Source organism: Tachypleus tridentatus, chromosome 1 (assembly GCF_004210375.1).
Source record: "Tachypleus tridentatus isolate NWPU-2018 chromosome 1, ASM421037v1, whole genome shotgun sequence".
Classification (NCBI taxonomy): Eukaryota; Metazoa; Arthropoda; class Merostomata; order Xiphosura; family Limulidae; genus Tachypleus; species Tachypleus tridentatus.
In genome coordinates, this window is record NC_134825.1 from 50,543,042 (window position 1) to 50,831,399 (window position 288,358).

The 288,358-nt window shown below is 33.0% G+C and overlaps 5 protein-coding genes and 1 long non-coding RNA gene across 13 annotated transcripts in view; 2 read left to right on the forward strand and 4 right to left on the reverse strand.

Annotated features, from left to right (window-relative positions):
- Nucleotides 1–8,129: 8,129 nt before the first annotated feature.
- On the forward strand, nucleotides 8,130–11,530 carry LOC143248464 (uncharacterized). Its single transcript, XR_013026995.1, has 3 exons — nucleotides 8,130–8,189; nucleotides 10,194–10,367; nucleotides 11,298–11,530. It is a non-coding gene; the product is annotated as an uncharacterized LOC143248464 (long non-coding RNA).
- A 1,733-nt stretch (nucleotides 11,531–13,263) lies between these two features.
- Nucleotides 13,264–128,316, reverse strand: LOC143248447 (adenylate cyclase type 2-like). 5 transcript variants are annotated; one of them, XM_076496822.1, is made up of 25 exons: nucleotides 127,895–128,316; nucleotides 113,842–114,135; nucleotides 108,250–108,390; nucleotides 101,248–101,634; nucleotides 86,982–87,131; nucleotides 78,217–78,362; nucleotides 76,842–76,953; nucleotides 76,157–76,284; nucleotides 71,033–71,191; nucleotides 68,466–68,604; nucleotides 67,037–67,120; nucleotides 65,681–65,739; nucleotides 63,324–63,407; nucleotides 61,100–61,267; nucleotides 57,938–58,034; nucleotides 43,915–44,058; nucleotides 41,512–41,598; nucleotides 26,834–27,003; nucleotides 24,778–24,862; nucleotides 24,130–24,291; nucleotides 20,965–21,111; nucleotides 19,253–19,354; nucleotides 17,492–17,612; nucleotides 16,291–16,415; nucleotides 13,264–14,370 (listed from the first exon to the last, which is right to left on the reverse strand). In XM_076496822.1, the coding sequence occupies exons 2-25, from the start codon at nucleotides 113,971–113,973 to the stop codon at nucleotides 14,206–14,208; spliced, it is 3,294 nt and encodes a 1,097-aa protein (XP_076352937.1). In that variant the 5' UTR covers nucleotides 113,974–114,135; nucleotides 127,895–128,316; the 3' UTR covers nucleotides 13,264–14,205. The 5 variants fall into 5 exon arrangements, with proteins under 5 accessions (XP_076352937.1, XP_076352927.1, XP_076352945.1 ...); XM_076496812.1 differs by having other exon boundaries at nucleotides 67,037–67,150; nucleotides 127,895–128,310; XM_076496830.1 differs by lacking the exon at nucleotides 41,512–41,598 and having other exon boundaries at nucleotides 67,037–67,150; nucleotides 127,895–128,310.
- A 20,960-nt stretch (nucleotides 128,317–149,276) lies between these two features.
- On the reverse strand, nucleotides 149,277–169,206 carry LOC143248469 (AN1-type zinc finger protein 1-like). 3 transcript variants are annotated; one of them, XM_076496872.1, is made up of 7 exons: nucleotides 169,077–169,205; nucleotides 162,149–162,191; nucleotides 159,291–159,336; nucleotides 158,155–158,374; nucleotides 151,026–151,222; nucleotides 149,812–149,892; nucleotides 149,277–149,511 (listed from the first exon to the last, which is right to left on the reverse strand). In XM_076496872.1, exons 1-7 carry the CDS (start codon nucleotides 169,132–169,134, stop codon nucleotides 149,347–149,349), a joined length of 810 nt encoding a protein of 269 aa, XP_076352987.1. In that variant the 5' UTR covers nucleotides 169,135–169,205; the 3' UTR covers nucleotides 149,277–149,346. The 3 variants fall into 3 exon arrangements, with proteins under 3 accessions (XP_076352987.1, XP_076352994.1, XP_076352999.1); XM_076496879.1 differs by lacking the exon at nucleotides 169,077–169,205 and adding an exon at nucleotides 168,683–168,948; XM_076496884.1 differs by lacking the exon at nucleotides 149,812–149,892 and having other exon boundaries at nucleotides 169,077–169,206.
- Nucleotides 169,207–178,592: 9,386 nt separating this feature from the next.
- Nucleotides 178,593–187,691, forward strand: LOC143248486 (alpha-1,3-mannosyl-glycoprotein 4-beta-N-acetylglucosaminyltransferase C-like). 2 transcript variants are annotated; one of them, XM_076496896.1, is made up of 3 exons: nucleotides 178,593–179,109; nucleotides 184,191–184,282; nucleotides 184,869–187,691. In XM_076496896.1, exons 1-3 carry the CDS (start codon nucleotides 178,989–178,991, stop codon nucleotides 186,117–186,119), a joined length of 1,464 nt encoding a protein of 487 aa, XP_076353011.1. In that variant the 5' UTR covers nucleotides 178,593–178,988; the 3' UTR covers nucleotides 186,120–187,691. The 2 variants fall into 2 exon arrangements, with proteins under 2 accessions (XP_076353011.1, XP_076353021.1); XM_076496906.1 differs by having other exon boundaries at nucleotides 178,613–178,892.
- Nucleotides 187,692–198,532: 10,841 nt separating this feature from the next.
- mRpL38 (mitochondrial ribosomal protein L38) lies at nucleotides 198,533–225,869 on the reverse strand. Its single transcript, XM_076496915.1, has 8 exons — nucleotides 225,345–225,869; nucleotides 220,848–221,003; nucleotides 212,491–212,699; nucleotides 212,120–212,238; nucleotides 210,019–210,177; nucleotides 208,575–208,711; nucleotides 200,617–200,704; nucleotides 198,533–200,194 (listed from the first exon to the last, which is right to left on the reverse strand). Exons 1-8 carry the CDS (start codon nucleotides 225,475–225,477, stop codon nucleotides 199,915–199,917), a joined length of 1,281 nt encoding a protein of 426 aa, XP_076353030.1. The 5' UTR covers nucleotides 225,478–225,869; the 3' UTR covers nucleotides 198,533–199,914.
- A 13,040-nt stretch (nucleotides 225,870–238,909) lies between these two features.
- LOC143248505 (protein APCDD1-like) overlaps nucleotides 238,910–288,358 on the reverse strand; it is a 73,675-nt gene continuing 24,226 nt past the window's right edge. The window contains exons 3-4 of the mRNA XM_076496921.1: nucleotides 263,394–263,973; nucleotides 238,910–240,212 (exon numbers count right to left, since the gene is read on the reverse strand). Of these exons, the coding sequence (XP_076353036.1) occupies nucleotides 239,433–240,212; nucleotides 263,394–263,973 (1,360 nt within the window). The 3' untranslated portion in view covers nucleotides 238,910–239,432. The remainder of the gene's footprint in view (nucleotides 240,213–263,393; nucleotides 263,974–288,358) is intronic.

Genomic DNA, 288,358 nt, shown 5'->3' on the forward strand with positions numbered 1-288,358 from the left:
TTTAGGAACGTCATTTAATACAAAGAAGATGTTACATTAACATCTCAATTATGGAAAGCTGAAAATCATGTAAAAACCATAGTTATTAGAACTGCATATTGATATTGGTTGATGTTTCGTAGGTAAGTGATCGCTTTTAGGAAATATCCATACACTTAAAACATAAAGATGTGTTAAGATAGGGAATTTAGAATTTCCAAGAAAATGATATCCCTTGAATTTAATGTAATTAGTAAAAAAAAAAAAAACAACTGGGGTACCAGGACCATCCAGAAAAGGATGTGCAATAAGTCACACCCACGAAATGCCACGCCTTATAACAGATGAGAATCCATGAAGAAAAAGGTCAGTGGTAAGAGCCGTTAACATGGCGCAGGCAACTGTATGCACTATAACTAAATTTGAAGAAGAATTTTCATTTAGAAGAGCGTTTGTTTGTCTGTTTCTTGAATTTAGTGCAAAGCTGCACGAGGGCTATCTGTGCTAGCATCCCCAATTTATCAATGTAAGAATAGAGAGAAAGCAAACTATTCATTACTATTCACCATACCAACGAATAATGGGACTGACCAAACATTATAACGCTCTCACCGTTGAAAGAGCGAGCATGTTTGATGTGACGGGGATTTGAAACCACGACTATCAAATTACAAGTAGAGTGCCGTAACTATCAGGACGCTTGGAAAAGTGAGAGAATAGTGTATACATAACTATTCAACTATCGCATCTCCCAGGTAGTTGTAGAATGTAACAGGTATTCATACTATGTGAAGATATGCCTATGCATTTATATGCGGCTGGAGTACTGAAACAAGCCTAGGAAATCGTCGTTCTCATACACTAGGTAGCTAATGGATAGCCTCAGGGGGAGAAAAGGTGCTTTGAGCATGACAACCTAACCATGGAGTCTTTTGCAATGGGAATCCACCTGCAAGGATATTGTCAAAATAACAGTCATAAAATAGAGCATGACTGGAGGTGGTGTCATGGAATGTAACTGTGTGGTGAAGCTACTAAGTCATTTTAATATAACGTATTTGACCTCTATATTAAATGTTATAATTTAATATTAGAGACTTTCGTGCCTCAAACAATCGACATCCCATCAACATGTACTATAAGAGGCCAGTAAAGTGTTTTACACCATCAGTTCTTATCATCTAATGTATTCCAGTGTAGTTTTATTTTATGTGTGGATCCAGTCGACCTGAACAGGATTGTCAACACGTAATAAAATATAAAGGACACTTCTTTTAAGTAGTTTTTCTTATTAACTAGATTAAACAAATTAACGTCTAAATTTTAGGGGATAATTCGAACTTTAATTTTGTTTCACTGTTCATAACCATTAGTTAACATGGCAAATGTCTGAAGAAACTAAGTACAGCTTGAAGTATATTGTATACCGAAACGATACAATTGTTGTTGTCATTTTATATTCCCCAAAGAATCGGTCGAGTGTGTAACTATGCCCAACATGACTATGTGGTTAGAGCGATGGAATCGTACTCTGAAAGTTTGGGGTTCGAATCTCTGTCACATCAAACATGCTCGTTCTTTCAGCCGTGGGGTCGTTATTATGTGAAAATCAGTTCAACTATTCGTTGGTAAAAAGAGTAGCCCTAAGGTTGGCGGTGGATGTTGGTGATTAGTTTGCCTTCTCTCTAGTCTTATGCTTCTAAATTAGGGAAGTCTTGCGCAGATAGCCCTCGTGCTTTGAGCGAAATTCAAAACACGCACACGCACGTGTGTTTGTTTGTTTGTTTTGAAATTTCGCACAAAGCTACTCGAGGGCTATCTGTGCTAGCCGTCCCTAATTTAGCAGTGTAAGACTAGAGGGAAGGCAGCTAGTCATCACCACCCACCGCCAACTCTTGGGCTACTCTTTTAACAACGAATAGTGGGATTGACCGTCACATTATAACGCCCCCACGGCTGAAAGGGCGAGCATGTTTGGCGCGACAGGGATACGAACCCGCGACCCTCAGATTACGAGTCGTACACCTTAACCCGCTTGGCCATGCCGGGCCCTGCACGTGTGTAACTAATGGTTTGGCTGTTGGCTTGCACAACCAAACAGGTGGGTTCATAGTTCGCGTCTTGTTGCTTCAAAATTGTGTTTCACAGTTTGAAGATGAGTAACAGCCAAATTCAAATTTTTTCGATTACACAAACCCAATAATTTAAACACCCGTAGTGCTTAATTACAAATATAACTTATAAGCGGAGACGTAAGATACTTAAACTGATCAAAATCTTACACGGTTGTTATTAGAAACTGTAAATTAATTTTCATCTGGTTCTCATTTATCACATTTGAAAACATACGACAAGTTTTGAGTTCTACCACCTAAAATAGAATAAAATATTTATGTAGTAACCCAGTGACACACTTCCGTTTTGCATTAGAAATCACGTGACCTTTGTAACATACCCTATGCATTTTTGCCCGTCAGCTGCAAAAACGAAGTTCAGGTTGGAAACAAAAAATTCTAAGGGCAAAAGAAAAAAGAAGAAGACGAAGAGGTGATTGACCTTTGTACGGCCTGTGTTTGTTCACGAATGTTTAGCCGTAAAAAATTAAGTAAACAATATTACTTATTTATAGAAAAAAATACAATTTTATTATGTATATATATTAGGTACAAACTGGGCATTATAAGCATCCCTAGCGCATACCCATTAAAAAATAAAAGGGCAAATACTACCACTACCCCTTTATATTCCATAGCATCATAGTTCATAGCTAACATAAATAAATTTTGTGAAACGAAGCTTGACCAGCAAACAGTCAGAAAAGTGAAATCGAGATACTCCATAATAGTTAAAAGACCTCTATAATATCCCATAATAGTTTTGATTCTATGTGACGATATACAAAAAAAAAAAAAAAGAGGGTGCGTGAAAGCGTTCTCGACAAAGAGTGTGTGTGTCTGTTTTCTTATAGAAAAGCAAGATCGGGCTATCTGCCGAGCCCACCGAGGGAAATCGAGCCCCTGATTTTAGCGTTGTAAATCTGTAGACTTACCGCTGTAATAGGGGACTCGACAAAGTGAATAAGGCTTATTTATGGAAGAATTATTGATGAAAATCAGTTAGATTAACCACTTCTGTTATATAGAAAATAACTTAATTCAGAAACGATTTGAGTTACAATTGAATCGATATTTTCGCTTTAGTGATAACTTTTATACACTTTGCTTCAAGCTAGGTGATCGATCCCAAACTAGGTCTTTAAGCTTCTTACACCAACGCTCAATACACTTACAGAATTTCACAGCAGCCTTTTCCCATATGAATCCTTGCAATCCAGTCATTAAAATCATGATGGGTATACACTAAACGAACTGTTATATCTGGATAAATGCGTGTTTTTTGGCTTTTATGGTTCCTTCTATTTCGAGAAATCAAGCGTGACGTAACACACACACATACTAGCTTTTATATAGGTTAGATTTTCATTATCATAGCAGTAAATACGGTCTTTATAACTTCAAAATCAAAAAGAGAAACTATGAAATAAAGCATCACCAGCAAACGCGGGTGTTTTAATGTGTGTTTTTCTTATAGCAAAGCCACATTGGGCTACCTACTAAGCCAACCCACGGGAATCGAACCACTGATTTTAGCGTTGTAAATCCGTAGACTTACCGCTGTACTAGAGGAGGTCTCCAGAAAACGCAGAACAATATCAAAAAAGGTTTCTTGCTAAGGCGAAAATAATTAGGCCTATACGGTTTTATCTGTTATATTTTGCTATTAACAAAAGTTATTCATTGTGTGTTTCACTTACATTCTACTACTGATGTTTTTGAAATGTTTTTTCACATGTTCTGGTGAAAAGAACTGTTTTAATTTTATATGCTACTTCCAAGTTGAAATCATGGTTTCTTCTTCCGTTCATTTAAATGCTATTTTCTACTGAAAATGAACCTTTCATATTAATATACCCTTGTGATAGATATATTCCCGTCATTTACCGCCTATTAAACATTTCATCTTCATTATTTATAAATACTTTTAATGTCGAGTACTTTACTTTCCACCTTCCTCAGTTTTTATACCACAGTAACAATCGACTCGTAATATGAGGGTCGCAGTTCAAATCCCCGTCACACCAAACATGCTCGCCCTTTCAGCCGTGGGGGCGTTATATGTGACGGTCAATCCCACAATTCGTTGGTAAAAGAACAGTCCAAGAGTTGGCGGTGGGTGGTAATGACTAGCTGCCTTCCCTCTAGTCTTATACTGCTATAATAAGGACGGCTAGTGCAGATAGCCCTCGAGTGCTTTTGCGTAGAATTAAAAAAAACAAAAACAAGCAAACTTCTAAATAATAAAAAAAAAGCAGATATTTTTGGTGTGGCCGGGTCAGTGGAATGTTCGACTCGTAATCTGAGGTTCGCAGGTTCAAATCCTTGTTCTATCAAATATGTTCACCCTTTCAGCCGTGAGGGTGTTATGTTACGATCAATTTCACTATTAGTTGGTAAAAGAGTAGCCTAAAAGAATGGCAGTGGCTGGTAATGACTAGCGCAGATAACCCTCTTGTAGCTTTGCGTGAAATTAAAAAAGAACAAGAAACGAACAAGTCCTTGTCACCCACAATAATGGAAAAACGACAAAAGATTATATTACAGTATAATCAACACTAAGATTTGTAGGTTTTTACTGCACGTTTCTTTTGTTTTGCATTTTAAGTTTTAAATTAACTCAGTACCAACTGCTTCCATTATTTTAAAATTGGATATCATATATCGCTGTGATGGTGCTAAGAAATTAGTTGCAATAAAAAATAAGCTACAAAACATGAATTAGTGGGTTTCTTATTTTATGATAGATAAATATACGTAATCATTGTTTGTTTGTTCTTGAATTTCGCGAAAAGCTACATGAGAGCTGTCTGCGTTAACCGTTCCTAATTTAGTGGTATAAGACTACAAGGAAGACAGCTAGTCATTACTACCCACCGCCAACTCTTGGGCGACTCTTTTACCAACGAATAATGGGATTGACTGCCAAAGTAATGGATGCATTCCTTTACCTTATTGCAACAAACCTACCCTACTATGGCATAGTATACCAAACCGTGAACATGACGGTCCAGGGTTTGCCTCTCGACGTAAAATCATGTAACTTTGGAACGATGTACATTATAAGAGTGACGGTCAAATTCCACTGTTTGGTTAGTGTAGCTTAAGATTTAGTAACGAGTGCTGTCGACTAACTGCCTTTTCTATGAGTTAATGACCCTGTTAGTACAGCGGTATGTCCACGGATTTACAACGCTAAAATCAGGCGTTCGATTCCTCTCGGTGGACTCAGCAGATAGCCCGATGTGGCTTTGCTATAAGAAAAACACACAAATACATCTATAAGTTAAAAATTAGGGATAGCTAGCGGAGATAGTTCGTGGGTTGCTTTGTGCAAGTAACTGCAAAACAAGCAAGTAGCAAAGTTTCACTTTGAAATAATCTGTTGAAAACAAGAGCTATGCGTATATAAAAAGCACGAGATGGTGCTGTGTTAGAGTTCTAAATTTTTAGCTCGACGAACCATGTTCCAATTCATGCGATACCAAAACATTTTCCTGCACTTTTAGCTGTGGGTGCTTTTGTAAGTGATACTCAGTTCTTTAGCGTGGTTTGTGGATTATATGGTGCTATTGGCTGTCTATCTTCCCTTTGCTTGGTCAGTATTTCAAACTATGGACTACTGCCGATAGCACTAAAAGCTTTGCCATAAGTACAAATAGGTTAACATTTTTTTAATGTTTTTGGTAAAAAAAATTAAAGTAAAATGCAACAGGCCAATCAAAAATTTAACCTCAAAAAGTGAGTAGATTATTTTTAAATAAAATGTTATTTTCGTTACTGGCAGTTTGAAGAGCCGCGTTTTAGATAAAAATATGCCAGTTTACGCTGTTTGATTTTATGATACTCTTGCAAAATGAATCTTTAATTATTCACAAAAGGAAGTGACTAAAATATCTTTACATTGTGACCAATTACGATTTTCGGAATTACGTCGTCCCAGTTTTTTCATAATTAAATCATACTGTAGGTGTATTTTAACTTGATAATGGCCGTCAATGGTACAGTGTCGTAGTAAACTACAGACAGATCAGTTTGGCTTTAATTTCGCGCAAAGCTACACGAGAGCTATCTGCGCTAGCCGACCCTAATTTAGCAGTGTAAGACTAGAGGGAATGCAGTTAGTCATCACCACCCACCGCCAACTCTTGGGCTACTCTTTTACAAACGAATAGTGGGATTGGCCATCACATTATAACGCTCCCACGGCTGAAAAGGCGAACATGTTTGGGGGATTCGAACCCGCGACCCTCAAATTACGAGTCGAGTGCCTAAACCACCTGGCCATGCCAGGCCTACTACAGCCAGATAGTGAGTGAAGCTTCGTTTTCACTCTATAAATTATATAGAGTGAACAGTACAATTAAAATAATCTAAAACAAAATGATAGGTTTTGTGTATTCTTACATGCAGATGGTGAGTAAATTTATCTGGCGCGTTTTCGAAAAAAATAAAAGAAAAACGTACCAGAAATTTCCCTTTTTAGACCACATTATGATTCTTAACTTTCCATTAGAATTATTGAAGTGGTTTAGACTTATTTAAATAGTCCTTCTATTGCTTTGTGTGAATATCCAAAATGAACAAGCAACAAACTTCTATTTTGAAGTAACTTGTTGGAAGTAGGAGCTAAATACATATAAAAGAGACAAACGTAACATGTTTATCTCATCTTGTATATTGGTAAAACGATTAATTACGATTTTTCTAAATTTTATCACATTCTTAATTTTTAAAAAGAGTATCCTATGTAGCATTAAAAATAAAACTGACTTTCTACTAAGGTATTACTATAGTTTCTCCATTTTGTGTTACAGTCTTTGGTTACATATTTAAATAAATGGAGAAACAGAGTGAAAAGATTTTGTCACTGTAGTTGTCTCTCAAGATAAAATACCATTGAACTAAAATAAGTTCATTAATTTTCTTTTTATAAAACCGGCTTGACATGTTAATATGCTAGTTTCTCTGTTCAACGTCCCCCGATGGGACAGCAGTGGGTCTTCGAATTTACAATGCTAAAATCAGGGGTTCGATTCCCTCGGCGGACACAGCAGATAGCCCGATGTGAATCTACTATAAGAAGACACACACACATTATGTTCAACAATCACTCCAAAAAAAGCTGTAACGAAATTGTTATCAAAGTATGTCATATTATAAAAAGCAACAACAAAGAAAACCCCCATAAATAACAAGTTTTTAAACACACGAGCCCTATCAGTTTTAGACTGTCTTTCTCATTTCAGGTGGAACGTAGTAATGAATTACAAAAACAAAAATACGCGCTTAACGACCAGTGCATTGTAATCTAACTGGTTGAGACATGACACTGTTATCATCACTTCAAATTTTTTTCCCACTACTTATTATATTGTATATTTGTTAGTAATAAAAATCTTGTAACTTCTGAATACTATTTTTACGTTCCTTGCATTTATTTATATATTTTTCACACGTTACACATTATTGCTTCATTCTTATTTTTTGAATCGGTATTGATGTATTCTAGTTGAACGGATAATTAATAATCGGTTTATCGTTTACGTGTTAGATTTTAATTAGTTCAAATATTTATTAGTTTTACTACATGTCTAACGATTTAAATCCGAAGCATTGGAAAGAAGGGGACTTACTATGTTATTACGAAGTAGTTGATGTTGGCTTTCTAGTAAGAAATTCGCTACTTGACCCACATAAAGCTCGCGGACCGGAAACTTTCATTAGGTGTAATATGCACTATCAACTTAGGAAAGCTGTATTTTTAGGGGTGAAGGGTCACAAAACTAAAAATAGGAAGTATACTAATAGAGAAAAACAAACAACACAATAGTGGCTTGATGATTTTGAAGCGTGAAGAAATAAGTGAGGGGCTTTTTGACCTCGTGAATGAATATTAGGGTTTTGGGGGTGAACATGCTTCTTTTTGGGTTAATTTTTACAACGTGGTTCTCACAGTCACATTACTGTCTAGAAGGTATATAAAGGGCTTCAATTTTTAATTTATCAGTTTTTTGGTGTACCTGTTGCAGATAACACACAAGTTATTGAAGTTCATATTTGGGTTAAGTTTCGAAGACTGAGCAGAGATTTAAGGTGAGAATTATCATTAGTTTCGTTATTTGTCCTTTGATCACACTGTTTCATGATAGATCCAATCATTGCTCACATCTGCAGAGTTTTTTTTTGTTTGAGCGTAAAATTGCACAATGAACTAACTATGAATTATATTGTTACAAATAAGCCTTTCTATCTTTAATACTTTGTTTTGTTTTTGAATTTCGCGCAAAGCTACTCGAGGGCTATCTGCGTTAGTCGTCCCTAATTTAGCAGTCTAAGACTAGAGGGAAGGTAGCTAGACATCACCACACACCGCCAACGCTTGAGCTACTCTTTTACCAACGAATAGTGGGATTAACAGTCACATTATAACGCCCCCACGGCTGGGAAGGCGAGCATGTGTTGGTGCGAGCGGGATTCGACCCTCGAATTACGAGTCGAACGCCTTAACACGCGTGGCCATACCAGGCCACCTTTAATATAACTCAACTTGTTTGTAACATACTGTGTAGTATTTCATAAGCGTGTGAGGTTTCGATTATTTCAGTCACTGTATCATTTACCAAATAGCCAAGTTCCACAGTAAATTTACCAAGCGTTAAAAAAGGAACAAGAAAGATTTTTCTGGCGATATCATTTACTATTCGATTTACATTTCACTTCAATATCACTGGATAATTAAATCACTATTTTATAAAATTACAAATATTATTGGAGTCCATGATGGTAAAAATATAACTTCTTAAGGTTTGTATTTTGCTTTTATTTTCTAAATTAATTTTTTATATAAAGGTAATATCTATAAAACAAATGAGCAAAAACATCAATAAAAAGTTAATATATATATATACACATACACAACCTGAGTGAAGCTTAAACCACAGTAAATCCTGTATGAACAGGACGGTAAATATCTTTAACACAACACCAAACACAGAAAGTAAATGAACGTCGAATATTTCGCTTAAGACACTGGGATGTATTTACCTGGAATTGTACTGATAAAAATTAATAAAAAATAAGGATCACCAATGGCACAACTGTATGTCTTCGGACTTATAACGCTCCAAACCGTGTTTCGACAGCCTGGAGGGGAGAGCAAAGGTAGTTCATTGTGTAGCTTTATGCTTAATTGCAAGCAAATAGGCCGAGAATGGCACTCCATTCGTAATCTGAGGGTTGCGGGTTCGAATCCCCTTCACACCAGCCATGCCAGTATTTGTTGTAAAAGAGTAACCAAGAGTTGGCGGTGGGTGGTGATAACTAGCTGCCTTCTCTCTAGTTTTACACTGCTAAATTAGGGACGGCTAGCGCTGAGAGCCCTCGTGTAGCTTTGCACAAAATTCAAAACAAACAACGCATGAAAATGAACGATAAGTTAAACGTATGAACGAAAACTTTATTCTGTTTCATTTCACGCATCTTTTCGTGGATTGTTGATTTATACTGCATGACCCATGGCGTATGCTCGAAAGAGCGCACAAAACAGAATACCATTTCAGTTGAGAGCATGTGTTGATATACGATTTATTTCTTTTTATCTGAATTATTCTTGCTCATATGTCACTGTAACACAGTTATTATATAATATTTAATATTATTCTGCACAATAACATTAGCAGGTTAATTACTTGACGTTTCCTTACTGCACACTGTTATAAAGGAACATCAATTTGATATCCTATACGTTATTTTATAATATCCTCTTAGAATAATTTTTATTCGTTTCGATCACGACTCAGATAAGTGTATTTCAAAATCTTATATTACCTTCTATTGTATTACCTTCTCGTATCCGTAATTTTACCATATCATTGGTTATCTTATATATTACGAGTACCAAGAAGTAGATAACTTATTAAATATATTAGGAAGTAATTATTAAGTAACGTTCATTGCCAGCCCTGAAACATATTATAATATAAACCTATATCGTGTTTATCAGTTCATTGAACTGGCTTCCTTAATCTTATAAGTTATAACATTTAACTTGAGGTATCATACGAGTAATCATATTTGGATTTTATCTTCATCCTACAGAATGGGATCCAGGGTACTCTCAGTTTTGTTGATGACATGCCTTCTTCTTGGTGTTACGTTACACACGTCAGAAGCTCTATCAAAACTGAAGTTAAAGAAACTACTTAAGCTGGCTCTTCTGTTACCTAAACCACCTAAAGTGATCCCCATTCCAATCCCCATTGCAGTAAGCATGTAAGTATAGAATGACATTTTTATCTCAATTGTTTAATGGTGGAATGTTAAAGTATTTTCAGCCAAAAATGCGATACTTCGTGAAAACCGACTGAAATATATTTGTTGAGCCCAAAGTTATAACCAAATTCAGTACAGTTTCATTAAAAATTTGAATTAACTACACTCTCAAAACAAGTTATAACCTAACGTACCTGGAAAGTAAATTTTATTTTGCTTCCTTAAGCCTCATTCTGATATCCATTTACTTTAAAATATGTAATTTCACAACATTAAATTAGTTGGTACTGTAACTGTTTGTTTAAAAAAGTTGATGCTAGAAACAAATAATAAAACCGAAAAATGATATTTTCTTATTCTATCATCTAGTCCAATAAACTCTCTAAATTAGCATTACCTCATTTTTTTTAATTACAATTTTTCAGGTAACTGTACATTCACACACAATGTAGATGATATTAACTTTGTTAGAAATGTATTGAAAGAAAGAACAAACCTTTTGATTAAAGCTTGTTTACATAAACCACAATATACACGCTTGGCATTTAGAAATTTATTTTGCAACCTCTTGGGTAAAGTGAACAATTGCCAGGGGCCCCACACGTGGAAGGTCCCCCCAATGCTACTTTTGAGGATTTTTTTTTAAATCTTTATGGGCTCCATTTACTGACTTTTCCCCGGGGCTCCAGAATGACTGAGGCCGCCCCACGTATATCTTTGTTCTTACTGTACATAGTTTGGCCAAGAGTATCGACAAGTTTGTCTCAAAAAGACGTTATTTTACTAATACACACTAAGTTCCGTTGGTTATCTTGGCATTAGCTGTCTTTAGTCAAGTCTTAGAACGTTTACCATCAAAACTGCCGAAATCTTGCAAATGCAATTTATAAAACAGAAATAGTTTATCAGCCATGTATTTTATTTTTTCAGGGATTCTGGTTACGGCAGCATGCATATGATGGGTTACAACAGCATACCTATGATGGGATATGGTGGTGGAATGATGGTGGGTGGTTATGGAATGATAGGTGGATACTGAAGATCACAACTACGAACATGTTCTTTACGTGTACAAAACTACGTCAGACTCGTGTTACAAATTTACCAATTAAACTTATCGTTACTGTTTAATATTTACAAACATATAAAATAAACCTATGGTTGTTTCTTATACATATAAAGTTTAAATCGCTACTTCTGTCCTTGTCATGTTGTGAGGATGGAATAAGTACTATTCTTTAGCACTCTGTAACAAGTATACTATAACAGATTGATACGTTACTAGCATTGTACGTGTGTCTGTCGTACTCTTAAAATAAACTGTACATATATTATATATATATATATGCAATATTTTGACTACTTGTGTATAATTTATTTTTTAATGTTTTGTATTTGTAACGCTTAATAAATATGTATCTTCAAATTGATGAATGTGTGATTCTTTTTTTAATTTGTAGTTTTTGATCTAATTTTATAATGCATTTCAGTAAATTGTGTAAATGATTAGCTGGATTCAAACCTTTCCACTAGGTTAGAAATAATATAAACTTTTTTTTCTTGCTTGACGACTCTGTTAAAAAATTACAATAATATATAAATATCATGAAGAAATAGGCCTTGCATTAAATATTTATAAAACCACTTTTTCAATAAATTATAAAGAACGAATGAGAAAATACAATAGTCACGTTTTAAATGAAATTATTCTTTAAAAATATAAATTATTTAACCATTAAAAAAATCACGTATTGGCTGGATAAAAATAATAAAGAATCCCAATTTAAGAAATCTATGATTTATGTTTATTAAATTATGAACAGAATTATAATCAGTAATATTTCTAAGAGTTTTCATGCAAAAGTAATGTCGTCAGCAAAAAAATCCTGCTGAAATTATTCACAGTAAGAGATATTTTCGTCAGCATGGTACAAAGATATAAAAACTAATGTGACCATTTATATAAACACGTGAAAAAATCACGTCATGAATTATAATATCCATCTCAAGAATAGGCCTGGTATGGCTAGATAGTTTTGGCGCTCAACTCACAATCTGAGGATTACGAGTTCTAATCCCATCCCACCTTTCAGCTATGGGGATGTTATTATGTGATGGTCAGTCCCACTATTCGTTCGTAAAAGAGTAGCCCAAGAGTTGGTGGTGGGTAGTAATAACTAGCTGCCTTACCTCTAGTCTTTCACTGCTAAATTAGCAATGGTGGGACAACAGTAAATTTTTGGATTTACAACGCTGAAATCTGGGGTTCAATTCTGCTCAGTGAACACAGCAGATAGACTAATGTGGTTTTACTATAAAAAATACATGCTAACACAAATAGCCCTGTTGTAGCTTTGAGTGAAATTCTAAAACAAACAGATAAACGATGCACAACATGTACATGCAGAAAACTAGTTTTTCTCTAAGTTTAAAACTTGTTGATTTTGCTACACTTAATCAAATATTCTGTCACTTAATCACTAACATATTTGAAGTATTAATAATGGACTGCTTTACTTAACCATTATTACTATAACCTATAAGAAAAAAAATCACGTAAGGACAACTATTCCCCCTATAACTCACATAATATATTCAAACTTTAAACTAATTTAATTTATTTTTTTTATAAAAACAGAATACCACTTTGAAGATCTAATATACAGTAAATTACGTTTCTTAAAATGATTGTTGTTTTTTTTTTAACATAATAATGCTCCATGGCTGAAAGGGGGAACCTGTCTTTTGAGATGGGGATATGAACCCATGACCCCCAAATTGGTAGTCAAGCATCATAAACACCTGGACATGCAGAGCCATATTTATCTGTTAACAATTAATTAAGAACATACAAAATATATTAGAATTTCAATTGACTATTTCTTTGACCAACAAATTTCTTTTTTTAAAATGTGTCCAAATTTATTCGAAAAAAAAAAAAAAACAGACTCAGAAAAAGGTGAACAACCCCACTAAATAACATAAACAACAGTTGGTACATTACATTTGAACATTTCTTTAGAAGCTTTGGATGAATATTTTTAACAGGGTTTTTATAAAGTTTTTCTTATAATTTTTATTTTGATTTTATATTTTAAAAATCTTTCTTCTAGATCTAACTTAAAATTCTAACTAATAAAACAAACAGAACAGTTAAGAACCATTTGCCAAAAAATGTACAAGTTACTTCAAAAACACTTTAAAAAGTTATAATTCAATAAATAAAAAGTGATGGTTTATTGAAACAATTGTAAAGAAAAGATTCTAAGTAATGTAATGCTAACTAACCTTATTGAAAATATCAAGAAATAGACTTTCACAAACCAAACAAATAAAATCTTATGGAAGAGAACTTCAAATGAGTAATTAATTTATGATTATTGCTAGAAAGGTTTTAAAACTTTATACATGATACATGATTTAAATCAGTAGAATTAATCTTATGTTAATCTCAGGAAATTACACCTTAATTTCACAGCTTTTTTATTAAATGTTTCTAATCATGAGAATCTTTCATGGCAGCCAAGTCTGAAGAACATGTTAAAAATTAAATGAACTAAACTTTTTAACAGAAGCTCTGATGTTATGTAGTATACAGGTTCCAGTGTGTATTAACTAAATTTCTGATGATATTTTATGTAGCAATGTAGTGTCCAGAAAGTTTAAACTCATAATTTCTCATGATTTGTAGCATATGATGTCTGGTATGTAACAACACACAATGTGTTAGAGATGAATCAATATTAGTTAGTATTTCCTAGATAAAATAAACAATAATGACATTACATTTTCAAACTTAGTAGAATGGTTCTAAAAAACACACAGTAAAACAACAATGTCATAATCTAGTGACATCACTGTCCTCACTGACTGGATCATCATGTGCAGTTTTGAGCAGGTACGTGGTCAAGTAACCTTTCCCTTTGACGTACACACCCTCCCTCTTTTGCAAAATATATTCCTGATGTTGGTTCATTAATAACTCAGCCACCTCATTTGTAACCTAGAATAACAACCATGAATTGTTAGTCTACATATAACCAAACTGATAAACATACAGGTAACTTACACAAATATTGTGTAACTCAATCAAATATTCTGCAAGTCCAACATTTGAGACAATACAATTAAAATTTTTATATAAAATAATAACTCAAACAAGTTTTCATTTACAAATTTCAATTAACCAAACAATCTATTACATATAAAGCTCATTTAAACATTCTGTTATATAGTTATTTAAATAGACTTATTACCTATTACAATGACTCCACAAACTCATTCAACCATTTTACTGTTATAAATATAACAATGAACCAAACTTTGCGTTACATATACGAATGTAATATATTTTGTCATGCAAAAAGGTGATTCAAGCATCTTATTATATAAGAAAATGATTACCACAGAAAGTTCTCTGGTTGTAGGTCCATGTTTTTTTATTATTATTATTATTTCGTTGCAATGAGAGTTTTATAATAAGCAAAAACATAAAGTTACTCAATATGTGGACCTGGGCCAACCAGCAATGAACAACAAAAGTCAAGTTAACAGTTTGAGAGTTACTTCTTGGCTTAATATCTAAATTCGTTTTTTGTTAACAAAACACACAAAGTACTAAGTTGGCCTTAATCACATCTATATTTTTAACCATAAACTACCCAGGTTATAAGACACAAAGCTAATGTCTTTTCTTTTAGCTGCTGTACACAGTTCTGTACTGTATAACTTAATGATGATTAATGTAAAAATGAACAACGAAATAGCTTTTTGTAATGCTTCATAATATATCTTAAGAGCACACTATTATTTAATTTAAAATTATATATTCAAACATCTAATACCGCTCTCTACATTTCGACACACAGTTACACAACCCCTTTCAAACATGTGGTCAGCTTCCGGTCAGTTACCTCTTTCTTTGTGAACCTGACGATGACCGAAGAAGGTCGAAACGTTGTTCGCTCTTCTATGTAAAATATTTTCTCAACCCAAACGAGCCGTTTTTGCATATAAATTTCTCAACAAGTGGGTTTCTCGACATCACTGACAATAAGGAAACTACTCATTCCATATTTAAATTCAAGTTTTTCTTAAAACATTGTCTTTAAAAACATCTTATTGTAATAATAGAGAATAAACTTTTTATATATAAGCCCATTGGTGAAATTTATGATTTGTTTCAATAAAAACTGCAGAGTTCCAACTTAATTTAGATTAATTCTTTCTCGTTCTTTTTCAGGTGTTTCTTCTCAAGTGAATAAATTACCTGTGTAAAATACATTAAGAATTCAGCTAATCATACAGGGTTACATCTTGTACTCGAAGAGATTCCCTTATAATTACTAAACTGACACTTTATAATGAAATTGCAGATAAAATACGTTAAACATTCAAATGGTTGTTAAAAGCTCAGTCCACTCTATAATCGCCTAGGAATTTTAAGATGAAGTTATTTGATTTTTGCTTTATAGATAATTTAAGCATACTTCAAAGTTCTGAATACTATGCTATTCTCAAGAGCTACTCAAATTACTAAGCTCAACATTTTCCAAGTTTTTCACTAATTTTTTGAATGTTCTAAATTTCTATAAATAACTATAATGTGTTCTGGTCCATGTTCTTTATTTATATATTATTTCTAAAAACAGATTATAAAACATTTCTGAAAATTAATCTTTTTTGAACAATAATAAATTTTAGTATGTAGTATAGATTTATATCCATTCCAAAGTGTGAGAAGAACTACCTGATGATCTAACATATTTCAATACAATCACTTTAATATGTACTTTAATGCTACTATAAAAAATATTCAATGGAATGTAACTGCACTCAGAAGAATTACAAAACATTTGGTCTCCTCCCTAAAGCCTGAGCTATGGAGCATCCTATTATGTAAGGAATATGGTATTTTTGTAACCTGAATGTGGCCAGGAATGCCAGTTGACTCCATGCGACTGGCCATATTCACTGTGTCTCCCCAAATGTCATACTGAGGCTTCACTGGACCAACAACTCCTGCTATCAAAGGGCCTACAGCTATACCTAAAAACATGGAGTCCTTTCTTACATTTGTTCAACCAATACACACTGTTAATGTATTTCAAGGATTTAATTCTTACAATATGCACAGGACTAAGTCTAAAATAATGTTAAAATAATCTTAACATTCAAACCATATTATCTGAATACAAGTTACAAGAACAACAGAAAGAATTAAACACTGTAAGTCCATAAATAATTCAGTCACATTTAAGTATATTAGATCAGTAATTAATTAATTTTAATCACAGAGATTGGAATCATTAAATTCAAAATCAGTATCAAAGTATAGAATAATATCAAAATCAATCTTATCACATTAACAAATTTTAAAATCAGAACTAAGTGGTCAAATGACAAACAAAAAATACAATTTGTTTATAGGGACTAATTAGAATACTGACATACAATTTTTCATAATAGTATAAAAAGCAATATTTAATATATATTTACATCCTAGATTGATAAACTTGAAAGTATAGTATTGATACAATAAAAATCCTATGTATTTTTACTGGGCATTGATATTTTAAGAATACTTGAACATGGGCAATCTGCAAAGGGAAGCAACTGCCCACCTCGAAATTACGTGAATTTAAAGGATAACATGAAAGAAAAAAAATTGTGTCTCCATATGTCCTGATTATAGCTCTGATATCATTTTATCATTCTGCTCCCTCTGTAAATGTCCATGTAAACAAATAGCAAATTCGTAGTCCCTTTGTTGCTATCAGCATTAAAATAAACCTACTAATATTGGTTAAATACATTGTTACTTTTGGTTTTTAAATATTCATTGTAAACCACTGTCCTAAACATTCATAACTTTGAACTGATAGAACTGGCAAAAAGCAGGTAATCAACAGCACCCAGCACAAACTCCTGGCAACTCTTTTCTGATCAAATAGTTGGATCTGACCAGTTTGTTGAAATATTAACTACATCCTACATGTTGATATTATACAATCAGATAATGCATTACCCATCACCACTTCTCATTATAGCACAAATGTGAAACATCCTGAACATATGCAAGCTTAAAAAAAAACAACAAAAAACATTTTTTCTCCTTCACTTACCAACTCGAAGTTTAAGGTTTTGTAAATCTTCTTTATTAGTCAAGTCCAAGCTGTTCATCATCTTCATTGCAAATTGTACTAAAGTTTGAACATTTTCTTCTGAATGTTCCTCCTTTTGTACCTGTGTCAAATAGATAAAATTAATTACTGGTATGACTATTAATTGAGAGTGAGTGTCTGAAGGTTGGACATATTCAAAATATTCAAAACATTTCATAAATGATATAGAACTGAACATCCTTTGGTTACAAATTAGATTATTGATAATTTGTGTATATTATAGGAAAATTTAATATAACAGAAATATCTCAAAAACGTAAAAGCAATGAAGTTTTTATTTAAAGAGAACGAAACTTTAATTATTTGGCTAGAATCCACTCATACTTCTTATAATGTAGGCCCAATCCTATTTAAACAGTTTTGATTCATAAAAATTTAAAACCTTTTCAGCTCGAAGTAATTCACATAGAGATTAATTTTGCTTCTGCATTTGTTTTTTAATAAAAAAGACTGTCATACAAATTGTGCAATACTTAAAAAGAATCCAATACCCTTAGGAATTCTTACCTACTGGCCAAGAAAGCTGGACTTGCACTACCTACCAATTATGAAAGCCGAACTTGCACTATGCACTAATTAAGAAAACTGAACTTACATTACCTAGTTACACATTATAAAGGTTAGTGCTGCACTACTTATCTTCTGATCAAGAAAGCATGTTTTGCACTACCTAATAATTGGTTAAGAAAGTTGGACTTGCATCACTTATTTACTGTTTTTGTACCAATTAGTTAAGAAAACTGAACGTGCATTTCTTATGTACTGATTAAGAAAGCTAAAATTGCAGTAACTACATGCTGATTAAAAAAGCTGGACTAACTACCTACAGTTTGACTTATACTACCTACCTGTTGATTAAGAAAACTGGACTTGCACAACTTGTGTATTGATTAAGAGAGGTAGAATTGCACTACTTTGCTTATTGATTAAGAAATCTATACTTGCACTATATACCTATTAATTACAAAAGTTGGACTTGCACTACCTACCTAATGGTTAAAAAAGCTCAATTTTTACTACCTACATACTAATTAAAAAAGCTAGACTTAAGCTACCCACTCACTTATTAATAAAACTAGACTTGCATTATCTACCTATTCATTAAGAAAACTGGACTTTTACTACCTCACATGAATTTCCTCATTAAAACAGTTTTCTCTTATCTAACTTTTTACTGATTTTAGATATTTTGAGAATTACAGCAATCACTCAAATAAAAGATGTTTCATGGAGAAATTAACTAATCAAAAGTATGTCATTTATATTTTTTTTTGTCATTTTGTGTCTTGCTAAGATCATAAATACAGTACATTTTGTAAGTTGAAAAGTTACTCAGGTAGGGTCTAGACTGATTATAGTTTTGAGCCTTTTCAACATAGCTTGTAAAATAGATACTCACATTTGGTTGAAGAAAAAAAAAATAGTTTAAAGTCATGAGAGAACTGCATACAAACACTATTTGTTTAAGACCACATAATCCATTAGAATATATTATATATAAACTTCTAATCATTCAAATGTATTTTTATATAAAATACACAACATTTAGGCAATTAAATAAAACTGAATGGATTAATAGTAACAATGATTTAATTAAATCTATAAGTACCTTGTCTAATATTAAAATATTTATACGTTAACATGTTTAAGGATTTAAAAGTATAAAGAAAGATATTTCACTTATAAACTAATGTTTCTCACCTCTATAGATCCTTTGCCAGGTTGTAAACCTGCAGAAACCATGTATGTACTGCCAATGGTTTTAATTTTCTCAATTGTCAGAAACTGAGTTTCATAAAGCAACTAATGAAAAGAAAAAAATAATTACTGTGTTTTATATTTCTGCTATTATAAGCTACAGTTGCTGGTTGTTTTTTTTAACAAAGGAAATTGGTTTTTTTAACAATTGGGTTTTTATTTTTAGGACTTTGACCAAATAAACATTTTTACATCTCATACTTCTTGTTCTTTTAAGCTGTTTTATTACACACTTTAACATGGTTTAAGGCTAAAACACCTAATTATAAATAATTACATTTTTTATGTTACTGGGTTAATGTAGCAAAGAAATTTTATCTTAAAGAATCCTACAATCAGGTTCAAACTGATAACATGTTATGGTAGTTTTATAAATTCTTTTTTATGCTTATTACCTTGTGTTATTTGCATCTGATTTCCAAACAACTGGAGATTTGTCAAATACAGCTCTTACCAAATTCACATAAGTTACCACATTCAAAATACTTTTGTTCTTGTTGTAATACTATTTTCAAGCTAGGTATAAAATACTTATCAAAACATGTAGTGTGTTTTCAACAATAAATGTAACTGTGCTTGTAAATTGTTGTGAGTTAATTTAATTCTACTAGATACTTTGTGTTGATAAAATTCTAAAGCAGTAATAATAAGCTAATTATTACTGATTTAAATTACATGATGAATTACTTTTAGTCCCATTATATATTTATATTTACCTATGAATACTGACAATGTTGTAAAAGAACATCAACAGATTAATGCACAGAACAGAATAAAGTTTATTGGTCTAGTGGTTAGGTGTTTTATAATTGTTTAACTAAAAGTTACATTTATTGTAATAAAACAGTTCTAAAAGCACAAATAATATACTGTTATAAATTAAATATACATTTTAAAAATGTATACATATTAACTATATGAAATAATCAACTAGTTAGTTACACTTTATAATTTTGTCCAATAAAATATTTGTATCAAACAAGGTATTTTATCATACATTTTTTTTATTAACTTCAACCCAAAGTACTCTAGAAATTTAATTTATATTTACTCTGTAAGTTTAAATCTTTTCTCTTATTACTGTAGTAAGAGCAATTAAAATGTCAAATTTATGATGATGAGAAGCACATTTGAAGTAAAAATTTGTCAACCTGAAGATAACCTAAGAAGGTCGAAACATTGTTCTGTAGTTTATTTTAACTAAAGAGCTAATACCCATACTAGCAGTCTTAATAATACATTTATAATGTCAAATGTTTTTGACTCCTGAGTATACTATAGTAAGATTTTATATGCTCTGTCAGTAACTGTAAGTGTTTTAACAACTATAAAACAGTAGATATCATTATTGCTCAGTTTTATAAATCTATAAATTAACTGGAAAACTGTTAGGTATTGTTTCTATGATTATATTATAACCCTAATTTATTTTTTGTTCAGGTTCATTTTAATATATTTATTTTAATTACTACTTTGTGGTACTTATTTCAATCACTTACAATTGATGCTAAAACTTTCATAGTTTTGTATTATATACATATAATTAATTTTAATGAAATTCTACACAAAAAGAAAAATATAGCTCTTTTTTCCAAATCTAAGAGGTGCAAAAGGTTTTAATACCTAATAAAACAAAGTCAAAGATAATATCAAACCTTATCAAAGTTACAGATTATCTTGTTGAGCAACTGAAGACAATTTGGTCCTTCTTGAAACCCATAATTCCCTGTGTCAAAGATCATGTAATTTGGGATAGATGCAAACATTACACCTGCACATTGGTACTCCTCATGGTAAATATCCTAAAACAATCAATGAACTTCCAGTTTATTGGAATGTTGTCTATTAGATGAAAGGTGATTTGCCACTTATTAGTTTTTTTTTATTGTCTAAGCAATAATTTTTACCATAATGAAACATAATTTGAGAAAAAAATCTGTTTCTAAACTTAGATTATATAATATTTAAATTTTAACCCTACAGAACTGAGTAAAATTTTTTATCAAATAAAAATAATAACAAGGTCAGCCTGCATTGGCTAGCAGTTAAATATGGACCTCTACTATATACTGTGTCGCACCAACTCTTTCCACTACAAAAGTTAGAACTCAGCATGTCGTAGATCCAAAAGATATCTTTTTTTTTTTTATTGTTTACCATTAGTTGAGGTGTGGGAGTCTGCAGTTGGTTTACAGAAGGATTAGATTGTTCAGAAAAAGTGGCAGATTACACTTCAGTAAATTAACATGCACACTGTAACAAAGAGGGATTGCAATATGTCATGGCTTGCATATTACGGGAAACTTGAATGTGCCATCTATTCATCAGTTATTCATTTTTTTTTTACAGAGTTCATTATCAACATTCTAGAGCCCTTTTGTCAAGACGGGAAAAATGCATTTAAGAGTCATTTTTCTGTATGAATTCAAACTTGGTCATTGTGCTGCTCAGGCAATTTGTAATATAAAGAAAGCACTTGTGATGAAAAGTGGATGCCTTATGACAACAGAAAGCAATCTACACAATGGGTTGACTATGATGAACCCCCTAAACACCTCCTAAAGCAACAATTACATCAAAAGAAGATTATGATCACAGTGTGGTGGTTTGAAAGAGGCATCATCCAGTACAACTTTCTTGAACAGGGCAGGAGCATTACTACAGAAGTTTACTGTTAACAGTTGGAAAAAATGCATAGGAAGTTCTGTAAAAAAGTGCCAGGATTCCTCAACCTTAAGGGAACAATCATGCTTCATGACGATACTCAACCACATGTTGCACAAATGACCCACCAGAAGCTTAATGAATTGGATTATGAGGTATTGCCTTATCCACCCTACTCATTGGATCTTTCACCTACAGACTACAACTTTCTCAAACATTTAGACAAATTTTTGAAAGGAAAACACTTCCATAATCGAAAAGCAGCAGAGAATACCTTCAAGGAATTTTAAGTTCTAGAACTTTAGAATTCTATTGTGATGGAATACAAAGTCTTGTTACTATTTGACAGGAGTGTATAGATTCCTCAGGTGCATATTTTGACTAATAAATTTACTGTTACTTTTCTGTATTACTTCTTGAGATAAAGTCTAAAAATCTTCCATTATTTTCCAGACAACCTAATACCATGACAAATACAAACTTCAAGTTCAACAAAAGGTGCTCAAACCTTATAAGTTTGTTAATTAAGGAAAATAACTGAAGTCACTTTAATGCTCTTTGGACCAAAGTGAAATGCTGCATTATTATTTTGGAATACTCCTTGTCCACTAGAGTGAAAAGTTATGCCACTGATCAGTACTGACATTCAAATACACTCTAAATGTTATTTATCCTTCTAAAAATGCCAAAGGATATAACCCCTGCCAAAAGCATATTACTTATACTATTACACCATTTAATACAACTTATAACTTATATTTACATTTAAAAGAGAAACTATGAGTAGAAACATGAAAACCATATTTGGTAGAAAACTGAGACCAAAGGCTGGTGAAGTGAAACATGGGCACCCATGGGATAGTAACCAACAAGACGAGTGATGAACAAGTAAAGAAAGAAGAGGTAGACCTGAAAGCTGGAATGAGAAAAGTAGTTGTAGACTAATTCAGTCAAAGGTAGAAGTCAAAGGGGAGGTCAATAAAGACAAAAAACCAAAGAAAATATTGAAGACTAATACTGGGTTACATCAGATCAGTTCTCCAGGGAAACACAAACAACACTAAAGACTTCCAGGCAAAGAATGGGAACTGGACCAAGATCCTGGAGGTAGGCATACATTAGTGAGGAAAGCATCCAACCCAAGTCCTAACAGGAGAGAAATCATGTAAGGAGTTAGCAGCTACAGAGCAGAAGAAGTGGTACAGGATAAGGTGGTAAAAAGAAAGGCAATGAACTTCTCCAAACAAACCCTATGAAGCATGATGAAGTGCTTTCAAACCAAAGGTGGAAGGAGCAGAGTTGAAGTAAAAGGCAGTGAAGAAGGACAAAAGTGAAAAAACAGGGAACTGGAGAGTGAAAAAGAATCAGGAAAAAGAATTTCCAAAGACTGGAAATCTAGGAAAGGAAGGATAGCTGGAAGCCAAGAATGTGAGGGAGGTTGAAGGAATGTGGGTATGAGTATACAGTTGACTAAGAAAGAAAACATCACATAATTTAATATGAAGTAAAGGAGGAGGGACAAAATAGTACTGAGAACTGGTTTCATGGAGTAAAGAACAAAACACATTAAAGCATATATAAAGAAAAGACCAAACATGAGAAACCATATTCACACAGATTGGAAGGTTGAGGATTTTTTCCCAACTGAGAGGGCAAAACTTAAGGCATACTACTGGTTAAATTAATTAACAAACTTTGCATGCTTCTCTTTCCATTCATAAATTTCCTTAAAATAACACATTGTTTTCTTATCAATTTTTATATATTATGATTTTTCATGTTCTAACAAGTTGCCATTAGATGTAAATATATTTTGCAAAATTATAAGTAAATTATAAAGAATTTTTGTCACAAAAAATCTCAAGTAACAGCTTGTTGGTTTTAGTATTGGAATTCTAACTTCTACTTATTGAGAAAAAATTTAAATTCTCAAAACCTATTTCATTATTTCAGTAGGTAAATTCAACTGCCTATTAAAATCTATCAAAACTTTAAAATATCAATAAGGAAAAGCCTACTTTTAACGACTGAATCATTACCAAGACACATTTTATGGTGATCAAAATTTCTATAACCATAATCTTTTAGTAACTATTGGATGAAAAACAACAACATTGTTGTAAATAAAATACAGAAATCTGATGAAGGAAGCTCACCTCTGAATGCAAATTTTTGTGGCTCAAGTAAAAATCTGTTACATGAACAGGAAGAATATTCTGTAGTAGAAGTCTGTTCACAAGTCCCATTATTCTTGTTTCTTCTTTGCCTTCATTGAATTTGTTCTTCCATAGGTAATCAAGTCGACAAATATATTCAATCTGTTGGTGTAAAATATTATATAAAACTCTACGTCATTATGAAAAAATATGCAAATAGTAAAATTAAATATAATATTTGCTATGTCAGAGAGTTAGGCCTAATTAAAGATTTCACTGATACATCCACTAAGAGCCTTTAATTAAGGAGGATTCAACCAATTATAAGAGGTCTCACTGATGAAAACTAACAACCAAAGGGAAAAAAATTCCCTTAACATTGAAATGAAAATCAATTATATGATTTTAATAACATTTCATGGGAGAAAGCTCTTAGTATAAAAATAATACACTTATGGTCATAAATGTATAATAATCATATAAATTAGTATTTTCAAATATTCCTAGTCATAGATTTTACAAAAAAGATATTACAGTTTAAATTTTGATATGAAACAATTCTTATGAACCAAGCAATTATTAATATACTAAATAAAGGGGAGTTTTAGCAGTTAATATTTTATTTGGATTTAAAAAAAAAAAAACTACCTGTCGATCCATCACAAATAAAGTGACAAAGATTATTACTAGAAATATGCACTGATTTATTGTCACAGATGCATCCAACTTGTACCTGTAAAAAAAATGAAATAGATAATTTAGGACTGATATTAAACTACCTAAAAAAACCTAATGCTTGTAAAGACCTGATGAATGTTTTTCCCAAAATATATATTTTTATTTTGAATATTACTAAAATCCTACAACATCAATTCAAAACATTCCACTTTAATTTTGAAAAGGAACAGTATGTAAAATGATTGCTGTGTGTGTTCTTATATTTGAGCATCGTCATTATAATATTATTCATAGCATGCAGGTAAATCACAACAGATGTGAGAAGTGTATAAGAAAAACTAAATTGAAACCCCAGAATAATTCCATTTAAGCAGCATTTAAAGCACCTTCCATGATTTTACAAGCAATCTATAGATAATAAAATCAATTCTGCAATAATATTTTACACATACTGGGAAAACAAATGAGAAAAATGATCAAAAACTATAAAAATTCTGAAAACAATATAACTTCAAAAAAAAAGTAAGCCAAACTTCACATTTATTTAATGAAGATAGAGGGAAACTTTAATGACAGTTTTTAGATCACTGAAGTAATAACTCAAGTGTTAAAATCATCAGTAGCTTTAATTACTTAAAATAACAATGATGATGATGTCTGTTACAGAAACCAAAACGTTACTCTACATTGATTTATTACTTCTTGAAGAAGAAAACAGTAAGAACAATGAATTAGTAAAATTGAAGTTTTACAGTCCTTTATTTGAAAATGATGTTATTGTCTATTGTAAGAATTTGAAGTTTGAAATTTTTACATATCAACTATTTAATTAACCTAATAACTTCATAAATTTTCTAATTTATTTCACACAGTGGTTTGTACAAGTTTCTTTAAACTTAAATGTCTGAGATTCTATTGTTTTCTATAACTTGACAGCCAGTAAAATAGTGGGCATGTATGTTTACTTGTTTACTGAAAGAAATTTTAAAACAGACATTTTTAACATTTTTTATAATATTTTCTGCAATTGAAAAACATTAAGTATCAAAAATGAAAATGTGACAAACATTACTAAATTTATTCAGTTGTTAATTTAATCATTAGGCTTAGTAAAAGTCTGAAATAATTATTGAAGTTCTATTGTCTAGGCATAAAATACCAAAAAAGAGTAGCATTATTTTTCACACAAATAAACATTCTAGTGTTAAAAAAATCATTCATCTTGGATACCACCCCCAAGTTTAGCAATTTGCTTCTTTTACATTTTGACATGACTTCAACTTAAAATTCACAGTTTTAAAATAAAAATAGAATTTAAACAGCATTTACTTTCTGTGCATGATGAGATGAAGAATGTAAAAATTAAAATAACAGTGGAACACCCTGACTGGTGATTTCACATACTTAACAGAAAAATACCAATAGAGCAAGAAACAGTTACTTGTAATAAAGATGTTTAAAATTTAAAAAATATACAAAACAGGAAAGTAAAGATTTCAATTTAGCCAAATAAAGATTATTTAATTTATGGTAAAGTAAAAAGAATCTGAAACAGAAAAGTAATTTTAATGAAATAAAGCCAGAAGAAACCTATTTATTTGATAGTACTTCTTAATAATGAAATGTTGCATACATTTCTTGAAGCTTTTATTATTCAAGCATGTATTGCTTTTAAGTATTAGTTTTTAGTGTTTGATTTTGAAAATATACATAGAACAGCAAGGCACATTAAGGAATCATTGTTTAAGTGTCATATGTGAAGCTTCTTTAATGAAAAATTAGGCTGATATCTTTCTAATTGTGAGCAAGCAAGTTAAAATTTTATGTTTATGAAGAAAAAAACTTATAGATCTTATAAAAGTGCAAGGATGAGAGTTCATACAATATATTGTGAAATAAGGTTATAAAAGAGACAGGAAAACAACTCAGGATGACACAATGATACAATATTAGTTCATTGTCCACCTAAGTTTCAGTTACATATTTTTATCATTGTTATTTCAGATTAAAGATATAAAATTCTTACCAGTCTGAAAAATACACTTTCCTATCAGCTGTAATGCTTTCTTCTTCCCTGATGGTATAAACAATATAGACAGCCAAACTGACTGAATTAATTACAAATTTCAATGCATAATTGATCCGAAGAAAAACAGATGTTGCTGTCATGGCTAAAATTGCACTATAGCCATTGTACTATAAAGATAAAGAAAGAAAATATAAGAACTTCAAACTTGGAAATTAAACAGAAAACTCCATTAAATATTATCAGTTGAAATTAACAAAAAAAAACCAAACAATTGTTGCAGCAACATGAAAATATTATACACAAAAATAAATTAGTCACCCAAACCTGTTTGTAGTAGCAAATTATTACATAATATCACATTATGGCCAAGCTACTTGTATAAAAATTTAGAATACATTTACTGTATATTAAAATATTCAAGTTATTTTAGGCAATTCTGTTTGGAAAACTGGTCACACAGTAGAAAACAGACAAAATTCTTCAATGTCTTCAAACACTGCATTTAAACGTTTTTCAAGATTATATTTGTAATTTAACAAAATATATGAAATATTAATTTGCAAAATACAGTACTAATCCAAAAATGTTTAATTAATGATCACTGACATCCTATGGAAATACATTAATTCTTACTTAATTGTTTAAATATATATATATACTTTGCAACATATTATTTCCATACATTGAAAAAAACAACTGATCTACCATTATATTTGTTTAAGAAGATATTTAGATAGATGCTTACTCCTGCTGTATGTTAACTATTCTATTGTGCTTGTATTTTTCTAAAACATAACTTGTCCAGCAGTTTTCATTGATCACCTTACTTTCTGTCCATGTTTTGAGCCCACGTTTATATGATTTACAAATGAGACAAGCTAAGGTGATTATTCATATGATTACTATGTATAGGAATAATCCTAATCTAGTCAGCATTAGCAAAATCTTTTTCCTATGTTCATGTCTATGTTCCACCTCACAGTTCTTATCATCTTTAGTGCACCTTTTTACTAAAAACTTTTAGGTTTGGTAATGATTCACATTATAATCATTTATGGCTTTTGTCTTAAAACATAAAAAGTGAATTTTAAATATATGTTACTAGATCTATCACAACTATTTGCTGAAATTTTCATATACACATAGAGTTGGGACCAAAAACTGCACTAGTAAATTATGCCATCATCATTTGATGATAGCTCTCTGCTAATATGAGGGTGACACAACCTCCTTGCACAGTAGCTCCTCCAAAGTGCTTGAACTAAAATTAGCTTCATTATTATATGAGGTAGAAGAAACATGCACCAAAAGTAGGAAGGGCAGGTGGGAAGATGTGAAGAGGTTAAATATCTATAAGAAAAAACATTTACAGATAAGGCAAATGTTAACTTCTGAGACAAATAGTGCTTGAAGGAAGAGGCCATGAAGTGTGACACTTGATGGCAGAGGTCCATAGAGGCACACTTGTGGGGGACTGCATCTAATCTCAACAAGTGTATACTCTCTGCCTGGAAGGAAAGGCAGAAAGACATGAGTGTTACAGTGTTGAGCAGAATTTTAGTTTGACCTACTGAGCACTAGCACACAAACAGTCAGCCAGCCAAGAAATGTAGTATGGCTAAGGCACAATCAGACCATACAGTGGATGTTTGACCTCTACTTAGAAGACTTGGATGAGGTAAGGAACCCATCCTGCTTCAGGAGGAGGCCATACTAGCTGCTTGAGAGGTGATCCCCACTATACAGACTCACTGCCTTATTTCCCTTCATACTGGGCTGAAAGAAAAGTGCAGGAATCATTGGTGCTATATAAATCTGAACAACAATGATCACAAGTGAGAAGAGAAAGGAAATATATCTTTGGAGAAGGAAGGTATAAGGAACTTGAAGATAATGGCTTCAATGAAGCATATATAGGAGCAAGTAAAAACACATGAAGGTCTCAGTCAGACTTGGGAGTAGGACAACAGAAATGAAGAAGAAAAGAAGGGTCTGAATAAAGTGAAGAAGACTGAAGAAGAAGAACCTGGCAGAAATTAAAAAGGTGAATTGTAGTTGACATAGCAGTTTGATTATTAGTATTGATGAAAACCAACAATCACTGGTCAAAGACCCAAATAAAAAAAGGAGGCTGAAAGGTGGGCCACAAAAGAATGGATGGAGTAAGGGAGTAGCAGATTTAAATTGAAAAACCCATCACTTCCATTAATACCTAAGCAGAGTTGAAAGTCCCTAGCAATGGGAAAATAATGAAGACTATACAGTCCTAGAGGCCAGCTCTGCAGGCAATGAAGCAAACAAATTACATATGTGAACATGAATGAATAATGCTCCTGGGTAAAAGAGAGATGGGTGTGGTTGGAGAAACAGAAAATAAGAATGACATAGGGGAAGAGAGATGTGGATACAAACTGATGAACCAAAAAAAACCAAAGTCGCGTTGGCCAAAATAATTGTCACCAAGAACATTTGACAAGCAGTGTCATATATCAAAGCAAGGGCACAAAGGATTAGATTAATAGGAGGATAGGCATACAGAAAAAGGTGAGAGTAGTTATGGTTGGCAGCACTGACTGCCAAGACGAATGATGAGGTACTGGAAACCAGAAGAAATAAATGTGGTGTTGAGAGAAGTGATGAGGGCAATAATGCGAGGTATGTCCAACTGAGAGCAAACTTGACAAAAAAATTGAGGATGGAAAAACCTTTCTAAGGGTAAAATCCTGTCTGATTGAAGTAGATGATCTGCCACCAAGTTCAGAGCCCACAGCACCTAACACACCATCAGACAAATCTAATGGGAATGAGCCCAAAATAGGATATTTATTGTGCAAAAGGAAAAAGCCCTAGGATGTTTATTACCCTGACAGTTGAAATAAGAAGCAACTATGAAATTATTGAAGGAGTTCATGACCAACTGATTTACTAGAAGAGATGGAAATAGGAACATGTCTGATGAACAAAGAGAAGTTCAAGTACAGTGATGTGGACTGAATGCTATTTAATTTGGAGCCCACATGTCTGAAGTCATGTTGTCCAAAGACACACCTCAGCCTGACAAAGATGCATCTGTGAAGGGATAGAGATCTTGTTAAAATGGCAAGGGGGATGTTTACCATGGTACTGGTTTGATGAGATATGCTAAATATTGGAGAGGTGTGAGAAAAGCAAAAGATGGCTTGACAAGTCAGCAAAGCTGAGCCATTTCCTACAAAAGAAATGCAAGTGTAAGAGAAGGAATCTTCCTAAGAAAGAATGAGTGGAAGCCAATCATTCAAGCAATAATGAAACCTTAGCTTCAATCTATGAACATATTGGGAAATGTCCCTATAACTCGAGAGAATATATACATATAATGAGCAAAAACAATGTGAAATGAAAGAACATGGAACTAAAAAACTTGATCTAGATGGACAAAATGAAGAAAATATCAGGAGGATGGGACAACAATAACATGTTGAAAGGTGCTACCCACAGTCATAAAAAAACCAATAGAGAGAAAAGAAGCCATACATACAGAACTGCTGGAAGAAACAAAACCAAGCCAAAGTAAAAAAATGATTCCAGGTTACTTGAGAGTCAAAGAACAGAAATGAAGAATCACCATAAGTCAGAACAAAAGAGTCAAGTACACAAGGAGAACAAGGGATATTTGTATGGTTTTAAAATTGTTAAAGAAAGAGTCTGCAGGGACCCTTAATATCAAGTGAAGAAGGGAAACAAAGTAAACTTAAGTATGAATTTTGTATAGTAAAGCACAGAATAAATTGAAAGATCCAGAGGAAAGAAAGAGCACACCTACAAAATCATGTCAAGGAAGATATTATAAGGGTCAAGACTTTCCTTCACAGATAAATATGTGCCTAGACTAAAACCTAGTGGGAAAATTTGCCAATAAAAGCCTCATTTTGGTCATGCTTAAACAGGGGAAGAAGAACATTAGCCAAAGAGGTCAGAGAAGGAAAATCAGCATGCATGAAAGAGCATACAAAATAATTTACAATGTCTGTCATATCTCTCAGAAACAAAGAACTTAAGCAGTTAAGTTAGGTGCTAAGAACATCATCACTAATATGGAAGGAATTGGACATTACCATCACTTCAGAAGTCATAATAGAAAGTAATCACCAATTGTGCTTTCTTAAGCGAAATTAAAGAAACCATTTGGTTATATGAAACACAACCATTAAATAAGGTAAATCTGAACAAAACTTATCACAGTCATACACTATTGCAAACCTCAAGTAGTTGATTAACAGCTTTGGAACATCTCCATTCTAAAAGTTGCTGGGGAAAAGAATGAAGTTACTGCAAGTGCATGTGTTTAGAGAAAGCTACTGCACAAGGAGGTTGTGTCACCATAATATTGGTGGAGGACCATCATTACATGATGAGCATATCATGCACTAGTGCAGTTTATGTTAAAAATGTGTTTTTTAGGTGGGATGTAGCTCAAGATTAGTGGCATGCAAATCTCATAGACAAATGTGCCATAGAATCAATCTGTGTAAATAGGTATCAGGTATCATTTCAGAAAGAAAATTTTCCAGCATAGATGTAGCTAAGAATTACAATACAAGATCCTGAGGAAGCAAAAATATAGATAGACAGAATAAGAGACCATGTTGTGATAGAAAGAATACCTGCTATACCAACACCAAAAAGTAATGTTGGACAGGAATAAATTGTAGAGAGCTAGAAACGAAAATAAGGATAAAGATGCAAACAATACTAATGACACAAGCATTAAGAAAAAATAGAAAGAAGTTAGGTTTAACAGTGAAATAATAAGGAACACTAAAGAGTGAAGAAGGATGGAAAAATGACAAATAAAAGAAAGAAAAACATATCATTAGAGAAAATGTACTGCAACACCCTAAATCATCAACAAAAAAGGGTTTTGAACTGATACATGAAATCTTTAATACTGAGGAAAACCACGTGAAGTTATACTAAAGGATTCACACGTCTAACCCATCAAAACCACGTAGAAGACTCTAAAACGAGAAAAAAAGACAAAATTAAACATGAACTAATTACATAATGCAAATGTTGAAGGTAATCATAGTACCAGCAGAAAAAATATAAACCCATCAAAACACTACCTGTTAAAAATTGGAGAAAAGACAAATGTAATAAAAATTTGCTAATTTCTTCAGAACGAAAAACCCTAAAATGATATTTATCAAATATGGTTCATAAGTGCAAAACATGAAACAAATATATAAACTTCTTTCCATCTTAGCAATTGTAGCTAAAGGAGAATGTGGCAATATTATTATAAAATTTGGTAAACCAGTCACATTCATAGAACTGACATCTAAAAAAAACAAACTGATCCTGATTTGAAGAACAAAAATATTTAAAATGTCTCTTTATTACTAGAGAGTAAAATCAAGTTTATCATAATACAAAAGTCTAATCCTTGTAATAAAGTAGAATTAAAACAGCCCACCTGACTTAGTCATTAGAAAGTAATAAACTACTCATCTAGAATGAAGTAAAGGCCTTTACAAATATGAAAGAAAATGAAATAATGACAACAAAAAAACACAAAGATTTCAGTTGATATAAACTTAATAAAATTTTACAAACACATTGAAGGATAACAATCTTAGTAACTCACAAACAAAAGTTTGGATATTCATTGAATTAGTAAAACAGCATCAGTTTGATTAAGAAACAGTGTTTAGCATGAAAAAGAAAACTAGTATAAGATTTAACTTCCACAAGTAAAAAGTATTACAGCTTGACTACAAAAACACTAAAGATGAAACTAAACTTATGAAACAAGTGTTGATAAAAGTTTGATGAGGATACATATTAAGCAATAAAATGTTCTTTAAGACAGAAGGAATGGAGAAAAAATTGTCGCCATCACAGTCTGCAAAATTGGTAAGGTGACAACAACAACCCTCTTTTATAGAAGAAATTTTTATATGAAGCTTAATAAAATGTTTAGAAACTTTTATAGGATGATATGTAATTTTCAAGACATAAATATACATGTATAAAAACATCTAAAATAAACATGAAATAAATATTAAGAAGATATTACCAGTTTATAAAGTTACTAAGCTAATTAATGATGTGAAATAAACATTTTAATGAAAACAAGAGGGCCATATTGAAATAGCTTTAACAAATATTACTTTTACATAGAACTTGCTCACGATGTCAGACTGCACTGACAATAACAATTCTAAGAGAGAAGCAACAGAAAATGAAACTTTGAAATGCAAAGTACATAAAGCAGGCCAAAATGGTGAATAAACTTTTATATATTATTTATTTTCTGAATTTGTAAAATGGAATATTATAAGAACAGATTAGAAAAACTCTTAAAAGGCAGAGTTTTAGCTTAAAATAACAACAAAAGTTATAATTTTTCCTACATGAAAATATATTTCCAATAGGTACTTACCATTTCTCACATAAATAGCTATTCTTGTTCAGTACATTCTTCTACATACAAAATATTTTTATGTATGCCACAACCATTCTATCTCCCCTCCACTGGAATTGACTGATTCCAATGTGTCTCTCATACAAATCATTACGTCTCAACTCTCCATCAATAAGAGTAAAACATACTCCCATGATGCATGTGACCTTTTTTCACTTCTATCAGACAATCACTTTGAGTTTCCACTGAAGCACTGGTTTTCAGTGGGAAAAAAAAGTGGGAAGTTTGGAAGAAGGTAAGAACCTAATAGAAATACATATTTATTGTAGGAAAAATATAACTTCTGATATAGTACCTTACCTCTTCTCACATAAATAACTAGATCCTCACATTGAATAGGCAGAGGAGCTGGTGTGTGGGAAAGAAAGAAGCATTTTTCAAAAGTGTTTGACAGACATTCTCAAAAATAAGTAAAAACTAACCCAGTCAAAGTCTCACTAAATTCAGATATTCCAGAATGGTACAGGTAGAAGACAATAACCCAAAGAGGAAGTAAACCATAATCCAATGTGTACAGTGAGAGATAAACATATTATGGGTAGACCATATGCCTGATTGAAGAAGTACATGAACATACGTCGAAGATGAAACACAAATAAAAAGGTAAAGTGTCAAATTGGATGAAAACACACTTGGAACAAGGTATGAAATGAAGATGATAAAGGAGAAAAAGTCAAACGAATGAACAGCTAAACCCAACTAGTGAAGGAGGAAGGAGAAAGAACACAAACAAAGGATGGTTGCCAAGGAAGAAAGAAGTGGGAAGTGAACACCAAAGGAGGAAGCCATGCATGCAACATAGCAAAAAAAAGCATTTACATGATATAGAAATCTATCTGGATCAAAATGAGGATAAAGATGTGACACGGAAGAAAGGGAAAAGGGCTAAACAGATGAGTTATTTACATGAGTTGCCAAAGTGTTAAGAAGGAATAATGATCCAAAGAAAGAAGAAAATATGCAGAAGGATAAAGAGTGTGTGAAACATCAATGACAAATAAACAGACCACCAATGTCCATAGGCAAACAGGTAAAGAAAGGAAGGAATAAAGGAAGGTTAAACAAAAAGTACGTGGAAAGTTGTTCGAATGTAGAAAGTGAGACAGCACAGGACCACGCTAATACCTCCAACCAGAAGGTCAGCTTGCAACAGTGTTCAAAATCCAAAAGGAATATACCAAAAGGTAAAATGTAGGAGTGATAAATACTTGTGGGATCAACGAAAATTAAAGGTACAGAACAGGACAGCCTGAAAATCAAATACCAAGGAGAAAGTAGGTCCCCAATTCAAAAGACAAGAGAAGAAATCTGCATGATAAAGAACTGTGGGTTCATCAGGGGAAAACCATAGACCTAGAAACGAGTGAAGAGAAATTCCATTTGTGTTGAGAAACCTCTGTATATGATGGACTAATGAAACAACTCAGAAAAGAAGCTCACCATTGGGAAAATCCATATCACCTTGCCAGAAGAAAATCAGGCATGATAACAGAGCACAGAAAGGTCTGGATGAAATACAAGTAGCTGAGAGTGATGAATAATCTGGAGACAAAGGTAGAGGTAACAGAGGAGAAAGTTGGATACAAATATCAAGCATGTGAGCTCCAAAAGAAATTCCAACATATGAATACAGATGATGGAGAACAAGAGCCACCAGGGTGATTAATATAAGCAACCACTGAGGAAAAGTTGGAATGGATCATCACCAGATAATTTCTGGCTAGATGGGAAAATGAACAAAAACATGACCTACATCAACAAACTCTAGGATGTTGATAGGATAAGACCACTTGGTTGCAGATCAAAATTCCCAAACCTTCCAGTTCATCCACCCATATTCCCCATCCTCAAAGGGATGCATCCATGAAATATAAAAATCACATGATGATGAGGATAATAATATTTGAGAAAGGATCCTTACAAAATTCTACTGGTCAGAAAAAGCCCACAAAAGAACCTAACCTAATATGATAAAGGCTATCAAGGAAGGTCACATCCTTAAAACTGATAGAACTTTGTGAGGTGCAATCAAATTGAAAACCCACTGAATGAAGTCAAAGAAGAGAAGAGTGGGGCTAAATGATGTATGTGTGTAGAAAAATAAAAATATCAAAATGGATAATATATTGGACAGGTCACAGTAAGGACTTCTCCCACTTGATTAACACCTCATTAAAGTTGCCTCCAAGAACAGTTGATAAGGGTAAGAGGCAGACTCCTGTTAGGAACAAGCAAACAACAGCAAGTTGACCAAAGAGAGAAACAAACACAACCTACAAGCAAATAAGTGATGAACAAATGCATTGAACACTCAACAAAACATAGAGGGCCAAAACAAGTTTGAAGAGCACATCATGGAGAATAAACCAAAGAGAGCATCGCAAGTGATAAAATATAAGATGCAAATAGAAATTAGTGAGATTACTCTTTATTATTGATAAACGTGGAAAAAGCCAACATACAGGTAAGAAATAATCCCAAGGTAAAAATGAACAAGTCCGAAAATTTGAATGAGGCAGGACAAACCTAGTATAGGCCACCCAAATTCAGTTTAACACAAGGACAACAAATAGCCTGGAATAAGGTCTGGAGAAAGATGATGAAGAGGTGCAATGGCCTGTCAAGACAGAAAATGATGTATCACCTTAGACAGATGCAGACATAGCAGATCACAAGTCATGAGTAAGAAAAAGGGTACCAGGGACAAAAGAGGTGGGGAGAGAAATAGTAGAACAAGTTCCTTTGATAAAATTCATGGAACTGTAAAGAAGGATCACCATAGGGTAACAATATAATTCAGTGGCACCTCGATTCTTGAACTTAATTTCTTCCAGAAGGCTGTTTGAAAACTGAATGAATTTTTCCCATAAGAAATACTGTAAATTAAATTAATCTGTTACAGACCTCCAAAAATTACACATTATGAAGCATTTTAAGTAAAAATATTGCTTATTTATACCTGTATAATAATAATTATATGCATAAAGTCAACCACAAAAACTATAAACACAATAAAAAACAATAAATGAATATTTAACTGTACTTTACTTGTGCTGAAGAGAGCTGATGGCATAAGTGAAAGGTGGTGAGGAACGTGGAGAGTAGGAGTGTTATTATTGTTTGGAAGGGAGGTCACCTTCCATAAAAACGTCAGGTAACTATGGGATTCTTTCTTTTTTCTGTCTCTTTGCACTGCTACAGCCTGCTTAAGACTCATTGGACCTATTTCTGACTAAAAACTTGTCTAATGAGGTTTGTTTCTGCCTGCATTTTAAAATGTTTCTGAAGTAAGACATGGCATTGTCATTGAAAAGGTTCATGCTGCGGTTTGCTACAGCTTTGTCAGGGTGAAATTTTTCCACACAACTTTGTAACTCTCCCCATTTTCCACACATTTCCTTGATTAGTGAACTAGGAACATCCTCCCTTCCCTCCTCCTCATCTGAAGACGCTTCCTCAGTTGCCTTCTGTTGTTGCTCCTTCTGAAGGTCTTGGAGTTCTTCCGTGGTGAGCTCAGTGTTGTGGTCTTCCACCAACTCCTCCACATTAGCATCACTCACATTCAAGCCCATACACTTGCCTAGTGAGACAATATCCTCGACAACAGGCTCAGTCTCAAAGCCTTCAAAGTCTCTATCTGCTACTGAGTCTGGTCACAATTTCTTCCAGGCTGAGTTCATGGTCCTCAAAGACACTTCCCTCCAGGCTTTGTCTATGATTCTCAAGCAATGGAGGATATTAAAGTGTTTTTTCCAGAACTCTCTGAGGGTTAACTCTATGTCAAAGGTCACTTCAAAGCACCTTTGAAACAGTGCTTTGGTGTAGAGTTTCTTAAAGTTCGATATGACTTGCTGGTCCATGGGCTGAATGAGAGGAGTCGTATTAGGGGGCAAGAGCCTCACCGTAATGAAACTGTACTCCTCTACCAACCCGTCCTCCAAGCCTGGTGGGTCAGCAGGTGCATTGTCCATCACAAGAAGGGCCTTAAGTGGCAACTGTTTTTCCATGAGGAAATTCTTTACACTTGGGGCAAACACTTTATAGACCCACTCCATAAAAATTTGCCTGGTTACCCATGCTTTACTATTAGCCCTCCACATGACATTTAGTTTACTTTTCAGAACATTATTTTTCTTAAAAACCCTTGGGTTCTCAGAATGGCACACAAGCAAAGACTTAAGTTTTTAGGTCCCCACTTGCATTACTACATAACAATAGAGTTAGCTTGTCCTTCATTGGCTTGTGTCCTAGTGACTTCTCCTTCTTGGTGATGTAGGTACTCTTTGGCATTTTTTTCCAAAAGAGGCCTTTCTCATCACAGTTGAACACTTGCTGGGGAATAAAACCCTCAGCTTCTACATAGTCCTTAAATTCCCTAACAAATTTATCAGCAGCGTCTTTGTTAGAACTGGCACCCTCCACATGTCTCATGACACTATGTATGCCACTTCTCTTCCTAAATTTTTCAAACCACCCCTACTAGCCTTAAAGGTATCACTTGTATCAGAACTCGTTCCAGGGGTGTTTTTCAGGAGGTCAGCATACAACTGCTTTGCTTTCTCACAAATGACAGTCTCAGAAATGCTATCAACAGCTAACTGTTTTTCATTTACTCAAATCAACAACAGTTTTTCTACCTCTTCCATTGTTTGTGATCTTTGTTTTGTAAGCACTGTCACTCCTTTTAAAACATCAGCTCCTTTGATAACCTCTTTATTTTTCAGTATGGTACAAACTGTATACTTTGCCATACTAAACTGCGTAGCAAGGTAGATACCTGAACACCACTCTCATACTTCGCTATAAGATCTTTTTTCACCTCTATTGTGGCTTTAACAACTTTTCTTTTTGGTTTGCTGCTTTCATTATCCTTCTTCGACCCCATGGTGGCTTATTTAATCAGAATATTTAGAAAAACAACATAAAAAAAAAAAAAAACAAAACGAGAACGTTCACAACAGATTTTATCAGGGGCGTGGACTGAGCAACAGGAACCGAGTTTATGTTCGACAACCGAGACATTTTTTTCTCAAACAATATGTTTGAAAACCGAATTGTTCGAGAACCGAGGTATCACTGTATAGTTAAGTTCCCAAGAGACTGAAACCCTCTGGTTAGTTTTGTACTGAAGGCAGCATGACCAATAATTTTGGAGAGGGATGAGTGTATAACAGCCAAGATGGGAAAGGAATAGGGGCATGACATGGCTCCAACTGCAACACACAAGTTACCAAAGAGGAAAAGGTGAAATGTTAACACACGCATTACATACGAGATTCCAAAATTTCAGATACATAATCGAAAATTATCACCAAATAAATATACAAAAATACAAAAATTAAAAAGAAAGTAAATATATTCATAACAAGATCATATCACAATCCAGAAAATCACAACTGTATTGAAACCATGTGTGCAAAGTCAGAGTAAAAGACAAAAATGAGCCAACATGGAATTAATAAGGAATCACAGAAAAATGGGGAACTGGGTAAAGCATATCTGAGAAACCACAACAAAACTGATTCTGTAGGAGGGGTAGGGAAGATGGCAAAATCTGGTGATGCAAGATGGCTATCAAATCTTAATTGGACTTAACACCTTTGGCTTATTCAAGAGAATTAGTGGGGCAAGTTCAGGAAAAGAAGGTTTATCTATATAATGATCAATCTCGTGATGGATAATAGCAGACATATCCAATGATGGCTCTCCCCTACCTGTAGCCTGTGAAAACAGTGCTACAGGTACAACACCGTAAGTTGGAACATTAACCTCAGAATTCAATGTAGAAATATGTAAATCAGGCAAAAGTGATAGCTGTAAAATATGAGTGTGTGGGAAAAAAAACCTGGAAAATTAAGTTCAATGCAAAGATAAAAACTAATGTAGAAATCCCATTAGAGAAATCATACTTTTAAAATAGCAATTCACATGAAGAGAACTAAATGAAAAAAACATCTGAACATGAGTACTACCAAACAAGAAGTGACAGTTCAGTACATTTGAACAGAAGGAGTCATATGCATCATGAAAGTATGTTGCACACTTATTGATGGAGGGTTAATGCATGATGACTTGCATGAGAGACACACTGGCATCAGTTAATTCTAATGGAGGGCAGATAGAACGATTGTGGCATGTACAGGACAGCACTGTATGAGAATATCTATTTATGTGAGTAGAGGTAATGTACCATATTGGAAACTAACATATAAGATTATTGCATCAGTAAGTACAACATTAAAATGATAAATTGTGATGTTAATTTTACCATATGGGAGATAAAACGTTCAACATCTTTTGGTAATTATTGCATACAAACGTAATTGTCAGATTATATTTAATACATAAATTATGTGCCAATGATTTACCTACTTGTATATATCAACAGATCAATGTCACCACAAATAAGTTCATTAAGATCAAACATCTGCTAGTTTTAATCAATTTAAAAGCAGAAAAGTTGTTTCCACAACTTACAAACCAAACAGAAAAAAACTCACTGGAAATTTCATACAGCTAGAACTTACATTAACAAACTTAAAATGAAAAACGTATAAACAGAAACTGATAACCAATACATCTTACTACAGGTAGAGAGAAGGGACTTTAAGCCTTCAAGTCATAGAAATGAAAATAGTTTGTTTCCTTCAAAGTAAGTCATAGTCCACCTGGAGTTTCATTAAATGCTATATATATATAGAGAGAGACAGAAAGACAGAGAATATTAATACTGAAGAGTTAAGCAAAATGAAAAGGAAGGATTGCATTAAAAACAGCAAATCCAAACCTCCAACTAATATTAGTTACTAATAAACAAAAACAAGCAGAAGTAAAAATAAAAAAATACTGCCCCAATTGACAAGATCCCTAGGGTACAGGCTATAACTTAGGATGGAAAATGTACCCTATGTGACTGAAGAAGTGGGACCCACTTTGCAGAGGGGATGAACTGTCTATCAGTCTTAATCTCTATTCATCAGTCTCACGTAAAGAAATAAAAGAAAGGAACAGCAATAGAAATTAAAATAGTAGAAATTAAGAGAGTGAGATGTGAGTGCTCAAGCACACAACATCCCACATATATATCACTCTTCACTGTCTGCAGACAGACGTCATAAGGTGACTGCTCTCTAAAATAAAGTAGTAAAAGAAATAAAAACTGAATGAAAAAATACATAAAAAATAAAAATAAGGTACTTCTATTTGGGGGTAGTAAGTCAAATAAACTTATCTCCTGAAGTTAGCATTCTAGTCCCCATTATAGTGGTAAGACACTAATTAGTAGTCCAGTAGATGAATTATACTAGTATGAAGGGTCCCAACTAGTTATCCAAACTAACTACTATAACTATCAACCACCATATATATATACATATATATATATATATTTTATTTCTTTATGTGAGACTGGTGAATGAAGGTTAAGACTGATAGACAGTGTATCCCCACCACAATGTGGATCCTACTTCTTCAGTCACCTCCAAAACCTAGAGTACATTTTATATCCCACATTATAGCCTGAACCTTGGGGATCCTTTCAGTTGGTGCAGTGTTCTTTATCTTTGTTTCTGTTTGTTTTTGTTTATAACAAACTACATGTATTCCTCTTCATGGAGCAATAAGGTTTGGAATAACCTGTTACAAAAGGAAAATATAAATATTTTTACAACTGTGCATCTCACACTTCATCACTGCAGCTTCAGTCTTAATACTCAATCACAGCATCTACATAGATTTAGCTAAATGAGAAAAATAGAAAGCATTAATAACAGCTTGAAGGTCTTCATGGACATTATAATGCTCAGTTAAACAAAAACCACTTAGAAAGTGAAGAGAAAAGAACTAATTTAGGGCAAAGAAAAACTCTTCACAACACTAGAATAAAGCAAAAGACACATAAAAAATACAAAATGAAAAAACAACTGAAATTCTAAAGTATAGTGAGAAACTGTTGAGGAATATCAAGTTGATAATGATTTGGATCAGGAGAATATGTTTTGTTTATTGTGTTTGGACTGAAATTCTTCCTACAGGAAATGCACAACGATGAATAATCACATTTGCTCATCACATAAAAATCATGCAGACTTCTATCATAATAAAGAGGATGAGAAGAGAGATCAAAGAAAACTATCAAAAGGACAAATAGCCAATGGTTAAGACAGATAATCTGGATAAAAATATTTGATTTATTTTTACTTCTACCTACCCATCTATATTCACAAACTGTGGAATTGGTATAACTGAACATTGTATTGTTATTCAGCTGAACTTTAGTTGCAAAAACACAATCAGCCTAGAATTAAAATCAAAATATGGTGGTTAAAAACACATTAATTAAAATATTAACTATAAAGTTACAATATAAGGCCAAATTATACTGAAGTTACATTCATTACGATCATATTGACTAATGCTGCTGATTCAATGATACATGTACTTTTAATAAGATAAAAAGAAAAAGCAGAAAGAATGAAATTTGATTATAGCAATAAAGTTGAAAAACTTTTCCAAATAAAATTTATAAACATAAATCTGAAGTTCTTTTTCAAGAAAATGTTGGCAACTTTTCTGCTTTATTTTGTTTCATAATTGGTTTGTGAAAATATAACATATTGAATACAATTTCTAAATTTTGCTTCTTTTGTTTTGCTGACATTTGTATCAATTCTTCACCAGTGTCAACCATAGATGATCATGTTCTTCTATTCCTCTTTATCCCTGATGTTCTTCAAAAAATTGTGTTATTGTTCAAAATTTTTAACCATTTTGTGAATTCATCTAGCATTTTAATTCTTTGTTTCTATCACTTTTAATTTGTCAGTTGTTACTATGTGTTCCATCTTTTCTTTCTTCATCGTATGGTCTATGAAATCAACTCGTCTCTCTTACTTTCTTGACAATGTTACGTGTTGACTTTTACCAATACTTGTTTGCTTTTCTTCTTTGTCCATGATATTTGCAGAATTCTTCTTAAGAGTCATATTTTGGTTTATTCTAGTTCTATCTCGATTTCCTTTGCTATTTGTCTATGTTTTGCATCCATACATAAGTATGGACTCAATGCATATATCATTGCAAGACATTTCTTGTTGCTTTTATATCATTACTGCAGACTTTAAATAAATTCTAATTTGAAAGAAACTTGATCAAGTTAATTTATTACCTAAACAATTTATAACATTATCTGGAAAATAACTAATTACAATAAAAAATGAGATAGGTTATTTTTAATTAAAAAAATCTCAAGTTTCTGAGTCCTTATTCTATCAAATTGATATTTACTCTTCATAAAGATCACATTACTGAGAATTACTGTTTATATTTGGGCATTCTTTACAATGTATCAGGTTAAAATCAGTTGATGCAATCATTAAATGAGTATACAGTCGATAACAATAAACTACATTTCCAGTATCTAAAGAACAACTGCATACATTTTGAGAGTAAATTTTCTTTGCCTTGATGTATATCATGGATGACAACTGCCTAACAAAAGTTAAAGGCAGCTATCCAGTTAACAAGCACTTATCATGACTTGGTAAACAAAATTCTTGGTAATGTATCTTTACAGAACATTGTGGAAGGAAAAAAAAGGAAGAAAAAGAAGCACCTAGTCCTTCTGAGCACCATAAGAACTGTGCCAAATGATAAACTACATGTTACTGCAAACTTGTAGATTACTCCCAGTGATTCACTAGGACATAACTAAACCAAATTTAATAAGGCACCAAGATGATAAAAAAAGTATTAAAATTCTTCCATTAGAAGACAGCATGTGATTTACAACACTTGCTATCATATCATTTTATGCTACTGTTAATTTCTTAAGCATAATAAAGATATTATAAAATTGTAACTAATTCACCTAAACTATGATTAATCAATTGGAACACTATATGCTAATCCTACAAAACTGCAGTTAACTTTTAGTTAGTTAGCAAAGAGCATTCCATGCCACAAAAACTATTTTAATATTTATCAAATGTATTTTACAATCAATGTCATAATTCACGGAACTCAAACTGCAGAAATCTCCCACATTTTAAATGCATAAGTTCACAATTGTTTCAAAAAACAAAATTAAGTTTTAATATGAAACAAATCTGAAAGCATAATATTAATGAAGTAATTAACGACAATTCATTAAGCTACAAGTAATATTTACCAGCCACAAAACCTGATTTAAGGAACTTTTTCCCACAGTTAGTTTATGACAAAAAATAAAATTGTTGTAGGTTTTTATTAATGTTTTGAAATAAGTACTTATAAATGTATCATTAAATTAAAAACAACAAAAAGAAGGTCACCAATCAAGTTCAGAAATATATGTGAAGAATCAGCCATAGTACCATATCAAAGTCGTTTTGACAATATGAATTACAAATGGGGAAAAACATCATTGTGGCCATTTACGTATTAACCAGTATATTTTGTTATTTAAAAAAAAATTCAAAAGCATTGAAATATGATGCTGCAGATTTATAATATTAATCTTAAATTACTGTTTCATTTACAATAGGAAAAGAAAAAGAAGGTTTGAAACATGTTCCCTTTAAACACAAAGTATAATGTGTAAAGCATCAACTTTTAATTAATCAACATAACTCACCATTCCTATAAGAGCACACAGAAACATCAGCAATGATATCATAAACCACAGCAAAATTCGAATCATAAAGTGTTTGCTGATTTGGTTAGCCACACGTGACATCAAAGATGACATTGATGATGACAAGTGATCATCTACAGAATTCTATGATGACAGAGATTTCATAAAAATATGAGTCATATATATTTTCAACACACATTACTAGTATATTTAATCATACATCAAAATTTAGTTGTGAAACTTCATATATATACACGTGCTAAAAATAATTGCTACACCTTCTCTAACAGGATGTCTCATTCACTAAAAAAAATTAAAGCATTTTTTTAAACTCTATCAGCAGAAATAAACATAAATTTGTCTAAAACTTGTCTATGGCTACTTTATATTGAAAAATAGTTTCCTATAACACATTTTATTTAAAAACTTATGTATACTTAAGACTTTGAATTATTTTTATCTCACTAGCAAACTCAGGGCTGCTATTATTAAGAGTATAATTATTCTTTAAAATTAATTGTAACTGTATCATAAATAATTTTTTTTCATATATTAATTGTTAATAAATATGTATTTATCCTACTTATATTGGAAATATCTATTGTATCATGTTTTCTATTAGAATATTTTCAAATATCCAAACTCATTTTAATTACATCTAACAATTTTTATTTTGATTATTTCATAATAACTAACATATTTTGAGTAAAGCATTAAAATACATTATACCTAACACTTTTGTATATCATGGGCAAATTACAGTGAAAGTAGAAACAAAACCTGTATTTTACACAATTTCAATTTTATTATTTCTTCCAATAAGCAAACACTTAAACACAGTATTTATAATTACGCTGCCAGTAAAACAAACTGCACTGCCAAATGGCATGAATCTAGTTGGTTGGCTTACATGCTAATTGTCTCGGCAATTGCTTGCTTCAGTTACCCAGGTACAAAAATGTCTCTGATTTCAGACACATTTTCGATCTTACTTACACAGTCGTCCAGCAGGGGAAAGTTTGCGAAGTTATCATTCTCTGTTCGTCATTTCCATAATGGTAGCTTTTTCTGAAAAGCCTTCAGGTTTTCTTCTGCTTCGATGATATTGACACTACCACCCTGCATCTGTTGATTGAGAGCATTGAAGATATCGGCCATATACACCAAAATGAAAATGAACTCAGATTTTTTGAAGCAATCTACATGACAATGTTGGTGATCTTGCAAAAACAAGGCTAATTCTACATGCATGGGAAAAACACGATTCAGCACCTTTCCCCGGGATAACCACCAAACGTTAGAATGGTACAGAAGTAACTTGAATTCAGAGTCCATTTCATTACACAGCACTTTGAAGATGCGGTGCTTGAGGGCCCTATTTCGCACAAAGTTTACACATTCCACGACAGTTTTTAATACTTCTGCCAGTTTTAAAGGCAAGGTTTATGTTGCCAACACATGCCTGTGCAGAACACAGTGTGTTACAATGATGTGTGGTGCATTGACTTTCACCAGCGCACAAAAACCAGAGTTTCGTCCCAGCATGACTGGAGCTCTGTTCGAACAAATTGCAGAAACTATATCCCACGAAAGATTGTTGTCTCTGAAGAAGTCATCCACAAGTTTCTTCACGTTGGGTGCCTTAGTTGCTGTTGTAAGAGGCTTACAAAATAAAAAATCTTTTATTTCGTAGTTCTTCACATAGCACATGAATACAACAAGCTGACTTAAATTGGAAACATTGGTGGTCTCATTGAGTTGAAGGCTGAATTTTGCTGGGCTTAAAATCAGATCTGCAATTACTTGAGCCAAGATGTCATCGTTCATGTCATCTCTTCTGCTGCTGATGGTGTCATTTAAAAGAGGAATTTGAGATAACATATTTTCAGCAGCTTTTCTCAGCATGATATTTGCCATCTTCAACACAGCTGGTTTTACGAGTGTTTCACCAATGGTGTGTGGTTTACCCTACTTTACAATCAAGTACGCAACTTTGTATGATGTTGTGAGGATCGGTTTGTTGATGGGTACAAAGCAGAGAACAGGCAAAGTAGCCTTTTAATCGAACCTGGCTCTCTTTACCTTGAATTCACCAAGTGTTGTGTTCTTGTATTTCCTATCTCCATGCAGCTTTAGGGAGTATTCTCTTAGTTTTGCTGGTGCTAGACTATAATTGCTCAACTTGGAATTGCAAATCATGCACTGAGGATGCTGACTCCCATCATGTTTTGTTATACACATGAATCCATATTGTACAAATTCATCTGACCACTTTCTGTTTTAGCTGGACATAGTTAGTATGAAGGGATTGAAAGATTAGGAAAAAATCACAAATGATGCACGATTACTACAGTCATAATAAGCGCACGAAGTTTCCTGCAGCACAGATATTAAGGCCAAGTGATGTAACGTGATCAGCTGCAGCCAATGATGGCCAAGTGGAGCATGACGTCACAGATCATATGAGTGGGGTGAACGGAACAGACACACACACATTGTGTGTGTCTTGACCTCTGCCGAACCCCCGTGACTGACTCACTGAACCCCTTGGGTTCGATTGAACCCAGGATAAGAACCACTGCCTTAGAGACAGAAGAATGATGTTGATTAAGGAAACTTGGAAATCCTATGAATTAACGTTTATGATCTCTTGGTCACAAAATGTCATTAAAAGAATCTCTTGTGCTTTGTCCCAAATATAAGAGGGATGCCCACAGTTCCAGAAGAGAAAGAACCATTTGTGCAGTGGAAGAAAAAAAGGTGAACAACAATCAGGCAACCTATTCAATGCCATTGAGCTGGATGGGAATACAGCTGAACCAAACTGATAGATAGAATGAAAAAAAAATCAAGATTGATGGCATATGGAACTGGAGCAAGAATAGAAGACTCAGCCCTGAAAATGTAGCCTAGCTTGGTTATTTCTGAAAGTAGAATTAAGAATGTGATAGTCTAACAATTGACAAGATGGTGCTAGTAGAAACCAGTTGTCCTTGTAATGGTGTGTGCACAGTGCAGTTGAATGGAGGTAATGAGAAAAAACTTATCTGATACAGCAAAACCCTTGTGAAGATGATGAAAGTCCAAAGATAAAAACCTGGAGCTGCAGTATCTGACCCCTGAACACAACAAATACCAACAGTGGTAGGATTGCATCACTATGACAAAGTGCACATAGAAGCCAACTTCAACAAACTTAAGCATCTACAATTCTAGTAAAAAATCCAACAACAACTCAGATTGAGTAATAAGTAACATGTTAGCCTTGGAGAATCTAGACATTAATATGGACAAGAAAGATACACCAACCTCCTGTCGGCATAGATCCAATAACCAACAGGAATAAAACCTCTGAAGAACTAGCATGACTCAATCACTACCTCCAGACTAATCAAACTCTGATAGCCTTAGAACAAAGTTCCAAATTCCAATGATCTGCAGAAGACAAAAACCTTATTTGTTGGGTGAATAACAGTGCTAAAGATGTGAATTAACTGACTAATCCTCACTCAAAAACCTGCAGTGCTACTAGATCCATGATTAAAGCTACTGCATGTCCAGAAATTCTTGGAACCAAGTCTCAAAGACCCTGAAGCAGTGGTTTAGCGGTATTAGATTGCATGGGAGCACATGGGAACAGCATTACTTTACCATTTTCACTTTAGCTAGAGTGCCATTCCATTGCTATATCAAACTAATCTGTCCTTACTAAATTCTAGTTTGTTGAAGGTTTTTCCATCCCTAGAAGAAAGAATGATTAACCCTTTCATCCAGGTGGTAAGAAAGTTATTGAAGTATAACGAAAGAAAATACTGCACAATTAAAAATCAAATGTGTAGTTCTGTAGTACTGATCACAAAGTTCCACACAACTTAAGGTTGGAATTTATACTTTTCATCTTCTTTTCACAAATATTTTCTGTTATTATATTGTTAGCAACTGACTTACAAACTTGACAAAATAAAATAAATAGTACTATTGGGACTTTTCAGTAAAGACCATAAAATTCCAAAGTAAATCCATGAGAATTTGTACTTCAATCTTTTCACATCTACTTTCTATGTTTTACTGTTAGCAGCTGAAGTAGAAACCTTTCAAAAATGAAGTAACAAGTCGACATTTGGCATTAGACTTTTTCCCAGCTTCAAAATATAGTTGGGTATGGTTTATCAGTTTCTCTGTAGTACAGTAATTGCAAAAGAAGTATTGTCTAAAGTCTAAAGTGAGAACAAATATTTATGATATGGTGTATACAAAGTGTGATCCAAAACCAGTTAGGTATTTGAATTTTAGTTATTTCCCAGGATATAACATATAGACAAGTTAATTTGTCACGGCATATGGTTTTTAGAAGCAATGAAGGGACATAAGGGTAAAGAGGCATTGGAAGCAGAGAATGCCATCAATGAAATGAAGTTTCATTAATAACATTGACAGATAACAAGACTGTTTCAATTAATTATGGTCAATAATTAACCAGTATCATAAACAATATGGAATAACAGTTATTTACACTATCTTTATCTCATGAACCAAATGGGTCATAGCCAGGCACTTTTAATTCCATTCAAAACAATTTCTGAGGCCCATATCTTAGAAGTCAATGAGTGGCCAGCAGAAATAAATCAAACTTTGAAGAAAAGGAAATAGAGAACCTTGGTAAACATTTCACACTGCCATTTTTCAAAACAACCATAGCATACAGAGACTTTTTAGACAATTGTGGGCACCATACTTCATGAGATCTGAGTTATTTAATTGGATGTTCAAAATTAATCCCATGTAATTCTTCCAAATGCAAATGAGGCTTTAGCAGCATGAACTTTATCATTAGGAAATAAGGTCAAGGCTGTTAATCAATGATGTGACAAATCTCATGTTCACCAATCTTCATAGCTTTTCAATTCAAAATTGGAAGGGCCTAGTATGGCCAGATGGTTAGGGAGCTTGACTTGTAATCTGAAAGTTTTGGGTTCAAATCCCTGTCTCATCAAATATGCTTGCCCTTTCAACCACGGGGGCATTATAATGTGACACTCAATTCCACTATCTATTGGTAAAAAAAGTGGCCCAAAAGTTGGCAGTGGGTGGTGATGAGATTGAAAGTGGCTTTCTCTCAAGTCTTACACTGCTAACTTGGGGATGGCTAACACAAATAGCCCTCATTAGCTTTGTGCAAAATGCAAAACAAAGAAATAAAACAGAAATAAAACATTTATGTATACAAATGGCTTAAGTGCCATTGTTCAACAACTGAGAGAGAAAAACAAGTAGTGAAGTAACAAGGAACTCACTACAGAGCAAGCCTGGAAGTACTGTTAATAAGTTATCTAGGAATTCAGAAGTTCAAGATGAGATGAAATTAATTACATTTTACAGCTGCTATTTCTGAAATATGTGTTCTTACAGATAGGTGATACATTAAATACTAATCATAGTCACATTTTCAAAATGTGTTCCCTCACTTCTTTATTTAACACCACACTACCGTCTTGAAGGTATACAATAATAACTGATGCCACTAGAGATGATCCAGCTGAGCAGTGGAACCCTTGGATATAGAGAGAATCTATTTTGGGTACCAATGTACCAAGGAGGTTAATGTCTAGGCTCAAGAACCATGAATAGGGGTGGAACTATGACCTCCTATAGGAGCTGATGAAGTATGGGACTCCAACGACAATAGAGAACATAGAAGCCAAAAAATAAACTAACATACATGTTAACAATGGATACAGCTTGTCAACAACGAAGCTTGTTATTCTGAGACTTCCAACAAAGTGAAGCAAAAGGAAAACAAAATGTTGGATTTTAGAGTTGTAAGTCTCTGGACTAGTCCTGTTCCATCATCCAATTTGCCTTTGTGCCGAAAATAATAATCCTGGGATTCATAGCATAAATCAACTAGCAAATTGATATATATGACATTTTTATTTGTTTTTTATTCTTATCATGAAAATCAACTAGAAAATACAGATAACATTCAAAGTATCTGTGAATTATCATAATACTGGGATATCCATTAACAATGTTTTGTTGAGAAGAAGTCATAACATTATCTGAATGAGGTGCTTATATACAGCAGCAGGAAAGAGGGCACACTGACAAGTGTGGAGTGTCCCGAGATAAATATTGTCATGGGCAATTGAATGGGGTATAAAAAGACTAGAAAAAGCAAGAAAAATCAGACCAATGTATAGATGAGCAAAGGAAGAAACTTTGACAGTACAATAATAGCCATAAGTTGGAGTGGAGGTAAGCATGTTTTGTAACTTCTCCTGCAGGTAAGAAAGTTGTTCTGGAACAATAACGTTCATTTACAGAGGAGAAAGCTGCTCTAAATCTATAACTTTCAATTTGCAGATGATAAAGTTGTTCTATAACTATAACCTTCACTTTACAGATGAGGATGTTACTCTAAAACTATAACTTTCGTTTTGCATATGACTAAATTGCCAACCATTACCCCAAAGATGATGAATTTAATCTAGAGCTATACCCTTCACTTGCAGATGAGGAGGTTGGTCTAAATCAGTTTGGGGTGAAGTTTCAGAGCCTATTCCTGTTCTAAATACTGTGCTTTGCAAGTGTTTTCCATTTCATGGAAAACAATGAAACCTCCATTATTTGAAATTTGTATTCTTTAGTTTTAAATCATTTAGCATTCTTGTTTTATAAATATCCTTCCTCAGAATGGTCTGTAACATATTCCTCCAGTAAAAAAATTATCCATAAATGGATAAATTTGGAATGAACCTAATATTATGCAGGCATCAAATATGCCACAGACAGCACCAAAGATTGCATGTGTGGTAATATGCCACTACATTATCATATTCAAATTATTTTTATAAAGCATAGTTAATGATTTATTATTGTCCATTTGTGGCTGATGAGCAAAGTAATTTACAGTTCTATATTTCAAAAGTAGTTGGAATTAACTCAAATGTACTGACATTTTCAAAACAATTCAAATGCCACATAAAAGTGAAAATACAGTTTTTCCACTGAGGTATTAAACAACTGTATATGCAAGTTTGAAAGTTAATTAGGTAGAACTATTCTTTTGTTTCTCAAAAGACTCATTATAAAGCCTAAAAGTATGAATAAGCTAAAATTTAATGAAGAATTCTCCCTAAGCTAACTGTACAAATGATGAGTAAATATTTTGTGTGCCCCCTTTGGTTTAATAACTGCAGATAGTCTTTCACACATTGTTGCAACATATTTGATCAAAGTGTCTTTGGAATTCAAAATGTTTCTAATACACTTCCATAAATTTTCTGTGGAAGTGCCTTTTGATTTGTCAATTTTAAATCAAGTAAATTAAAAATTGGAATATTACTTTTAAAACATTCATATTGTACATTGTACTATTAGCTGGAGTACCTAAAACCTGGTCAGAAGTTATGTAAATTTATGAATAATGAAAGGTTTTCTTATGATATGAAAATTTGCTTCCTTATATATAATTCTAAAATTTGCATGTATCTCTACATAGATCCTACAAACCTTCATGCCAAATTTGGTGAAGATTCATATACAGGGGATAAGATAGTGGTAAGAAAAGCAAAAACACCCATAAAAACTATAAAACAGAAAATTTTTATGTTCTGTTTCATGGTTTTAATGAGCCTCCATACCAATTTTGGTGAAGATCCATCTACACCCTACAAAGTTATTTTCTGATACTAAAAATGTATTTCCAATAGGCACATTCCTCTGTTTTAAATATTAGTTTTCCCGTTTTTTGCTGACCTCTACAAGTGAATTTTTTAATATTTTATATATCAAGCCTTCTGCACCTCCATACTGAAATCAACATGTCTGTCATGCAAATCAATGAGTCATCTCTTCGACAACAAAAGAGCATCACATGATATATGTGACTCCCTTTATGCGCCACTACCAAATCTCATCACTTCAAAGTTTGACAGAAGACATAAGCATCAGCATCAGATAACTGTGTGTGTTTCAAGGGGGGGGATGATACATTTTATGTATAGAAAAATTATAACTTCCTTTACAGTGCTTCCCTCATCTCACAATAATATCTAGAATTTCACACTGAATATGTCTAAGGAGTGGTGTAAGGGTAGAACAGATGTACCCTTTGAAAGGATACCCCTTGAAGATAAGAGAAACAGATCAGATGATCTGAGAAGAGGCATTGCAATGCTTGTAAACCAGATACATCTTCACCATGAACAAAAGTAAATACACATGGTTAAAAAGATAGAGAGCACATCTGAGTTGGAGAAGATAAGTTGGGAAAGTGATCCCAATCAGATAAATAAATAACGAAATTCAACAGTAAGAAAGTGAATAAAGTGCATCCCATAATGTAGAATGGCTAGGGCATGGAGGACCATACTCAGGAAGTCAATTACATCAAAAACCTCTTTGCTGAGTACTGACATTCACATGAGGGTAGCATGAGGATTATGCTATCTCCACCTCAAGCCCTAAAATCGTGGATGTGAGGAAGTGACTGACTCCAGGACAAGGCATAGGAATGGCACTGAGCCAGGGATCGAGGAGTCTGTTAACCAGTATCTGAGGGAAGCCCATTGCATGCATTCAACCCCTGCAACCATGAGAATGGTTCAAAAAGTCCAAAGGTCAATAATATCATCATTGCAAAAGAAAACGAGGGAATTATCAGGACAGGGGCAGAAACAACTCACAATTACCCTTTGTGGCCCACGAAATAGAGGGAAAAAGTGAAAGAGAAAGATAGACAGCCACAAACCTGCATAAAATCTTATGTAGAATGGTTCACTCAATATCCAAAATCAACCTGCAGGGCACCAACATCCTTGCAAGGATAGGATGAGAGCACCCAATCGAAGGGGTGAACTGTATTGAAGTGTCTCACTCTGTTCTATGTGTCATTAAATTCAGAGGATGGTATGCCTTCTACACCAGAAGAACATGAATGCCCTACTATGAAGTGAATGGTTATAGCCATCTATGAAGAACCTATCCAGCAGAATGTTTCCATAGTAAACCACTCCTACAATTTGGAACTGGTAAATGGTAAGGTCTCTATACTCCACTGGAAGAAAAAAGAAAAAAAATAGTAGTGGAAAATCAGGAGGGCTAGCTACATCCAAAATATTTTGAAAAGTAAATCAAACAGATTTCTCAATCAAAGCATAGCTGGGATGGGCAGCTATCTCCTTCTGTTTTACCCATCCCTCCCTGGGTGAAATGGTCCAGAATAGGCCTGTTTATAAAGTAAATATCAGGAGGGTATTGACCTTCCAGTGATCTTGTAAGACACCCCATGTCAAAGATGAGTGTGAGGAGCCATGGGAAGAGTGCATGAATAAACATGGCATACAATGTGGATTTGTGTATAAGAAAGAATATCTGGTCAGGCACCACTCATCAAAGACTGGGATTCAAGAGACAAAAGTTAAAGCAAGGGCCACTGAAAGAAAAGAAGGCATAAATAAGACTTATCTAGTGTCATAACTGCACCAAAGTGTGAAGTATAGTCACAGTTGGTAGGAGATACCCCAAGGACTCATAAACCTTGACAGGAAGAAAAAATGGGAGAAGAACAGCTGAAAGATGATCCTAATGCTTAACTGTAAAATTTCCTTCAAATACTGACTGAGGGAAAAGTGAGGTATCGGATTTGATGGGATCTAATACAGAATAATGTACATTGATAAGAGGAGAAAAAGGATAAGCCAACGCAATTAAACGATGAATCTAATTAATAAGGGTAAAGGGGGAAAGATTCCTAGAGTTTCCAGGGAATAAATAGACAGAAAAAAGGAATCCCTGAAGGAAGCTGTGCCAACAAATAACAGTGAAAAGCACGAATGAGGTGCAGAAATATATCTGGATCAAGATGAAGGAAAGGATGAGAAACAGAAGGAAGGGAACTGGGCAAAAAGTGTTACCCTTATGAGCCACAGAGGTCTTGGGAACTAAGAAACATTCTGGATAAAGGAGGAGAAAAATGTTTGATGGTACAGTGTGTGAGTGATGTCAATAGGAAATATATCTGACTAACACCATCCACAAGCCAAGGGACGAAGAAAATATGCATTAAGGTATAGGTGAAATGAGCATGAGGAAATGGGCTCAAACAGATGTAAAGTGAGGTGAGTACAACATTAATGTCCCAATCTGAAAGTACCAGATGCATAGGTGGCCAATGTATATGGAAAGAATGGATCAAGAGGGTAAGGACAGGGGAAAGAAAGACCATGTGGTAATGAGAAAAACAAAAAGTATGGGATATGGCTGCCTAATAACTAGAAACCAAGGAGACAAAGACCTCTTTGAGAAAAAAAAAACATGAAAGATACTCAGATACACCAGTAACCACTGGACAAGAAATTGGAACCCCTTAAGTAAAGGCATAGGTGTAAATCACATTCTATATTTTCTGATACACAAACATGAATGAAGGAAGAATGGAATGAAAAACTGGATCTCCTCACCAGAAGCCAGGTAAAAGCCACACATGAAAACAGAGGACATGAAGTGAAGAATGCAAAACTGGCAAATAAGTGTGTGACAAAGTAGGTCAGAAGTAATAGGAGATGGTCAGGAAGAACAACTGTAACTAGAGTAAGCAAGAAAATCACAATTGAGTGGTCCAGTAAAGAGCAATCAGAAGTAATTTAACTGATGAAGTAATCAGATAGGATGATAAATATAAAGGAACTTGTTTGACCAATCCTGGTTGAGGTATCTATAGTCAAAGCTCAAGGATGGAGGAATAGAGGACCAAAACAAAGGTAAATAATGACTGAGGGAGGTAGCAAATGTATCAGTATGAAAGATACCCCACTGATCACAAAGACCCCAAAAAACAAGGGAATGAAGGAACCACTTTGTCTGGTAAATCTGGTCTGTTCAAAAACGATAATCCACTGCAAGAATGAGATGACTGTAGACCCAAAAGAAAATACCCATGGTGAGAAAAACACAAGGATCTTGACTTGGTGCCCTCTTGGTGGTTTATATGAGCTACTACTGTTGAATTATCAAAAGTGAATCATGACCAATCGATCCATGAAGAGAAGAAGAAACTGATCCAAAGCATGACAATCAGCAAGTAGTTCTAGGATGTTGATATTAAGAGAATGTTCATCCACAGAACAACAACACTCAGTAGCTGACCAACAAACCCCAGCCCTGATGAGATGCATCCATGAATAGATGTAAAATTGGCTATGGAGGAGGAAGCAGGATGTCCACCATAGTATGAGATTTGTCCAACCACCATCAGGAATCATTTATAACGTTGGAAGGAAGGGTAATGGAAGAATCCAAAGGATCTCGAACAAGGTTCCATTGGTTGTATTGGATCCACTGAAGGAACTGTGTACGAGTCTGATCAAGAGGTATGAGAGGAATTGTTGATGACCACATCCCCATTAGTGATAGAACCTCTAGAACAGAAAGTGAAGGAGCAGATGGGGCACTGTGAAAGGGTAGCTCAATAGAACAAAGCTGGAGAGGAGAAGATTGAGCCAAGCTAAGATGGATGTTGAAGAAAATACCCAAGTGAATGAAATACTGGATAGGATGAAGGAAGGACTTCTTCAATTTGATCATCCAGCTCACTCGAGCACCTTTTATTAGGAGCTGATGAATATGACTGATTACTGTTTGGAATGAGTGAGAAGAAGCCCGATGTCTATGTAGAAGTGAAAGAATAATTACAGGGCATGCAAGTTTGCACCATTCAACAAAAAACATACAGTACCAAAATCAGCTTGAGGGGTAGGTCACAAAACTGATACACTACATCATAATGGACAAACTAAGTATAAGGATAAGAATGCTCTGAGATGGGAATATGTGGATAAGCAATGGAAATGTCCATCATGGTAGGTAGACTCCATGGTGAATTGTGGGGCATGAACAAACTGTTTGAGACTCAGGAGGAAGAGGGATAAATGGAGGAGACAAAGATTGTCCCACATAACACTCAATCTTCCTGAGAATAAATGTCAATAAATTCTCCGATGGGTTGCCCGCACCTGTGACCTGAAATATCTCATCATGTGATTGAAATGGGCTCAAAGTGGTCAGATTAACTTTGAATTCACGTTAAAATAAAAAATAAACAAGCAAAAAATTTGGCAGCATAACACAGTTAAATGAATGCTTTCAAAATGAAAAGGAACATTTCTTGAAAATAAACAAAAGAAAGTGCAAGTTAAGCTAAGGTAAAGCACTCCAGGCAGAACTGGAACAAAGGAAAGACGTTCAAACTTGAGCACTGCCAAATGAGTAGTAATGGTTTGGCAGTGGTGCATATACAGAGTCACATGTGTCATGTGATGGTGGCATTCTCCTATTGGTGGAAAGATTATGCATGTTGATTTGTATGAGAAACATAATAGAATCTTTGAGGCATGTAATATAAAAACGTTCACATATATAGAGAGCAGCACAAAATGGAAAAAGCTAATCTTGTGAGATGAGAGAAGTACCATAGAAGAAGTAGTTGCATGAACATACAATAGACTACTGTTATATGTATATAGACATAGTAATGCACACAAAACAAAAATAAAAGAATGACTTTTCTAAACACAACCACACCAGTGAGATTAGGCTTGCACAGATAACAACAACCAAAAAAAGTTGTAAAGACAACCTGCAATCACATATATCAAAACAATGCCACATAAAACATAAAACAAAACGAAGAGAGAAGTGACATAACATTGCAATCTATTTAAACGATTATGAAACTGATCAAAATTAACACCATGTTGAGTAAATTTTATGCAGAGTAAGTAAAAAAAGGTTTGATGGTGCAATGAATAAGGGCATGCCAAGTTCACCATTAACATTATACTTGTGTTTCATATAAGCATGCATTTTATTATATCTAAACTCATTTCACTGCATAGTCAAGTGTATGCTTTTAATATTCTTGTGTCTACACAAAAAATATTTAATAGAATGCAATAATAAAATATTTGGTATATTTATATCCTTTATATTCCAGTATTTCTACTCAAACACTTTTCTTGAGTACTTTGAAAATCAGCATGGCATGGCTAGGTGGTTAAGGCACTCAACTCATAATCTGAGGGTCACAGGTTCAAATCCCTGTCACACCAAACATGCTCGCCCTTTCAGCAATGAGGACATTATAATGTAATGGTCAATCCCACTATTTGTTGGCAAAAGAACAGCCCAAGAGTTGACAGTGGGTGGTGATGACTAGCTGTCTTCCCTCTAGTCTTATACTGCTAAATTAGGGACGGCTAGTGCACGTAGCCCTCATGTAGTTTTGAGCAAAATTCAAAAACAAACAAACAAATTTGAAATATCAATTTTTGGAGACATTAAATTACACTTCTGAAGAACAAATGTAAAACTCAAGTAACCCACATTCAGTGAAAGATTTTTATGACTTTATAGTATCAGTGTGATGAGAAATACAGTGATAAAGTGTGGGTTTATGAGATCAAAGGTTAGAGGTTACACAATAGTTGAAAGACATACACAGAGAAAACTTACAAGCTAACCAGAAGGTAGAAGGTAGTTGAATCCAAGGCCAAGTTTTCCTGGTTAATTGCTTCTTAGTCTTTATAAAAAGCAACTGCCTTATGTTTTTCCAGTTCTTTCACAGTAAGAGAAAGGTGTTAAATACAGATTACAGTTAACTTTTACGATATTCAATCATAGTATTAAAATTTAGCTTATTAAAATTTTTTAATACTAAAATTTAATGATATAGAAATATTGTTTAATTTGTTTGGAAAGATAACACTTCAGTAAAGTGTAACAGCACTAAAGGTTGAAAGTAGGTTCATTTTAGTTTGTATATGCATATGGTTTGTTAAATGTGGAGGCTGTCTCATTCATTTTTCTTATCTTACCTACAGAGCACAATGGTCATGCATGGTAAAGCTATGATAACAAGGAGATACATTACATGATTATCACAAATTTCTTTAGTTGAATAATTACTGAGAACAATTTGAATATAGCTTATTTTTATTATATATTTTAATTAATAGATACTTACTTTACATTTGGCCTGGAGATAGCCTGTCCAAGTAGATAAACAGGAAATTCCAATTACAACAAAAGCCAAACTAAAACAACTCCATATATACAGGGACCTAGAACACATAACACATGGAAAACAAATTAAACATACTTTAAATTTTCTTTAACTTTGTTTATTTGGGAAAGTACTAAAAAATGTAGGCACAAATTAATAACATACAGAAATTCTTGGAAATAGCAAGGAATATTGATGAAACTTTGTTGAATGGATGGCAACTGCCAGTTGTGGAGATATAAGTGTAGAGGACAACGTTTTGAAAGTCTTCCGCCTCTCGTCTTCAGGTCAGTGTGCATGTAAGGTGTTGGCGGTCTTTTATAGTGTCCTGGTGAATTGTGGAGAGTGTGTTATGATTGGTTGGGTTATCACTGTTTCTGATTGGAGGAGAGAATCTTGTAGATTCAACAAATGATAGCCACAGGTTACTCACCTTTAATCTGGAATCTCTGTTTAGTGAAGGTTTAATAATATTAATATAAAATGATTCTTTCATTTTTCTTGTCTTCCAGACCTGAAGACAAAAAGGTGGAAGACTTTCAAAACATCGTCCTCTACACTTGTGTCTCCACAAGAGGCAATTGCCATCTATTCTACAAAGTTTCATCATGAATACTCTGCCTAAACAATCTATCAAAGCAAGAAATATTTTCTAAATTATAAAAACATTTTCTTCTTAAATTTCAAAAAGAAACATTAAAAATATAAATTGCAAATATTATTCTAGTTTCTAACTATAATAGACATTAAAATATACACAATAAGAATAATTCTTAATTATAAAAGACTTTAAAAATATATGCTGCAGGAACAGTTCTATTTGCTAATTAAAACAGACATTAAAACATATATATATATATATATATAAGAACAGTTATCGCTGCTAAATAAAACACACATTAAAATTATCTAAATGAGGTGCTTATGTCCAGTACCAGGATAAGGGTGCATTGATGCAAGTGGAGAGTATCATAAGACAATTATTTCCAAGGGCAATGGAGTGGGATATAAAAGACTGGAGCAAGCAAGAAGAAATCAGATCAATGTTTATATGGGTAAAGTTGAAATGTATAATATACATTAAATATGTACATTTTATGTATAATTTTAGTTCTTAACTATAACAGAAAATATTATCAAATTTTTCAAAAAACAGTTCTGTTAATTTTACTTTTTGAAATTGTGAAATTTAGTAATTGGGTAATAAAAAAGTTGTCTTAACCATTTGAATAATGAGAATGGGTTACTATGTTCACCAAATTTTTGCAAAGGTTACATGTTTGTCCAGCATTTTGTAATATTTACAAAAAATTAACCTTTCTCTCATTTCTTTTACACATCACAGGTAAATCATATTTTATGCCTGTTTTAAATCTAAGTAATAAAGTATTCATTACTTTGTGGTCTCAAAATTATGTTAATTCATAGGTATAAAATAAAACAGATGTATAACTGAAGCAGATGAATAAGGATCATATCTGAGTTCCCAACATTTATGTATTTGCAATTTTTTGAAATAACTGAATACAAGCAGTACAAAAGCAATTTTATTATGTTTCAGTAGTGATACAATGTACAAATACAGCTGCTCTTCGTCTGATAACTGACAAGTGTTTGCAGATAACTGTTTTCATCAGAGAAAACATTCAAAACTAAATCAATATATGAAAGCAGCTAGAGAACTAACTGGCAAATAAAGTTTGAACTTTATATGTAATGTATCAATAATTTCATATAAGTACTAACATTTAACTATTTTTAGTGTGGGGGTTAAGTAGTATCTTGATACATTTGACAATAATCAGTACAACCAAAAACAATTAAAACATTCATATAATTTATATTTTAATGACCAAACAATGCTAATATTTGTCCTTGTTCATTTTATTAAGTACATGTAAAAATACTTTCATATGTAAAATCCAAAAAGTTAATGATATTGTTGTTATTGCTTTTCTAGCCCAAAACTACACTATGAGCTTTTTGCTCTATATCCATCATAGGGAATTATAAACACTGGACCTTAGTACTGTAAGTCTGTAAGCTTACTCCTAACCCATTGAAGAACAAATTGAATGGCAATCAATAATAAACTAAAGAAATAACTCTTTTTGATTTCAGCACCAGAATCTTTTTCTACAACTGTAGAAATACAACGTTTTTGGTCAACTGCTAAACATTTTTCATTGTCTTTCAAAATTTGCACATCAAAGGGATTTACAAATTTTGATAAAAGTTAAGAAAAAAACGACCTTTAAACTTCAGGTAAATACAGAAAAATATATTTTTATTTAAACCAATATTTCATTTTTGCATACTCTTCAGGGTTAATATACATAACTGTATATATACATATAACATCGTTTTTTTCTTACCTTTTGTCAAAAAAGTGTAACAAGAACACCATTTACTTTTTCACTTGGGAGTTTTCACTAGTAAAAAAGGTAATAATTTATTTAATACATACTACCAATAGCGTAAGAACTTAACATTATTTTTGTAATTGGAGAGCAAGACAAAAACAATTACAAAGTTGGTTTGTTTGTTCGAAATTAAGCAAAAAGCTATACAATGGGGTATCAATACTTTATCCACCATGGGTATTGAAGACCAATTTCTAGCTGTGTGAGTCTGCAGACATACCGCTGTGTCACTGGGGGACTACAAAATTGGTCCATCTTTTAATAATAAAATATGAATGAAATATATGGTAAAAATGTATAACAGCAGAATCCACAAGACAGAGGTTAATATTAAAATACATAAGGTGATGCAGAATATGACAGCATTAAAATGCTAGCCAATGTACATTTAATTAACAAAAATGTCTATAAAATATCAACTAAATAAATTTCAAGGACATTGGTAATAAATTATCTTTGTTCTCAGTATTATGAATGGGAATTTAATTTGTAAACATAAATTAAAACCACTTTGATCAGCACTAGAGTAAGACACAAGCATACTCTTTCCATCTATCCACATATATTTTTTCCAATTTTTTTAAGGAAATATAAACTTAAAATTAAATTACAAAAGAACTTGTAGAAAATTTCATAAAATAAATACAGCTAATCTGCTGAAATATCTTTCTGAACTTTAATGAATCTCTCAGTTTCTAACCTGGTAACAGTCAGCATCTGAATGACTGCCATTCCAAGAAACAGAAGAAGAACACACAACAAGCAGTACTTGAAAAGTGGATCTACCTGCTTCAAGTATGGCTTCTCCAGGTTCTTGCCACGGAAGAAAAGCAGGAAAGGTTCAATTTCTTTTGAGTTACACCACTGACTATGAAATAATAAAAAAAAATGTTTAATTTTTTATGGTCATATAATTCACTTCATAGGTTACTGTAGCATCAGTAAAAATTGGTAAACTACATAAAATGGGTTTAAATCACCATGAAACTATTCTAATAGCAAACTTTCAACAATTTTCCATGAATGCACTTCTTAAGTTTGAAAACAGTTCTAATAATAGGTCTGAAAGATAAAATTAAAATGAATTTGAAGTACTGTAAATTAATATCTAATAATTAATAGAGTAGTTTATCACTCTACCTTCCCTCATTTAAATTAATACCTCAGTGATTGTACAAAAATGTTCAATCTCTAACATTCATATTCAATCATTAAACAGTTGATTCACTGTATAATAAATATTGAATAATAAATAGATAAGTGAATAACATTGTTCATATATCTAAGTTAATTTAAATCACCATATGTGAAGTAAAATGAATTTTAAAAAAGCTTATAGATATAAACACCCTCAATGATCTGCAAAAATTTTTCAAACTTGGGTAAACAGTAATGATAGAAAACAACAACAAAGTATTGTTAATGTTTGTGTGCTTGTTAAATTTAGCTCACACCTATTTGAGGATCAGCTGCACTAGCCAATCACAGACAAAAGAGAGGGATGGCAGCTAATCAACATCACCTACAACTAACTCTTGGACTACCCTAACTGAATAGTGGAATTTAAATATCACTTTGATAATGCATCCATAATCTCCAAGAACAGAGAAAGACTTATTTTGTTTCTTCTGGTGACAACAGGGCAAGAACTATGGAAGTTCAGATCTACAGTCTGATATACTAACCATGAAGCCAATGTTCATGGAGTTTATCATTAATAAGCAAAATATTTGCTTAATTGTCATGCCATTTAGTTAGGTTTGTTTCAGGTATTTCTGCAAAACTAGAGGTTTCTGTTCTAACTATTCCTACTTATCAACAGATATACAAAGAGAAAGATAGCTAATCAACAGCACTCCTCCACCAAAGTTTGGGCTATTCTAACCAAGTAGTGGGATTTCACTGACACTCCTATAACAGATGGCCCATAAATAAGGAACTCAATTTTTTAGCAATACGCATGTGAACCACAAACCCTTGAATACACACTCTAGCATTCTAGCCAGCCAAAGTCATGTCACGTAAGATATTTTTTTAAAAAGTAGCAAGTAACCATGAAACATTTCATTTTGAAAGAAACATTTCTCAAACATATTTGAAAAAAAATGTTTGCATTACAATTTCCATAAAAAATTATTCAATATTAACAAATACATGTGTAATATTTTCTATTTTAATGATATTCATAGTTTAACAATATCTGATTGGCAATATACTTCTCTAAAGGTAACCTGTACTGCATTTATATTTTAAAATATTATAAGCACATCTCTTACATATTGTTCTGTACTTCAAAAATTATAAGTTGTTTCATTCATGGCAAATAAATAAAAAATGTCTTCCACCATTTCTAATCTGTAACTGCCAACCAAAGGAAAAGAAACTAGCTAGCAGTATTCACTATAAAGTCTTGGAGTACTTTTTAACCAATGAATAAAGGGTGAGTATGTTCAGTGCTGGGTTTTAATCCCACAGCCCATGAAATGTAAGTTGAGTTCACTTACCACCAAACAAAATAAAAGAACTTAATAAAGTGTATAAATTCTAGTAAAAACTCAAAACATTTATTGTGTGATTCTCTTTATTTTGCTACTTACTTTTTAATTCCTATCCTTCACAAAAACAAACAATTATCTCCCTGTTATTGTCTCCAGTTTTTAAAGTACTATAACTCTAAGTTAGTTAATGGATGAAAATGTTATTAAAAGTGAGAGTACCAAATAATAAAACAATGCATTACAATCATTATAAGTAATATAAATAGAAATATTTAATTACATATGATCATCATTAGGTATATATATTTAGTTCTATGTATGTAGCTTACTGTAATTAGAAGTTAATATTAAATAAAAAAAAAAACGTTTTACAAACTAATAGCTACATCTAAAGATTTTAAAGTTGATAGGTCAGGTGGAACGTACTCTTTCTTACTTAACGCCATACTGTTGATGTTATTATCCATGTCCTTGTTAACACTTTCAACCATTTTCTGATAGTCACTAATGCTGTAAAAAAATAATGTGAAAAGTAACTAATATTACATAAAACTCTTGAAGCAGCATTAAGTTTTTTTTCACACATACCTAAATAAACTCTGGGTCATCCCAGAGGTGTTAACTGGTTATTTTTCTTCCAAAAACAATATATTTTGCTTGTTCATATAAAAGCAGAGATGAAGTCCAGAACAATGAAATCCAAAGGTTTTTATTAACTGTACACATATACTATCCATGTGACGATCAAATAATTTGAAAATTATATTTCAAAATGCACTGTTTCTTACCACCAAGAAACATCCCAATGGTATTATGTTTTCTGTAAAAGTGATCACAGAAATATTTAGTAACGTAAAAAAACAAACATATACTGTTCATATACTTTTCTGACAGATAAGGGAATAATACATTAATGTGGGTCTTGTGCACTTTATGATGGATTTGTGTATTTAGATAAACTGCATAAATAAGATCAAAGTTAAAAAATAACAAAAGTATTCATTTTAATTAAAGAAGTAACAAATAAACAAATATCAAATATTAAATAAATTAAAAATATCAAGCAAAAAGTCTAACAAACCAACGTAAAACAAAAACCAGTAGTTTTTTTTAAATCAAATATAGCAATATATATATATCATTATAATTTAAAAAGCATACAACACAAACATTATAAAACAAAAAATGCAATAATCTGAGTAATTAATTTCAGGAGGTAATCTTCTTTTCTTTAAGGATAAACAGGAAATGACAAAACATTAAAATACTGTGTGAAAGAAGACAATTTTCTAAGACTATAAAAACTAACATAATAGTTTAATCTCATTTTTTTAAAAACGTCCACAGGACTTCCTCTCATCCTCTCTCTCCATCATCATTATCAGAACTTAAAGCACATTTAAAAACATCTTCACTAAACTTTTTGTTACATCTTTTGTACATTTACATGCAAATGTGAGTGAAAGCTAAGAATGATATTTACCCTGTACCTCAATTTCCACTATCTTTTACACAAAAGAAACATAAAAAACTATTACAATAGTATGGAGAAGAAAAATGAAAGCTTATGCACATGATAGAAAAATTATGGTTTATGTTACTCTATTTATATAAAGCACCAATATATATATAATCATACCCAGCTTACTACAAAGAGAGAATCAGTTTATTTACCTATCAATAAGATCTTATACAGGACTGAGAAAATATAGTGTCTAAAAGAAAGTATGTGTGTACAAAGAGAGGATCATACAGATAAAAATACACACATTTCATCAAAAAATATCAAGGTAACCATGGTATTAACATAGATACAGGGTGGTAAAACAAATAACTTCATACTTTTGTTAACTATGCCATCATGGGTGATTAAGAAACATTTTTATCAATATACAACTGAACAAGATGTGAAAGATGTCACCTATTCTCATTTTATGATTTAGTTTACAAAAAAAGAATCAATACTGGATGTTCCAAAGAGTGTTAATACATAAACTGTGTAAATGGAAGAGTACAGAGAATAGCAAAGTTATCTGCCTAAAGTCCATTAACATCTCACAGACGTTTTGTCAAATGATGAGTTGGATATTGTACACCCATCTAGTGAGCACATCGCTCCTCAGTTTAACATTTGTAATTTTTATTTGTTAAGACTGGATTGATAAATTGAAAAAATTTGTCAGAGAAGAAAGAGCTATAGTTCATGTTGATCTTTGTTCATCATTCCATTCAACAACAACATAAAAAATTATAAAGAGGGATATTTTGAGCATTTCAAGTTCAGATGCATTATACTTACAAGTGTTTCTCCCCTTTTCTCTGTGTTGATACTTATACTACCAATCATTTCTGGTTGATGTTAATAACTATTTATGTTACCAGCCTATATTTGAAACTGTACACTGAATATCATTGAACATAAAGTTATTGTTTTACCACAATGTATAAAACATATATAAGCATTTCTCAATAAATGCATTCAATCTTTATGAACCAAAGAAAGAGATCAATAATATATATTATATATATATATATGTTACATAAAATGGTCTAAAATTTCATAATGCAGAAATATACACTCACATTAATATGTTTGATAGTATTATAAAAAATAGCACATAACTGCTTACTAATATGCCATTGTGGGAATGTAAGATAAACTGTTGTGTAAATTGACATTTGACACAAGGTATCCATACAGCATACCATTAACAACTTATGGTATAACTAGTATAATACATTTCTTGTGTAGATTCAGAAACCTTATATATAAAAAGAATTACCTGTAATCAAGAACTGTCCTTCTTCGTAAAGACAGAATATCACTTCCACTTGACATTTTCTTTTAAAATAAAAGTATTCACATGTAAGAAGCCATCCACAGAATATTTGAAAGTGACTTTGAACATAACTAGACTTTTATTAATGGCTCACACTCTGAATAAAATATGATTGTGAGGTAGAAGTTCAAAGAACACTGATAATAATAAGGCTAAAGATAAGTTTTGTAAAGAAAGACACATAGAATGTGCAATATCTACAGTTTTAAATATATGCTGTCTATTCACTTTATTAAGATTCCTACCTAATACTGGGTTGGATCACAACAACAGCTCAAACTTAACATGGCAAAGACCTTTTAAGATGCCAGGAGTAGCTTTTTGTATTGTAACACATTCATCAAGAAGTATAAGATAGTCAAAAAGACAAATGTGAAGGAACTGATCAAATGGAAACAGTTTGATGGTTACATCAATTTACATGTATGTCTTAATGTCTTCAGCTTCTGCCAATCATAAGCAGTAAAAAACTAAAGTTACCTTACTAAGAAAATGTAATTCCTTTCTTCTGATATTTTGGAAAAACCCTGATGCTAGATGAGTATCCACTGTAAAACTAAAATCATTGCTCGTATCTATGATCTTGTAGACTAATCATAATGTTAATACATTTGTACACTTAATGGATGAAAGCAATGACCTGATATATCATATCATATAATTAATGTAACTTGCACACATATGTACAAAGTGTGCATGAAAGACCTTAAAACATTGATCAGTCACAGCAACTTCTTAGCAAATTAGATATCCTTGTTGGAAAATATATATACAAGACTATTGATAATATATGTATTTCTAATGTTTTAAAAACAACAATACAGCTGTTAAAATTAGGAAGAGTTAATGTAATCAAACTGAATTTTCCTAATGTTTTTCAAACCAACAATAACAGTTCTGATTTCAATTTGAAAAATGTTACACCAGAAATGGTCAGGTGATGGTAGTAGGATTTACTAAGAATAATACTTTTAACAAAAATGTTCCATTATAAAAGTTAATTTTGAAACTTGAAATAAAAATATAACATATGCAACTTGAGGAAGAAAAGTAAAATTATCTAACATGAAATACTGATCAATTATCATTCTTTATGTACAAAATATAAAGCTTGAATAATCTGAGTGCTTTTGAAAAGTTGACCATTTTTCTTAAAGGATAAACTGAAGAAAAATGGTCCATCTTTTGAGAGCATTCAGGTCATAGGAATCTTATAATTTTATACTAGAACACCTTGTATCTATACGTTTTTAGTTCTGTACTCTATTTATAGTGATGGTTTATTAAGCACATACATACCCTACTACGCACTTGAGCACGAGCTACCACTGGAGCTGAAGCAAAAGATGATCGTCTGCCATTAAAGTGGCCATTCCCTGTCACCTGGAATATTGATTCTCTTCTGTTCATTGACTATGACAGTAAATTGTGTATTCTTAAAATACAGTACAAGCACATACAAAAAATCACAAATAAATATACTTAGAAAAATTTTACATTAAATAATAAAAAAATATATTCAAAATTATGCAATGATCTATAAAACCTGATTTGTCCTTGGTTTAAAATGGTTTTATCTTTTATTCTACTTCAACTCAGCTTCAAGATATTATCTATTAACTCCTGAAAAATCAAATGTATAACTTTAAAGAGTGCAAATTTTGCTCATATTTTGTTAAGTGTATATTATGCTCTCTTTCAATCTTTCTTACAATATTTTATTTCAATTTGGGGTGGCACATATAAGACTTTTTTAATTCCTATTCACAAGTTGCAAAAAAGTGTTTTCTCTCTTATTTTTACCCGTAGGCTTGATACCGATTTCAGTAAATTTAACTCCCCTCTTTCATATGATAAACTTTATTTATATTTTTTAGCTTTATCTACAATGCATGTTTCTTTTAATAGGCCTTTTAAAGTCACTTCATATTTTACACGACTTCAATCTTTTTTTCCAATTAATGTACCCACACCACGTAAAACAGTTACACTTCATCAATATCTTTATTTGGCACCTCGTATTCATAATTTTATTCCTTATAGTATAAGATCTTCTATTAATCGTGTTAATCAAAAGAAATACTTAAAACAATGGATCTTAAATACTGATGATAATATTCTGGGAATTTTATTTTGATTTTGTAAGTTTTGATTTTATTTTATTATGTGTTTAACCATCACAGGACGAGTTAACTCTTTGTTGATGGTTTTATATTGTTATTTGATTTTTTGTGTCTAATTTATTGCTTAATAAATTTATTATTATTATTATTATTATTAAGGAGTGCAAATTTTGCTAAAAATATTAATTTGGCTTATGCCTAGGTTTTTTTGAGTGAAACAGCAGAGATGTATTTTTAAGATGGTTTAGTCTTACCATCTGTTTGTGACTCTGCTAAAAATCTCAGCCAGTACAGAGTTTGTTACAATTTCTAAGTATAAAGTGTATGTATCTCTAACACTGTACCTCATTGCTATAGGTACAATCAGTTTTAATGATCAAAATGAATTATGTATTTTTAACTTATGTAGGATCTAAAATCCATTTAGTCCTGTCACTGACCATATTTGATTTTGATTAAAGTAGACCCATTCCTTCAACATCATTCTGCTGACACTGGTTATGACTAAAACAAATTCAGTCCCCTAACAACATGTTTGTAGCACTGATCATCCCTAATCCTGACCAAAAATAATTTTGAGAGCATTGGTCTTTCAATAACTTTACCTTTTTCTTATGTCCAACAATGAAAAATGTTTCAATTTTCATCTTCTTTAACAAAATGTCTCTTTGGCATCCATAGGCTGGTTCAACTACATAGTTATTATCCAGTTGTTCTAAAGTTGCTTCAGAAATGTGCACTCGACTAGTAAGAAACAATTACTAAACTTCAACACAATGCAGTTTCAGTCATCATAGTTTTATATCACTGTTTGTGATAAGTTCCTTACACATTTAACGGTTTATTAAACATTTATTCAAGAACTCAAATCATCATGAACATGACAAGATGAAGCTACTCTCTTTTACACATCCATGACTTATATAAAGCAAAAATTTGTACAGTCTAGTCCTATAACTATTTGTTATTTATGTGATAACAACAAGTTTTAAACAGGATGTGTTATTCCACACAAAAAAAAGTGATCAAAAGTAAAAATATGCCACTTTTCTGAAATTTATAATTATCAATACAAAACCTTGAGCTTTACCATTATTTTAAAAAATGATGTACAAAAGCATCGAAGAATTAAAACCAACAAAATTACTTACAAACTATGGGAGAGAATACCTGGGCATCATTTCTGGTAAAGATTTAGCCTAAACAGTTGCAATTTTAGTTTTTCAGCAAGATTTTGAATAATTTTTATATTTCAGAATATAACTGGTAATATCTAATTCAACTTTTCATGTGATAATAAAAACAATTCTTAGGCCTCACAGTAAAACTTTGGAAATGTATTATTATAAAACTCTAAATTTCTTATTTAATCAAACAGCCAATTTTCAAGTAAAATAACCAATAATTTGTAAAAGTAATGATGTGTTATTACTTTAAATCCAACTTTAGTAATAGAAACTTGTGAGTTAGAAAACTGATTATAATATTTTTAGAAATACCAATAAAAGAACAAGTTTTTCTTAATTATCTGTTTTAGTTGAAGAAGAAGAAATCTTGAGATATATTCTTTACACATTAAGATTTAAAAGTGGATAAAATATTTTAACTGTTGACTAATTTTTAGTTTTTTTCAGAAAAAAATATTCCTGGATGGTTATTTAAGGCCCCCCCAGTGGCACAGTGGTCTGTCTGCAGACTTACAACACTAGAATCTGAGTTTCAATAGCTGTGATGAGCAGAGCACAGATAGCCCATTGTGTAGCTTTGTGTTTAGTTATAATTATAATTATTTTAATCCATTCTATATTTTATATAGTTTTTTAAAGAACCCAAATTCATTTATACATGTACACTAGCTAACAAACTTTATAAAACACTCCTGCATTTGATAGTTTATTGTTCATTTGTTATGTAAACAACAGAGTGGCCAAGTGAACCAAATCAGCTTTCCATATGGGATTGAAGTTTTACTACATGTATTTTTAATTAAAGTACTCTACGATATCGTCCTTGAAACATGTTCATTTAAGATATCTGGATATCTATGGGCACATGGACATACAGATGCTCCATAGATAAGTTTCATGCATAATGGGCAGAATATGGCCTACCACTATACTTCAATCATGATTATCATGCAACTGAGTCACAATCCAGCATCTCAGTTTGGTTTTTCACTGCAAAACTGAGTGAAGTTGCTCTCCATAAAAATTATAATTATGTATCATGATTTTAATACTGATAAATATTACAATGAACTAGTGCCACACATTTGTGGAATAATTTATTATCCAGACCTCAAAGCCAATGATTTTTTTTCTCATGGTCACAATGGATACAACAATTTAATGCAGACTTGTTGTAAAGATGAATTTCAGCACTTTACCACATTATATCATTTCAGACAGTAACTTTCATAGTCATAACAAGTAAATCTATATCAATTCAGACAGCACACTTTCATTATCATAACAAGTGAACCGACATCAATTCAGATAATCACATAGCACTATCCGTAGTCTTAAAAAGTGAACCTATATCGTTTCAAACTGTACTTTTAAATAGTCCTAACAAGTAAACCTGTGTCAGTTCAAATAACAGATATCATGGTTCTAACCATAAGCCTTTGCCAATTCAAACAGTACTTTTGCCCAACTTGAATGATTTATACATGTTACAGTATATAGACTCCTGGTATTGTTGAATGAACTTATGAACAGTGACTGTGTGTGACCAATAATGCCCACTTCCAAAAGCTTAATTATTCCCTTTCATCCTTAAAGCTTTGTATGTCTGCAGACATATACTGATGAAAACCATGTTTCTATACCCATGGTGGGCAGAACACAGATAGCCCTTTATGTAGCTTTATGCTTAATAACAAACAACAACAACCATAAAGTTGTGAGTGACTTACACTTTGCCATTATCAATTTACTTATTTTAGTATTTAAACTCACTTACTTTCTTTGCAGTGCATGATAGGAGAGCCAGGTCGTATGTTTAAGGAATATTTAACATATGTTAGAGAGGAAGATATGTGTACATATGAAACATTATATAGAAAATATAAAACATTTACAGGTTTGTATATGTAAATAATTGAATCACCCTACATTTAGTAGTAATGTTAGTATCTTAAATAATGATGATAATTTAATAATGTACAAACCCAGCCTTTCCTGCCTGTTCCATATGACTAGCTATGGTGACATCTTGTGACCAGATATCAAAATGCCACTTTCTCAAACCAATCAAACCACTCAAGACATTCCCACTATGGACTCCTATTCTCATGTCAACATCAATTCTAAGTTCTTCTCTAACAGACCTGAAACAACAAATGTTGTTTAAAAAACATTTACTTCATTAACATCTTTTTCCATCAATTTTACTAATTTTTAAGTGCATGTAAATATGTGTGTGTGTCTGTGTGTGTTTAATTGTAGCAAAGCCACATCAGGCTATCTGCCAAGTCCATGTAAATATATAAGTTAGAAAACTTTATAAAAGGATTTATCAATAGATATTTATCGTGCATGAAATCTTATATCAACAAATATACAAAGACATTCCCACTATGGACTCCTATTCTCATGTCAACATCAATTTTAAGTTCTTCTCTAACAGACCTGAAACAACAAATGTTGTTTAAAAAACATTTACTTCATTAACATCTTTTTCCATCAATTTTACTAATTTTTAAGTGCATGTAAATATGTGTGTGTGTCTGTGTGTGTTTAATTGTAGCAAAGCCACATCAGGCTATCTGCCAAGTCCATGTAAATATATAAGTTAGAAAACTTTATAAAAGGATTTATCAATAGATATTTATCGTGCATGAAATCTTATATCAGCAAATATACAAAGCTAATCATGTCTTCATCTAATATTTGAATTAAAGTTAGAAACAATTTATTCTTTGACACCTTATGCTGCAATTATCAGAGTAAACCTTTAGTTGCATGGACTCACATTAAGCAAAACAACAGTATAAAAGCCTGAAATGTGAAAGAGTCAAAATATATAAAAGTTAAGGAGACTAAATTTAAATTTTTCTGTAAACAGTTTGGTACTCCTGATGTAAAAGTTATGCAATGCATTAAAACAGTATTGTATGGTTTAATATATTTGACAGATGTGTGGTATTTAAATCATACTTAAATAAAGCTAAATATTTTACTTTTCGAACTGAAATGGGAAAGTAACATTGTATGTTAAATACTACAATGTGCAAATTATGAGAAAGAAATTATATTACAGGTACAAAGAGGAAGTAAATTTTAATTAAAAAAATATAAAATAAATGTAACTTAGTGACTTTAAAAATGTAGTATTTTTTCAGGTTATGTCATACATTTGTATTGTAATGTTGTAGAGGAAACAGAAAAATGAATTAAATTAAATATAAACAACAAATCAATCAAATGATACATGAACTTATGATGAATATTTTCAGCAGGTCTTACACAACTAAAAGTATGATAGTTATCAATTTAACAGTTTTGAATTAAAAGAGAATAAGAGATATTTATCATTATCATATTAATTCCAACTGCAATTATCTTTGTTTATTCCAAAACTTACATAAGAAGTCAAACAGTTTTTAGTAAAACATTTATAAAATCTTGCTCCTATCTTTGCAAAACAATAAAAAAATACACATAAACTAGAAGAGAGTATCTAGAAAGTATTCACATTATAAAAAAAAGTTCTTAAAATTATTATTTTTCTATAATTAAAATATATTTGCAATCGGTCCTTTCCTCCTATTTCAGTACTGGTCCCTAAATGAAAAACTTTGTTGCCATACCACAAGCCTTAAATTCCCACATAGCCCACATTTAACATGGTTCAACTATGTCTTGCATGTAAATTATCATATGACAACCCTCCACCAACAGGAATACAACATACCCTCCTAATGCATGTGACTCCCTCTATTCAATTCTACCAAACTATCACTTTCAGATTAGGCAGAAAAGAAAGCACCAGTTTTTAGTGGTGAGAAAGGGAGAGGAGAAAAGTATATTTTCAGGATAGGAAAATAATAACTTCCAATACAGTATATTACCTCTCATATGTATAACTAGAATTCCACATTGAATAAGGGGAGGGACCTGTGCAAGAAACAGAAATAATTACATTTCAAAAGCATCCAAAGAATACACATGAATTGTGATCTCTGTTGGTAAAGAAACACACATGGAAGACTGTACCATTTCTGTACCAGGAATTCCCTATGTCAAGTGTGGAAATAAGTGTCACACACATGGATGGAAAGTGGAAGGATCATAACCTAAAACAGTGAAAAAATTGATTGGATTGGAATCCAAACCACAGTATATTGGAATTTTAATCCTATAAAAGAAAAACAGTCAAAAGACCATCTACAAACAGAAATATGAGAAAAGCTAAAATACATACACTCTAAGGTGTAGAGTAATTAGGATGCAATGAACTGTACAATGTTGATCAACTCCAGTTCAAAATTAAGTTGTATCTGGAATATAACCCTCAACCAGTCATAGAGGAAGGTTCATACTGTCTGCACTTAAAGTTAAGTAGAATTTAAGCATACACTGAGAAAATTAATCTACAAAACAAGCATATGTGCACAAATCCACAACCAACTACATATTCAGGAACCTGATATCTGAATGAGGGATGTGACAATGTGTAGGTCGCATCAAACTCAAATTCAATCACACTTGCACCCTACACTGCAACATCGGCCTCAGGCAGTGAAAATACCCTGAGGTGGAGTGTGTGTTGGAAAACTTGTTGCCTGATCATCATTATCCACACAAAAGCCTGAGCATAATGCCATGCTCTGGATCCCACCATGAAGAAGTTGGACACAATATCAACCACTGGGACTTGCTGCATGGAGGTGGAGATCCTGAGCAAACTGAGTGAGGAAAAGGAAGCACAACCAATACATGTGAGGATTTATACTGATTGGTCTAGATTTAAACCAATACCACTCACAAGGAGCACTGATATCCCAGTAATAGTAGGATGGGAGATCCCAAACGAAGGACAGAACTAAAAATGGTGGATCTACTCTAAAGCAACATCATTCTTAGGATAGGACTGCACATAGGCTAGAGCACAATAGTAACCTTTGGATATCATTGTAAGAAAGTGGACTGCATCTATAAAACATAAGTAACCTCATCTTATGGATAGAACCACACGGAAGATATATGCAAAATCAATCTCCAGGACCACTACAGAGAGATGAAGTATATTTATTTGTAGATATGTGCAACACCATCCAACAGAAAAGACTACACAGAAGTTGGAGCACAATTATATCCTACAGGTCCCAGAGCAGAGAAGTGGATAAATTTTGAAAATATAACCACATTCTCTGGATACAAATGCACATAAGTTGGGCACACCATCAACCTAGGACTCATTGCATGGATCTGGAGAGCATAACTGGAGAACTGCACACCATCTGTACTAGCAGAACACCACTGCCCTACTCTCTACTAACTTAAAGAATCTGCATTCAGGAGAATTCTTCCATGGTTCACCACCTCAATGGCTTGGAACTGGAATGTAGTGAAGACTCCCATACTCCACTAGAAAAATAAGGAGGATAAAACACAGTGGAGAGTCCAAAGGAATGTCAACACCTGAATTAGTGCAAGAGGTGACCATGAAAACACTATTTTGAAAAGTAGACCACCTCTTATTTATTTAATTAAAGGGACAGCAGGAATGAGCAGTTATCCCCTTCTGCTTTACCTGTGTAAATCCATAGGTTAGTATGATCCAACATGAGCATATTAATGTAACAACTATATCACCAAGAAAAATATACTAGTGATCTTGTGGAACACCCCATTTCAAAAGTTTGTGTTATTGGCCATGGCTATATATCTTGGCTGTACAGTGAGGACTTGATAAGAAACTTACTTGGACAGATAATTCTTGTCATTGAGTGGGATCAAATCTTAAATGAAAAGATAACTTAGCTAGCCATTGCCACACTGAAATTTGAAGGATAGCAACAGTCAGAATGCAGCACACCAATGAGGAAGAAATAGCTACCCAATGAAAACAGCAGAAGATGAATGTAGGAGGTGGAGATCATATGTCTGATTGAACAGTTTCCTCCAATGGAGTTGGAAGCGAGACTGTCAGGAGATGGAAGAAAAATAAGGGATTTTAATGATAGATGTCATTAAAAAAATAAAGGAAAAAATACCCTCCTCAGGAAAAAAGAAACATATCACATGAAAAAGGTGAAAATGAGAAAAATGAACACACCCGAGAAAGCATATCCAAAAAGGCAGGTTCAGAACTAGTAGATTTTGTAGGAGATGCATAAGAAGGCATTGCTTAGGTAGAAGTAGGACAAAAACTTCAAAATTCCCTCCATCATCATGAACAGATTCATACAATGCAGAGGAAACTAAACACTCTCATGAGAAAAAGGACATCTCATATAACTATCAAACTTTCCAATGAATGATGGCTGAAAAATCCTTAGTTAAAACCCATAAATGAACACATAAAAAGAGCACAAGTGTAAAATGTCTGCACTCAATCATTGTTTAATGAGAAGTGATAGTTTGATAAAATCAAATAGAGGGAGTCACATGCATCAGGAGGGCATGCTGAGTTCAATTGGTGGAGAGTTGTAATATGGTGATTTACATGAGAGATTCAGTTGAACCACATAAATCAGAGTGGGAGTACAGAGGACAGAACTGAACGAAAATAGCTATACATGTGAGATGAGGTAATGTACCATATCAGAATTTGTCTAGATTACCTATATATAAAAAATTAAACCATTAAAAATCCTTAAAATTTTAAACTAGAAATGTCCATTATAGCATAAAAATTTACCTTTGAACTTTTCAAGATTACCACAAAAACATCTACTAGAATAAATAAATTAAATATTAAACTTGCCATACTTGCTTATAAAAATAAATTATAAAAGTTTTTCAATGTAACAAAGTTGTTGTGAAATACTTTAAAGTTGTTTGATAAAGAGAGCAATAAATTACAAGCAAAACAATTAAAATAGAGCAAAGAATGTTGAAAAGCTTATAGATGGTTAAGATCTTTTAGAGCCATAAGAAATCCATAAGTATGTAACAATCAGTATAGCGAGAGTTGTTTTCCGTATTATTCATAAACAAAATCGGCTTTCACACTGACTTATCAGGTATGTATGATTCTACAATTTTTAAGTAAATTTAATAAAAGATTTTCATTATAAGTACAATTATGGTACTACTATACAACAAATAAAAAATCATAACTCTACCTGATGGTATCAATCATCTCCAGTCCCATCTGGACACAGTTCTTGGCATGATTGGGGTCCCACTGGGTGACTCCAGATACACAGTAATAACAATCACCCAGAAGTTTAATTCTCAAACAGTTATTTTTCTGAAATATTTGACAAAGACTTTTCAAAAAAATTATTTGTAATAAAACTGTCTCTCACTATTGAAAGTTTTGTTTATAAATTATATTAAATATGTTAATTAGCAAAAATGAGCTTTAAATTTAAAAATAAATAATTTAATCCAACAGGTTATAAAAAAAGTAAAATATTTTATTTTGCTTGCTAGATTTCACTTTATAATAAATTTAATTTTTGTTTGCAAATTGTGATAAATAAACGTCTTGTCTTATTCAGCTCTATGGAGGATAAAGTTAAGAAAACATCTTAACATAACATGAAATATAACAAACTTTTGTATTAAAAATCAGGCAAAATTTATCACACATCACAATTCTTATTTCAGCAAGAAAAATCAAACAGTGTATTTAATACGAAAAACAGTGAAAAGATGAATATAAAAACTGTTGTGAAATTAATACATTTATTTCCATACTCCTGTCCTTTTTGCTCACAACATATTGTACTTTAATTATAGTGATTATACTTCAGGAAAAGACAAGAAAGTATTCTACAGCCATTCTTGTGACTAAGTTTTTACCTCAGCTATCTCATCAAATCTTCCAAAGAGTAGATTCAGAGTCATAACCAGTTCGTCTGCCTTTAGCTTGTTTGTCAGTACCACAGAATTCACAATATCAGCATATAATATGCTGAAAATAATTTTATATAGTTAAATGAACACACTGCATCTTTACATGTTCAAAATGTTTCAGTAGTAGATATGTTATTATTAAGCAAAATGTGGGCACTGAAATAATAACAATAAGCACAAATATATTTTATCAAAGTAAGTTTACAATTGTTAAACAAGACAAATATAATTGAAATAGCACAAGCAATGAAAATATCAACATTAAATAATGGATTTAACAATCACCAAGTATTTTATATTTTTATTTAAAAAAAGATCAAATAAACAGTGAGAATAACAACCCCCCCATCATTCTCGAAAACTTTTAAAATTCTTGACTAGAGAACTATAGATCATGAGCTCTTTATTAAAGAAAGCTTCTCCATCTTAACAATCACCCAACACCTCTGTGTTGTCATTAATGTAATCAATTCTAGATTATCAGTTTTTATTTGATCTTTATTGTTATTTTAAAGACACAGTGTTTATACTTATATTTAACCCCTTCTCTATAATAGTTTCTCTTAAAAATATTATTTATGAGACATGTATGCTGCACATTTTATTGTACATTTCATTACATTGTTACCGTAAAATATATTTTTTCTTTCCTTTGAAATGAATTAATAAAACTCACTCAATTCTAACTTCTTTTTTGTAGCTTGTATTTTATTAATCTTATTTTTAGATATTAACGCTGATGATGTAATTTAAGAAAAATATGAAATGTCCACACGAAAGATGTCTTTTGGTATTACCGTGTTTTTAATATTTATTACAAAACTTCATTTTACCCTGATGAATCAATTAAATCAGATAATAATAATACTATTGCAATAAGTAAAATAGAAAAACATCTAATAATGAGCTAATACTAATGAAATGTGATTTATTTTAACTCATTCTTTGATATTCTTTTTTTAATTATTTCTGGAGTTTATTAATTTGTTAGTAATTAAGCTATGCCTACAAAAGGTATTGAAACCTGGTTTCTAGCAGACATACTGCTGTGCTACCTGGGGATCCTCATACATTATCAAATTTTATACAATACCTCTAGGTATTCAAATATCATTGCACTGCATCCTCATATTTATTTAAAAAATTTATTTTTATTCAATAACATTTTTTTCATATTATGTTAGCATCATTACCTCAAACCTATGGTCGGTATCTTACTTATTCCACACTGAAATAACATTTTCTTGCTCATAAAATAACATTAGCAGGTACAAGTTATTTAATAAAACTTGTATAATTGATTAAGGATTTTAGCACTTACCTAACATTATGATGTTGTTTCACATACAATTCATCAAATGGTCGGCTCAACATAGATTTGGGTTTCATTTGCAAAATAACCCCACGTATTGCATTTTTTACTTCATGTGCAATATATTTTGGAAGTATACTCTGCAGAAGAGTTTCCTGAAAATTAAAATATTAAAACTTTAAAGGCTTACAATTCTATATAAGAATATCAAATTTGAGAAGGTATAGCTTGAACACACATCTAAAAGATGGTACAATCTTTATGTCAGATATACAAAAATTACCCTATTCATAATTTGTTTTCTATAATCAATTACAAAATGCAGGTGGATTCCAAATATTGTTGTATAAATCACACAATAGTCAAAATAACAAAACAGAAAAAGAACATTAAAAACAGAAATACAAATAATACACATTATTTTGCTGGTGGTAATATTCCGAATTAATTGGGTTTATCTGTGTTTGGATTGCATATTCTTCATTTGCTTTTAATAATGAGCAACTACTGTCCTATAACTGGCTTCAGACAATGAATTTGTCATTTTGTTCAAGATATTATGGCTTCAAAAGCCTGTATTCATTCTCTAATAATTGTAAGCATGTTCATCTGTCATTGCACTCCAGATTACTACCTACATTAGTGTACAGTTGAATGTTATTTATTGCTAGTATGCAACTATATACTAGGTATAACTAAGTAGTAAACTTAACTTTCTTTCAGCATTTATCATCTTTATTACATTTTAATATACTTGCATTTCATTGTTTTGTAGTTGTTGACAATTTCCGTCTATTTGCACATCCTGTATTTATTATTACTGCTACATATACTACCCTGCCAAAACTAATACATCTATCTACATATATACAGCACAAAAAATTCTGCATTTCTCTCTGTTTACCTAGCTACTCCAAGTTGCTCAGTCAATCTCAACCAACTTGTGGAATGATACTTTGGAATAATAGGCATATAATGGGGGTTTACAACACCCTACATCCTCTATTATTGCAATTATTGTGCATTTATTATTTTTGACTTACATTAACATTAACTACATTTATAAATGACACCACATTCTTACACCAAACAAAACAAAAAACAAATATTCTATAACACTACATACACAGTGTAGGAGAAGCTAGAGCACACAAACATCTTATATATATCTCTGAGAGTGCTCTATGACTCTTTATAGAGGAAAATAATGGAAAAAAATGACTACTACTACTACTGCTATATATTACATAAGCTTGGATAAAATTTCTACTTCAACACCCACAATAAGGCTGATATGAAGAGCAATTCCTTGAATTATGTCCACTCCCCAGTTTGACCCCTGAACGTTCAACTTCAGCCTATAATACGCTTTCATAGCTAATGATTACCAGTCAGTTAATGATGTGAAACACTGTGAAAATACATTAAGATATGGGTGTTGAAAACAGGCAACAGAAAGCATTTCTACCATGACTAATTTTGTCACTACTTCTTTGTACAAAATTATCCTAATTATTGCACAGTGTATACCATGATTTAAATACATACAGAGTCAGTTCTTAAAGCTTATATAAATCATTTGGTGAAGTAATAATGAATACTGAAATAATATATTATGTTATAAATAAATTGTTTGAAAGTTAGGATTTTTGTGTTATTTATCATAGCATCCACCTCTACATATATTTAAGTTCATAACCCAGACAAAGCATGGGTATCTCAGCTTGTATGCAATAACAGTGTCTTAGTGGAGAGGAATGGCAGGAATGTATTAGAAGAGATAAGTATTGTTGGAAATACAGTTGCAATTTAGAAAAATATTAACTTTCAAATCATACTTATCTCCATTACCTCTTACAGTTAGAAGGTGGAAGGGCTTGTGAGGGCATTATCTATATAAAAAACGTCTGGAGGAAATTACTTGAGCACTCTGGAGGAAAAGCCTCTATCCATCACCCCAGTGGCTGGAAACTGGGTATGGTTTGTTTTGTTTTGAATTTCACGCAAAGCTACATAAGGGCTATCTGTGCTCGCCATCCCTAATTTAGCAGTGTAAGACTAGAGAGAAGGCAGCTAGTCATTATCACTCATCTGCCAACTCTTGGGCTATTCTTTTACCAATGAATAGTGAAATTGACCGTTACATTATTAAGCCCCTACGGCTTAAAGGGTGAGCATGTTTGGTGTGACAGGGATTCAAAGCTGCAACCCTTGGATTACGAGTCTAGTGCCTTAACCAATTGGCCATGCTGGGCTGGGTATGGTAAGAAATCCATAGCTTCAGTAGTAGAATCTGGGGGTAATGAGTGTAGGGAAATCCTGATTGAGAGTGGTCTGGAAACAGTGCAATAAGGTAAATCAAGTTCCTTAAATTCTTAAAAGAAAACCAACCTCAATTTATTCAATCTGATGATAGGTGGGATCCCCTTTAGCTCTACTTAAGATAGTTTATGAGTGGTATTCCAGCATAAAATGGTAATACCATCTGGTGAGCTCCAAGATAATCTTATGGAACACCTCATTTCTACATAGCCTGTTGCAACCAGTAGTAAGTAAAGTGCTCACCACAGAGTGGGATCCAGTGAAAAAAAGAAGTAGGGACCCTGGAAAGAAAAGATACAAAGAGAAAAAAAGTTACTCCCTCCTTATAATGTAGCAGATGTGGTCAGAATAGCCACAGGAAGTAGGCAAAATCCATTATAAAACAGACAGATTGTATAAATAATGTGAGAGAAAAGTTTTGGAAAAAGTCCACATACTAGCCCACATGATGCTCTCCACTGGACAATTCAATCAGATAGCTAAAGACATAGAAATGTGATGAATCCCATGAGAAAGTCCAGAATAAGTAATATGGATCAATTTGAAAAGTTATCTTGCCAAAGTGATTGCAGATAAATCTCTGGAAATTGAAGGATCTCAATAAATAAAGTCATTTTCTTGCACCTAAAAAGAACTTAAGAGTAAGCCAACAAGGGCTCTAACAGAAGATAAAAACAATCTAAGTTTGACTGGTCGAAAAGAGGAGAAATAACTAGCAAATGAATGAGTGAGATATTTTTATCTCCTTCCCTGCCTGCTAGAGACTTATGAAGAAAGGACCTATCAGGGTATAGTAAGGCATAAATGTAATGATAAAGAGTCCTGGGCACACACAGTGCAAACAACCCCAACTTACAACATGTGCATTAATATGCCAGCAGCAATAAAAAATACACTTTTGAAGAAAGGTAATACGTAGTATAGGTGGCTAAGGGCTCAAATGAATGTCAAGACAATGCATGTAATACCACCTTAATATCCCAGTTGGGTCGTGGAAAAGGCCACTTAGTATAAAGGATGCTAAATTACTTGAGAAAGCTGGATAGCTGTGAAGATTCAAATATTTTCTAATGTTCAGGTAAATAGTTAAGAAAGCTGTCTTACATAAAGTGAAAGTAGATAAAGCTTGACCTTTGTCTAAAAGCTAGGTCAGAACATCAGATATAGTGGGCACATTTAGGTGAAATGGGTTCAATTTCCTCATGAGACACTACTGGCAATATGTGTGTTATTTCAGTTGATGAATTGCCATTATGTGTATATGGTTAGATTGAGACAAATATAAAGAAACTTTAGAAAGAAAACTCCAATGCATTGAGAAGGGCATAACTTTCATACATGAAGGTCGAGCTTGGGAATATATGGGTGTAAAATGTCATAATGGGTATGCATCAACAGACATAACCAAAGAAGAAGTAATGGAAGTAGACACTCTTGAAGATACTGTAGAAAAGGAAATTATTGTTAAGCCAGACTATACGGAGCTACCAACAACACTAAATAGGTAGTGAACTGATTCATAGTCAGAACATTGGGTAACAAATGAATTGGAAGAAAGGCATAAAGATGCAATCCCGTCCAACCTTGACTGAGGACATCTACAACCAAAGACCAAGAATCAGATGACATGGATCAAAACATCTGCAGTTGAGAGTTCCAGTGAATGATAAATGCATCAATCATACCTGTCCTGAACTGAGAGCAATTCCACTGTAAAACCTCGTGATAAAGCATCCATTTAGTTAGGAGAACTCAGCTTGGCCAAGATAGGTGACCTGCTGTTAAATTCATTCCCACAGGATGAACATGGCAAGCTACACAGTTGATATGATGGGTGTGAACCAAGTAGAGAATATTAAAAGTTCAAACATAAAAGTCTCGAGAATGCATGCTCCTTGATGATAAATATAAGATACCACTGTAGAATTTTCAAAAAGAGTCATGACAATTTTCCTCTTCAAAAGATCAAGACCTTAGACCATTGCCCATTGGACAGTAAGAAGCTCTAAAATGCTGATGTGGAAGGTAGTTTCATCTTCCATCCATAAACCCTGTAATTCGTTATCACTGACATACACATCCCATCCCTGACGTAAGGTAACTGTGAATAGATGTACCTCATGATGAGAGGGTGGTATAGGAACACTGATGGTAGTGTTGGTCAAAAACTACCACCATTCAAGACCTAAATGTTGCTCTTGATTAAGGATACTGAATAATCTGGTGGATCGCAGTTCATGATAAATTAGTTATACAGCAAACACTTAAAGGACCTCATATGTGTTTGTCCCAAAGGAATCAGGGATTTGATTGAATGCCTATATCTCAAAAAAAGAGAAAACCATCTGTGCAGTAGAAATACACATGAGTAAGAGTCTGATTGCCCATTCCATAGTTTGGAGTCAGATGGGAGTCAGCTAAGCCTATCCTAAAAATGTGGTGAAAAAGATACCCAGATGGACAATATATAGATAAAAAAGGCAAACTTGGTGTCTTCTTAAAGGATAATGAGGATATGTTGTTCCACCGCCTGACGAAATTGTATCAGAAGTAACAAGTCATCCATATAATTGCATGTACGAAAGCCTAAAGCACAAAGGTGACAAGAAAAAGCTTATGCAACTTTGAAGAAGGAATATGGTGCAGATATTAAGCTGAAGGGCAAAGCTCTTCACTACAAAATCTGACCCTTTTGCACAAACTGTAGACAGTGGCAAGTTCATTTTGCTATGAGAATGTGAAGATATGTATCAGAAATGTCTTACTTGGTCATCCACAGATGTGGTGTAAAATGCCAGTGCAGGTTGAGAAAGGACTTCATTGTGAACCTGAGAGGATCTAAGAATTGGTTGAGACTAGAAAAGTTGATGATCAGCCACCAATCTTCCATTTTCTTGGGAACAACAAACAAATGGGAATAAAATCACAGAAAATTGGATCAACTCTCTCTACCACCTACTTCACCAATAACTCTCATAACCTTGGAACAAAGATCTATAACCTACGAATCTGTTGAGGATAAAAATACCACTGATTTGGAAGGCAATACAGGTAAAGAAGTGAAAGGAATAAAAAATCCCATCAAAGGAACCAGAAGTACCAATGGATTTGTGGTGAAGGAATTCCAGGTGTCCAGAAAATGTTGTAACCTCACTCCCACAGACTCCATCTGCACAGAGTAGTCAACAATGCCATTGTTAACAGCCTGCCTTAACATATGGAAGTAATATATTTTTAATACCAACAGATCATGGAGCAGAAACAAGAAATTGGAACAAGCAATGAGCAGTCATGCCATGACGTAATTTCAGAAATAAAAAAATATTTGGAGGCCAATGACGACAAGGAAAAATGTAAATATGCAACATTATGATTTCAACTCATCTTGGATGTCTGTGAAAAAGAAAAGGTGCCTCATGTAACTCACAGAGGACTATAACAGGTATATGAACTCCCTCCAACAAGGAATCTCTACCTAATAAATCTCAACAACATACAAGGGAGAAAACTAAAGGAAGAGCAGAAACTAATAATCCTATTCAAATAGAAGTCAGTAAAGGACCCAATAAGTCCACAAATTGATGCAAGGCTTCTTGATAGGCTTCTCACAAAATTTTGTGATAAATATCTCCAAACAGTAGTGAGGACTAAATAAATCCTAGAAAGATGTAATATATTCAAAGTGATCACAGGGTCCAGTCTAGATCCCCACATATCTAAAAGAGGATAAAGTCTTTGGGAATCTAAACATAGGTCTTTCTGGTCATGGTAAACCAAAGCATGCTGTTCAGGCAAATGTGAGAGAACAAGGCATAAGTATCCAAACACATAATTGAGTAGTAAGTCTCCCAGCATGAATAAGAAATATCTACTGAAGGAGGAAAACTAAATACTCACCCTCAGACCTTTTGCTATAAAATAGCTTAAAAATCAACTGTAGGAAGCCCCTAAACCTCACAAATCCAATTGATTAACTGAAAAAATGGTACAGGAAGTGACTGATCCAAATTGGCCTTGTAAGACACTGACATAGTAAATGAAGGTGCAGGAAAATGATAGTACAAATTCTCTACAGACTTTCCTGGATCATCAACAAAATGAAGTCTCAGAATCCTCTGAAGAGATGCCCCCAGATCGAATATAAGTCTCCAGATCATGGGCAGCCTCAATCAAGAGTAGCCCTCCCCAATGTTTGAGAGATGCTGGATAACAGAAATGAAATAGAGGAAAGCTCATTAACACCAGTACTGAAAAAATGGCATGTTAATTCTTGCCTGACAAAGGCATGTTGCAATTTTTAAAAACAATTATTAAATATAACCTATACAGATAGCCACTAGGAGAAGCATAAATTGCAACTAACAACATTAACTATTGTATCAATTCTCTAGAGAAACCCCTGCTCAAATGATTTGTCAAGAAAGAGTGATAAAATTATCTGAATAAGGTGCTTTATATACAATACCAAGATAGAGGGTGCATTAATGTAAGTGGAGAGTATTACAAAATAAATATTGCCAAGAACAACCAAGTAGGATATAACAGACTGGAGCAAGTGAAGAAAAATCATACCAATGCTTATATGGGCAAAATTGAAACACTAGTGGTCAAGTAATGGCTAGAGGTCGCAGAGAGAAGTAGATTTTGAATCAAGATGTTGATACTGTTAGTTTGGCATCCAGTCTGAATCATACAGGTATGTGTTTTGTGGCATAAAACATTTTCCTGCTGAAATAAACCATGGCACTACTACCCAAAACAATCTACACTGGTTCTTGAAATATGTTCATGCAAGATCTGCTGAAACCCCCAGGCAATTAGATATGCAAAATTGTTGTGGCCAATATTTGACCCTGGATTTTCTTGATAGAAAGTCTGACACATTATCTACTTGACTGGAAATACTGACCACTACCAATGCATACCAAAATAGCCATTTTCAAGAATTACCTGAATAAGTTAGTAAATTAGCAACCTAAACACATGATTAAAAAAAAAAAGAAATTAGAAGCTGGTATCTAGTTATTATAAAATTTGAAAAATAAAAAAATAAAAACTTTATATATATGAAAAAAATAAATGATTAATTCACAATAGGAAATCAGTGAGCATATACAGGCTACTTCAACACAACAATGATGCTGAAATTTCACACATGGGTCACAAGTCAAATACAACTCATATTATATATTCCTATCATGGTTATTCACAGTTGCCAAAACGTCAATATCTACCTATTTCTAATTTAATGCATTTTCGCATTTCCAAACTATCTACATTGTTGAAGAAACTTGTTACACAAACACTATAGATTACCTCTTTGAAATATTATTTCAGCCTATTTTTAAAGTCCTATAAAGTTGTTGTTTATTGTGATGACATCAGATTTTGCTAAATTGAAATTTTTTAACAATCACTGGTATAAAACAAAGTTTCAATGTCATGAAATTATATTATTTGCAGTCATCCAACCATATATTCTGAGTAGTCAGTGTGCTAATCTTCCACTTTTTCAAAAACTGTTAATCTCTCCTATTTTACTTAACATAACTCACAACATTTTGAAATATTTCAGACTCTTCTAATCTACTTATTTATGCATCCTGTGTATGTCACCATATTTACACTTTTTCCTGCAAAACTACAAGTTAAACACTTTTGTCTTTTGGGAAAACAAACAATGCTGTGATACTAAACATATTTAACGTTTCAGAAGAAAATAAAACACATTTTGTACAAAAGTACAGCAATCCTTATAAGAAACTGGATACAATATATATGCAAAAACGGCTCGTTTGGGTTGAGAAAATATTTTACATAGAAGAGCGAACAACGTTTCAACCTTCTTCAGTCATCGTCAGGTTCACAAAGAAAGAGGTAACTGACCGGAAGCTGACCACATGTTTGAAAGGAGTTGTGTAACTGAGTGTCGAAATGTAGAGGGCAGTATTAGATGTTTGAATATATAATTTTATTTATTTTATTAATATAGGTATAAAGGTGTTCCTTTATATTGGTTTATTTTGGGTTTAAGTTGTTGTATAATTAAGGCTTCTTTAATTTTGTGTTTGTTTATGTTTGTTTCTTTATTTAGTATTTGAGCGTTTTCTATGGTTACGTTGTGTTTATTTGAATTGCAGTGTTCGAAAACGTGTGAAGGTGAGTTTTTATGTTCTTTGAATCTGGTTTCCATTTTTTTACTTGTTTCTCCAATATAGAAGTCGTGGCAGTTATCACATTGTATTTTGTAAATAATGTTGGTGTGGTGTTTGTCAGTGTAGTTTTTACATAGTATAGACCTCAGTTTTGTGCCTGCTTTTTGAATAAATTTGGTATTAACTGGAATGTAATAACAGAAATTACATTATCACATTGATATGTGTATTTCAATAAAATCATTAATGATGAAATTAATACTTACTGTTGCCTAAGTAAGAAGAACAGATAGTTACCTCTCTCTCTTTCTCCTTTTTAAGTAAAAATATTGACTCTATACATTCTCTTCTGTCCATAAAGGCCCGGCGACACATTAATTCCAAAAGAAGCCTCACAGATATGCCAACAACACAAATTACCAAATAAAACACTATGTCTGGTGCAATCTGAAAAAGAAAAATAACAAAACCAAATACTAGTCATAAAATTATACTGAATAAAGAAATACTAGTCATAATACTTCAAGGTTAAAACACCATTCTATACAAATACATACACAAATGTAAACCTACTATGTGAATTTACATTTTTTTTAATGTTCCAAACTGTAAATGAATATCTTTACTAAATACAACAACTACTGTATAATACTTCACTTTACCAACATTTGTAGTCAGTGTAATTATTACTGTTTGGTATATCAGTTTATATTGTTTGGTTTGGTTTGTTTTAAATTCCGTGCAAAGCTACTCAAGGACTATCTGCACTAGCCATCCCTAATTTAGCAGTGTAAGACTAGAGGGAAGGCAGCTAGTCATCACCACCCACCATTAACTCTTGGGCTACTCTTTTACCAATGAATAGTGGGATTGTCCATTACATTATAAGCCCCCCCACAGCTGAGAGGACAAGCATGTTTGGTGTGATGGGGATTCAAAACCATGACCCTCAGATTATGAGTCAAGTGCCTTAACCACCAGACCATGCTGGGCCATATTGTTTGGTGGATTGTTTCTAGATTTTCATTTAAATAAAAAATGTAAAATGAAATTCATTATGCTTAATATTAACACAAGCATTTTATTCCTTTAACTACAAGTTTTATGCATGTGCTGTTTTATGAACTAATAAAAAACCTTTAATTTCAGAAATAATAAATGGTCACTTTCTTGCTAAGTTTCTTGTTTCTGCAGTGCTTCTCAAATATCTGTTTCTTCGTCTAAACACAACACAATATTCAAGAAACTGAAAAAAACAAACCGCCTGACTCGGTAACCAATCCATCACTATAAGAAAATTGCTTATCAATCAGTGATGCCTTCTTTCTCATTTTATTTGCATTTTATATTGTTTAAATTATTTCCTACACTTCTATGAAAGTTCTAATCATTAAATGATTCTTCATCACGTGGTGTTAAACATTTCTTCCAGACATAAACACTACAGACATCTAAATGAAGAAAAAACATAGCCTACAATATTATGTTCAACTACATTAATCCAATTTATACTGATAACAAGTCTTACTGTGTGATATTTTGTTCATAAGCCTGTATTTACTAATATAAATTATTACTGTCTGATTTTTTGTTTTCTAAATCCATTATTATTACCTTAAGTTTCACTTTATAGTTATGCCTACTGGAAATAATTATTCTAATATTTTATAAAACACTTGAAAGACCTGTACTTGATGAATGCACTTATTATTGTGTCATCTTCTGCTTTATAAACCTTTGTTTTGTGAATTTAAATTTTCTGTATGTTGTTACTAAATGGAGTTTCACTTTATGAAACTATATATATATATACGTATAAATATATCTCATATACACTGAGATTAAATTTCATAAGCTTGTATTACTAAAGGTGATTATTTCTTTCTTACAATTATTTTGAAAGTTGTTAATAGAATGTGATTATTCAGTCTGATAGTTTACTTTATAAGTAGTTAGTTATTTTACTTTATTATTACTGTGTGACATATAGCTTCATAATTATTTGTATGGTAAATGTAATTTCTGTGCTTGCTGACTAAAATTATTTGTGTGATGTTAAACTTCCAAAACCAATCTCTTATAAATGTCACTATTAGTATTACTGTCATTCATTACATTTCCCATGAGCATACTTCGTGTGTATTAATGAATACAACTCCCAGTGTCTGATGATTAATTAAAACATTTAACTAGTCTAATGAAGGTAAATACTACTATTTTATATTGTAATTTATATACCTGCATCAAATAAATACGGTGATTAATTCTAGGATAAAGCTAGAACACAGCATCTAGTATTAGCAATAACTAAATGTTTAAAAACCTAGACTGTTAAAGGACACTTGTAGTGTGAGCTGCAAGCAATAAATATGAAGTTAGATGGTTCTTAAAACATCTTCTTTATGGTAAAGGTCAGAAGAATGTTGTAATTTTTCTATACTGAGAATGTATTTCCAATGGATACTTCGTTCCACTCAAAATTAGCTATCCTTCTTCTTTGCTGCCCTCTATATGCAATTTTTTTATTGTGCATGACACAAGCCTTCCACACTCTCTATTGGAAGTCTATCTTATCTCATGCAATCAACTCTAGTGACCATAAAACAGCTGACCATAAAAGAGGGAGAGTGAAAGATAGAATGAGAACAATCCCACATGAGGGTAGAGTGAGGGATCCAATCAAAGGAATGAACTGTATTTTGACATTTCACTCTGTTGTTTAGTTAATTGCAAATCAGAGGATATTATGTCCTCTACAACAGCAGAACTGAATAGTTATAAGCATCTTATGTGGAATCCATCCAGCAGGTGTTCAACTGGCAAGTGGTAAGGACTTCCATACTTCATTAGAAGGAAAGGGGGACTGAAAATACTTTGGAGGTCCTGGAGATGAGAAATAGAGGGAAAGAAAATAGGCAACAAGGAGAAGTACTCTCATGAGTCACTAAGGTTTTGGGATGGAAGGAATGATTCAAAGAAAACAAGAAGAAAAGTATGGTGAGAAGGTATGCATATGACATTGATGGTGCACAAGTCAGATTGCCAATGTCCAAGGCCAAAATGAAATAAAAATATGCCTTAAGAGACAGGTGAGACAAAGAACACAATGAAATAGATTCAAAAGAAAGTAAAATAAAGGAACAGAGGAAAATACTAATATCCCAATCTGGAAGAGGAGTTTGACAAATCCATATAAAAGAATTATCATAGTATGGATGGATGAGAGAGAAACCCTGTGGTAAAAGAGCAGATGAAAGGTATGGAATAAAGCTGCCCAATAACCCAAAATCAAGATGACCAGAGAACCCTGGTTAAAACGTTATGTGAAAAATACGGAGACACCAGCAACTATAGGAAGAGCAGCAATAAAAACCCAAGACTAGACCTACGTGCAAAACCCCTTTCATCATCACTGATCCATTTCCATGGAGGAAGGATGGATGAATTTAACCAAATGAAAAGATATATAATGAGGGAAACCAGATCTCCTCACCAAGGACTAAACAAAATCTAGGCCTGAAGACAGAGAATGTCAAGTGCAGGATGCAGATCTGATGACTTGGGTTGAAGAAAGAGGTCAGATAATAAGGAAAATGGTACAGGAGAGAATAATTATAGTTTTAGTAAACAAGGAAACCATAATTCAGCCAGTCAACAGAGAGTGATCAGAAAAAACTATCCAACGAATCAATTGAATAGGAGGATAAACATATAGGAATTTGTGTGACCAATCCTGGTTGAAGATATTTATAGTCAAAACCTGAGGATGAGGTACCAAGTACCAAAAGAGGAATAACTCGAATAGGAGGATAAACATATAGGAATTTGTGTGACCAATCCTGGTTGAAGATATTTATAGTCAAAACCTGTAGATGAGGTACCAAGAACCAAAAGAGGGATAACTGTTGATTTAAGGTGGTGACAAATGCATCAATGTGAAGACAACCCCAGTGGAAAATGAGCAGAAAAAGGGACCACTCTGTCACAAGGTTAAAATCACCTGAGACATGAAATACGATTAAACAAATGTGTTGCACATGAGCTCAATATCCAGTGTATTAAAACAGAGGGATTTCAAGCAGGTGCCACGTTGTTGATTGATATGAGCCACCACAACAGAATTATCAGAATGATCATTACCAGACAATGTCTAACACTGAAAAGAAAGTGATTCAAAGCCTGATTAATAGCTAGGAGCTCTAAGACACTGATATGCAAAGACAATTCATCAACAGACCAACAACCTGATGTCTCCTGGTGATTCAACTATGCACCCCAGCCCTGAGGAGATGTGTCTGTAAACAGCTGTAAATCCAGACATGGAAAAGGAAACAAAATATCTGCTAATATGTAAGGCTTGTCCAACCAACAAATGAAATTGTCTACAAGGGAAAGAGGAAGTATTATGGTAACATCCAACAGATCCTAAGCAAGTTTCCACTAAGCATCCAGAGTCCAGTGAAAGAATTACATGTGTGCACAGCTAAGGCCGATTAGTGGTGTCACAGAAGACCACATCCCAAAAGTGACAGAACCTTGCATGGCAAACTGACAATTCCATATAATGAAGTCAGAGAGGAGAATGTTGGACCCAACTGAGATTAGTGTTGAAAATTGTCACCAAGTACACAAGGTACTTGGTAGGACTTCTCCAATTTGATCAACCAGCCTACCCAAGTAGCTTTGAGAAGGAGTTGATGAGTATGACTGTCTGACTCCTGTTTAGAATGTTCCAGAAGTAGCCAGTCATTCATGTAAAAATGGAAATCCAGCCCCAGAGCATGAACACAAAGGGCAAAATGAGCAGAAGCCAGCCTGAAAGTAGGGCACAAAATTTGTACACCACTTCTCAATGGATGAACTGAAGATAATGATGAGATCATTCCAGGATAGGAAAATGCATATAAGCTTTGGAGACATCCATCTTGATCATATACAGACCCTGACAAAATGCTCACTGAAGAATGTGGGAGGGCTCTATGGTGAAACGTGAGAACTGAATAAATTGATTGAGGTTAAAAAGATCACTGAAACGGCTCCAGTCCCTGGTATTTTTGAAAACAACAAACATATGGGAGTAAAACTCTGGCAAATAATATAGAACAGGCTTAATTGTATGGTGGGTGAGAAAGTCCTGTACTGCCTCTGACAAACACTGGTAAGCTAGGGAACCCAGAGGAGAAAGAAAGAAAACGTACCTGGGATAAGGGAGATAAGGGAAAAAAAAAGAAATATAAAGGCTCTCCAAAAAAATATGATGAATCCAAACATCAGTGATAAAAATATGATACTGATAAGTTAAGGCACAAGAAAAGAACTGTTATCAGTGTACTGTGCATTGCTTAGACAAACAAGCAGTGGCATCACGAAAAGGAGGGAGAGATAATGATTGGGACTGGGAAGGATGTAAAACTGAAATCAGTGCCACACTCAGCTTTGACTGAGATAAACAGGCTGCTAGATTATTAAGGGTAGATTGGTGCTAGACATATACCACTTAAGGGCTTCAAGGACTCTGGAACCACATTAAAGAAGTAACATCTTAAAAAAGGAACCACACACAAATCCTGTGGATAAAAATCAGATACACAGGTTCTACATAAATGTCAGGGGATGGGGAAAAACACCAAATAGGGTTGAGAAGTATATTCATGCAGTAATGAAAAATACAGGTCATAAGGTATGAAAGCATGGGATAAAACATCACTGACCTGATAAATAAAGTCTGAGAAAACTGTAGAAGAACAAACAGAATCCTTAGGAAAGATACGAGAAGGCATAGCAAATTCAGGAGGTGGAAACAAGCAATTAAAATCCTCATCAGTCTGGCCAGGTTCCATAGGTTCAGGAGAGGTAGGGAAATGTCTTGAGATAGGGGTTGACCTGTATAATGATCAATCTCCTCGTGGGTCACCAGCATCTGAAGCCCATGATGCAGTGTCTGTTGACTGTAAGACACCCAGAGTGGTGATGATAATTTCAGAATTCATATTGAATCAATTGACAAAAGTATTTAAAGTAAGAAATAAATGTGACTAAAATAAGGGTAACTGAACCTGAATGCTTTATAAATATTGAGTATGTTAAATTAACGTTCTTCAAAACAACTTCAATCTCAAACACTAATCAAGATGAGAAATAAAAGAAGTCCAAAGGCAAGTGTTGCCAAACAAGAAGTGATAGTTTGGCAGAGGAGCATAGAGGTAATCACATGTATTGCACGAGTGTACTGTGCTCCTTATGTTAGAAAACTGATGCATGATACTTTGCATAAAGACATGTTGGAATCATTTGATTCCAATAGGGGATGAAGAAGGTTTGTGTTATATGTAATAAAAACGTTTGCATATAGAGAACAGCAATGAATGAGAATAGCTAATCTTGTGAGAAGACAGAAGTATCTATTAGAAACACATTTGCAGCATAAGAAACATATAACATTTTTTTGCTTTTACCATAAAGAAGTCCTTTGTAGATTTATCTTCCTTCACATTTAGAGCTAGCAAATTATACTGCAGGTGTCCTTTAACAGTCTAGGTCCTCAAATGTCCAGTTACTGCTAATACAAGGTGCTGCATTCTAGCTTTATTCTAGAATTAATCACCACATTTATTTGATATATGTATATAAATCAAATTACAAGACAACAGTATTTTCCTTCATTAGACAAATTAAAATTTTGAACCTAACCTCAGACACTGGTAGTTACATTCATTCATTAGTTATAATATGAACTATGTTCATGAAAAATCATAAAACATTTTATTGTGAAGGGAAACTTAAAACAGTAATAGTTATATTTACAATACATAGTATAGTAATAATTTCAGTCAGCAAACACAGTAATTGCATTCACCATACAAAGAATTATGAAGCTGTACATCACACAGTAATAACAACCAAAAATCTTCCAAAGGAATGGAAGTACCATATCAGAAAATATAAATTGGCTGACTGTCTAGTTGTAAGATTACTGCATTGTGTTAAGCTTAAAGTATAATAAATACATAAAACAGTATTTAAAAGGTAAATAAAAAATTGATCAAAAGAAAATGGAAATAGTTAGCCTTTAGTGTAAAAATAAAAAACTGTTTGGTTAGGTAAATAATAAAATAACATACACAATCTGATTTAACTACGTATGCTAGTTTTCATTTGAGTTTGAAAATGCCCATTCTACATTTAGAATTTACCTGATATATTTAGTTAGTAAATGGGATTACAAGAGATGAGAATAACTCTATTCCATATGTTTGTTGTAGAGCAATTTCACTTATACAAGGTATATTAGAACATGGTACAAATATCTCATGAAACAGTAAACAATTAATACTGAATTTCACACATGACCTTATTCAAATTGAGTATGTTAAAACTTGGAACCTTAGAATAATTAAAATAGTTTATAAATGTGAGGGGGATTCGAACCTGCAACCCTCGGATAACGAGTCGAGTACCTTAACCACCTGGTCATGCTGGGCCTAAATGCCCTGATAGATCTCTTATGCAACATTCTTCTAGTCTTCTATTCCATACGTCCCTTTTCCCCTTTGTCTTATGCTCTACTTAATTTTCTCCCAAGCAGACTCCCAAAGATTTTGCAGTTAACACTCAGTCTTCTAGACTTCCTTTGGTTCTGTAGATCTTCATTTAGGATTTCACCCTTCAATGCTTGTTGCAGAGGCTTGATGTCTACAACACTAGCTTTTCTTTTCTTTGCCTCTAATGATGACTATAGATGCCTCAACAGTATTCTTTTTATGTATTTCCTTCAAACATTTACTGCCCAGTATACTACTTATCACCAAGTCATACACGAGTGCATTCATACACATGGCCTTTAAATCTTCCATGCAGTAGGAAATGTCTACCTTTATTCTTGCTGTGGGAAACATTCTCACTGTCACATCAATCAGCACACATAGATGTACCTTGCCTGTCACCTGGCCATCAGATACTAAAATGGTTCTCACTGTTGCACTCAATGTATTGTGGAACTTCCACTTCTTTTTGTTTCTAATATACCTTTCACCTACTAAGATGTTGTGGTTTGTTAGTACCTCTTGATGTTTGTAACATGCTCTGATCACCTCTGGAACTCTTGACCCATTTGCTAACTTCAGCTGGCCATTAATCATGCATTATTTAATCATAGTAATAGCAATTCCTTCTTGTGGTAAATCTGATGTGTTGTCTCAATTCTGTTTCTTCTGAAATAATTGTTCATTACCATCAACATTTTTCTAGGTAGCTCAAGCTGCTTTATGTTGAGATTTCTGCTGTTGCTTGTTGGTGAAAGACTTGTACTCATCTGCAATGTGCCCCTGTTTTATGATAAGTATAACATCTCTTCTCCCTTTTATCTATTCAGTTTTTAACACCTTTGGTGGTAATCTGCTTCTGGTCAGCTATCTCTGGTTTTCACTGATTATTTTTAAAATTTCAAGTTATACTTCCTCTATGGGCTTCCATATACTTTTCTGCCTGTTCTCTTATTAGTAGATCTGCTAGTCCTTTAACACTATCTACACACTTGGCTGTGTCAGTCCATCTTGTGAAGTATTACTGCAGGCATGCCATAAACTGAAATAAGTTTCTCCAGTGTCAGGTTTGACATATCTCCTGAAAAACTTTATTTGGTAAATATATATATATATATATAATGTCTCATCAAGTCCAATTTCAACTTTTCATAGTCCATGACACCTTCTAATGTCATGCCTGCATACATTTATAGGACTTTTCCTGTAAGAAGTAGACTGAGATGGACCATCCAATCACCTTTGTCCCAGTTCTGACTTTGAAAGAATATTTCATAGCTTTCCAGGAAAGCATCTATATTGTTTTTTTATTCATCAGTTTGGGAAGTTTAGGTAAGTTGGCTTTGACCCCATTGTCATTCTTGGGTTTTTCCTTTCTCTGTTGAGTGAGTGGAGCAATCTTAATTTGTGCTTTTATTCTCCCTACTTCCAGTCTCTCCTCTCCTTCTTTCAATTTTTCTTCTTCTTTTCTTTGCTTATACCTTTCTTGCTCTAGGTTTAGTTGTGATTTAACAAACTCTTGTAGATCTCCACTTTTAACCTCAAGTCACTTATATCTCTCTATATACTTATCAGAGTCAGTCAATATGGTTATACAATGTGATTGTGACTTGTACAATAGTTTTGCTACCATTACAGCTTTGTGTCTACTTACCAGTTGTTTACATCACTTCTACTGTCATTTATCTCTGTAGATCATAGCTGGCTCATCAATCTCAGATTTATATATAAATGGATGGTCAGGATTTCTACAGTTGATGTCTGTGACTTTTTGGTAACAAATTTTAACAATAAACAAACAGCACACAGTCCACCAGTTTTTACAGTTGACTTGTTTTAGTATATTGATTAAAATACCCAGAGCTTCAAGTAATCATTTGTTTTCATCAAAGTCCACACAGGCTGGTTCAGTTACTTTATAACACAACTAAAAAGACAATTCTTCTTCTTTATTCTGTTGTTACAATAAACCCTGCAGTTATTTCACTTCAAAAAATTGCCACCACTGTATGCTCTTCACAGCTAAATTACAAATACACAGTCTAGATCATAAAGGTAAAAATAATTATTTTTTTCTCTATGGTCTAGGTCTATTTGACTATATCTTGCACTAACTTTGTTTAATCTGAACTACATTTTGGATGCATATTTATAAATAACCCCATTGAGGTTTAAAACTTTCCACATATTACATTGTGATGTAATAATATTTGAGAAAAACTTATAATGTTCTAGTATCATGACGTAACAGTTTATCAAGTGCCAATTCACAACCGAACTACACAACATATGATTCATGAACAGTTACACAAACGAATCTACAATAAATTATTGTTTCTAAAAATAATTAAATTAACTATTGTGCTATACTAAGAATATCTAAATCATAATACTTGCAATAAACGTAAACAGTCACGTAAATCTAAAAGAAATCAACTGTATGACATGCCTTGTTTTCTACTTACTTAACCTTCCTAAAATTCTTATCTTGACATTGTGTTTATAACGGAGTTAATCAGTAAAACAACCTTTCTTTTCTTTCTTTTATATGATATGTCATTTTTTCTGTAATTCTACTCATTAATTGTGAAGTATCATTAAACAGTAAACACATGATCAGGAATTGTACAATTGCATTCAGTGAGCTTTTACTATTAGATTCTGCTATTCTATGAATCTAAAGTAAAAATTAGCTGCGCTATCACTAATCATCCAACTCTTTCCTCATGCTCAGATAGGTCTTTCTGATTAACCTTCTCAACTTTATGAGCAGTGAGAGATAGCTCTCAATCACAGAACATAATATTCTTACTACTCACTCAGTTGCCTTGGTTAAGGCTGCTGCTCTATGGTGTAACATGACTGTTTTTAGAGTCCTTATGAAACTGTGCTATACACTCCACTCAACACTTTTCAGCTGTGAACAATTTATACTTAGGTACTACATAGTACATACTTGGGTTTACAATTCAAGTGTTCTTTCTAATAAAGAAATGTATTAACACTGTATGCTCTACAGATTAGCCTATATAAATTCTAGCTACTTAGCAAAGTAAACATTTTTTTTAAATTAATGCTTTAACTCTGCTCAAATTGTTCTTCATTCTGAATGATGTTAAATTCATCACCTCAAAACATTTATTGTCTTCTAACTGTGTGAAGCATTCACTGACTTCAATACCTTATCTTATTGATCACCCCTTTAAATATTTTAAGATGCCTCCTCTGGTGAATCATTTTGAAATTAATGAAATGAGCCGATAATGTTTCTGGGTTTTCTGCTGTTTACCACTTAGTGTCATTGTAAATGATCATTTTAAGTGAGTAGAAAGAAGGATAAGCTAACTGTTCAGGATCCTCCACTTACTGTAAAAATGATCTCGAACAAAGCTTGACATGATTCCTTGAGTATTTTCCCATCACAGTTTGTAATTTTTCTAAATGGTGAATGGTATATCACTGTTCTTGTAAATTCTGTGGTCCCAATGAAAGTTGTAGTCTAGAAGATTCTGTTAAGCAAGACATTATAATAAATATTATGATGGATTTAATATTATATACTTATTTTAATATCTATGTTTCTTTCAGGTTAATATATATTTAGAAATGCATGTAACTTATATTGTTAAATGTGTACTGCAAGATTCCCACCTGTTCTCTAAATCTGTAGGAGATTCTCAAGTGTAAGAATTACAACATATGTTTTACATTGTTGCCAAATGAACTTTCAGAACCTTGCCTAAAGTTAATAAATTGATGTTCCAAGAGATAGTTTTCAGAACACTGTTGGTTTGCTAAAGTGAGTATACTATATACCTTGGAAGATGTAACTGTGAGAAAAGCTTATTAATTGGAAAACTACAAATATTTGACCAGAAATGTTAATAATTTTGAACATTAGAAAGTGTTCAACATTAAAGAATTAACTTCGGACTTCAGTATTTCTATGAAGACATTAGATATCATCCATGATGAAAAGTTAGCTTGTAAACAGAAGAAGGGCAGTCAAAAATAAAGTTAGTTAGCATTACTTCTAAGTTAAGTGTACCTGCATATCAAAATAGTATTAAGTCGTTCAACATAAACTGTCAATAAAATATTCAGTTACAGAGCAGATAGAAGACTCAGTACTGTTTGTAAAACTTTTGTATTTAAATGATTAAAAACTATTTGTAATAACTTTAATTATAAATTGTATTATTGTTTTTATATTAAAATATATTTATGCTAAGAAATAGAATTGTGTGTATCAATCTTTTCAGAAAGTATCATAAATTTGATACATATCAGCATTCAATTAACTTCTAAATTAAAATTAAATCATAATATGTAAGATAATAAATCAGAGACTCATTCAAGATAGATTATAGTATGTAGTCAGGATGTAATTCTTTAAAATTTCAGATATTAATTGAAAGAAACCTAATTGATGAAAGTTTGTATCTGTTCCCATATTTAAATCCTTTTCTCTGTTTCTCACTCTTTGCAGTCTTTAAATAGCTTTCACAGTAGCTAGTCTTTAAATCATTAATTGTTACTTTTTTAATGACTCCCTCATATAACCTTTTATTTTACACTTCTTGTGATGTGGTAGTCATAGTCCCTAAAATACTGTTACTTAAAAAAACTGATTGGCATCTATAACTAAAGCAGAAATACATAGCAGCAATATTCAGATATAAAAGTTATTTACTTTCAGTTGGTAAAAACATGACAGTTTCAAACATTACCAACATTTCACCACCTGAGTTGATAAAGGTTAATAATGTTTGAATCATATTATTATAGTTTAAGCTTAATTTCTGATTTAAAAAAATGTAACATTCAGGCTAAACGAAAAAGACTTCTTAATTGTAATACTTGGGGTTCCTGACTCTAAATCAAATAAACCAGATTATGCTGGAAAACTATTTTGGCATAAAACAGTTTTAGAGCAGCAATGACAAAGCATAACAATCAGGCTAAACGAAAAGACTTCTTACTTGTAATACTTGGGGTTCCTGACTCTAAATCAAATAAACCAGATTATGCTGGAAAACTATTTTGGCATAAAACAGTTTTAGAGCAGCAGTTTTGACATAATTGTTTTATCTAACTACAAACAATGTTATAAGAAACTAACATGCATGTGATAGTTTAAATAAATTACTGCAAAAAACAATCTTTTAAAATCTTTAATGATCAAAATACCTATTCACTTCCAGATGAATCAGAAATGTGCTAAATCAAATTGATAAATTTCATTATCAGTGCTATATTCTGGATGAAGCACTGAAAACAAAGCATTACTGACAGAAATAACTTAAAATTCAGCTCTGAAAACATAGAAATGAACTACAAAATAACGTCTCTTTGATTAACTATTGGCTTATGACCAATTTCTTTGAACCAAAAGAACTAATAAGATGTTAATTTGATTTCCTAGCTTTAGCTCTTTATGGTGGCACTTGACTGGATTACCATACATCATGTAACTTTACTGAGCTATGTTACTCATTTTTTTCAGTCAGCTATGGCAAAAGACTTTGGCTTTGAATTTAAGCTGTGATACTCCAACCCACTTAATATAAGCTCTACCAATGACACTATGGAAGATGCTATTGCACTTTGGTAGTTTTTTAGGAAATAGTAACATATGTACATAGTGTTATATAGGATATTGATTGTATTCGATAAATATTTCAGGTGGTTGATCCCACACACATCATTAACTGTGTTACCAAAAGTAGACATCTGAAACACCTAATAAAATGTTGATATTTCATTGTGCTTAAAAATGTTTTTATTTTTTACTCTTAATATACAACAGCACAATGTGCATGAAAAAAAGTTACAAACTTAATTATGTTGAGTTTCACAGAAGTTACTCATACCTCAGCAAAGTCAACAATAAGAGGTATACTGACAACTGCCATTTCACCTTAGTGATAGACATCAATCATGTATTTGTATAATACTGTATGTTTATAACACATGATACAATTCAACTGCAAATACTTATTATTACTGAGTTTTAGTGCAGTTATTCACGTCTTAGTATGATCATTTACATACTCACTACTACAGTACAGTCTTGGTGAAAACAGTGATAGCAATGCTAGGTAGAAGCAGGATAACCAATTGCTTGGAGCACCAATCATTTCAAGCAGTTACCGATTCCCAAGGATTATGTTTATCAATTTCATCATAACTTTGGTTTTAGCCTATTTTAGGATTGTACTAATATGAAAAAGATATTTTTCTAATGAAAGTAACTGAAAAACATGTCAATCAGTAATGGAGAGCCGTTTTAAAATTACAGCAATAAAGCATTTAATTCTCAGTCAGGAACATATGAGGATTGGTTACTAATTTAAGTTACACTACAATTAGAATGGTTTGAGAAAGTTACTGGTATAATGATATTAGCGTGGGAGTATAAGTGGCATTTAAAGAAGTGAATTAGTATGTGCTAGGTTGGTATATTTCTTGGATTCTGGGAATAAAGCAATTAGAATGTTTTGGGAGGGGGAGATATTCCTACTCAGGACCCCCAGTGGGCTACCACTGCCTCTGAGAAAATATTAATCATATTGCATGATAAAGTTTATGACAGCACAAAATATATTATACTTCTATGATTTAGAAGTACAACTTGTAAAAATACTTCTTTGTATTATAAAGATGGCTTTATAATATATTTTTACTTCAAGTGGGTTTCTCATCATCATGAAAGTTACTTCTTTGTCCAAATGAAAGAAATTTCCTTGAGATACTCCACAGGTGATTGAATTTCAGTATTAGTCATTATAACATTAATAGTTAACCCTATCAACTGTTTTTACTTACCACAATTACATAAGAATGTTTAATTTAATTTTCTTTACTTAATGTGATAAAACAAGTTTTACAGATTGTACATCTAATTTAAAATCTTTGAAAAACTTTATTTTATTAATTCCAGTTTTAATAATCTACAGATATATGAGCATATTAAGTATTATAAAGTATTATATAATGCATGTAAGTAAAGAAACACTTACCATGATGGCAAAAGACTTTGGCTTTGAGTTGAAGCTATGATACTCCAGCCCACTTAAAATAAGCTCTACCAATGACACTATACAAGATGCTATGGCACTTTGATAATTTTTAGGAAATGGTAACATTGCATATATACATAGTATTATATAGAATGTTGGTCGTATTTGATGGAATATTTTAGCTGGTTGATTCCACACGGTAACTAAGTCACTGACACTGCAACTATATTCACTACACATCATTATGAGCACAGTAAACCAAGGCACTATCAGTCTTACTCGACTGGTCTGAAACAATGATTCTTTATAAGCTAGAATGAAAATAATAAGATGGGTAACCAATCCAACAAGTCGAAGAGAAACTTCAAGAACGATAGCAGATGGTTCCTGTTAAAAAGTACAAACAATCAAAATTTTTCTTTTTTTTTCTAAATATATATGTATTTACACAACTACTGAATATTGGTGTTTCTTTAAAAAACATTATATGAAAAACACACAGGTGTAAAAATTTTAACTTCAGAAGGTGAAAGTCAAGTTATGATAAGAAGTCTTTGCACCAACATTCTTTTTCATATAAAATGAGTACAAGTTACATTACATTTTGTTCTTTATGACCTTTATTTCTAACTAACCAAAAGTAAATTCAAACTGACAATTACATTTTATATTTGTACACAATTACGGAGACTAACAGGTAATATAACAAACAAAACCTAACTTTTTTATTATATTACATGTACCAACCAGTGTGGAGAAACAAAATATTAATATAAGAGTAGTTAATTTTCTTTTGCAGTAACATCAAACAAACTGTTAAGACTTAAATTATGAATAAGACATGATGGCCATAGAGGACTTAGTAATTATCTTAATATTAAGTGGGATTACACATTTTTCTGAAAATTAACATCAGATAAAGTGAACCACTGGCTTTCTCTGTTCTGAATCTTATTCAGCCTCATACTTAAAATGTTTGAAAGGAGTGGTTGTAATTAGTAAGGTCAAATGCCAACACATATTGTACAAAACACAATCAGCATGTAAAAAAATGTTAATGCTACAGGTTTGGGGGCATGCACCTCCTCCAGAAATTTTGTAAAAAAATAAGTGTTATGAGATTAATAAGGAAGCAAGTTTACAAAAAAATATAGTTTAAACAATTGCACGGTAATGCACATAAAATCCACAAACATCCAATAAAAAGTCAACAAATCATTATACATATTATACTATGTATGTTTTGTTACAGTAAAGTACTGTATTATCTACATGCAGAACAGTTATTAACTGTTAAGTTATATTATTAATTTATACGATTTTGTACAATAATAGTATATTAGCTATTTCAATCATTGGCTATCATATATGTACATGTATGAACTGGTGAAATAACATGATAGCATTTTCCATTCCTCTGAAGTTATTTTCCATAAATAACCTACACACAGTTTCAACACTGATAGCAATGAAATAATGATTATTGTGACAGATTTACTATTATATATTTATTCTAATACTGATGAGTTTTTTTCAGTTAAATATCTATACCTAGGAATGTACATAACTTGTATTGTTAAATCTGCAGTGTGATATACTTGCCTATTCACTAGTGTTGTAGAAGATTCTCAAGTGTACAAATCAGCAATGTGTATGTAAATGTTAGAGTATCATCACTACTGTTGTGCAAGTTTAAATTTCTAGAAACTTGCCTCACACCTACAAAATTAACCAATGCAATGCATCAACAGACAGTATATGTTATTGATTCATTACAGTTGGTATAAACTATGGAAGCTATAATTGTTATTAATGTTTACTAATAAGAAATTTCATGTATTTGACCAGGAGTGTTGGTATATTAAAATATATATATATTAAAAAAACTGTTGGCAAATATCATAAACTGGGTATATATCAATATGTATTTAACTTTTAAATCTAAACTGCAATTTAACTTTGAAATTGTAAAAGGTAACATTGTGAACTAAAGTTAGAACACTCAATCTCTCTTCAGTATTGTGCACCTCAGATAATTATTCAACCTGCAGAGAGCAAATGCCAAGCATTCACATAAACAAGAACTGAGTGAAAAAAGGAGTTTCAGTAACATAAAGATAGTTGGTACACTGGAGCACATTTTTAAGCAGTCATCCAGTATCTGGAGAGGTATAGAGAGCCAACTTGTCTCTTTTCATCAGAAGAATGTAAACTTGGTAGAAAATGTTAAATACCATAAGCAACTTCTCTATAACTATAAAAGCATAATTGTTTGACATCGCAATAATAGGGAGTTTTGTCAAACTCCATCAAACCCACCTGCATAAGTGCATGCTATAGCTTTTATTACATTTAAAAAAAAACAACTCATGTTGGATAAAGTTCGTGTGTGATGTAGTATGGAGGGATATACATGTATCTATGTTTAAAAGACAGGTTTGTTGTGATAACAATTATTCATTATCCTCTCATCTGTATCTCATGACAGCTGGTGTGGGTATTAAAACTTTTATTAAAATAAAGTAGAGAACAACATTTCAACCTTCTTAGGTCATCTTCAGGTTAACAGTTGCACATTCTCTTGTCTTGTCACAAGACAACTGAAGAAGGTTGAAACATTGTTCTCTACTTTATTTTAACAAAAGTTTTAATACCCATACCTGCCTCTCGACCTTTTGAAATACATTTTTACTTCAAGTGGGTTTCTCTTCATATCCTCTCATCTGTTCATATTAAACTTTCTCTATGACAATCAGTCAAAACACAAAGACTGAAAAACAGCCTTTAGGCCTACTGATATCACCCTGTTACCAATGAAAACATCAAAAACAAATTAAATCATTTTATACTGAAATCTAGTTACCTATTCAACAGACCTATAATTCAAATGAAATGTTACAGGGAGACCACTGCACAACATTATAAGTTAAACAGTGAAATAACATAAGACAAACAAATCACATCAGGCAGATTACTAAAATCTTTCAATAATTTTAGAACTTGAATCTAGTCAGCTCTGGTTATTAAACAATCCAGCAAAGAAAAGTCTTAATCTTTGAGTCTTGTTTTGCCACTCATATTCTCTTATATTAGGTAAATGTTTACTAATATGTTGACAGAAACTCTTCTTATATGAGGTCGGTATCTTCTCAGAGTATTTTGAATGGAACCAACCAGTCATATATATAAGGTTACAAAAATGTATTTTTATACTTAATACAATATTTTCATAAACAAATCTTATAAATCTATTACCTCTTTTAATACAAGTTAAACTCATAGATTGAGGCTTTAAGTTTCTCTATACAACCATATACAAAACCCTCTCTTTTCAACAATATCAGTGTTATCCTTATGAAAGAAGAAGTAAGACTTCAACATTTCCATGCATGGAATACATCATTTTTAACTCAAACAATCCAACAACTTTTCTTACAGGTACATATTGTACCTGAGATAGTTAAACTACATTTCAAAAGGCTAATCTTCCTTATGGTACCCACTTACTAGAATCTTAGTACAACTCATAAATACTTCCAAGAAGCTATGAAAATCACAGGCATTGAATAAAAGCCAAGTTTTCAAATCTGGCATCATTCCCCACCCAAGTGACCTCACTGGTCACATTCTTCCAAAAAAAAAATGGTTGTATTGTATTTATTACCAACCACCAATTGCTTTCTGCTATTATATATAGGCCAAAATTTATTCTCTTTTAACCTTTCAACCTGTTCCATAAAAATCAGCTTCTATAACTAACTTCTTGTGTAGCACTTAACAACTTTTTGAAAGATGCTTAAAAAGAACTACTTATTTTCATACAAAAGAGAGAGAAAGAAGATATTATTTACAAGAAATCATACTTTCTAAAACCATACTGAGTATTGTTTATTTTTGTTTTTGAATTTCACACAAAGCTACTCGAGGGGTATCTGTGCTAGCCGTCCCTAATTTAACAGTGTAAGGCTAGAGGGAAGGCAGCTAGTCATCATCACCCACCGCCAACTCTCGGGCTACTCTTTTACCAACGAATAGTGGGAATAACCGTCACATTATAACGCCCCCACGGCTGAAAGGGCGAGCATGTTTGACGCGATGGGGATGCGAACCTGCAACCCTCAGATTACGAGTCGCACGCCTTAACACACTTGGCCATGCCGGACCAGTATTGTTTATAAAATGTCAATTAGGGTTATAAATGAGCTCTGAAAAATTATTCTGCGAATCTGTAAATAATAGGGTAAACTAACAGAACTTTAATTTGTTGGTCTTCTTTCAGCTTATCTCTTTAGGAATAAAACAAATGGATATATTGCTAATATTCAAAAATTTCTAATGTCTACACCATCTTTGAAACACAATGTTAGTCTCCAACATCTTCCTCAACCTTACGCAAAAACTCCAATGAAACTAATGTACTTCCACAAATTCCCCGTAAGTGTTCTGTTACAAGAGTAAATAACACCAAAATTAGGAGTAAAAAAATATTTTTATTTGCTGCTTTTGAAGTTCGTATGTTATGCTGTGTTGTAGCCTACACAGTGTATAATTCTTTTTTTTTTTTTTACATAGAAGAGCGAACAACGTTTCGACCTTCTTCGGTCATCGTCAGGTTCACAAAGAAAGAAAGAGGTTACACTCAGTACACTCAGTTACACAACCCCTTCCAAACATGTGGTCAGCTTCCGGTCATTAACCTCTTTCTTTCTTTGTGAACCTGACGATGACCGAAGAAGGTCGAAACGTTGTTCGCTCTTCTATGTAAAATATTTTCTTAACCCAAACGAGCCGTTTATGCATATATATTTCTCTACAAGTGGGTTTTCTCGACATCACTGAGTATATAATTCTGTTCGTGATTTAATCATGCGCACATTTTCCCTACGTCGTGACATGACAAACTGCAAGAACACCAACCAACCAGACAACACTAGGTCTTTAGCTATATAATCATACAAAAAACCGATTAAAACAGAAGAGCCTATTCAGACAGCATTCAACTTCCCTTTCGGAGAAATCATGTAATTAACATTTTTTTTTTCCCAGAAAAAGAAAAAAATACTGTTATCACCATTTCATTGTACTTTTTTTAACCAACTAGTTAAAGAAACCTGGGTAATCTTTAACCCGAGTTTTAGCCATTTCGACAGTAATACTCTAATCTTGTTCTTCGCATGATAAAGTAATATCCATTAAGATAATGGTGCCTTGTCTACAATAAGCCGCCATTTCTTTCATTACCTGTTTATTTTGTGAGATACAAAGTACGTCATAGAAAGTTGTATCAATCTCTGAAGATAACGGCGTAGTCATAAATCACTTCATCTTTTAGTAAGACTATACAAGCACTTTTCAGTAATATGATGAGCTATACTCTGAACACTATTGAACTACTATAAAAATACTGACTAAATTAAGATTACACAAGTTTAATATGATTATAATAAACAATTATTATCATTTTATTAGTAATAACTATGAATAAATAAGCTCTGTACTTTTGCACTTCGTAATAGTTGCACTATAAAATTAACAAGAGTAGCATCTATATGTTTGTTTGAAAAGATTGCTAATACTAAGCAAGATCTAATTTGAAATATAAACGTTGGGCTGGCTTACGAGAATTTAAGCCCCTGTGGCATAGCGGTATATTTGCAGACTCACATTGCTAAAAACCGGGATTTGATACCCGTAGTGGACATGGCCCATTGTGTAGCTTTGTGCTGAATTCCAAATAATCAATCAATATAGAAATTTAAAAAGTATGAACAAACATGTTTGCTTTCCAAATTTTGTGATCAGCAACTGTGCAGAATGTTCAGTGCGATTTGTTAGTAACTTCATCCTCGAATAACACATCAAAATATAGTTATAAAAACCTGAATATCTTTAGAGGACAGAGTAATTGTAGAATAATACGATAATTAAGCCACAGATTCTAGTATCACATGTATTAACAATAGTTAGCATCACTGTTACCTAAATAAGTGCATCATATATGATAATTGAAACGTTGAATACCACATATGAATATACGGCAGCCAGTTCTACTAACAACTTCCCGTGGATCGATTTCAACTACTAATGCTGATAAGCAACATAATGATATCACTTCATAATTGTACGTAGACTATACAATGAAATGTATATATACATATTCCGTAGTTCCTTTGATCAAATTCACAGGCTACGAAAGGAATATAGAGCAGGAAACTCCTGTTTCCTGCATGGATTGCTACCAGATAGTTTACTGACAAGACCATTCGGTATAGCCCATTCTTTCGCCGATTTCTCGGTATATTTTGCATAAAATTATGAAAACATGTTCATGTACTCAGTGTCGTATTTAAGTAGGGGCTAGAGGGGGCTCAGTGATAATTTCATTCCATGTACAATTATAAGGGATGCAAGGCCCACAAAAATTATGAGCTCCTGGGCCCACACAACCATAAACCCGCTACTGATATACTGCTTACTAGCATTGGTAGCATTTATTCACGGGTAACTGAAATTGACTCGCAAGTAGTTACGAGCACACAAAATAATTAAGGATGGTTATTAATATAACTTGCAGAGATAAACACATGAACAACCTAGGTTAGCATCTCTATCGTTTGCTATATATGTAACAAAATGTTTAGAAACTTTCGAAGTTTTCTTCTCAGTTTTTAAATAACTTACACACGGAATTTTTTTTTCATTAGATAAAATGGATCAAAATATAGTGAAAGCCAAGTTAGTTATGGCAATGATTTAAATGTTGATTGACTAGCAAAATCGGTACACTAAACAACATACAGGACATTTATCATGAGCAAGGTGCACCTGATACGATGCCACCTTTTAATTAGAATACAGCTTTAAAACATTTTCTAATTTATATTTAACATTATAACACATACAGTCAACTATCTGATCAGACAATTTTTCTCACAGTAAAGATTAAAAATGTAAAAGAAATGTGATAACTTCACTTGATTCACTGAAAAGTTAATGCTTCACCTGTGATAGAAGAAACAATAGTATCAAACAAGCAGCGTAGTACACCATGTTCAGCATCAGAAACCCAACATAAAGCGCGTGTTGAACACGTGCTTGATATCTGTAGAACAAACCTTCTGCTCCTTTCTGTTGAAACTGATCCTGAAAGTATTAATAGTTCAAGTTTAGGGACAGAAGATTTAAATGCACGACAGGAACTAGATATACAGTATGTGAGTATAACAGAAGTCTTTTGTTGTAATTTAACCTCTAGTTGTGCATTATTTTATACCGAAGTTTGTCCTTACAAATAGTAGTTTTTGCAAATAATGTAAGTGCTAAATTATCCAAGTGCAAAATGTCTCTCCAGATACATTTCATGGTTCTTTTCTTAATACAAAATATTCTTAAGCATTCATATAGAATAGATTTTAAATCGGCCAGGCACGGCCAGGTGGTTAAGGCACTCGACTCCTAATCTAACGGTCGTGGGTTCGATTCCCTGTTGCACCAAACATACTTGCTCTTTCACCCGTGAGGGCGTTATGTGACGGTCCCACTATTTGTTGGTAAGAGTAGCCGAAGAGATGGTGGTGGGTGGTGATGACTAACTGTCTTCCCTCTAGTCTTACACTGCTAAATTAGGGACGGCTAGCGCATTTAGCATAGTAGATTATAAGAAAACTGAGTAATACAGTTTTTATGGGGTGTAGCTTGATATTACAGAATGTTATTTAACTGTGCTTCTCAAAACATATCATTCCACTCATGAAAGTTTAAAATAAATGCTTTCTATCAGAGAATAAAATTGATAGAGTAAAAATACGTGAATGCTTCTTATGTATATTTTGTGTTCATTAGATTTCATAATTAAATATATGTTTACTTAAAACGACGTAATTATTGTTGCTGTTGTTTCAGTACAGAGCTACACTGGTTGTTTGCGCTCTGTCCAACATGGAGAATCGAACCCTGGATTTTTCATTGTAAGGTCTTAAATTTACATCTGACTCAGGGGAGGGACCTCCACAAAGGAACTTCGAAACACCTGAAATTAAGAGTAGTGCTGCCAAGGGTTACTTATTACTGCTATATATTGAAATAAAATATTTTTTTAAAACATCTTAGAAACTATATTTTAGTTGACATATTTTAGTGTGTGAATTAGTCCTTGTTAAGTACAGTAGTACTTAATAACGGGAATCGTGATGAAACAAAATGACTGCCATAAAAATCTCTCGTTTAAAAGTATCTTTAAAATGTCTAAATATTAACAATGCCATTTGACAGTATTGGCCGAGCAAAACTAAAGCTTATTGTGCTTATTAGTATCTTTATACTTAATTCGCGTTAAACGTGCTTATGGAGTGAATAAAAATTTCACTATTTCAATGAATTTTCACCTAAGTAGGTAAGTAAGCGACTTTTCCTGACAAGCGCACATAAAAATATGACGATCCTTACTGTCCTAATTCTTTCATAAAACTTTTCCGTCTGGGGTATCAATGATTCTTTTCTTGTACCGAAAAGGATAAAAGTATATATATATATATATATATATAAATGATGATGTGATATTTTGGACATATAATTATATATGAGTGGTAGTTATGAGAGATCCTGATGAGTAAGAAAATTGATTCGGATAAACACGCTTTGCTGGCTCATAAAAAAACAACATATATATACATAGATATATATATATAATCCAAGTGTCGATTGGTCACATTCGATTTCTCCGAATTTCGTTAATTACATAAATCTAATTCTACTTTTTTTTCCTACAACACTTAATTTTTTATTAGTTGAATTTTATCACTAACGTAGGTGCAAATATATCCTAAATTTCGGCAATTTTTCCACTATAGTAAAGTCTGTCAAGGAGAAAGTTTTCAGAACCAGATAAGGCATGGCTTTAGGTGTATGACATAACATCATCCACATCATTATAACGTCAAGTTGGGTAAGATGTGAATAGGAAAGCCGGGAAGACTTCTTTGAAAAATAAGTAAAAAATTAGCACAAATCTCTAATTTGGAACTATTAAGAAAAGGCCTTTGATAAAATAGATTAAATATAGCAGTTATCTGTAGGGAAGAAGACTTTTCCTCAGAAGAAGAACGGGTGTGCATGTATTCACATGGTCATCGTATGTTTTCATTTTTTTTTGCAAAGGTACCAATATGTAGTATGTTTCTGGAAGAAAAAAATCCTTGATGACGAGAAACCCATTTGATATAACAATGTATCTCACAACGGGCTGGTATGGGTATTAAAACTTTCACTAATAAAGCAGAGAACAACGTTTCGATCCTCCTAGGTCATCTTCACGAGGGCTATCTGCGCTAACCGTCCATAATTTAGCAGTGTAAGACTAGAGGGAAGGCAGCTAGTCATCACCACCCACCGCCAACTCTTGGACTACTCTTTTACCAACGAATAGTGAGATTGACTGTCACATTATAACGTCCCCACGGATGAAAGGACGAACATGTTTGGTGCAACGGGGATTCGAACCAGTGACCCTCAGATTACGAGTCGAACGCATTAACCCACCTGGCTATGCCTAGCCAAATTAATTAATTACAATGCTAATTTGAATTTCACATAGTCATTCCATATCTTATCCATATGTATTTTTCAATTTCGGTATCTGTTAGGTCAAGGCAAATCTAGGGTTTATTACGTTACAATTCGGGTTTCGATACCTGTGATGCCGATTGTGCAGCCATTCGCTTAACAACAGTCTCAGAGATTTACTTTTTCTGCCTTCTTGTGACAATTTGAAGAAATTAATACAGATGGTGAGTCATCCTAATTATACTTTTAAATAGCAATGTACATTTAATGAATTTTTAAGTTATTTTAGTTAATACTCTTAATAAAACATTTCTTTCAGTAATATTGTTTCACATTTATTAATGTGTCTATAGCACTGCTAAAATGAATTAATTATGTTAATGTTTTGTGATTTTATCTCTAATTTTCCATGCTCAATAAAAACTAGTTGAAATTAAGCACAACTCAACGGAATATTTGTGCTCTAACAACAACGGGTATCGAAAACCGCATTATAGCGTTGTAAATCTGCAGACATACCGCTATGCCACTAGGGGAAACCTCCATGAACAATCTCAAGGCAACTAGTTCCAGTGATAAACGGTATTCAAACTTCACAACAACTACGAAAATAATTCGATTATCATACATTGTTATCACCAATGTTTACTTATTAAAAACGTACTTAGTACCCAGCGTAGTTAGTACGATTATTTCGGTCCCAGAATCCTAAAACTAGTCAAAAACTATTTATATAAAAAACGTACAAACAGCGTTACACTGCGTTGTCGAGTTTTCAAAAAACAAAATATATTCTCTCTGTTACCTCCTTCCATATTTTGATACATAAAAATATTTTGTTAATTTATGAAAAAAACACACCTTAAGTTTGATATCTGAAAATAAACGATGCAACTGTTTTAAATCAGGACTACCTTAGAAACAATTATTTACTGGGAAGGATAAATAGGCGAATATTTAGATTATCACTTATAAGTACCCATTCTGCTGAAGAGGATAAGCCTAACCATATTTCCGCATCCCCCATCATCCCTCCTCAAATATTATGTTGAATTTGCTTAAATGTAAATTTAATATATTTCTATTAATGTAGATTGTATTCACATTATAACATTGATGTATGAAACACAGGGTTGTGCAAAAATGTTGGAACAAGATCAAAAATTACATTTCAGGACACTTTCAAAGAACAACGGAAGGTAAATCACAGGTGAAATATTAAAATTTTATTAATATTCATATTTAGTACAACAGAAACTCGGTGAAAATCCTTGAGTTCAGCAAAGAGATAATATTTTGTCTCCTACTTTGCTTTAATAATGCAAACAGTCTTTCAGACATATTTAATCAAATTGTCCTTTGGGATTTTACTTCAAATGTCTCTAATACACCCCCATGAAGTTTCTTTGACAGTGGTTCTTGATTTGTCAAGTTTTCGATCTATCAAATCTCAAATCTGCTCAACTGGGTTAAGATTAGGGCTCTGTGGGGGCTATTGCGTCATTTGAAAGATTCCAGTAACTTCTTTCTGAATTAAATAATTTCTACTTATGTTGGATGAGGATTTGGAGTCATTATTTTTTCATTTGTAAAATTCTTTATAGATAATACATAAACTGCTGAGTATACCATGGCTGATCAGTATCTGATGGTTCTTGCACTGGTCCATTATTCCATCTATTTTGCAAATGTCTCCTGTCGCCGAAGCAGAAAACCACTCCAAAAGCACTACACTCTCTCCCCCATGCTTCATGGCAAGTACTATGCATTGAAGTAAGTATTTTTCACCTTTATTCTGCCGGACGTACAACCTACACTTTGAAACAAATATTGCATACTTGGACTCATCCATCCATTGTACCTTTTCCAATCATCAACAGTCCAGTTTTTGTACTTGTTTAGTAAATTTCAGTCTCTCGACAATATCTGAAGATCCTAGTAAAGGTTTTTCAAACTGCTACACGATTAAATATTCTATTCTCATTGAGATTTCTTAATACCGTAGATCTGGATATTTTTTTGTCATTTGGTACATGGTCGTTTAACTCATGCTCGATATCAGTGGCAGTATCATTGAGTTTAGGTATTATGACTTTTCCTTTCCTATTTTCAAATATACCTGTCTAGGTCTCACGATTTATAATGTTCTTGACAGCATTTGGTGATCATCTCCAGTCTGTAGCAATTTGTCGGAGAATCAAAGCAATATCGCATACAGCTTTTGTGCGAATTCTCTGCTCTACTGATAATTCTCAATACTTTTTGAGCCATGACATGACAACAAAACGTAATATACGGTGTTAAATGTATTCGTGTAATGTATTGCTAATGATAAAATTACCAGTAACAGACAATAGATGCATATATCAACGAAAAATTGGCGTTTTGCGCACATTCACGGAAGGGAAGTGTAACATGCGCAGTGAACGCGTAAGATAAACACTATTTGTTTGTTTTTTAATTTCGCGCAAAGCCACTCGAGGGCTATTTGCGTTAGCCGTCCATAATTTAGCAGTATAAGACTAAAGGGAAGGCAGCTAGTCATCACCACCCACTGCCAATTCTTGGGCTACTCTTTTACTAACGAATAGTGGGATTGACCGTCACATAATAACGTCCCCACTGCTGAAAAGGCAAGCATGTTTGGTGCGACTGGGATGCAAACCCGTGACCCTCAGATTACGAGTCGCACGCCTTAACCCACCTGACTATTCCGGGCCGAGAATAAACAAGTAGAGAAAAAGATATTTTGAATTTTATATACAGATAAGTACATGTATGTAAATCAGTTTAAAAAAAACATTAACTGTTGTTATACTAATACAATTATTATTTACTGCTTTCTGAAAATGTTACTTCATAATGAGTAGGAATGATTGACCAGACATTAATGCCATTAATGAATAAGCAGCAAAGAGTAGCGCTAATTCGTCCTTTGCTTTTAACCGCAATGTTCTATGCTAAAACACTGTACTACTATTAAAAGCAGTTATAATTGAATGAAAGTTACTTAAACTTATTTTTTCAACTTACCTTTAAGTATTGCCACGACCAGTTACGGTCGTCGAGGTCTTTGAAAACCGAGTTTTCTATCAGCAGTCTGGCCTGGCTACTACTTCTCAAAGACGAAAGGCTGTTTCGAGTTACTATTTCAATCCCTGACATTATTTTATCTCCAGCGACGGCTTCATGCTCCTTTAGTCAAATTGGAGAAGTTTTAGTAGATATTTCCCTTTTTTCATGTCTTCTTGAACGATTCGATAAAATCACTACTGATTGTAAACGCGACTAGATCAACCACAAGCTAAGCGAGCCCCTCGGCAATAACTGAAAAAAAAGAAAATATGATTTTTAATAATTTTCTATGATCTGATCAACAAAAGCTTACATGAGTAATTAATGGACTTATTATTCCAAGTGGTACATGGTTAGGGGCAGACAAAAGTGTCATTCATGCAGATTTACCGTTTTCAGTAAAGTCCCTAATTTTACATCCACGCAAAGTTATTTGAATACAAGTACTGTAATATATGGCGTAAACGAATATTGGTACCAATTCCAACCCTTTACTTTTCTTAGAAATCGGTTTTAAGACCTGCCACTACACTGGATCTATTGATGCAGTCTGTTGATTTGGAAACTTGAAACCTTAATGCGTTTTACAGTGGTAGTAATGATGCAGATCTAATTCTTCTTGTAAAGGGTACATGTATGTTGTACGTAAGATCTCAGGCTGTATATGTTAAGAAACAAATTTACCGAGATAATTCTTTATTTTCTCAATAGCATTATGTCCTAAATAGGCCAGGCATGGCCAGGTGGTTAAGGGACTTGACTCGCGGTTAGCCTTCTTGTAGTACTCCAGATCATGTGCTGTAAGTTTACGGAGATACAATACTAAAATTAAGGATTTGATTCCTTGCGGTGGATAGAGCGAAACTAACCCGTTGTGTAGCATTGTACTAAAACAACAACAGTATCCAAACAACTGTCCACTCGAATAGCCCAACTCTTTATTTGGTTTGTTTTTTGAATTTCTACCCTTCTGTTACCAACGGATAGTGGGATTGACCTGAAAGGGTGAGCATGTTTGGTGTGACGGGGATTCGAACCCGCGACCCTCAGATTACGAGTCGCACGCTACTACTTTGTTAGTGAAGTGTTTACGGCATGACCAGTAGATGTGGACTGATGGAACGTATATGAACTCATTACATCAGCAAACCAGTGAAGTGTTTTATTTCAACATCCCCTTGATAAACCTTGTCTGCTTCAGTTGTGAGTAGATAAAGAGCTTTCCTACAGTAAACTTGATAGTTTCAGTTACTATACCACACTTGGAAGAACCTTATCTAATCTGAATCAGAATGATCGATTGAATCGTTCAAAATGTTCTTTCCTTTTTCGGACATGCCCACTTGTTGAAGTCATTGGGCTTGGTGTTCCCGAAACAGCAGCACCAACATTTGTGGTCACCAGAATTACAGATGTCTTTCGCGGTATTTTGCTGAAAAACAAGCCCGACTTTTCCACAGAACGTCTCTAGACGAATGGAATGTTTGAAAATTATGAAAATTAACTAAAACGAATAATGTAAAATGCAAAGGATATTAAAGAAAATCGACAATGTTATTTCAAAACTATATTGGAAGAGTTTAGAAGTACTAAACATACGTACCGGCCAACATAAAAAAGTATAGAAATTATACCACAACATTCTGAAATGCAAAATTTATCAAATATATATATAGATAGATCTTGATTTGAAGATTTGGTCTGATAAGTAATGCGTATCAAATATACGCGCCAGTAAAAATGCTAGAAATGGTTTAGATAGCACGTCGGTTTACAGTTAGGCGTCCGGTGTGGATTTGTTCCTTGGGATGTACAGCTTGGAGATAATGCCCTTTATGAATTTTCCCCACTTCCAAAACAGAGAATGAATGAGGTAAAGTTTCCGAGAATATGGATTATTGTGATAAATCGAGTTTTATTGATAATTTATCATGCATTTCTAGCACTGAATTATGAGTTTTATCATTCACAACGTTGCAGTGTTGGGTTTTAATTTTAGCGACCTTTTTTAACCCTAAAAGTGGGAAATATGGACCAAATAACAAAAAATTGAAAAACAATCACATATTGTTTATTAACTTAAACATTTCAATATACTGGTAGTGTCCTGTGCTGGGATGGTGGTAAGTCTTCGGATTTACACGACTAAAATCAGGGATTCGATTTTCCTCGGTGGACAGAGCAGATAGCTTGATATGGTATCTTGATATAACCCTATAAGATAGCCATTTCATCTTCGGAATAATTCGAGTAGTTCACTTCTGAATCGTTTCCAATAAATAAATATACTTTCTTAGATAAGGAGACCAAAACTAAACAAATTATTCCTAGTGACGCCTAAGTAGTAATTTAGGTATAGAAATAATTCTGCTTTTGTTTTATAATCAATATATAAATATACCACTGGGTGACTTTTTCACCACTATTTCAAAATACTTTTCTTCAGTCAAATCTGTAATTGAGTACGTTCCCATCTATATCGTAAATCAAGTTACGATTAATCAAATGTATACCTCCCACTGATTATAGTTAAAGTTAATGTCACCTTTAGGTTGGTATAATTTGATTATAGTTAAAGGTCATTTTCAAAATGTCAAACTTGTTAGCTGATCCAATGTACCACAAGGCCTAATTACAGCTAAATATAACATAGCATTTAATGCGATTAGTGGACTTCACTGATTTACCAATTCTGCTCTTATCAATATCTGGAATTTAAAGCTAAAATCTAGGGTTCGATTCCCCCGTGGTGGATACAGCAAATAGCCCGATATGGCTATGCTATGGTAAAACGCATACCTATCAACATCATTAATATAAATATGAAAAATCAAAGTGTAACATATAACCAACTGCAGAAATAATAATCAGCGATGTCGAGAAACCCACTTGTTGAGAAATATATATGCAAAAACGGCTCGTTTGGGTTGAGAAAATATTTTACATAGAAGAGCGAACAACGTTTCGACCTTCTTCAGTCATCGTCAGGTTCACAAAGAAAGAGGTAACTGACCGGAAGCTGACCACATGCTTGAAAGGGGTTGTGTAACTGAGTGTCGGAATGTAGAGGGGAGAATTAGATGTTTGAATATACAATTTTATTCTATTTTATTATATTAATATAGGTATAAAGGCGTTTCTTTATATTGGTTTATTTTGGGTTTAAGTTGTTGTATAAGTAAGGCTTCTTTAATTTTGCGTTTGTTTATGTTTGTTTCTTTATTTAGTATTTGAGTGTTTTCTATGGTTATGTTGTGTTTATTTGACTTGCAGTGTTCGAAAACGTGTGAAAGTGACTTTTTATGTTCTTTGAATCTGGTTTCCATTTTTTCTACTTGTTTCTCCAATATAGAAGTCGTGGCAGTAATCACATTGTATTTTGTAAATAATGTTGGTGTGGTGTTTGTCAGTGTAGTTTTTACATAGTATAGACCTCAGTGTTGTGCCTGGTTTTTGAATAAATTTGGTATTAACTGGAATGTCATATTTTGTTACTAGTTTTTGCCAAATGTTGGTTATTTGTTTGCTGATGTCAAGAATATATGGTATACAGCAGTATATGGTTTCGTGATTTTTTTATTCGTGAGATATATTTACTTTAGTTGGTTGATTTTGCTTTCTGTCTAGGTGTGTGCGTATAATGTTTTCTACGGTTTGTGGAGGAAACTTATTGATGTTGATGAAGTATTGTTTTATTTTGTCTAATTCATCGTTAATTTTATCTGGTGAGCATAGTTTTATGGCTGTGTTTATTTGGTTTCTTAGTATGTTGAGTTTTTGTTTTGTTTCATGTGCTGAGTCCCAAGGAATGTATAGTCCAGTATGGGTGATTTTTCGGTGGATTTCTGTTTTGAATTGTGTGTCAGTTCTAGTAATTTTGAGGTTAAGAAATGATATTTGATTGCTTTCTTCCTGTTCACATGTGAAGTTAATGTTGGGATGTATAGAGTTAATGTGATTGAAAAAATGAAGTATGTGTTCTGTAGATTTGAATCCCGCAACCGTGTCATCTACATATCTGTACCAGTATAGTGGTGGATGTAATGCTGTGTTAATTGCTTGTGTTTCAACTTGTGTTATAAAAATATTGGCTAGAACTGGTGATACTGGGTTGCCCATGCTAAGGCCATTTGTTTGTATATAGTTTTGGTTGTTGAACATGAAGTTTGTCTTTATCGTGGTGAATTCTATGAGGGTTGCTAACTGGTTACTGGGAATGTCTATAGTTGGGTTAGGGTCTCGGATATAAAGTTCTAAGGCTATCTTGCAGGCTTCAGTGGTTGGAACTTCTGTAAAGAGGGATGTAACATCGAAACTGGCCATTAAGGCTTTATGATTAAGTTGATTTAGATTAGACTTGAAATTAAAAGAGTCTTTGATGAATGAGCTGGCTGATGTTACATATTTGGAGAATGCCCATGCTATGTATTTACCAAGATTGTAATTAAACGATTCATATGTGGACATTATTGGTCGTAATGGACAATCTGGTTTATGAGGTTTGGGGATGCCGTATATTTGCGGTGTGCGTGACTCGGTTTTACGTAGGTAGGAATAAAGTGTTTATGAAATTGTGTTGGCTTTTTTCATTTGTAGTAGCAATTTGTTCAGTTGCGTCTCGTGTATCTTTGTTGGATTTGTGTGTATTGGTTTAAATTTGTTCGTGTCTGATAGGATGTTATTCATTTTTTGGATGTATTCATTCGTGTTCATTATGACTATAGCGTTACCTTTATCTGCTTTTAGAATTTATATGTTTTGTCTTGTTTTAGGTTTTAATGGAATTAATGTCTCTTTTGTAAGGTTGTTTTTTAGTTTTCTGTTTTGTGAAATTATGTTGATGGTTTTGTGAGAAAATTCTTTGAAAAAATCGTTTAAGATGTTGTTTTTAGGTGTTTCTGGAAAATATAAATTTGTAATTTTACCTGGGAAGTTTGGCTGTTGGATGTCACTAAAATTATCTAAGTTGTCGTCTTTCTGTTGGTTGTTTTTGGTTGTTTCCTTGTTTTTGTTCTCTGTAGAAAGTATCACAAGTCTCCTGGCTAGGTCTTCTAAACATGTTTTGATTTCTATGGTTGGAATGTACCTAGGTGCTATTGCGAAGTTGAGTCCTTTGTTAAGTAGATGTATCTCGTCTGTGTTTAATTGTCGGTCGGATCTGTTAATTATGAGGTTAGTCAACGGTTTGTCGTTTTGGTGTCTTTTCTGTTGTTTGCATCTTAGTTTTTCTAGTTTTTTGTTGTGGCAGATCTTTTTGTCTCTCTCGTTCTTAGTATTGATTCCTGACATCAGCAAACAAATAACCAACATTTGGCAAAAACTAGTAACAAAATATGACATTCCAGTTAATACCAAATTTATTCAAAAACCAGGCACAACACTGAGGTCTATACTATGTAAAAACTACACTGAAAACATCACACCAACATTATTTACAAAATACAATGTGATTACTGCCACGACTTCTATATTGGAGAAACAAGTAGAAAAATGGAAACCAGATTCAAAGAACATAAAAAGTCACCTTCACACGTTTTCGAACACTGCAAGTCAAATAAACACAACATAACCATAGAAAACACTCAAATACTAAATAAAGAAACAAACATAAACAAACGCAAAATTAAAGAAGCCTTACTTATACAACAACTTAAACCCAAAATAAACCAATATAAAGAAACGCCTTTATACCTATATTAATATAATAAAAAAGAGTAAAATTGTATATTCAAACATCTAATACTGCCCTCTACATTCCGACACTCAGTTACACAGCCCCTTTCAAACATGTGGTCAGCTTCCGGTCAGTTACCTCTTTCTTTGTGAACCTGACGATGACCGAAGAAGGTCGAAACGTTGTTCGCTCTTCTATGTAAAATATTTTCTCAACCCAAACGAGCCGTTTTTGCATATATACAACTACAGAAATGGCAACTATTTCAAATGGCTGAGCGTAATGATTGTAGACAGAGCCCTTTATCATTTGCGGCTACTAGGCCTGATCAATGTCTCTAAGCTGATTATTATTATATTATTATTATAACTATTATTATTTATTACTGCTATAGATTGCTCATTTATGACTGTGTTTTGTGTATTTAATAAATAAATTTTAAAAAAATCTTCTGAAATTCTTTTTCATATTCTGAATTCTTACTCATAAATGTCGTTATCTGCATCGTTTTTTTCTTCACCTCAGCCTTTTGTTGGTGAGATGCCAATTTTGAATGTCTGGTACAATCGTTTATTCCGCCATGCGCCACAGAAAAATCAATGTGACAAACTGTACAAAACGCATGACTGTCACTGACTTTTGATGCAATGATCGAATATTTTGCACTATACTCTTTTCTAAATTTTTGATACACAGTTTTAGTCCTTTTAGATTTTCCAGAAACAAGACAATCTGGTGAACAAGGTCTCTTTTTTCCATCTTGTGAACGATCGCATTGTTGTTTCTCTGCCGCTTAAAAAACGAGAAATACCCATCTACGCGAGCGCTGATTGGCTGACAAGCACTGATGACGTAGCTATGGATTCCCCCACGTACACAGTATGGAGAAGCACCGCACTCAAACTATTGGTAGACGTCGGAGATACAAATATTTTTTATTATTTCAAGCACAATCATGATTATTTCAATTAGCCATTTGGACTATGTCTTTTATTTATTATCAAAATTTATTTGTATCTCACTAGAAATTTTATTTTCGCCCCTTTCAAGCCCTGGGGGGAACAATTTATCACTTTATTGTATAGGCCTATATAATAATTTTGGAGTTGCAACAAGTCGTAATATTTGTCTGTATGAGCGTATAGTCGTAATGTATACACCAAAATCGTAATGATTACGCTCAAATTGTAATGGTTGGTATCTCTGCAACTAATCTCTCTTTCTTTCCTTTTTTTTTAACCTTTTCCGATGTGGAACTTTATGAAAATTTTTTTGAAAATCTAATTCCAGATAACAAGTAATGTGCTCGAAATAAGATAACAGATTAGTAACGTATGTTTTACATTTGATTAATCTATGTTGGCTTTCTTTTATGATATAATATTTATTGTGTGGTTGTTTCAAGCGCAAAGTTACACAATAAACTATTCGTGTATTGCCTACACGGGTATTGAACCACAGGTTTTAGCGTTATAAACCACTTGATTTGCCACTGTACCAATGGGGGTGATATATTGTTTTACTAAATATCTTTATAAAGCTTATTTTATCAGATTGTCTAGGCTTTTCCCACATACAGAAGTAGGAGTATTTGGCCTATACTTTTCTACGCAACTACTATCACTTCCCTACATCCTTGCCCCCTAGTGGCACATTAATATGTTTTCGGAATTACAACGGCATAATCCGGGTTTCGATACCCGTGGTGGGCGGAGCATAGGTAGCCTCTTGAGTAGTTTTGTATCTAACTACAAACAACAAAAACCTTAATCTTTGCCCGCTTATAAAAAAAAAGTAGTATTAGGAATTTTCCAAAAGTAAAAGAGAGAGGTTCGTAAAACCGATCTCTGGACTTCTTTTAACAAGTTCGGGAAAATTATCTAATCTATATTTATTAACGTGTTCTATTTCCGAAATTTCATATTTACTCTAGCCTGACCTACATGTTTTTAAAAAAATCAGTTAGATAACTCATAGGAATATATAACAAAATATACTTAAAGAAAAGATAGACAAAGAAAACTACAATTATTAAGAAATTCTCATATTTAGAATTACTATGTCTTTAATAACTACTTGTTGATATACAGTGTAAAAAATAGCCATACAAAGTCGTCACCCTAATCTCAGGGTCGAGGGTTCAAATCGCTTTCCCATCAAACATGCTCACCCTTTCAGCCGTAGGGGCGTTATAATGTGCCATATAATCGAATATGTATTTCACCCATTATTCGGTGGTGAAAGAGTATACCTAGAGTTGGCAGTGGATGATGATGACTAGCTGCTTTCTCTCTAGTCTTACACTGCTAAAGTAAAGATGGGTAGCGCAGATAGCCCTCGTGTAGTTTTGCGCGAAATTAAAAAAAAAAAACACAAAGTCGTCAGTATGTCCATCATTCACAATCAGCATATCAGATCTAAACGAAACTACTGAATTTACTAATTTTCCCAACCCTAAACAAAGCTATTACAATCATTATCTTTCCCATACAAGAATCACTGACCTTCATAGTATCCATGCTATTGAAACTACCGATCTCGTGTTGTTGAAATAAGATATTTAACAGCAGTGTCAATTTGTGAGAAAAGCGATACAATATAACATGGTTTTCAAATATCCTGTACCACGCTTAAACTTTGCTGAACAAAACTTATGGAGCTCATATGTGTCTTGCGTAAAATGTAGTTCCCTTTAATTCAAGTAATGTCTGATATATAACCATTCTAATAACTGGGTTTTCTTTTTTAATCACCCTTTACTAACTCTGCCACCAAAGGTAGACGAAGGTTATGTTTTAATACCTGTGTGTGTGTGTCATCAGGATTTCTCGAAAACCTTTAAATGGATTTAGATAAAAATTGGAATACACTTGTAGTATGGCCAAACTTAAGTGATTTGTTTTTGGATGGTGAAAAGGTCAACGCCACGAAAATAAAAGAAATCCCTATGTGTTAACATGGAAACCGATTTCTCACACTAGTTTTGTTCTGTAACTCAGTCATAAAAGATCGAATTTTAATTAAACTTGTAAAACTCGACAGAGAAATAAAAGACTGGACACAATTGCTTCACTTCAAAATAAGTACACTTCATTTAACATAAGAAAAATGCATAATGAAAGCGATTGCTCATAAGCTCTTAGGAGTAAACGGAACATTTTTCAGTGCACTTGACTCTTATTGGTTCTCTAGTAAAACGCAAGACGGCTTCCATGGAAAATCATCAAAACAAATCAGACACAAAACAGGTTTACTCCATGAGTAAAAATTAACACCTTCCTTATTATAATACAACAATTCAAACCAACCACATCAGGCGATCCTCATTCACGAGAAACAGTCGTTTAGTTAACATGCCAGGAGGAACTAATTCAAATATTAGCTTAACGACAAAACAACAGAATTATCCAGCAAGTTAGACAAGCGTGGTAACAGATAAGCCTTGAGCCAAGCCTATAAATGTAGGTGTTATTCCTTAATTAAAGGCAGGACTGGCACAGTTCAAGGTTGGGCAAATCCTGACTTTCTAGAACTTGCAACAAACTACATAGCTGGTACTAAAATAAACAATTGTATAAATAATGATATATTCGTCTTTTACGTCGTAGAAGGATTTACTTTAATTTATTTGTATAACACAACTATCCTAAAACGTATCATTCGCCCTGAAATTTAATGCTAATTATGAACCAAACTTTAAAGCACACAAATCAAATTAACGTAAATGGATCATAATCTTACATCCAAGTACTTTGAATCGATTTGATGTACAAACTTTAATTTTACAATACATAAGATTATTTGTGATTTAAGTATATAAGTACATAAACAACAAATCAAAAGACAAACACCACCACTAGACAATATAACTACAATGAAAACGATTTCTTTTCACATAGATATAATACGCAAACACGAAAGGACAAAAAACGGCTTTAATAAAGAGGTTCATGCAAAAATAACAGTAAAAATAAACCCTTTAATGTAAAAATCAACAACTGATATGGCAACAAATGCAAAGATGAAATCACGATTCAATAGGATATATCAAAACTACTCTTTGAAATTTTATATACATATTTTTAGATTGTATGATACCACTGAAAATTGGTGGTTTTTGGAAAGAACATGTAACAGCTCTTTCCAATGGAAATTATTCAGAGCTCGAATCATAAAATAGCGTTCATATCGGGGATTTAGAATTTCCAAAATGGGGGATATCCTTTGAACGTAATGGCGCTGCAAAAAAAGAAATATGGGTCAACTCGGGACACCAAGGCCATCTCGAAAATGACTTGCAACAGGTTGTACACCAATTGTGGCAAGCAAAGTTGCTGGTTTGTAACAGGTGAGAATCCATGAACAAAAATGTCAATGACAAAAGCCGTCCATAAGTAAACAAAGAAAAACCAGCAACATAAAAAGAAAATTTCAGTCTGAAAAACCAAGCCAACATGGTACGGATTCCCCATAAATAAGGCTTTCTGTCGTATCTAACGTTCAACTGGCACATACCTTAAGCAGTTTTCCAATCTTTTAGAAATCCAACACTTTTAATATTTTTAGTTCTTTTCTGAATTTTTGATTGATAGATTGATTATTTAAAATTAAGCACAAAGTTACTGAATGGGCTACTTGTGCTTATCCCACCACAAGTATCGAAACCCAGTTTCTAGGGTAGTGAATCTACAGACATACCGCTGTGCAACTGGTGGGCCTCAATCTTTTAGTATTTCTCTATCTTTTATAAATAAAATAAGCCACGGTTTCTAGTTCCTTACCGAGATAAAAATGTTTAATTTTTACAACTTAAGAAGTGAATTATTTTAGTTCTCTTTGAGGGAAAAAAATTAATATCAAAAAGAGAAACCTCATTCATAACGTTTTATAACTCATGGGTATAGAGGGAAAGGTTAATTATAATCCATGTAAGTTGCATAATAAGGTTAAAGTCACTCATAACTTTTCGAAAGTCGTATATAAATAAAGTGTGGTGTCACCACACAGCTTTGTGCAAGCTGTAAGAGTAGAGCAATCACTCGAGACTTTGGTATGCAGTGTTTTGAATATAAAATAACAAAGTTCAATGAATCTGAAGACTTCTATGAACCCCTAACATAATAATGTTCTTTGGATTCACTTGGTCCTTTTTCTCTGAGCAACCTTTCTTGGACCTGATAAATCTCCCATATCAATGTATCACTTCTGTGATGTTTAATTTGACCAGGATCTTCTTTGAAGAGGTTATTAGAAATTTCAGTTGTTGTGTGAGACTTGATATGAACATTGCTTTAGATGTAGAAATGGATACATAACAGTTATTCATCCCAATGGGGATTCACAAATTACCACGCACATATTTGACATCTGTCTACACTCTGATTATGATTTTTTTTTTTTTTACCCAAGTAAAATCATAATACTGAGAATGATATGCTGAAACACACACGATGAAAGCCATGGGAAAGTCTGCTTTGGGAGTTAAATAATCTTAATATTGATTTAAGTAACTAAGTCCTTGTAATGTCTCGGTGACAAATAAACGTGATATTATTTTATTCCTTGTAATGGATTTACCGTTATATGTTGATTTTGATACCTACGTTTGTTTCTGGTGGATTAAGGCGTTCGACTCATAATACGAGGGTCGCGGGTTCGAATACCTGTCACACCAAACATGCTTGCCCTTTCAGCCGTGGGGGCGTTATAGTGTGACGGTCAATCCCACTATTCTTTGGTAAAAGAGTAGCCAAAGAGTTGGCGGTGGGTGTTGATGACTAATTGCCTTCCCTCTAGTCTTACACTACTCAATTAGGGACGGCTAGCGCAGATAGCCTTCAGGTAGCTTTGCGCGAAATAACAAAAAATCTTTGCCGAAAAAAGTCAACTTGTAAGGATGTGAGGTTAGCCAAGAAAAGACAGCGTTAGCTTAAACGAGGTGTGACCATATCAACTCAGAATTAATTTGCTCGTCGTGAACCTAAATCGTCAATAAAATATTCAGTTCTATACCGGTATTAAAACTCAGTATTGTTCGTAAGTTTGTAAAACTCTTGTATATAAACCATCATTTGTAATAACTATTAGTAATAACCGTTATTATAAATTGTATTTTTTGTCAATTAAAATATTTGTGTTAAAAAGAAAAAATTGTGTACATCAACCTTGTTAACAAATAACATAAATATAATACATGTTAACATTTAATTAACTTCTAAATGAAAATAAAATATTTCTGGTTATTTAAAATAGCAATACATAATGTACATTACACAATAAATAAGAGACTCATCCGAATTAAATTATAATACGTAATAGCTTAAGGTAGTTAAGGCACTCGACTCATAATCTAAAAGTCGCGGGTTCATCTTCCCTTCAAGCCAAGCATGCTCGCTCTTTCAGCCGTGATGGCGTTGTCATGTCAATCTCATTATTCGTTGGTAAAAGAGTAGTTCAAGAGTTGGCGGTGGGTAGTGATGACTAGCTGCCTTCCCTCTAGTCTTATCTTGCAAAATTAGGGACGTCTAGCGCAGATAGCACTCGAGTAGCTTTGTGCAAGATTCAAAATAAACCAAACGCAAAAGAGGTGTTTGAACTTGTTTGAAATCTGATTCATGACACAACTTCACAAGTACTTTGCCCGTATTAGGATACCCGTTTTTAAAATATACCGAATACCTGGTGTAATTAAAATATTGGCTTGTTCCTTGTTCCGTACCGATAGATTTTTTTTGTTTGTTTGGGAATTTCGCACAAAGCTATTCGAGGGCTATCTGTGCTAGCCGTCCCTAATTTAGCAGAGTAAGACTAGAGGGAAGGCAGCTAGTCATAACCACCCACCGCCAACTCTTGGGCTACTCTTTTACCAACGAATAGTGGGATTGACCGTCACATTATACACCCCCACGGCTGGGAGGGCGAGCATGTTTAGCGCGACGCGGGCGCGAACCCGCGACCCTCGGATTACGAGTCGCACGCCTTACGCGCTTGGCCATGCCAGGCACCGTACCGATAGAAGCCATATATTTTGCAACCTATTGGGAAATTTATGCTTTCGCTTGTTACAATAGTTACTATAAAGAAATAATAAATTGGAGGAAAACATTTATTTCTTGGGTTATACACAGAGAGACGCTCAAAAATAATTAGTGGAATTAAATGTAAAATTTATATTTTCTTTGTCTACCTTTTTGTGTAATTCATATATATTATTAGGGGCCCTGTAATCAAAGAAATTATTAATACACGAGCAATGTCGTGTATAGATAGTTTAGAAAAAAATGTATTTCGAAATCTTTGTCTTGGAACTAATCGGTAGTTCTAAGATTAATGAAACATGAAATTAAGAGCTCAGAAGAAACAAACACTCAAAAACATCGTGCAACATATTTTTTCCAAACTTTTCAATAACTGACTACTTTGCAATATAATCACACACACACTTGCATGTATTATACGTATGTGTGTGTAATTTATATTGTAATACAAAATAGCCTTCATAAAACGCATTACATTTATATATGTAAATATTTTATTTTGAGTTATACAGTTTTATTAGATTATACCCCAACTGTCACCTAAAAACGCTAATTATTAATATTGTTATTTATGTTTAGGCCTACAGGGTATAACAAAATTCATTGTTAATGTTCATCTCTGCTTACAAATACTATTTTAATTCTAATACATAAACTTAAGCCCGTCGAATACCTGTAAATATATACTATACATTTCTAGTTTAATATCACTGTTCATAGGGGATAAACAGGAAATTGCACAGTTTAACTGAAATTTCTCAATCTTCAAACCCGGAGGCCTCACTCCATATCAAACTTTACCTACTGAGCCTATATAAGTATAATAATATTATTAGTAACAGATAAAGAGCATAATTACATTAGTATGTAGTATAAAAATGAAACAAATAGCCTAATTGCTTTGCGCCATAAAACACCAAACCAAACCAACCATGTAGTATAAAATTACCTTGCAGAATGACAAAATTAAACTTTTAAAGATTATTTTAAACTGTGTCAAACTAGTTAACATGATCGGACGTTAATTAAAAATAATCTTTTGGGTTTTATCATACCATTTTTAAAGCAATTTTGTTGTGCCATATTTACATTTTAAATATATATATTTTACTGTTAAGTACATTCAATATGCATTATGCTAGCCTTCGTATGTCCCGCAAAAACATTTCCAAGAACGTTAAACATGAACTCTTTCGTCAAACTTACTGATTATTTGTCTTCATTACGTGCGAGCTTGTCATACATAGTTTACCACTATCACTCAAATACAAAAACATGTCATTTTAAGGTATTTACTTACCAGTTGTATCATATGAGCTTCGATTATTCGCAAAAACTTTGGCAAATAATTTAGTCAGACAACTTAATGAAATGAATTATCTAACTTGTCTTCATCTCACATTGGGTGAGTTTGAACTGCAAACCCTTACATTCGAAGGAGTTAAAACTACAGTAGCACTAAAAGTTGAGAAAACTGTAACAATTGAAATTAACTTCTGAAAGACAGCTTGTATGTTCAACTTACAAGATGAATAAATGAAGTGAATACTGCATCTATCTTAAAGATCACCGAAAACATCGATAGTAAGATAAACTTTCTTCAATTAAGGTGTTTGATAACAGCTACACTTCATAAATAAGAGTATGCAACATAAAATTCTGTACAATAATTTACCACGGAAATTCATTAATCTCCTCTCACAAATTCTGTGAAGAACACACGCGTAATATAAATATATATATAGATTTATAGTACGTAAAATAGGTCTGTGATAACGTCTGTCAATAACTTTTGTTAAGTAAAGCACGTGACCGGATTACAGTTGACAAAAAGTACAGAAGTCTATAAGTACCACCATCAAATACTTTTTTCTTGTATATTTGAGTATCACAACGTCTATTAATCATAATTAAATTTTTGGAAATCTCGAGGTTTAAGAATACAGATATATCAAGTCTCACAAAATGCATATAGGTACAATAGAAGCCTTTGTATCTTTCGACTGTTTTATCAATTTGTCTTTCAACCTCACCAAAAGATATACATACCTGCATTTGTATAGCAATTAATATAACTGACTATACAAGATTTAAATGATTCACACATATCTATCTAAATGCATGAGATAAGTTTTTACTAACATATCAAGTTCCGAAATGATTAATAAGCAAGAATGATTTTAAAACATTTATGGTATTTCAGGTGAAATTAAATCAACAAATTATTTGATATGCTCATACCATCTATCTCATTCTCATAATGTGTATATTTCATTTCAAACGCACGCACAACCGGATTAAGGTTTAGTGTGGTCCTAGGCTCAGGAAATATTTGGAAATAATAATACACATGATAATGAGTCACTCTTTCCTCTAGTGTGCTAGTTCTACAAACCGTGATTTTTTATTATTTTTTTTTTACTTGGGTGACTGATGGTGATTCTAGGTGAGGTTAGAGGTAGGCCTAAGCGGCTTATGCGTTAATCCAGTACTGCATAACAAAATTTAAAAAATACTTATTTTTCTGGAATTATAATTCAGAACATGCTACATGTGCTAATTTAATCCTTGGTGTTACTTTTCTATAGCAGGTTCGCTCAAAGTACGGTTATTCATTGTTTGACAGGATAATTGTATTATATCATACATTACATTATGTATGTGGAACTGCTTTTCTTTTTACGTGAGAATAGATGCCTCTAAATACTTGCGATTGCTCGGCTACAGAGAACAATTAAACATAAGACCAGTTATAACGAATTCAAACAGGTTCATGTCTAACTTGAAAAGAGGGTTTGAGAGCTGCATATGGAATCTAGTACTTTAAATAAAAATCCTCACAACAGTAATATAGTAGTTATTTCAGCTTCTCTAAATATGTACATGAACAAGAAATAATTCTATATTCCACTAACAATAACCAAAAATAGCAAGTAACTTGGTCTATTTATATTTGTGGCATGTGACATGTATCCTTGACTCTGTATTGTGTTCTTGTGCTTAAGAATCAACAATGTACTACGTGTGTATGCAATACTAGTAATTAACAGTATTGTTGCAAGCGAACTTTGGTGAATGTTCTAAAGTCTCGCGTGATTAATATATAAAAACCGACGCGCAGAGAGACAAGTGAATATTGTTAGTCAGCTACAGTCAGTGTGTCATAGGCCTAGAAAGCTATAATTGTGATTAACGTCTATTAATCGGAAAACTACAAAATTTGACCAGGAATGTTTATAAATTTCGAACATTACAAACCGTTAAACTTCAGTGAATTACTTCGGACGTTATTATTTCTACAAGGCATTAAATATTTTTGCTGAAAAAAGTCATCCTGTAAGGGTGTGAGGTAAGCCAATAAAAGACAGCGTTAGCTTAGCGAGGTGTGACAATATCAACTCAGAATTAATTTGCTCGTTGTGAAAATGGATCGTCGATAAAATATTCAGTTTTAGACCGGATATGAAACTCAGTATTGTTTGTAAGTTTGCAAAACTTTTGTATATAAATCATAATTTCTAAATAAGTATGTTATTATAAATTGTATTGCTTCTTTATGTTTGTATATTGAAATATATTTGTGTTTAAAAAAGTAAATTATGTGTTTCAATCTTGTTGGCAAATAACATAAATTTAATATATATTAACATTTAATTAACTACTAAGCTCGAATTAGAATTCTGGTTGTTTGAAATAGTAATACGTAACGTACATAACATAATAAATCGGAGACTCATCCTAAATAAATTATATTCAAATCAAAAACAGGACAAAGGTTTTGTTTGCATAAAAATTTCCATCAGGATTTAATACAGTTACACAGAGGAAATACTGACTGTCTAAAATATTTCAGGGAACACCAATCACCATGTTAATTATACAAAAACATACTATTTAACCTTTATGTCACTTGTCTAGTAATTCATTTTTGATACAACTAAAAATAATAAATGAATAACTTACTGACTACTCGTATATTTACTATTAATAGTTCATGAAACATTAAAAGTTAACTTATAAATGCAATTTCGAACAAAGATGATCACATGGTTACTTACCAAATGAATGAACGATGATGACATCTTTGTCTCAATAACGTCATCAATGGATTTTCCACGCACGAGATAAAACACTGAACGCTTAGTTCCACTGACTGGCAAAACAGCATTCAGAACCAAACGAACTTCAAATCCTCCTGTAACATAGGTTAAAAGCAGAACATTAAACATATACATAATAAAATTTAATATGAAGCTACAAATAAAATATGATATTTTGCTTGGCTGTACTATACGATATCATTATTAACTTCTTAGTATTGTGAAGGACACTGTTCTGTTTTAGAACTTTTTATGTTATCTCAGTGAACTGTAATCTCTCAAAATTGGGCAAAATAATAATAATATCTAAACATGTTAAAGAAATAAAATATTAAAGTAATATTTAGAAAAAATACAATAAAGAAATCTTAAATGTCTTACCAATAAGGGCTACAGTTCCTTTTATTACATCAGAAGATGCAAGACTTCCTCAAGTTATGTACAAATACATTGGAATTTGCTACTACTAGTAATACATTTAAATAATAAATGCTACTGGAATCTACACCGTACTTTCCTACTTCGATCGTTTCAATATTAAAAGTTAATCTTTCAAACTTCATTAATTTAATACAGACTTCTTGTGTTACTTATTATGAAGGCCATTCAAATGTTCTATTTAATAATATATACGTGGTGGAAGAAAGAAATGAACACCTTTAGCTAGCACTGATTTACACTGATTATTTATGTTACAATTACTTAGGTTAACAATATGGTCGCCGCGATGAAATTAGGAATAATCGCTGTTAGTTAATCAATTCAGCCTCAAATTTTGAACATGTTCATGTCGAGCAATTGTCTTCGTTACATTGGCTCCACTTGTTCAGTACATCGGTGTAATCAACACTGTTAACGACGATTGGAAGGTTAGTGGAGTACACATTGAACTTTTTCAGCAAGTTGTCTGTTCTGTCGTTGCTTCGAAGTTCTTGACCCAACATTTACTCCACCAAACATGCTCGCCTTTCACGACGTGCAACTAGATGGGGGATATATAGTGACAGTCAATCCCACTACTCGTTTGTGAAAGAGTGGCTGGTGAGTGGTGATGACTAAGTACCTTTCCTCTAGTGTTTCACTGCTAACTTACGGACAGCTATCACAGAGAGCCCTCGTGTAAGTTTGAGACAACTTCAAAACAAACCAATAATCTTTTTAAACAAATGTGATAAGCTAAAGTTTTGCAAATTTCTGTTTAGTAATTGAAAGGGGAGAAACTCTGGAATGATGTGTCTATGCTTGCATTCTAAAAGCAAGTAAATGTCAAGGTTGACTTTTTTAAACTTTAAAGTCCCATTTTTCAGAGGCACGGTATAGAGTCAACAGTTTATTTCCATATAATAATATCAGGACATTAGTAATCGGTGTGTTCGAAGGAAAACGATGTTTGATGAAAAATAGGATAACTATATTGGAAATGAAGAAATAGTTTCAGAAGGGAACAGATATAAAGTTTTCAGAATTCTATAGATATCATCCTCAGTATTTAAACCAAAATAAAAAATACATCATTTATAACTAAATAACTGAAATACGTTGCTGTAATAACGGTACTTTAATCAACACTGAAACACACATAGAAAACAAACGAGCAACAATAAAAAAAATGCTATACATATTTTACATGATACAATTTTAAAGATGACTGCATGACACTCGGTGTTGTTGAAAGTTGTTTGATGTGGATGGTTTCTTTAAGTTGTAATTTCAGATCAGTGTTAGCCTTAGAAAGAATCTTTAAATTTTAATGTTCGTTACTGTTTCCTCACTATGTTGTTGTTTTAAGGAAAATCACAAGTTACTAATTTTTTCTTATGTGTTATATAATCTTATACGTTAATTGGCTCTAACGAGTAGAGGGTGTTTGATTTTATTAATATAACAAGCCATACAGTCTTCACGGGTGTAAATAAAGGTATACAAGTCACTAACATGAAAACATTCAGATGTCTTTAGTCGGAAGAAATCTCGTGTGTAGGATGTGGAGTTAAAACTAATCTGAAACTAAAACATAATTTGTGAGTTATAGAAAAGCCATTACCTATCATCGTATTGTTGTATTTTTTTGTTTCTTAAACCTATTGTCTTTTAACTCACCTGTTTCTTTTTATCCTACCACGACTTGTGAGCACCTTTCAGGTGTTGAGTGCACACCCACATATCAATTTGTAAACTTTAAGTAAAAAATAATTATAAATCTGTATGAACAGTTTTACTCAGAAATACTTTATAATTTAGAATATATTATTTTGTAATATTCATTCACGTATGTAAGTCACAAAGAAAACAATGTTAAGATGCAGCTATTATCAAAATGTAAAAAATAAAAGTTTTAAAAGACACTCCGCAAAATCGTAATAATTAGTAGCCAAATGTCCAGTAAAAAAGATAAAGTCAAGTGTATGGAGTAAAATTTGTAAAAGTAAATGAAGGTAAAAACAAAACAGCAATTAAAACAGAAAATGGTGTAAAAACCAATGGTGACATCCAGTCTTCAAAGTTGTAAAATATTTACTCTAGCAAAATGTTAATGATCATAACCCGCCAGGAAGACTAACAGGTAAAGTCAAGAACCACCGTCAATCACCTGAAGTTGGCCTTTCCAGTCCTGGTTCCGGGTTATGTGTCATAGCAGCTATTATCAAAATGTAAAAGAATAAAAGTTTTAAAAGACACTCCGCAAAATCGTAATAATTAGTAGCCAAATGTCCAGTAAAAAGATAAAAGTCAAGTAAATGGAATAAAATTTGTAAAAGTAATTGAAGATAAAAGCAAAACGGCAATTAAAACAGAAAATGGCGTAAAAACCAATGTTGACATCCAGTTAACAAAGTTGTAAAGAACTACCTGTAGCAGAATGGTAATGATCATAACCCGCCAGGAAAACTAACAGGTAAGTATAAAAACCACCGTCAGTCACCTGAAGTTGGTCTTTCCAGTCCTGGTTCCGGGTTATGAGTCAATATGGCCAGTACTAAAAAGTTAAGTAGTAAAAGTGTGAAATGATATGCAGCAAAAGTATAATAACAACTCGCCAGGATGACTAACGAGTAGTTCAAACGGATAGTTCAAACAGGAGCGTTAGTCACCTGAAGTTGGTCTTTCCAGTCCTGGTGTCGAGTTATTTAATGTTCTGGCCATTGTCCAATGTCAAATTGAAGGAGAGAGATTAAAACTGTAAAAAAGGAACCACAATTAAAAAGGTGTAATGAATAAATATGCAACACTTAAATGAGATTAAAAGGTTAATGGCCATTAAAAATTAAAAACATTATCAAGGTGGACAGAGTCACCATCACCAATAACTCTGTCCAATGTTACAGATTGACCCTGGGAAAAAATATGTTTAAAATATTGCCGTTGTTGAGAATTGTAACGATGGCAAGAAAGTAAAACGTGGCTGATAGTGATTTGAGTGTTACACAAACTACACATTGGTGCATCAGTTCCAGATAAAAGAAAATGATGAGTTAAAAAACTGTGACCAATGCGTAGCCTAGTGAGAACAACTTCCTCCTTCCGAACTTTACGGAAGCTAGATGGCCAAAGTCCAATTTTGGGTTTGATTTGAAAAGGTTTGTTGTCGCGTTGCTCATTCCAAGTGGACTGCCAGCTGGCACGGAGCCGAGCCTTGAAGACAACACCATAGTCCATGTACGGAATAGGCATAGGAGTGATGGTGCTGAAGCAGACATATTTAGCTGCCATGTCTGCAAGCTCGTTCCCGCGAATACCAACATGGCCTGGTATCCAGAAAAACTGGATTGAAGTAGCTGCTAATGAGAAATGGGCCAGTCGGTTTCGAATATCAGCGAGAATAGGATGTGAGCTAACGTGTAGCGATTCCAAAGCAAGTATAGAACTAAGCGAATCAGTATAAATAGTGCAGTTGGAGTACTGCTCAGCTGCAATATGATCCAGGGCAAGAGATATGGCATACAGTTCAGCAGTGAACACAGAAGCTGTAGAAGGGATTCTGCGCGCAACTACTGACCCATAGCAAACCATAGCAGAGCCCACTGAATTACCTGATTTGGAACCATCTGTATAAATGGGAACTGAATGATTGTTTGAAAGATATTCATTGAATAAAAGACGGTACTTCCAATCTGGAGTATCTGCCTTTTTTAGGTGGCTGAAAGAAAGGTCACATTTGGGGGCTGTAATAAGCCATGGTGGGATGGGCCAACCTGTGGAATCTGCAATGTTATCCAAGGACAGACCCAATTCATCCAATTGCTCCCGGATGCGAAGGCCAAACGGAGCAATGACAGATCGTCTGTTCTGAAAAAGTACTGCCCACCGAGGAAGGAAAACACATTTCCAGGTGGGATGAAAGCAATTCAGACTTTCATGTTTGTTTACATGTGAACTCTTAATTAATTTGTAACTCCTAATCCCAAAACCAATTATTGTATTTTTAATAGATTTTCGTTTCTTGACTTACTAATTACTCATGTCTTGTTTTCGTGCAATTTTCTTAGTGGTTTACTTAATACAACCTTTTAATCTTACCCTTTTATGATATTACAGCATTCGATCTGAGCAACTAGCAATGAAGGCCAACTTTGAAAGTAGCTGTAGACAACATTTGAATCTCATTGGACAGAGAACATTATGTACCACTTGTCTTATAATGCCCGGCATGGCCAGGTGGGTAAGGCGCTCGACTCGTAATCGGGGGGTCGCGGGTTCGGATCCCTGTCACACCAAACATGCTGGTCCTTTCAGCCGTGGGGACATTATAATGTGATGGTCAATCCCACTATTCGTTGGTAAAAGAATAGCCCAAGAGTTGGCAGGTGGGTGGTAATGACTAGCTGCCTTCCCTCTAGCCTTACATTGCTAAATTAGGGACGGCTAGTGTAGATAGCCCTCGTGTAGCTTTTCACGGAATTCAAAAGAAACCAAACTTCTCTTATATATATATATTGTGAATCGTGATGTCTGTCTGTCCGTTCATCTGTCTTCTGTTTATGGCGGTCTCTTCTCGCTCTGAGTTTGAGAAGTTCCGTACTAAGGCAAAGCTCAATATTCACTTTTTAAACGACAGGAAAACAGGTATGAATAATGTTGACGATAAACATGATATTCTACAATAGAATGTTAAGAATTAATTACACTATCATTCACAATTCAAAATGTGACGTAACGGTATGATATTGTTGTGTGACTCTTAGCATGACTGAAATACTCAACCATGACTTCTTGTAGTGGTCGGTATAAGTAGCTTTGTTCCTGAATTAAACACAATTAAACATATAAGTAATATAAATCGATAGATTAACTTAAACTTTTCCCGTTATAAGGTATGAAAGTTCCTTCTATGATAAGAAATTAAGAAAATAATATAATTTTAGAAAGTTTGGTAAATAACAGTAAAATGTACTAGTTATTCAAAATAATATTTATTGAAGTTTATTATGTTTACTGAAATTAAACTATATTTGTTACACATAATATATAAATTGATCTCAACCGAGAAATTCTTAAAAAAAGTGTCTTTACCAAAACAGAATAGTGGACACGTATGCAAGTTGACTGTTGCTCTGTATTGTGTCGTAGAATTCAGAACTATAGTTGTATGTTTGTTTATTGGCCTAGCGTGTTTAGGCGTGCGACTCGTAATCTGAGGGTCGCGGGTTTGCATCCCCGTCGCGCCAAACATGCTCGCCCTTTCAGCCGTGGGGGCGTTATAATGTGACGGTCAATCCCACTATTCGTTGGTAAAAAAGAGTAGCCCAAGAGTTGGCGGTGGGTGGTGATGACTAGCTGCCTTCCCTCTAGTCTTACACTGCTAAATTAGGGACGGCTAGCACAGATAGCCCTCGAGTAGCTTTGTGCGAAATTCAAAAACAAACAAACATATTTGTTTATAGCATAATTAGTTAACCTAAAATGTACTGGCTGAAGTAAAACTTTACAACAAAAGACGTGGGGGAAAATGGATTTTTGTTCATCTGCCATTTTAATTAGATGAATTAAGAATATTGGAAATATGTTTTTAGATAAATATGTGTTTGAAATTTTATCGGCTAAACCAGATTTTTATTTTGGAAATATTTAAGACTACACACACATAGGAAGTGACATCAGGTCACTGTACATACTATAAAATATTTGTTTTCATACTATTTCCAATAGGATAACTTTCTGTTCATACATGACAGCTATTATTCACCAGTGTAGCCCACAATATGCGAAAATGTTGTTGCTTGCCATTAGCTTTGAAACTCCCACCTACACCATGATTCAACGTGGTTCAGCTGCCTTTTAACATGTAAATAAACATGCACACCCTCCACAAAAACACTCTGCTATCACAGCTAGCTTCCTCTTTAGTGTAGAACACAATCTTCAGTTCGAAATTAGACAGAATAGAAGCAGCAGAAATAGGAAGTGTGTGGAGATTAAAGTATCTATCAGAAATATATTTTAAGTGCAAGAAAACATTAACTTCAGATATAATATTTTACCCAAACTCACATAATAACTGGAATCTCATTTTGACTTGGTGGAGAAACCAGTGTATGATCTGCCTAGACGAGCACTCCTCTGAAAGTTTCCAAAAAATGTCATTGGAGTGTGACTTTTCTGGTTAGAGGAACATAGCAGTGAGAAAACGTACAAACCAGGTATGCTCTTCTCCCATTTTGAAAGTATGGGCCACTAAATTGGCCGTATAAATGAGGATGACATTTTTAATTGTAAATATGTTGGCTGGTCCACCTTCTTTCCCATGACAGGGTGGGGGTAATCCTAGCCAACACAATACATTCGTAATCTGGGGGTCGCGGGTTCGAATCCCAGTTGCACTGAACATGCTCGCCCTTTCAATCGTGGGGGCGTTATATATGTGACGGTCAATCCCACTATTCGTTGGTAAAAGGTAGCTCAAGAGTTGGCGGTGGGTGGTGATGAGTAGCTGCCTTCCCTCTGGTCTTACACTGCTAAATTAGGGAGGGCTAGCGCAGATAGTCATCGTGTAGCTTTGCGTGAAATTCAAAAACAAACAAACACCGAAAGATGTTTTTAGAAATTTACGAATTTTTTAAATGATAGAGATTTGCTTTGCTTATCGACATGTATTTTTCCAGGTATCCACTCACAAGTTTATATTGCTGTTTCTCTACCCATTGTGGGAGAAGAATTTTCTCACATAAGTCAAACTTCAACAGTGGCTTGGTAAGGAACGTTACGTGTTGATGACATGACAGCCACTTTTCATATATTAGTGATCACCATTACGCATCCCGCAAATTCAGTTCCATCGATTTTACTCTTTTATCCCCTTAATTGGAAAGTTAAGAGGAGATCAGCTTATTCGTTTATTTCCATCTACTACTACGGCTTTATGATCTTTCCTTCCCATTGAGGACAGTATTCAACCATTCTCTCATTATGTTGACATAATTTCTTAGGTATGTTCTATTCCGGCTCTTTTCAATCTTTCTCATGACACATCTCAATTCCTCTTGCATAACTATAATCCTGATGTATTTATTGGTCTCCCTATTTCCCTTGCATTTGCATAGCTATTGATTTCTTTTTAGACCAGCTACGTTCCCAGGACCATATTCCTGATCCTCGTAGCCTTGCGGATTCATTCTTTAAGAGTTATAATTATTCTGTATTGCACTATCTGGATTCACAAACTTTGGAATATCTTTTGTATGTTTGGAAAGTTGACCCACTGAGTTCTGTTCAAGCACACAATTATCTTGTTTTTTCTTCATACTTATTTGTATAAATCGTTATATTTCGTCCCTCCTCCTCGTGCCAGAAGTACCCAATATAGATGTTGATTCATGTTCTCTCCTGTTTCCTACTGTGGTTTGTTCTTTCCATTCTGTACTTTCTCTGCTCATTTGGCTAATTTCTTATATGGACATTTGCCTCGTTGTTGTGATCTTTGGTCTCCTCTCATTACTGTGCATTGACGTTTGTGGGGTGTTCTAGATACTGTTAAATCTAGGGAAGAAATATGTGTCACCAATCTTCTCTTACCACACTCGACTCTAAGCTTGCTCAAACCTACCGTTCTTCCACGATATTTGGCTCTATTCTCAATACTCCCCTTTCATTTACTAATTCCAAACCCCTTCTTGTCTCTGTTTTTGTTTGATGTCTGTTTTGTCAATTTCTTTTTTACAAATCCAAGGTGGAAGTAAAACAGATCATGTGTACAGAATTTGCTTTTGTAAGATATTTGTTCAATCATTACATACCTTAATCACTTGGAGCTCTCAACTTACGTTCTACAGATATCTTACCATACCAATTAGCTCTGGAATTAAGGAGTCACTGATTTATTCTAAATTAGAATCTTTATTAGTTTATTCTAAAGTTACCTTTAATCACCACCAGGTGGAACTTATCCTTGAACTTGCAAGTGTATCAATCGTACATGTTTATGCCATTTATAAAAACGCTCTATAATACAATAGAATATAAAATCACTACATCTATAACATTCACGACGTAACACATTGCTCATGTTATTCAATGTCTAACATGTAGAAAATGTAGTACAAACCAGTACAAGTGTAAGAGAACGTCTTACAATCACATGGTTTCCATTAGTATGAATAATGAAATTCTTAGTGTGAAATCCGTTATCATACCTTACCACCTTGTTCACTACATTCAAAAGAAGAGAGAGGAAAATTAATGAAGCTTTCAAACCAGTTACTGTAAATAATGCAATAGAAAATAACATTAATATTCATATTGAGGTTACTTACTTTAGTACATTAAAATAAAATTTAAAATAACTTGATTTATTTTTCTACGGACTTAGCATAAGTTTGCACTTAGGTTACTGGAGTCACAATGTATTCAAATCCATTCACTGAATATTGTTTCAATTTACTGATGACAAATTAGCTCAAGAGTTGGTTGTGGGTGGCGTTGACTAGATTCCTTCCCTCTAGTTTATCACTTCTAAGTTGTATCCCTCTAGTACAGCGATAAATCTACAGTTTGATTCCACTCGATAGACTCAGCAGATAGCCTGATGTGGCTTTGCTATAAGAAAACACACACATAGTTTTAAATGATTGATGACTGGGTTAGTTTGGTTTGGTTTGTTTTGAATTTTGCACAAAATTACTCGAGGGTTATCTGCGCTAGCCGTCCCTAATTTAGCAGTGTAAGACTAGAAGAGGTAAGGCAGCTGGTCATCACCACCCACCGCCAACTCTTCAGCTACTTTTTTACAAAAGAATAGAGAGATTAACCGTCACATTATAACGCTTCAATTATAAGGCTGAAAGGGTGAGCATGTTTGGCAAATCGCACACATACAATCTGGAAACAGAAGTTCAAGAATTACAAAGATTAGACACAATCAGTGTGGATACTGACGTCTAAACAAGATTGTTTGGAGGATTTGCTTGTTTGGAATTATAAAGCTACTACAGAATGGGCTATCTCTGCTCTTCTTACGACGAGTATCGAAAAACTGTTTCTAGCGTTGTAAGTCCGGAGATATCCGCTGTTCCAATGTGGTGGGGAAATTTTGAGGAAAATATAAACAACTGAACGTTTCACAAATACTCCTTTTTTTACTACTACTGTGATTTCACCTGATAGTTTTTCTATTGACAAAACCATGATAACAATAAATGAAATGTTTATGAAACGTAAAAGCGTCTTGTTTTCCTTAATATTAAAAATGTTGATTAATAGAACAACCAAGTTCATTTAATCCTAGTTACCTACTGAACTGGATCTTTTAACCAGAATGTTGCGTGCTATTTATCAATTGTTTGTTTAATTTCTTAATAAACAAATATGTTTGTTTGTTTTTGAATTTCGCACAAAGCTACTCGAGGGCTATCTGCCCCTAATTTAGCAGTGTAAGACTAGAGGGAAAGCAGTTAGTCATCACCACCCACCGCCAACTCTTGGGCTACTTTTTACCAACAAATAATGGAATTGACCGCAACATTATAACGCCCCAACAATTGAAAGGGCGAGCATGTTTGGGGAATTCGTACCCGCGACCCTCAGATTATCGAACGCCTTAACCCACCTGGCCATGGTCGGCCGTTATAGAAAGAGTGATCGTTATTTATGTTATCAGCACCTGCATCGTGAGAAGAATGGTATTATATAATACCGAGTTTTCTTAGTCTGAAAACTGATAATGATGAACACCTGACTTAAATTTTGTGCACTTATTTAAATATTTCTATTAAAGATGGCCAAAATACACATTGTGTTAAACTTAACTTTAATTATTTGAATAAAGATTGTCTCCCTGTGTTTTAAAATGTGTCTAGGTTCTAACTCTTCTTTAAACTCAGTCAAGGTCAGAGAAAATCCGTATTTAGTCCGTCATACATTTTTTTGTCTGGTCTCCTGTTATTCTCCATGACCAATAAGGAAGCTATAACGAAAATATCGAGACCAGAGAATATTACAGAGTAGGTTGGAAAAGAAAACATTATTGTTGTGACCATAGGCGATTTATGAAGTTATTTGTTTTTCTCCTAACATGAGTACCTACTTGGGCTCTTTTGAATTATTGAATCCAAATTTTCAGTAATTTAAATGGCATGACTAGAAGTAAAAAAATAGGCGCTGAAAATAAACAGCTATCAAAAAGTTGTATAGTCTAGGTAAAGTTTTTCTCCGGACACTGGACTTTTGTCAATGCTGTAAAGGTGCATGGTATAATTCTCATTGCAACACAAACCCCAGTAAGAGAACAGCTAGAAACTAATGTAGTTATTAGATTCTCCTCTATAAATATAGGTTCAATGCAGAGGAGGCACGGAAAACTGAGAATTGTTGCGTCTCTGTAGGACTCCCACGCATTTGCCAACAAGAATGATATAACTTCAGTTGTTGTGGGCATCACTTGCAAACAGCCTAGAGAAATTAGATCTACTGGTGGACAAAATATGGCATCCCAAGTTGTTTCATCTGAAGGTAAGATAACAAGCATGAACTAGCAAAAGTGGTGATTCATGGGACAATAGTTAGCCTCTCTAAAATGTGAGGTATACCACTAAGGAAACCATGTCGTAATGTAGTGCCAATAGACAAATTATTTCAGATAACTTGCTGTTATGCTACACAAGGGAGGAGTTCAAACACTCGTCTCAATGTAATGGTCTCTGTACATTCCCATTCTACAATAATCCTGACATGAAGGTGGTATCAAACTGGTGTTGTCAGACTGTGAGTGAAAGATTTAAACCAAATCCACAGAGTTGCTCTGGTAGAAGCAAAATAGACTACATTCGTTTTACAGATGTAGTAAACCATATCATGAAACATTAGCAAGTACAGGACATACTATACAAACAGTATGATCTAGTAAAGAACCAAATCCGCTATAGAGCTGAGTTCAAGGCTCTAAATAGGCATTTTATAAAAACTTGGGTGCATATGTGGACAATCTGTGAAGATTTTAATGGAAAACCATACAATTCATTGTCATGATCAGATTGTGAGGATAGTCTTGTAGAAAACTGAATAGATAATGATGCACTACTCGAGTGTTACAAATATTCTCACAAACATTTACTGTACAATGAGGTATGAAGTCGTGATTTTGAATAGGCCACAACAGTTGGTGTAATCAAGATAAGGATTTGCAGTTTGAGTAAATAATGACTACAGTATCTCCAACCTTGTTTCTTTCCTTTTCACAATCACTATTTGTATGTTTTAAATTGCGAATTTTTTATTTATCTTGTTACATAAGTGTGTGTAAATATAACTTCCTACAGATAATTTCAGCCACTCACAAATATTTAAACTGGATTGAAAAGAAACGTCATTCCCCTTACGTTAGCAAAAACATCAGATCTGTGTTTTCTTCCAAGAAGAGCAGAAGCTATTTTATTTCATCCATAAAAATTTACTACTTGACGATTATTTTAAAGTGAAAACTGAAATAATCTAAATGTCTGGCAAAATGTAGTGGATGAACCATCAAGATACTACATCACCACAAGGAGGTCGATCTATTCACTTTCAGTTGACATCATAGTAAAGTAAATACAGGTAAATTAGGTGAAACAATTGTTATTCTACTCATATTCGCAAGAACCTGAGTTACACTTAAACTGAGAAAAAAAACATGTTTGTTTCAGTATAGCTCTTTTTATATATGTGAAGTACGTTGTTGAAAGTGTATTGCGCAAGTCCCGCCTGTTCTCTAAATTTGTAGATTCTCGAGAGCAAGAATCAACAACACATGATTTACGAAAATACTAACATTCGTCGAGAATCTCGTCTAATTGATGAAAAAAGCTAACCGAGAGACTGTTTTATATTGTTTAGTCATGAGAGGCAGCGCACTATAACCCTAGTAAGCTATAATTGTGATTCATGCTTATTATTCTGAAAACTACATAATTTGACCAGGAACGTTATAGATTTCGAACATAACGAGCCGTTTAACTTCAGTGAATTAACTTCATACGTTTGCATTTCTACGAGGACATTGAATATCTTAGTCGGTATAAAGCCAGCTTATAAGCGGTGTGAGACCAACCAAACTAGTTAGCTTAAGCGAAGCGTAGCAACATCAACTCAGAATTAATTTGTTCGTCGTGGATCTGGATTGTTGATGAAATATTCAGTTCCAGACTAGATAGAAGACTTAATATAATTTGTAAAGTCTTATATATAAACCATTATTTGTAATAACTATTAGTAATAATCGTTATTATAAACTGTATTGTTACTTGTATATTAAAGCACATTTATGTTACGAAAGAAAATTGTATCAATCTTGTTGGCAAGTATCTTAAATTTAATACATTTCGAAATTTAATTAACTTCTAAATTACAATTAAACTCAGTTTCAGGCTAGTTGAAATCGTAATACGTAACATAATAAATCGGAGACTCATCGGAATAAATTATAATACCTAACATGCTAGAAATTCGTGTCTGTTCCAAAAAATGTATTTGTAAATCGTTAAAAGTCTTGCCCATCTAGATAGCTTTATAGTTACCACATGTATATTTATGTACGACCTTTGAATGCTTAAGCGAGGTAAAAATGTCTTTGGTTCTTAAAGCATGGTAAGAAATTCCTTGTTGCAAAGAATAGCACTATCGTGAAAGCTATATATGAAAATGTTTGATTCTTTAATATGACAATATATTAGCCAATTCATTTTTCTAAGGTTCTGTAGTAAGTGTTTGTAATAAATGCTATTTTCTTTATTTTTCTCTGTGCAGTTTTTTTTTTCTGTTTTATTAGGCAGCTCATAGTATACTAGATGCATGCTGTACAGCACGGGCTAAACATGGAGAGGAACATCAAGGCAAGTAGCGACTCATTAACATGCTTTACTTCCCTTAAGATTTTGTCTACTTTAATTTCTGGTCAGTCTGCATAAAATACAGGACACACAAAAAGTAATTACCACAACTAATTTTTGTTTGTTTTTGGATTTCATGCAAAGCTACACGAGGGCTATCTGCACTAGCTGTCCCTAATTTAGCAGTGTAAGAATAGAGGGAAGGTAACTGGTCATCACCACCTACTGCCAACTCTTGGGTTATTCTTTTACCAACGAATAGTGGGATTTACCATCACATTATAACACCCCCACGACTGAAAGCGTAAGCATGTTTGGTGTGACGGGGATTTAAACCTGCGGCCCTTGGATTACGAGTCAAGTGCCTTAACTACCTGGCCATGCTGGGCCACCTTTTGAATTTTAGTCATAGATAAGAAACATCTTAATATTTTCAGTCTGTGAAATTTATTCACTGCTAATACTTCACTCATTCATAAACATTTCAATTTGATTCAATTGAAATAATTTGTATCACTCTTACCCCTCCTTCCAGAAAAACTACAGATAAAGGTAGGGAGTTTTCCATCATGCTTATCCTTCTGTGATAATTTACTATCTGACAAATACTTCAACATTAAAGTTGACATTTTCTCTCACTAGTATTTTTATTACATATGCATACTGACATGTACATAAATCTTCTCTATAAGTTGTCACAAACACTATAGCTTAAAAGAGATTGCCTCCGATTCACAGGGCAAATTACTTCACTAACTTTCTCATGTTATATCAAATAGGCTATATTTCAATAGCTGCAGTAATCTACTTTCATCTAAGAACTATCAAACTCTTGTATTTTCAGGCATTATGAGATAAATGATTATTAATGGAATTCAGCTAAATTGCGACTTTTTAGCTAAATTTCTTTTAAGTCAGGATTAATATGCATAACGTTATTAGAGTATATATCAATATACACTTAGAAAAAAAACACAATACACTTGTTGTGGTTGGTGAAATCACACACTTGATGTATCAGGAAAGATTTGGAGAGGATCATGTAATATTCTCTGTAAATTTTTCACCATTCAATTTGATAAGGCAAATGATTCTACCATAATGTTGGATGACATTTCCTCATGAAACAAAACTCAATAATTTGTGAAACAAGGGTCACAAAACCATTTAAGTTGAGTTTTTAAACACTTACTTACCAGGTTCAAGTTTTCAAACTGTTGATATACTAGACATTATATTTACTTCCATCAGCCATCCTAAACTGTGTTAGTTGAGAAGCTGTCATCTAACATCCTATGAATATACTTTATGGTAAAACTCTTCTCAGTAATTCAGAGAGAATCATAAGACCATTCAGTCAAACTAAGCTTTTATTCAACACACTGTCCTAACTGTAAGTATTGCATTTTAAAATAACACCTTATAGCTCCAAAAGCAAAGATTGCTACTTCTCTTCAATTTTAAGTTTTCTTGACCAAATTGCTGTCCTTATTACTTGATGATTGAGTGATAATCAGAAAAGATTGTGCAAACATTATAACCTCACTCTCCTAGCTGTTCACAAATGTGCTCAATCAGTCATAAATATGGAGAATTTCATATGGCTGTTTCTTTCCTCTGGCTCTGATGCTTCCTCATTTATTTCATTCTGAATGTCCATATAAGTACTCTTTTGAGTTCTTATATCTTCACTTTTTGAATTAAAAGTAGGTTAAGTATGTTCTTGTCCTCTTTTGACTCATTAGTTTTCTCCTTCAATTCCCAGTTGCTAGAGCACCTATTATGTTGCATGCCAGTATTTTCTAACTGTTAATATGCAAACTAACATGCTTAAATTAATGCAAACCTAAACACTGTATGATGTCTCCTCTATAGAGAAAATGAAACATGTGAAAAGAGATTAAGATGTCTTACCCAAATATAAGCATGTTTGGCAAATAATCTATTGAGCTCTACTCAATTGCACAATACAACATAACGTGCAGTAACTTTTCATCCAAATCATTTTATTTAAAATTAACAAACTTAGCAAAAATATGCTTGACAGTCTGTACTACTGTTTCTACTAAACCATTAGATTAGGGCTGCAAAGAAAAAGTATGAATTGTCACCACACCCAACACTTCATAAAACTCAAAGAACACTTCACTATTAAAGTTAGTTCCTTGATTTGTGAAGGTCTCTTCAGATGCTCCAAACTAGGTTATCCTAGTTGCATCAGCTACCCTGCTGAGATCAGTTAAGTAATTAGCCTTGTTCCTTTTTATGAAGTAGTCAAAGGCCATATGTTTAGACAGGCATTCCTGTTCCATCTCTGGAAGTTTACTAGCAATATCCAGAACTATTCTCTATATAAAAGAATCAATAATTATCTGATGAGGTTTAGCCTGCTTTTTCTATAAGGCAGTTCAACTCAAATGTGGCCATAAAGAACTGCCACTGAACATTAGCACAAATGTGCATAACACCTAGATACCCTCCAGCCTTTATGTTATGCAAAGTTTAGAAAATATCATGGATCGAAACAGTGAAGACCAGTAACTGTAACACAGGCCAAGAACTACTGAGCATACTATCTTGTACCTATAACTATTTATAAGAGTGCTACAAGTGACAAGCACCTATTCTACATTCCCCAATCAGAGATGTTTGTTCTACAGATAGAGCATCCATGCTAGATCTGACTACTTCAGTTACTCTTCCAGGAATTCCAGAAGTAGTAAAGTGGTATTCATCAACTAATGGAATCTCCTACTGCATGGCTTTTAATTGTTATGGCTGAAATGATTTTAACTCTGAGAAGGTTTCAACAGTTAAGACATTTAATGATATACATGACCATTCATCTTAAGTTTAACATGAAAGTATTATTAAGTATATATTATTTGTGTGTTAAAGTAAGTTACTTTTATAACCAATAGTTACAGTAAGTGTGCTTATGTACCATATTATCATATATCTGTTTAGATACAATTTGTTGTGTACTTCAATTGTTGTGAACTGATGTTATGTTACTTGAATTATCTGTATTTTTCTCATTGCTTAAGGAAGTATTGTTATAATAGTGTCTTGGAGTTTGTTCATGTTTAGAATTTCATGCAAAGCTACACAAGAGCTGTCTGCACTAGCTTTCCCTAATTTATTAGTGCAGGACTATAGGGAAGGCAGCAAGTCATCACTACCCACTGCCAACTCTTGGGTTATTCTTTTATCAATGAATAATGGGATTGACTAACACTTATAACACCCCCATGGCTGAAAGGGCAAGCATGTTTGGTGCGACTGGAATTTGAACCTGTAACCCTCAGATTACGAGTCGAGCTCCTTAACTGCCTGACCATGCCAGGCCATCAGAGTTCATAGGAAGTTCTACACCTCAATTGGACAATGTATATACAGTACCATACAAAAGTGTTAGGACATGGTTAAAAATGACATTTCAGGCTACTTTCAAAGAACAATGAAAGGTAAATCACAGATGAAATACTGTTATAAACTGTCATATTTAGTATAACAGAAACTCAGTGGAGGTGCTTGAGTTAAGCAAACAGTTAATATGTTGTGTGTCCCACTTTTGCTTTAGTAACTGCAGATAGTCTTTCAGGCATTGTTGCAAGATATTTAATAAAATTGGCCTTTGGTATTTTATTTCAAATGTCTTTAATATATTCCCATAAAGATTCTTTGGAAGTAACTTTTGATTTGTCAAATTTTTGATCCATCAAATCCTACATCTGCTGAAATGAGTTGATAATGGGGTTCTGTGGGGCCATTACATTATTTGAATGACTCTAGCAACTTCTTTCTTAGATAAGTAATTTCTGCATTGGTTGGACAAGTGTTTGGAGTCATTATCTTCTTGGTAGTAGAATCCTTTACCAATAACATGCAAAACACCAAGTATACCATGAAGGACCAGTATCTGACAGTAACTGCATTGTCCATTATTCTGTTCATGTTGCAAATATCTTCTATCACCTCAGCAAAACCCACCACACTGCCTTCCCTCTGCTTCATGGTATGTACCAACTTTCACCTTTCTTCTGCCAGACATAGAACTTTTGCTTTGAATCAAATATTTCAAAGTTTTTCATAACACCCTTTTCCTATCATCAATAGTCTAGTTTTGTACTTTTTAGCAAATTTCAGTCTCTTGACAATATTTTGAGAGCAAAGTAAACTGCTACATAACCAAATACTTCAGTCTCACTGAGTCTTCTTGAGACTGTACATCTAAAGACCCTTTCTGTCATTTGATATATGGTAATTGATTTCATCCTGAAGAGCAGTGGCAGTCCTTCTTCTGTCCCAAACATTGCATAAACAAAGATATTTAACATCAGTGTCACTGAGTTTAGGTGTTCTGCCTTTTCCCTTCCTGTTTTCAAATGTATCTGTCCCAGTGTCATGACCTAAAATGTACTTTACAGTACAAAGTTAACTCTTTGTTAACCTGAAGATGAACTAAGGTTGAAACATTCTGTACTTTATTTTAATTAAAGTTTTAATATCCATATAAGCTGTCTTTGGAATACATTTTTACTTCAAGTGGGTTTCTCATCATTATGATATGATGCTAACCCAGTCGTACAAGTTTCTGTGTTGCCTGTTTAATCAAGCTAGTTTGAGACTTAAGAACAGACCTTGCTGTATGTCACCTTCACCAGCGTAAAGATATTTGCATGTTTAAGAACTTAAAACATGCAACATTGAAAATTTAATCTGAATGTATCTGAAAAAGGTTCATTCAATACTAATTATATAGGAATAAAATTCATGAGCATTTCAGTCATTATATTGTGTCTGTAATCCTGCTACTATTACCTATGTTGGGAGTGGAAATTTCTTAGGTTCAATGAAAAGAATGTTGTTTTGTCTTATGTTGCAGGAAGACTATCTTTACCCTACTGGAGTACAAAATCTCACTGAAAGTATGCTATTATTGTACCTTCAAATGGGTTGACTACACTATAACCCTTCAACAGCTCATACCATAGTTTTATTTTACTTTCCATCAGGTGCTAGTGTTGTAGATTTGTCAGCTTGAAGACTGAAAAGAACACCTAAACTACCAACTACAGGTTGTATTTTTAAAGCTGTCATCTTAGATGAGAAGGCTAGAGGTCTTGTATCAGCTGCATTTTTGTTTCAGTAATTCAACACATGAAAACAAAAACAAGAAAGCTGATAAAATAATCAAAACTACATACATAACAAGAAAATTCTTATAATTGTCAGATCTTTACATCAGAATTTAAATTTTAGAGATGAAATAAATGAATTCCAGTTTAAACTAAATATTTTATTCACATATGTATATTTATATATGTACATGTTTACTTTGAACAGCTATATAATTATGCTTGATAAGAGCTAAAACTTTCTAGAAATTCAGTTCCTGGTGCAACATATTCTAAAATTATAGAGTTTCCAGAACACAGAACATCATTCTCAAGAAGAGAACTTAAAGTGTCTGCCATGGAAAAACATCTTCCATCACTGGTAGAAAACAGCTTCAACCACTATAAAGACAACAAATGGAGGATGATATCTTTAGAAATACAAATACATGTGGTATTCACTAAGTGTTCATGTATATAATTTCAGATGCAATTTTTTACAAAGAAACTTATTCTTGCTACAGTTTCTAAGATGTTTCAATTTCATTAAACTCTTAAGTTATTGCAAAAGAAAATTTTTGGCAAATTATGTCTTATTTTATACAATTAAAAACAATTTTGTTTAATCCCTGATGTTCTATAACTCAAAATGATAACCCTATGCAGATAATAAAGGTATGTGATCATGAAACCTTAACATACCTCCATGTTAGCAATGTTGTTTTTATTAGGTAATTTTTCCTGACATGCTACTGTATCAACCAGCTTACCAACTGTCCATAACTACAAGAAAAAGATTAAGACACAGTACAAGCTTAAAGTTTACAGAATTATTAGTTTGAATTGAGTGAAATACAAGTTAAAATAAAACATAGCAACTCCACTATTACAAATTTTTAACAGACATTTGCCAAGGAATATTAATAATTTTAATTTAACTTGGTTCTTCAGGAAACTTTATGAAACTGCAAATATGAAAGTATATCAATACAGAGTAAAGACAAATGCAATCACATACTTAAATTAATACTAATACAAAGGTTCTACATAATTATTTGTTTTATTCATTTCATTTATTTCCTAAGTTGTTGTGCAAGGAAATTTTAATTCTAGGAGAATAAAAACAAATTTCATTAAAATATATATATTCAGTACTTTCTTAAATAAACAAGATCTTACTTAATTCAAAGATTTCATCAAGCATTCATAATTCAGAAATATTAGTTTAAGTCATTACTAACTGGAGTACCTGTAACATAGATGGAAGTTAGGTAAATTCATGATTAATAAAAGGTTATCTTAGGAGATGAAAAGTTGCATCTCTTATATGAAATTTTATAAATTGCAAAACACAAAATGTAAAACCACAACTTTGGATGTATCTCTTTATAGACCCAACACACATTATCACCAAATATGGTAAAAATCCATCTTCATGGGATGAAATAGTGGTTAAAAGGAAATGGAAAAGCATCCCCCACCACAAAACTAAATACAAAACTGAAAATGTGTATGTACCCCCACATGGACATACCCTACAATTAATGTCATTTCCTTCTATAAAATATGCAACTGTATAACTGTAAAAACATTTAACCAATCTGTATATAAAAGCCAAAAGTATCACAAGTACACTAATAAACTATATATACACAGCTGATCATGCAATAACATTTATTTCATCCAACTTAATCAGTCTTTTTAAATCACAAATGAAACATTTCAAAAATTCTTTCCATACATTAAATAATACACATTTTATCACACATAAAACTTTCAGCAGTTATTTTATTTCATTGATGTTATTTGATAATACTTATCCTTGTTTAGTTCCCAAATATTACAAATAAAAAATAATATATCTATTCACACTTTCTTTAAAACGAAATGGATTTCATAGGCATTTAAATACTTACTTTTGAAAAATAAAATGCTTTTTCCTTGTTTGTGTGTCTTTTTGGAAGGAAAACTTGAAAGTAGATTCTTTCAGTCTGTGGTAAACTATTGTCCCCAACAGCTTTCATCTTCAGTTTCATGAGTTGAACTTTAGCTGCTGTACTAGCAGATTTTCTGCCCTGCAAAGCTTTTTTCTGTGGTTGAGCATGTTTGGATTCTTTTATAATAAAAACAAATATTTTCGTATTTTATGAAATTATATACATATCAAAGAAAACAATTCGGTAATGCTAATCTTACAGCAGATCACAGAGTTAATTACTTTCTACAGTACAGTCTGAAAATCTAATTGTGATGAATGAAGACAAGTTAACTAATGATCATATTTTATAAGTAACACAAACCAGCTATAGAACTTAAAAGTAATTATAACCAAACTACAAATAATCATCAATGAAGAATCCTCAACATTATCAGTATTTTAAACCCAAATTTCATGAAACAGTTTCAGGTAAGGAAATCAAATTTGGACCTAAATAAAAACAATAAATTAAAAAATAAAAGGCGATCTTGATAGAAGTAAGTACATTTTACTAAATTCTGTGTGGTTAAATATTGAAAATTTTGACATACCACATCAGTTTAAATTAAAGATAAAAAATAGTTATTATTTAATATACAAGCTGATCACATTTTACACAGATATCTACATACACAATACCAACTGCATACTAGTACACTCAGACCTCACTGGCTGTTGTGTAAATGTTCAAAGTTAAAAACACCTTTTTTTTGGATATTTTAGTAAGTGAAAATAAGAATAAATTGGAAACAACTATTTATCAAAAACCTTCCTCTGTAATCATTCTGCCACATTAAATATATTGTCATACCAAATCTCAGAAAACTACTGTTTAGGATAGGGCACTAAAATTATGTTGTAAAGAGGAAGATATTGATCATGAACTGTTGTTAATTAAGTAGACAGCAGTGAAAAGGGTTTTAATCCTAATATTGTTTACAAAGCCGTCAAACAAACTATAAAAATAAGGATGAAAATATTAAATTAAAACCACTTGCTGAAAAATCTACGAAACAACATATGGTATTGTAATTTACACGATTTATCTAGTTAAATAACGAAGCAATTTAGTAAATAAATAAATATTTTCCCAATATATAAACATATAAACAAAGTTATCCATGTTCTTAATATAACTAAAGATAAAAGTGATTTAATGAAAATAAATTTAGTATATGTAAATTATCATGTAAATGTGAAAAAGTTTATATAACACAAACTATAAGAAATTTAGAATAAAAAATGAATGAACACAAATGAATGTTTAAACAATAATATTATTTCACCATTAGCAGAAAATATTAATGAATGTAAACATACAATTCAATGGAAAAAACTATTATGTTTGACACAACATGAAAATGTTATTAGCATGAATATATGCGAACCTACTGAATTAATCAAATATAAAAAAAAAATTAAATTTGATGTATTCAGTAAGTATGATGGACCTGATGGAAATGTTATCATCTGATGGCATGTAATTCCTTAATATGTAATTTTTATTATGGTAATTTTCTGTAAGGGTATAGTAAGTGTGATTCTTGCAAACATCACGCTCCTGAAAATCATGCAGTAAACACAATGAAATATGTTAAGTGTATGAAACCATATCCAGTCTCGCTGGGGTTTTTCTTTCATCCTGTACAATCAGTTATTTAGTGAATTATTGTATTTTTGAGAATGGGAACAGTCTCACTTTCAGAACTATGTATAAAAAGTCAATGTTTCTTAAAAACTGAGATTTTAACTTTAGCACACACACTTATTTCTAGTACATTTTTAGTTAGCATTTTCCTAAATTGAAAATGTATTTCCAATAAAACTTACCTCCACTGACACTGATAGCTATTGTTTCACCTTCAGATTTTCAACTTTGCTCATCTAAACATTGATCTCACTTGCTCCAGACTTTTATACCTCACTTAAATGCTCATGGTGATATCTATCTCATGATATTCTTCAACCACATCGATATGCCCTCTATCCCGATACTTTATGTAAGCACCTCACTCAGATAATGTAATAACTTTTTGAGACTTACACCATCCTAGTTTCTAACATAAGATCTTTGTAGGGAGGAAAATGTTAATGCAGGTAAGTATTACTGGAAATACATTTTCAATTTAGTAAAATCTTAACTTCCAAGTCACACTTACTTACATATATGCTGACACTGTCAGCTAAAATCTCACACTCAGAAGATGGAGAGGATCAGTTAGACCATTATCTTTACAGAAAGCATCCACACAGATCATAGGTGTACTAAGATAAAATTGGTACCCGAGTGGTGAAACCACACTACATCCAGAACAGGTATGCTTGTTAATTGCAACACAGATCCAGAAGAAATGGTGGAATAGCACAAGTGGTCATCACTATAGGCTAGCCCCAACCAGACAGCCAAGGTGCCACTAGTCTGGGTTGGAATTAATGGTTCATAGTATGAATATCCCCCCCCCCTTCATGTTTGTGGCTAGAACAATTGGATTGCATTAGATGAAAAGATTTAATAAATCCCAACTTGTAGTCATAGAGTGATGCATTCTAATCACAATGAGAAGATAAACAACATCGAAGTATACAAAACTTCTCCACTTGCAGAAGCTCAAATGGCAACACCCCAGACTTGAAATGTTGGAATCACATGCTGTACTCAACGAAAGAACAGAATTCATCCAATTTGTAATTATGAACATGCATCCTCATTTCCAAACCAAGTGACCAAAGAGAATTTCACTTGCCACCAACGACCCAGGATGAGACCACCCTACATTCCTAATTATGAAAAGATAGTGGACCTCCATCCATAAACAATAAAGTAAACAGAAATTGCTCAAAAAAAAAAGACCAGGTATACCTCCACTAAACAATGGAGAGCCAAACCTGAACCAATATTATGAGTAGGTTCCTGCTCAAACTGATGCAGCTCTTACCTACGACTATCCAGGGAGCTGGATAAAAGGATGTCCAACTTTGCTCTATTCTCTAAAAGTGGAATAATTCAATCTTAAAAAACTTGGAGGAAAACTTTTGTATACCATCCCAATAACTAGAAACTGGGTGTGGTAAGAACTCCCTAGCTCAGGGGAAGGGGGTAATGCATACTGGGGAGTCCTGAGAAACAGGAATAGTACTCTGAAAACAGGGTAACAGGTAAATAATAGTGGGTTCTAGTGCAGAAATGTAATGAGAAAGGCATACCTTCCTGGGCAACACTCACCACAGAGTGGGATTTAGTGAAAAATAGATAACAGATCCTAGAAAAGAAAGCCAGAGGAAAGGAAGAGAAAAAAGGAAAAAAAAACACTCACTCCTCATTATAATCTATCTGATGTAGTCAACACAGCTATGAGAGGTAGGTAAAACCCTCAAAAGAAGAAACTGTTAGATTATATAAATAAGGGGAGAGAAAACCATTGGGAGAAGTCTATGTACCAGCCTACATGATGACTACTAATGGGCAATTCAAATTGGCAGCTAAGGAAATTGACATACAACAAATCTGATGAGATGTGACTCACAGAAATTTTCTAGTCTGTAAAGATAGGCCAGAATAAGTAATATGGGTCAGTTTGCAAAGCCACCTTGTCAAAGTAATAGGGGATAAATCATCAGAAACATAAGATTCCCAACAAATAAAAAGTCAATTCATAGCCCCATAAAAGTAGTTAGCATGAAGCATATAACACCTGAGGGCTCTGATAGGGCATAACAGAAGTTAGGATCTGAGTAGTTGTAAGGGTGAAAAATAATCTGTAGATGAATTGCTGAGAAGGATTTATTCTTTTCCCTAGCTGCAAAATTCTTATGAAGGAAGAATCTATCTGAAGAGAGCAGGACACAGGAAGAATTGTAGAGAGTCTTGTGCACATGCAGTGCAAATGAGTCAGACCTATGGCATACACATGCCAGCAACAATAAAAATTACATGAAAAGAAAGAGGTTATAGACAAAACATGATGCTAAAGGCTGAAAGAGATAAGACAAAGCTTGGAATACCACCTTAATATTCTAGTTAGGCAAAAGAAGAGGCCTTTTTGGATGAAGAACACAAAGATTTAAGGAGTTAAGGAGGCCAGATAAAACAGGGGAACTCAAAACTTTATGTTTTGAATACCGAAAATTAGTCAACAAAGCTGCTTTATATGAGAATTGCAGATGAAGCAAGATCTTTTTCAAAAGCCTGGTCAAAAAACAGAATATGGTGGAAAATAGTTGGATGAAGTGGGTTTAATTTCTTGTTGAGACATCACTGACAAAAATTGTGCAATTTGCATTGATAAATAGTGGGTCTACTCAGAGCTTGAGCCAAACAGAAAGCAACTTTCGAATTTAAACCCCAATGTCATGCAAAGGACTGCACAATATACAAGCATGAAGTCTGAATTTCTGAATGGCCAAGTGTAGACTGTGGGATCAAGGTTGCAGTAACAGAGATGACAAAGAGGAGGAGGTAGGCCCTCTTGAAGATACTAAGGAGGAGGAAACCATGGTTGCACTAGAAAATACAGAGCAATCAACAGCTCCTACCATATTCAGAACTCTGGACAAACAAATTGGGAGGAAGACAAATAGGTGCAAATCTGTTCAGTCCTGACTGAATGAATCTATTGCTAAAGTCCAAGGATGAGGTACTGGGAAACAAAAAGCTTATATATGAAAGTTCCAAAGAGTGGCAAATGTGTCAATCACTGGGACCCAAACTACAAGCAAATCCTCCAGAATGCCTCATGATGTAGCATCTATTTGGTCAGGAGAATGTGGTTGGGCTGAGACAGATGATCTACCATTAAATTCATCATCCACAGAACATGGCAATCTTGAAGGTTGATAAGAAGGGAGGGAGCAAAATAGAGAACATTCAAAGCCTGAAAACAAAGGGCCTGAGAATGTATGCACTTTTGATGATAAATATGAGACACTATTGTCAAATTGTCAGAATTAATCATGACTATTTTCCCTTTCAATAGACACACACCATGAACCATTGCATTGCTCATTGAACAGCATAGAATTCTAAAATGTTGAGGTAGAGGGAATCTTCATCACCAATCCAAAAACTCTGGAATTTCTGACCACTGATATATGCCTCTACCCCTAAGGTGAGGCATCTGTGAAAAGATGAATCTCGGAATAAGGGTGTGAGAAAGGAACACCAACGGTTGTGTGGATATAATTCAACCATCAATTGAGATGTAAATATTATTCCTGAGTATGGAATAGATTGGATGATCTACTGGATTGGAGATCATGTCCTATTGTTTGTGCAGTGACCACTGATGGGACTGCATCTGTATCCATCCCAAAGGAACAAGATTCCAGGGATGCCCATATCTCCCAAAAAAGAGAGAGAGCCATTTGCACAGTAGGAGAAGGAGATGTGAGTTAGAGTTTGACTGTTCCATAGTCTGGAGCCAGATGGGAGTTGGCTGAGCTCAAATCAAGTTTGTGTCAAAAAAGACCCATAGATGGACAATGTATTAAGCAGGCAATAGACTGGATTTCTCTTTTGATAAGAAGCTCAGCCTAGATGGCCTATGAAAGGGGAATCTGGGTGTACTGTTCTGCCATCTGATGAGATGGTGCAAGAAGAAACTAGTCATCCATATAATGAAGGACCCAAGGATCTGTAGTGAACGAGGTCCAGACTTCCAGAAAATGATGTTACCATTGAAAATCTGATGGTTGATGAACAGCTGTTAGTGTTACAGAGGTGTGTTTTGGAACATATATTTTTTTACAAACTAAAACACTTGAATTCTATCAGTCCTTGAACCATTCGAAAAATATGCTTCACATATTCAAATCTCTGTTGCTTACACTTTAAATTAGGATTAAGTTTCTATAATAATAAATAGTTCAATTAGAAAATAATTTCCAAAGGTCTATGAAATGTTTAAGAAAAGTATGAAATCTGTTTCTTAAATCAAACTTCCTGTAAGTAAATTCTGGTAATCAATCTGAATTTTTTATATCAATTAAAAACTAAAAGTTTGAAAGGTGTTACAAATGATTAAATTAAAAGTTGTTTCTGTCCTGAAACTCAATATCCTCTTTATCAACTTTTATACTTCTTTCTAATTATATGTCTTCTAAAAATATGACAAGATACTTCTGAGTGTTCAAATAGACTTAAAAAACAGCACTCTCTTCATTATGAGCTCTATTCTTTAAGATTATAATAATAATTTAACTACATAGAATTAATCAGGTATGTTTAAATAAAATCTGCGTTTGGCATTACATAACTCACAAGATTTTAAGCAAAGATTTTGTTTTTGCTAGTTATGCTTTGTGTGCTGCCTTCCATTGAAAGATTTAAGTGTTAGTTGAATGCTAAACATGCCATTGATGTATATACTGTTATGCACCATCAAAACCTGCATGAAAATTTATAATAATGGCATTACAAGGGTATAGACATTCAAAGCCACAGAATAATTAAAGAAAGAAAATAGAACTTTTAATAAATTGGTAAAACAAAAAGTTGTGCTGTTACAACCATTCTGACTATTACTCAGTTGCATTACAATGCATTTTTAAATAATGCTTGGTTATATAATAAATAACCTTTCTAAAGGTTTAACTAAGACCCTTTTATAAAGAAAATGGCACAATAATTTATTCAGAATATTACTATCTACATAGTTTTAAAACAATGCAGTTAATTATTTTCCTTTTCTTTGCCATCTCCAATTGTCTCAAGATAAACTTCATTTGGACCATAAGTTCTTTTGTACTCTTAATGATTTTGAAATACTTGTTTTGTTTCCCAGCATTACTCAGATTCTCTCCCAAGTCAAAATTCTTAAAAGACTTTCCTCAATTCTCTCAACATAACAACAAAACAAAAGAATGCTACATAAGCTAATCACCATATAACTCACAAACCAGTCATTAGTTTTTGGTGTTACACTATATTCTTATTTTCTATAAACACAGAACTTTCTGTAATTAATTTAATATTTTTGCTAACAAGATGCTATGTAATCCTTTTTGATATTTTATTGCAAAAACAAGGTTAAATTCAAAACAAAATTGAGAACAAAAGTGGCATATCTTACCTAGAATGTTTCGAACTAGTTCAGTTGTCTTTTTCATTGGTTCCTCAGGAGAAACTATCTTTACACACGAGTGATCAACTTGATGACGATGATGCAAACACACAATTTCACCACAAAAGTTACAAGTGACAGATATCAACTCCTTCTGATTACAGGTTTTTACACAACATTTTTGTTTTAAGCTTTCTGTTGTACTTGTTTTCTTTCCCGCAGGTTTGTTCTGAAAAATATTATAAAAACGGCAGGATTGTAGGAGAAAAATATAACTGTTTAATACTTAAACTATTGGTATATATTATATGAAAGCATTAGAGTACCATTTCTTTTTGATCCACTTGTAAAGAAACCTTTAAAATTATAAAATACATTATAAAGAGAAAATTGATAGAACAAAAACCATTTTCCATATGATAGTTTCACAAACAATATATATAGAAAAATATTTATTTGATACATGAATGTGCATTTTCATAGATGGTGCAAAACAATTTGTAATATGTTTTTCCATTAAACTTGAAGGTCCTTTACTTTCTATTTATGTTGAAATATTATGATTGATATATTACTAGGATAGTTTTATTCTAATTTGTATGAAGTAAAATATGCAAGTATTGTTCCATAAATAGAACTCGCACATAATTCAATAGTTTTTTTACTTGTATAGCTTTGCAAGTTTCTTAAAAGCAAAACAAATTTTATATTTCTTCTGAAGAAATAATTTAATAATTTATTATACTGTCCACAGTATTTGTTTAACTGGTTTAGCATTAAATGTACTTATACCTTTGCACTTCAGTATAAAGCTGTTATTTTTTTCAAACTATCAAATTTTGTGTGTGTCAATAAGAATGAATAGATGACTTAATTTAAAATCCATTGAAAATTTCATCATGTTGGTATCCACTGATTTATCAGGTACATATTTCACATTTTCACTAAGCAGTACACAGTATTAAATACAAACACATTTATGAGAAGCCATAGCTGTCAAGCAAAAGTAATTATGTTATGCCCCTAATGAATTAGTTCACATACTAAAAATTTTATCAATAAATATATAATCATTTCCTATACTTGTTGTTCAATTTTGCTAATGTACACATAACTAAAATTCTTAACTAGCTTAAAAAATATACCTGCAAAGCATCACAATGGTGAATTACAGGAGAGTGGTGTTCAAGACTGAAAAACATAATACATAAATGTATTAGTAAATTCAATTAGTTTTAGAGGTGTTTCACCAATACAGTTCCATAGTTCTTACAAGGAATTAAATGCTTGCATATCATCCAAATATTAGCTTTTTTCATTAATGTGACACACGAATAAAACATAAGTAAAACAGCTTCTTAAATCATTTTTACATTACATAAAACAAATAATGGTTGCTCATTATTTAAATAGGTTTTTAAATTTTCTTGCATGAATGTATATTAAAATAACTTATTTAAACAGTTGAGTAATACACATGAATGCATCAAAAGATTATATTTATTAATTTCAAAGAACCTTCAACCAGTAATACTTCAGAGCTCAGCAAAGCTGTCCATAACCTATACCACTGACCTGAAGAAGAAACATGCAAGTGTCCTGAAATGTCATTGAAACACAATATCCAATGTATAATACTAAAAGACTTTCTGCTTGTTCTCTCTTACCAAACATGCCTCTGAAACAAAAATCTTTGAAAGGGACAGTATCACTGAATGTAGGCACAAACTAAACACAAATTAATATAAATTGCACTGTTTGGATACTAAAGCAAGGAATTTGGCTATACTTCTACTTAAAATTAGCCAAATGTCCATGAAACATTTTATTACAATCTAAATCTCAGGCAAACCATGAACACTAACTATAAATTAAAATACAAATTTTTCAGAAAAGTAGTTAGATAACAAATTTTTCTGGACCAACTGAATCAATTCACACCTTAAAACCAGTCTATTCAAGAAAACAATCTCTCATTTCAAACAATTTCAGTTCCAAATCAATAAATCTTAATTCATTTGCATATTGTACTGTTTTGTATTCTTACAACAATCATGTTAAAATTATCAAATACTTTGAGGAATTCAATAGTTCTCCATCTTTGTTATACTATTAAGTGCACACTAGAAGCCAACAGTAATGCACATTTTCCTCTCCTAATTTATCATAGTGTTCATTTTAAATTACAGTAAAACCTGCATAGGGCAGAAACCTATAAAAGCTAGAAATATCAAAATTCTGCAGCATTATCTTAAGATTTCTCTTATGAAAGGTCCTCTCTATATAGCAGAACCTGCATAATGCATACAGAAAACTATCTTTCATCTACCTCATCTATCAAAAAAGTTAGGTGTAGAACCTGAGTAAGGCAGAAAAAAAATATTTTTGATTAAATATTAATTTCCTATTTAATTAATAATTTTTTTAAATATTAATAAATTTTTGTTTAATTAATAATTTGTTTACATATTAATAAAATCTCATACATTTGGTTACAGTAAGTATTGGTTAAATATATCCTGTTCTTTTTTCTGCCGTCATTATTTCTGCAGTTAAATTAGATTCATGACTCATAGATATATATTAGTCTTTTAAGTGGAAAATTCTACTCTTTAAATAATATTCATGAAAAAAATAAAGTCCTACCTTCCATAATTTTAAAATTTAGGGAAATTTACCATAGGTAATAGGTAGAAGTGAAAATCCCTGCCATTTCAAAAATTCAAGGAAGAATCAACTTCCTGTGAAATGGAAAGCAAATAATAAAGCATGGATGACAAGTGCTATATTCAAGGAATTTTTGAACAAATTAAACAAAAGAATGGAACAAAAAATAGGAATATTCTACTTTTCCTAGATAATGCAACTTGTCACCCAAAAAGTTCAACTTTCAAATGTTCATTTAGTCTTTCTACCTCCATGTACAACAGCAGTTCTACAGCCACTCAATAATGAAATTATAGTGTATAAAACTGAAAAACAGAAAATAAATACTTCAGCATATTATTGCAAACACTGACGACCATAACAGAGCATCTGAAAATTGACATGTTAGATGCAATTGCATTTTTAAATCATTCAAATGTGTAAAAAATGAATGTGTAATAAAGTGCTTTTGAAACTGTGGGTTTATTCTTGATAATGGCAGAGATTGTGGAGAAGTTGTTTGTTATGACAATTCTAGTGAAATCCAAACTCTAATTGAATAGGTTGATGCAGATGATTCTGTGAACACAAAGTTTTGTGAACATTGATAAGAATGTTTTAACAGAAACCGACAAAATTTATTTAAAATCTATAATAGAATCACTAGATAGTAACAATGTGAGAGATTCAGAAGATGCACAAAATGGAAAAGATAGCGAGGAAATAGAAATTCCTACTTCTTCGCAAGTGTTAATTTATATTAACACTATCAAATTGTATGCAAGAATGAAGGGGAAAAAATGAACTTCATGAAAAGGCTGTAGAATTGGCATTCACTTTTAATTAAAAAAATGAAACAGTTGAAATTGGACACTTTCTTCAAATAAATTTGATTAAGAATATGTGTACTGATGACTATTTTGAATGTCTATTTTTATTCTTATTCTAATAAATATAGCATAAACAGTATAATAACCTTATTCACAAATGTCTTACTTCCCTTGAGTCAAGCAAGCATAACGTTCTGCCCAAAAATTATATATAATTAAGGAAATGCATATTCACTATGTCTAAGCCAGAAAATTTACTTGGTCCCGTGAGATTCTGCCTTAGGTTTTACTGTATCACTTTTAAGCATCTGTTAAAAGTTACATTATTTAACAGCTTCTTGAAAGTTCATTCTCACTTCACTCACCACAAGATAATGTAAATAGTCTCTCTTTTCTTTGAAATATTCTAACATTTGTGAATAAAAATAATGAGTTTGTTGCCATTAACTATTAGTGAGAGTATTTACATTGAATTAATAATATGAAACAGCAAATGTGTTAATCCCAGAAATAATTATATTGATTACCAGAAATCACGATGGCAGTAGTCACAGCAAAATGGAAGGAAATCTGAAAAAAAAAAAATAAAAAAAAATATATATATAGATACACATGTATATAGAAACACACACACACACTGAAAAACAGACATTTTAACTAAATAGTTTGTGAGTTATAATTCTTGTTTAATGACATCAAACTTTAATTGCTATTAGTTAAATAGGTTTAAAACTAGCTATAAAATTATGTAAATCAAAAGGATCACAACACTCAGCCCAACCTATTTGTAACATTATTCAGTTTGGCTGAGCTCCATTTGTAAAATCCTTCTGCTTTCATTCCTTCAGGTATTTTTTGATCCAGGAAACTAACTTATTCCCTAAGTACTCCTACTATTTTCTAATCATCAAGAATTAGCCATCTGTTACCATCATTCAAAGATCCTACACCAGTCACAACATTTTACTTACTCCTAATGCAAGGTAATGCATGTAGGGTTCATAATTTTCCTTTTTTTTATATGAATAACCTTAGCAGTATTATGATTAAAGAGGATCTTAGTGATTACATTGATCAGTCAGCCTCTTCACCATTTAAGCAGTTTACTTTTGATACTGGTAGAAAAATATGATGTTGAGTTGTATTTACAGAAATATTAAATACAAATCTCAAATAGGTTTTTATTTAATTGTATAAGTTAGTAGTAAGGTCATGTTTGGAGTCATTTGTTCATTCTTGGGCTCCTTACTTTAGGAAGAACACAAGGAAAGGGTTTAGAGTAGGGTTACTAGGTTGATACTTGGCATGAAAAGGTCATACGAAGATAGGTTAGGTTCTGTAAATTGTTTTATGTTGAGAAAAAACTAAAGAAGAATCTAACCAAGGTAGACAAGATTATTAACATAACTTATAAAATCATTTCATCTTTTTTTTAAAAATGTAATGACAAAAATGTTAAGATAAGGTGGCAGAAATATAAATTTGGGCAGTGTAGGAATCATCTTGAACTTTGACAAATGTATTTTTCTAATAGGGTGGTATATTTTTGGAATGGGTCATCTTTTGACACAGAAGTATTAAAATTATGAAAGTTTAATAGAAGGGTTAATAAAGTGAACAGGGCTGGATTTAGTTTGTTGTTTGAGGTGAATTGGATAGCCTCTGTACCAACAGACATCTTTATGTCCTTAAGTGTTCATATTGGCAAACCATAAGAATAACTTACAAATAATAAATTCTTAAAATAAAAATATATATACATATTGAGTAAAAGAAACTTACAGGTTAAAGTTCCACACTAAGATATGAAGGTTTTATTAATCTACAAGCTTCCCATCTCTTTAAAACAATATGCACATATTAAACAGATATGATAAAATATACAAATATTGCAGTAACTGTATTACTTTTCATACATTTATAATTAGGGTATTCACAATAGCCTAAACTAACTCAGTAATAACATAAAGTAATTCTGTGAAATAAAGACAAGTTACACAAGACAACTTGTAAATACTGAACAAGTGACATTCTCACACTGAGCAGTAAATTGAATAAGGTATCAGTAAATTAAAACTGATAACACCTACAAAATCTATAGTAACAAAAAACCTCTAACCCTAAAACTTTCTCAAACCTGCAGTTAATTATTTATATACAACAGTTCAGCTTACACCAAGGTCAGATGTTTACAATTATTAATATAACACTCTTTCAAAAAATGTGTCAGTCAACAATAACCACCTTTGTTTAACATGTGTACAATTATCATAACATTATATCTCAAGCCAACTGAACAATACTGCTTTTGTGTAACATGTGTACAAAAATCATCATGACACTATGCCACAAGCTAATCAACAATAACAACTTTGATGTACATGTTAGTTTTAGCACAAAACTACTTTATAAACTGTGCAGTATCAAATCCCATATTTTGGCATTATAAGCCTGTAAACGTAACTCTGACAAACCTGTTATTACTAGCAGATGTGTCTGTGATGTAATAGGTTTAATATGATAAAATATGTAACGACTAATGACCAAAAGACATCTGTACCAAAAAGAAGAAATAAGGATAACTTAATGCCTCAAAATATTTTAATAATCAAACACTGATATTAAAGGGACTCCTTAGAAGAATGTATGATTTCCTATGATAAATATCCAGATTTTTGTTGTTTTCTTCACAGAGTTATCACACACACACTAGCCATTAAATTGATAAATATAAATTTACTGTTATAAACTGGCTGTTATACACACTTGGGAAAGACTCACAGCAGAGAACAGTTTTCTATCCATTACTAATAATATAAATATTGCTAGATATTAATGTGTGCAACAAGTTACAGCATGTCATGATCCTTATTAGCCTATCAATACCTTTTTATAATAAATAAAAATAAACTAGCCACAAATAGAAACATAAAAATTAAAACCTGTTTCATTTATGTAAAATAAAAGTATTTTATAAAATGTACTTCATATACAGATGCTTCTTTCACAATATCAGAAATACCAAAATTAGTTATTTATTTCAGAAATTACAAAATATGCTTCACTGTTACCAATATAAAAATTGCTTAAAGCATACAAAATGTTTCTAAGTGCCATCAGCTGCAAGAAAAATTGGAGTCAAATTTGTGCACATAGTGAGAATACTGAGAGAATAACAAAATTTTTCATGATCTCAACACAAATGAGATAGTTAGTAATTCAAATTAACTACAGTACAAAAGAACTTCTCATTGGATTTTACCTCTTTCACTCCAAAATATTTTTGACGTGGGAGCTTTGCAAGTCTATTACAAGGGTTATGAAGGGTTCCCCAAAAATATAACAGATAATAAGAGGGTTACAAATTTCATACTTTACAAAAACCACTGGTCTTGTATGTGACTGATTTTGCATGAAAAGCTACAATTACAAAAGTTTTAATGAATGAAAGAACTATAATTCTCCTATGCTGAAAATGTATTTGTAATAAGTACTTCTTTCTAAATTCACACACTCACACTACATCAGTAATTGAACACATCTAATTAACACCAATTTACAAGTGTAAAGTCTACAGAATAAATACTATAATAATTACCTAATGATAACTTGCTCTTAACATTTGGAAATAAACCTATACTTCATATATAAATGAATAATTTCAGATTTACAACTCAACAAAATCACTGACTATGCATATAAGATGCTTTTTTATCCTGAAGAAAAACAAAATCTAAAAGTCACCCTGTATCTGATATGTGAAGTTAAAGAAAATACATCTTCCAGTTTTGCTTTCATAAGTTAAATTCTACCTAGTCTTTCTCCAGACAACTATAGATTAAAATTAATATATACAAAAATATGACTAGGCTTATAATTAATGAAAAAACTTTGCTAAACATGTGATTAGATTTATAATAAACAATAATAATCCAAGACAATTAGCATCAGTATAGCTGAGCAGTTCACTGTGTTCTTCAGTGTTAAACAATAAATATTTCTGAATTCTCATAAACACTGTTGTGTACTATAGTTCCAATTTGCTCATGTGTAAGACACCCCCTACCCTTTTTCCTTACTGCCACATCAGGCCAGTACAGTTTACTTATTGGGAACACTGATATCCAAAATAAACACCAAAGAAAATATGCTTTTCATTGGAAAAATAACCAATTACACAAGTCTCCTTACCCTGGAGAGACTAATGGCAAATCCTACTCTTTTTACTGTTATAAAAATCCCAATGAAGGACACTAGATGGAACTTAATATGATGCATTATTTGAAAGATGGCAAAAATGCACTACCCAAAAGCAATAGTTATGAAAATTTTTCTGAATATTTAAATTAAAGCTTCTTTACCTCAGTGTTTCCATGAAAAGTGTTTTCTTGTTATATAAATTTGATTTAATATATTGCATGTATATGGTTATTGAAATAAGTTTTTCTTGATATGCAATTTCATATTTTGATTTTTTTTAAAGAAACACTAAATAGTTTGGTACACTCAAATGCTCTTTTTTCTAAATATTCTTTGCTAAAATTATGGATGCATGATATATATTGTAAAATACAGTAGTTAATATTTCATTAGTCAAACTAATTGTCTACAAATAACCACTTAAAAAAACTTTCATGTTAATGTTAAAACATAGCTAGTTGCAGCTACAAATATATCTGTTAGTTAACATACATGTCTATACACTGCCCAATAAAAACAGCAAGCTATTTATTTCAATATTTGGTTGTTTAACCAAAAAATAATTTCAAGAATTGTAATGCTTTTGTTAATTTTTTTATATATATATACAGTTTCACTCAATTCTCTTAGGAACAAATACTACAAAGAAATGTAGAATATTTATTTTGGTACAGCTTTAAATAGGATGGCTTAGATATTTAACTGATTTGCAATTACATGTGTATCATATTTAAATAATCATTACTGACATTTGATGAACATTTAACAACAATCAAATCCATTTTCAATGACACTGAAGAAGCAAAATGTATTTTAAATGCAAATTTATTGACATATTTCCATTTGATATATAAATATATTTGAATAAATTAACCATTGACAAAAAGTAATTTCAACACTAACAGATAACTACAGACCAATGCACTGCAAACATTTACCAATGATCGGATTCTTCTTAAAATTGAAATAAGATTGTTAAATGTTAACTTTCAATAATGATTAATTATATGTGGTGTACATATCTAACAGCATATTAGGTAAATACCTGTATATACCATGTAATATAAAACATTACAATAATTGTTATTAATTTTGGAATTCTTTTGCAACATTACCAAGAGTGATGGCTTCCTTTGCAAGAGGTTCTTGCATCTTAATAACACTAAAGTTGAGTGAAGCCTTGTTGCCTTTTTTATTCAATGTGTTCTTATGAATAGCCTCTTCCCCCCTTAGCTGGAAATCCTTTCTACTACCATTGATGTTGATAGTGTTCAGAATATATTATTGTATAATGGATAAAGTACGGAAGAGATGGCATTTTCTTTCAAATTTCTCCAAGGATTTTGTTGTAATAATGATGAAGAAAGCATCTTTAAAGTCAATGAGTCAAGAGATCAGTTTGCCATAGACAAAAGAATGAGTACATGAAATTATTACTAGGGTTTTGTACATGATACATAAAAAGTAAACAAGCATTTTTACATGGGACAAGGCATTGTGACAATTATTCTGTTATAACAACAGTGTTGCTAGATACCTTTCCAATTAGTTCTGTGTCAAAAAAACTACCTCCTTGAAAGATCAATCAAGACAACTATAGCAATAAAACATGGCCAACATTTAAAATATACACAAAGTTTATTTGGGCAACAGTCAAAGTAAAAACACTATATGGTTTGGTAGCTTTACACTACCTCCATCACGAGTAAAAACACGTGTGGGTAATTTTATATAACAAAGATTAACTCATTATAATCTTTACAACAAAGAACTATTTAATTAACAGCACAAAATTTCTAATGGTTGTCTAATATTTAATTCACTTTGAGTGTCAGGTTTACCTTAAAATGTTTCATGAGATTATATCTACTTCTTTCAAAATAGAATCAGCGATACTACTTCTTGAGTTAGATTTCACTTCTGATCTGGATAACCTTCCAACCAAACAAAACCATAAATCCAGAACACTTGCTATGAAATAGATAAATTTTTCATAAGACTGACTGTTTTCACAAAGAAAATCAATGTGAAAGATTACTTGCAATTTTGTACAGATTGTGCCAAGACAGTGAGTGACCTATTAAAATATAAACTAAGAGTGAGGCCTGAATAGCTAATTAAGACCTCCAAATTTGCTCTCAGGCCAGTCTCAACATCCCATCTCTGCACACATAATCTAACAACCATATCACAAACACATGGCTCAATGAATAATTTGAACATCATTCTCTGATAATTCTGTCAAATGTATGCAACAGTTTGTGGCAAAAAACCACCCACGGTATCACTCTAGCACAAGCATTAGGGTTATTTGTATAATAATTAAAACTATTATTAATGTTTTTAATATTTATTGAACTTTTAGATAAACATTTTCCATTCCTAAAAATAATGTTTGAAGAATAACAAGAAACTCGTTGACCCATACTAATTGTCCATTAAACACCCACCTATGCTGAAACCCGATTTTTCAAAATTTTCAAACCTTCTCTTGAATTATCCAATCCTGTTATAACTATTGTTTACATTTCAAGGCCACACATTTCAAAGGAATACCACCCTGTTTGAAAGAAACTAAACTGCATTAGTCCATCTATTCTCTTAATTTCCAACACTTTAACCAATTTCACCCTTCTTCTCTCAAAAGATAATAATTTTAAGGACTTTTTAACCCATCCCCATATAGTGGCCCTATCAACTCAGGAATTATCTAATACTAATAATAATTAATATCACTCCTTTTAACTCTTTCTGACAATTCAGTCTTACATGGGAAAAAGAGTAATCAGATAATTAACTTTGGTTGTAAATTATTTATTTCTTCTACTTCAATTAGAATTTAAGTTTTGAATTCAACTTACACTTCGTAGGTTTCGTACTGATTAATACGCACATAACTTGTCAAAATTGTAAAGTGAGCAATGAACTTTCAGTTGAAATACTTCAGTTAGCAAACACGTTATACTAATACAATAATAGACAAACAAGTGCAATGCATAAGAAAAATGAAAAATATATCGACAAAGCACTGTTTTCTGATAAATTGAGTATGGCTGTCAATACTTAAATATTTAATATTAACTCCATGCTCAATTCATCATAAAATATTTACTCTTTCTATTTCAGTACTACTAGTAGTATTACTACTTATGACTTTGCAAAACTATTTATAATTACAGTGACGGAATATCCCATTGTTCAAGCCTATGTCATACAATAAGAACACTTATAAATATATGAACAATAATACTTTACCTAATTTATTACATGAACTTATATGACAATGCTTCCCTAAATCTGGAAACTCGGCCATCACATTAAGTGTAAATAAACATGCCCTCTATACTTACTGTTACTGAAACGTATATTCTGTTCACGAAAATACTAATTATTTGTAACTATATTTTATGTTAATATTTTGTATTTATTTGTTTATTATTGAGCACAAATAATGAACAGATGAACAATCCATGCTTTACACTAAGGAGCGTTAATTCTTGTTCAATAAGCAGTAATTTTAATGGCATATTAAAGTTATGAATTAACATATCTCTGCAAGCTACATGTGTTATTGAAAACAAATATTTCAACTTATTTATATTTTGTTTTTGTGTGAAAGCGACACATCATTTTTATGAAGGCACAGCATTCGTTTCTGATTGTAAGTAATCTGGTTAAAATGGCAGTTTTCAAGCATTTTTAAAAATGATACATTCTGATAATCCACCATTATGATATACAGTCATGTGAAAAAGTTACGACACCCTATGAAAGCCTGTGTATTTTTGTAACATTTTGGGATATATAGATATTTAATCTCAATTTTAACAATACTGAGAGATCATAGGAATATAACTAAACAATTAAAACTGAAGAAAAGACTTTTCAAGATCTTCTGTAAATGTAATTCTACAAAAATGCATATTCTAACTGAAGAAAAAGTTAGGACACCTTACCCCCTAATAGCTAGTGTTACCTCCTTTGGCTGAAACAAGTGCAGTGAGACGCTTCTTGCAGCCATTTACCAGTCTCTGACATCGGTCTGAAGAAAGTTTTCCCCACTCCTCAATGCAGAATTCTTTCAGCTGTGAGATGTTTGAAGGGTTTCTTGCATGTACAGCCCGTTTCGAGTCACCCCACAGCATCTCAATGGGATTAAGATCTGGGCTTTGACTCGGCCATTCGAGGACTCTCCATTTCTTAGTGTCCTGGTGTCCAAATAATTTAATTTTGGACTAATCTGTCATAAGATCATTATTCCAGAAGTCCTGGTCTTTGTCTACATTCTTTCTGGCAAACTTCAGGCTGGCCTTGATGTTTCTCTTAGAGAGCAAAGGTTTCCTCCGTGCACACCTCCAATGCAAGTTAAACTTGTGCAGTCTCTTTCTGATTGTAGAGGCATGCACTTTCACATCAACAGTAGCCAGAGCTTGCTGTAGGTCCCGTGATGACATTTTAGGGTGTTTGGAGACCTCTTTTAGCATCTTGCGGTCTTCTCTCGGGGTGAACTTGCTTGAACGACCAGACCTGTGCATGTTGGCAGTTGTTTTGAAAGCCCTCCACTTGTTGACTATTTTCCGGACAGTAGAATGGCTGATTTCAAAATCCTTTGGGATCTTTTTAAATTCCTTACCAGACTCATAAGCTGCTACAATTTTCTTTCTGAAGGCCTCGGACAGCTCTTTTGCTCTCACCATGGTGCTCACTCTCACTTCAACTGTCAGGAGCACACCAAACTAAATGTCTGAGGTTTAAATAGAGCAAGGTTCATTCAAAATGCTGAGTAACTATCTTCTAATCATGTGCACCTGGTGTGATACACCTGTGTGTGAGTTGAGCCATTTTAAGTGGGAATAAATGTGGGGGTGTCCTAACTTTTTCCCCAGTTAGAATATGCATTTTTGTAGAATTACATTTACAGAAGATCTCGAAAAGTCTTTTCTTCAGTTTTAATTGTTTAGTGATATTCCTATAATCTTTCAGTAATTTTAAAATTGAGATTAAATATCTATATATCCAAAAATGTTACGAAAATACACAGGCTTTCATAGGGTGTCCTAACTTTTTCACATGGCTGTACATATATACGTACAATGCGCAACTCTACTATTTATTCTGTATACAAGTTTGACTGTGTGGGTATTTGGGTATTGATGTTGTTAAATACCCAGGAGGGTCAGGTACATTTGACCTCTTCCTCCCTCCCGAACGATTATAGCGTCTGTCTTTAGGGTTTTTTTTTTTGTTTTTTTTTAAAGCTTTGGGCCAGAGTAAAAGTATAACATCATACTCAGGTCCATTTCAGGGCTCAGTCCATGCATGGACGAACAAGGAGTTTTTTTGTTTTTTTTTTTCCATTTAATTTTTTTTTTTTTTCATATATATATATATTTTTTTTGTATTTTTTCTCCTTTTTCTCGATTGAGAGAATGCTACTACTACTTGTAGTAACACAAACACTCACACAGAAAAGAAAGTAATAATAATTATTATTATTCAATACTTGAATAATAATTCAAAAAAAGAGAAGAAAATAAAATAATAATAATGATTAAAAAAAGAAAATAATAATTATAAAAAATAAAAGAAACAAGGACTAAGTGTCTAGTGCATAGTGGCCAGCTTGTGTTACATTTCTTAAATATATGTTAAAGGGGAGAGGTATTTAGTACCATTTACATCATGTACGTGATATCTGTCGAGATCACACATTAAGTCATTTTGTGCCAATTCTTATTGAAATATTTTAGAGAATTATGCAAGAGTCTTTCAGCTATTGTATCTATGTTTGCATACTTGTGCATGAATGTGGTTGAGGTGCTACGTGGTACTTTGTATGCTGAAGTTAGTACAGAATTTTGTATACGTTGAAGTTTCTGTACATGTGTGGGTGCTATGTTAATCCAGGCAGGTGATGCATATTCTATTGTTGGTCTAATGTACGTTTTGTAGATTTTAAGTATGTTGTCTGGTGATGTTCCTTGGATTTTACCTGAAAGACTTCTTGCATAGTTTGCTCTTTTCCAGATTCGTATCAGTACATTTTAATATGTGGTAGCCACGTTAATTTTGAGTCATAGGTTAGACCTAGAAATTTAGCAGAAGTAGCAGTCAGTAAAAGTGATCCATTCATATAGAGTTTTGGTGGATCTTTTTCAGCTTATTCAGTCTGCTGAATACTATGACTTGGGTTTTGGAATATTAACTTTGATTCTGTATTTCTGGCAGTATTCTTCGATGTTATTTAGGACTGGTTGTAGGTTCGTTGCTGCTATTGACGGAGTGGGGCACTTTTCCAGACTGCTACATCGTCAGCGAACTGTGATGCATAACCTAAATTTAGGTCCGACAGAGGCATATTACTCACGTACATGATAAATAATATAGGGCTAACAACCCCTCCTGCGGGACTCCTGCTTCGGGTGAAAAGGACCCTGAGTGGGCCCCATTTACATTTACTTTACACATTCTGTTATCCAGGAAGTTGGACAGCCAGCGAATAGTTTCCTGGGGTAATGCCATTTCAAGCAATCTATGTCTTAAGCCGTTATGCCACACTGTGTCAAATGCTTTCTCAATGTCGAGAAAGCAAGCTACAGTGCATTCTTTTTTGTTGAAGCTGTCGGTAATTGATTCTGTAAGTCGAATCAGGTGGTCTGTAGTTTGGCGGTTTTTCGAAATCCGTTTTGAATTTCTGGTAATTTTGAATTTTCTTCTAAGTAAACTGACAGACGATTACTAATTATCCTCTCTAATACTTTGCCAATACAACTGGTTAAGCTAATCGGGCGGTAGTTGTTTGGTTTATTCGCTGACTTTCCTTCTTTCTGGAACATTAATACTATTGCTTCCTTCCAAGAAACGGGGATATATCCAGCTGATAGTGAGAGATTAAATAACGCTGTTAGGTGTTCATATAATCTCTGAGTGCCTTGTTTTAGGAGGATAGCTTGAATACCATCTTCTCCAGGAGCTTTGTTTTTTGTGTTTTTAATAGCAGTTACTACTTCTGTAACAGTGATATGTTTTACCAGTTGATGAGTGCTCCAGTCTTTTGTTTTTTCTTGGTGTGTAATATTGTTGACTGGAAATTTAGGTGTAAGAATGCTTCTGTTTTGGTCAATAAAGTTTGTGACTGTATTATAAAAGTATCTGTTCATGTCTGGTTCATGATGTGTTTTGAACGTGTTTTCTAGGTGTTTTTAAATATCTCGGCTTTTTCTGTGTTAGTGTATGCTGTTTCTCCATCCAGTTCCAGTGGTGGATATACTGTGTTTGTTGTTCCTGTGTTTGTAAATCTTTTCAAATGTGTCCAGAATTGTTTAGGATCAGTTTTATGATTTAGATCGGAACAGAAGGTGTCCCAGTTTTCTTGTTTCTGTTGTCTGATTAAGTTTCGTATTTTATTTCTTATTGTGTTTATCTGAGTTTTAAGTGTGGGGTTGCGATTTTGAATGTACTGTCTGCGGAGTATACGTCTGTTTTTAATTAAGTGTATTATATCTTTATGTGGTTGCCATGAATGAGTTGTTGTGAAGTGTTTTTGTTTCGGTATCGAACTGTTGGCTGCATGTTTTAGACACTCAGAGATGATATGACAGTATGCATCTATATCTGATGCGTCCGCGGCAATATGTAGTGCTTCTGGAGGTAAGGTTTCATTTAATATAGTTTGGAAAACTGGCCAATTAGCTTTTTTGTAGTTCAGTTGGTCTCTCACTATGGTTTTATTTAAGTGGGGGGGGTGAGATTGAAGATACACCAAACTGGAAGGTGATCACTATCTATATCGTGACCAACATGAAAATTTACGAATTTGCGACTCATATTTGACGAACACAGGCATAGGTCCAGTATTTCACTGGTGCCATGTGCGTACGAGATATGTGTCGGTGTTGCATCGTTTAATAAAGTCATGTTTGATTCGTCCAGAAATTGATAAAGTAATTTGCCATTTGCGTTTGAGCAACGACAGTTGAATGCTATATGTTTACTGTTTAGGTCGCCGATAATAATAAGATTACAGTTGCTATTATACAATATATTCAATAGATTTACATCTAACACTGTATACAAGAGACGGAATAGTTTGTTTGTTTTGGAATTTCGCGCCAAGCTACACGAGGGCTATTTGCGCTAGCCGTCCCTAATTTAGCAGTATAAGACTAGAGGGAAGGCAGCTAGTCATCACCATCCACCGCCAACTCTTGGGCTACTCTTTTACCAAAGAATAGTGTACTGACCGTCATATTATAACGCCCTCACGGCTGAAAGGGCGAGCATGTTTGATGCGACAGAGATTCGAACCCGCGATAGACGGAATAGATACGGTGGAAATAACCATGACAACAACAGAACATAGATATTTCGAATTTGTTTGTTTTTACATATTATTATTTTTTCCTATTCTGATTTTCCACGGCGCGCATTTTTACTTAAATCAGGAAGACGGTATTATGTAATTGTGAATTTAAATTATGTTTGGCTCTGTAATCATTAATATCTTTTTTATATTTTTATATCAGGTGTCAGTTTAACATTTATAAAAAATGTATGATCAAAAATTGTGTGGCCGTTAACTTCAGAAACTTTTATTTATTTATGAGTGGATTGCGACAGCATCTATCAGCATCTATTGTCAAACGTTGCGGATTGCTGATATTACATATATCATTCTCCTATGTCATTAATCACATGTTTAAACCATTCTCATTTTTTCTAAATTACTAATTTGTTACACAATAGATGAGGTCACGTTTTGTGCTAATTCAACCCCATGTGTTTCTGTTTGTTGCAAGATTTGGTCAAATTCATTTTAATTCATTATGCAAAAACTAGTGTAGTTACTTGTAAAGGTAGCAGTTATATCGAAAGATGCACGCTGAATTTTAATTTGCAATTCTTGCATTTCAGTAATCGTGTGAATTTCGAGATTCATCGTTTTGTTTTGTATACCACGTTCGATAACGTTTGTTTTTTTTATCTAGTGTGAGCTGTAGTTAATAGGTGACACTGCCGTGGATATAGCTAAACTTTGAGAGATTAATCTTTCCTTTTGTAATATCTGTTTGTTGATTTGGAGGAGTGGCCTTTGAAAACATTTACAATTTGTAAAGTCTTTCTCTCGTAGATGCCGTCTTATTGTTCTTGAGCTGCATTCTGTGTCCGTAAGGGCCTTAATCTGGTTCGACGAGTGGCTGGTGTCTTGCCGGACAACCCGTCAAATCCTCCTGCTCAACGCCGGCGAAATTTTCTTAGGCCGACCATTTGAAATTCTCCTTCCGTATACCTCAGGATCATTTAAGAAATTACAAGAGCAGTTTTACTGCGCCCAATCTCACCAGCGATGGCACGTTGAGAGAGACCATGTTTTTGCAGCTCGACAATTCTGCCACATTCAAACTTTTTAGCCTTTGCCTTGTTTTTACCCAATGTAACACAGGAGATGTCAGTGGGAGATGTTGACAACGCTAATGCTTGAACATAAATGACTAAATTTCGTTATGTGTTTACCGATTAACGCTTCGTTTCAGTATAGTTTTAAACTTTTGACCAGCAAGTATTTAGGCTAATTTCATAGTGTTCACATTTTCCCTATTAAATGCTAAAAAGTTTTTTTATTTTATTTTCCCTTTTCTTATTTTCATCTTTCGAACCCTTACTCAAATAAGTGGTTGAGTCTAGCAACGCAAAATGCATATTTTTTCCTTTTGTTCATTGGCCCTAAGATTTTGGCCAGCAGTGTATCTTTTATTAGTTGATGAGTGCTCCAGTCTATTGTTTTCTGTGGTTTTATTAGTGTGTTAACTGGGAATTTTGGCATGTATATGGTTTTGTTGTGTTCAATGAAGCTATTGACTTTATTATAGAAGTATCTGTTCATGTCTGGTTCATGGTGTGTTTTGAACGTGTTTTGCAGGTGGTCTTTAAATATCTCTGCTTTTTCTAGGTTAGTGTAAGCTGCTTTGCCATGTGATTCGAGTGGTGGGTACTCTTTGTTTGTTTCTACAACAGTATAACCAAATTTTATGTGCAAAATTAAAATATCAAGAGAAAATAATGAATATTAAGTGCTCAAAAGGTGATTTCGGTTTATCAAAACTGGGAAATTAGTTCATAGATTTCTCATTTCCCTAGACTGGTTATTTCCTGTTAGCATGTTAACGTTTAAACACTTTTTGTGTCGTGGAAATTATAAGAACCCATAACTGAAAGCAAAGGAAAATATGTTATATGTTAATCACATTACATCTGCCATCTCCGGTGCCGACGAGGCCTTTCAGCTACCATCAGTAATAGTTATTATGCTAAAAGATTTTTGATATACCCCCAGTCAGTGATATTGAATTTTTTATGTCCAGCATAAAAGTAAAACAAGAAACAAAAGTATGTTAATATTAAAGATCTAGGGGAAAGAAAAAACGAAGTATAACATCATATTTTAGACGACACTTTGTGTAAATCTGTCCATCAAAGAAAAAGAAACAAAAACGGGAGAGATAAATAAAACCAGATATTTAACTGCAGAGGATACCCTCATGTATTCCCATGTTTGTTTTATCAGGTTCTCTATATGTATTAACAACTTCCTCTTTTAGCGAATTAATTGTTTTCGGATATTTCACTATAACTTGTTTCATTTAAGTAAAATAGTCGTTATTCTGTAGTTTTGTGAAATATCTATAGATGGCAATAATTCATTGTTATACACCTGGTTTTGATGTTATTAAGCGCAAAATCCTGTCAAAATATAACCAAATGAGATTAGATGAAAATAAAGCAAACTCCAAGCTAAATTTAGTATTTACTAGAGACTACAATTAAAATAAAACTAATTCTTAAACTTGTTAGTCTAAACAAAACCATACCTATCTCGGAAGTCAAGATTTATGTTACATTCGCAATATGCTTAACCTTTTTTTGTTGGTGGACATGTATGCAAAAACAAAAGTTAACTCAAGCTTAAGAAAGCCCTCAAACACTAAGATTTCTCAAAAGTAAAGTTCTGAAATACGTTCAGAATTTGGCATTCACCTAAAACTCCTTGGGCAAAGATAGCATTACATATATATAAATAAAATTATGTATAAACAAACCATAATGTATAATCCATTCCACATCAGATTGGCAAACAATATTAGCTCAACCTAAGTATTCATTTCTTTAACTATTGGCTCAATGTTCTGATAATATAATTTAAAATTTTAAAGTAATTTAAATGAAACATCAGGATATTAATTATTAATTGGATAAGTTGGTGGTTTAAGGAAAATTTAGAAGTATATTTTACTTTATTTTTCATCAGGTGTTTTGCAGTGTAATTAAAATGTCATTTTGAAATTTCACGAGTACTGATTTTTTTATAAGTAAACTTTTGTTTGTAAATGTTGCTGCTTTATGTGATTATTTCAAAATCTGCTGTAAATCAGCTACTTGCGGTATAACTAAAAAATTAAAACTATAGGTAGAATGTTTATAACACTATATATAACTTTCACTTAACTTGATTGCGAATTCACTCTCTGCTCCTGTTGTGTTTGTTTGTCTGCAGTTTCCCACTGATCTCATGCTATTTATGTTTAGCACAGATAGCCCTTGAGTAGCTTTGTGAGAAATTCCAAAACAATATTTATGTTTATTACTAAGTCGTCTGTACGCAATACTCTCGGCGTTAATGAGTTACAAACACAACCTCCAACAGTTGTCTGTTTTTAACCCTCTTATAATAAAAACTAAACAAACTAAAGTAATTGATAATGTTTACACGAAACATTATTTTACATAATAACAATAATATTCACTTTTTTTTTCTAAGGAACGTTTCTCTTTCATTTGCCATTCAGTTGCACAGTGGTATCTCTGCGGACTAACAACGCTAGAATCCGGGTTTTGATACTCATGGTAGACAGAGCACAGATAGCCCATTGTGTTGCTTTGTACGCAACTTCAAAAAATCAATCAGTCTCTTTCATTGTAATATTTACGCGTTTTTTATTATTTATGTTGGCTTGTTCTTGTCATTGTTAAGCATAAAGTTACACAATAGGGTGTTTGTGCTAAACTCACCACGGGTATCGAAACCCGATTTTTAGTATCACAAACCTGTAAGCTTAATGCTGAACAACTAGCGGACATTTTTTATTAGTTTTATTAATGTCGTTTTCGTTTATTATAAGTGTATTTATTGTATTTGAAGTGTATTAGAAACTTCCTTACTTTAACCGTTCTTAAGATGTTGAAAAATTCAATAGACTTCCACACAAACAGTTAACCATAACGTTTTTCTTTTAAAAAAATTGGGTAAGTTAGTTTTCTCGTTTGGTTTTAATTAAGGAGTCTTTGTGCTGCTTAGTGATTTAATTGCAAACCTATTTAAGGCGTTCGACTCGTAATCTGAGGGTCGCGGGTTAGAATCCCGGTCGTACCAAACATGCTCGCCCTTTCAGCCGTGGGGACGTTATAATGTGACGGTCAATCCCACTATTCGTTGGTAAAAAAGAGTAGCCCAAGAGTTGGCGGTGGGTGGTGATGACTAACTGCCTTCCCTCTAGTCTTACACTGCTAAATTAGGGACGGCTAGCACAGATAGCCCTCGAGTAGCTTTGTGCGAAATTAAAAACAAAACAAAACAACAAACAGAGTATGTGATTAATTGTAACAATTTAATAAAGTAAAATCAGTAAAATAAAGCGAACAGATTCAAATAATTTCAACATCTTTCAACTTGGTCGGCTGAAATAAAGCTGCCACCTGTAATTTCGGATGTGTGACGACCTGTGATCTGCAGGCTTATATTAGGGAGTGTCATGTTCAGTCTGAGTTTAGCAAGTAATTTCGATGCTAGTCATTAGGTGTCAAAATTAAGAAAAAGTGAGATAACATTAACATACATTGATAAACATTTTGTTATTATAACCTTTAAATTTTACTTGTAGGAGTATTCATGCCGAATCATTTAAAAATAATGAAAATGAATCGTGATTAACGACAACACTGGCGGTCAATGTGATATTTGCTGCAACTATTACTGCTTACAGTAATAGTGATAGGTGAAGCAAGTGTTTTCTTGTGGTCAGTGATCACTGATAATGATTTTGTTGGTAATTAATGTAAAGTTTACAAAACTTAATGAAATAATTAAGTGATATGAATAATTGAACGTCGTTTATGAGTCACTTAAGAATGAAACAAGAGTTTTTAGTCGTCATTTTACTTGGATGTTTCTTGCTTATGTTGACTAACTGTTTTTGGATGCTCATGTATTCGCAAAAAAACTTTATAAAAGAAGGTATGCCTTATTTTTAATAAGTAATATACATTATTTAGTTTTGAATTTCTATTTCTTATTAGATGGAATGATTTGCTTAGCTTAGCTTTAAGCATTGATTATTAATAACTGAATGAAAGTAAAAAAAAGAAAAGAGTGCATTATAACTTTCAAACCATACTATGCTATATTCAAGTCTTTCTCTCAATACCAGACTTGTGTAAACTATCTAGGATATAATAGACAATGTGGCTGAGATGCTGTTTATAATGATTAATTGCTTGACAACAGCTGTAAGATAAATAGATGTGCTTCATAAATTAACCTTAGTATTTGTGTAACAATAGCATATGGTAATAGTATGAAAGCAGATGAACAGTGCAAGTATTATAAAGAACATTTATGTTATAAGACTAACTGCTACAATAGGTAAAATAATGTTTTGAGTTTTGTGGTTCTGTTTTAAGGGGGTTACACTGGGCTGTGAGTGCATGACAAGGGATTATATTTTATGAGACCTACTAAAATTTGGATTTATATATCTTAGATTTATTATAACTTTCTATTAACAGTTGTTTTATTATCAATAAATAACAATGAATTAATATTTTGGCAACACTAAAATTCCCCATTAATTTTTGGAGAATTTTGGAAGGTAGAAGTTCCAGTCACTTAATTCTAGATTAAAAGATAAGTTGTCTACTAGTTTTTTTTTTATTATAAGTGACTAACATTTAAACTGGAATTGATTCTTAAATTAGTAAGTTAGAATTTTATTCCCAAACTGTTGAAAATGTATTTGTTTTTCCATTCTTCCTTTTTATAATTTAGCTATTTGATCTGAAATGGGTCATTTTGTATTTTTATTGAAGTTTTCCAAACACAAAAATATTTCCTAACTAATTTATTCTAAATAAGTTGCAACAGATATGTAATATGTAGCTTCAGCTTTTCATCTTTGTTGATGTGCAACACGTTAATTTTTTTACATATTGGCCTGATTTTTAGGCACTGTTTTTAGTTGATAAGTAGGTGGTAAAATTCAGTCACCTTGTATACATATGTGCACTATATGTTTACTCAAGGTCATTGCTAACTCTTGTATCTAACCTACCTGCAGGCTTCTCACTTATATTGATTTTGCAAACCTAAAAAAGGACATTATAAGAGTGTTTTTTTTTTCCTTCCCATGATTTCTGAAAATAGAAGTTCCCTTATTTTCAAGATTGACCTATATTCGATCCAGTATGGAATACAGCAGGAACAAATTACAATATTAAACTTTTATTCTTTTGAAAGCATTCTTGAAACCTAATGTAAGAGTACTGCACATATTGGTTTGTTGTCTAATATTGACCTTTATGTTAAGTGTTTGTAGTAGAAGAGATCATATTTCTTTCTTTGTAGCTGAGTAACACAATTTCTAATTCATTTCATTTAGTTAATATGGATTTTTTGCTCATAATATACTTGACATATGGTAAAAGAAAAAGTGTTGATTTAATTTCAAATTGGCATTTCTTTCTTGATAACAATGTTGCAAACTTTGTGAGGAAAATAAGTAGCGTTGGTGTTCCAAACAAGCAACACTGACTTTCCAAACTGCTCTTTCATGGCTTACCCTCTATATGGCAATTTGCATTTTAACTGGAATATAGAATGTTTTTAGTGGGTGGGCCAGAAAGTTCACTGAAGTGAGTGTTGGTGTTTTTCAATTGATATAGTATGGGGAGAAAACAATTCAAAAATTATAATGATGTGGATTATTCATCGACACAGTCAAACACGGAAATCACTCTTACAAAGAGTTTACTGTGCATTGAAGTCAGCTGTTACATAAAAGCCCAAACAAGAGACCTTAGATTAGTAGAAGCTCAAAAAAAAACAACTTTTAAAAAAATCTCAATTCCACATATTATAGGTGGACTTAGCAACAATGTTTAATATGTTTGTTAAAATTTGTGTACTGTAGTGCAAAGCTGTAAATGAAACTTGTGTTCAGTTAATGCATTCATATCCAGTATCACTTTCAATCTTAAGAGAATCTGATACACAGCTGAATCATAAGTTTCAAACTTATTACAGTTGTATTTAGTATCTATGAAATCTTTCATGTCTGATGAAGTAGTGGGTGCATCATAGTAAATGAGAGATTTGAATTATAGTTGGTAGTCATGTGGCCAAAAATTAACAGGGGTGACATCTGGTAATCATGCTGATCATGTGTGTGGAAAGTTAGTAAAGGACAAAACCTCCTTGATTAAAAACCCTTCAGTACAAATAATAACATGAAAGTTTAACATCATAATTGATATTATTTTTAGTGTGGTATTCTTCACCTAGTCAGGATCTGGGTCAGAGCTGTGTTCAGTCACATAAAGTACTGCTTCACCTACAAAACTGTACAAGCACAACTTTGCAAGACATTGCAATCTCTGAGAACATTCCCAATGTATTCTTGTACTGTTGGTGTATAAGTAGTCTTCTGCGGAGAGGTGGAACCTCTTATTGTTCTTGATGACCTCCATGGTGGTTGAAGAGAGACTGATGTTTCAGGTAACTCAGAGAGGAAAACCAATTTTTAAAAACACAACATTGGTTAGAAAAACAGCATATTGCCACTATAAAGTGTAGATTACACAGTAGTCACTCGGATAGATAAAACAGTGATTACCTATGGTATCTCAACATAGTAAAATAGAAGAAATAGAAAAATTGGGGGGCTTTTGTCCTATTTTCCACTTTTACTAAGTGGGTTTTGTCCTACTTTGTAGTTTACTTGAGGGGGTTTGTACTTCGGGGATATTTTGACCAAGGGTGTTTTAGTTCATCCCTGTGGAAAGTATATGCTGGTTACTTTATCCCTAAAAGCACATCTAAACAATGACTTGATAACATTTTATATTGTGATGGGTAGAATTCCATCTTGTAGGAAGACTGTTTTATTTGAAACTTTTCTGACATGCATGAATGATGACACATTGGATATTTGACATTATTTTCTCCATTTGGCAGTTTTACATTTATATTACCTCTATGTTATACCAATATTATTTCCATGACTGTAGTGATGCTCTGGAAGAACAATTCTTATGTTCAAAAGCAAACTGCCAGGAGATATTTTTAATAACAGGATAAATCATGACATCTATGCATTTTGCTTTTATGGTCATGGGTATGCAAATTACTCCACAGCAGATAAGTATTCTTTGTCTTTCTCACTGTCTTATCTACAACCCACAAACCCAATAATTATCAGTTTTTAAGGTGTGTGTAGTAGAGTAAGTGAACTAACATTATAAGACCCTTGTATATATAATATTAGCTGAATGGCAACTTGTATATTTCATGCATTTTAGATAACGTAACTGATTATCAGATGCCCAATGTTTATAAAAACTGAAGGAAGTTATTAATATTGTTTTATAAAAGCAGACTTGTAAGATTTTATCTATGATGCACAAGAACCCTGAATATCATAGGTAAGTTCTTACAAGTCTGCTTTTATAAAACAATTACTTCCTTCAGTAAACAACATACCTAAAGAAATTTCTAACATTTAAATACTCCTTGGCATAAACACACTATTTTCTAATATTTGCTTTGACATCAGTTATAATCTCTGCACTTTATCAAACAATTGTACATGAACTGCAAAGTAAAATGGCCTCTGTAATATATTCAGGGAAATATTAAAATAAATGATTAATTACTTTATAACTTAAGATGTCCAACTGCCTCAACATTACTATCAGTACTTGAAGAAAAAGATATTGGTGAAATTTGTTTTCAAAAGAAATTTTTTTTTAGGACCTATTATACTGCATGTTAAAGTAAACAAGAAAAGAATTTAGTTATGATTGTTCATAAACATAGTTTTCAGCTGAGTCTTTAGATTTAATAAAAACAAATAGAATTCTGGAATATATTTACAGAAATATTGAATTCCAGAGCGAAAAGAAAAGACTTTGGTAAAGTATGTAGCATGTTCTGTTGTGTTTTGTTTTCATAAGAACTGCATTAAGTTGATTTCTGTGCTTAAGTTGATTGTGGGTGGAGAGGAGACAAATATGCTGAAAAACTTATTCCCCATATGGTTTAACAATTAGATTTTGATGTATTTATCTTATCTAAGAAAGTCATTTAAATTTTTCCATTTTCAACCTTAAGCTGAACATTTCTCACTGTATTCTAATATCACATTTGTTTTTGATTTGTCTATTATTCTAAGTTTTACATTGAATTTTACTGAGACTGCTTATATATGTAACATACTTACCGTAACTTAGTGACCATAAATTATCAAACATATTAATTGTGATAATGCATTTAAAGTGTTTTTTCTTATTATTTTTAACCTTGTCATTTTTAATATTCTAATAAACTAAGTCTCCAAAGAATAGTGAATGGTACCCAGAGAGGCTCAAGGATTCTTACCTGTTTACTAGAGTTTAGAAGTAGAGGCAACTTGATTCGGGCTTCAAGAACTGTTAAACTGTGAGAGTTGAATTTGAGCAGCAGATTGATAACATTCAGTGTAGGAATCTTAATGATAAACTTAAACTTTGAAAATCCTTATCTAGATTTGTTGATGATAAACTTAAACTTTGAAAATCCTTATCTAGATTTGTTCTTATGTAAAAATAATACTTTCTTGAGCTTTTGAATTGATCCAATGGTAATATCATGTGTGCTTTTGATGGAAATATGTTTAAATGTTTTGTGTGTGTATATAAGAAAAGATATGAGTAACCAAGGTAGTTCACCTTTTTGTTGTTTGTACAGTTAAATAATGTGTAGTGGAGTAAATGGTTTTTCTAACTTTATTTTTTTAAGTTATGAAGACCAAATAATGGTTTTTAATCAGTTTCTTAATTTTTCTAAAATTTCTTATTGGCAAGGAGATACATTTGGCTTTTATTTTCTAGTGTACAGAGAATAAAAGTTTTGGAAATAGCTTTAGTATGTTGTGTTCTTTATATAAAAATATTAGACTTTGGTATGTGACACTTTTTTGAAAAGAAAAGATATTAAATATGACAAGAAAAGGTTATTTGAAGTAAAATTGATATAAAAATCATATAAATACTTTTTTCCTTTAGTGCCACAGACGCTCTCTTCCAGTTCCATAAATGACAGTTGTGAATCAATGATACGTGAAACTGTTAGGATTTGTTCCAGTAAAGGAACCCAGGTAGGCAAAACAACTGAATACATACATCATACATAACATTTGGTAATAGTCATACATATATGTGTATACACAGAAGTATGTATATAATTTAAGATTGAAATATTTGTGTGAAAGTTGCTGTTTAGAAATGTTATGTGACATGTATATAAATTATGCTTGATAGCTATTTAATTTTTTATTATGTTTTCTAATAATGGTGAATTTGCTTGTATATATGAGATGAATAAAGGAACTTATATAATTTTATTAAAAAAGATTTCATGACCTAAAAATATGGAACATTAAATATGTAATTGTAATAAAGATATTTAAAAAATAAATTGTGATTTATATTTTTCACAAAAGAAAACTGTTTCTTAATATGTAATTGTAAAACCACTTGTTGTCTAGATTTCAAAATAATTTTTTTGAAAGACATTCATATTATCCCCTATATTTTATAGAATGTCTAATAATAATAATAATGTCACAATTTCCTATTGTAGTGATTTTTTTAAAAATATAATGCAAATGTGAATGAAAAATGCTCATTCTGAAAACTGAATTTATTTATTGTAATGTTGTTTTTTATTTTTATTTTATGTAGACTTCAAAACCAAAGTACACCCCAAAAGTTGTTCCAGTAGGACTTCCAATGCATCACCTACTTACTGCTGTTCAAAATGCCAAAATTGTAGGAAGAGATGAACCACAAAAGAAGTTCTTGACTATAGGTATCCCCAGTGTGGCTCGAAAAAAAGGAAATTATATAAGCTCTACATTAAATTCTCTCATAAATCGATCCAATGCTGAAGAACAAAGGCAAATAACAGTTGTAGTGCTATTAGCTGATTCTGACTCAAATGTCCGAATGTTCCGAGCTAAATGGTTATCAAGTCAGTACAAAGAGTATATAGATTCAGGGTTTTTGCATATTATTGAAACTGTGCCAGATATTTATCCATCTTTTGAAAACTTACGCCATACCTTTAATGATCCTGACTCACGCGTCAGATGGCGTGCTAAGCAAGTCGTTGATTTTGCATTTTCATTAAGTTACGGAATGACCTTGTCTGAATATTACCTAATTTTAGAGGATGATGTGGAATGTGCTCCTCATTATGTAAAAGCCATTCAAGAATTCATAAAGATACAGAGGAAAGATTGGGTTTCTTTGTCATTTACAGGCTTTCTTATTATTGGAAGGCTTTTAAAGTCTTCAGATTTAGAGAGGCTTGTGAGTTTTTTGATGCTTTTTTATTCTGAAAAACCAGTGGACTTGTTGATTTTACAGTACATAGATCTCATGGTGCCAAGTAGAACTGTTATCACTCGTCGTGTTCCAAGTCTTTTCCAGCATGTTGGAATACATTCTTCTCTTGATGGGAAAGTTCAGAAACTAAAGGATAAGAAATATTCTGCATTAATACGAAAATATCAAGTTGTAAATCCGGAAGCAGATTTAGTTACTTCAATGAAGACGTATGAAACTTACTATCCTGAAATGGCATATGGAATATCATATGGGTATTTCTGGGCTATGGCTCCAAAAGCCAATGATACTTTAGACATAATTTTTCATGAACCTCAGAATGTTACTAAAATATACATCAAGTCTGGTTCTAATGATCATGTCAATGATATTCTAGTCAATGGTGTTTTACAGATTAGTCCACATTTTATTAATTTAGTTTCAGATTACAAAGCAGAGTGTGAAAACTTTGTGCCTGTTGCAGGTTTTGAGAAGGGAATTGTAAATATTACTCTACATAACTTTCTTACTCAGTGTGTAAGGATCAAGGTTACCATGACCCAGAAGAATTGGCTAGTCATTTCCGAAATTGCAATTTTTAAATAAGAGTACCTAAATTTTAAATGTGAATTATTTTTAGTACCATAGGTTACCATTAAACAAATTACTTAATCCTAAAACTTCTTGACTCTGAAGTGAATGCAAGTTTAAAATTTTATTTTGCTGTAATGATGTAGTTTATTTATCATCCACTACACTTTTATAAGTTATATAATTTCTTAAATTGTATACCCTGTAGGTGGATCTTGTATGACAATATTGATATTGTATACACAGACAAAAATTTAAATACTTTGTATGTTGTTTGCATACTGTGAAAGATTTAGGCCTAGGAAGGAGGATTTAGATGATATATATTGTCATTCTTAAGTGTGATATGCCTTAGCATTATCTATTACTAACTGTAAATATGCATGATATGGAAGTGTGTGCAATTGTATTTGTGTTGTAATACTGTATCATTGGATGAACTCTGGGATACACAGTTTTTACATATATTGGTGCTAGTGAGGTGATATTGATTTATTAAGAAGTATGACTGAAACAATATTTTTACTATTTGAAGTTGGTTTTTAAGTTTTATAAAATGGCAGTATATGATATTGTGTGACTTGTGAATTCAGTGTTTTCATACCTAAAGAATCCAATAAATGGCAACAACATATGAAATATTTTACATATGTAATGTAACTAATTAAAAAAACAGTTTAAAAGATTCACACCAAGTTAAAAAGTGTTTGAATATTAGAATTTTACACATTTCATACTTATTAAGGTTTGCAGCTCAGTTGAATTTGTCATTGGTTTCCATTGAATAGGGTAAAATAAACTACAGAAGAGCTATCATTACAGAGATATTTGAGCTCAACATTTTTAAAGTTTTTCTTTAAGCAAGTATATTATATCTCAAAACTTTTTTTTTAAGTCTAATTTAACTCTTTTCAAATAAGTTACTATAATTATTCTCCATGATTGCTAGATCATCATATTTAGTTATTTTATGGAAGTAATCATACTTTGGTTTAAAAATGATATTGTTACTCACTTAAACAATCTTTTCATAGTACTGTAATTCAAAGTTTCTTTAAATAATTTCTTTTTCAAGTTCATAATTTTAAAATAATGTGCCAAATACGACTTTATTTGTAAAACATTAGAAACCTTACAAAAAACATTGGTATTATTACTTTCCAATGTTTCTACTGTTGCTCTTACACTTTAATTAATATTTAGTTCATGAAAGAACAGCCTGCTTTCTTTTAAGCACATTTTATGTTAACAAAACATTACGGCATAAGTATACACTCTTAAAAAAAACAAGGTTTTCAACTAGTGCTACTGCTATAAAAATAATTTAAAGCATGTGAGACAAATGTTGACAGAATTAACCCTCAGTTTATGAATACACATGGTATATATGAAATATTTAATGTATCCCAGAAAATTTGTAATATTCAAGAAAATTGTTTGTTCATTACTGGTTTAGACAGAGAGTACCATTTTTAGTGCAGCATTGTTCAAGAACAACAAATTATAATTGAGAATACAGAGTAATACAAAAAATATATAAATATCAAGTTAATGGGATTCTTTTCAATAAAATTCTTTAAATAAGTTGACGCTTTTTTAGATGTGAAGTTCATGACTGAGAAAGTTGGACTTAATCATGTTAGATCTACCCTGTATAGAGCTGTTTTAATTAATTCATTAGTATCATTATTACCTATAAATGTTAAATACTAAAATGAAAGACCAAAGTCAATCCATGTACAAATTTATTTTTGGTTTATGTAGTCAAGACAGAATTATACAATTTTATATGAATGTTACACTTCATTAAAAGATTGTATATAGTATCCATCTTCTACTCTATTGCACCGACTTTAGCCAATGTCAAAGAAAATATGTGGTTAATAAATTAATAATAATAACAATATCCCATAATCAACTATTATTAATATGCCCATTATCATTCATGCTTGCTTATAACCACAGATACATTCATCTGAATATTACTCAGTTCAATGTATTTTACTATTATATATGCCTATACAGCCTTCACTGTTTCATATTTCGGTCAGAATGATTCTTATTCAATGAAATACTCTAATGTAAATTACAGCAGTTGAAAAAGTAATTAAAACACAATGTATTAGAAAGCCAGTTTTTAGATCACTGGTCTGGCACGATTTTTCTCCCATTTTTTGTGTTTTTACCCACATTAAAATGCTGTGTAAGAATACTAAGTTCAGAAAATTATGTTTCACATCTGCAGAATTTGTTTGTTTGTTTGTTTGGAATTAAACACTACGGTACACAATGGGCTATTTGTACTCTGATCGCCACAGGTATCAAAACCCAGTTTCTAGTCGTGTGAGTCTTTAGACACACTGCTGTGCCACTGGGGGGGAACTGCAAAATTTGCCATCTCTGATTCAATACATGTGAAATCATGTAATACTCTAGTTTTTGCAGTACAGTCCCTAATAAACACTTTGGTACATCAATTTACTTTTCAAATTCATTGTATACTTTTCCAGATTAGCAAATATACTTAAATTATAACACTATGTAACACAAATTTTGTTCCTGGATAGTATGTGTTATTTCTTAATTGCTTATGTTGTAAAATAACAGAAAATGGCCAATATTCCCTTCAAACTTTGCTTTGGTGACCTGGATAATGAAATTTAAAAATTAACCTATTTTCTATGTTAAAATGGGCAAATTTGCATATTTACATAAGGTCTGAATAAAACAACATATGAATCAAGATTTACATGTATTTATGCTAAAGTTATACAAAAATGTTTAGAAGTAAGTAGTTTTTTGAGATTTGTTACTGTAATGTAAATAACTTTCATGTATCTGCCCCCAAATATAGTCTCCCATCATGTTTTCATTATATACCCCTTGGTAGTGGTGTCCAAAGTCCAGTATATCTTGGTGGAAGTGCTCGCCTTGCTCCTCTGAGTATGCTCCCATGTTCTCCTTAAATTTATCAAGATGAGCATCAAAGATATGGACTTTCAGGGACATCCTGCAGCCCATTTTGTCGCAAATCTTCACCAGAGCCTCAGCCAGTTCCACATAATTTTTGTCCTTGTGATTGCCCAAGAAGCCCCGAACCGCTGCAACAAAGCTGCCCCAAGCTGTTTTTCCCTTCCTATTGAGCTTCTTGGGAAATTATGTGCATTCTTTCAGGATCTTTTTTATTTGTGGTCCAACGAAGACACCAGCTTTTACCTTTGCCTCAGACAGCTTAGGGAAGAAGTCTTGAAGGTACATGAAGGCTGCAGACTCCATATCAAGAGCTGTGACAAATTGTTTCATAAGACTAAATTTTATGTGCAATGGTGGGAACACCACCTTCTGGAGGTCCATAAATGGCTCACACTTGACATTGTGCCTCCCCACAGAGGACTTGGTCCATTGTAGCCAGTTCTTCCTGTCGTAGTGTGCTGTGGTGTCCCTGCTGTCCCAAAGGCAAAGATAACAGGGAAACTTTGTAAAGCCTCTTTCGAGACCCATCAGGAATACCACCCTTTTGAAGTCTCTGATAACCTCCCAGCCATACTCATCATATTTCAAGGCTTCAAGCAAGGTCTTAACACTGTTGTATTCCTCTCTGAGACACACTGAAAGATATCTAAATTTTAAAAGGTCTAATGTTTGTACAGTATAAAATCTTACTATTCAAGCAAAACAATTGTCCATCTTACCTTCTAGAGATTTTTTGCAGTGCTCGCAGGTAAAATGAGGTACCCAGGGTTTGTCTTGATCCCCTACAGGCATGCCGAAATATGCCTACAGGCTTCACACATTTTAGCAGATGCTGTCACAGTGTACTTTTTTGTTCTTGTCTTGATAAATTGGCCAAATACGTAGCAGAATGCATCTGGAGAATGCTTGCAGCTTCTTGATGCTCTCTCTGATAAAATCAGATAGGAATATGTGTTCACTTAAGCAGCTAGAACTAAACTGGAGTGGTGAGCCCCTGTATATATATATATTACTATGGATAATTCTAAAAGGTTCTTAAAAATTCTCATAAGTTCTACAATATTCTAGAAAGTTCGAGAAAATTCTCTATCAGCTACTCAGCACTGAATCTACCTGAAATGTTCTGGAAAATGGGTAAATTTCATTATCCAGGTCAGAAAAGCAAAGTTTGAAGAGAGAAATATATCTTTTCCATTTACTTTAGGCATAAGCAGTTGGTAAATGACACTTTCTGCTCAGGAACAAGAAAAAGTAAAAATTTTGTTACATAATGTAATATATGAAAATTTCACAGAGAAAATGCATAGCACCAATTATACATTTAAAACCATTTTTGATGACGAAAAAGCCACTTGAAATAAAAATGCATCTCAGAATGGTTGGTGGGGGATTTTCACTTTTATTGATAAGCAGAGAACAACAATTGGTTTTAAATGCATCTCAGAACAGCTGGTCTGGGTATCAACACTTTTATCAATAAGCAGAGAACTTGGTTTCTGCTTCTCAATAAAAGTGTTAATACCCATTCCAGCCATTCTGAGATACATTTAAAACCAATTGATTTTTCAGATAAAACTAACCACACAACATTTTCAGTAACTTTATGTAACTATATAGATAAGATTTTACCATAATACACAGTCCAATATATTTATGGATAGGATTATTTTCTTTGGCATGATGTGACTTTTATAGCAGCCATTTAGATGAGGAAAGTCAGTTATTGTTTCAGATTGTGATATTATTATCCTATCTTTAAAGTAAATATCCAGTGTTTTTTATATTGAGGTTCCTGTTGAGTCAATTAACATTTACCTCTGATATTGTCTGGTGACTGGACATTTATTGGTAAGGGATGTAGCTGATCTTATTGTAAAATATCGAAAAACAACTTTGATCTTCTCATATCAACTCCCTTTACTTAAGAGATCATTTGGCTGCTCACTTTTCTTCTTACTGAAGATTTTTCCATGTATAGTTCTTCCTCAAGAATCAAATGATTTTTTGTCCACCAGGTGGAACAAGTGTTCTTCTACAAACACTTTTTTGAACTCTTCTGCTGCTACTTTCTTAGCATGGAAGACACACTTACAAATTTAATTTTTACTGGTCTTAAACTTCCCTGAGCCTCCCATCTCCTAGTGTGTAGCTTGTGTCCCCTATGATTAAAATCCACTCTGGCCTATTTAGCTATTTCTATCGCAGTATCAAGTATAAAAGTACTACAAGTTTTATTAAATTGTTACACAAGTAACTTAAAACATAACATCTTTGTAAAAAAAAAAATATTACTGCAGTTAGTGTGGAGAAATTAATCATTTTTATTTGTTAAAACAATAATAATATATTATCTGAGTAGACTTTCTAGTTTCATTTCTTACGGGTTTACAAACTTTTTAAGATAAAGCTGCAACAATCAAAAGTTTTATTTTACAAAATAATCTGATGTTATTTTTTACATTGTTTTATTTTAAAATATAGGTTACTTGAAAAACATCCAAAAGTGCTGTGTTTCTACTTTGTCAAATATACCTTCACTTCATAAATAAAGTTAACATTTCATTTTGCTTAATTATAAAGCATTTGAATTTGAGTGAATGTGTTTTTCTTACAGCAAAGCTACGTTGGGCTATCTGCTGAGTCCACTGAGGGAACTCGGTGATTTTAGCATTGTAAATCCATAGACTTTCTGCTGTACCACAGGGGTACAAGCATATGAGTAAATACACAGTTATAGAGAAAATACTTAAGACCCCAAATTGTTGTAAACATGTAATGTTGAATTATCTGGAATAACAAATGTGGAAAAAGTGTACACGCTATTGTTGTGACAATTAACAGATAAACGAATAAATCTATTTTTAAATGTTAAACAATGCAGGTGTTCTTCATATATATTTTTATGCACAAAGTCTAAGATTTAAAATATTACTTTAATTATAAATTAATGTGCATGAAGTTTGAATACAGGGTCTTCTCTGCATTTTTATATATTTTTGCCAGTTGATAAATGTTTTTGAGACAGAAGTCCATTTTATATGTTAATTGTAACTATGTTTGAAAAAATTTTAATTAAAAATATCTTAAAATCAGTATTTCATTATTTTCTGAAATTTTGCAATGTAATTGATGAAGAAAAATAAAGTTTAAATTTGAGTTTCTACACAGCTGCAAAGTTTTGTCTGTGAACAAAATAACCTACTTGTTAAATCTGTCAGTTGTCATTTAAAATTTTTCTGTCCATTCCAAAATGATAACTTATTTTAGCTAAGGACCTATCACTCAAAGATATGTTATCCACTTGTGTGATTTTCCTACATTCAGTTTCTGTACAGGTTTTGTTTGAAACCTTGTTGCAGTGTCAAGTAATTTGTTCATTTACTAATAAAACAGATTTGAAAACAGCTATGGGTAGAGCAAGAATTATATAATAATGCCACACCAGAGTAAATGTATGGGATTGAATTTTTTCCATACTTTCTATAAAAGTATTTGTGTATTAAATTGTTTGTTTGAAAGCTACAGAAATATTTTTCAATGAGAAGATATCAAGTAGCTCAATATAAGGTTGTAAACCTGTTACTATTTAATTGTACAGTGTTTGGAGAATATGATTGTCATCATCAGGTGCAAGCATTTTACCTTGACACAGAAATATGTATCTATTTATACAATATGAAACAAAAAAGTCGTATAACTGATGGCTTAATAAAGATATCTTCCTGATTTTTGGTTCATTGTCTAAAATCAGTACTTTTACTTTTTAATAGTTACATGATTTTATTGAGTTGCAGAGTTTTCAAAGATAAGGTTTTATCATGAAATTAGATGAGTTTTATTAAGTTTACTGTTTAGTATGATTGTTGACTACAAAATATTCTGATGATTTGTCATAAGATATTATTTTAATATTTATTTTATTTGTATAGTGTACATAAATAAATTGTTTAATTGGTTATTTCATCATTTCTAATTACAATTGTAATGTGTCTTAAATAAAAACATTATTACCATAATTGGTGATAGTAAAACATTTTTATTATTTAGTTATTGATTTATGTAGTTTATTTTACAGATGACTAGCAAATACCACTAATGTCCCAGTTCTAGCTGTTTACAGTACTTGTTTCACATTTACATTTTTCATATTGCCATTACAAAAGTAAGGTCACCAACTCCTGCACATTGGAAGATCAATGTTTAGACAAAGCTATGTGTTACCATATGTTTGAAATATCAACATACTACAATTTACAATTTCTCCATGTAAAATAGCATGGTTGTCTTTTTGATGATAATTATTAAGAGTTTTTATTGTTGTTTTTTCCACTAATTTTATTCAAAGGTGTTATACCCCATTTCTTACTAAAAAATGTAATACAATGGTAATCTATATTTCAATAACTAAATCCTACTTATAGTATTTGTAGCTAAAAAAAAACAACCAATGATATTCCAAGCTTATTAAAACTGTTTTTAAAATTACTCTTTTGCAACTATGCATAACAGCACTTGCAACAACAGTCATGTTTTACTTGTGGCTTTGGTAAGTTAGTTGTCTCTTTCCTAAAATATTTGGTCAAATCCATATCGGGATATGCACTTTATTATATCTTAATTCCCTCCTTTCCCACGGTACATAAGAAAGTTACTTGGCATTTGTCAATACAAAATTGTTTACATATAATAGTAACAATGAATTAATAATTAGACTGTTCTTCACAAATTTCTAGGATTTTTTTTTTTAATTCCTAAACTTAAATTTAGAGATCTATAACTAAAACAATAGTTAGCAGTCAGTCTGAAGGCAATATATCAAATTTGAGACTCAAGGATTTTCAGTGCCATGAATTTCAGACCTTCTGACGCCTCCTATTTTTCAAGTCCTCTTTATCTATTTTTAGTTTAAAGTTAATATTTTTCTTAAACTGAAAGTGTATTTCTAATAGGTACTTTTCCATTCTAATAAAAACCTGTCTCAATCTTTATTTTTGCATTTAAGCATTGCTAAAAAATGTTTTTGATCAGTGTACCAGTCTGTATACCACATCAGTTTTTCATCATTTGTGAAGATATACATATCATGTGACTACTCTCCACCAATAATATTGCACCACCTTTTTTGGCACAACTAGTTCCCTCTGTTATTCTTACCCTATCCTCACTTTTAAGAATTGGCAGTTTTAAAAATAATAACACCAGCCATGAGTTGGAAGTGTATGAGAGGTGTTAGTACCTATCAGAAATATATTTTCAGTATAAGGTTTTATCTCTCCTCACAAAGGTAGTATCCAACATTGCAAAGGTTGACAGGCCAGTTTAGATGCATAACATGGAAACCAAGTGGAAAGCAACTGTCCAGAATGAATGGGTGTACGTTGAGATAAAAATGAAGTACACTTGTGGGGTACTGCACTACTTCTGGAACAAGATATGCTCTTTGCTCTCGAAGTAGGAAATGAATCTGATATGGACATAAAAGAAAAAGATAATCAAATATGTAATTCATTCTGAGAGGTGCAACCCGTAGCAAAAAATATAACAAAATTAGCCACATACATATTAAATCTCCTTTGGACCAACAAGGTTCCATAACCTGTCCTCAACATCAGGACAATGTCCACAAAAGCAATTAATTCTAAGAAATGCAATCCATATTAAAATGTAAACAGAAACAGAATGTATATACATAACCTCAACTGGACAGATAAGGTTCCATTCCTTGTCCTGGGCATTAGAAAGTTCAAGATAAAAAATAATATATACATACAGTGGTTAGGACATGTGGACCATACTACACACATACACACACACACACATATATATATATACCCAATAATCCTAGCTGTAAGTAAAAAGAGTGTCATATGTCAAGCAACCAGAATTACAAAGAGTAACTTAGCTTTTGCCTGAAACCAAGGAAACTCCCAGAATCACCAAAGGAGCAGGACGTATAACAAACTGAACTTGGCATTATGAGGATGTGGTGTTGTCTGAACTAAACTGTGAAAATGGGGCAATATTACCATAAAACATTCAACTGTGAATATAGAGAAGATAAATCCAGAAGACATGTAATATTCACTCAGCCATAGGAACAGTGTATGCATGTCCTGTAGCAGATGTTATAAGGCAGATTATATCCCCCAAACTCACCTGTAAGATCAGGGAAAGAACAGAGTGGGATGGGGATCCCATTATCAGTGGTTAAAACAAGAGTTGCTGAAAATAGAAAGAAATGAAAGGAAGTGATAAGACTTATCCCAGTCAAAGTCAAACTTAAATACATAGAATCACCATTGGAGGAAGACAAAATTCACCAGAGGAAGATAGAGAGAGATCATGCAGATAATGAGACATGAATGTATTGGAAGTAGTCCACATTTCAGCCTGGACTATTCCTTCCAGTAAATGGCACAGGTAAGAAACCAAAGATATGGTCCTCCCTAATGTAAGGAGCCTAAGACTGAACACAACACTCCAAATGTAGCCTACCAGTAATCTATACAATTAAATTATAGCTTTTTGTATTCAATATTTCTCTAAATACAACCTAAATTCCAACTGCCTTACTGTTAGCAACTGCACACTGCTTGGTTGTTTAAAAAGGCTGGCTAACCACTACACAAAAATCTTTGTCTTTCATAACACTGTTGAGGTTATTTCCATTCAAAGTATACTTATAATTCAGATTATTACAACCCACATGCATTATCCTGTACTTACTATAATAAATAAAACTCATCTGCCACTTATTCACCTACGTCATTGGTACAAATAAAAAAAAGAACAAAGATCCTAAGACTGAATCCTGAGGTATCCCATTTGTGACTTTAATCCAGTTTATAACAACCCTCTGCTTTCTTCTATCTAGCCAATCTTCTATCAAATTAGCTATCTTATCACTCATACCAAGACAGATAAGTTTTACAAGCTTTTTATGTGTGGCACTTTGTCAAATGCTTTCTGAAAATCTTGATACAACAAATATACATGCATCTTTACCATCATCTACATAAGCAGTAACTTTTCCAAAGAATGTCAAAAGATTGGTAAGGCAAGATTTTCCCTAACTGAAACCAAGTAAAATTTTAAACTTTGTTAAATGACTTTTCAGAGCATCTTTTAGCAGAATTTCCACAACTGATGTAAGATGAATAGGTCTGTAGTAACCGAGGCAATTCTTCTTACCTCCCTTGAAAAAAAGCAGCAATATTGGCCAACTTTCAATCCTCTAGCACCTGTCAGTATTCAAGGATTTGCAAAAATAGTACAAAATGATCCACATATTCAATTTTTCATCTCTTTTAAAACCCTTGAGGAAATATTATCTGGCTCAGTAACTTGTCATTTCTTAAACTTTCCACTTTTTTCTCAACAAGCTCAGAATTAATATGATCATGTTGTTTAACTCTGTTTCTATCTACTGACTGTTTAAGATGAAAAATAGTGCATAAATATTCATTAGTAAAAACAGAACTTAAGCCAGCTACATAAAAGCCTTCCTTTATCATCCCTCAACAGTCCTACTCTCTTCCTGAGATTTTGTTCATCCTCAATGTTTTTAAAGCAAGGGACTATAAATATACACACGCAAAAAATATGGGGCATTGCACAGCTTGTCTTTGAGTTTACTCATTCCAACAACAATTGCTGAAAACAGTTGAGGAAAAGGCTCATGTATTCCTTACTCACCCCCTCAAATACGTTTTCACATAACCTTAATAGTGTGGTGGTAATTGCATTCAGCTTCTCTATTACTGTGCAGCAGAAATATTGAGATATGCATATCCTGATGATGAATGTAGTAAACTTATGTGAAGCTATTAGTACAATGGCACAGTTCACACAGATACGTGTCTTCACAATACACCTTGGCTTCAGCTACTAGATATGGTCTTTGAGGTGTTTATATTGATGTATGCATGGCTGGTTTTGAAAACTGGAAGAAAATTAAGGACCTCAAACTTTGATGAACTTGAAAATAACCCCAAACAATTCACTTCCAACTAGTTAATACTAATGAAATACTATTATTTATTATTAGTATGTATTGATGAGCTTGCAATCAGATTATCTAAATACATATCTCAAAAACTAATAACATTACCCAAATAAATTATACATCAATTTAAAGCTTAAGATGAGAGAAAAGTATGAATCTAACATCAGAAATGTCAGACTATCAGAGAATAAAAAATTTATTTTCAATATTACAAATCAATCTTTCAGTTACAGACCTCTTATAGTTAGGGTGTAACCTTTTATAACCCATGTTTTGGTGTATTCCATGCTGTATTTTCCTGTTTGTAACACACTGAGTTTGTGTCTAAACAATTGAGGATATTTCCACCAAGAGATTGTGAATTGCTACGAATTCCATTGCAAGGGCAGTTGCTATGACAAGATTTTAATCTTCAGTTCAGAATTATTACTTTCAATACCATTTTAAAGATATATATAGGGGTGTTTTGACAGAATGCTGCAGAAACCAAAAGATGACATTTCAAAGTAGGAAATACATATTTTTCAAGAAAGGGTAAAGAAATAAAAAAAAAGGCTATAAATATCTTGAGCATTGTCAGTTTTCCTTACCAGCATAGAAGGTCCTTGATAATTTGTTAACGAGGTAGCAAGTTCCATGATAACATACAGGGAGTCCTAAATGAAAAGCTGTGGCTGTCATTGTGTATTGAATCAAATTGGTAAAGATGGACTTTGAAAATGTACATGATAATACCCTTGACGTTCAACCTTATTAATGTGAGCTTTTAGAAGGTTTCTACTCAAGATTCACAAAGTGAGAAGTACGAATATTATTCAGAAGATACTAAAGTAAAAGGATAAATAGAGAATGGATGGATAACAATGACAGGTAAGTTATATCTCCTAGTTTGGTTATAGTAGTTCATTTTGCATATTATGCTGTTGGCATATACACTAGTACCATGCATGTTTAGAACAATTAAAAAAAAAAAACTCTTACAACTCAGATCAGTAGGCCTAAGAGTAAACGTAGATGTTCATTGTATTAAGAACTATATGTTATTGATCCAAGAGAAACTGGTTAAATATTTACAGAAGATTTGAAGTGGATGCTATAAGATGATATCCTGGACAAAAGTTACAAATTTAATACTTGATAAAGGGTTTCCATAAAAATAAATATCCTAATATATGATATCATGGTTCCATTGAGTAAAACAGAAGTTAGAAACCCCTGAAGGAGAAAGAGATGCCATCAAGTATTATTCGTCTAATTTTTCATGAATTGATGGACCATAGTTTTCAGTTAACCTGGACTTTATTATTTTTGGTGTCCTTAATCCAAGACCTAACACTGTTAATAATAGATGTAACATGATGTTTGCAGGGATGCTTAGGATATGAAAAAAATATACTGAGTGAAAATCTTGTTTTAAATAAAAATTACTAAAAGTGAACTGTCATTCAAATTGCTTTTATATTTTTATTTACTAGGTATGGATAAATTTCTGTTAATAGACAAGAAAAGTAAGAATTTGCCCCTGAGGATTGACTTTTTTTTTGTATGCCCTCTGGTATTTTTGTTAGCAAACTGTTACTGTTGACCATTCTGATTCTAATGTTTCCAGATTTAAATATATCTTCACCACAGAATATTGTTTGTAGGCATATAGTTTTAATTTATAATATCCTTTGGCAGCCAATTCTAGTCAGATTATACTGAGTTTTTTTACTATTGTTTCTGCCCTTTAGGTTACATTTTGTAACAGCATGTTATAATATACCCTAAGTATCACATACATGCAGGAAAAACAAAGACTATGAGTCATAAATATTTTAGTAAACAGCAATATTTGCCTGAGGAAAACAAATTATTCATTAAATGCAGGTTCAGATGTTATATGAAGTTATAGTTAACAGAGATATAAATGGAAATAAATGATATAAATGACACAAAATCTTTACTCAGAATAACATATCATTTACCTACTGTTTGTTTATTGTTTTGTATAAGGGCTTCCTGTTTGCCACTGAACAAAGAAAGGATTTGAACTACATACACAATAAACAAGGACAAAGCAAAGAATAAAGAAATATTACACTTTCATGGCAGGTCATGGCCCTAATGGTGTATCCCACTATCCTTAGATGATCTATGACAACTATTACAAATGTAAGAGTTCCCAACTCATACAAAGTAGAACAATAATTATAAATGTTATATAGAAAAGCAAAAATCCCAAATTCATAGTAATTTGTATAAGTACCTGTATTTACTCTCTGAAATGAGTTTATTCTGCATTACGGAGTAAACACAGTTACAGGATCAAACTTATAACCAGCTTCTTTGGAAAAGCCATTGGAGGTTGTAACATTTACCAAACAAGCAGATTACTGTATGTTTATGACATCTGTTTATCTGACTTTCAAGATTATCAGATCTACAGAATACCTGCATCAAATTTGAAACATTTATTTGAACACACATTAATGAAATTATGTATTTAACAAATTATATACTGTGTAAATTTTCCATGTTGTATTGGCCACTTCTGTGTGTCTTAAACATGTTACTTATTCATAAATTGTTCTGGTTGCATATAAATACCTGATCATATACATATTTAAGTACAATTTACACAAATGTATCATTAAAATCTTACTAACTAGGAACTTAGAAAAACTTAAAAATATACTAAGTTGGATAAGGAAATTCCACCAGAATGAGAAAAAGTTTCATAGTTTTGTAAACTCATTAATTTTTCAAAGTTTACTCTGTAAGTGCAGTGATACACACACATACATATCTATTTATTTACATATTAATTTAACATATTATGTCACTGCAGCTTCAGTCACTTTCTTCAAACCAAGCTTTCATTCCACGTTCTATTCTCTCTAGATCTGGTTCTGGGTATATGGTGAAAGGCCTTAAGTCTCTATACTTTCCAAATCGATTTCTTTCTTTCCATATTTCTTTCTTTTTCCAAGAAGGAAGATCTTTATCCAGTCTGTAAATATTGGGATACTCGGGGGTAGATGGCTCGTCTTTAAATGGATCAATCATTTTGAGTCGCTTCAGCAGAACTTCCTTACGCATATCTTTTGGATCCCGGTAACGATCAAGATATCTAAATAAATAGTTCCACTGACTCAAACCATTCCTTCATAAATTAGCTACACAATTTTTGCATACAGAGTTTTGATACAAGTTTCTTTTTTATTTGTTGATTACTTATAGTATTAGATTACCAACAAGAACTAAATTAATAATAATGTAGATCAACTCCAGCAAATCATCTGTGTGTTAAACACACACTAAGAAGGATTAAATGTACCCAGTATTGTACTTTTGCTTTAATAAAAGGAAAATTTAAAATAAAGTTTAGGATAAAATATACAACAAAGACAAGTTAAAAATTTTAAATATAAAACTTGGTTAACATAAATTTTGATCTGAAATTTTAACAAAAACATCTTTTAAGTTATTGTAATATCTATTAGGCCAGCTCTGAAGAAAAAAAGCCACCAAGTTCTGATAAAAAATACTCACAAATTAAAAGGCTCCCTGTGAGGGTACTTAACCTGAGGTTTGATATAACGTGTTTTGTGGCAATATTCATAGACTGGCTCTCTCATTTCTGGAAAGATACATAACAGGTAGTTAATCATTTAACTTGAGCACACATCAATTTCCAGCAAAATTTAAACCTAATGCATTAAGTTCATCTGTGAATTGATAGTCAGAACCTAAGACTTACTAGCCCAAGAGTACTGAGATTTTTTATTAAGATCAAAAATGCTTTCTTCATCTTAAAATTTTCCAATTTCATTTTCATAAGCTGAGTGTCCTACAGTTTTTCAGAAAAACTATATTTTACCTGTTATTTTCTCAACCATAACACTGTATACTGACTTGGTGGAGGCAATTATCTTAGGATCTAAGCATTACACACTAATTATTCTTGTAGTCAAAGCTAATGCAGTTCAAATCTCCCAGTCTTTCTAATTTATTACTTCAATGCCACTTAGATTAACACTACCAAAGTGAATCATCATAACAAGAATGTGTTGAACAAATATAGCATCAAACTACTAAGATGTTCAATCAAATTTCAACCTGCTGTGCTTGCAAGATATACTCATGCTATGAGTATTTGTATTTATTTAATTTTTCTTAACTATCCTAATAGCTTTCTAACTGTTAAATTTTAGTTACTTTCATAACAAAAAATATAAAATATTTGCACAGGTTCCTCAAAGATATTCACTTTTAAGAGTATATAAGACTAAAATTAAGAATAACAAATATTTTTTATTTCTTGCTTTTGAAGTTTATATGTCATGCTGTGCATAATTCTTCTTGTGATTGGCAAGCAGATGTTTTACTGATATCATGAAAGTACAAACTGCAACAGTAACTATCCTTTATGTGATATAATTTCAGTGTGTACTGACTGACAGAAAACACACTACTATATTGTGTTGTGAGTTGTTAAAACAAGCAAGCCCCAAGTAGTCTTTAACCCCCTTACTGGGGAATAAAACTTAGTATTTAAGTGTGGGTCTTCTACTTTTTTCTGCTCTCTAAATCTCAATAAAAGGTAACCATATTTTTTAGTGGGAATTTTTATAGTATTTTACTTTTTTATTATTTATATTTAAATATGCAACTAGAACAGAAGATGTTAACATGCAAGATAATAAAATCCTTAAACTACTATAATTGAATTATAATTTCCTCACCTGTTTGAAGCAACATCAGCAATAGCCAACTTATGACACAGATATAAAACAACTCCAAACAGACTGTGAGAACAGCAATAAATTAAAACCTGCTCTTTCCACTGACTATAAATAATCCGATAGCCAACATCTGAGAGAACTGACTTACCAACATTTTTTTTTGAAGACAGCATATGCTAGTGGGATGTTAGTTTCAGTTTATCGCATATAATTCATTAAAGAAAGTAGCTATGGATTTTCATTTTATCTTGTGGATAGCTAATGTATAAATGTGCAAATTTTCAGGAACTTAGTAAATAACATAGGGGTAGGAAGTATAAATAGACAATTCATAGCAAAGAAAGTCACTTGATATATATAAGTGAAAACTGTTGTTTATTTAAATATTTTATTTTGAAATTAAGATTTAAAACATTTATGATATTACATGTTTAATTTAATTTATAAACTATGTTTCTGAATCAAGTTTATTGAATTGTTTTGATATTCAAGCAGCTAGACTTTGACTGTAGCTCTGTAAAAAGGACATGATATGCACTTTCACCTATGTGCATATATATGGTTAAACACTAAAATACAAATTTTCAAGTTTTACTTAACAACCAAACTATGGAAAACATATCACTATCGGGTTATTATGACTTTCTATTCCCATGTTAAAACACATGATGTGAACAACACCAATTCCTAATACCCAAAAGTCTCAGGTTGAAAAGTGAAATAGATTTTCAGTGCTTGCATTTTCTTGAAACTTGTTCTCATCTACATCAGTGAACTTGTTATATCAAATTTAAGGTGTCTTTAAGGACTTTCTAACCTTGTGATATGTGAACTATTTTTCTCTATTTGCACACCATATATATTTGGAATTTATTTACGTAGTTTGATTCAGTTCATTTCTTTACAGACTAAACTATCTCTAAATCATACTGAAATCGGAGTAAAACCTAAATGAAGCTTGCTACATAGGTTTCATTTTAACTACATTCAGTCCTTCAGATACAATTGATAATCATATCCTTTATTCATAACTATATAAATACTTAAAAATTTACTAAAGAAATCATAGGGACCAAATGCTAGACTTGTATTCCAGTAATGAATAGAAAACAAACGAAAAAGTTAACCATAACAAATTACTCCATCAATGAGCACTTGCAAACTATAAACTCAAAGCTGTACACTGAAACCTTAATGAATATATATATTACAAGATGCACATATAAAGTTTGGTTTGTTTTGAATTTCATGCAAAGTTACGAGGGCTATCTCTGTTAGCCATCCCAAATTTAGCAGTGTAAGACTAGAGAGGAGGCAGCTAGTCATCACCACCCACTGCCAACTCTTGGGCTACTCTTTTACTAATGAATAGTGGAATTGACCATCACATTACAAAGCCCCCACTGCTGAAAGGGCGAGTATGTTTGGTGTGACAGGGATTTGAGCCCATGACCCTCGAATTATGAGTCGAGTGCCTTATGTAACTGGCCATGCCTGGCCACACATATATAAGAATGTTTTCTTTTGTATTACTTTACACAAAGAAAATTTGTACTTATCAATCAACTTTCATAAGAGAGTAATAATTGAAATGCTCAGAGTAAATGTACTGATTTATTGACATTCATAATAGTAATAACTTCAATTTTTAATGTAAGAAGTTGTTCATGTATGTCAGGAAACTGATCCTAATTCTTTCAATCAAATACTGGAATTGTTTGCCACTATTATAATACACCTACAACTGAAAATATGAATCTAGTTCAGCTGTATCTTATCTCAATCTGCATCTGAGCATAATAAACAGTGTGGAAAGATCACTTAATGCAAGCATAAATATACCTGGGAGCCAGGTCACCATGACAGCTAAAAATTTCATTATGGTGTGCCTAGTATTTTCTCCCATTTTACTTGAGCACAGGGCTCTACTAAATGAATCTTGAACTTAGAACACTTTTGGTACTACTTTCATATTCTTTGAGTCTTAAAACAAACTATGTTTTGAGGATTTTAATAGCAGATTCAGCACTTCAGGTTTTTTTTCACAAATGAAGTTCTGTGGTTATACAACACACTATTAATGTCACATCATTTTCTTTTTCTTCTGTCTCTCAATTTCACGAATTAGCATGCATGTTTAGACTAATGTGAGATCAAAGGCAGTTAGTTCAGGCAATATTATCAAGTGGTTCTTGATATCATGTGATCAAAAGCATGCACTTGTTTCTGTGAAAGTAAATAAATGTACACCTGTGCCTCAATTATCCTTGCTTGTCCAAGGAAAGCAAAAAGTCGTGGATAAAAGTCATGTTTAATCTAAATAAACTTTTTCAATATATTAAGTTCTTTGTTTTCAATTATAATCCTTTTACTTTCATTACTCACATTATCAAAAAAAAAAAGTAATCATAATCATCAAAGTCAAGTGCTGGTCAGTCACGCTCAATTTCTCCAAATTTTGTGAGTTACACGAGTCCAATTCCACACTTTTTTCTTTAACACCTCTGCTTCTGAATGCCTGTTCCAGTTTTATTGATTTTAACTCCTAACAAAGGTGTATGTAGTCCCTAAATTTGGTACCTTTTCTGGTATAGATATAGAAATGCATTCATACCCTATAAACACTGTGAAAAATAAATAAAAATTAGTACAAGTCTATGCTTGGGAATTATTGTGAAAAAGCCTTTGTTAAAACAGACTGAAGATCCCACTGATCTGTAGGGAAGAGGATAATGTGTAACTAGATTACACCCCACCACAACCAGAACACATGCAGCACAGAACAGAAGACGACAACTGAAATGAAATTTTTAAGAAATCTGGATGTGTATTGGGGTGTTGTTTTTTTTGCTACACTTCTAATTGCTAATCAAATAAAATTAACCAAACTACAAATATTTTGTCTTCCTGTATTAATTGATAAAAATAAAAGCGAGAAAAGGTTTAAATCAAATAACTTACAATTTGAGCATATACAAGATCCTGCATGCAAAAACCTCAGATATCATGCCACACATGAACTTCTGCAACCAAAATTAATTTCTGAGTGACAATTTTTCCAAAACATGTACATTACAGTTTATAATTGTAATGGCACAATTAATTTCGAAAAATTTGGGGAAAAGGAAAAACTGCAGATAATCAAAGCTCATATGGTCGAGGCACTAGTGTAGCTTTCATTTTCTGGTACAAACAGTTGTGAAGTTAAGTTAGGAAACCTGGATCCAGAGATTTAAGGCTGGATCCTAGGTCTGAAAATATTGTTGAAACCTGATTTAATGAGATTATAAATAGTTCAAACATGATTAATTTTGAATAGTGAAATAGCAATTGGCATAAAAATTGTGCTTATTCAAAATTTTTATCACAAGAGTTAGGTCTGTTTGAGCATAGTCTTGTCAATATCTACACATTTAATATGCAAATACAGGAGTATCTGATGATGTGTAGTGTATTTTGAGTAATATGATAATGAATAATTTAACCCTAACATGTATGAATGAAGAATAGTGTTTTACAAAATTACATTCAAACTTTAATTAAAGGGCTTTATCATCAATTCAGATCAATAATCTTTGCATAAAATACAGCTAAAATTCAAATTTTAATGAAAGTTTTATTAATATTTTGACTTTGAAAGGAAATATTTATATAAATTTTCAATCTTCAAGTTCATGTATCACATGACACTTGTTTGTTCCAAAGTGCCCATTTAAACATTCCTTCCACCCTTATTTGAGCTTCCGAGTTTTAATATAAATTACTATCATAGTACAAGTATTGCTGAAACATAATTCAATTTATAGCCTCTAATTATCTTTAGTATGAAAATTACATACCATAAAGTCAAACCACATGCCACACCTTCCTACGTTTGTCAATAATTACTTCTGACATTATTTGTACAAAATAGAGAAGAATTCTAGTTTACTGAAACTACATAAAAAGCACTGTCTGTTGTGCATTTTATGTCAGTGTAACTACTTTGCAGGAGGTATATGGACCTTCACCAAAATTGGTATAGAGGTTCATTGGGTCTATGCAGGGGTACAATATAAAGTTTTAGTTTTGTATTTTCTGGTCTTTACATATGTTTTTATCCCTACTTCATCCCCTGAATTTGGTATGGAAATTCATTGGGTCTACAGAGATACATACAAATTTGCAATTTTGTATTTTGAGTTTTAGTTTTTATTGGCATTTTTGTCACTATTTCACCCCCTGTTGATGGATATTAAATATGAAAACATATTGGCATGAAAGTTTGTTGGTTCTATGCAAAGATACATGCAAACTTGCAGTTTCACATTTTGTGTTTAGCAGATTTATGGGTATTTTTTACACTCACGCACAAGGGAAGCAATTTTTAATGTCTTGAGATAACCTTTCATTAATCATGAATTTACACAACTTCCAACCACAGGATGGATACTCCATTTACATATATTGCTAGCTTGTCCTGATGACATATGTTGAATTATTTTAGTAACATATAGCTTGTCCTGATGACATATGTTGAATTATTTTAATAACATAAAACTTAATAAGAAAGCCAATTAAATAATAATAGTTACACAACATTGTATTCCTTTTGCATGCTATTATTTTGTGTTCTAAACTGAATATTTGGAATAAAAAAATTTCAAAAAATACCAAGAACCCTGCCAAAAATTATATTTAATCTTTACCAAGATATCAGGTAGAAGACCTACCTACAAATAACTAGTAAATATCCCAATTTGTTTATTCATATTTTTTACTTACCATTATAAAAATGTAGAAGTTAGAACCTTATAAAAAAACAACAGAAATACAACAATTTCTTACCAAGTAATGGATATACCTGACAATTCAATATTTTGTTTACTTTAACTTCAATTATTATCTCACTTGGTAATTTTTTGTCTTATCGTTCATGGAGCAATAAAATAATAAAATTGAATGAAAATAAATATGAACCTGTTTAGGATATATAGTCCTAATTTTTTGCTACAATCAACAGTCATTTTAGGAAGAAAGACTGGTCATTTTTTGTTACTTTATCATAGTGGTTACAAGTCTTGTAAAGTTGACCGAGCTACTATGATGTTAAGAGAAAGAAAATAACAAATAAAATATAGTTTTGCTGAAAGAAAACTGGATATTAATTTAGGTGGTTTTACAAGCTTTGTTAAAGAAACATAAAACTGGATGGAAAAATTATTTTTATTTTAACATGAAAGACACCTTCACTTGGATTTGTTTGAGTCAAACTGACTGAAGTAAATTCAGATACAAGTACAAATACTTGTAATGTTAACTAAACACTTCCCAAATTTCATGAAGGTATTTTTAATACATTTGAAAGTTTATGTTTTCCTAATCTGAAAATGTATTTTTGACAAATACTCACCTCTTCATACAGAATAACTATTTCTCTCACTCATCTATGAGATTTACATGTTACTAGCTAACTCCCACCTAAAATTCATGAATTCAATGTGAATTATACTGGTGCATGACATCATAATCATGTAACAACAGCCCTCCACTAGTAGGAGGTAACACAGCCTCCAAGCACTATAATTCTCTGTAAGCACTTGCACTTAAAATAATTTCATTCCCAGACAAAGCAGGAAGGTTGGGTGGAAAATGTGTAGAGGTATCCATTGAAAATACATTTTCAGATAAGGAAAATATTAACTTCTAAGATGATAGTTTACTCTTGTATACAGAATAGTTAGAATCCAATGTTGAATGGATGGAGGAGCCAGTGAAAAACTAAACCTAGGTGACCTCTCTTCAGAAAATGATCAAAACTAAAACCCAAGTAGTGTATCATCCAAGAGCAAGGGCACCACAGTGGCACACCCATGTGCAACTGCATTTAGTCTTGACCAGAGTATACTCTTTTTAACCAGAATGTAAAGGGGTAAAAGGCAAGTAAGAGATAAGCTCTAAGTATCACAGGAATTGGTGGAATGAAAACATGACCAGATGAGTACTTTCATAGAAGTGATTTGCAAGTCAATAAATGCAGTTTGGTTAGAACTTGATCAAACTGTGAGGTGTGCTCACCTCATTTTAACTGGAAAAAATCAGGTTACAAGAAGAGGGTAAGCACACACTAACTGTTTCAGGGATGACCTGGACTATAATGACAGTGTCACCACTATCCTACTTCTCACTGCAATGTGCTGAGCCCAATCACCAAGGAACTCTCCAAGGTATACTATCCAAGTGGTTAGGAATTATTAAGTGACAATGGTCTCCTACTCCACTTGAAGAAAGAGGGGAGAATTTATGATTAGAGGACTCAAAAGTGCACAGATGTCAGTTCAACACCTGCCAGAAAATCTTTTACTGAAGACAGTGCAATTGGTGACTGTGAAACCCTATATTTAAATATACATCTTCAGGAAGACATCCTAGGAAGGTTGAAACATTGTTCTCTCCTTATCAATAAAAGTGTTAATACAGCCATTCTGAGATACATTAATAAGTACATTTTTATATAAAATACACATATCATAAGAAAAAGTGTAAAGCTTGATATTTCTCCTCATACATGGAAACTTAAGTATTTTTGAGTTTCCTTTGTATATTAAAAGTAAATGAAAATTTTTTTTACAATGCCTAACTATACTGTTACTCATAGTCACTATGCAATGAATTTGAAAGTAACTAAAAATATCTGTCAAAAGTGAGTGTACGTACAAGTTTAAATAAATACATAAGCTAATGCAAGATGCATTTTCCTTGTGAAGCAATTAAAACTTTACTTACGAAGCACATTGTGAAAAAAATCTGTCAAGCTTTGATCCCAAGTTGACTGAAAGAATGCTATTCCAGCTGGTGTTAACACTTCTTGATGAGCTTTGTAGAAATCAAAAGTTTTAAATGTTCTAGCCTTAAGGCTGTAGCTGCAATAAATATAAGAAATAAACATTAATACTAAAAATTTGACATTTTAAAACCAGAGTTATATACAAATATAAAAGTTCTTTATTTCTTGTTCACTTCACATAGTTTTGAATGTTTTAAATTAAAAAATACTATTAAATAAGCATAGTTTTCAGCTCAAATGGCCAAATCTAAATTCCTCAGTACTTCAAAGCATTATTATAAAAAATTGCAATAGTCACAGCAAGTTAAATCAAAATATAACTTTTAACTTTAAAAAAATTACAAGTGTATGTGATGTAATGTTAATGTTTGAAGCCAAAGATTATCTGGATATTTCCTGGTGTTGAAACTTTCATACAAATGATATTCTTTTCTGAATCTTAACTTATAGTATTAGATGTGCATTATAATTCAATTACTGCTCTAGGTATTAGTGTTCAAAGCTACTGTAAGACACTAACAGGCCTAACATTCATGCTAAATACTGTGCTTGACTAATTATTTTTACTTCTGTGCTCTTAATAAATCCAACAGGAGGTTTAAAACTATGTAAAAAATAACACTTAAAATCTGTCTTTTTTCACCATTAGTCACTGCCTAAAGTCTAGTACAGTTGATGGTAACTTGTGGCAGAGAAAAGATAGATATGATAATTTGTGCTATTCATTTCTATTGTTTAAACAACTTTTAGTGTTTAACACCACAAAGAACAAAAAAAAAATGGTTAGGCCTAATGAAAGTGATAAATATCACATTAAATTGGACCATTTAGTGACAGATAAACATTGCATATGAATTATTAACATACTGGCCTGATAATAGGAAAATTTTGAACATAAAACAAACTCAATTTTCAGAAAGGACAAGAAAAACATCAGTGTCATAATATCCTCTTTTAAAATTTGCAAAATCAATAGTATAACTGAACAGCATACAGGCAGATTAGTTGCAAGAATTAGCGATGACCTCAAGTTTAAGATTTGGCCTGCATATGTGCAATGATGCTATTTAGACTTTCAGGAATATAACAGGCTATAGCAGGGGTAAGAGACCTGTGGTCAGTCATGACTATAAGGAGATTATAAATTTTTACAGCCGAATTATTAACTAAAATATATCACCTTGTAACTGGGTCAACATGGTACACCCCATACAAGATGAAAAGTAATGCAGTAAATCAGCTGCAATAATTAAGCATAACATTACACAAATTTAGTTTTATCACTTAACAAGAAGAAACACTTTATACTTGTTAAAATTAATAAACAACAATGTAAACTGTATAACTTGAAATTACGTTTCAGTTATGAAAATTACAATTTACCATGGAAAAGGTTGTTTCTTGGATGAATAATCAATTTTTTCCTCCTGTTTATATAAAACAAATGCATAGCGATGGTATCCTGTTCCACGTGGAGGGAAGGGCTGTAGGTAATGAAACACTATATCTCCAGTAGTTAAATCCGTTCCTTTTATGTTTCCTCTGATGAATAATAAAAATAACAGAAGTGATCAACTTCACTCAAAGGATCAAGGGTACCAGTACATTTTTTTGTGCATTAATTTTGACACAATAATAGCACATTAAATTAAGTCTTAGGCAATTGAAACAGTGCAAATGTTTTAAATATTAATGTAGCAAAATAGACAGAATTTTTGTTGTAAGCTGGCAACAACAATTGTAATTGTTATATTAAAATAACTTATTTAAACCTGAAGATATTTAAGGTATTTAGCTATCCTGTTAAATTCATTCGGTGCTTTTTTCACCTTTTCATACAGTAAATTATGGTAAAATAGCATCAACTGTTTTATGTAGAAAGCAATGTATCAAGTCATCCCATTTGTGTCCAAAAGTTTAATACAGAAAGTGCATCATCATTTATGTCTTTGTAGAAAGCTTTATTGACTAAAATGTGTAGTAATGTAAAATGTATAAAAATGTTCAGACAAATATAAGAAACTAACTCAACTCCACTCTTTCAGATTATTAATCAAATAAACCCTTATGAAAATGGATGTGTCTGAGGAGCACATTAGGCATATAATGCATTAAGAGTTTAAAAAGAGGTAATAGTGCAGCAGAAACTACATGAAACATTCAAGGTAATTATGGTGCAGAGTCTTTCAATGAAAGAAAATGTTGAAGGTGGTTTCAGAAGTTCAGATCAGGTGACTACAGCTTAAGTGATGCACCACACTTAGGTCACCCTGTTGAGTTTAATGATGACTTGCTGCTGGCTGCACTTGATAAAGATTGTGCTGTAACAGTTGAAGAACTAGCACAAAAGCTTACTTCAACCCATTCAACTGTTCACTGTTATCTGAAACAGCTTGGAAAGGTGTCAAAACTTGGAAAATGGGTCCCCCATGATTTGACAGAAGCCAACCTTAGAGCAGGAGTGGACATTTGCACTTCTCTGCACTCTCATGAAAGTAACTCACCTTTTTTTGTGACAGGTTAGTGACTCGAGATAAAAAATGGATACATTATAAAAATGTTAAGCCCTGCAAACAATAGCTCAGTGCAAGTAAACTGGCTAAAGCACACCCCAAAATGGACCTCCACCCTAGGAAAATCTTGTTCAGCATTTGGTGGGATATTGTTGGTGTGATCCATTTTGAGTTGCTGCCATTCAATGTAATGATTACATCAGACTTCTATTGTCAACAGTTAGACTGCTTGAATATTGCACTGAATGAAAAGAGGCCTGCTTTGATCAATTATAAAGGTGTTGTGTTACACCAGGATAATGCACAGTACCATAAAGCAAGAATCACATCTTCAAAGATTGAAGAGCTAGACTGGGAAAAACTTCCATATCCTCCTTATTCTCCAGATCTTGCCCCATCTGATTATCATCTATTCTGAACTTTGCAGAACTATCGTAATGGAAAAGAGCTTGAAACACATGAAGATGTCAAAACTACCCTCTCCACATTCTTTTCCTCCAAACCCCAAGAATTTTATAGAAGTGACATTCAGAAGCTTGTGAATCGTTGGCAGAAAGTAATTAATAATAATAAAACATACATTATTGATTAAATAACATTAAGAGCATTTGAAATCCTTTCTCTTTTGCTGAACCTAAAATTGGACATTACTTAAGGGATGAGCTGATACATATCTCTAACATTATTTCCACTTTCCAAAACTGCTGCTTTGTGTTCTCATTCAAAGTGAAATTTTATTTAATATCAGAATGACCGATAGAAAGAAATCCATAGTTGGATATATGCTGACACATCTTTAAAACCTTTAACTCAAACTTTTATTCTTTAAATTTTTTTTAAATTTTAAAACAGAACTTGTTACTTTCTAAAATAATAGCAATTACAATGTTACAATTTTATAATATATTAATGAGTAAACATACTTTTATTACAATATGTAACATTCATGAAATAGCAATATATGTACTTACACAAACCAATGAAGATATTCTGACTGACCATCTAGCAGGTGACCATCTGGATTGGTTAATACTAATGTCCACAAAGAATCTTTCTCAGCATTATATACTACTGTGGGTTCTTTTTCTGCCTGTAGTTTACATAAAAACAACAACAGAAATAAAATACTTTTTGAGATTTGAAACCTAGTTGTGCATTCTTCAAATTTCTAATAAAATATTATTCTTGAAAAAATGACACTCACCTAAAACATTTTGCTGTAGCTTTCCTCTTTTATGAGTTAGGTATTTTTATTAAAACAAATTAAAACAGTTTTAAAACAACCTAAACACTCTAAATGGTAAAACTAAAATTTTGTTGGTAACATTTAACAAGTTTATACCTCTGATGGATAAATGATGTTTCCTCGATGTACTGGAGTGACAAACTGGTCATCATAATCAAAAAACACATCCAGCATTACATAAGGTGTAAAGTATGCATGATCAAATAAATCCTGAAAAATTCCATAATGCTCTGCTACTTCTCTGATGTGGTGAGGTCCTATTGTATTCTTCCATTCTTCTTTAACTTCTTCTAATGAAATTCTGACTAAATAAAACACATTAAATGAGTAACACTTATACATTCATTTTAGATATTGTATATACACAAGTAATACTGACATATTTTCAAGAAAATACCTTTCTTGTTGTGGTATTAGTAGCAAAACAACTTAATTAACTGCAATGATAAACTCTACATTTTATTGCTTTTAGAATATTAGAATTATTTTTATGATCACAGAAAGTTAAATACATTATAATAAAATGAATTTGATCATACAGATCAGTTAATCACACACATATCACAGACAACATGATATATCAGAACCACATTTTAACATTGTTGATATCTTTTAGATAGTGTGAAGCCACCAAAAACCAATCAGTTTTGGGGCAGGGAATATAACAGCACTTCCTGATACAAAATGTTCACATACTTACAAAGAAATTTTGTACTTCCAAGATGAGAACATCTCTCACTCTCAATAGTATTGGAAAACAAAATATTGACCAACTTGAGACACCAGAACCATTCAGACATTCACCTGTATCAAGTTGTACCACAACTGTAGAAAGCAAAGTGTGGCATCTTATAACAAGTAAGAATTCAGAAACAATGGTCAATGACAAAAGCTATCCACATATACCTCAGACAACAGTAAGCAGTATAGTAAAGAAGGAAACAAGGCCAACAAAGTATGCCTTCACCATGAGAAGGCTTCCAGTCACACCTTCTTTTTAACCATCACATACAAAATGAAACAGATGTATATGCTATTCCATATAGAAACATATATTTTAAGTCATTAGATGCAGTTCTTAAGGACTTCTGTACAGGTTAGACTGTTGAAATGAATGCTGGGTAACCATCATCCTTGTAAATTACATCTTTCAAGGATAGTACAGTGGGAAGAATAATGTACTTTGTTTATGAAAGATTCATAGCAGAACCTACTGCAATGTAAACTAGACTGTATGATTATAATCATGATAAATGGTCATCAGACAGAGCATAATCATATATGGTGATATGGACATCAGACTTCTATTTTGCCTCAAAGATGACTACATCCAATTTTCTTTGATGTGGAAGTCTTACTTGTATTTCTTCGAATAATGCCTTCCTTGTTATTAAAAGTTCAACCTCTGGTGTAGTATATATACTGTGAAACTATGTAAAGCTAGCCTAATCTTACATCTATGTCTTTACAAGAAGTAACATTCCAATATTTACTCTTTCTTGATGTCAATTACCAACCCATCAAGAGGAACAGAAAAGTTTCCTACAGTAAGAGTAACTTCTAATTGTCCTCTTTCTGGAACTTTAAATTCATTTACTGTTCACATCAATCCACCTTCTTTCTTCATCTGTGTAGAAACTTTCCAACCTTTCCTTACCAAATCAGGTCAAACAAGCTAGCTGTAGAAACAGCATTAATCAAGATACTACAAGACTTTCCATAATTAACCCATGGAGTTGTGGATTAATTATTTTAAACAATAAACCTCTCATTTGTGGTAGATGGAATGTTTTCAGATGAAATTTACCTCTTAAATTCATCTAATTAGCTAGTTGGCTCTTTCATGTTTCTTTGACTTGATGACTCATCCTTTGGGCAATCTCCTTGATGTGTTGATCCCTTACAGTCTCAGCTGTAATGGCAATGTTACCCACACTTATAACACTTCTCCATTTCTTTTGGCAGACCTGTTTATCACACACAGGCTTTTGTCCTTTCAAGTTATACTTGAAACAATTGTCTTGCGAGTTATTTCATCCATTCAGTATGACTAGCTGTCTAACTAATACTTTCAATTCTTCTACATTATTTTTAGGAAAAAGGGGGGAGGTATGTTCCATTACTACTTGATCTGATGATCCCATAACTTCTTGATGCTATCTTTCATTGTTATCTGCAATTTTAATGAATTACTGGAGAACTGCCTATAGATATGTACATTGATTTTACTTCAGCCTATTCTGTATATCCTCATCTCTTATAGCATCTATAAATTGGTCATGTGGTAATGAATCCATCATCTTATGTGGAGCATTTGGGTAAGTTAGATGGACAGTCTTTTCAAATTTTTCACAGCTTTAGCTAAGATCTCTTCTTTTTCCCCACACACAACTCTTGGAATTTTGCTTTGGATACTTATTTCTAGTGTGATATTCCAAACCTTTTGGATAAGGCACCTATCAAAGCTTGATAGTTGTTACAATTTTTAGCTGAAAGGTTGCTTAATGTTATTAAAACTCGTCCTTTTAACCCAATATGCATGGACAGGAATGTGCATGCTTTCACAGAGTGCCATTCAACATATTTCGTATTTCATAGTTTTATAGTTAAATGTTTTTAGGTAGGAATTATTGGACAGGTACAAAACAAGCTGGGACAGGTTTAGTATTTATATTTACAAATTCATTTTCCAAGTGCTTTATTGTCACTAATTTATTTTTTGAACTTTTAATTTTTCATTACAGCTTTCCTTTTTTCTGTATTGTGTTGATGCCTTTATGAACTTTTCAAACATTTTGTCATAATCCCTTCATATTTCCTCAAAGCTTTATAGATCTTATTTATTTTTGTTTTTAACTCTTCAAATGTTCCTGTATTTTAAGTTCCCTCTTAAATTCCTGTCTTTTACTTCTTTTCTTCTTTTAACTTTCCATCTCATTATCCAATTTCCAGTCTCTTTCTTTTTGATCTTTTAATTTTTCTGAATATTTCTTCACAGCTTCCATTTAGTTTAGCACACTCTTCTTGTACTTCTTTAAGTTTTTCTTGATTTTTTTAATGCTCTGTCCTTTACAATTTCTTCTTTTTTTTCCACAATTTTATCACTTCCAACAAATTTTTGATTTCACTTTGTGTTCAGGTTGTCATTTAAGTTTGAATTTTAATCAAGATTATATTTTATTTTCACTAAAATAATCCCATTTCTGTCACAAATATTGTAACATGTTCTACCACTGAGCAGGTTCTTTTGAATTATTTAATAAAGGTATTGCCAAGTCCAATCCACACAATGGTAATTAATTTACTTCATTCAATAACATTCCTTGCAATACAGGCTATATTCACTAGTGTGCCTAACTTCCTTCTCAAAAGATTTTTAAGACCAAAAATGTGCATGCCTAAATTTTTATAAACACATTTGCAAAATTTCCCAGGTAACCAATTTATAACAAACAGGCTAAGTAAAGGAATATATGCAATAACTCTCACTACTAACTATCTGAATCATCCAATGATAAACTGACAGAATGATTCATTAATCCATTAATTGTGGTGTTTATATTATACCCTTGTTTCTACATGCTTCAACAAATTTTTAGATTCTACAGAAAAATTATCTGTCATGAGCTTTCCAGATGTTGCATCGTGTATCCTCCATTAAACAAACACATAAAATATTAAACATACAGCTTATAACAATAACATACATCATGCTTCTATACATTTACAGTCCTGCTTTTCCATAAATATTTATTAGTAGGGCCAAAAACATCATTCAAATATCTCAGCCTAGATCAATCACTGTATGACCTATCCTCTCCACAACATGTGTTCACTTACAAACAAGGTATGTGTAGTTCAAAACTTGTTAGCAATCAGTGTTGCCACTTTGGTAGCAATGAAGACACTGATTCACAAACACAACTTTGAACTCAGTTAACAGAAATTGTGGATCCTCTGGAATCATCCAGCATTCAACCAATGCATTAAAAGATTCAGGAAAGGTTGAAATAAAATCACAATCTCATTTATGTAATGCAACAAACAACCCACTTTGGTTTGTTGAGCACTCAAGGTTTGTTACAAGAGTATCAAATATGAGACCAAGTTTTATGCTCCCAAATTGTAATGAAATAGAAAAATTAATTGCTTGATACTATCTACAAAAATAAAAATCTCTAAGCTAGAAGTTCTTCCAGGAAACATGGTTTGCATGAGCATACACTGGTGAAGCAACAGTCAATGATTTGAATGTTTGCACCTGTAACTAGTCCTAATAGGGAGTCATATTTAATTGATACAATGGACACTTCTGAAAACCCAAACAATAATTAAAACCTCAGTAAAGTAATTAAACCTTCTACAGAAGATTATAATACCATCTTTAAAGGAAAAAGTAGAAAGTATTGCTACATATAACACAGGAATCATAAAAAAACACAAATGTGAGAAGATGATGCAGAAGAAGGCCAGTTTGTTAATTATATTGTCATCACTTAGAGGAAGCAATTCTTATAGCCTTCAATCTTATTTGGTTACAGAGCCATAAACTACAAAAAACAGATCCCACTTGCCACACCCACCTGTCACATCCTCTATTTCAGAAATTGCTAATATTCGCTTCTGACATTTAATACTATGTTATTTATAATAAATAAAAACCAGCATTTTCAACTTTTCAAATGATTTATTACGTTACACTGTTTTCTGTACAGAGAACTGTCTACCACATTTCTAATTCAAATTTTAATTCAGATGGGAAACATACGAGGAGCTTTCATAAATTTTTGGTGACTCTTAGCACATAGTTAGAAAGCCAAAAAAATAATAGATTATAGAACATTGTCTGTTTTTTGTATGTTATTCTGTACTCTGAACAAAAAATTTAGTATAATATCATAAACATGAAAAAGTAGAGTTAGGTTTTATTGACAATTAACAGCAAAAAAAACAGAAGTCCCAGGTAAGTACTATGTTTCTTTTTCCCATATGTATTCTTTATTTAATATTATAAAAGTAACTAAAATGTAAAAATTAGACACCTATTAGGTTACACTATATATACTAAAAGAAATTGTTTACAAGGTATGCTCACAAGTAGACCATGTTTTACATAATTAGATAAGGTAACAAAAGCTGCACATTTGCCAAGTGATTTACAGCGTGTGGTGAGACAATTAGTTAAACACAGTTCAATGGGCAATAAAATGATAAAATTAAAATAGAAACACATGTATACTGTTACAAGATTCAAGCTATTTAAGAGAAACAACTGTGGTTTCCTGTTAAAATCTGTATACATTTCAGATAGAAAAATGGTAACTTAGAATTATTTCCTAACATTTTACAGTGATTATGAGGGTGGTCAAATAGACTGACTCTTCAGCAAATAACAAGTTTCCTGAAAAAAACCAAAAAAAACAAAAACATTTGATACTTCTTTAGAAGCCTTAGAGAGCATACAAATGAAAGCTGAAAATTTTGAGATGAAGTATTTTTAATCTTAACATGAAACTCACTTTGCACTGGGAGCAGTTTACACTGAAACTGTATAATTACAGACAAAGTGTTAAAAATACTAAGTTAAAAATCGATTTCTGTGTGTATAGAAAAGGGTTTTAATGCCTATTAAAAGATTTCAAAATTTTGTGAACATACAATAAGTAACTTCAGAGTATACTACACAATGGTCATGTGGTGCCACATAAGTAGCTAAATATTTTGGAAGTAATCATTTCTCTGTTTCATTGTGTAAAGCAAGTTAATTCATTTGAGTGAAGTTCACTAAAATACATTTTCTGATTGTTTGAAAGCATATATTCAAAACTAGTTAACTGTAATGACAATATGTGATAAAAAACATGACAAAGCAAACAGCAACATTCACACTCTGGTCATAAATATGAACTCAAATGAAATTTTGAAGATTTATTAAACAGATTCAATTCCATCCCTACTGCCTTAGATAGAGTTCATCATGATAAAAAAAGTATTACAGATGCCATAGAAGCATGGAAGATTCATTTTTAAGATCTGATAAATACTGAAATTCCTATAGACTTAAAAAAAATATTCAACTGCAAAACACAGGCATTTACTTCAGCTCATGACCTAACAAACATAGTTCACCCTGGATAACAAGAAAGTGAGTTAATGTTAGAGGAAGTGTAATCTGCTATGAACTGGGTTGTAGACACCTACCAGAATTTCTCATTTCCTTTTTCCAACCATGATAAGACACAGAGATCAAACATTTCTTTCAACCAATACATGTTTAAAGTTATAATTTTCCTTTACTAAATATATACTTCTGAGGGACACTTTCCTCTGCAGTAAAAGATATTTATGGATGTACCCCTAAGTGTAGAGTGGCTAGGATGCAACGGACCCTACACAACAAGTAAACTGCATCCAAAAATCAACATCCATGCAGGAGTAGCATGAGAAGCATACCACTGGCAAGTCAACTACAATCTAAAACCAAGGCCACTTGGAACCAAAATCATGTGGAGGTAAGGAAGAAGATCATACTGGTGGGGTATGATAGAGGATCACACCATCTTCACTTTAAGTTCAGCAGATCAGATGGAATTTTGTATCCCCTGACCTATTAATGGAACACGACATTAATGGTAGAACTTCATAAAATCATTAAGGGTCAGTGTAAAAGAAAAAATTATACGAACCTGCAAGTACCTCCACCATGACCCACAATAAAGATGAAGGAACAAGTGTATCAATCTAGTGAAGAGAGAGAGAGACATCTGTTATACATGTGTGAGGACTTATGTTGGTTGGTGTAGCTCTGAATCCAAAACCCAGTCACAGGGAACCAACATCCACATAGGGGAAGGATGAGGAATCTCATCCTTGGGGTGATAGCAATTTTGATAGTTTACTATAAAGTTACCACATCCCCTTGGATAACTGCATAGAGACATGGAGCATCAGACTGGAAGACATTGAATATCACTGCCATACTCTTAAATAAATGGTTTTATCAGTATGTGTATAGTTAATCATTATCCCATTCAGAAGGATGCCTCCATGGTCCACCACCCCAATAGCTTAGAAGAGGAATGTGATAAGGATTCTCATACTCCACTGAAAGAGAATGGGGAGTAATAGAGTAGAGAGTCTAGAAAAATGACAACACTGGAGACAAAGGAACAGGTGACCAAGAAAACCCTATTTTGAAAAGCCGACCATACCTACTTTACTCAATCTAAAGCATGGCAAAAATGGGCAGATATCCCTTTCTGCTTTAGTCATGAAGTCTATGGGTGAGCACAGTTCAGAATGTACATATTAATGAAGCCAATATATGACCAGGACAAACACATAAGCAGTCAAAATGGATGACAATGCAGGTTTGACTATGAAAGGTATACCTGGTGAGGCACCACTCACCAAAGAGCAGGATCCAGACAGTAAAAATAAAACAAAAGTGAAAAGTACTGTAAAACAACATATAGATACAAAAGACAATCAATCACAGTCTCAATGAATCTGAAGAGTAGCTACAGATGGAAGATAATAACCCAAAAATGAAGATACAGCCATATAATAGAGATAGCAAGATAGGAATGCAGATGGAGTATTCAACATGACTGAAGACGTTCCTCTGAAGGATAATTGAAATGAGACATCAGGGAAAAAGTAAGGTATCTCAACTGATGAGAAAACACCAGAAACAAGTTGCAGGAAGATAAGGAAGAATAAGCTGGTTGCATTAATGGCCAAACCTAATTGATCAGGGTAGAAGAAGAAAATTCACAAACAGAGGATATCTGTCAAGAAATGAATAAGTGGGAACCTAACAATAAAGAACACAGATAGGGCATAGTAACCCATCTGGAGCCAACCAAGGATAAAGGTGGGAAATAGAAGGAAGGGAAATCAACAAGGAGGAGGAAGTACCCTCTCAAGCCACTGAAGTTTTTGGAAAGAAAGAAAGATCTGAATAAAGGAGAATATATGTGGAATGATACAAAGTATGTGAAACATCGATGACAAATAAATCTGACCACTGTACTTAAGATAAAAATGGTTTAAAGAGAAAATAAATATTTTTAACATAGAGGTCTTGCATTTCAACCAAAGTATAAAAAAATGATTTAAATAAAAAATCCAATTTATTGATTTTTATTCCATTTTGCCTCTAACATTAACCCAAATTCCTCTCTGGAAGAGGCATGTACCATACAAGGTTTGTGATTTAGATGCTGTTATATTCTTCTTACTGGAGACCCATGTAGGATCAAAGAAATATTCATTAAAAAGTATAATTGTAATGTAATGCAAACAATCAATCTATAGATCACTTAGAGAGCAGAAAGCAGCACGTATTCTAATAATTTTAGTGTTTGTTTTTTATAATTAATGTTTTTAGAAATACATACCAAAATAAACTTATGTAATCAACTAAATCAACTAAAAAATTCAGGACTCACGTGTTCTTGTCCTTGCTTTTTCAGCTAATACTGCATCTTCTTTTAACTGTTTTCGTATGGCTAGCCTTTCTTTTATTTGTTTTCTACGTGGAGGAATTGGTCGATAAAACCCTATATCTATTTGCTTATCCAACTCAGGATCCTTAGGATTTAGTTCTGTGAAAATACATTTTAATACATTATAAAAAAAAAGTGCTTAAAAGTGCACACTATAACTTTATAATTTCCATTTTTCAAATAAAGTGCCATGGAAAATATGCAATTTAAAATTTAGACATTTATGAAGGCATTTATAAAGAACAAAAATGTTAAACTAAAAATACATCAAAATTAATAAAACTTAATGTGAACTCATCATGAATTTTAGTTAAACCATTATTCCAATGAATTAGTAAATACATAATGTTTTTATCTGACAAATTATCTCAGGTTAAATGTTTTAAGCAGATAATATTACTGGGTTGTCATGAAAACAGTATTTTAATACAATACAAAAAATAATTTACAGACTTATTCACAACAGAATCCAAACTTAAATTGCAAAATTGACTTATTTTACAAAATTGGTAGCTTTAAAAATGAACAGTTTGTTGTTAGAAACTTCCTGTTCTGGACTAATATTAGATCAAATTTATAAATTTTTCAAGAAGTCATCCACAGTTCTATCAAATGGTACAACGTCATCCTATGTTTCAAATAAAACAACAGATTGGTTTGGTTTGTTTTGAATTTTGCACAAAGCTACACGAGGGCTATCTGTGCTAGATGTCCCAAAGTTAGCAGTTTAAGACTAGAGGGAAGGTAGCTAGTCATCACCACACTGCCAACTCTTGGGTTACTTTTTAAACAACAAATAATGGGATTGACCCTCACATTATAATGCCCCCCCACGGCTGAGAGAGCGAGCATGTTTGGTGTGACAGGGATTCAAACCCACGCCCTTGGATTACAAGTCAAGTGCCTTAACCACCTGGCCATCAAAACAACAGATAGTCACTAATAAAGGCTTATTCATATCTTCTAGGAACAAAAACTGCAAAATCACAACCAAGAAGAAGGAATGTATTTTAAAATGACAAAACTTTTCACAGTATGATGCATTATCTTGAGCATAATGTAAATTAGGTTTAAAATGAATTATAGGTGATATAATGCAATTTATGTACAAATAATTAAAAAGTGACCCTGCAAAGCCTATAATTATTGGCTAAGGGCACACATTAAGGAAATAAAATTTGTATCAAGGACAATCAGATGTTGTTTCCTTATTTCTATTGTTATTAAATCACTACTAACTTCAACAGATAGTAATTATATACACTGCTCTGTGGAAAGTAATAACTGACTCATTTAAGTACTTGTGTCTTGAAATTCAAAACTAAAAGTCTATAACAAGGTCCTGAAATAATGCAATATTTCAGAAGTTTTTATCCACATCTTTGAGCAAAAGTACTAAAGCAAAATAGCCCACATACAATGGCAGGTAATTTCAAGTTAGCATACAAAATATTATACTAATTAAACCAGTCACTATGGGTAATGGAAGCCAAGAATGTATTTAAAAAAATCCAATATTTGAGAAAGTTTTTTACCTTCTTCTTGGGTAAAAATCATAAAACAACATAGCCTATTTACATCATCAGAAAATCTCTAGTTACCATATAAATTATAAGACACTATAGTAATAGAGACAGTCAACTATGGATGATAAAAACAGAAGTCTACAAATAATGCATTATTTCAGGCATTTTTATCATTCTATTTAGCCCAAAATCCTAAAATGAAATAGCCCATGTATACTATTGGGTACCTTCAAGTCACCTTATAAAAATATTAATGTTACTGAGCTAACCAACTCAGAGTGATGGATTCTAACACACACACACAATGAATCATCTTTATAATGAGGTTCTCAGGTAAAAACCCTAAATTAAAATAGTTCACACATACTGTTGGACAGTTTCCAGTTACCATACAAAAATTATGGTACTCAAGTCCCCCCAACTTTGGATGATGAATGATAATACAAACACAAACCTAATGGACAATCTTTACAGTAAGGTGATTTGTTACATTTCAATAAACACTTTCAAATTTCACTTGGTAAAACAATGAAACAAGTTGTAAAAAGTAGTTTATTTAACTTCTACATGTAAAGATGTACAATTCCTGTCTGGAGCTTTCTTGGACAATTACATACTAAGTGTACTTTACCTGTTCATTTGTACCATATTCAGACATAACACAAGAAAATGTACAGGGTGACCTGTAAGTCCCTACCCATCCATATGTTATGTTATATTTAATTACACAGGTATTATAAATTTTTTCTTTTTTGTCAGAGAAATATGGCAGATTTAAGTCCATTTACACTTGAAATTGTCTCGCAGAACATGGCGTCACATAATATTATGCAGCGAGAATGAGGGACAGCACACAGATACACTGGATACATAAGATATATGGATGGGTACGGACTTATGGGCCACCCTGTACAATCTATTTTTTTTCCTGATATTCTAATGATTCTAGAGAATGGTCAGTATCCAAACAAGTGGCAATCAATGATACTGGTATTCTTGTTTTTCTCAGCAAGTTGAACACTGAGATATTTATTATTAGCTCATAGTACACTAGCAGAGGTTTAGATTAACTGAAATTAATCAATGTAGGATCAACTGCCAAGTACTGTGTACCTAACTAATTCTTTCTAACAGTTATGATTTTTTTACAATGGACAGAGTTATGGGCAATATGTCAATTCATCAAATATATCAATTGTCAATGCATAAATACATAAGGAATATTACTGTATTAAACTTTTATTAACAATGTTGTTTCTGAATGATGACTTAATATACATCTTATAACTGATTTTTATAAATACTATTTCATTTCATATTGATATATAGTTGAGAAGTTAAAAACAAGGAAAAAATATTTCCTAAAACTATGTAGAAATTAACTTAAGATTAAATACTTCACAATAAACCAGTATCATTATCACATCACAGTTTACTAATTATTAAAAAGACCATCATCAGTAAACTAGAAGAAAACAACTAAAATATTTGAGTCCTCATCACTGAGCTATTTTTCCATTTTTGAATCTAACCAATACCTTAAATTTAATAAAAGAAAACCTCTGCATTCTGATCCTAGATGTCTGGTACCAATTCTCAAAGTGAAAAGTAACTTAAAATTGGCAAAATACATGTACTTTATAGTATTATTTAATGTTAGAAACATTTCAATGCAAAAGAATAACTGCAGCTGTGGAAATAAGTAAATAATGTTTGTAAAATTCCAGTGTACTGGTGGATGGCTTACTTATCTATAATATTATGAAGAGCAGTAACAAAAAAAATCTTCCACAGATACTTATGTAACATTTTGACACATGATTAAAGTTATAATCTTTTATTCATAAAAAAAATTAATGAATGCTCACTTCAAAATTATTATAAGGTATAAGAGTTTCCTTAGTATGGATTTGTTTTCATTATCTCCTTACATTAGAAAAAGAGATTGAATTTATGCAAAGGGTTCAGAGAACAGTTACTACAATGGTGCCTGGAATGGAGGGATTGTCATATGAGGATAAAATAAGGTCTCTAAAACAGATTTATTTTCAAAAAAGAAACCTTCAAAGGGATCTGACCGAGGTGTTTAAGATTGGTAAAGGAACCAATTCATTATTTTCTTTCATACTTAGTAGTGATAATGTTAGGACTAGAAGATACTGATACAAGTTTTGGGAGTAATCTTCAACTAAGACAGTTTTATTTTGCAAACAGGTTGCCTTCAGATGTTGTGAAAGTAGTAAATTTAAGTGAGTTTAAGAGAAAGCTCAGTAACTATACAACTAGTGAAAGTACCCGACTTCACTCAGGTTATTAGGTTGACATATTCTGGATGATTATGTCAGTGTGTGTATTGTGAACATATTTCAGCATAAAAAAGCAGTCAAAAATATTTTAAATATTTTTATATTTCCCAGAAACATAAAAAGTCATAAAGGTATGCAAGTCAAAATATCGATGCAATTTTAAATTTAAATCATTTCTGAATTTAATCAAAAGAGAATCTAAATTAAGAATCAACGAATATTTCTTTCAATTTTGAGCTTTATCCACTTAATTTTATACTTTCAGTACACAGAACTAATAATATTAGGTTAAACTTTTGTTGTTAAGCAACATGACATAAAACTATTGTTGGAATGCACTGGTTTTCCTGTACATATTATTTCTTGTTAATAAGGAACCACTTCTTTTCTATATGGTTTTTCACTAGCTTGCCTAATTAAAAAGATACATGAGTGCATGCACATGGATAGATAAGTAATAATTACCAGATGGACACCTTCATGGCCCATTTAAAATTAGTGCAAAATGTCAGATTTCTAGATTCTTTTCTCTTGGAGCTATGGTGGTATTACTCTTAAAATTAATATTTTTGGAATTACTATACAGATCTAATAACATACGTAATTACCAGCAAGTCTTTGCTCTAACGTTCTAGCGATACCAGGGGGTTTCCCACGTATTCTTAAAAGTCGAGTTAAAGGCCTTTCAATAAAGTTTTTAGAACGTACTGCACCTCCCAACAATCTAATGGCAGCAGCCATTTTGATTTTAATACTGATTGCCCTCTATTACAAACTTTTAAAAATAATTTTATTTCGATTGTGGGGAATTGGAAAACTTTCAAATTTCATGATGTTATTTTTTTCTGATATAATGTAATTTAAAATAATAAAAAAGCGAATTTAAAATTTTAAAGCTTCTCCATTATAGCATGATTTTAAGCTGTCGTAGAAGACTTGAGTAATAATGTAATTAACTTTTATAACTACTTCATTTATTATTATTATTTTCGGGAATAATATTTGTTAGAACATTTTATACATCTAATTTTATTATTTTTAATAAAACGAGGTTTTAATTTTTGTTTTGTTAGATTAATAGGTGTATTAAAAAAAACCTAATTCTTTTAAGTTGGCTAAACCTGGTGGCCCTCATTGGTACGGTGATATGACTTTTGCTTACAATACTAGTAACCGGGTTTCGATACCCATGGTGGGCAAAATACAGATAGCCCATTGTATAATGGTGTGCTTAACAATAAACAAACAAACCAAACCTCATGCGATATTACTGAACTTACGGTCAGAGTATCAATAACTACTAAAGTTCGCAACAGATGAAAGAATACATTCTAATATTTACAAAAGTATAAAAATATGAAAATAAAGGAAGGATTTTACTACAAAAAGGAATGAAACAAGAATTAAAACCACAATCATAAATTTAATCCTTGACATTTTTTAAGTTAAGGACAAAGCTATACAATGTATTCTGTCTACCACGGGTATTGAAACCCCGTTTCTAGCGTTGCAAGCCCACGGTTTAATTTTTGCTTTGGTTTACGGATAAGTGTATAAAACTGACAAAATCGGGGTTACATTTTTTAAATTTGTAATAGTGGTTTTAATCCTTGTTTCATTACTTATTGTAGCATAATCCCCACTTCAGTTAAAAATTCATAATTTTTAGTAGTCTTACTTGTTTACTTTTGAATTACACTTGTATAAAGTACGTACTTTACATTTATACTCCGTCGTGTGTCTATTCTCTGATATGCAGCACCATCCATTGGGTTGAAAATATATTAAGTACTTGAGTGATCTGTTTACTGTTTATATTATATTTGTATATGTAAATGTGGAATTTTATCGGAGAAATTTTGTAGCGATAGTCCGAGCTGTCTAGGCGTTAACCCCATTGACGTGATCAAATAGGTAGGTAGTAGACGAAAAAGCTGCTGTTTTAAAAAGTTTTGAATTGTTTGTTATATAGAAATGTTAATACGTAAGTGCATAGTGTATCATAACCAATAGTTTGAATGGTTGTTTTATTACTTAGAAATTCGATAGGGTGATATTTCGGAACGTGAGTTACTTGGAATCCTTGTCGATCTCTATTATTAAGTGCTAACCTGCTTAAAATAAGTGTGGACGTAATACAAATATATTTATTTAGCTATACTCATTACCAGATTGTTTTTAATTTTGCTTTAGTTAACTATCTTACTCTGATCGGAAATTAATTTCAGTTTTATTAACTGAATTTTATAACACGAAGCAAGAGCTTGAGGTTGACAAAACAGAAGTAACGATCAATTACATTCTAGGTGTTATTTACTTTAAAAAAATCCAAAGGTTCAGCTCGAACCATGAAAATGGTTCTCAAACTACAATACCACCTCTAGCAGTTAGATATCACGTCATTAATTTCCAGTAATTTCCTGTTTAAGTTATAAATACCACCGTTGCGTATTTTTCTGGTTTGCTTACGAGATCACTTAGTGGATTTTAGACTGACTAACGAATTTTCGTAACATTCTTGGCATTATAAAACTCAAAATATAACCATTATTAAGAGAACATTTCAACTGGAATATAGTTACATTTCCCAAGCTTATTTAATTATCTTTTTCCTCGATTTAATAACAGCAGTTGGTAACTACAATTTTTCTCTAGTGCCGAATATATGCTTTTTCAGTTATAACTGTTAGCATACTTTTATTCGAGATATCTTTGAACAGCCAGTTAAAGATATTAACTTCTGAATTTATGTTCCTGTTAGGCAAACCTCTTTAAAATCATGGTCATTCTTGCTGTTGATACAACTTGGCCAAGTGCAGCCCATTGGTTAGCGTACTTAACTACGGAGCTGATATTCCGTAGTTTGCATCCTACCATAACCAAAAAGAAAAAAGTAGCACTAACCACTTTGAGACCGTGTTTAATAGAAGGTAATGAATGATAAGATAAAACTATTAGTTTCGACAAGAGTAATCCAAGAATTGGCGACAGGTGGTATTGACAAATTGTTTTTATTCAAGTATGTGTATGTGCGTGCTTTTCTTACAGCAAAGTTACATCGGGCTATCTGCTGAGTCCACCGAGGGGAACCGAACCCCTGATTTTAGCGTTGCATATCCGTAGACATACCGCTGTACCAGCAAGGGACTTCTCTAGTGTAACACTTCAAAATTAAGAATTACAAACGCAAACGGCCCAGCATGGCCAGGTGGTTAAGGCGCTCGACTCGTAATCTGAGGATTGCGGGTTCGATTCCCCATCACACCAAACATGTTCGCCATTTCAGCCGTGGGGACGTTATAATATAACGGTCAATCCCACTATTCGTTGGTAAAAGAGTAGCCCAAGAGTTTGAGGTGGGTGATAATGACTAGGAGCCTTCACTCTAGTTTTACACTGCTAAATTACGGACGGCTAGCGCAGATATTCCTCGTGTAGCTTTGCGCGGAATTCAAAACAAACAAACAAACGAACGCAAACAAATTTAATTTAATTTAGCGTGAAATCCGACAGAGTAAACAACGAAAAACTTAACACTATCTCGCAAAAATTGTAGTATGACCACATTTCTATAAGGTAGGTTTAGTTTTTAAAAATATCATTCAGAGGTTTACTGAATTTAACTCTTTACCCTAGTTGGTAGAGTGCTAGTTTGACGTGCGGAAAAACCTGGGCTCAATCCCGGTCAGGAAAAAAGTTAAGTACCAGGAAACAAAATTTAGCACTCAAAGTGGAGTTGTCGCGTGACCTTGATACAAAGTTAAAAAAACATTGTTTCTAAAAGGAAATATGGTAGCTTGAGCATTAAAATACGTATTATTACTAGTTTTATTAGAGATAATCTCCTAAATTCAAATTCAATTGTGTGTGATAGGTTTAAAATCCGACTCTGAGCTGTGAAAAAAGATGGGTTCTCATACCAGTGAGGTAAGCATGTTTTACAAATGTTATTCAGAGGACCTTGAATATGTGATAATAGAGTTGACAGTTATTCATCCAAAATACTTTACGTGAAAGTGGTGAGGAAGAAACGTAAATAACAATCCATTCATAAATTCACCTACTGTCATTGTGTTAGCTCTCTTGCAGAAATGTCACCACTCATCTGTAAAACAAAAATTCATAACTTTATGTTGTTATTCGATTTGTTCTTGACACCAGTGATAAGTTACAGATTAAATAAAATACTATTTCTCATGTGTTTTTTTTGTGTGTGTTTATTGCAAAGCACAAAGCTACGTAATAGATTAACTATGTTCTACCAATCACGGGTCTTAACGAATAGAAAGAAGAGACATTTATTCAGTAAAAATGGTTTGAAAATGTGTCCTAAGGAACAGATTGTGTATAGTTAAAGGTGTATTACAAAACTCCTCCCCTTATTTAAATCTGTAGAAGATTCTCGAGCGTAAGAATCAACGAATCCCTATCACACTAAACATCCTCGCCCTTTCAGCTGTGGGGGGTGGTATAATGATACGGTCAATTCCACTATTCGTTGGTAAAAGAGTAGCCTAAGAGTTGGTAGTGGTTGGTGATGACTAATTGCCTTTTTTCTGGTCTTACACTGCTAAATTAGGGAAGGCTAGCGCAGATAGCTCTCGTGTAGCTTTGCGCGAAATTCAGAAATAAACAAACGAAATAATCAACGATATCGGACACTACAGATATTTTTCCAGGAAAGTTTATAGATTTCGAATATCACGAATCGTTTAACTTCAGAGAATTAACTTCGGACGTTAGTATTTATACAAGGACATTAGATATCTATCTTCCTCTGTGAAAAATAAGTTTATAAACTGCATTTGGCAAAACATGAATAGAGCTAGTTATCACTGCTGTCAGGTGAAGTGTATTTGTGTATCAACATAAAACTAATTCGCTCGTCGAGAACCTGAACCGTCGATAAAATATTCAGTTCCAGGTCAGAGAGAAGAGTGAATTTCTTTGTTAGTTTGTAACACCAGTGTATATAAATAATTATTTGTTTTGTTATTTGTATATTAAAATGTATTTTGTTAAGAAAGAAAATTAGTATATCAACCTTTTTGGCATATATCAAAAAATTAGTGCATACCGATATTTAATTAAGTTCTGAATTAAAATTAAAAGTTCCGGCTATTTGAAACTGTAATACGTAATGTAGTAAATCGGAGACTCGTCCGGGATAAATTATAATACGTAATCAATCATCATACTATAATGGAACTCTTGCTTATGTGATACTGGCAAAAACATTTTATTACGCATTGTGCAACCCCTAATTTTGCGAATTTTTAATCCTGTGTGTATGTAGATTTGTAATAGAGGTCACGATTTTTCCGTTTCGCTTCCGTTTCCAGTCACGAAAAACTTTATTTTTCTCTAATCGCACGGTGCATATATGACGTCATGAATACGTCACATCTAATGCACTGGCGTTATCTATCTGTTGTGTGTCCATGTAAATACTTCACAGGGTGTAGACGGACCTTCAAAATTGGTATGGAGGTTCATTAGGTCCATGGGAAAATGCATCCAAATTTTTAATTTTATATTTTGCGGTTTTTATGATTGTTTTTCTGGTTTTTTTTACCACTACTTCGCCTTATTTTGATGGATCTTCACCAAATTTAGCATAAAATAAAGGTTTATTGGGCCCATATGCAAACTTAGGTTTCACATTTTGTGTTTTACTGTTTTTATGGGCGTTTTGGTTGTTTTTCTTTTAATTATATATAAAGCAAACAACTTTTTCATGTCCTAAAATAACCTTTCATCAGTCATGAATTTACATAATTTCAGTCCAGGCTACAGGTATCCCAGCTAGTACTTATAATAAGCGTAAGTTCCTTTAGAGTAAAGAGAGCGTCTTAACGAGTAGTAGATATTTATTCAGTACAAATAATTTTAAAGTGTTTGTTATAATAATTCCAAGTACCTTTAGAATGCCTTTATCGCATTATTCGTGTGTGCTTTTCTTTATTTTTTAAACATTCAATTTTAAAGAACTTCGTAATCAAAAATATACTTTTGAAACTATATGTTTTGTGGAAAAGTTGAGTTTGATCAGTTTAGATTTTACGGTACTTTATTTATTTATCATTTAGTTCAGTCTAACGAGAAATACAAGTTATATCTTTCTTCTCTTCAGTTGGTATTATAATTACAAGTTGAATGCTATATGCCAACCTGTTTTTTGTAATTGCAGTGTGTCTTAAATAAAACTTTACCATTAAAGATAGAAATATAGAGAAAATTTTAGCTTTATTTTAGCAGCTTATTTGTCTAAATATTTTGTTACAATTTTTAACTTGTAAAAGTTCGACTGAACACAGTTCGTTGTTCCAACTCTGAGTTAATCCATTAAGGCATTCTATGCTACATTTAGAGTAGAAGGACAACGATTCCAGCACCCTCACCTTAACAGTTCGAACACAAATAACTCCATAGAGGTTGTAGAGAACAAGTTGACTGCATGTCTTCATTTAGGAGAGCATGTGTACTCGTGTTGTTCTCCATTTGCTTGACATACGCGATTCTTGCAGCTTTTCTAGATGAAAATCCTTCTTGATCATGTTACGCAATGTCTCGGATACGTAGATGTATTTTGCCACTGACTTTTGTGTTTGTTAATTCTCTCCTCTTATTAAACAACATAATTTGCTGTCACAGGTGGATTACAACTTATTATAGGTTTCATTTTAGATGGTCCTGGTGTCTAAGGCTCACCCATATTCCTTTGTTTTCTAATGTCATTAAATATAAGAGATATCTCTATCTTTCAAATCCTGAATGTATCTTTGTGAGCTGAGTGTATGAATATTTTACATTGGAAAGGAATGTTATATATCTCTTTCCTAAAAGTGATTCATTTTCGACGGCATTATAGTACCTACAGAATGATAAAGAGTATCAAAAGTATTTCTGATAAATTCCTTCCCACCGTGACCATAGATCTACTGTGACAGCATGTCACTTGTTGACTTGCATGTTCAAACTCATTTTAATATAACTTACTCAAACCTTTGTAGCTATGGTGTATTGGTTTTTAAAGTAGTATTGTGAAATAGGCCAAATATCATATTGGTAGTTATAATGCGTGAAAGATACTTTATCTGAATTTATCTGAAATGTTGGATTATCATTTTGTAAAATACTTTATTTTTACTCATTTTTTTATTTATCCCCTTCTGGGGCAGCAGTAAGCTTATTTGCTTACCGTTGAAATCAAGGGCATATTTTTCTGTGGTGTACAGAGTGCAGATATCTTATTCTGTGGTTATACATTGAAAAACAATTTATTTTTTCTTCAAAACATTTGGAATTTAGTTTTATGCTATTTCAATTATGTCAACAGAGGACGCTAGCTAATGCATTTCAGTTCTTTCTTCTAGAAAATTGAAAATACAACAGTACTCCATCTCATAATATTTGTGCCTATTTGTCCGCGACATATATTTTGTTGTTATTGATGCGAAATAATTTTATGGTTATTTGAGACACAAGTTTTATTAACGTTAAAGTGTTAGAGTTTTTCAAATTAAGCTGAATATGACAAAATTTTAAGTTCATGAGGCATTGTTTCAATAATATATTTTAATTTACCTCTGTGTAGCTTGCGATTAAATTTCATTCCAATTGGAAAATTTTGGTTTTTAAACTAAATGTTGCGTTTTACGCGAATTTAAATTTCAATATTTATATAAAAAGTTTTACCGATTTTTATTACTAATGTAGTTGTTAGAGATAATGTAGGTAAACTTCTTATAATATAATCCTACGACCTGCGAAACATTGGTCTGTAGGAGTTAGAAAGACATTTAACAAGATAGAAAAGTATGTCCTTTACGACCTTTTAACATTTTTTCACATTTATCCTACTTGATCCTTTATAATAATTTTAAGTACAAACAAGTGTTCTCTGAAACTGTAGTAGGGAAATGAGTAATATATTCACAAGTACCAACATGCTTTACATGATACACTCCGTCATTTTAGTCGTCTTCTTTTAATTCGTCCTTTGTTTATGACTGACAAGTGTGAGAATTTCTCAAAACTGATATAATTCAGAGACAAGTAATGAAACGAATGATAAATTGGGTTTCACATTTATTTTTAGAATTTCAAAACAATAATACTAACAAATCTTAAGCATTTTTACTAAAAAATGGAAAATAAAGTAAGGAAAAGATACCATATTATCATAACAATTCAAATCTCACTGATGTCATCTTACAAAGAATAGTTGAACTGACCGTCACATTATATCCTTCCTTTTCCCCGTTACGAGATTCGAAACCGTGACGTATACAGGCCATATTTATTCAGATAAGAATGTGAGAGAATATGTTCACCGAGAATCACACGATGGATATTTTAAACCAGCTAAAACACTGGGTTTTATATAGTTTCAGCTAAATATGCTCATCTAATAAACATCTGTTAGTTTTATCTTCTCTTCCATGCGATGCAAGTTTGTTTTTTTTAATTCACGAGGTAGAAAAAGACGTAAATAATGATACAGTGGAGAGAAAGATAATTGCTTACAAAAATAAGTTCAGTGGAAGCTATATATTTCAAACTCTAACCAAAGGCTTCATGAAATGAAAACGGTGGTGGTGTGGAAAATATGCAATATATTGTGAATGTCTTCCAGCCAGTAGTTGACTGTTGCTAACTCAAAAGGAAAAAACAAGTTCATCATCCAACCCTTTAAAACAGCATCAAAAGAGTAGCCAAGTTCCTATACATGTTTCTTTTCAAAGAAATTAATAATTTCTTTTCGTTTTTACAGTCGCCAACATATAACAACATTGCAAATATATTCTAACGCATTAATTAAGTAATATTTATTAATTATTTGTTAGAAGACAAAAGTAGCAGGAATATATTATACCATTTTATTGCGTTATTTGAAACATTACATAAAGAGCTGAACTACGCTTTTTGTGGTTTTTAGTCTAAAGAACGACTCGATAAAAATGTTATTTCAAAATTAATTACAAGAAATATATGGTTAAAGAGAATTTCATAACGAAAAAGTTATTAGCCTGATTTATTTTATCTTTGCTAACATTTCAGTTTTTGATATCATGGAATGTCTTTTACAGCAAAGAATAAAAGAATAAAACAGTAACTGTGAGTTTATTTCAAAGGAATTATTCTAAAAAAATCAAAATTTGAGAACTTTCATGTGTGTTCAAATTATTTTTTTGCGTAAAGATAAAAAGACCCCTTCTCTGTGGATTTATTTACTGTATTTTACTAATTTCTTTAGAGCTTTTGAAAGTATCCTCGTGAGTCAATGATAAGTTTACTGGCTTACTAGGAGTGTGTGTGTGAGTTTGTGTGTTTTCTTATAGTAAAGCCATATCGGGCTATCTGCTGTGTCTACCAAGAAGAATCGAACCCCTGATATTAGCGTTATAGATCCGAAGACTTACCGTAGTCCCAGCGGGGGAATTTTCTAGTAATAGTCATGGGTTTGATTTTACTCAGTACACAGAGTGTAGGTAGCTTTATATTTGACCCTCGGTAGTGCAGCGGTAAATCTACGGGCTTACAACGCTAAAATCAGCGGTTCGATTCCACTCGGTGGGCTCAACAGATAGCCGGATGTGGTTTTGCTATAAGAATACAAACAAATAAGCTTTATATTGAAACAACAACAGCTTTCAAAAACAATTAATAAAAAATAGTTCAAAGATTTGTGTGATAAGTAATACAAATAATGTTCAATATCTAAATCTTTCAATTGAAATGCAGGCCAAGTTAAATCCAGAAGTATAGATAATTTATTTTTCAAACTTTTATTTATCACCAAAGGAAAACCTTTTTTATAGTGGTGCGTTAAACTCAAATTTACACTGAGTACACTCTTTACAACACAAATATATATCGGTATCAACAAATATTCATACAATAATTTCATAATGTGACAACCCGTTGATAAAATTAAAAAGAAAGCAAATGACTTGCAGTTATAAACAATAAAAAAAAACACCTTAAATTACCAGCCCTTTAAAAACTACAATTATACGTTTATTTAAAATGAATATATAATATGCTTCTTTAGCAGTTAACCCAATCTTAAGTAAAGATTAACGAGCTTTTAGAGAGCGTTTGTTTGTTTTGAATTTCGCGCAAAGCTACTCGAGGGCTATCTGCACTAACCGTCCGTAATTTAGCAGTGTGAGACTAGAGGGAAGGCAACTAGTCATCACCATCCACCTGCCAACTCTTGGACTATTCTTTTACCAACGAATAGTGGGATTGAACGTCACATTGTAACACCTCCATTGCTGAAAGGGCAAGCATGTTTGGTGTGATGGGGATTCGAACCCGCGATCCTCAGATTGCAAGTTGAGTGCCTTAACCACCTGGCCATGCCGTACCTTTAGAAAACGAGTTAGGCAACTAATTTCATTTAAGTAAATCTGTTTGTCATAATAAGTTAGTGCAACTTAATAATATAAATATGTAAATCATTTGAGATAGTTATGAAAATGTTTTGTTATTCTCTCAGTAGGTAATGTTAACTTAAAACGGTATTTTAGTTGGTTGTTCAATACACGTAATGAGCAGATGCATTACTGAAACATATTTAGTGAACTGATGGGAGACTAACTGATGAATATTCACACAAGTGACAAAACTTTGTGAGACATTCTAATGTTAGTATCATTATCATACTTGCTACATTGTCATCATTCTGGATTTTTTTAAGGCAAAGTTTAGCAGGTATCTGATATAGACAATAAATATTCAGAATTTTCTATAGGTTAGAATCGACTTAAACATTTGTTTAGAAAGAGTATCTTTTTCGGATCTTCTATGGTATCTGTTTCAAAATTCTATGTTCAGAAGCTATAAGGAATTTTCTGTAGTTAATATATGTTTGGGATCTTCTGTGATTAGTGTATTCCTAGGGTCTTCTATAGTGAAACTTTGAAGATATATTATTATTTAGTACTGGTTTTGACTTGATTTGAATTTCGCTTAAATCTACACGAGAGCTATCTGCGCTAGTTGTAGTAATTCAGCAGTGAAAGACTATAGGGAAGATAGACAGTCATCATCACCCACCGTCAGCTCTTGTACTATTCTCGTACCAAGGAATATGGGGATTGACTGTCACATTATAACGACCCTATGGCTAAAAGAGCGAGCATGTTTGTAGGAAAGGAATTTGAACCCGCAGATTGCTTGTTGATCGCTCTATCCACCTAGTTATGCCAGGCCCTATTTAGTACTGAATTCTTTACCAGGTTAGTAGTTAACATAGACTAGCTGGGTCAAAAGATATCTTCGTTACGTATATGTTTGAACTTAGTGTCATGTTGATATTTTTAGTACACAACATATACATGAACTTACAAAGGCCTGTGGTAACAGTTATTATTCAGAACACTTTACAACACATAAACTGAGGACTACAACAATAATGGCAAAAGAGTTAGTGTCTCGTCGTATCTCAAGAGTTTTTAGTTTTAAAAAGGCTAATCATTTATGAGATTGTCGTTGGAGAGGGGTAGGGTCAAATAGTGCGACAAACGAACCCGCTTTAGTAAACACAAATAATCAATAATTACACCATCCGCCAAAATATTAACTTCCAAGTTATCAGCGAAACCAATATCCTTTGGTCAGTAGTAACGGATTTGTGTACGGAAGTACACTATGCTAAACGAAAAGTAAACTGACAAAGAACAATTTACAAGCATAATAAAAAATTAGTTTATGCAGAGAACCTCCTATATGTTTGAACAGAATATTGGCCTATATTCTTCTGATACCTTAATGTATTAAGTCGTACTGAAGACCAGCGATCAATATTTTCAAAGCAATGTGAATAGAATAGTACCTTATTGTTATACACTGTAGTGATAAGACAAACATGCTGTAAAATTACGTTAGGCCAGGATAAATCCTACGTAATTTTGTTTCCTTTGGAACAACTAAGTGAGCTTCAGATAGATGTGCAGCTATATGTTCTCACATACAAAATAATTATTGAAAAGGGATCTGCTTATGTGTAATTGTGTGAACACATAAGTAATAAGTGAATTGTATCTAGTTTATTCACAGGCGACTTTATGAGATTTTGAGACAAGAATTACACACGGCTCTTGTTTTGTAACGCCTCATACCTTACTAGCACTAACTTTGTTGCGTTGTTTAATACAATCCAATCACTTTTTTCTCATTTCAAGTACATGCATGACTGAAATTATCAGTTGCTTCATTTTTATTATAGACACTGTAACCAAATATTGTAAGATTGATACAACGGGTTATTAAATACATCTTCATCCCACCAATATTATAAGACATGTTTGTGTCATCATATAAAAGACTGTTTGGTTTAGTTATTATTCAATTATTTTATTTTGTGAATGAATATTTTATGATTGTTTAGTTTTACTTTTTAATATAAGAGAGTTAAAAGTTGAAAAGTATTGGAATTGTGTTTGTAACTCATTGATTTAGAGAATATAGTGAGCAGATGATTCGGTAATAAATATAAAAATAGTATGAGTTGAACGGGAAAGCAGCAATTAGATATTTGTTTAGAATTCGCACAAAGCTACTCGAGGGCTATCTGCACTAGCCGTCCCTAATTTAGCAGTGTAAGACTAGAGGGAAGGCAGCTAGTCATCACCACCTACCGCCACCTCTTGGGCTACTCTTTTACCAACTAATAGTGGGATTGACCGTAACATTATTACGCCCCCACGGTTGAAAGGGCGAGCATGTTTGGTGAGACGGGGATGCGAACCCGCGACCCTCAGATTACGAGTCGTACGGCTAACTTTACTTTGGGTGACCTCTCTCTCGCAATTTTACTTTCTTATCTATCTGCTTGCCCGGCATGGCCAAGCGTGTTAAGGCGTGCGTGTTAAAAACTAATACTAGAAGAAGAAAAAAAGACAAAAATAGTAGTTTATTTCGTCAAAGAGAGTTCTAAAGTAATTCAACTATCCTTACTGGACTTTGAGAAATAGACGATTCTCGGAAATACAAAAGAAGGAAAGAGAGCAGACGAGTGTAAAGTATTAGGATACAACCGTGGTAACTCGAGGATGAAGTAAGTGAACTGTATTTGGATAGTTTGGCAATAGTTATAGAGATGATAATTCGGCTTGTTAACTGAAATTCTAGAGTAATTAAACAGGCCTAAGTGTACTTTTGACAATAGAAAGAGGAATGTGTATACAGGGTTTATGATATGCCTATAATCTCTGTAAGACTTTGTTGTACATACGTTTAACTTGTTCCGAATACATATTATTTTGAAAACAAGTTCGTGCATTCATTTATCGTTGAATTTATCTTCAACAAGAGTCAGATACCTACTGCAAAATAATTCTAAGCCCAACAACAACACAGTATATATTTATACTATTAAGAAGTATAAGTAAAAAACATTTTTATTCTGACAACTGAAGAAAAGAATGTAATTTTAAATTCCAACATAGAGACAACTGGTTCCTGAATATTTACAGTACATAGTGACAGAAATACTCATTACCTATGGGTCATAGCAAATTAACTATCGATGAGCTTGTGCCAAGATAGATTTCTTGGTTGCCCTCCTCCTCCATCATTGGTAGGCCCTAGGCGTTGTGTAGGCTTAGAGCCACTACTGAATTTAGTTTTAAAACTTGCATGAATATTTAATTCAGTACAACTTGCTTATCATGGGGTCTCCGTCAGAACACGTACATCTATGAAAAATGTACCAGGAAGAGAAACGACCCCCCTCCATCACCATCAAGAAAATTCTGACAACACCCATGTGTACGATATGTATTGTAAAATGTTGGTTATAGGCTTTATTAAGAAGGATTTGTATCATACTGAATCATCAACTTTTGTCTTAATAGTTACGTATTTGTTATTCAAATATTAATATTGCCCCTATGCCACTGAGGAAAAGACCACTTGTTTTGTTTCTCACCGTGAATTATAAGTTATTATTCACTTACTAGGGATTCATCATGAGGTGTTAATACACGAATAACAGTTTTATTTACGGATGTTGGAAATGAAGTAAAAACAACTTCATTCTGTTTGATTGTATGAGGGAAATTAAAAATAAAATAAAATAATAGATATAAATATTGTGAGGGAGAGTTGTTTTAACTATATATGAATTCAACTATGAAAGTTAAAATGTCAATAAAGAAATTGCAAATACATTTTATAAATATCGTTAAATACAAAGTGCGAATTTTAGAAATAAAGACGGCACAACTATTTCGAAAACTTGAATCATTCATTATGAATAAAATCAGTATCCGCTGTAATTCTCAGAAGAATCCATGTAAAACAAAACATAGTAAATTTAAATTGCTAGTTTTTAGGCTTTAGTGTTCTGGTGCATCCATGTAAACATATTTTGAATACGTAACTAGCACGATTTCCACTACGAAAGTTAAAATTCCGATAAAGAAATTGCAAATACATCTTATAAATTTCATTAAATACAAAGTAAATACTTTAGAAATAAATATGGAAAAAACTATTTCGGAACTTGAAGCATGTATTACTAAGAAACTCATTATCAGTTCTAATTCGCACAAGAAACCACATAAAATGAAACAGTAAATTGAAGTTGCTCTGTCACTATTTCTTCTTATTTTTAGGCTTTAGTGTCCTGGTTCAACCATGTAAACATATTTTGAATACACAGAAGTTCGAATGCAGAAATTTCACTTTACGATCACATGAGTCAATGACATACCGCACAGTATGGCCACAATTACAAAACTTATACTATAACCGTGTAACAGTATTGAAAATTTGCTGTTAAACATGACGTGTTGGGTTTGAGGCAAGGGAAAGAGTTCATTTTTTCCTGGATAATCCGCAAATGCTTTACACTGAATCAGAGGAGTTTGATAAGATGTGGGCCTTTTTTCTGGAGTGGCGGGAACATTTTCGGTATTAATTTCTCCTAAGTATAGTAAAGAGTTGCCATGGTGATCAATGTCTGTCCGAACCACGTCAAATTCTGTGCTTGGTACAGTTAATCCTATTCCAGTACAGCCTCCAGATACAGTCACATCCTGTGTTATATTTAAACGCCATGAGTCTACAAAACCGCATTGATCTTCTTGTCCGTTTAGATTAACTACAAAGAGTTGGTCTACTGGTGTTATTGACGCCTTCTCAACAATGAAGTCGTAATTCATATTTCCTCTGAAACGCTGTGATGGTCTTCCTGCTCGAAACTCTCCCTCTGCTACTAAAACAAACAAGGGATTTTGACAGTTTGGGTCTTTGAAGTATTTATAGACGCCATGCCAGCTTTGGTTAAAGTTAAAAAATTTCATGCGCCTGGTCACAAACATTCCAAGTGGTCTGACCTCGCAGCGCGTACTGATCCATTCACCCGCCATATAAACAGGCAATCTAGCACGGGCTGGCAGTTGGGGTGGAGAGAAATCGTTGGATTTAGTCACTAGATGGCAGATGTGGCAGCCACGATGCTAGAAAAAATAATTAGATTTAATTTGTTTAATTAAAAAGAAAGAGCGATATTAACTTCAATACGTTTACTCAGTACTCGTAAATCATGATATTCTATTCTTTCTAAAGATGGAATGTTTAAATGGAAGCTATCTACAAACTGAATTACGTAATTTATTTCTTTATGCAATTTTCTACTCGTAAAATGAAATAAAACAAAATTGGTAACAGTAGTAATAATATAAATTAACAATCACATATTAATAAAAAGTAGGACAGCTTCAACATAAATAATTAAAGTATATGATGTAGATATAAACAGGAATCTTAATTCCAACTTTAGGTAACAAGTTTTTAATTTTTACAGTTTGGAAAAACTATATTTAAAAATGAATCCACTCATACTGATAATAGTACAAAATTGTTTGTGTTTTTGAATTTCGCACAAAGCTACTCGAGGGCTATCTGCGCTAGCCGTCCCTAATTTAGCAGTGTAAGGATAGAGGGAAGGGGCAGATAGTCATCCCCACCCAGGACCAACTCTTGGGCTACTATTTTACAGACGAATAATGGGATTGACCGTCATTATATAAACGCCCCCACGGCTGAAAGGGCGAGCATGTTTGGTATGATGGGGATTCTAACCCCCGACCTTCAGATGAGTCCAACGCCTTAACCCACCTGGCGATGCCGGGTTAGTACAAAACTGAGAATATTTAGTTAAAATACTATGCAACTACTAATGGTTGTTAAAATAATTAAGAACCAACAAAAATATCAAGAAATGATTAGAACAAGGAAATTACAAGGTATAATAATGTCATTAACAACCACCAACAAACTATAATATTAAAAACTTTCAATGGCTTATATGTGTAAAAACGGCTGGTATGGATAGAAAAAGCACTATGTAGAGGAGCGAACAGCGTTTCGACCTTCTTCGGTCATCGTCAGGTTCAATGGATTATGCTAGCTATGGAACGAGAAGGGTATCGTGAAATTTTCCTTAGAAAAATACACCTTACAGAATTGTATGAAGACAGTTGCTTACATAGATAGATATTCCATAATACCCTAAATACGATAGTAGGATTCTGGAAACGTGTCACAAGGCTGTCATCTTGAGGCAGTAAATGCTCCAGATGTGTAGCATCTCTCTGCACGTATCACACAGTAATATGTCTTTCTACAAAAATAATTTGTGGTCGCTTCTTGTATTTAAGAATGTGATTGACCATAAAGTATGATCTTCTATTTTATTTTGAGTTATCTGACTTCTGTTTTGTTTTACATTTACTGTAAGTTTTATTATATGTTATTTTGCAAGGTAAATATATCATTTACAAATGCCAATTCAAATGAGATAGTCTAAGCCTTTACTTACAATATTTATTATTGGGTGGTGCTTTACATAAATTATTTAAAATTTGGAATGGACAAAAAGCTAAAAAACTTAACGTATTTGTGCCCAGTACGTATCATAATATACTTTCTTATATAATGCTGAATTTCATATTAGTTGGAAAATGACATATTTTTCTATTCTGGTTTCTTATTCCTTTTCGCACTCATTCTTACGATGCTTAGGATGTTACGATTATTTCGTTCCCCTCTTTGGCATTATATTGTATTTTTTAGTTTTGTTTATTAAGTAGTAGTGTTTTTTCCTTTGTGACAATAATAAAAACGTTAAACGAAGAACTCTGTTATGCTCTTATAATTTTTAGTGAACCCTATTTCTACCCTTAACTTGTACCGATACATTTCCCTTTAATTAATTTTACTTTGTTCTAATACTGTTCCTGTAGTGAATGAATTTATTATAAGATGTAATAGTTCTGTGTCACATTTACGTGTAATTTATTTCACTGTGTATACACACAGTAACTCGGTGTATTTTGATAAGCAGGTATAAAAACATTTCGCCTCACTCAAATCAGTTTATAACAATAACAACAATCCCAAGAGCAGTACCTGGGTTCTATAACCAATAACCATATTTTCACTTATATTTTTAACTGGACAGTGTGTTTTGTTTTGCTACAGTGCACGTAAAACAGATTAAATTATTTATTTTATACAGAATATGTGTAGTGTATTTTTTAGTTTTACTTCAACGTTATTTTATTATATTCAAGATGTATCTTTAATATGTGCTTGAACTTTGTGTATAGTCGTAAGAATATATACCTTGTATGAAGTATTGAACTATTTTGTACAGTTTGGTTTGTTTTGAATTTCGCGCAAAGCTACACGAGGGCTATCTGCGCAAGCCGTCACTAATTTAGCCAACTCTTGGGCTACTTTTTTTTAACCAACGAATAGTGGGATTGACCGTAACATTATATCGTTCCTACAGCTGAAAGGGCGAGCATGTTTGGTGTGACGGGGATTCGACCCCGCGACCCTCGGATTACGAGTCGAGTACCTTAACCACCTGCTTACGTCGGGCCGCTTCAATAAGTCGATTAAATATAGGAAAAATTAAAAAGTTATTTGTTCTAACTATTCGCTTTATTTGCAAAGCAGTATTACAATACCTTCTTAAATGTCTTAGTTTTAAAATTACAATATATTTTTTCTGTACAAACATTTACTTTGTATTTTGGGTGTATTGTACAGGTCTATATTTTACAGTAACATAATATGTTATTATTATTATTAATTATGCAATTAATTATAGGTTATTTTAACATTTTATTCTAGTTCGTTTAAAATACTAGATAAGACAAATAAATATTATAAAATATACTTTGGACGTAATGAATGTTTTGACTTTGATAATATCAATGTTTTGTAAAAGGGGGAAAAGACAATTAAATTAAAAAAATATATATACATATGTATACACTAGAAACGGGTTTATTGGAAATTTCTAAAACAATTATTACTATTAGAAACAACGAGAAGTAATCATAATGCATTTATAGTGACAATACTAAAAACTGAGACGGGATTAAGAGAAAGTTGAAAACTGTGACGGAACTGTAACTTTGTCAAAAGCTAGCATACAACAATGAAAACATTAAGAAATATAAGTGAACTAGAAGGGTTTTAACAATTACGATTTAATAAAGTGAATACTCTAAGAATCACAAAATCATGAACATGTTTTGAGTTGCTGCTTTTCCTTGTCGCTCCCATGTTTATTATAGTTACGTGACCACACTGTGTGATTTGAAGCTCTATACGTCGCCTAAGTCAGCGGCACATGGATAATTAATACAGAGACGGGTCGGTAAACGTCTCATTACTCACAGCCTCTGTGGTTAAGCATGATCTCCAGGGTCGTGCAACACGGATGTTGTTAAGGCTAAGGTGTGATGAAGAGCCGCCTAGTGACAAGCGAGGTGTTACACAAATAAATCTACCAAATCACCTTGAAGATATTTATGTTAACAGCTTGAAGGCTGCATGCAATAAGACCTTCGAGAAAAATATAAAAATGATTTTCAACTTCGAGGGTTTGGTATGAATTTCGCGCAAAGCTACACGAGGGCTATCTGTGCTAGTCGTTCCTAATTTAGCAGTGTAAGACTAGAGGGAAGGCAAATTAATCACCACCACCCCCAACAACTTTTGGGCTACTCCTTTACTAATGAATAGTGGGATTGACCATCACATTATAAAGCCCCCACTGCTGAAAGGGCGAGTATGTTTGGTGTCAGAGGGATTTGAGCCCATGACCCTCGAATTATGAGTCGAGTGCCTTAAGTAACTGGCCATGCCGGGCACGAACTTCGAGACCCGTTAATAATCAATTTAATGAAATAACATTCAAAAGGTGAAGTTAAGACCAAATATTATTTTAACTTGTCTTTTAGTTGTCTGATTTCCAACTTAGTTAAAATATTTACAGAGAAATAAGGGTTAAAAGTAAACCACGAAGCGTGTTTTGATTATACTTACTTTACTGATGACTTATTTTTCAAATTAGTTTTAAAAAATTTTAAGCTTCAGAATTTGTAATAATTCTTTTTGTAATCTGATCTGAGGATGCCTTCACTTGAAGTGAAGATATGAATTTTTTTTTGTACGCTCGACCATGAATGTCAACATGTTGGTACAAGAATAGAGAGCTCTGGTGTTACGAAACGTCACCCATAGTCAGCGGTAAGTTTGCGGCTTTGCAAGCTAAAATCCGGGATTCGATTTCTTGTGGTGGACAGAGTGTAGATAGCCTATTGAGTAGCTTTGCGATTAGTAACACACAAACAAACAAACAAACAAACTTTCAATAGTTTTTCAAGGTTCGAAATTTTAAATAGTGTATCTTTTAATCTTGAGTTTAGTTACCTTGACCTACATCAGAGATAAGAAAAATAGTAGTGTTGGTCGAATAGCCATCGGATATTTTCTGCTCCAATTATATATGATCCCATATGAATGTTGAAAATGCGACGGAAACATGAACTACTACTCGTTATATTCTAGTATCAAACAAATTACTTCTACCTTATTTTTTGTATTTCATATTCATGGCATTGATAGCAAGGTTATCCATCACCATCCCTAAATTATGAACTGCTCATAAGAGGGAAAGCAGCTTGTCATTAGCAATCTATCACATCATTCACGCAAAAAATTGACAGTCACTCTTATAACGTATTCACAAAGTGCGGAAATATTTTGTAGTATCAGACGAATTCGAACCCAACACTAATTTTTGTTGTTGAAAATTTTATAAGAATGTGCATAAGATATAAGAGTCAAGCATTGTAGTTTCTTTAAGGAATTAAGTACGTGTGAGACAGTGATTTAGGAGGTGCGCAAATTCAAAATTCAAATTTATCAATACTACATCTGAATTAGTTGAAAAAATAGTGTGTTAACTGACAATAAATACTGGCCCGGCGGTTAAAAAACTTTAACAAGATGTAGACCAAATTCGATGAAAAGATTTACGAATTTTTGGAAGATATAAACTGGATGAGGTTATTGTTCTCGTATTGTGAATCCTAAGATTTGATGTTTGCTTTTCATTGTTTAATAAACAGTTGCATTCTATTATTTAGTTCAGATTTTGAAAAACGTCAACATGTTCGGAGATAAAAAGCGGTAATAAATCAGTGGTGAAGGTTTTGGTATTAGCAAACATTTTCAGTCACAGTATTTAGTTAAAGTCATTAAGAAAAAGAAAGACTAACTCTTAGTATAGTTATAATAATTATTGTAAGAGAAAAGGAGACTTGCATCCAATTTCATCCCACCTTCCACTACTTATTAATGTAAACATCTCGCAGTAGGCCACCGGCAGATTAGCGGGATGTCTGAAGGCTTGTACCGCTAAAAATTGACTTTTCATGCCCCCGATAGGCAGAGCACAGATAGTCTAGTGTGTAAAACTGTGCTTAACAATAAACAAATAAACACGACAGGTTGACTTGATAATGAATTTCACAAGCTAGTGTTCTAAAAACAACAACTAATGAACAACACTCAAAATGATCTTAAAAAAACTTAAATTATTAATTTAAATATAGTTTAAGTTGACCAAAGGTATGACCGACAGTTATAAAGAAGGTTCACAATAATTTCTGTTCCACACGTACCTCCATTAGGTTTTTTTCACCTTCAATTTTCTATATGCTATTTAAATGCTTTAAATGGGATTTATGGAGATGTTAAGCAAGGATTGAGGTTAAAAACTATAACATTATAGGAGTTTCATATTTACAGAAGGATTTTATTTGTTTTTTGTATATGACCATTTCGTTCTTCTAGGCTCTGGCCAATCGGAGAATCTCTGTATTTTTAGCGCAAGTGCTCCACAATGAAAAGATGACTTGCCACCGTTGTGGAAGCAAGTGTTGAGAAGGAGGAAGTTCTACCTTCTTTAATTTGATAATAATTTATAAATTACTTGTTTCAGATAGTATCTTATCTACTTTCAGTTATATAACTGAGACGAAAAATGTAGGAAGAATAAATTTTCAAAGTATTTTTAGCTACAATAATATTCTTACAGACAACTAAAGGTCGTACAGGTTTGGAGCGAATTTAAAAAAGAACGAGGGGTAAGACAGTAATTATTAGCTAATGTTTTTATTTTATTATCAGTGCAGTAATATTTTAAAGATTAAAACAAAATCAGTGTATACTCTTAAAGTAGTGAAAAGGTGAAAGAAATTTTTTTCGGAAATTTGGGCAAAGATTGCTTGAAAATTATTTGTGTTAGTTGTTTTTAACTTTAGACTGATAGACTACAGGGAAGACAGCTGGGCAATAACACACGTCGCCAATTTTCGGGTTACTTTAATCAAGTTGTGGGTTTTGGCCGTCTGTCTCACAATGCATCCACAGTCTCAACGTGCGGAGTGCGTTTTGGGGGCAACAAGACAGGAAAAATTGATCCAATAATCGCTTAGCAAAAAGTCGTGTGGAACGTTTGGCCAGTTTAAATTTGACAGTAGTATATTTTAGCCGCTGATTTCTTCAGGGCTATTAAATTTAAAAAAGGTCTTTTATGTAGATTACTTTTATATGTGTATAATGGAATGCTTCCACCTGTAAATTTTTCATACAACTATCTCAATTAGATGTAATGACGCTTAACATTATCTATATTAATATATCTTATTTTACTCTAAGGCCCGGCATGGCCAAGCGCGTAAGGCGCGCGACTCGTAATCCGAGGGTTGCAGGTTCGCATCCCCATCGCGTCAAACATGCTCGCCCTCCCAGCCGTGGGGGCGTTATAATGTGACGGACAATCCCACTTTTCGTTGGTAAAAGAGTAGCCCAAGAGTTGGCGGTGGGTGGTGATGACTAGCTGCCTTCCCTCTAGTCTTACACTGCTAAATTAGGGACGGCTAGCACAGATAGCCCTCGAGTAGCTTCGTGCGAAATTCCAAAACAAACAAACTTATTTTACTCTTTAAAATATATGTAAACTTAGCTATACCGACAAAGTTATCAAATGAGAAAGGTCATTCGAAACATGAGATTTATTTAAAGAATATCTTGTTAAAGGGATGAATTATGATCCCTAGAGAACCAGACAACTGTACGATATGCAACAGTAACCTTGTTTCACTCAATGTACACACATATAACAACTTGGAAAGCTGTCATATTTCATTCTTAATTCTGAAGTAACTCACAAAAAATGAAAGCTGGTGTCCTCGTTAAGAGAAAAAAATATTTCCGATTAAGAAAACTGAAGGTGTGGTTTATGTGTGTGTTCTTCGTGTTTTATTATGAGAGTGAGAAGCTTCCAACCCTTCTTTCGCTTTTTTAAGCGTAATAAGTGGAATATGTTAAAGTTGAACTTAAACATTCTTATTTACACAATTCATAAGGTTCTCTGACACCAACGCCCTCCCACGAGGTCTAACCTGTTCTTTAGACACACGTGTCAACGGCACAAAAATATATGGCTGCTTTGTTTTGAGTGGCGTATTATTTAAACCTCGTGGTGTGAGACCAATATTTGAATGTCGTATTTTGTGATTCGTGTCATCCAGTGATCGGCTCGTCTTTGAAAAACCAAAAATGTGTCGAATGTGGAAAGATTACGCCAGTCTTTAAAAATTATCTTATTGAATCATCATGTAAAATGTAACAAATAAAACAGCAGGAAAACAAGACAACAACTGAACATAATACCAGTGTATAACATAATGTAAATTTTAAAAATTGATATCACTACTACTTTTACAAATAAATTTGAACGACAGTAAACAGCAGGAAATTCTTTGAAAACACAAAGTAAAGTATGTAGCGATTTTTTTCTTGATTTTACTTGAAATTTAGAATTTACAAATATAACCAACTTTCTAATAAAATTTCAACCCCAAAGTTCATATGAAGATGGACTAGATTACCTAATTTCATAGCGATGTTAGGCCATGTTACAACAAACGAGAAGCATGGAGATTGATTACGGTTTATTTACTCTACTTTTCATGATGGGTACAGTTACCAAACTTGGATCATCTAATCCCTAATTATCATTCTAGGATATGTTACGTTAGGAACCAAAAAATTTAAGGCCACATGAATTTAATGAAAGGTGTGAGATATAGTTATATTCAACTCAAAGTATCCTTTGACAACAGTAACAGCACATGGAAAACCACTATCAAAATATTCCGTGATAAATGATCAGCCTTGTGTAAAAATATGGCGCCATGTGATACCAATATCAATTTCAACAATCGTCTTTATTCTTTGAATTTAGTAAAAGTTTACAAAAAGAAAATGTATTATGTGACTAACTAAGCGTTTGAATATAAGAAAATATACATTTATAACGTACCTATTGGTCTCTGGTGTAAGAAATGGTGAAATATATGATAAATTCTATCTTAAATGTGTTTTCTTATAGAAAAGCCACATTGGGCTATCTGCTGAGTCTACCGCTACCTTAAAGATAATTGAACTAAATTTTAAGTATTGTTTAAAAAAACAAAACAGAACGTCAATCAGTAACGTTCCTACACAATATTAATTAATTATGTATTTTTTGATAAAACTTTAAAATTAAGAACTCAAGTCATTATAATTTGTTCTTGTTTCTAATTATTATTAATTGTTATTAGTTTTTGCTCTTAAGCACAAAGATACACATACGACGTATCGAAAGCCGATTTCTAGCATTATAAGCCTGCTGACTTACCGCTGAGCCTTGGAGGAGTGAGTGGTGACGCGATTATTATTAAGCAAACACTAAATTATATATATCTAATTAAGATTTCAAAAAATAGGACGGATGTATTACCTAGTAAATTCAAGAACTGACACATTAAAATCCTGAGACTCCTCCTATGCGCGCGCACACACACAACGCAATTCACAAAAAGAATAAGCCTGAACTTTTTACCTTATTACAAGTATGATAGTTTGAGTTGTTAAGAAAGTACCATGCTACCAATTTTTAGTGGGTTAAATCTCTGGCTGAGTGGGTAAAGCACTTACTTTTAATGCTAGTGGTCTTGTTTTTATATTTTCCTGTATGCGGGACACAAACTTTTGATTATTACAAGAAAAAAACAAACTAGCGTCCAATGTCTTGTGTTACTCGATTTTCTTATGTTTCTCGCGTTCAGGATTTGAATTTATCACTGCTTACTCTCTACCAATTGAGTTAACTCTCTAATAGTGCTAGCATGGTACTACTTTAACAATTAAAACTATGACAGCAGCACAACTGTAACTGTTTTTATACACGAAAGCAATTAATAACGTTTGTTTTAGTTATCTATGTACTGTACATTAATCATTACGTTCTTAGAATTTAGCCTAAAACCTTAAAATGTTAGACGTTCACCCCAAGATAATTGGACGAATACCACTCTTTTAATTGAAAGATATGATATAATACTTTATTTTTCAGAGGCATTTGGTTTCAAATATCCTGTGAGTATTTTGGTTTGCAGTATGTTTTTTAAACTCTTATGATTGAATTTAAAAACAGGATTTGTAAAACAAGTTATATGAAGCACAGTTGCATTGTTATCATTAATTTCATCCTTCAAATGCTGAGATCATACATCTTGTTTAATATGTTTTACTTACAGTGATATTACTTTATTGCTATGAAATGATGTAAATACATAAATTAAAAGCTGATTAAAACAATATATCAAAATATTATCATGGTTGAAAAAAAACAACAACAGATCCATAGAAGAGGAACAATACTAGATGGTTTGTTTGTTTGTTTTGAATTTCGCGCAAAGCTACTCGAGAGATATCTGCGCTAGCCGTCCCGAATTTAGCAGTGTAAGACAAGAGGGAAGGCAGCTAGTCATCACCACCCACCGCCACCTCTTGGGCTACTCTTTTACCAACGAATAGTGGGATTGACCGTCACATTATAACGCCCCCACAGCTGAAAGGGCGAGCATGTTTGGTGCGACCGGGATTCGAACCCGCGACCCTCGGATTACGAGTCGAACAATACTAGATGGAAACTGCTCTTAAGACAACTGTTTAAATACTATCTTTAATTGAAACTTACTTTCCATTTATAGCTATAATAATATCTGTTGGGGTTTCTTAAATAAACAAAGGGAAAATATCAGTTTGACCGGAAAATAAACTGAGAGCAGTATGAATCGCTTCGTTTCTTAGTTTATTGAATCGTGGACACGAATTGTTGTGTTAAAACATCGCAAAGAGGTATAATTACGTCTCAGCATGAGTCACTGAATATTTTATATCAACTCGCCTTTTCCGGATGCAGTAACGCTATTAATACTGAAACAGAATACCTTAAACACACACACACTAAGCCTAGCTCTGCTAATGACATCGTCCAGATCCCCATAACTCGAGATTTTTTGCGTGTTCTCCGAACTCATGCACAAAAACACAAGGTTGAAATGATTTAATGAAATGGAATCCAGGCCATGTTTTATAAATTTCTTAGTAATGCATATTTCTTACCACGAATGTGTAAGAGTGTCACATAATGTGGGTCTACTGTACGTAATTTGCCTTGTTTAAATATATTATGTATTATAAGTGGCTTCAAATTAGGCATGGTAAAGAATATTAAGGGTATTTACATGCAACCTCTGGCATAATGAATCTTTTTTTTACGTTAGACTACGTATATTTTGATAATCTAAATATTATTATGCGTGCTAATTCTTGAGCTGGAGATTTGTTTGTGTTTAAAACAGAGAAGAAGTGAATAAAAATGGAGTTTTGAGTAATCGTAATTTTACAAGAATAAAACAGAGTTGTGTTCAGTCCCGCCTTCTCAGAAACATAGTAAAAACTCGACAAAAATACATATATTATTACAAATACGCTTGTGTCCTTCTCTTATATGAATCTCTTTATAGGCGTGTCATGCGAAGACCCCACCCCTGAAACTAGTTTAGCGGTAAGAGTGAAGGATTACATCGCTACAATTCCCACAGATACCCCATTGTGCTTTAAAACAAATAAGCGAAAGCAAGAAAATTACGAGTGTGGAGTACATGTGTACATATATATCAAATCGTAGCTTTTGCTCGAAGGGTAGTGGTCAGCACTGAACCCACACTAATTAGTGAGAAATAATTAAACAGTTGATGATGAAGCATTTTGGAGAATAGTGCTTAAAAATCTCTTCAAATTTGTAGGCACGTGACGGTGTGTGTGCGCACGCGCATACAATGAGGTTGATATGTACGCGATCATTGTGTGCTCTTGAATGGTTGTTGTTGTTTTTGAATTAAGCACAAATTTACACAGTGGGCTATCTATGCTCTGCCCATCACGGGTATCGAAACCCGGTTTTTAGCGTTGTAAGTCCGCAGACATACCGCTGAGCCACTCTTGAATGGAAAAATTGTTTGAATTTGAGTTATTGCAACACTTGAAAAATATTCTCGTGGTTAAGTATGACAGTGTTAATGACGTAATAATTATGAATAAGTAATGTATAAATTATTAATTATTTGCTTGCGTCTGAAGTACTGTACTGTGGACTCAAACTTTCACCAATGAAGATCAGAACATGAAAAAATACAGGCAAGAATAAATTGCTTCATGTGACGAAAAGTAATAATCGAATTGGATCAAAAATACGTTATATTAAAGTTGTCAAGTTAAAGTCCATATAACATGTGAACGTAAAGAGTGAGATGTTGTGTTGACATTGTTTTAACCAACAGGCGATTAAATACGATCTAAAATTACTGAAATATCCAATGCTTAGTAGAAACATCAGGAAACTTAATTTATATAAGACTGTTAAGTTTAAGAGCAAAGCCACATTGGGCCATCTGCTGAGTCCACCGAGGGGAATTAAACCCCTGATTTTAGCGTTTTAAATTCTAAGATTTACCGTTGTACCAGCGGGGGACTCGTCAGATAGTTGTTGTGCATAATAGGGTGCTTCCATTAATTATGCCCCCTAGTGACTCAGCGGTATATCTGCGGACTTACAACGCTAAAAACCGGGTTTCGATACCCGTGGTAGGCAGAGCACAGATAGCCCATTGTGTAGCTTTGTGCTTAATTCAAAACAACAATAACAATCCACTAATTATTTTTTTATTCATTGATAAGTTTGAAGTAAAGCTTTCAAGTTTTGCGGGACTTCTACAAGAATATTTTAAAAATTTTCAACGAAACAAAATGAGGATTACAGGATGCAAGACTACAGCTGTGAATTAGCTTTAAACTATAAATCTTGAAAGACGTAATGAGTTTATAAAGCCATTATATCCTAATAATAGTAGCCATCTACTGGCCAGCTCTGTTATTAGCACCACCAACCCCGGTATGATGCTCCAGGCGAGAACAAGAGGGGACTTCCGTATACTAATTATAGGGTAGATCGATTTCGCTCGTATTCCCAACGAAAATAGACAGACTCTCTTTCAGTCATGACTTGGTCGTGATTCAGTCGAAACTGAATACAAAGGACCGATGTGAGGGGAAGATCATTTTGTGACTGTGTCTTAAAACTAGCGAAAATTACTAAAATTTGTCAGATTTTTCAAGAGACTCGGCTCAAACACTCCAACGTTTCGAGGTGCATCTGTATAATTATGTTCTAATCATAGCTATAACATCACTAGCTAATGTGGCAAAAAGTTAACGTTTCCTATTTCACCCATCCACAAGTCGTACCTTACAATAATACTTGTACTTCAGTGATTCTCTAATTTCAGGTGGTTTAACACTCTTACTGACTGTCTGTATCGCAATGTTCTTAACATTTAAAAAAAAAATTCGTCTACAATATTCTATTTCATTTTCATTTCATGCTCGAATTGCCTATTTTAATGCCCGATGACAATATTAGTTAAGTCAGGTGCTGTGTATGAATGCAACATGAACAAATGAAAATGAAAAGAAACGTATATGATAACAACTGTATTTTAACTTAAAAAAAAAAAAGGCCCGGTATTGCCAGGTGGGTTAAGGCGTTCGACTCGTAATCTGAGAGTCGCGGGTTCGAATAACCGTGGCACCAAACATGCTCGCCTTTTCAGCTGTAGGAGTGATATAATGTTACGGTCAATCCCACTATTTGTTGGTAAAAGAGTTGCCTAAGAGTTGGTGGTGGGTGGTGATGACTTGCTGCCTTTCCTCTAGTCTTACACTGCTAAATTAGGGACGGCTAACGCAGATAGCCCTCGAGTAGCTTTGCGCGAAATTAAAAAACAAAACTTTAAAAAATTCTTGATAGTGCCAAAATACACACTTAGAAACAACACAATTATTTGCTACAGGTGGGGCCAAGAATTTCCATAATATTCAGTATTGTATGTTGTTGCTTTTTATAACATTCAATGTAAAGATTGTTGTTGTTGGTTCTAATTAAGCACAAAGCTACGCAATGGGGTATTTGTGCTCTACCCACCACCGGTATTGAAACCCGGTTTTTAGTGTTGTACGTCCACAAGCATACCGCTGTGCCCCTGGAGGAGGCAATATAAAGAGACTGAAAAAGAGAAGTGTAATGTTACTATTTTTTGTAAGATATGAAGAAAACCACAGTAGTAATTAGTAGGAGTTATTGCAACAAATAAATAATTGCTTACAGTTGTGATATTTGTCCAACACTAGTACCACTATCTCCATAGTACGAATTTTACTACCTAAACACCAAGCATCATTAAAATAGCTTATCAACTTCAAAACTTCGGAAGATATGATTATTTGCCAAATGACAATAATGCTGAATTACGACTTCAGTGCACATCAATGTTTAAGGTATGGTATTAAAAAAGGATTATTTAACTAGACAGTGAAAAGCTTATCTGTTTGTCCAGAGTCTGATCTCTGAGCAATTGTAAAAATCGTTACAGCAATAGTGACGGCAAAATGATGATGATCCTGCTTCAAGGTGGTCACTTCTACTGGCTAATTAGAAACGTTAAGAGCAGTAAATGAAGAACACAGATATAGGCTTGGTACTACTTACCATACTGTAAGGTGAAATTCAACCTTCAGAGACTGATGAAACTATGAACGCATAGAACCCTTGAAAAAACTTATATGAGCAGTTATGAGTTCAGGATAGTTTTGCTATACTACTGGTACAAACTATGTAGTTGTGGTGTACTACTTTGGAGACGCTTTCGACTTTGCACGATTTTACAACTGGAAGAGTCAGGCTGCTTTATATACAACGTGTAAACGGTTTTTCTGACCACATCCGTGTCGAGATGTTGAGAGTTAGTGTAGACAGTGTGCTGGGTGTTCTTCCGAAATGAAATGACCATAAGAGAGTAATCTGTACGGTTAGTTCTGCATGCAATTACCCTATATGTAACTGACGTTCTTTCACAGGCTGATAACAGCAGTGAATATACACTGATTGTGATTCATTACTTTAACAACTTGCATGTTCTGCTGGTTGACACTTCATCACTGATAACTTGGCTGGACCGTGAAATTTGAGCACTTAAAAGGATTAATATGGATAGCAGCTATCTTCAGTTTATCACTGTTTAATATATCAGGTGTCGCGAAAATTCGCACTTTAAAATATAATTTCCATTTGATGTTTTGCTTTAAGGATTATTATTATGTAAGTGTATGCTTTGGAAATTTATGAATTCTGACGAAACTTATTAGGATGAACACACGCCAAACAAAATGACATATAGGACAACTAAATAACTGTCTGATGCTCAGGCAAGATGCACAATACCCTATAGACTTATATATGATCCATTTTCAAATGCTGCAGTATCTGATGGAGTATGTGGAGTGACAAAGATCTGCATTTGTTCGAGCAAAATAATTCATTAGCAGATAGGCTTAGCTGTTAGTTTCAGTCTTATCCGTGAATACAACACAAAGATAAGTTTGTTCAGTAAATTTATTATACGTTTTTGTTATTCATTTAGTTTCCTTAAGATTTGCTGACTGCGATGCTTCTCAGCACATGAGAATCGGGCGTGGCTAAATAAATAATCGACCTCAGGCGGTGAATACAGGAGTTCAAAGTTTGTGACCCCTTGTCACAAAAAGTGTTTCGCACATCTGGGCTGCAGGTGTGTTACAAAAGTGACTATCATATCCCAAGAGTAGCTTAAAAGTTAATGATAGATGCTGTTAATTAGGTGCTTTCACCATGTTCTTTCAATTCAAATTTATTGTTATGCACAATTAGCTCTTGTATACGCACACTTGAGTACAACTCAGTACTTTTAACACGAATTTTAAACTAAAGCATCACAATTTAAACATCATACTGTGTTTATAGAAATAATCAAAGTTTCTATAGTTGTAGTCTTCTGAATTTCATTGCCATTGTTACATACATTTGCAAAAATAAAAACACCAATTTTATTAAGCTGGCAATAATTAACATAATTCATGAGAACGTAGATAAAACAATAAATATAAAACACGAATAACTCACAGTGTATCTTTGATTTTACGGCATTAAATTGTTCCAAGTGTATTCAGAAACTCACCGATAATATGAGGAGTTTTCTCTGAGATTGCATTACCCACGCAATATATACTTGATTGTTGACACTTTCTAAGCAGTAAACTGTTTGTTAGTTTTACAAACTTATATTTCATTTTTTGTTTATTTGTTTAGTTAAAATAAAGTACAAAGCTACACAAAGGACTAGCTGTGCTTTGCTCACCACGGATATCGAAACCCGGTTTTTAGCGGTGTGAGTCCGCAGATATACCGCTGTGCCATTGAGAGCTTCATCCTTTGAGAGGAATATGTGGTGATAGAATAGTGCTTGGCAATAGATTAGCAACTGTGCAAATTCACCTTATTAAACTAACATTAACATTTCTTTTAAGAACTTCTGCACATGAACATGTTCAGTAGAATCCTTTAGTTATTGATTTATTTAGTTTTTCTGCGAACCAGACCCATCAGATTCTTCATATGATTATTTTGCTATGAAAAACATGTTTTTCAGGGTCACGAGTAAATCGAGAATTGTCAAATATTGTTAACTCTTCTGTCAGTGGGGCTCAGTTTACGTCACAGCATTTTCTCTGAACCTGACTGTCATTTCTTTTTCTTTTCTGAAGAAAACTGATTGATGATGCTTTGAAGAACCATACGAGACATCATCGAGCCCAGCTTACTATAGGATTCTAGTCAACAGAGATATCCTGCATAAGCGACTGAAACACTAGTTAAGATTATCTGATCATTAATACTCAGCTGCTAGAACTTAGTTTTACTTTACTAAATCCCATATTTTGTGCTGTTTTCTGACGATTGAATGCAACTGTATGTGTGATTTTCTATGTTTTTAAAACTACCAACCAATTATAAAGAAACATGTTCTGTGTAGGCGTACTACTTGTATCATATGTTTTTTTTGCCGTCAGCAAAAGATGTGAATGAATTGATACAGCACAAATACTGTATATTGCTAGTTATATTTAAGAGGGTTGATGTCAAAAAGTTTATCATCTACGACAAAACAAAAAAATATGTTTCATCATGTTATCATCAGTTGGTTATTATTTTTAGTTAAGCTTTAATTTTAAGTATCGTGCATATAAGTACGTACACACACACGTACGGTCATGTGAAAAAGTCAGGACACCCTATGGAAGCCTGTGTATTTTTGTAATATTTTTGAATATATAGATATTTAATCTCAATTTTAACAATACTGAGAGATTATAGGAATATAACTAAACAATTAAAACTGAAGAAAAGACTTTTCAAGATCTTCTGTAAATGTAATTCTATAAAAATGCATATTCTAACTGGGGAAAAAGTTAGGACACCTTCACATATATTCCCACTTAAAATGGCTCAACTCACACACAGGTGTATCATACCAGGTGCTTATGATTAGAAGATCGTTACTCAGTATTTTGAATCAGACTTGTCCTATTTAAACATCAGACATTTAGTATGGTGTGCTCCTGACAGTTGAAGTAAGAGTGAGCACCATGGTGAGAGCAAAAGAGCTGTCTGAGGCCTTCAGAAAGAAAATTGTAGCAGTTTATGAGTCTGGTAAGGGATTTAAAAAGATCCCAAAATATTTTGAAATCAGCCATTCCACTGTCCGGAAAATAGTCAACAAGTGGAGGGCTTTCAAAACAACTGCAAACATGCCCAGGTCTGGTCGTCCTAGTGCAAGTTCACCCCAGAGCAAACCGCAATATGCTAAAGGAGGTCTCCAAACACCCTAACATGTCATCACGGGACCTACAGTAGCAGGCTCTAGCTACTGTTGATGTGAAAGTGCATGCTTCTACAATCAGAAAGAGATTGCACAAGTTTAACTTGCATGGGAGGTGTGGAAGGAGGAAACCTTTGCTCTCTAAGAGAAACATCAAGGCCAGGCTGAAGCTTGCCAGAGAAAATGTAGACAAAGACCAGGACTTCTGGAATAATGTTCTTTGGACAGATGAGTCCAAAATTGAATTATTTGCACACCAGAACAGAGGACATGTTTGGCGTAAACCAAATACAGCATCCCAGGAAAAGAACCTCATACCAACTGTGAAGCATGTAGGTGGAAGTGTCATGGTTTGGGGCTGCTTTGCTGCAGCAAGGCCTGGATAGCCCACAATCATAGAACCCACCATGAATTCTACTGTGTATCAGAGGGTGCTTGAGGATCATGTGAGACCATCTGTACGAAAATTAAAGCTGAAGCGGAACTGGACCCTGAAACACGACAATGACCCAAAATATACCAGTAATTCCACCAAAGACTGGCTGAAAACTAAGAAATGGAGAGTTCTGGAATGGCCGAGTCAAAGCCCATATCTTATTCCTATTGAGATGTTGTGGGGTAACTTGAAACGGGCTGTACATGCAAGAAACACCTCAAACATCTCACAGTTGACAGAGTTCTGCATTGAGAAGAGACTGGTAGATGGCTACAAGAAGCGTCTCACTGCAGTTATTTCAGCCAAAGGGGGTAACACTAGCTATTAGGGGGTAGGGTGTCCTAACTTTTTCTCAGTTAGAATATGCATTTTTGTAGAATTACATTTACAAAAGATCTTGAAAAGTTTTTTCTTAACTTTTAATTGTTTAGTTATATTCCTATAATCTCTTAGTATTGTTGAAATTGAGATTAAATATCTATATATCCAAAAATGTTACAAAAATACACAGGCTTTCATAGGGTGTCCTAACTTTTTCACATGACTGTATATATGCATAATCAATTCTGAAAGCACGTACCTAAAGTGACAATATTTGAGTTATGGTAAGAAAATTACAACTCACAGAAATATTAGAAACTTATAAATACTTTTAGATGGAGTACATGATTCATGTTTTTCAGAATTTTTATGGTATGTTTATATCGTTCGATTTCTTTTACATCGTAGGCCCGGCATGGCCAAATGGTTAAGGCACTCGACTCGTAATCTGAGAGTCCCGGAATCGAATTACCGTTACACCAAATATGCTCACCCTTTCAGCCGTGGGGGCGTTATAATGTGATGGTCAATCCCACTATTCGTTGGTAAAAGAGTAACCCAAGAACTGGCAGTGGGTGATGATGACTAGCTATCTTCCCTCTAGTCTTACACTACTAAATTAGGGACGGCTAGCGCAGATAGCCCTCGTGTAGCTTTGAGCGAAATTCAAAACAAACAAACAATCTTTACATCGTCTTTATAGACTTTACATGTGTGATTTCACGTACTTCTGAATGCAGTGCCATATTGGATGGAATTACCAAATCAACATATGGGAAGTATGCTGATGTTCATGAAGTGTTTCCTGAGAGAAAAAAACAAAACCCAACAAGAACAAAACATGTGGTTACCTGCTACAACATTGATGAATTATGTGAACCTTTGTTTTAAAGAACATATGGAATCTCAATTGACCCAGTTTGGCCCAACAAACGGATCGCAAGTATATTTCGAAATTACTTGAAAACATATTAATGTTTATTCATCATTATGGATGTTTTCTTTGTAAATGGGATACTTATTTTATTATATACATTGTATCTTTAATTATCCATGTTATAATCAAACCAATAAATAGAAATAATAAAATATTTTCTTTCTGAAGCATCTCAAACTAATAGAATGTATTTTAAATTCTTAAATTGCGGTATCTAATATACTATAAGTTTACCTCTTGAAACATTATAATAAGTTACAATTTATCACGAATATGGAACTCGGATTTCCTCTTTAAAACAACTGTTGTTATGCATACATTTTAAGTTCATTAATTTAAGTATTTGAATACACATAATGCACTTCCTCAGAAGTGATCAAATTCTGAAATAAAGGATACAAAATGGTAAAGATCAAGTTACGTAGTTTTTATGTATTCTGTTTCAAAATTACCGAACTTTTACGTAACAATATTCAGAAGTTTCCATGGAAATAGTATAATATGAAAGTAAACAGTTTTGTAAAAACATCATGTTGCTTATCACAAACGGGCAGAATAAATATTTTCATTTTTTCGATTGCGAATATAATATTCATCATTTTCTCTACTTTGAAGAGGTTATTACACCCAAAGAAAATGTTCTTATTGAATTCATGGTGTGACTACTTCATGGAAGTTGTATCAAAGTTGCACACGGTAAAAAGTTTGGCTGTCTCATGATTATAGCAGTAACAAATACCGGTAGCATATAATCGTAAATATTTAACTAATACATTGAGTAGTAAATATATTACAGCATACTGCTTAGAAACTAACGCGCTGGTGGTTTGTTTGTGGTAGGTCTACAGATTTACAACGCTAAGGTTAGATTATAGGATTCTTCTCGGTGGACAAAACAGATAATACGATATGGCTTTACTATACGAAAACACACACACAAACTTGTTTGAAATTAAGCACAAAGCTACACAATAGGCTATATGTGCTCTGCCCACCACGGGTATCAAAACTCGGTTTATAGCGTTGTAAGCCCTTAGACATTCCACTATGCCGCTGGGAGGGAGAAACTGTGGTAGAATATACACTAGTTGTAGTATTAACAGCATTACTTATAGACTAACACATAGTTTAGTGAAAAATCTAAATAAGCATTGTGAGATTTGACTTGGTTGTACTTACACTTATTTAACCCCTCTAGGACTGCAGTAGTAAGTCTGTAGACTTATACGCTAGGAACCGGTTTTAATGCCTGTGGTGAACACAGCATAGATAGCTTATTGTGTAGCTTTATTGTGACTAGTAAACATACAAAGTATTCTTATTTTTTAATCCAGGTTTCAAATATATAATGGTTTCCTTGACGAAACCAACTTTAAAATATTCGTTGACATCTATTATTTTATATATCTACCAAGGATAAACTGATGTCAGCTTTAGTTGAATAACAATCATATATGTCTGCGTACCGTAAATTCGGTACGTTATTTTCAAGTATTTCTATTCTTAAACGTTGGCTTTAGGTAGTAAATATGTATAATTTACACTCATCAACAAAAGTTTTCTATGTAGCATGTCTCATATTTTTATTCAAATGATTCATTTCAGTTGAAAATGGTGAATTGGTTGCATTTCTTGCTGATAATTGTAGTGGTTGAAAGAGGCCATTATCGGCGTAATCGTGTTATTCCTTTCCATCCAAGTTGGCTAATAAACAGATGTTTGGCATAAGCTACATGTACACATAATTCCTTGACAATTACAGTAGGCATAATTGAGCATTGCTCGTGTTTTACAAGACTTGGTAGGATGAAACATGAAATTATACTTTAAAATATATCAAGAACAAGGTTTGTTGAAGTAATTTATTTTCCTATGTTAAAGATAGTAGAGACCCACATTTTCTTAGAAGGTTTTGTGTGTCTTCGCGCAAAGCTGTCCCTAAATATGAAGGGATAGATTAGAATGAAGGAGACTAGTCAACAGCACCCACCACCATCTCTTATCAGATCGAATAGTGGGATGTGATCATCACCATTATAACGCACCTACGACTCTGTAGTGTGAGGCATAACGTTTATTTTTTATAGTAGTTAGGATGCGATCCACAGAATCTCAGCTTCACAACAGTGAAAGCTGATCACTGGACGTCTTTGATGGAATCTGAATAAGTCTCACAATTTGATTAAGAACTTCCGGTATGTTCTTAATCTTTTTATCTGAGATATGAAATCATTTCACGAGCACATCAAAGCAAAACGATGGCATGACATTCCTGCAAAATTTCTCAGAGAACGACAAAATCATTGTCTTTCTGTAGATGAGTTGTCACGATTGAAAAAAAACATTTAATCCATGGATTTCGTTTCCTAAGTACGCTTAGACGAAACATTTGGTGAAACTATCTATATACTTACCGCTATACTCGGGACAAACTAATAACTATAAGATAGAAACTCAAGAGAACCGGGACACTATCATTGAATTACACACATTCAAAATACTTTTAATTTCTCGAATCCAGATTATACGTTACAACAGAAATAGCAAGTTTGACCTAGATAGTTATAACAAGCTCACACACGCTGGTTTGTATCTGAGAATGTGATATCACAGTATTCCTGGCGAGAATTCTTGTTAATATAATTTATTATTTGGTTTCGCGCGGAGCTACACAACAGACTATCTGCGCTCTGTCCATCAAGGGCAACTGAGTTCTGAACTTTAGTATTGTAAGCCAATAAATTTATCGCTGACCTACTGAGGGGCTCAAGTTACTGAATAATAATTACATATCAGTTAGCCCATCACACATTACCTTTCAACAAGTAATTTTGAGGTAACTTATCAAGAACCTTCCAAATAACGTTATTTAACTGTTTTCTTTCCATGTTATATTCAAATGTATGGTGTTATGAAATGGTGTAGTTTTTTATTTTTGTTAAGATACCAAACTTCCTAAAATATCTAACATGCGTGATAAACTAAATAAATGTCAGATTATAATTTTTTTCGGGTTTAAGGGGAGTATCCCAGTTTCCTATCATATACATTATTAAACTTTGTGTCTCATCTGTTGAGATAGCATTATCTAAGGGTCACGGGCTCGAATTCCAGTAACACCAAACATGCTCCCCCTTTCAGCCATTGGGGCGTTATAACGTTCGATCAATCCCACTATTTGTTGATAAAAGAGTGGTCCAAGAGTTGGTGATGGGTGGTGATGTCTAACTGCCTTCCTTCTAGTTTTACACTGCTAAATTAAGGACAGATAGCGTATATAGCTATCGTGTAGCTCTGCAGGAAATTCAAACAAACAAACTGTTGAGATAGGACTGACTTCGACGATACTTTCACCCTACTTAGGACAACTAACAAACTTATTAATCAATGAAATGACGTTAAGCAGTTACATGCACGATAATTTTCCCTGGTTAAATTATGCACTATAAACACAGTAGATGAAATCCTTCCCGCTCTCAGTTTCCATTCTTCAGCAGAATTTTCCAACGATAACTTTGCTGCGCGAAAACAAATCCTTGTTGCGAGTTAGGTGTAAAGCAAGTCGTGATTTAACAGTATTTCATAACCTATTTTTAGTGTCAATAATATTCTGTAAAACATATTAAAAACACGAATAAAAAATAACATTTTCTGTTTACAAATATTTTATGTTTGAAACAGGATTGTGATCGAAACGCTGCACGATAACAAAACATATTTTAAGAGTGTTTAAAGTAATAAAACTCATTATTTTTGTTATTATTTAAAACGACTGCCAGTATTAGAAAAGTATCATCACTTTTAATAAGAATAAACTAATTAGAAAACGTCTAATTTAAAGCTTTCATTTAGCGACAGACAATCTTCTTCAAGTATTTATTTTTTAAATGTGCAATAAAGCAAAACTATTTCTATAGTAAAAGTAAGACACAACATCCTTTGGACTAATGAAGCTTAGCTGTAATACTTTAGTATAGCTCTATGTTTGTCTTCCAGTCTTACAACGGCATGTCTGCGGACTCACACTGTTAGAAACTGTGTTTCGATACCCATGGTGGGTAGAGCACAGATATCTCCTTGTACAGCTTTGTGCTTACTTACAAACGAACAAACTTACATCTATAATGTACTTTCCTTGTATACAACGTTAGAAACTAGGTTTCAATACCTGTGGTGGGCAGAGCACTGATATCCCATTGTATGGCTTTGTGCTTAACTTAAAAGAAACTAACTTTCCTTGTAAAGGTGTTTTTTTTTCGTATTCCAGTTGAAATAGGTGGTTGCACTTCATACTTGATATAACAAAATTATTTAATTTTCTAACCCTATAGAAATTTTTTCAATACTGGATAATCATATACATTCATTTTTGAACTCAACACCTTGAATATTTATACCAAATATATTATAGAAACACCATTCTCACCTTATTTTTCAGAAGAGGTGGTTGGTAGCTAGTAGGGCGATACTGCTCCCTCTTGTGGTATTGGGTGTGGATGTCCCCTAGAAAGAGTTCAATACGCATATTTCTTGGTCGGTGTCGATGATGAAAGGATCGTCTGTGTTCCACACGCATAAGTTGCAGCTCATTGAAAGTAATATACAAAGACGATAAGCAGTTTACATCTTCAACAACTTCTGTGACATCATTTCCTTTCCTGTGGTGAACGCCCTCGCTGTAGCTATACACTTGATATTTCTTGTATGATCTCAAAGGCTTCCTCACAAAACCTGGACAGGATCTACTGATTCTGTGTTGAAGGTTATGTGCCATGTCATTACTGTACGGCACTAGAAATACATGTTTAACAAGATATTCTGCTTCCATTCCTCCTGGAACAATCCATGATGGTTGTGTAAATGTAATGCGTCCTATTGCGGATATGAAAAAAGCTGGTAATGTGCAGGAGTCGTCAAGATAGTAAAACTGCTCTAACAGAAACGTACCATTAACAAAGAAGTGGTATTTTCGTAGTAAATATTCAGGACCAGGTCTAGTTTCACACCTGATTCAAGAAAAAATGAAATTAATATATTTTTCAATTTAAACCTGTTTCATATATATCTTTTAGATGCAACATTATAATATGAATTCAACTATTATAGAATTACGTGTAACTGTTGAAATGACAACTCATAAAGAGAATTTGTTCTTCACCTTACCCAAGGAATCAGAAACTAAATATTTATTTAACACATTAATATGCTAACATACTTCATTTATTATATGAAGATATGTTTTTGTTGGATTCCCCACAAAGATGTTCGAGAGCTATTGGCACTAGCTGGTCCAGATTTTGAAGTGATAGACTAGACGGAAGGCAGTTAGTAAACATCACTTTGGATACTCTTTACCAACGAATAGAGTATGTGTATTTTCTCATAGCAAAGCCACATCGGGCTATCTGCTGAGCCCACCGAAGGGAATCGAACCCCTGATTTTAGCGTTGTAAATCCGTAGACATATCGCTGTACTAGCGAGGGGCTCCAACGAATAGTGAGATATACCATTGCATTATAACTCCACAACATCTAAGTTAGTATATATATATACATTCGATGAAAAGTTTTGATCTCGCAACCTACAGATTGGGGGTTGAACGCCAAACCACCAGGCCACACAAAACCTGGTTTGGTTTGTTTTGAAATTCGTGCAACGCTACACGCGGACTATTTACGCTAGCTGTCCCTAATATACTAGTGTAAGACTAGAGGAAAGACAGCTAGTCATCATCACCCACCGCCAACTCTTGGACTACTTTTTTACCAACGAATAGTGGGATTGATCGTAACTTTATAACGCACCCACGACTGAAAGGACGAGGGTGTTTGGTGCGACGGGGAATCGAACCCGCAACCCTCAGATAACAAGTCGAACGTCTTAACACACCTGTCTATGCCGGGCGTGCAAGACTTGAGTATAAACAAAAGAGTTTAGTTGTATCATTTTAACTTTTTGTACAGTGATAATTTTTAGTTTGTGATGAATTTTGTAAAATACTTTTTAGATATAAAGTTTCCAGATGTTATGGCTGCTGTTGATTTCGATGAAAACCTGTAAACAAGGTAGAAATACAATTATTGTATGCCTTTCAAAATATCATGAGCTGGTATTTACATATCAACTTTACATATGGATGTTAATGATTTGATTTCAAAAGATAGTTGTAACAACAAAAAACACGAAAACAATTTTATATATGCTTATTTCGCATTAGTGAAAACAGTAATTTTCTTTTTAAATTAACATGCCAATAGTTTCTATCAAACTGAATTGTCAATCCTGGAGATACCCTATGGAAAAAGTATGAAACAACCTGAGGGCTGCAAAATAAAAATAATTGTGTTGATGAGTGTATTTCCCAAGGTCTCTGTATTTTTACAATATCATATTATTTTCTTATTCCCTACCATCACCAGCTGAAAATAGTCAGTAGGATATAGCGTTAAGTTCCCTCTTTAGACAGTAGAAATTTTTGTTATTTTTTCAGTTAATTTTTTCTCTCAAGATTTTGTATATTTACTGTTAAACGTAAAGCCTTACAATGGGCTACATTTGCTGTGTCCACTACATGTAATAAAAACCGAATTTTAGCGGTATAAGCCTTCAGACTTACTGCTGAGCCAATGGGGAATTTATATTTTCAGGAAGTGTACAGCAAAAAAGTATTCCAAAAATGTGAAATTCAGTTTTTCAAATATTCGAGAAATTGGGTCACTGTGGTACCTAAACGAAGCATGAGCTTGACAGGCTATAAGTCTTCTTCAGGAAACGTGTAAAATAAGAATATTCTTAACAAATTATTTTTACAAATTTGTAAAAGTGCAATACAGGGAAAAAGTAGCACTCAAGCCACTATTTGAAAAGTGGTTAAACGGTACTTCTGGTGTCCATTTTCATCAAAGGAAATGAAGAACATTTGGAAAACAAAATTGTGTTTACGTAAGTTTCTTTCAACACGACACACGAAAAGAAAGTGGAGAAATACCATTAGGCGGAGTTGAAAATCTACTGCTGCTAAAATTATTCATACAACCTCTTGTTGCTCTGTCTCAGAAATTGAAGAAACTTCAGTTGTATGTGATAGAGACAGATCTGAAAAGGAAAAGCGCGGAGAAAGCAAAATTCCGCATGTATTGGATTTGGGTGATCTCGTTAATACAGTGGGTTCAATATTCAGCTATCCGTCATCCAGGATTTTGTTTTTGATGCAATATTTTCGGCAAATTAAATTTTTCAATATACTTTAAAAGAATAAAGAGTTGGGGAAAACTTTTAGTATTTTTACATCGACATGCAAAACATCAAAAGGTCATCTGAAGGAATTTCAGAAGTAAAACGAATTAGGATCTTTACCGAAAGTATACCAAACAATTGGTATGAAAATTCTTAAATATACAAGAAGCAGAACATTGCTAAGCTGTACTTGAAAGTCTTTCTGTTTTGATAAGAGTTCATGAACTCATAACATTGCTTCTGGTGTAAGTTATGAAAAGACCGTCGTACTTAGAAATAGAAATTTCTTCAAATTAGTTGAATATCTGGCTTTTTTTTATTCTGTCGTAAAAAAAACTTCAGAAGAAAGATCAAGTAAAACTTGAAGATGACACACAGATCAAGCTGTCTCTAAAACTATACAACAAGATCCAGACTGCGTTTTGATTGTTTGTTTTTGAATTTCGCACAAAGCTACACGAGGTCTATCTGCGCTAGTCATCCCTAATTTAGCAGTGTAAGACTAGAGGGAAGGCAACTAGTCATCGCCAACTCTCGGGCTACTCTTTTACTAATGAATAGTGTGATTGACCGTCACTTTATAACGCCCCTACAGCTGAAAAGGCGAGCACGTTTGGTGCGACGGGGATTCGAACCCGCGCCCCTCAGATTACGAGTCGAACGCCTTAACTCACCTGGCCATACTGGACCCGGCTACGTGTTGACTGCTGGTAAAAATGCCATGTGTTTTTCGATTGTGCTTGACTGAAGAATAAATATTATTTCAATCACACAGAACAGATAAAAATGATCTTTCGATTTTCACCCGTACTATGTCTTTTGTAAAAGAAGATGGTGAGGCCAATATCAACAATTGTTTCCTCAGGTGTTTATCTCTGATAGATACAATTAGCATCAGTGTGTATAACCTAAATTATTTTAGAGCCAGACCGAAAAACAAGAATAATGGTCACAAGAAAAAACAAACAAAACAGAAGTAACAGGTTAATGTTAGGACTTTCTTCGTGTCACACAGTTTCCATTCTCTGAATTTCGTGTTGCTTAACACAATCAACTGTTGTATTGAAGTGGTGGTACTCTTCGATATAATTCAAAGTATGCCTAGCTACTTTTCACTTAAACTCGTCACTTGGTTGTTTGAGAGTTGTGAAGATAACCAAGGGTTATCTTCGTACAGCTGTCTCAAGTTTGAACTCATAGACAAGTCAACAGTTTATTGCTTATTGTTTTGAAGTGAAGCACAAAGCAACACAATGGGCTGTCTGTGCTCCGATCACCATGGGTATCATAACCCGGATTCAAGCGTTATTAATCCGCATACATACCACTGTGTCACTAGGGGAAGCTAGTGAACAACATCCATTTTCAATTCTTGTCTGATCGAACAAGTGTTGGAATATGACTGTTACCAAAGTACAGATTACAATTTTTATGAAAAAGGGAAGTGAACCATGAACTAACAGTTTCAAAGTACGGAAACCTTATCTATTAAGATATATCAAGCTCTAAACTCATCTTTGAGAGGTCGTACTCAGTAAGTCTCCCAGTTAACTTTTGAGTGACATGCAGTTTGACAGAATTTCTGCTGTTTGTGCTCTCCAGCGTTGTTAACGTTTCTGAAGACAACATCTTCACAGAGAAAATGGTAGAAAATGGTAATTTTCTGAAACAAAGTTAGTCGCGGTGTCAACTTCATAAATTTCAAATTTGTAAGTATAGTCTTGGAGTATGGCAAGACTTACAGCATGGTAATCAGCCTTGTCAACCAGTATGATATCACCCTCGATCGATGGTGGTAATTACGTATTTGCCAAAGAATTGATTAAGTTTTGAAAAGGTATTTTTGCACACCATAGTTTTTGTTACTCTTTTAACGCAAAGCTAAACAATGGAATATTCACGCTCTGCCTACTGGTTGAAATCAGTCTCTAGAATCTAGCGTTATAAGTCCGTAAATCTACCACTGATTCACCGGGGAACAGAAAATAAGGAAGTTTGCAGAATAAATAACAGAAATCATCAGAAAATTTCGGCAAGAACAGTATAACCTTTAGTGAAAGATAATCTTTCGTACACCAAATGTGATGAATCAGTTCTTGATCTACAGTAAATCTTCAACTCAGACTGTCGACACAGCCAATGTAAATGTACAAAAGAAGTCTCAGCAACGGAAAAGACACAGATCGTTTCTCACTTTTTTGCACTCCTTGCTAACTTCCCCAAAATAAATCACGGTTCTTTATGAAACATGTTTTTGATTCCCAAGTCAGCTTATCAGGTGACAAGGCAACTGATGATTGCTCAATAAGTAATTGAATTGAAAACTTTCTTAGGTCATCTACAGGTTAACAAAGACCGTTTCAGGTAACCCACCGTGTAGCCTTGTGTTTAACAACAGCAAGCCTTGAGGAAGTGACTGCAATGACACTGAGAAGTATATTGGAATATTCGAATGTGCAAAAAGAGTTTACTACCATCGTTTCCCAACATTTTCGTCACACTAAGAATTATGCTGATCTTGCCTATTACTGTTGCGATTGGAGAAAGAAAGTATCCAAACGTAAATTAATTAAAACGTGCCTAAGATCAGACCAACCATGACAAAAATCTGGTTGAACTAGTAGCAAGTTCGATCGTGCGTAAAATCACACAAATGCTGGATTTAAGCAACGCTTTGTGATTTTACTTCAGTGAAAGCAAGAAAACGAAACTTTCAAATTGTAAAATTTTGAACGAATATAAGAGGCATGTTTTAACTGTTTCTGCCATATCCTCTCGAGCTTTAATACAATTGATTTGTAGTCTAACGGTTTTGTAACTCGAATATTATTCCAGTTGTTACACCCTACTGGTCTCCTACTGCTTCACTAGCGTTGAACTAGTTGTTATCAAATTTATCGTTTTGCAGTTTCATTTGCACCATTTTAGTGGAATTGCAGGCTAAACTGATTTTATGTAAAATATGTTTTCCTCTGGATGTTTATTTTCAAAATGGCAAAACACATCAGTAAAGTGGAAAAAATTATAAAAAACTACCTGTCAAAGAGGCGAGTATAATGTAAAGGTTTATCTAAGTTTTTCTGCATTCTCCATTTAACCTGTTGTGGAAAAAATCCAAACATGAGTAACAACTCCTACTTCATGTTGTTATTTTTTCAGCGAAATCCGTCTGCAATTCATAGCGGCACCAAGCTTTTTCAGTTTGAAGAATTTTAAGTTTTAATACTTTTAGGCTTTAATGAAGCAGTCGAAGAACGTAGGAATGTGACAACTAGATAATCCGAGTTAGTGATTTTGCTGCACATTTGAAAGTAAAATGAAAAGGGGAAGAGCATATTTAAAGCTTGACTAAAAATAACTAGCCTTAGGTGTGTTTTTATTAAGAAACAATTAGATGAAAATTGAAAAAAATTCATAGTTTAGTTTTAACTTGCTGATTAGTTTATGTAGTCATCAAAGGTATAGTCCCAATTTATTTAAGCGTGTTTTATTAATTTAGATGTGTTATACTATCATCAAATATACAAGACATCCAGAACTGTACTTTAGCAATGTTTCACAAACTTTAAACCTCCTCTATTTTATTCTAATGGAAGTCAAAAATGTAGGTTATATCATCAAGTTAAAATAGTGATCAATAGTGTGGGTTACGTTCTCAAGTTGGAATAGTGGTCAACAATAGAAAAGTACTGTGTCTTACAAAAGTATTCACCCCTGCAAAGTTTCCACATTTTGTTGCCGTTTGAGCTTACAATCATGAAACTTTCAAATAGGATTTCATATTTAGAATCTGCAAATCTTCTCCAAACTGTGAAAGCTGAAAAAGACTTTGATATTACGTAAGTAAGTTAAATTTTCAAAGAAAATTAGAATATTCTCAATTGCATAAGCATTCAACTTTTTTGCTACGGCAACCTTAAATCAGTTTATGTGCAAAATATTAGTTCGAAAGGTTACAAAATTTGTGTAATGGTCTCTGACCGTGTGTAATCAAAGTTGTTCAACTTAATTTCACAGTTAATGACACAACAAACCAAATACGAAGGAGCTTTTCGAACAAGTCACAGATAAAGTGGTTACAGAACAGAAAAAGGTTACAAGAAAAGTCGCTGATTATCCCTTTGAGTATGGTAAAGTCCATCATTAAGAAGTGAAATATGCTTCATACCATCCAGACACTACCCGATGAAGCTGTCCTTCCACTACTACTAAGCAGGCAGGTAAGTAGGAAACTGATTATGGTTGCTACTGTAAAGCCAACAGTGACTTTGAATGATTTGCAAAGTTCCATGTCTGAGATGGGATTACACATCGACAATATCCCGGTCCTTACACAAAGCTGGCCTGTAGGGACGAATAGCAATAAAGAAGCCATAGCTTAAAAATAGTCATCATAAATTTCGTACAGAGTATGGGACAAAGCATGTAAATGATATTGCAGATATGTGACAGAAGGTTTTTGGTCAGACAAAAACTGAGATTTTTGTTTTACATTTAAAGCATTATGTCTGGTGCAAACCCAACACAGCACATCACCCAGTCAACACTATCCTGACTGTCAAGCATAGCATTATGATAAAGACACGCTTCTCATCACAAGGGAAGTTTGTGAGGATTGAGCGGAAGATGGATGTCTCAAAGAGGATCCTGGAGGAGCATCTGCTTGAATCAGCCAAGAATGTGAAACTGGATCGAAAATTCAATTTCAGCAGAACAATGACTTGAGGCACAAGGTCAAAGTCAATCAGTGATGTCGAGAAAACCCACTTGTAGAGAAATATATATGTAAAAACGGCTCGTTTGGGTTGAAAAATTTTTTTACGTAGAGGAGTGAACAACGTTTCCTCCACAAACCGTAGAAAACATTATACGCACACACCTAGACAAAAAGCAAAATCAACCAACAAAAGTAAATATATCTCACGAATAAAAAATCACGAAACCATATACTGGTGCATACCATATATTCCCGACATCAGCAGAAAAATAACCATCATTTGGCAAAAACTAGTAACAAAATATGACATTCCAGTTAATACCAAATTTATTCAAAAACCAGACATAAAACTGAGGTTTATACTATGTAAAAACTACACTGACAAACACCACACCAACATTATTTATAAAATACAATGTGATAACTGCCACAACTTCTATATTGGAGAAACAAGTAGAAAAATGGAAACCAGATTCAAAGAACATAAAAAGTCACCTTCACACGTTTTCGAACACTGCAAGTCAAATAAACACAACATAAAAAAACGCCAATATGTGGTCAGCTTCCGGTCAGTTACCTCTATCTTTCTTTGTGAACCTGAGGATGACCGAAGAAGGTCGAAACGTTGTTCACTCCTCTACGTAAAAAATTTTCTCAACCCAAACGAGCCGTTTTTACATATATAAGTCAAAGTCACATTGGAGTGTTTTCAACAGAAGAAAGTGAATGTCCTGAAAAGGTCCAGTCAAAACCCTGGCTTCAATAGAAACTTTATGGCAAAACTTGAATATTGTAGTCTACCAACGATCTTCAATATACTTCTCAGAATTGAAGCAATTTTTGCAAGAAAAATGGAAAAATCAATGCACCATTCCATTGTACAAAGCTGGTAGAGACCTATTCAAAAAGACTCACAACAGCAATTGCTGCCAAAGGTACTTCCACCAAGTACTGACTTAGGGGACTGGTAATTACGGAATAAGGAATTTCAATTTACAGCTTTTTTTGCAGTTCTGTTGACATTCAACCTTCTTCACACATAACAATGTTAAGTTTGATCATTAGAGTTTTGAATAAAAACAAGTTAATTAAAAAGTATTTACATTATTTGTATTTCATCAAAATGTGGTATTAATGGTCGAGGTGAACACTTTTAGAAGGCACTGTAGACACAAGGAAACGGATAACAGCTTCTAGCATAACACAATTCTTTATTAACAGTTCTAACGTGTATAGTAGGAATTATATCGCTCAGTAAAAACTTCTAGTAATACAGAACTTTAACATGGATTTACGCTCATTTCCTCAGAACCAAGATGACTACAAAATATAATATTTTGTATGTGTTTATTAAATTAACTTGCAATTAATATCTAGATAATTTTATAATATATTTGACTTTCTAATAAACAGAAAACAAGTCCGTTATAATTAGTCTGTTAACATACGTACATACTTTACATACATTAACACACTTTTTTATAAAGTAGTATATTGCAGTTCCGTTGCATAAGGAAGGCAGCACCTGACGTGTATAGCCTTATTCAAACAAGGGGCATATTCAGAAATAAGGAGTAGTCCTTCTTCAGCAGCTTCTCAGAAGTAACTGGATTATTAATCCAGCCCTAGTTGTCGAACATCTAAACTACTGTCCTCCGCTGGTACAGCGGTAAATCTACGAATTTACAACGCTAAAATCAGAGGTTCGATTCCCCTCTGTGGGCTCAGCAGATTGTTCGATGTGGCTTTGCTAAAAGAAAACACACACCCTTCTTCAGTTTTGACATGAGAGAAGTGACACAGAGGAATTAAGAAATAACTTCATTGTTTGTTTTTATTTCGTTTTCATTGTTAAGTACAAAGCTATGTAATAAACTATTACTGTTAGGTTCACCACGGGTATCGAAATCCGTTTGCTTTTTTTTTTCTGTTTTTCATTACGTTATAATTCTTCAGAATTACGACTGAGCTACTGGGACACCTAGTTCACTGAAAAGGTTTTACTATAAGAAAACAGTAAAAACAATATATATATATATATATATATATAAAACCTTTTTCTCAGTGTGGATTTACCAATATGAGTGTAGTATATACCAGCGTAAGAAAGAGAGATGCCATGTTAGAAGAAACATTGGATATTTTTTTGCAATGTCCATCATACAGAAGATTTAAAACTTTTTTAGAGCGAGAAACTCCGCTAAAGGATATCGTGTAAATAGTACTTGCCACGTTTTCTCTCACGTAACTCCAGAGCTGACAGGTGAATAGTATCTATTTTATTCTCCCAACTTCCTCGCTGTTGGTTAGGTTCAAACTTATACATAACATAGCGATTAAGTTAAACAATTCACAAAATTTCAAATCTGTTTTCTCGTTGACAAGTAACAATAAAACCGAAACCTTAGCACTTAGTAACAGTCAAAGAAAACAAGAGGTTCTTCCTTCAATATATAACTTATCTGATTTAATTCACAGGTCATACATCAATAGCTCTCATTAACACTTATCATATTTTAATAAGGTTGATATACATATGTTACACATCATATAGACTTAACGCATATTTCATATTAAAGGGTTTGGCACATAAAATATGCTAACAGAATTGAAGTATTCTATTTCAACGGATAGGGAAGCATTTCAGACAATATATTTTCCAAAACCGTAGTACATGTCTTAAAATGTTTTCCCTTTGCAACTCTCTAAACACACACTTTTACCAATATATTCAAACAGTTACTTGGTTAGCCACGTATTTTCCATTTCTATATTTATCTCTTTATCTATTTGCTCCCCCCCGGTGACACAGAGGCATGGTTGTAGACTTGCAACGCTAGAAACCGGGTTTCGGTACCCGTGATGGACAGAGCACAGATCGTCCATTATGTAGCTTTGTGCTTAACTTTGAACAAACACAAGTACACTTTATCTATTTATTTATTACAGCGCACATGTTAGTGTTATAATAAATAACATATCACCATTTTTTCCAGGGGATTCATAAGGTTTACAATAAGATAAGTATATAGATAATATTTTAACCGCATCCTATGCGTTTTGGATGTATATGATTGACGAGAACGACGACTTGCCAACATCAGAGCCCGTTAATTTGGCTGGACTTACAACGCACATGCAGCCTAATTTGAAAGGCTACATATATATATATAGCAGTGTATGACGCTTAAGATGGCAAAGACTTATCTGTTGATCAGTATAGTGCGTGATATGACGTTAGAATAAGACTGAAAATAATTATAAACACATCTTTCTTTCTTTAATTTGTAAATATTCTAGTAACAGTAAAGTATAAACAGCATTTCAACCGTACATGACACGTTATGGCAATTAGTGAAAGGCCCAACCAACTAGCTGTAACAAGTAAAGTATGTATTTGAATGCTATTTGCACAGTCTTCTTTCTGTAAACCTAATGTCAATAAATAAATTTGTAATTAAAATTAAAGAGGACAGGACTCGCGGAAAATGCAACACGTCTCCATCACACAATTCCAACATAGCCAATTTTGACACTAGGAAAATACAGAAAAACTGAAAACTGTTTGTATCATTATTTGGGACTTGCAAGAAGGTAACGTTGTACCAAATCCTATGCTAGTTGACATATACATGAATAGTTCACGAAAATCCCACATTTTGCTTTCCTTACTGAAAAGTTGAGCAAAAGACAAAAATTCCTAAAGTCACTATATCTTTGTTTGGAATCTTCAAAGAGTGTCTTTGAACTAAAACCACATAAAATGGTTGAAATGTGGCTAATAAATAACTCAAAACTCCTAAAATCATGTAAATTGGACAAAATATCACCAAGTAATTGGCCCCAAAACATTGTCATGTGTGCGTTCTGACCTTCTAAAAAGACTCAAAATAGAGTACTCTAATTTTTTAAAATTCAGTATGTTGGACGCATGAAAATAAATATTTCTGCCAATTTTCATCTTAATTGTTGTAAAGATGATTCTGAAGAAGCTAAAAATATACATTTTCATTTTGTTTGACTTTTGATCCCATAAAATTGTTAAAAACATCTAAATAAAAAAATTGAAAATATTTCTGAGTGTGCTAGATCAATACATAACTCTATCAAGATTCAGGTCAATCCACCGAGAAGTAAAGTAATGGCGGTCGATTGAAAAGTGTTTGGAAAAATAAGAAAGAAAGAAATACGAACAAGCAACAATAGAAAAACAATATGTCTTTCTGCGGAGACAGTTCTGGTCTTATCATGAGGTAATGTCACACAAATTATCATTTAGTCCTGAACATTTTCTCAAAATATTAACAGAGAGATAAACAACGAAGATTTATAGTTGTAACTTTTTTTTTGCCGAATCGTTAACCATCATTTTAGTTCATGAAACGAACGTGTAAATGAGTCGTATTCTCAGATTACTTCAAGTAATATAGTAGGAGCTACAGAAAAACTGGAGGCTTACTAGGAAATGTTGTATAGAACTATAACTGAACGAGTTGAATAAACCTCCATTGAATTTGAAGGAAAGAAAGATATTGAGTACAATGTACCACAGAGTGAAACTAACAAATGTGTTGTGGTACCTTCACCAGTGTCTATTTTTAGCAAATGAGCATTTATTTCAATTTCCAGTAGCTTATCTTATCAAGCTAATGTATTGCTCAAAACCGGTTAAAATTGGTATCATGCAGGAAGAATAACATTCTTCTCAGGAAGCAGGCGCCAACAACGTCAATGATGATCTCTCAGTGCAAAACAAGGGATATTATAGCTCTGGGACTTTACATGATTTGCCAGTAGAAAGAATCACTGTCGCTTTTTATACAGTATTCGCTACGTTATAGTAGTATTTCCTGTCAGAAAGTACGTGTGATAATCTGACTGAATGACCAAATTCTGTAAGTAGTTAGCTCGAGAGGAATTTATGTGGCTGCTTTACCTGACTTTTTATATTAAGAAACCATGCTACAAATGTACATAAACTGTGAAAATTGTAATTGTAATTGATTTAAAAAAACCTTTACGGTAGAGATGTAAGAACGTTGATGCTATTGCATTTCCCCAAAGGAATTGTCGGAAGGACCACATTGTGATGATTCTTCACAGTAATACTAAGATAAGTAACAAAAATGAATTCTGTAATAGAGGAATAATAAAAATAATAATTAGTGCTATGTTTTTAGTCAAGGTGTAACAATGGTGATGCAAGATTATATTTTTTTAATCAAAAGCGTGAGTTATAGTGTTTCTAACATATATATGTCACTTATGTTAGAAACACATGCAAAGTATGAAGTTGAAGGCATCATCCGTGGGATTCGTTAGCTTCATCAGCCTCTTAGAAACTTTTACTAATTGCTCGTGAGTTCTTGATTTTGTTAGTTACAGGGTTTGTATTAAGACACAAGTTATGCACAGAGAAGAAAAAAGATAATACAATATCGTCAATATTGAAATTAATACCAACAGTTGCTCTTGTAATGTGTTTTCTATAGAAAATATGTGATTTAATCTGATTTGATTTGGTCACTTCTATATAATAAGTGCTGTAATTGGCAAATATATAAACTCACCCAATATGATGCAACATATGAATCCAACTGGTGGGAGAAGAATTATAAAGAAGTTAGTATTTCGAGAATTCGAGATAACTGAATAGAATTAAAAAGAATAGACGATATTTGGTGCAAACAATTGCCACGTGGTTGTTGTAAATTTATTTTACAAATTTGTATGTTACTTACATAGGCATAACAGTCACAGAAAGCGTTCATTCCTAAAGGAAATATAAAATATTTAGCTGGTGTACTAAATAAACTTTGTTTATTCGACATACAGAACCATCATCGCTAATCACTGGCCACTCCAAGACGGCTTTAATTTTATACGATTTGATCAGACGCGTCACCAGTCCGCCATTTCTTTGCTGACAGCTGCTAGGACACCAAATACTGCGTAGACAAATAACAGGATGAAAAACTGCCCACCTACTTAACTAAACAGACAGGCGTACTATAGTTTAAAAGGTGACAGAATCTGACAGCTGAGAGCTAAACACGTGGAGAGAGACATTGCTTTCACTCGCTTCTGTCTAAATAAACAGACTGGGATTTTCACTCGCCTGAAGATTTAATAAGATGGAATTGATCTTATTAAGGAATATGTTACCCCAAAATAAAAAGGCAACAGAAAGGAAAGCATTTCAGACACTTTCAGATGATTTCCATAATCGTAATCTGTGTCTTAAAATGTTATATCTCTATAACACATTCTAAATACACATATTCACGAGCATATTCAAATATTAACCTGGCTATCCACGTATTTATTTATTTCATATATCTACGTATTTCTCTATTTGTACACTTATTTATTTATTTTTCTGTTCTGTAATTCATCCACTGTCTACATCTATTCATTCAATCTTAGACCTATAGTTATTTCCGTCACATCACCTGAATTGTCTATAACTATACCATAAAACATTTACTGATATCTGATTCTGCAGTTTGCTTAAGTAGATTTGCATACAGATAAGTCAACGACCCCATAATTAGAAGAACGATAATATCTAGTTAGCAGTGAGTCACTGATATTTGAAAAATTGAGGCCGAATAGTTATAACTTAGAAGGTAAAAACAAAAAAAGGGGGTCAAATGCAATAAGATGAAGGCAGTGCACATATCGACACAGTTGAAGGGGGTTAAGTGCAGTAAGATGAAGGAAACCAAAACAGTGCACACACCAACACAGTTGAAGGGAGTTAAGTACAGTAAGACGAAGGAAACCAAAACAGTGCACACACCGACACAGTTGAAGGGGGTTAAGTGCAGTAAGATGAAGGAAACCAAAACAGTGCGCACACCGACACAGTTGAAGGGGGTTAAGTGCAGTACGATGAAGGAAACCAAAACAATGCGCACACCAACACAGTTGAAGGGGGTTAAGTGCAGTAAGATGAAGGAAACTAAAACAGTGCACACACTGACACAGTTGAAGGGGGTTAAGTACAATAAGATGAAGGAAACCAAAACAGTGCACATATCGACACAGTTGAAGGGGGTTAAGCGCAGTACGATGAAGGAAATCAAAACAGTGCACACACCGACACAGTTGAAGGGGGTTAAGTGCAGTAAGATGAAGGAAACCAAAACAGTGCACACACCGACACAGTTGAAGGGGATTAAGTACAATAAGATGAAGGAAACCAAAACAGTGCACATATCGACACAGTTGAAGGGGGTTAAGTGCAGTAAGATGAAGGAAACCAAAACAGTGCACACACCGACACAGTTGAAGAGGGTTAAGTGCAGTAAGATGAAGGAAACTAAAACAGTGCACACACTGACACAGTTGAAGGGGGTTAAGTACAATAAGATGAAGGAAACCAAAACAGTGCACATATCGACACAGTTGAAGGGGGTTAAGCGCAGTACGATGAAGGAAACCAAAACAGTGCACACACCGACACAGTTGAAGGGGGTTAAGTGCAGTAAGATGAAGGAAACCAAAACAGTGCACACACCGACACAGTTGAAGGGGGTTAAGTACAATAAGATGAAGGAAACCAAAACAGTGCACATATCGACACAGTTGAAGGGGGTTAAGTGCAGTAAGATGAAGGAAACCAAAACAGTGCACACACCGACACAGTTGAAGGGGGTTAAGTGCAGTAAGATGAAGGAAACCAAAACAGTGCACACACCGACACAGTTGAAGGGGGTTAAGTACAATAAGATGAAGGAAACCAAAACAGTGCATATATCGACACAGATTAAGGGGGTTAAGTGCAGTACGATGAAGGAAACCAAAACAGTGCACACACCGACACAGTTGAAGAGGGTTAAGTGCAGTATGATGAAGGAAACCAAAACAGTGCACACACCGACACAGTTGAAGAGGGTTAAGTGCAGTAAGATGAAGGAAACCAAAACAGTGCACACACCGACACAGTTGAAGGGGTTTAAGTGCAGTACGATGAAGGAAACCAAAACAGTGCACACACCGACACAGTAGAAGGGGGTTAAGTGCAGTAAGATGAAAGAAACCAAAACAGTGCACAGTTGATCTTGAAACAATACTCTTTATCTGACTTAGTTTTTTTGAACCAGTTAATCTATCAGTACGTGATTAGAGTTTTATTGCACGAATAATACATCTTTTGACTGTCAGGACAAGTCTGGCTTAATTACAAAGCTTCAAACATACACACATGTCCAGTCATAGAACAAAGAAAGTTTCTCTAACTTTAATCAACCAAATACAAAATTGCGATATGACCATTCCGTATTCTTATAGAGAAGTTGGGCAAGCAACATGTGAAATTCACTTTGTACTAATCTCCAGTTGAACAATACTGAAGAACAAAACTATGATGTAAGGCTGGTGTCCTTTGGAAAAATATTACAGTCTCGAGGTACAGGTTGGAAACGGTCAAGACCGAATTGTTACAGACAACTAAAGTCTGGAAATATTACATAAACTTATGAATATCATGGAATTTAAGTTATAAAAAAGATAGAAATTGTGCTAGCCACGGTTACCAGTGTACAACAACTAGACAGCTATCACATATGTAACTATTCACCATCTAGCAGTCTAGCTGGTTATCCATATTTCCATCTAACTAAGGAAAATATATCTAGAATAACGCTAAGGTGGACTACATAGAAAAACAGATAATTTTCTATAATAACGTATTTAATCAAGTTACAAATTAAATATAGCACTGAAAACAGTTACATAGATGTTAAAAAACAGACAAACTGAGCAGTACCAATATTGAAGAGTTATTCATACGGAAATGTCTTGTCAGAGTATAAACGAACTGAATAAAAATGAACTACATTCTTTGTTTCTAAAGGAATATTGAAGTTAAGATGGAATGCAGTTTTTCTTAAAATATGGTTAAAATAAAGATGAGTGAAGGGCGCTTTTTTAAATTTTAGATTAACTCTAATTATGAAAGCTCCAATATGAAGTTCAACTTTGGCATTTATAATGTATAGAAAAGAAAAATGTCGACATAGATTTCAATGAATCTTTTGTAATTCTAGAGTAAGAGTACTAGTAAATGTGTAATTTCTCACGTCACAGAAGTCTTTAGAGGTTTATAAAATAAATAATAAAGTGACATGAAAGAAGTTTTACATAAAGCCTTCTTTCAAAAGAAACGAAGAAATGTCATGTTCAATTAACCTTACGTTCCTCGCACATTAATACAGTCACACGTTTGGTTAGCACTGAAGATTCGCAAATACTAAGACGAATTCTCTAATTTACATAATATACAGTGTTATCGTGTTATAAAAAAAAGAAAGGTGTTAGTGAACTGGATGCCTTTCTTTCATCAGCAGAGCTTTCCCTAAGGACCTTTTTAACTACACGATCATATTTTAACTTATAATTTTTTACTACATGACGCTTTAATGCACCACATATATATATATACAACACGTGATCCAAAAAATTAAAAACATTCTAGTAAATTATTCATTTATCATCTCATGAATGAAATTTTATAATATTAAATATATGTTTATAAATATTTACTCATTTGAATTTACTATATAGGCGAACTTTCAACTGCACAAATATTTTTACACGTGCATAATTTGTAATCAACCGACACTAGGAAAACCTTTATTCATTAGTTAGTGTTAGTGGTTCTGTTATAAAGTTTTGCTTCTTGGATTACCACTATAGTGCATACATTTTCCAAAAGAAAAGTGGATATCGAAGACACTGAATGTAGATTATTTAATTATTTTTAAAACTTTCGTCATATTTATTAAACTTGTAAGCACATTCAAATCGCTTCATAATCAATTTTCTCTTTGTAGAATTCGTTTTTCATTAAATAAGCCACGTGTTTTGTGGAAGTTGTATCAAAGACGTATTATTTAGTCTTTCAGTGACCTGAAAGATAACTCACTATATATACATATATATTTATCATCAAGTAGTAATGTATTTATTACAAACCTAATCATATTAGGTTTGTAATTACATGTTACACAATGTAAGAGAACTATCAAATATATAGATTTAAGACTAATATAAGGCTAAGAATCAGGGCAAGCTTCACCTTTCTGTTATTCTCTGTTTATTTTAATAGTTGAATTTTACGGGTGTAAGGCAAGAAATCCATCTCAGCTTTCTGTTATCAGTGACCACGCTTTAATGCTTTTTTTTGTTGTTGTTCTACCTATTCTTTCTACACGTTGAGACAAAAAAGAAATACATATATATATATAGGTTGTTGATTACTTGAGACATTTATTAAGTTTACGTTTGAAAATTATAATAACCCTAAAAACTGCATTTCCTTTTTCGTTTTAACCACACCTCGCGGATTTATCGTGCATTTCAAACATCGCAGTCTTGGTTTCTGTCGTGTGGCAACGTAACAAAAGCCTGTATGTGAGGTAAAGCTGGCCATTTCCCTAAAACCCTCTCAATATTGAACATAAAAAGAGACCCCTGATACCTGTTTAACCTCCTCGCCCCCTCATTTACGTCAGAATGAAATACTATATTATTTTGTTGAAGTATTATTTTTTGTGGGCGTCAAAATGTTTGGATGGGCTTGCTTTGCGTGACTATATATGTTGGAATTTGTCGTCAAGGTGATGGGTATAAATTAAGTCACACTAAACATTCCTTTCTTCTGAAAGAATATATTTCACAGCAAAGAAAAACTGCTATATAATAAAACAGACAGGAACATTAGCAGTTTATAGAGAAAATCTGGTACATGATGATAGACAAATAATGTAGATATATGTCTCTCTGGTGGCTTGATGGTGGTTGCAAAGATATAATGTATATATATTTATTGTCCTAGTGGATTGATGGTGGTTGTTGAAAAACAATGTCTACTTATCGTTCTGGTGGCTTGATGGTGGTCGCTGAAAAACAATTTATACACTTGTTCTAGTGACTTGAAAGTGGTTGTTTGGGCAATTAAGTTTGTGTAACGGTTTATTTCTTGTTTTTTGATGAAAGGTGAATTGACAAACGTCCATTTTTGTAAAGAAAATGATAACCAGTTATTATCTCATCCATTAAATTGAGAAGAAAAGATGTTTATTAAGTGGACTATCATTTGATTAGGTTTGACATGACCAGGTGATTAGGGCGCTTAATTTATAATCTGAGAATCGCGAATACGAATCCCCATCCCACCAAACATGCTCACCCTTTCAGCCGTGAGAGTGTTATAAAGTTACGGTCAATCACAGTATTAGTTGGTAGAAGAGTAACCAAAGAGTTGGCAGTGTGTGGTGATCACTAGCTTCCTTCCCTGAGTCTTTCACTGTTAAATTAGGGACAGTTAGCGTATATGGCTCTCGTATGGTTTTTCACAATAATGTAAATACATCATTATAAAAGGGAGAAACTGGGGATTGGTTCTGTTTTATTTGATGGACGAATACATTGACTATTTTTAAAGCTACGTTTCAGAAACTTCGTAAGAAACAACAATAGATAAAAACAACATCGCAATACGTACAATTGTAAATGGTATTAGCTCCGGCAATTCTAATTTGGAATTATTTTAAGTTACTTTAATCTGAAAAAATTAGATTTTCAAGTAATGAAGAACTTCTGTTGTTGAGCTTTAAGTTTTTCACTTTACCAGGTCCGTCATGTTATTTAGTTAAGGGAGAGGAAGTTATTTCAAGATCAAGGAAACTACACCATCATATTAAAGTTACACATCAGCCACTGCTAAACGTCTTTGCTATTTTCATTTGGATATTGAACCTTAGTACACTCCACATTGGTATTTACTTGAAACTGTTTTTCACGGATACGTGGAAGATGCGTCAAAGCTATACGAGGATTATCTGCACTAGCCGTCCCTAATTTAGAAATGTAAGGTTATAGGATAGGAAGCTAGTAATCAATCACCCACCGCCAACTTGGGCTACTCTTTTGCCAACGAAGGGTGGAAATGACCGTTGCATATAACGCCCCAACGGTTGAAAAGGCAAGCATGTTTGGTGTGACGGGGATTAGAACCTGCGACCCTCAAATTGCAAGATGAACGCCCTAACCATCAGGCTATGCTAGGCCTAATCTCATTCATTTGATGACTTTATTAAATATGTGTAATATAATATGTTGATTAGTACAGGAAGTAAATGAGCTTGGTCAACCCAGTACGGCCAGTTTTTATAGGTTAGCTTTTATATTTATCCGACGAGAGTTGCTACTAACAAATCGGATATTATTTTTTAGTTATTTTTGTAGGGCTGAAGTAGCATTATTAGCCTAAGTATCCTGAAAAGCTTCTGTTGTAATAATGAAGTAACACTGTATTGAAATAAACTTTTATAACTTACATAGTACATAAATCAAGCGTTAGCTTTCATTGATCGCTTATGTCTCAATAAACTTTATTTTTCATGCATATATACATGTGACATTCTTGGTATTTACATAGAAGTAAAATTATGTAAAAAAAAGGAACTTCGAGAATTTTCTTTTTTTCTTCGATAACAGAGAATGTGAAACTTAAGTGATGTAGTAGAAAGAAAAGCTAAAGTCAGTTTTCTAGAACGTAGAAATACTTAGTTTTATTTGAGATAAACAGGAATGAATCGAAACAGTAGACTTGTAAAAAAACAAGTTGGAATGAATTAATCAAAATGAAACAAAAAAGAAAACAACTGAAGAAATAAATCGAAAATTGCAGAAACCAAAGTGGACTAAGAAAACATAGAAAGGCAAAAGAAGAAGAATGATGAAATGCTGACAGGTTGGTCTGCACTTTTCCGAGTCCAAATAGAAACATCTTTGAAGTTGGCACCTCGACTTCAAACGTAATGTTACTTGTTAGCTGAGTCATTCAATATCAGACAAGCCTGTAAATTAACAGCGCTACCACATAACACGATAGTTGGGACAGTAGCCAAACATGGTCAGGCATAAGATATCAAAGTCTAACTGACCAATGAAGAAGCAAAAATAGTCTAGATTAACACTAAACACAGTTTGTGATTTTCAAGTACCTCAACCCTCTTCCTCCTCTACCTCAATCTGGAACTAATTTAAAATCAAACCTTATATACCAAACCTTATTGTTAATTTTATATATACAGAGTGTGTGTGCATAAGATGATCTTATGGAACCAGGAACTATGTTTAAAAAACGATAAAAGAAAATTATAAAAATCTGAAATTCCACGTACTAGGTATATTGAAATACTTAAGATGTGTAAAATATACAGAAGGTTATTGCAGTTTAAGAGCGATATCTGTCTATTGTCGATCTGTTAAGTCTGACAGTAACACTATTGTCTGGAATTACAATATCCATTGTCTCAAGCTATCATTAAGAATGGTGAGATCAGTTTTATGACCTTACATCTTGAGAAATGTTCGACAAACCACTAACTGCATTTAGATATCAATTTTCCAGACCATAGTTAAACGTATCAAAGGCACAAAAAATTATTTGATCTGTGTGCATTTGATTAAATGGTATTGATGTGATTCGAACTTATTAAGTAACTATAAAAGTAACAAGTTAGCTATGTACCATAACAAGGATTTCTACTGTGGAACCTATATGCATTACCTGCACATGTGTATGGGTGGAAAATTCTAACTAATAAAAAAAAAGAGGAACGCCTGGTACCTGAAATATATTAGATAATTAATAAAGTTTATATGATGCATATTAAATAACCCTCTGCATTCAAACAAAATAAATAAAATCAAACTTTAGTAGTTGATTGTCTAAGACGCAATAGAAACACTACAATGAAATAACACAAAGAACAAGTTAGGGTTAACAACAAAAATATAAAGCTCAAATCATAAAATGGTTTTATAACATTAAAATTTGAACTTTCATGATGTTTAGAAACCCACTTGAAGTAAAAACGTATTCTTAAGACTTTATTTTAATTAAAGTTTTAATACCCACACCAGCCGTCTTTAGAACACGTTTTAAACTCTGAACAATAAACAAAGGTAGAAAACATGTTGAAAATAAAACTTTTGGAATTTAATGAAACTATTTACATAAAGGAAAAATTAAGATGAGATTGTAGGAAATGAGTAGCCCTTAGCCCACTTAGCGAATTACCATTAACGACTAACGCACTCGAATTACCTCTTTTTGCCTTCAAGAGAGATCTAGTAGTCATGGGAGAGAACTAACAACAATTTGTCAGAGTCTGTAGCACATTTTGGTACCATGTTTGTAATGTTCCTTCCTTACTTTCTCAAGACAATTACATGCAGAATAAGTTGTGTCCCACAGCAACATTATCTGTAGCAATGATACATCACACAATCCAGTACTTTCATATAGCTTTACAAGTGTCAAAGACTGTGAGAATCTATGCTACATTTATTGCAATTGGTAAAAATACCCTTGGTAAAGAGCAGTTACCACCGAAGATAAGTGAGAGTCCTTCAGTGAAGCAACTATTTTTAAGCAACATGGTGTTAATTAACCAGTGGCATTTTCACTACCTACATGGTGAGGCATCAATACTGTAGTAATGATGGCTCAAGAACAACACATAGAGAAAGAGCTTGTCTTTTCGCCTTGCTACTGTCATGGAGAATTTTGTAAGGCATAAATGTATGCTTATAACACTGCTATTCAAGTTTCAATGACAGAATATGGAGATTTAAAGTTTATGAATCTCTCCAGTGATGTATTGTCTATTATTACAGCGACGGTTTCGGATTCCCGTCGCATCAAACATGCTCGCCCTTTCAGCCGTGGGGGCGTTATAATGTGACGGTCAATCTCACTATTCGATGGTAAAAGAGTAGCGCAAGAGTTGGCGATGGATGGTGATGACTAGCTGCCCTCCTTCTAGTCTTAGGCTAAATTAGGGACAGCTAGCAGATAGCCCTCGAGTAGCTTTGCGCGAAATTCAAAACAAACCAATCTTATAGCAAATTATTGGTCAAACAGGTAGGAGCAAAAGTGCTTAACAAAGACAGTGTTGCTGACAGAACCCTTTCAGTTTAGTTGTAATGACATCTGACAACGTTTGGCATTCAAGTAGCATATGAAGTGATGTTCTTAATGCCATCTTGTATCTGCAAGAGTGCTGTTATGATGACACTGTCGTTCGTGTCAGAATCTAAGATGCATGAACAATCCTACCAAAGAAGAATCCAAAATTTTGAGATAGCTACAAGGTACTTAAATGTTTGCTCAAAATTTTTGCCTTACTGAAAATATGCATATACCTCAGTTAAAATATCAATTCAGTTATTCTCGACAAGGTGGACACAAAAGGACAATAGTATGACATCAATTCCAAGGACCAAAAACCTATGGAGTTAACTGTTGTTGGTAGGATCAGCCTCTTTCATGTACACTCTGTTCTTGCCCTCATTATGTCAGAATTCCAAATATCTATATTTAATTACATGCTTTCCTAGCTTAAAAACTACTTTCCTTATAAACACCATTACCATTACACGGGTTCCATGAAAGCACTTAGGGTTTTACTTAGGTCAAATGGAATGGCTGTAACTCCATAAGGTTTAGTTTTCTAAACACCAGTGAGATCCTTTCAACATATCCATACATTCTTCTGTGTACATTGGTCTTATGAGTTCCTAATGCTAGCCTCGGAAGATTGAGGTGCACTGAGAGTCATCTGTTTACATGTGGACGTAATGCAAGCAAGATGAATCTGACTGATTGATTTGCATCAATTACTTTTAATTTCCTATGACTGTCTATTAATAATTGCTCACTAACCCCTATCCTACACTTGCTATCTTTGATGCTATGGTTTCGCCAAATGTTTATCAGTGAAACTGTACACATCAACACCTACAGTTTTTCATGGAACACTGTTCGTGTACTATAAAGTTATATTACTTCTTACAGATGCATTTGCACAGTCCACTGAATGTACATAGGGTTTTGTTTATGCTGCAGTAGGCATACTCCTAAAATGTCATTGCTAAACTCTGAATCAGTAATAAATATTTTCTATTCCTATTGCTTGCACTGAATAGTGAAACAAACGTTTTAGGATTGATACTGCTGAATCTGCTAGCCACAAAAAAGGCTTAGCATGGCCAGATGGTTAGCGAGTTTGACTTGAAATCTTAGTGTTATGGGTTCGAATTCCTGTCATATCAAAAATCTCGATCTTTCAACCTTAGAGGCGTTATAATGTGACGTTCTATCCCACTATCGTTAGCAGAAGAGTCACTATTGGGTGGTGATGACTAGCTTCCTTCTCTCTAGTCTTTTACTGCTAGATTACAGATGGCTAGCGCAGATAGCCCTCGTGCAGCTTTGCGCGAAATTCAAAAATAAACAAACTAGCCAAAGAAGGCCTTGTCCATAAGAAAAAATATCCAAGGTAAGAAAAAACTGATGTTGAATTTTTTTTTACAATCAACAATTTCTGATGAAGAGGATGAGAAAAAAATCGAGGGTGTTTTCAAGTTCTGAAGAAAAAGTAACAGTTACCTGAATAATTAACGGGAATGATCTTTTAGTATAAATACAAAACTTGTTCATTATCTGCAAACAGAGTATAATATACTTGGTAACAATGCTTCACTAGGTTAACCTGGTAAAACCCTCTAATTAGACATGTTATTCTCAGTTTATCCGGTAATAAACTAGTTTTCAGTCTGTGCTGTAAACTTGAATCCAGCTGATTAGTTCATATGACTACAGCAACAATTAGAATCCAGAACATAACTAAGACAAACTGAACCAAAATAAGAAAGAATGGACACAATTACAATTATTTCCTCTGAAACAAAATGCACTGTTTCACCTCACCATAACAAAAGTTGGGGAATTAATTTATCTTCTGCTGCTGATGGCAAGTTTCTCTATTTTCAACAGAAAAAGCTACATCTTATTTGTATATGATATCTAATAAATGCAGGTATCACTATTAGACTTTAATTGATAAAGTACATTTATTTATGGCATAATACGTTAGTGTTTTGTCTTGATGGGTTGGGTTTTTCATATAGCAAAGCCACAAAGGGCTATCTGCTCAGCCTACCGAGGGGAATCGAACCCCTGATGTAAATCCGGAGACATACCGCTGTACTAGCGGGGGGCCTTGATTTGATAGTGATATATTTTAGAATAGTAATAATATTACAGCAAATGTCTTGATGAGTTTTAGTTTAGTAGCATTTACATTTAACACTAGGTTGTAACAGTTTTTATTATCAGGCAAGTTATTTTGGCTTATTTGGTAAACAAAAGACTACAAAGTTCATTTCACTTAAAGATAAGAAGACATCTTATTTCTGTGAGTACGCTTTCCTGAACTTGTAAAAGTTACATGTAACTAAAGAGAAGATAAATAATGTCTTAATAAAAATTTCACTTATTTGCTAATTTTCTCGTATGTAGATTACTCTTTATATTTCTATTATTTTATTGCAAGCACATTCATATTTATATTTA

Excerpts from the sequence above, each read along its gene's own strand:
- LOC143248447 (XM_076496812.1), bottom strand. The coding sequence starts at position 113,973 with ATGTCAGGGATTGAAATAGTAACTCGAAACAGCCTTTCGTCTTTGAGA. Across the intron at positions 24,292-24,777 it reads TATTTGTGATGGATCGACAG|ATTGAATATATTTGTCGACT; the intron begins GTAGTTTTTTTT and ends TTACACCAACAG. Across the intron at positions 21,112-24,129 it reads ACAAAAATTTGCATTCAGAG|GATATTTACCATGAGGAGTA; the intron begins GTGAGCTTCCTT and ends TGATTGTTTTAG.
- LOC143248469 (XM_076496872.1), bottom strand. The coding sequence starts at position 169,134 with ATGGCCGAGTTTCCAGATTTAGGGAAGCATTGTCATATAAGTTCATGT. Across the intron at positions 158,375-159,290 it reads ACCATTGTGATGCTTTGCAG|AACAAACCTGCGGGAAAGAA; the intron begins GTATATTTTTTA and ends AATATTTTTCAG. Across the intron at positions 149,512-149,811 it reads ACAACATTGCTAACATGGAG|TGGTTGAAGCTGTTTTCTAC; the intron begins GTATGTTAAGGT and ends TTGTCTTTATAG.
- mRpL38 (XM_076496915.1), bottom strand. The coding sequence starts at position 225,477 with ATGGCTGCTGCCATTAGATTGTTGGGAGGTGCAGTACGTTCTAAAAAC. Across the intron at positions 212,239-212,490 it reads ACATCATTTATCCATCAGAG|GCAGAAAAAGAACCCACAGT; the intron begins GTATAAACTTGT and ends TGTAAACTACAG. Across the intron at positions 200,705-208,574 it reads TTTTTTTCACAATGTGCTTC|AAATGAGAGAGCCAGTCTAT; the intron begins GTAAGTAAAGTT and ends GTATCTTTCCAG.
- LOC143248486 (XM_076496896.1), top strand. The coding sequence starts at position 178,989 with ATGAGTCACTTAAGAATGAAACAAGAGTTTTTAGTCGTCATTTTACTT. Across the intron at positions 179,110-184,190 it reads AAAAAACTTTATAAAAGAAG|TGCCACAGACGCTCTCTTCC; the intron begins GTATGCCTTATT and ends TTTTTCCTTTAG. Across the intron at positions 184,283-184,868 it reads GTTCCAGTAAAGGAACCCAG|ACTTCAAAACCAAAGTACAC; the intron begins GTAGGCAAAACA and ends TATTTTATGTAG.